Genomic DNA, 283,808 nt, shown 5'->3' on the forward strand with positions numbered 1-283,808 from the left:
AAGAATTAAAACAGGCTATAAAGTTCCCAATATGAGAAAGAATACATAAATTTAAAAAACTCTAAAAAAAAAAAAAGAGGATAATTCATACAGCAAAAGATAGGGAACCTAGAAGGCACTAAAACCAGAAAATGCAGGATTACAGTGTTAAATCCAATTGTGTCCGTTCGAGTCCTCTGAGAAGCAGACACCGGGATGGGATTGGAAGTGGCAGAGATCTGCTGGCGGGAATGCCAGTGAAGGCTAAAGGGGGTGGGAGCAGGAGCAGGCAGGGAGAGCCTTGGCTCCATGAGGCAGGTCTGGCACCTGAGAAAGGAGAGGAGACAGGGAGGATCAGGTAGGAGAAGGCTCAGACCCCAGCACAGTTCTCAGAGTATTTCAGCCAGACTGATGGGGGGTCCCTGAGCTAAAGTGGCTGGTGAAAGAAATCCCACACGGGGCAGGAATGGCCTGCCTGGCCTGGTTCTAGTGACCCTGCAGTGCTCAGTCGCTGGCTGGGGGCAGCCTGGGGGAGCCATCAGGGTTTATACCCTGGGGCAGCTGGAGGCCACCAGTCAACTCAGCTGTACTCCCTGCAGAAGGCTCTATGTCTTTTGTTTGTTTGTTTGTTTGTTTTTGAGACAGGGTCTCACTCTGATATCTGGGCTGGAGTACAGTGGCGTCATTACAGCTCACTACAACCACATACTCCTGGGCTCAAGCGATCCTCCTGCTTCAGCCTTCCCAGGAACTGGGACTACAAGCGTACAACGCCATGCTCAGTATATTTTTTTTAATTCTTTGTAGAGATGGGGTCTCACTATGTTGTTGAGGCTGTTCTCAAACTCCTGGCCTCAAGTGGTCTTCCTGCCTCCACCTCCTAAAATGTTGGGATTACAGGTGTGAGCCACTGCTCCGAAGACATTCTGGAAGGCAGAGCTTAGTGAGGTACTTCCATGGCCACCACACCAAGTATATCTATTATGCCAATATGTGTTAATGAGATAAACTCACTTATCTTTCTTAAAGGCTCTCAGAATGGGTCATAAAATAAAACCCAACTTGATGTTATGTATAAGATCCTTTAAAAACAAAGGGATTCATAAGGTAAAAAGAGTAGCTAAAGACATGCTAGGCAAATGCTGACAAAATGAAAGCTGAGTTATGGCAAAAATATTTGGTGGAATTCAGGGCAAAACGGGCACATCAAAATGAAATAAGATATAACACCAGGAACATAGTCTAAGTAATAAAAGGAAAAATCTATGAAAATAAAGCTTAATACTTTGGGAAACTTTCATTTGCCTGTGCTGTCATTATACTTTGATGTTATTATACTTTTATTATTATTTAAAAAGAATCCCTCACTGTTTGAATTTAGAGACATTATTTCCAGATGATGTAAGAGGAAAAAAAGATCCTAGATCCCCAGACCACGCCAAGCTCCCATTTAAATTCTCATTTTACATGGCACATATCACAGATAGTGATTTCATACTTATTTGTGTATTTTATGTTATTAATGCCTTACTTTCCCTCTAAAATACCACCTGACATAGAACCTAGGATGCAGTAGACTCTTGTTGAATGAATTGCACATACTCTCTGAGCATGAGAGATAATATATATAAAGCCTTTATGGTATTTAGTACTGACAGAGAGGAACAAGGAAATCTGTTTTTCACCAGTATTTACAATGGACTTCTGCAGGGCACAATGCCATTACCAAAAGAACAAAGATATGTAAAAATTATGTGAAGTCAGAAGGGCTCTATCAAATGAAAACTAAAAATCCATTTGTTTTGCCCTTCCTGCCTGTCAATAACCATCAATTTTAAGGGCTTCTAGTGAAGAATTAGCAAGTGAAGGAGGTTGGTTGAACCACTGCATACATGGCAAAGTTGCCAGTTGCTGCTGAAAAATAGCTCTGGCCTAAAACTTCACAACCCCTCTCTGAGCCTTCCAAGGACTCAGATATATGACATGTGGCACACGGGGCCTAATATTGCTCATTGGCTCAAAGTGAACAGACGTAGCAATTAAATAGTCCTCTTCTTGGGAAAGGGATCTCTCTCTTCTCGAGTATGATCGCATTCAGAATTAATCTCTGCAGCATTCCTCTTTTGGGCAGATAGGCGGCAAGTGAAAGGTGACATAATCTCCCCAGGCCACCTGGTGAGTCAGTCCCACAACCAGGAACAAGACCCAGCTTTAGTGATGGCTGAGACCGGAGAGGCTCAGCCCTACCCTGTGACACCTGCTGCTCAATAAAATGACTAACTAAACAGTCAATTATTTGCTCTGGGACTTACTCTACAAGCAACCAGAGAAGTCCATGTTCCCAGGAGCACGCAAGCTACAGGAAGAGGAAATGAGAGAGGCCAACAGATGGAGCAAATCTTTATATTGTGAACACAACTCACTGCACATGCTACTTGATAGAGTAAAGGAGAAATGTATGATTCGGGGCTCATTATTAACTACCTCTTTTCTAAGATGAGAGATTTCAAAGCCTCTTTAACTTTTAACCTTCTGTTTGGGTTTCTTTTGCTTGTTTTACTTTGGAACTTCACTCACTCCTGGGTACCAGAGCTTTTGCAAGAAGTTTCATATAAATGTGTATGTGAATGGACCCAGATTATTTAGGATGGGCAGCGACCCCAGGATAAAGGCTCAGAGTGAAGGAAGAACAATTCCTGGGTGTGCGAATGTAGATTCATTGAGAATAGGGGCTCAGAGCAAATGCTTCCTAAATTTCTATTGGAGGAAATCAGAAAAGATGTTTCCCAGGGCACTCTTCTGTAGGCCCATTGCAAGTTACCAGTCTTACCTTCCTGTTCCCTCCACAAAGAATGGCCACCTGGAGCACCTTGCCTCCTCCTGAGTGTGCTAAAGGCCCATCTCCAGCTTGGAGCTGGGGATTATTTGTTGCTGCAGAGCAGTTATTGAGTCCTCTATCCTGTGCTGGGTACTGTGAGGGATACACAGGTTTTGAGACCCCATTTCAAGAGATTGTGGTCTATTAGGATGGACACATGTACATAGATACTCATAATAGGACGCTGGTACTTTAAGAGAGGAGTCTGCCGACCTCCTCATTTGCCAGCAAATTAATAAACTCCTCTTTCCTTCTCAAACCACTTGTGCTGGCTCTTCTGATGTGGCCTCGAGGATGGGTGCCAAGCTTTCGGTAACATCATGGCTGCAAGAAACAAGGACAGACTGAGACACTGCCGTAAACCAAAGGAAAATAAGAATACATGACGACTAAAAGCAATGTGATTCTAAAAGAGAAAAAGAATATGAGTAGGAAAACTGCTGAAATTCAAATAAAGTCTGCAGTTTAGGTAACAGTAATCTAGTCATGAAAGATATTAACATTCCAGGAACTGACTGAAGTATACACAGAAACGCTCTGTACTGTCTGCAAATTTTCTTTAAAACTAAAGTTATACACTGTTTGAGGAAGGCATCTTAAGAGAAACTTGTTTCCATTTAGGATTCATTAACTGTCCTTCCTCCAGACAGCCTGCTGGCCCCACCTGCTGCTCTCACCTCAGCTCTGACCTGGATTTCCTTGCTTTCTACCCTGCCGGCCGCCCTACAAAGCCTTCCAGGCAGTCGGGCGTGCTTGTAGTCCCAGCCACTGGGGAGGCTGAGAAAGGAGGATTGCTTGAGCCCAGGAGACCACCTTGGACAAAGTGAGACCCTGTCTTAAAGTATTTTTTAAAAACACAATATTGTGTGGAAAAAAACCAGTAAAATTATATTCTGTAATTGTGATTCCTGGATTTAAAAATTACCAAGAAACTGAAGTACACTTCTTTATAGTAGTCTCTACAAAATAAACTGATCAGACTCAAATAACTTTTTTTTTTTTGAGACAGAGTCTTGCTGTGTTGCCTGGCTAGAGTGCCATGGCATCGGCCTAGCTCACAGCAACCTCAAACTCCTGACCTCAAGTGATCCTCCCACCTCAGCCTCCCAGAGTACTCGAAATCAAATAATTCAAAGTTCAGGCAATAAAGATAATTCAGCAGTCTTTGAGTCCAATTGGTCACAGTCTTTTTTGAGGGCATAATGGTAATTTTTTTTTTTTTGGAGACAGAGTCTTACTCTGTTGCCCAGGCTAGAGTGCCGTGGCGTCAGCCCAGCTCACAGCAACCTCAAACTCCTGGGCTCAAGCAATCCTTCTGCCTCAGTCTCCCGAGTAGCTGGGACTACAGGGATACGCCACCATGCCCGGCTAATTTTTTTTCTATATATTTTTAGTTGTCCAGTTAGTTTCTTTCTATTTTTAGTAGAGACGGGGGTCTTGCTCTTGCTCAGGCTGGTCTTGAACTCCTGACTTCGAGCGATCCTCCCACCTCGGCCTCCCAGAGTGCTAGGATTACAGACGTGAGCCGCTGCGCCCGGCCCATAATGGTGATTAAGGACATTTCACTGTCAAATGACCTGATTTAAAAAGATATCCATTTGTGTAGTTAGCCTGGTAATACAAGTCATATTAACATGGAGACCCACAACAGGAAACATAAAGATTGAAAAACGTTGGAATAGCCAAGGGTTAAACAAAAATCACGGCCGGGCATGGTGGCTCACGCCTGTAATCCTAGCACTCTGGGAGGCCAAGGCAGGTGGATCACTCGAGGTCAGGAGTTCGAGACCAGCCTGAGCAAGAGCGAGACCCCGTCTCTACTAAAAATAGAAAGAAATTATCTGGCCAACTAAAAATCTATATAGAAAAAAAAAATTAGCTGGGCATGGTGGTGCATGCCTGTAGTCCCAGCTACTCGGGAGGCTGAGGCAGTAGGATTGCTTAAGCCCAGGAGTTTGAGGTTTCTGTGAGCTAGGCTGACGCCACGGCACTCACTCTAGCTTGGGCAACAGAGCCAGACTCTGTCTCAAAAAAAAAAAAAAATCATAGGGGGCCATTGTTTTATACTAAACTCCTGCAGTAGGCCCTGACAGACCAGACTAAAAATCAAAATGGGGTCACCCATGCTCACCAAACTGAAAATGAGTTGTGTTACCTGGTCTTCTATCAGGAGAGAGAAAAATAACAGCCTAATTTCCAAAACAAGTAAATAAACAAATAAATACTCACACCCCTGACAGTGTGTTTTCACTGTGCTGTCCACAAGGTACATAAAGGAGTTTTGGGAGTCCCGGGGTGGAGGACATTGCTTATGGTGGGGAGGGTTGGAGAAGGCGTCAATGAGGGGACTTTTGGGCTAGACGTTGAAAGAGGGTGGGATTTGGAAGACTGGCTTTCCTGGTGAAACTAGAGGGCACTTACTCATGAATTCTGAATGGAGTATGACTTTGCACCTTCATTCAGCTAGGGTCAGCCCCTTACCAGGTGCTATAAGGGACATAAGAAGAACTCTGGCAAATGTGGGACAGCCCTCTTGCTAGATGCTCATCCCAGGAAAGAACTGTCATGACGTCATCTAATTTTTACTTTCAGACACAGATGAAACATGTCCTTCATTCACCAGACTGAGCTTTCACAGTGCAGTGATTGGTACGGGACTAAACGTGAAGTTGATGCTGTACACAAGGAAAAACCTGACCTGCGCACAAGCCGTGAACTCCACAGCTTTGGGGAACTTGAATGTGACCAGGAAAACCACCTTCATTGTCCATGGATTTAGGCCAACAGGCTCCCCTCCAGTTTGGATAGGGGACTTAGTAGAGGGTTTGCTCTTTGTAGAAGACATGAACGTGGTTGTCGTTGATTGGAATCGAGGAGCTACAACTGTAATATACAACCAGGCAGCTAGCAAGACCAAAAAAGTAGCCATAGTCTTGAAGGAATTTATCGACCAGATGTTGGTAAGAGAATTCTCTTAGATGATTCAGGGCCAAATTGAAATTGGCCCATTATTTGTAGGTTTAAAGCCAAAAGATATCTGCAGTGAACAGGGTGACTATTTTGCAAATATGAATAAGCCCCAGGGAAGGTGCGGGTAGGGACTGCATGCGAGGTATGATTGCACAGGTTGTGCACTATAAGGGCACCCATCTAAGGGAGCATCACCATCATTGTAGACATTGTAGATTTATATATTTATCGTGATAATTTTCCAACAGATGATGACAAAGTATACTGAGGAAGGGATATCTTTTTCTAATTCATATAAAGGTATCTTATGGGCAGGGAAGGTTCTGTCTAGGAGTTTCCTTGTTTAAACTTCTAAGAAATTCCTCAACTTCTCTAGCTGTTCCTTTTGCTAAGACTGCCAAAAGTTTAGTGACCAGGTTATCCAAAACCAAAACTGAGTGAGACACACGGTCTGATGAGATGATTGATGTTTTTAGAAGACTTGCAAAGGTTAAGCTTTAAATTTTATTTAGTGATCTATCTCATGAGATGCCCCTTGTAACAACAACAACAAAACTGACATGAAATCAAGACAATTTCAGAGGGAGTCAGGCCTGGTGACCCTTGTGGCCAAGGATGACATGATTTATAGGAGCTTCCTATCTAAGCCACGGCCCCAGGAAAGTAAATATTAAACTGACTAATGACAAGCCATCCCAGAAGCCTATGGACAGTGTGGTCCACACTCTGTCTGCTCTTTCCTCCTTTCCTTCTCCCTGCATCATGATTTTGTTAACTGAGCCTGTATGAAGTTAAGGGAATCCATCAAAATATATTGTTGCCCCTCTCCCCAGTCTGGAAAGGTCTGGACTTGGACAGACTGGTTTGAATCCTGCTCTTCTCCCTCCCCAACTGCCTGACTGGGAGCAGATGACTTCAATTCTGTGCCTCAGTTTCCTTATTTGTATGATCCAAAGAATAGTATTTAGAGAATGAACCGAATCTCTCCCCCCTACTACAGAACCCTATTGCAATAGTTCTTCTTGAATAAAATCTTCCCTGCCTTCCAAAAAAAAGAAAAAATAAAAGTATTTACTTTGCAGGGGCGTTGTGACATTTAAGTGAGAGAATAGATGCTTAGAAATATTTCTCCAAAATCAACAGCTAGGAAATTTCTGCAAATGTTGTCAACTTCTTGGCCCTTTACAATTTATAATGATGGACCTCTTGAAATTCCAGGCAAAAGGAGCTTCTCTTGACAACATTTACATGATTGGAGTAAGTCTAGGAGCCCACATATCCGGATTTGTTGGAGAGATGTATGACGGGCAGCTGGGGAGAATTACAGGTAAGCTCCCCTGAACAGGCACGGGCAGGCTGTTCATGGGGGAGCATTATTCGGGCAATCCAACTCTTTGGGTTCGGAGCCAGCTCTTCCAATGACTTAACCTCTCTGAGTGTGGATCCTCTTGGGCAAAAGGAAGACCATAATAGCATTGACCTCAGATTATTATTTAATAAAATATAAGTAAAGCACTTTGTAAATTGTATATGCCATATAGGAAAGATTGGTGGCATCTTTATTTCTCTTATGGCTAGAAAAATAGCTGTGTCCCATGGAGATTTGGTCTGTGTGCCCAAAACAGACAGCCTCCTTCCTTTCATGGAATCCAGGATAGCTTGAGCTACAGACCTGATACACTTCAGTCCCCAAGCATGGCTGCAGTCTCATGGTAAGAAAATGAAATGGGAATTTTGATGGCTGGGGCTTACTCACTAAATATCAGCTTTCAGGCCAACACTGAATGAAAATACTCAGAAACACTGCTGTCAAACCCCAAACAAAGGCTCCCTTGCTAGGATCTCTTGCCCAGCGCTTAGTAACTTTCCACAGCTACACATGAAGGGCTGAGGGCTGCTTTCTCTTTCAGACTCGAGGCGTCTCCCATTCACCTTTCCCAGAGAGCTCATGGCTCACTGGAGCCTCAAATTCCTTGGCTCAAGTGATCCTCCTGCCTTCCGAGTAGCTAGGACTACATACAGGTGCTCACCGCCACACCTGGCTAATTTTTAATTTTTTTTTGTAGAGACAGGGTCTCGCTATGTTGCCCAGGCTTGTCTCAAACTCCTGGGCTCAAGCAATCCTCCTTCCTTGGCCTCTCAAAGTGCTGGGATTACAGGCGTGAGCCACTGTGCCCAGCCCCCAGAGAGCTGTTTTAAATCTAGAGAATCTGAAAAGGTAAAAGTGGCTGGGGGGAGGGGAGAGGTAAATGATTCAAACCAACTACACTTGGGAGGTAAACTTTTAGGACCACAAGTCTGAATGTGCTACTTAAACTTGGCAGGTAGCTCTGTGCAAGTCATTTCTGGGTCACACCCGCCTCCCTGTGTTGACTGGCATCTCCTCTAGCCCTGGTACTTGAGGACACATTGTTTGTCCTGGATGGTTTTTTCTCACTTTTGCCCCAAAGGCCAAGGCTGCCCTCATCTTATTTACTTGTCTTCCTAGGGAAACAAAGCTCTTTTTTGTTTTAAAAAATTTATTATCATTATGTTTTAGAAAGCAATGTGTTTTTACTTTTTAAAATTTTTATTTTCCCTCATGTATAGAAAGAACAGATGGCTTGAATTTGCCTGTATTCCTTAACCTGTTGGGAGTTCCTCTTCTAGTGGGTGGGACTTTTCCCAGTGGTGTACTTGAAAGTTGACCAGCTCTCAAAAAAGAAGGAATAAGGAGGAGGAGGAGGAGGAAGAGGAGGATGAGGAGAAGCAGCAGCAGCAGCAGATTTTGCTAGTTTTTGTGGTGTAAATACTCCTATTATGGCTGATTTCCAGCTCCAACCTGACATCATTGACCACAGAGTTTGGGAAGACAGGAGCAAAATCTGCCCTCCAGCGCTGGCACTGCTTTATTCTATCTATTAATATGCCCCAGTGTCACCTCTTAGCCTCCCAACAAACCTGTTCCCACAAGTACTTTGATTTTTTTTTTTGTTTTGTTTTCTTAAGACATGGGCTGGGGCTCAAGCAATTCTCCTATCTCAGCCTTCTGAGTAACTGGGTCTCCAGGTGTGAGGCACCATGCCCAGCTCCCTCGAAGACTTTGAATGTGAACTGCAATGTATTCTGGTCTCTGACTATGGAAATGCCCCACGCCAGACTTACTTCCTCTCCGGGCCCATGTGGCCCTGTTCCATGGCCTGGACTCACCCAATGATCCACAGCTCAATTTTCTGTCTCCGCTGATTTCCTCATGTTCTCCAGATTTCTTATCATCTCTGAGTCCCAAGGTCAATCTCAGCTGTTCCCAAGAGCAGCTTCAGGAGGAAAACATTTCCCCTCCTCTTGCCTTGCATGGGTGGGCCCATTGGACTGTTGGATGGGAATGTGGCCTGTTACCCATCCAATAGCTTTAGCTATTGCTGCTCAACTACAGCTGCTCTGGGGAAGACGATCTCGTGACCTCTGTTACGTGGAGCCATCTCCTGTGCTTTAAGACACTAGAAACAAAGAACGTTCCTCTGCCCTTCTGATTACTGGCCTCGGGCAGGGTTGCAGATTTCAATTCCCAAAAAGAGTTGGGGGGGGGGTGTTTAAGAGACAGATTGTAAAACATTTTGTTCTTTTTCAGGCCTTTACCTCTGTTACAATGCCACCACCCTCAGCTAATTTTTTTGTGGCATGGGGATCTCCTATGTCACCGAGGCTCGTCTTGAACTTCTAGCCTCTAGAGAGCCTCCCAACTGTTCCTCCCAAAGTATTGGGATTACAGGCATGAGCCACAGTGCCCCACCCCTGGTTTAGATGTGTTAGCTGCATGGATCTTGGGGTTGCTATAAACTCGGGCTCTCACTGTTAATTTTCTTAGACAGGAAGAGGTGCTGTCTTGTGTGAAGAGGGAGAGGCCTCCCCAGCAAGGGGATGAGTTTTTCAAGTTGTGTTGAGAAAGTCCTGTGGACTCATTGCCTGGATGTTGATCATTTCCTCCCACGTTAGTATCAGCTGGGAGTAGAAAGGCTGGCGGAACAAAAGAGGAAGAGATAAGAAACGTGGCCGGGAAAGAAATGCCTCAAGGAAGCAAAAGAGCTTGGCAGGGGAGCAAAGGGGAGATTGTAGCTAGAACAAGGAAAGTTGAGGCAAAAATGCTATCTCTTAGATTTTATATGTAACACCAGGGGATGAGAGATGTCATTTAAAATGACATTCATAGATTAAAAACTTCAAGGGAGATATCCCTTGAAACCTTCATTCCAGGTAGGGCTCTAGTAAGCAGATCCTTTTTGAGCCTCGTGTGTGTGTGTGTGTGTGTGTGTGTGTGTGTGTGTGTGTGTGTGGTTACAACATCGTAAGAGCTCCTCTCCTGTTTTTCCAGCTGTTTCATAGCGAGGAACGCCCAACTAACATTGACCAGGGTGGAGAAATCAGTTCAGGCATTTATGGTGTGGGTTAATTCTGCGAGGATTGGCACCCACTTAATTTTCATCTTCCTTACCTGGCCTGACACCTGGCTTGACCAGTGAGTTTCACCATTTCCAGCTGAGCTTGCTAAACTCAGCAGTGAAACCCAGAGCTCAATGAGTAGAGGTAGTTGCGTCATGAGGCTATGTTCTGGTCAAGACACTTAATCTCCCTGAACCTCTCAGTCTATTCATCTGTAAAATGGGAATAATAATACCCACCCTGCCTCCCTCACAGATTTGCAATGTGGATCAAATGAGCTAGAATATATGAATAAAAGTGGATGCTGTAAAGGAATTTTATTAATAACAAGAAGGGTGGGCTGAGTGTTTCTGGATCATCTAAAATAGGATAAAGATGAGTACAACATATGCTTTTTTCTCTTTTTAAAAATTTTTTTAGAAACGGGGGTCGCATTCTGTTCCCCAGGCTGGAGTGCAGTGGTGTAATCATAGCTCACTGCAGCCTTGAACTCCTGGGGTCAAGCGATCCTCCTGCCTTAGCCTTTCAAGTAACTGGAACTACAGCCCTGCACCACCACACACAGCTAATTTTTCTTATTTTTTGTAAAAACCGGGGAGGGATGGGTGTCTCGCCCAGGCTGGTCTCGATCTCTTGGCCTCAAGCTATCCTCCTGCCTTGGGCTCCCAAATTGCTGGGATTATAGGTATGAATCACCTGGCTCGGCCTTTTCTCTCTTTTATGCATCCTTTGGTGCTTTTTCTGCTGAGGAAACAGTCTAACCCCACCCTCTGATCCCCTTGTGTGCATTCCCTGCTGTTGAGCTTTGCAGGTTTGCATCCTGATGGAGTCTGGACGCAGCCCTCAGGCACTGCCAGGGTAACCATCTCACTGTGGGAACAAGCTGCAGGGCTGAGGAAAGGAGTCCTGACAAAGGAGGATGGGAATGTGTGTGCTCGCCCACCGGAGGGTGCCCTGCAGCCTGTGAGCCATTCTCATCTGAGGGATCAAAGCCCTGGCTGCAGGTGACTCATGGCGTGGGGCTGCCAAGTGACTCTGTTTTCCTTCCAGGTCTCGACCCTGCGGGCCCTTTATTCACCGGGAAACCTCCCCAGGATAGATTGGATCCCAGTGATGCACAGTTTGTTGACGTCATTCATTCCGACATTGATGGTAACATTCCTGTCTTTGTGGGCCAGTGCCCCACCCGCTGACTCCCAAGGCATCTTCCTCCCCACGGCCCCCTCCCCTCTGCTCCTCTGCCCCCGGGGAGATCATCATGTAGGGGCAGATCAAGTTCCTTTAGGTTTTCACTTTTCCTACCAGGCAGGTTCCCAAATCCACAGAAATATCGAAGGAAGCTGGTTTAATGTAGGCACCCAGGAACTTGTGCAGGAGTGGGGATGATTTTCCCAACATCCTTTTTTTTTTTTTTTTTTTTTTTGAGTGATCATTGTGCCCTGAAGGACAGGCTGATTTGCACAATATGTGGACAAATGTTTTCCTATGTGCAACTGGGTTTGGATGCATGATTTGCATGATTTCCTGGTTTTGCTGTTTTTTTCTCATTATTTCCTCAAGCTGAAAGATATGTCTACGTGTTGTGTCTCTCCACACAGACTGACTCTGACCCACCTGCAGCTCTCTAGCTCTCTGTAGATCTTCCTGGCCATCTCTGACTTCCAGGATGCTAGTTTCATTTCAAGGATGGGTATTTATACCCGGATGTCCAGGAGAATAGCTGGAGTAGGAACTTGGGGAAGATTTCGGACATAGGGTGGAGTGGTCAGTGGATCGTACATCCTCTCTGTGATACAACCACCTATTGTGGCACTCTGGTGTGGGACTCAGGAATTGTTTGCCTTAAGAAGAAATGTCTCTTTGTGAAACAGCTGCATTACTGTGGAGTTTGCAAAGTACTACCTTACATAAGTGCAGTACCTCAATGACACGTTAATGCTTGGTGGAATAGAGCAATTTATTTTTTTATTTTTGGAAAGTGAATTTTGAAGGAAAGAGCATGAGCTTTGAAGTCAGGCGGATATGGATTTAAATTCCAGATTTTGCTCTTTCTACTGATATCATGTTAGTTCCTTAAGTCCTCCCAGCCTCTGTATCTTCATCTAAGTTACTTCATCTGAATTTACCAATAGCTACTTTGCAGAGAAAATTAGAAAGAAAAGTATGAAAATTAGAAGAAAAGTATGTAGAACACTTACTATCATGTCCACAGACATGTGTAGATTCTCAATATATATTATTACCATGATGAACTCTATATGCATATTCATATATGTACATATATAATCTTCTAATCAAGCATTTTACTGATTATTTGGGAGTTACATAGTTAAAGAAAATAAGCAATTATTAAGTCTATATTTTTCGGTCTCCATTTTCTAGAAGTGTTTCCAATTTATTTACCATCCCAGATCCCAAATATTTAAAGATTTTACCTACTAAGGAAAAATTCATTTTTTGCTGTTTCTTAATCATTCAAAATTTACACAAATGCAAATAGATGTTCAGGAAGCACCTGGCATTCCAGCCAAATGTAAAGAACAAATGTATCATTTTATCAGTCTTGCAGCAAGTTATGTCTTTAGAAATATTAGAAGTAAATTCCATTACCATTTTTGCAGTCACTTTGTTGAAAATTGTTGCTTTCTAATTAACTAGCTGGGTAACTTTGGGCAAAACATTTAAATAGATATAACAATAATGCTAATAACAACTATACGCCGGGCGCAGTGGCTCACGCCTGTAATCCTAGCACTCTGGGAGGCCGAGGTGGGAGGATCACTTGAGGTCAGGAGTTCAAGACCAGCCTGAGCAAGAGTGAGACCCCGTCTCTACTAAAAAATAGAAAGAAATTAAGCGAACAACTAAAAATATATAGAAAAAATTAGCCGGGCATGGTGGCACATGCCTGTAGTCCCAGCTACTCGGGAGGCTGAGGCAGGAGGATCGCTTGAGCCCAGGAGTTTGAGGTTGTTGTGAGCTAGGCTGACGCCACAGCACTCTAGCCCAGGCAACAGAGTGAGACTCTGTCTCAGAACAACAACAACAACAACAATAATAAAATAATGCTATAATTCCTGCCTATATCCTGCAAGCAAATGAGTTATGAGATATGAAAAATTCAAAGCAGTATAAAACACAGTGTGTTCTCTTTCAGCATTGGGCTACAGAGAACCACTAGGAAACATAGACTTCTACCCAAATGGAGGATTAGATCAACCTGGTTGCCCCAAAACAATATTTGGAGGTAAGTGCAGATGCTTTGTATTTTGTAAAACAGTGGTTTGAAAAAGGTATATTTTAAAAATCTGATATTATTCTACATGGAGTAGTTTTCCATAGAAAATAATTTCCTGAGAAGAGAGAGGTGGTATAAATATAAATTATAAATTAAAAATTGAAACTCAAGTATACTGTTTTTAAAAACTATAACCATATGATTAAAAGCTATTATAAATTATTTGTCTCTCTTAAAAAGGTGTCTCTTTGACCTAGAAATTCCATATCTGGAAATCTCTCCTAAAGAAATGATGGAAAATATAGACAAGCATTAGAGTGCAAAGATAAAGTTTTAGAACTCGTTAAAGGCCAGGCACAGTGGCTTGCACCTGTATTCCTAGCACTTTGGGAGGCCAAGGCAGGAGAATCACTTGAGCCCAGGAATTTGAGGTTGAAGTGAGCTATCATGACACCACTGCACTCTAGCTTGGGTGACAGAGTGAGATCCCGTCTCAAAAACAAAAACAAAAAAAGTGAAGTAAGGAGACAGAATATAAAAACCCACCCCTAAATGCTCTAACTCTGTATTTTATCATTGCTAAAGTAAAAGAACCATGGAAATAATTTTAGGAAAAAAGATGATCTTGTTACAAAATGGCAGCTGTGTTTGGGCCCATTGGAATGACATAGTGTTTGAAAATTATCTGGCTGAAATAACATAAATAGGGCCAACCACATTGTATAATACCATAATGAGTGTTCAAATCCCACCTGGATGGTGTAACTACATCCAAAGCAGCCAAAGGTAATGTGCTTTGCTTATAAAAGACATCCTCTGTATTCTTATTGACCTTGTTTCTACAAAAAGAAGTTCTAGGAACAGTAAGTTAACGTTCACCTGCCAGGTTTTACTCTGGTCCAGCTTGGCCCCATGCCAGCCCCACGCTTCTCTTTTCTTGCCCCTTTGTTTCTCTTTGTCCTTCCCTGATCTCTCCTATGGGCACAAGTGGACTCTGGAGGAAGAGGAAATGATCCAGCACCCGGCACCTCTCCAAGCCACTGGCTCACAATCACAGCTCCTATTCTCATGGGGTTTACTGTTTCCTGTTTGGATCCTCACCTCTACTGATTACCCATCTTTGGACCCAGTTCCCTTTTTTGAATGACATCAGCTTCTAACCCCTCAACCTTCTGACATTCATCTCTTCCAATACCCATCCCCATGCGTCACCAGCTTCCTGTCTCACCATCACACCACATGGCCCCACTAAGAACTAACTTGAGGTCCGCCTCCCACCTCCATTCGTTACTTCTAGTGCCACCTCCTATCATTCAGCCCCTCACTTCACCGTTGTAGCAGAAATGGAGTCCCTGCCACATGGCTGCTATCATGAATGTCCTATCCACCCCCAGACCTTTAGGCCTCAGCCATGTGAGTTCCACTTTTGTTTGGTAACATTGATGGGGAAGTCATGAAGCCTTGTTGATTGAGTATTTGATTGAGTACAATGTCCAGGTAAACTTGCTAACGTCTCCCTGGCTCTCAATAATGCCATAGACTCCCCTCTTGTTCCTCTCTTGCTGAATTCCTATGATCATTCCTCATGCTTCTTTCCCAAATATCTCCTACTTACAAACTCTCACCTCTAAGGGGTGAGCTAGATTTGACTTTTGTGCCTAGATCAAGGTCCCACGTAAGAGGGCCATTTCATCTATCCTCATCTTAGTTCCCAAGAATGTAAAGACCACGTTCATGTTCTCTCCTTTAGAGCATCCCCCACCCTTTTTCAAAGCCGTCTGCTCTGTGTGCCTTCCTCTTGGGATCTTCCTCTACCAGTTACTCCCCAGCGCCTTCTTTCCCTGATGCCTTTACTTGTTCCTTCTTCCATGGCTCCTTGCCTCTGCCTTCTGCAGAAAACCTCTAGGGAATCTCTAATGCTCATTGAAGTTTTCTCCTTTCCACTGACAAACCCATCTGATGAGGGTTGTCATTGCTGCTTCCATCTCCTCACTGGCAGGAATGATACATGCATGAGGGTTCTTCATATTATTCTCTCAATTTTTATGCCTGTTTGAAAATTCTCATAATAAATGTGGCAGATTAGTGAGGGAGGTATATGATTGAAGCTAGTTGTTTGAGTTCTTTCCAATCTCCCTCTAAGTAACATATCGTTTAAAAAAGCATAATCCAAAGGAATTAATGATTAACTAATGATTTGCTGTTTTTTTTTCCTCACTGACTCATTGACTTACTGACTGACTCTCTCTCCTATGATTTGCTCTTGTGATAACGATTTTGGTAATCCCTCCTGATTCTCCATGACCCAGGGAAGGCTGGCCACTTGACCCAACACCATCAGTGCCAGTAGCTGCCAACTTGACAGGTGGACGCAGACACAATCTGGGAAGTGACCCTGCAAAATTAGACCAGAGGCGTTCAAACCTTTATATGCTTCAGGATCACATGGGGAATATGTGATTGATAAATGAGCAATCAAGGTCTTTAATTAAAATATATTTGCTTTAATTCTTGCTACAATATTCATTTGATTTAATTTTTTCTCCTGCTACTTGCCGGCATGAATCCTTACCTATGGGTGTTTACAAAGATTAAATGGAATGAGGTACACAGAAGTTGTTAGCACAGTGCCAGATGATAAATTGTGTGTGTATAAAATATGGAATGTACTATTACTAAATACTTCAACTAAATCTAATCATTTCTCTTACACCCAAGGATTGCAGTATTTTAAATGTGACCACCAGAGGTCTGTGTACCTGTACCTGTCTTCCTTGAGAGAGAACTGCACTATCACTGCATATCCCTGTGACTCCTACCGGGATTATAGGAACGGCAAGTGTGTCAGTTGCCTCACTCCACAAAAGGAGTCCTGTCCCCTTCTGGGTAAGTCCAATGAGCAGTTTCCTCTCTGACTGAAAAAAGAGCTAACTTTTGGTATGAACCCCAGAATCATTTTACTATCTAAAAATAGGCCCTAAAATTGTATTTTTAAAAAAATCTATAGTCAGTTTTTTCTAGCCAATTTGTTCTTTGAGCTACTGTAGTCTCTTAATAATAGACAGCATTAAAAAAGGAATCTATGTTTCATCCAGAAGGTAGTACAGCCTCCCTGGACACTCTATTGTAGCATGGAAAAGAAGCTTCCAGAAGAGTTTCCAAGCCCACCCAGGGTATAGTCACTTGACATAGCTTGCTCCTGTCGGGACAGTAACACCTTCTCTGGGCATATAATCTCTCTGCTGGAAGAAGGTCTATAGTGAGCCCAGAGAGCCCCCTGCCAAATGAGCCTTGCAGAGTAACCCCTTTCAGCGAGCTGTGTCTGTAAATGCCCTCACTCCACACTCTGGCTCTTGTGTGCATGTACAGGGGTGGGGTTGATACGGTGGAGGCTGCTCAGGTATTTGCTAGGGGTTAGTACAAATATTCCAGGTGGTTAGGGCTTTGAAATTGGATGACCATGAGAATTTTCTGATTTTTTTCCAAAGGGAAAAACCCACGTTAACAGCAGAGCATGCTATAGACAAGAGATTCTCAACTTTGTGCATTAGAATCTCCTAGGGAGTTTTTAAACATACTGATGCCTTAAAGAAAAGACAGATATTTAAGGTGATGGATATCCCAAGTATATTGATCTGATCTTTATAAATTTTACGAATGTATTAAATTATCACATGTATCCTGAAACTATGTACTTCTATTGTGCATCAATTAAAAAAATACTGATGCGTTGGTCCCACCCCAGATCAATTAAGTCAGAATCTGGAGGCCATTCTCTAGGCTTGGGGACAGAGGAGAGAGAGAAGCCCTTCTGGGCAGCACTTAACCTTATTTCCTGTAGGCACAGACGTGAAGGAGGACACTTACCTGCTTGGTGACATGGTCACATGGCAAGGTTCTGTGCAATTTAGGGCAAGGTTCTATACAATTTAGGGCCCCCCTTGTAGTTCTTTAGGAAAGCATATTGCTTTGCAAGAGTGTTGCTACTTTAGATATGAACCTGAATCTGTTTTAATCTAGAAAATGAATGTCTTACTGAAAAATGTCAATGCTATTTTTAGTCCATGCCAATGTGTGCCACTCCTGACTCCCCCGCCTTGTTACTGAGAACCAGTAAGGGGGGTTGGGAGGAAACCACTGTAGGGTCCTCCCACTGGGGAGTGGGAGGGAGGTTGTCTCGTGGCGGTGGTTGTAGTCAACCTCGCTGTTCTTGCTACCTCAGTTGCTTTTACATTTATGTAATACATGTCAATGTTATACTTTTCCAACTTGTTTTATAGGCTATTATGCTGATCATTGGGAAGACTATTTGAAGGACCAAGACCCCCCAATGACTAAGGCATTCTTTGACACAGCTGAGGAGAAGCCATTCTGCAGTGAGTGGTGAATGTGGTTGTTTGCTTTAGCTCATCCCTTTCATTTTGGTGATGCCTGATGCTTAGCTTCCTGGCTACTTGTTGGCAAATGAGGGCCATGGTGAAGCATGGACTTTGGAACTGGAAGGACCTAGGTCAAATTCTGATTCTGTCACATAACAGCTGTGTGACTTTGGTCAAGTCATTTAACCTCTCTGAGTCTCAGTGTCCTGATTGGTAAAATAGAGATAATAATGTCTGTCTTCTAGGACATTAAAATTAAAATCTCAATAAATCAAGAGTTGTTAGCTTCACTGGATGGCCATTTTCATCACTAAGATCTTCCAGAATTGTTTGATTTCCCAAGAGACATGAAATTGGGGCCAGGAAAAATCAGATGTCAGCCACATCTATGGGTCAGTTCCAGTTCTAAGCAACCACGATGACCTAAAGGGCATCAAGAGGTTGAGTATTCCAGATGGGAGCTGAATGGGGCAGCAGATGATTTTATGCCTTGGGAAGCAACTGGGATTTGCCTGGACAGATGCATGTCTTTCTTGCAATCTTGCACCCTTTTCATTTTTCTTAGGAACAATTCTTCTAAAACAGGTTGCAGATCACTGTGTTTCACTCTTCCTTTGGAGCCATGGATTTGGCATCTGCCTGGTCTGCAAGTCCCTGAGCAATAATGGGCCATGAAATGACTGACCTTCTTCCTTCATGGGATCATCATCTCCCTGAGCCTCTTTCTCTTTCTCTGGAAGTTTGTTCAAGAGTCAGTGAATCTAACCATCATGAAAGGATAGATCCCATCTTCCCAAAACATACTTGACCTTGGGAAGCACAGAGTAGGGAGGAAGACTAGTTCTGCAAACATATCATATGTTCCATTTTATTTAACAGGAATTTACTGGATGCTGCTGGGATTATAAAGAGGAATAATCATCCCTTCCCAGTTATTGTTGTAGCATTTCTAATTTTATGTTTTTAAAAACCCACAAGACATTACTCAGGCAATATTTGTATATATGTATCCACACATTTGCCACTTTTGTTGATTATCATTCTTTCTTGCATTTTGTGAATAGTCAAGTGTGCTGAGTAATGATGGGGGAAGTCCAGAGAATGCCAGGAGCTCCAAGAAAGGAGACCTGACTTAGTCCTGAGGTCAGGGAAGGCTTCTTGGAGGAAATGACATTAAGCTGAAACCTGAAGGATGGGTTTGAAAAGCTGGCAGAATAAAGAGTGTCCAGGTGGGGGAAAGCCTAGGAGCAAGAGAAAGTTGGCAGAGTGGGGAGTGCAGGTGCTTGTCAGGACTAGGAAAGAGTTGAGGGAGGTTGGGTATGTTGGTGGACATGGCCCAAATTTATGTTACATATTACTTTATTGGAAGACCCCTGTCGGCCATGGAGGGTCTCCAAATGGCCACTTAGTGGTTCATTCTAAAATGGGCAGGCACTGAAGTGAGCTGACAATAGTCAGCATCAGGCCAAGAGACTTCAGTCAATGGGCGGGAACACCGATGCAACTGTGAGGCCTGAACATGGCGACTGGATAGCCCTGAACTCTGCTGTCACTCATGCAATCTTTACCAAAGAGAAGAGAAAGCAACATTAGAAAATTCTGCCATGGATCTTTGCAGAGAAACTTGAGAGGAAGGGAAAAAGAGACTCAGTTATAGGGAAGTTGGGTTTTTAGGAATCAGCCCTTCAGGGAAGCCGTTGGGAGTACCTCTCTCTTACCGTGCTCTTTCCCTGTTTTGCAGTGTATCATTACTTTGTGGATATTCTCACTTGGAACAAGAACATAAGAAGAGGGGACATTACGATCAAATTGAGAGACAAAGCTGGAAGCACGACAGAATCCAAAATCAATCAGTAAGTTGAGTTGCAATAGTTTATAGTTTACTGATCCTCTTTTTGCTCAGAGAAATGAAATCCCAAATATTCCTACTTTCTTATTCATAGGTCTGTACTTTTCCTTGTTCTACAAAAAAAAAAAAAAGATATAAGGAGACACACTGCTTAGTTGCTTGCCCTGGATTTTGATCTCCCAGACTCTTTACAAATGGAATTGGTACAAGGGTTTTCTTTCCCTCTCTTCTTCCCTCCTTCCCTTTCTTCCTTCCTTTCTCCCTGCATTCCTCTCTCTTTGCCTCCCTTTCTCCCTTCCCTCCCTTCCTCTCCTCCTCATTTCCTTTGAATAAACATTTAATATAAAAGTTATCCTTGCTTGCTGTAAAGGATTTAAACAATGAAGGAATATGCTGATTTAATCATTCTACATTGTATACATATATCAAACATCACATTATACCCCATAAATGTGTATAATTATCATTTTTAAATCAAAGATCATATTAACAAAAAATAATAAAGGAATATGCAACATAAAAGTAGAAGTCCTTGCCCCATCCCACCAACAATCCCCCCTCAAAGATAAAGGGCATTCACCCACTTCTTTTTTTTTTTGAGACAAGAATGTTACTCTGTCACTCAGGCTAGAGTGCAGTGGCATCATCATAGCTCACTGCAACCTCAAATTCCTGGGCTCAAGCGATCCTCCTTCTTCAGCCTCCTGAGTAACTGGAACTACATTTGCATGCCATCGCACCCAGCTAATTTTTTCTATTTTTAATAGAGACAGGGTTTTGTTTTTGCTCAGGCTGGTCTCTCCTGAGACTCCTGAGCTCAAGCGATCCTCCTGCCTCGGCCTCCCAGAGTGCTAGGATTATAGCATGGGCGACTGCGCCTGGCCAGCACATTCTTATTTTAGTCATGTTTGTGAAGAGGTCACCATCAATCAGAGAATATGTAGAAAAAGGAAATAGTTGTTCTGTTACATGGTGAGATTATGGGTACTCTTCTCTTGTTTTCAAGATGAATTTTAACATTTTTAGTATTATTTTTAAATGTAAGGTAAGAGAAATGATATTAGAGCATGTACCATGAGTTTATCTAGTCTCAGCAGACTGTGGGAACAGATGGAGTCATAGTCAAGGTGATTATCTGCCTAGCGACTCTCCCTGTCTCCATGTATTTCTTTTCTAAACATTAAAAAATTGAGATGTAATTCACATAACATTCACCATTTAAAGTACACAATTCAGTGATTTTTAGTATATTCATAAAACGTACAACCATCACCAACATTTAATTCCACAACATTTTTATCATCTCAAAAAGAAACCCCCTATCCATTAGTAGTAGTTCCTTATTTCTGTCCCCCCACTCCCCCAACCCCTGGCAAGTGCTAATCTACTTTCTCTATGAATTTGTCTATTCTAGACATCTTATATAAAGGGAATCATACAATATGTGGTCTTTGTGTCTAGCCTCTTTTGGTTAGTATAATGTTTTCAAGATTCATTCAGGTTGTAGCATAAAACAATATTTAATTCCTTTTTATGGCCAAATAATATTCCATCATGTATCCATACTATATTTTACTTATCAGTTGATGGACGTTTGGGTTGTTTCCACTTCTTGGCTATTATGAATAATGCCTCTATGAACATGTATATACAAGTTTTTGTGTGGACATGCATTTTCATTTCTCTTAGGTGTATACCTAGGATTGAAATTGCTGGATCATAATATGGTATCTCCATGTCTACCATTTTGAGGCACTGCCTAACTTTTCCAAAGAAGTTATAGTTGTACCATTTCATATTCCCACCAGCAATGTACGAGGGTTCCAATTTCTCCACATCCTTGTCAACAATTGTTATTGTCTTTCTTTTAAGAATTTTTTCTTTTTTATTATGGTAAAAAGCCATAAAATTTACCATCTTAATCATTTTTTGGTGTACAATTCAGTGGTGTTAAAGTATATTCACATTGTTGTGAAACAGATCACTGGAACCTTTTCATTTTGTGAAACTGAAACTCTATACCCATTAAACAATTCCCCTTACCCCACTCCCCCAGTCCCTAGTAAATACCATTCTACTTTCTCTTTCTGTGAATTTGACTACTTTAGATATTTCATATAAATAAATTCATACAGTATTTGTTTTTTTGTGACTGGCTTATTTCACTTAGCACAACATCCTCAAGGTTTATCCACTTTGTAACATGTGACAATATTTCCTTCATTTTTAAGGCTGAATAATATTCTGTTGTTTGCAAATATCACATTTTATTTACCTTTTCATCTATGGATGGACTTGGGTTGCTTCCATCTCTTGGCTATTGTGAATAGTGCTGCCATGAACACGGGTGTGCATGTCTCTTACGGCCCCTGCTTTCAATTCTTTTGTATATATATCTAGAAGTGGGATTGTTGGATCATACCGTAATTCTATGTTTAATTTTTTGAGACACTGCCGTACTGCTTCCCATAATTTTCCAATCCCACCAATGGTGCACAAGTGTTCCATTTTCTCCACATCCTCACCAACACTTGTTATTTTCTGTCATTTTGATAGTAGCCATCTGAATGGGTGTGAGGTGATTCTGTCTTTTTGCACATTTCCATCAGTCTTTCAAGCATTTCCGTACTTTCTGGCACACAGGGTGTTCCAGGATCACTTTGTACTTTCCCTGCCCCAGCCCTGGAATCAACCATTTCTCCAAGGAGCTCTGGATCCTTTTAGTGGAGATGGTATTTATTTATTTATTTATTTATTTTTTTTTTTTTGAGACAGAGTCTCACTCTGTTGCCCAGGCTAGAGTGAGTGCCGTGGCGTCAGCCTAGCTCACAGCAACCTCAAACTCCTGAGCTCAAGCGATCCTCCTGTCTCAGCCTCCCGAGTAGCTGGGACTACAGGCATGCGCCACCATGCCCAGCTAATTTTTTCTATATATATTTTTAGCTGTCCATATAATTTCTTTCTATTTTTAGTAGAGGTGGGGTCTCACTCTTGCTCAGGCTGGTCTCGAACTCCTGAGCTCAAAGGATCCGCCCACCTCGGCCTCCCAGAGTGCTAGGATTACAGGCGTGAGCCACCGCGCCCGGCCTTCGAGATGGTATTTAGAAACCAAAATCTGGGCACCTTGCAGATTAGTTTTACTTGTGGCACTTTTGCACTCCACAGGACTTACACGTGATTCCAGTGGGGCTGGGGTGACAGACACCTCCTCATCTCCACCCTGCCCCCAAACTAAGGGTTCAAGTCTAGAGCAAGCCTACTCCTCCTAAACTCAGGGGCTCCTCAGGTCTCCCAGCTCCCCAGAAGGACAACGGCCGAGCTGAATGTTCCCAGTGACATACCTTAGGCTTAATTTGAGATTCCAACTGTAGAAAACATCTCCACACACTTGGAAAAAAGTATTGGAACCTGGATTTAGCTATTTTGAGGTTCATCCTGAGAGGGAGGACTGAAAAAATATATACTTAAGCACAACCCAGTTAGTATCTAGTTTGGCTGAAAATATACACATACGTCTAGCAATGGAGTTTAAGAGAAAGTCCATAACTTTGAGCTCAGCCAAAACTGGGTTTGAATCCCTGCACTGCCGAATATATAAGCATCTGTTTCCCTGTCTGTAAAATGAGAATAGTACCTACCTTGTAGCATGTTTCAGGGGCTTGGAGAGATGTGTCGAGAGATGAGGACACGGTCCGGTGTATCATAGGCAGTCATTAGCAGCATATCTCTCTAACGTCACTGGGAGTCAGTAGCTTCACTTGCACGGTCCTCTGCAATCAGTGGACTTTGCCCATGAAAGTCAGCTCATGCAGGCTATAGGGTCACGTGGTTACGTGCTTACCAATGATTTATGGGCTGCAAAACCACTTTCTATTGTTAGCAATCTATATCTATTTTTCAATACTATTTCTTCCTTTCAGTGAACCTGCCACATTTCAGAAATATCACCAAGTGAGTCTACTTGCAAGATTTAACCAAGATCTGGATAAAGTGGCAGCAATATCGTTGATGTTCTCTACAGGATCTATAATAGGTCCCAAGTACAAACTCAGGATTCTGCGAATGAAGTTAAGGTCCCTGGCCCATCCAGAAAGGTGAGTGGAAGGCAGGGTTTGACAAGCCCCTGTTTTCCATGTTGTTGGATCCTGTTCAATCTGCTTGATCTGATGTTTTCACAAGACTCCATCATCGACAATGACAGGAAATGAAGGGTTTTCCAAAAATTGTTTTGATTAAAAACAAGTAGCCCAGTAATCCAAGAAAATCATACTGTTATGTGCTTAAAGATAAATTGCCCAGTAAGCCAAAGAAATAACGTTATGTGCTTACAGTTACATAATTCCTCCCTAACTACCCACACTGCTTGCAAGTTGATAATTTGTTGTAAAAAAGAAAGCTTTGTAGAATTTGGCAAACTGGTAAAACAGAGCCTAGTATTTAAAAAGGTACAGGAAAATTGGAATATTTTATTTCATTGACAGTCTAAAAGTATTAAATCGGTGTTAAATTTCTCAAATTTGATATCTGCACTGAGAATTTCCTTATTAGGAAAGGCATACCGCAATATTGAGGAGTAAACAATCTATTCTCAATTGGTTCAGAAAAAACAAACAACAATGTGAGTGTGTAGAGCGAGAGGCAGAAAGAAAGAGAAGGGAGAAAGAGGAAAAGAATGATTTTTAGAAACAAGTGCAGAGCTGTGTTGATGTGTATGTTTTGTGACAAATGCCACTTTACCATGTAGTCCAGCATCTAATCTGTAGGCAGAGAGAGACAAGAAATTATGTGAGCAGTTAGTACTTTATGAATTTCTTTTTCTTGAAGGTTTAGGATACTCTAAAATATTTAATAATACAAATTTCTTCTAAGAGGATAGTCATTACAATCTACAATGGTAGGACTTTTTTTTTTTTTTTTTTTTTTTCCTTGAGACAGAGTCTTGCTCTGCCCAGGCTAGAGTGCCATGGCCTCAGCCTAGCTCACAGCAACCTCAAACTCCTGGGCTTAGGCAATCCTTCTGCCTCAGCCTCCTGAGTAGCTGGGACTACAGGCATGCGCCACCATGCCCAGCTAATTTTTTTTCTATATATATTTTTAGATGGCCAGATAATTTCTTTCTATTTTTAGTAGAGACGGGGTCTCGCTCTTGCTCAGGCTGGTCTCGAACTCCTGACCTCGAGCAATCCTCGCGCCTCGGCCTCCCAGAGCAATGGTAGGACTTTTAAATGTTTTTTTTTTCCTGAATATCAAAGGAATACATGTTCATTTTATAAAATCTGGAAAGTACTGAATTTTCTGATTTAGGAAGCAAAAAAATATCACCTGTATTGTCATTATTCAGAGGCAACCACTGTTAATATATTTGGTTATTTCTTTCTAATATTCTTTCTATTATTGTTTTTAAACCTCGTTGAAGTTATATAGTAAATAAAATCTTACGTCTTGCTTTCTTGTTGATATTTTACTTACTACAAGAATTTCCCCATATTATTAGAAATAATTGCTAAGTAATTTCATATCCCAAGGACATAATACAATTTACTAGAATTGGTATTTTGCAATGTTATTGACCAGGATATTTTGTCTCAATTTCCCAGGCCCCAGTTGTGCCGGTATGACCTTGTCCTGACGGAAAACATTGAAACAGTCTTCCAACCTATTCTTTGCCCAAAGCTGCAGATGTAACTGTTCCCAGGACACACGGGCACCAGTAATATCAAGAAAGCTACAACTACAGGCTGTTTTAAAGCTTCACCTCACCTTATCATCAAGGCACAAAAACTACAGAAAAAACAAGGTTTTTTTCAGTAGCATCCTATGGATGTCACATTGCACAACGTCAAACAACCTCAAACAACCTCGTGATTATGAAAGGATCCTAGGAGCGGAGCCCCTAACTAGGGCAAGTCAGAAATAGCCAGGCTCGCAGCCGCCGGGCGCTGTCTCTGCTGCGTCCTGGGGCCTCGTTTGTTCTGACCTGTCGACGCTGCTGCCTCTGCCGCTGTCACACAGGCGGTTCTGCCCAGCACAGCTGCAGGTCAGGCATCTTAGAGAAACGGACGGGCTGGAGGCCCCACTTTGGACTGGACTCCACATCCCTGTGCTCAATTCCTCCAGTTCCCCGCCTGGACAGGGGAGTAAAACCGACCTACCTCGCAGGGCTGTTGCATGGGTTTGGGAGGCAAGTCTATGAAGGGTTTTTTGAAATCCCATGGGTGCCACATCCGTGAGATGTTTGGTAAATGTGAATATGCTTTTATTTATTTTGATAAGGCTTATCTCATATGCAACAAGAGAGCCTCTCATTAACACCAGTTTCTCTCCTGGGCTGTTTGCTCTGGGATGGCAAGAGAGCCACACTCTGGCTTCCCATCTTCTCTAAAGAAGTGTTGGGGCCCAGAGGAAGCGGGGGAGGCGGGATGGACTAGGTCCTAAGTGGACGAGAGAAGGGCAGAGGCAGCAGTGGGGCAGCCTCACAGCACAGGGACAGGGGATGCAGTGAGAGGCAGGAGGAAAAAGCAGAGCTTGTTTTTCACCTAAGGTGGAGAAGGCTCACTTTCTTGCCAGGCAACTCTCTGTTTTTCTTTTTTGAGACAGAGTCTCACTGTGTCACCCTGGGTAGAGCGCATCATAGCTCACTGCAACCTCCAACTCCTGGGCTCAAGTGATCCTCCTGCCTCAGCCTCCCGAGTAGCAGGGACTACGGGTACACACCACTGTGCCTGGCTAATTTTTGTATTTTTGGTAGAGATAGGGTCTCACTCTTGTTAAGGCTGGTTTTCAACTCCTGACCTCAAACAACCCTCCCGCCTCTGCCTCCCAGAGTGCTAGGATTACAGGCATGAACCACCACAATGCTCATTTTAAGCAACCCTTAAGAAACGTTTGTTTTTCCTTATTACCAATGTAATCTATGATTATTGAAGGACATTTAGAAAATGCATTAATGCAAAATGAAAAAAATACTATCCACAATCCTGCCTGTTAGAGATAATTAATGTTAACCTTTTGGAATGAAGTGTTTTGCTGACATGTGAATTCAAAGCATAAACTAGTTTGCTCTTAGAGCATCTGAATCCTCCAGTTTGAGGAATCATTAGACTTCCCTGGAGATAGGTGCAATCTGTGAATCTGGAATGACAGCAGTGGCCAAGTCTAGTGGTCCCGGAGCGCCAAGGCCAGAGAGGCCAGAACGAAGGAAGGACAACCCCTGGGGCCAGATACATGGTCTGTCCCACAGCTGTTGCCACTGCAGGAAGGTTTGTGGGATTCCTGGGTGTCACAGACCCTGTAACCTCCCCCTTATCCAAATGATTGCTCTTCAACCGCTTTCTGTGAAAACAGCCCTCATTGTAAAGAAATGGACTCTCTGTTTCATAAATTACAGAAATCTGTAAATATGTTCCTGCGTGGCACAGATGCCTACAGATTTACATATGTATCAAATGCAGAGTCTGTTTTATGTAAGTGAGGATGACTGAACTCTGAGTGGAGTGAGGCTCAGCGACGTTCCTGCTTGGACATCTTACCACCCTTCCTCCTTCCCACGTGTCCTCAGCACTTGTGGGTAGAGGGATCAGTGTGCTGATAGGCTGTGGTTTCCTTTTAGAGTTTCATTGGTCCTGTATTTTGGTTAGCACAGTCACTTTTTTGTGTTCTTTTCTTGCCTGGTAAGCAGGGGGTCAAAACAATAGCAAGAAAATGCCAGAAATAGAATTTCTATCAACTTGTGAACTCTTTGGGCCAGGGGTCTCCTAGCATAGTACCTGGCTCCTTGTGGGCTCCGGATGAGTGTCTGCAGGATGGCTGGGTGGAGGAATGAATGAATGAAGGAAGGAGGGAAGGAAGTTTGTTCGCTGGAGCGGAGATGAATTTCAGTAAGTTTCAAATAACAGTGATCAGGAGAAATAGTTATACATGTGGCCACTTTCTTCTCAAAACTTTCCTGCCACAGCTGCTGGAACTTTTGATTCCGTCTCGTTACCCTTGCCTCTCCTCCCTTCTCTCTGTCAGCATGGTATATCTGTCGGAATCCCAAATCCAGGACATAATTAACTTAGAGTCTGCCCTCATCCCTCCTCTTTTCACCGGTTATCTCCTAATGGATCTGCCATTGGATCTTAGCTCAACTGCCACTTCTTATGGGAGTCTTCTTGGACCTCATTTTCACATATGGCCTCGGTACCTCCCCTTCATAGCACTTTCTTTTTTTTTTTTGAGACAGAGTCTCACTCTGTTGCCCAGGCTAGAGTGAGTGCCGTGGCGTCAGCCTAGCTCACAGCAACCTCAAACTCCTGAGCTCAAGCGATCCTCCTGTCTCAGCCTCCCGAGTAGCTGGGACTACAGGCATGCACCACCATGCCCGACTAATTTTTTCTACATATATATTTTAGCTGTCCATATAATTTCTTTCTATTTTTAGTAGAGATAGGGTCTCGCTCTTGCTCAGGCTGGTCTCGAACTCCTGAGCTCAAACGATCCGCCCACCTCGGCCTCCCAGAGTGCTAGGATTACAGGCGTGAGCCACCGCGCCCGGCCCATAGCACTTTCTAATTTGTTTTTTTGTTTTTTTTGAGACAGAGTCTCACTCTGTTGCCCTGGCTAGAGTGCCATGGCGTCAGCCTAGCTCACAACAACCTCAAACTCCTGGGCTCAAGCAATCCTACTGCCTCAGCCTCCCGAGTAGCTGGGACTACAGGCATGCACCACCATGCCTGGCTAATTTTTTCTAGATATATTTTAGTTGTCCAGCTAATTTCTTTCTATTTTTAGTAGAGACGGGGTCTCGCTCTTGCTCAGGCTGGTCTCAAACTCCTGAGCTCAAATGATCTGCCCGCCTCAGCCTCCCAAGTGCTAGGATTACAGGCATGAGCCACTGCGCCCAGTCTAATTTGTATTTTTAAGATTTTTTTGTGTGATTATTTGTCTTCTCTAATATCTGTCTTCTCTACTAGATTGCTTTGCAAGGCAGTGGCCATCTGCCTACAACACAGTCTGCATTCAAGAAAAATTGATTAAATGAACACTATTATCTTCTGAGCCTCATGTTCAGTTGAGTAAAGACCTCCCCTCCAGCCTAGCCATAGTCCATTTCCATGAGGGCGGCTACCTTCTCTGCCTCAGACTTTTCTCCCAGATGCCTTTTTTTTACTGTTGTCTCCATTATCTTTAGAGGCCGAATGCGCATTTCCCAGGCTCCCTGGAAAAAAAGAAGTTGGCTCTTTCATCACTCCTTATCTCATTTTCCAGGTGGTCCCCCAGCACCATTCCCCAGCAGGCCCACCTGTCCTGAAGTCTAGGAGATTTCCACCACCCTCCCCCGCCTTGTTTTAGCACCACTGCTAAAATCCTCCAGGACCCTGCAACATTATTGGGTGACTCCAAGCTATAGTTCAGAATCCTCCGTTGTTTACTTTTCCATGACTCTCCCTTCCACCCACTTTGCCACCAACATCACTGCTTTTATCATGCCATATTGTAATATGTTTCTGTGTCTGTAACTCCTCTGAAACTGTGAGCTCCATGAAAGCAGCTGCTATTTATTTGTTTTTGCCCCCCTAACACCTAGCACAATGCCAGGCACAAAGGAGTCACTCAGTGAATGCCTTTTGAACAAATGGAATGGATTCGTGCTTAGGAATTTGAGAGAATCGCCTCCACTCTGATTCAGACATCAACACACTTACCTGTGTTATTTCCAAAACCCCACCCTGGGACCCATGCCCCTTGCTCTCATTCCTATAGAACTCTATCTTAGCCAAGGAGATTTTGGATTCCAGGAACAGAAATCCACTCATACCAATCCAAATTTTATGAATTATTGAGAGATAGAGAAGACTTGTGGAAACCCAAGAAGAGCTGAACCATCAGACCTCAGGAAAGTGGGGGCAGTGGGGGTGCCCTGGAGCCAGCAGCAGTAAGCGTTCGTGGACCTTTATTAACCCTAGTGCTCTGCCGCTAATCTCTCAGAGGAGCTTAGTGGCTCTCTCCACAGGGCAGTGTCATTAGGTTCTTGGCCACCCACTGACTAGGTGGCCAATTCCAAAGTTCAGGGAGAGGAAAAACCCTTGGACCCTCCTCTTGGGGAAGTTATCCAGCCTGCTCCAATCAGTTATGGCTGGGGAGGGGGTGGGGAAGCAAAATCATGTGATCTTCAGAGCTACTCCTTTCAATTGCTCTGGGCAAGTCCAGTGAAGCCGGAAAAGGTTGTGTGCTACTGACAAAGAACCTCGGTGAGTGCCTGGCTGATTCACTCACACTGGAACCTCTTACCTTTTCTTCTCTCCCACTTTCCTGAGCCATTGACACCCACCTGTTTCCCAGTCCAGTGTGTGCTCCTGGCTGGGAGATGGGTTTGCCCTCTGTCAGACTGAGGGCATGTGCTGTGAATGAGTGGCAGCCTGGAGGCTGGTGCAGCCTGCCAGAGGTGCACTGGCTGGTTAGAGTTGGCTCTGCAGGTGCTGGCTTGGGGACCAGGGTGGAGGTGCTTGGGAGTGGGGATCACAGTCCAGGGCTTTCTCCCCAAGCAGACAGGTTGAGCTGGAGGAACCAGGAGTCCGGTGGGCAGGGCAGGGGTAGTGAGCGGATTTTGGGGTAGTGAGCCTGTGCACAAGCAGGTTAGCCCCACCAGAACGAGCTGTCAAAGGTCGCTTACCACCTCCCATTGGCCAAATCTCATGACCCTCGGATTTCCCTGCTGGGTTTCTCCATGGACTCTGGCACTGTCTACTGGTGTCTTTTCTAACAGTCTCTCGGGCTTTCAGGACACTTTTTTTTCCTGTTTCTTATCCCACATCCCTGACCGAGCCATCTTGTTGTCTTTCCTTGGTTCCATTATTTCTTACCAGGCTTCTGATTTCAGTCTTCTTTCTCAAACAGGTAGTATGAGGTAAGAGATTAGGCTCTGGTGTTTGCAAGGTGTGTGACCTCTCTTGTTGTCACTTACTTAACTCTTCCTAAGCTTCTGTTTCCATTGTAAAGTGGAGCTGTAAAGAGTTCTTACTGCATGAGGGTTGTTACATGGAATAAATGAACTCAGGCATGTTAAAATGGTAATTATGGGGTCTGGAGTGTACTAAGTACTTAATGAATGTCAGCTGCTGTTACTTTCCCTCTCATGGGGTTTCCAGGAGGCCTTCTCCCTGCCCCTCATTTCAACTTTCTTCTCTAGACAGAGGACCTCCATATCTGAATGCTCAGCCTGAGCTCTGGATTTTCTCCTGCTTGTTGAGTGGTGCCGTGGGGCAGAGCAAAGAGCACGGGCTCAGGTGTTGGCAGACAAGGTTTTGTGTCCTGTTCTGCACTCACAGCTGTAGGCTTTTCACAAGCGACTTCATCTGAACACCTGTTCATTCACTCACCCACAGTGGAATACTGCTACTTGCTTTACTGGAGTGGAATAAGCTTCGCCATGTCTATTTCCTCCGTGCCACTTACCATGCACTATAATTACATCTCTCCACGCTCTTCCCAGCGGCAGGGAAAGTAAGGTCCTTAAGAGCAGGAGCCTCGCCTTTGTGCTCCCTACTCTAGCCCTTGCCCCAGCACTCTCCTGGCATAGGCTCCATAACGTCAGTTCCTTGTTCACTTTCTCTCCTCTTATATCCCTTTGGCTTCTCAAAGTCAACATGTACCAAACCAACTAATCATTGTCTTCAGTACTATTAACTTAACAAACATTTATTAAGTGCCAATAATAAAACAGTGTTAAGGGTTGAGACAGATGAAACATTGTCTCATTTATGGAAATGTTAACTGTCCATATAGTGATGGATAATGATGCTGGAGCATATATTTGCAATAGGAGTACAGATATTTCTCAGAGAACCCTAAGCATACAGAAGGAACAACTTTTCTGACTGAGAACTGGAGAAGGCTTCTCAGAGGAGGTGACAGTTGTCCTGGATATTGACAACGAGTAGAAATTCGCTAGGCAGAGATTGCCAGATGGCAGGAACAGTGTTGTCAGAGGCATGAACGAACATGGTATGTGTTCAGCTGGAGGGCTGAGGCCATTTCCCCTCATTTTCTTATTTTCTTACTTTCTTTTTTCTCCTTCCTTCCTTTCTCTCTCTTTCTTTTTCTTTTCTTTTCTCTTCTTTTCTTTTCTTTTCTTTCCAAGACAGCTCCTCACTCTGTCACCCAGGCTGGAGTGGGCATAATCACAGCTCACTGTAACCTCAAATTCCTGGACTCAAACGATCCTCCTGCCTCAGCCTCTCTAGTAGACTACAGGTGCATGTCACCATACATGGATAATTGTTGAATTTGTTTGTAAACATGGGGTCTTGCTATGTTGCCCAGACTGGACTCCAACTCTTGGCCTCAAGTGATCATCCTGCCTCAGCCTCCCAAAGTGTAGGGATTACATGTGTAAGCCACTGTGCTTGACCTCCCCCCGTTTTCTTAAGTGGCAATTTCAAACACATACAGAAACAGAGGAAATATTATCACACCCATCTCCATGTGTCCAGCAGCCAGCTTTAACAATTATCAACTCATAGCCAATCTTGTTCTATCATATCCCTACTCTCTGAACTTCCATCCCATTATTTGGACACAAATCCCAGACATTGTCATTTCATTTATAAATATTTGAAAAGAAAAAGTGTATCCTCTTTTTTCTTCTTAAAATTGAGTCATGGTATACTTTAACACTGCAACTTGTTTGTTCAATATTTTAAAATTAATTATTTATTTTTAGAATTTTACCATGACCCGGAGCCACGCCCAAGAAGCGTTGAGCAAGTGGACTCTGTTTGTTCAATGTTTATCCTAGCCATCTCTCTAGTGACTGCACTGTGTCAGGATATATATTATAGAATTGCCTCTCTTTTTTAGAAGGCTACCTAGTATTCCATTTGCGACTATACCATAATTAACCTAGCCAGTCCCCAAATCATGGGCGTTTTGGTTGTTTCCAATCTCTTAATATAAAAAGAAAGCTGAAAAAATACCCTTAAACATATATTTTTGTCCATGTAGGGTATGTATATCTATAGGTTAAATTCTTGGACATGGAATTGCTGGACTCTTGTACACATGAATTCTGACAAGTGCTCCCTATTTGGCCCAACAGGTACTTTGAATGATATGACAAGGATGCTTTCTCTCTGTTGTCTAGGCTTTTAACATTTTGGGGTCCTCTCTGCCCCTTCCTCCATTTAATCAGTCACGTCTCATACCAATTCAACTCCCCCCAGCCTGTTCATCCGTCTTCCTCCATTCCTACCGCTGTGGTCCCCACTCAGGCCTGTGTCCTTTCTTATTGGGGCAGTTACAGCTATCAACTTAGCATGTATTCTAATCATCTGCCAAAGCGAACACACTAAAGCAGGAACTGAATCATTCTCTTACGCAAACACTTCTGTTGATGTCTCACCATCTACAATATTAAAAACCCAGCTCCTTAGCCTGCCTTCAATGTTCTGTTTGTCCCCAGCTTCTCACTCATTTTTCAAATATTTCAGGCGTCACTGAAACCGGACTCAAGTGCCTTACTTGGGTCCAGGTTCACTCATTCCCTCCTTTTTCTTCTTGTGGAAGTCTTGCTTATCCTTCAAGGTAAACTTAAACCCCACCTCCATGAATCTACGCAGTGTAAGGGGTACTAGTTTTGACCCAGTTTGACTTGAATTCTTATCCTGGCTCTCTTTGGGGGTGGGAGAGATGGCATCTAATCTTTCTGAAACTCAGGCTTTTCATCTGTTAAATAAAGACAAAAATACCTATCTGTCAAAGATGGTTGTGAGAATTAAGAATAATGGGAATATAGTAGGTGCTGAATAAAAAGCAATTATGAATATTTCAGTGGTCGCTATTATTGTCCTACCACACTCCACTGCAGCTCCTGGTTCTATGCTGGCTGCATTTGTTCTGTGTGACAGCAGGTTGTGGACAAGACTATCCTGACCACTAGACTGCAAGCTCGCTGTGGGCAGGGCTCATGGTTCACCCCTGGATCTCCCAGCCCTGGCACAGAGCCAGCACTGTGGGCGCTCAGCGCCTGCAGAGTAAGTGGAGAAAGAGACAGGGATGACGAAGGAAAACATGCACAGCCAGGCCGGCAGACGACTGACGCTCCCCCGCTCGCAGGGACACACTGTAAGTCAGGTTCTCCGGGGCCCCGCCGCGGGCACAGTGGGCGGAGTCCGGGCCTGGAGGCGGGGCGTGGGCAGGGGGCGGGGCCTGGCGCTGACCCCAGCCCCGGTCCGTCCGCGAACGCGCTCCGCTGGCTGAGTCCGCGCGGCGAGGTCCTGGCGCTACGCTGAGATCCGCGGCGGCCCCGCCGGCCGGGGTGCGGCGCCGAAATGCGCCCGCTGCTTGGCCTCCTTCTGGTCTTCGCCGGCTGCACCTTCGTTCTGTACTTGCTGTCGACGCGACTGCCCCGCGGGCGGAGACTGGGCTCCACCGAGGACACTGGAGGGAGGTGTGTGGCGGGGATTCGGGTTCGGGGTTCGGGTCAGAGGAAGAGAGCAGATCCGAGGATGGGGGCTGGGAATCAGAAATTCGGGTTCCGGGATCGGTGGCGTCAGGGTTTGGATTTGAGGTTCAATTCCAGGACTGGAGATCCGGGTCGGCTCCGGGCCCGCGTCTACACGGTCTCGGACAGGCCAGATGGGTAGGAGCCCGGGCCCGGCCTTGACTGGGACCTGTGTGTGCCGGCTGCTCTGGGAGTGCTGTCGCGGCGAGCGTGGCGCCTTTGGTTGGGGAGGTGACTTGCGGAGGGAGACGCAGCGCCTCAGCCCGGCTGAGGCTGCCCGCACACTCTGCTTGCGCCGTGGCAGTCGCAGTCCCAGTCCCAGCCCTGGCCCCGTTTCCCAGCCGACCTTCGCCCCCTGTGGACCCTCAGCCACTTCACGTCCACTTTCAGCCTCCCTCTCCTCCTCCCCACCCCATCCCACGTCCATCAGGGCTGCCCTTGGGACTTTAAGACATTAGGTTTTCTGGGGAAATGTTCCATGGACAACTTAAAATTATTCACGAATTAATTATCGAATCAGCCCCTCTTCCTGGCTCTACTTTTCCCAGTCTAATGAACGACTGGGTGAGGCAGGAGGTGAAGTAATACCTGCCTCGCCGGTTTTTGCAAGTGCTGTATACTGTATGAAGTACATGGAAGTGTGCCTAGCACAGCATTGCATTGTCAAGGGATTTGCTGATACTTGAATATTAGGACAACTATTTTCAGTTACTATTATATATTCTTCTGCCCTAGCTGAGAAGGCTTTGCTGTGTGTGAGACATCCTAAGATAAATAATCTGAGAACTAAGAGAATGTGCTCATAATTGATTAGTGATGGATTCAAAGACTGTTCAGATGACGGAGGCAAGGTAGTCTTTACACTATAACCCTTGGACAGGATTCAGAGTGTACCCAGGACCAGATTAAGAGCAGGGTGAAAAAGTAGGCTCTTTCAAAGGGTTGGTTTCAAGTCTGACATATCAAGAAAGTTATGTTTATGGAGTAGGTTAGATATACTTTTCTGGAGACTCTTTAATTGGTATATTAGTGAATGATAAAACAGTCGTCTTACCTAGTTCCGTAAGAACAGTGTGAAGTCTGTATTGTTCTTGAGGGTGTCCTTGAAAGGAAGATGATTTAGGACTTTTAGTACTTGCCTGGAAATGAATCCTTTTGCCTCTTAAGAATAGATCACAAAATCTGAGAGGTAAAGGGGAAGTTAATGATTACAAAAGCCCTCATTTTGTAGGTAAGGAAACTGAGGCGCAGCGACTAGCCCAAGGTCGCACAACTGGAAAGTAGCAGAGTTGGGATGTTGACCCAGTTCTCTTGCTTCCAAACCTAGGCCCTTCTGTCTGCCTCTACTGTGTCGTGTCAGATCACCTATCATCTTGGGTTCACATTATGTATGTGTTCCCAGCAGACCAGATGATGAGCATGTTTATAAAGCTACTTTGGAAAGAAGATACAGCAAGTGACTTCTCAGGCACTGGGCTGATCTGGACTCAGGTTTCCATCTGTTTTTCCAAATCCCCAGGTCGCTGTGGTTCCCCTCAGACCTGGCAGAGCTGCGGGAGCTCTCCGAGGTCCTGCGGGAGTACCGAAAGGAGCACCAGGCCTACGTATTCCTGCTCTTCTGTAGCGCCTACCTCTACAAACAGGGCTTTGCCATCCCTGGCTCCAGCTTTCTGGTTAGTGTCTTGCCCTCCTTCCAACCCTGTTTTCTTATCTGTAAAATTTGGATACTCCCCCATAACCTCCTAGGATTACTGTGTGGGAGAATTAAATCCAGCAGTGGGTGTAGAGGGGCTGGCATGCAGTACCCTTAGCACTTTTTAAATTTTGTTTTGTTTTGTTTTAGAAACAGGGTCTTGCTCTGTCACCCAGGCTGGAGTGTAATGGCCTGATCATAGCTCACTGCAGCCTCAAATTCCTGGGTTCAAGTGATCTTCCCACCTTAGCTTCCCAAGTACCTAGGACTACAGGCATGCACCACCATGCCTGGCTAATGTTTTTTATTTTTTATAGAGATGGCATCTCACTATGTTGCCCAGGCTGGTCTCAAACTCCTGGCATCAAGCAATTCTCCCACCTCAGCTTCCCAAAGTGCTGGGATTACAGGTGTGAGCCACTGTTTCCAGCCCCTTAGCACTTATTGAACAACTAAGTGAAGAAGCAAGAAACTTTGACAGCTTCCTTTTGTCCTACTTCCCTCTCCTGCCCCAGCATCTTTTCTCTACTCTAGGCTCAAGCTGGGTTGGTTCAAGCAGTTTTTTGGAAACTAGAAGAAAAGCAAACATGCCCAAGAGAGGCAGGGGTGTGTGGGCTCAAGGTTAAGGGCCAACTCCTTGGGGCTGCCCTTGTATCTGTCTTCTTTCTTGAGCTGATCCCTCTTCAGGACAGAGAGCCAGCTGCTACTCAGCAAGGGCTTTACATCCAGACCTGGGGGTGAATCCTGGCTCTACTGGGTGTGATCTTGAGCAAGATACTTTATCTCTCACCCATAGACTGGGATGAAGATAGTGTATGGCACAGGGGTTCAGTGAGGATTACGCAAGACATGCAGTCAAGCACTTGTCACACAGTAAGTGCTCAGCAGATCCCCACCTTCTCGTTTCCACGCTGCCTTTGACTTTCTCTCTTGGATCCCAGGTTTTGGCAGGATGATGTCGACCTGCCAGACCCTATTTAGAAAGTATTGGTTCACTTTTCCATTTTCATTAAACTAAGACTTCTTTAAGTGTCAGCTAGAGTTTTAGTCAACATGGAACCCCCAGTATCAGCATACTGCATAGAGGTAATTCCAACAAAAAGCAAAGAAACAAGAAATCTTGAATAGCTTGTGTGGTCTTACCAAGGGACAGTTCATGGTTTGTATTCATCCTTTGAAATAGTAAAAATAACTTGTGAGTTTCCTTTCTACCTCTTGAAGTCCTGGTGATTGCAGGATCCACCGCAGCGCATGCAGCAGGCTGGGTGCTATATATAGTACATACATTATTCCACTTAGTTCTCTCCTGCCCCCAGTCTTTAATCTTTATCCTGGTTTTAAAAGTGAAGAGTCTGAGGCCAGGGTTGTAGTTCCAATCCTTTTCATCAGTTTTCTTTCACCTCTTTAAAATAGGAATTGGGGCCCAGCATGGTGGCTCATGCCTATAATCCCAGCACTTTGGATGCCTGAGGTGGGAGGATTGCTGGAATTCAGGAGATTGAAACCAGCCTGGGCAACATAGCGAGACTCTGTTTGCAGAAAAGAATTTTTTTTTTAAATTAGCTGGGTGGGGTGCCATATGCCTGTAGTCCCAGCTACTTGGGAGGCTGTGGCAGGAGGATCGCTTGAGCCCAGGAGTTCAAGGCTACAGTGGGCTATGGTTGTGCCACTGCACTCCAGCCTGGGTAACAGAGCAAGACCCTGTCTGAAAAAAAAAAGGAGTTGGGTTTTGGCTGGGAAAACCACTGAAGGAGGAGGGAACTTATGACTCTCAGACTCCAGGATGAGGGGACTGGCTGCGAGCTGCCAGATGTTCTCATGGCTAAGGGTTTGTTTTCTTTGCAGAATGTTTTAGCTGGTGCTTTGTTTGGGCCATGGCTGGGGCTTCTGCTGTGCTGTGTGTTGACCTCAGTGGGTGCCACGTGCTGCTACCTGCTCTCCAGCATTTTTGGCAAACAGCTGGTGGTCTCCTACTTCCCTGATAAAGTGGCCTTGCTGCAGAGGAAGGTAAGGTGGGGGCACATCCGAGTGCTGGGCCCCCCGAGAGTCACCTCATGGCTTTGAGGGGAGTAAGGAGCAGGGATTTCCCACGGTGCTCCTCTACCCTGTCTCAGGAGATCCTAAGCCTTAGACTAAGGGTTCTTTTGATGTCTTTAGGAGTTACAGACCTGGGATCAAATCCCTACTCCATTATTATCAACTCTGTGACTTTGGGCAAGTTCCCAATTTCTCTGATACCTCCGTTTTTAAAATGGGGAAACAGTCTGTACCCTAGAGCGTTGTTGGAAGGGTTGGGAACAGAATACGTAAAGTGTGTAGAACAGTGCCTGGCACCAGAAGGTTTTCAGTGCCTGGAGATCCTTTCTGCCTCTTAACAGCCCTGTTCTCTTTGGCTACAGGTGGAGGAGAACAGAAACAGCTTGTTTTTTTTCTTGCTGTTTTTGAGACTTTTTCCCATGACTCCAAACTGGTTCTTGAACCTCTCGGCCCCGATTCTGAACATCCCCATTGTGCAGTTCTTCTTCTCAGTTCTTATCGGTAAGATGCTGGCGGGGTAAGTTTGAGTCTTCAGTCATGTTAGGGGACTGCCCTGAGTTCCCAGCCACAAGGGCATGTGCGTCTCTGAGAACACAGGCTCACAAAAAGCATCTTCGAGCCTTATGACCCAAAGTAATTATTCTTGATTTCAAATATACTCAGGCTTGGACATGAAAACCCATAAAAATACTTTTGGAATAAATACAGATTGTTCATTCTACAACTGTATTTAGTGCCTATTGTGTGCCAAGCACTGTGCCAGGCACTGGGATTAGAAGAGAGAATCCATGTAAAGCACATGACGCAGCCCATAGTAAGTGCTCAGTAAATGCCAGCAGGAAGAGCACAGTTGGTGTGAGGGTATGTGGCCATGAGTTTTGGGTGGGGATGGAAGAAAGGAGCAGAGCAAGGGACTTCCTATCTGGCCTTGGCTCCTGCTTTAAGCTCTGCCTAAGGAAGGGCTGGCATCAATGAGGTTCCTTCTTGCCTTTTGATAATTGCATGACCTTCAGCAAGCTACCTGCTTTCAGTGGGCCACTTGGCCAGACGAGAGGCTGGGGATAGAGCAGTGTTTCTCAGAGTATGGGCCTTGGGCCCCCTTTAACAGATGGTAAGGTCAGGGGGCTTGTTGAGAATCTAGATTCTGGGGTCTACTTCAGACCTAATGAATCAGAATCTTGGGAGTGAGATCTGGGAATATGCTTTTTAATCCAAGTCCTAGTCAGTAGTTCTCAAACTTTGAAAACCTATTAAAAATCACCTGGGGAGATTTAACAATCCTTGTATTAAGGCCACATCACACACCAACTAAATCATCATCTCTGGTGTGGGACTCAGGGATCAGCAGCTTTTAAAGTTTTCCAGGTGATACAAATATCCACTATGAGTAGCTAGTCCCTAGAAGGGAGTCTGCTGGATCTGGAATTTTACAGCCTGCTGAATTAGACAATTTCTAAAGTCTCTCCTTGCCTTTAACAATTGTATGACCTCTAGCAAGCTACTCACCCTCCGTGGGCCACTTGGTTAGATAAGGGCCTGGGCCTACAACAGTGTTTCTCCTTGGACCACCTTTATCAGAATGGTCATGTGCTAGCACTTTCTCCATGCTGGAAGTAAGACATCCTTTTTAAGCCTAAGGCACCGATTGCCTTCTCTGTCTCTTCTTCTTTTTTTTTTTTTTTTTTTTTGAGACAGAGTCTCACTCTATTGCCCAGGCTAAAGTGCAGTGCCTCAAACTCCTGGCCTCAAGATATCCTCCTGCCTCAGCCTCCTGAGTAGCTGGGACTACGGGCATGCACCACGATGCCTGGCTAATTTTGTCTATTTTTATTAGATACAGGGTCTTGCCCTTGCTCAGAGCTGGTCTTGAACCCTGACCTCAAGGGGTCCTCCCACCTTGGCCTCCCAGAGTGCTAGGATTACAGTCGGGAGACACCACACCTGGCCTAGGATTGCCTTCTCTTAAACCTTCCTTAGAGCGTGGAGGGAAAGGCAATTCAGGGCTTCTGGGTCAAACAGAACAAATCTGTAGCTGAGCAGCTGCTATTAATAGGGAATACCTGAGAGACATTGAGATCTTAAATCGAAGTAAGATCTCCCACAGCCAATTCTGGTCATATCAGCTTTCAGACAAAGTGCCTCAGCACCTCAGTTAGTGGGGGTTAATGGCTTGTAATTGCCTAGGTGGCCTGAGGCTTGGAAAGACTCTGGAGACCGGGGTCTGACAGGCTGTGTGACCTTGAGTGGTCTGTGATCTAATCTCGGGGTGGGGGTGGGGAAGAGGCTTTTAAAATGCAGGTTCCTGGGCAGCTCTAACCCGGAACCAAGTAATCAGAATCTCTGGGGTAGAGCCTGAGGACGTGTTTTTTTAACAAGTTCACCAGGGGATTGTTATACAACCAGCCTGTGCAGGCACCAGTCAGACTTTTGGGTTGAGGGGATTTGATGACCTCGTAGAGGTAGTACAGAGTATGAAAAGTAGTACTTCTTTTAAGAAACTGTTTTGTTTTTTTTTTTTTAATCTCATGCATACTGTAAATGATGGTGCTTCTGTCTTTACTTTGGCTGTTTCGTGTTCAGAACCAAATTTTGGGCCCACCTTTAGCAAACGGGTGAACATTATGCATTTTTGTACTAACTGTACTCCCGGACTTGTTGTATTCTTCTGCACTCATTTTGTCTTTCCTGTTTTAAACTTTGTATCTTATTGTAGTGTATATATATTTGTGTAAACCATCCTCAAGGCAGGGGTATACAGGAAGTGGGAGGAGGGAAGAGCGGAAATGAAGGAAAGGAGGCAAAGAGTTAATACGTTTAAGGGTCAGGAGTCAGGCAAAAAATACAGGACTCACTGTTCTGAATTACTGGTGACATTTCTGAGTTATGATTTTCTTAGTTTTCCTGCCCCTAGTAACAGGCTTTTTTCCCTTTTCTTCTTCCAGGTTTGATACCATACAATTTCATCTGTGTACAGACAGGCTCCATCCTGTCGACCCTAACCTCCCTGGATGCCCTTTTCTCCTGGGAAACTGTCTTAAAGCTGTTGGCCATCGCCCTGGTGGCTTTAGTTCCTGGAACCCTCATTAAAAAATTTAGCCAGAAACACTTGCAACTGAAGGAAACAAGCAATGCTAATCATATAAACAGAAAAGACACGTGATCTGGGTTTTCTGTTTGCCACATCCCGGGACTCTTGCTTATTCGTGTAATGGGTGTGGTCCTCTAAAACCCCTCATTGTTTTAAAATTACCCTCAACAGGTGATTTGGACACTTTGTTCATCTGTGTGCAGTGTCTTGTCATAAAGGACACTCTGTGCTCCTGAAGGTGAATTGTATCAGGTTTTAAAACCAGTCCTGGTTTAGCAGGACACTCTGCAAAATGGATGGCCTCCTAGAAAGTCCTGTTTATATTTTATTGTCTGACAAGGAGTTCAGGACAGCCTGTCGTATTTGCCCTGGGAGAAGATGTTGATTGTCCTTGTCCAGAGTGCCTCTTTTGCAAAGTGACAGGCTGTTTGATGGATCTCCTCTTGTTAAGTCCCTGTGGATGTGATTAGTATCTATGATGACATGTGAACTCACATCACTGACATTGCTCTTCATCTTCTATTAGTCTCTTGAAGAGCATTTTTTTTGTACTTTTTTGCCGATGACCTACCTCTTCCATAAGTCAAGGGAAACAAGCCAATGAACTGCCTAGGACTTCCACATATAGCTCAAATAGACAATAATTTCTGTGACACTTTTTTGTTCAGACACACTGATGTTACCATGTATGTCAGATTTCACAGTTGCATGTTCCATGTCCTGACAGTGAAGCTGATTACAAATAGACTATTAAATATGAATGGAGCAAACTCTATGTTATGGATATGTTCTGGAAAAATTCTTATCCATCTCGTCTGGGGGTGGTGGGGAAGGGCTCTTGACTCACCTGAATCAAATGACCATCCATACAGTTTCTTATTCTCCCTTTCTACGTGACAATCCCTTCTATGTTCTCCTGCTGAGAGAATGGATTCCATACACTAGGCTATCAGCCAGTATACCCTCTGAATGTTTTTCATTTTTTATTTGCCAAGAATAACTGAGGAATAATAGTATTTTATCTTTTAATTCAAGGAGGAAAACTTGGTTTCTGTTTTTTTTTTGAGACAGAGTCTTGCTCTGTTGCCCAGGCTAGAGTACCATGGCATCAGCCTAGCTCACAGCAACCTCAAACTCCTGGGCTCAATTGATCCTCCTGCTTCAGCCTCCCAAGTAGCTGGGACTAGAGGTGCACACCATGACACCTAGCTAATTTTTCCAATTTTAGTAAAGAAGGGGTCTAGCTCTTGCTCAGGCTGGTCTCAAACTCCTGACCTCAAGGGATCCTCCTGCCTCGTCCTCTCAGAGTGCTAGGATTACAGGTGTGAGCCACTGTGCCCAGCCTCTTTTTTTTTTTTTTTAATAATTTTTTATTCTTTTTTTTTCTAATTGACAACAGTTTTTGTAAGAAAACTTGGTTTCTCATTACTTTGTTATGCTGTGTCTTAATTGCCTATAGCTGTCATTACTTCCTCCAGCTGCAGTATTGGATTGACACAGAGCTGGGTTAATGCTTCTAAGGACAGAGGGACCTTGGCACCTAAACTAACCAGCTCTGTGGTCCTGTACCCTGCAGGAGTAACTCACCATGACCTACCAGAACTGTTGATCTTGGGCATCGTTTGTTGGGTTTATGATTTGGCTTGGCCAAGAATCTTGCCAAGGCTTTAATCTAGGCTTCTTGTTTTATTTGAATTCTTGGGCATACTCATATTCCATAGGAAGAATGGATTCCCAAACTGTTTTTTGGACATGGTATGATCCTTCCACACCAAAGCTTTCATTTTAAAAACTGTGTTTAAAAGAAACCTTGGTAATGAGAGTAGGGGCAAGCAGGAGGCGGACTTTGGAAACAGAGGCTCTTAGTGTTCTATAGTAGGAGAGAAGGAGAAACAAGGATGTTCTCCACTTATTGCAAATGTGTGTCCTTTGTCCCTTTCAGGATCCTTAGGTTTGTCTTCCTCCCTCCACCCCCATAATTTCGCAACATTGTGCCTTATCAGTTGTGAGTTTACAGGCAAAGCAATTTCCCAAATAAATGAATATCAATGTTCTGTGTGATGCTTGTTTGTACATGTTGCTAACTTTCAACTATCCTTGCCCTTGGGAATCAGGATGGGCTGAAAACCACACAATCCAAAATGGTGTTTTAGCTCTCTACTCTCAGTCTTTCAAACCAAATCATTGTTTGGAAGCCAGATTTTCATCTTCTTTTTCCTTTCTGTGCTCCTTTTATAGTGGGGTCACTGATAACAAAAGTAGGTTTATAAGATGGACAGCAGGAAAGCACAGGGAAAAAGCAAGGGCTTGCCTAGGCTTTTACAGAATTCTCAAGAACAGAATGTAACCAAAGAAAATGATGGTTGCCTCTTCCTTTTGTGGTTGTGTCTAAAATGCAGGAGTCAACAGAAACCTGCTTTCCCCTTCACCTGATTTTCCTGGCTGCAGGAAACCCACTCGGGTAAAGTCTTCCTCTCCCTAAATTGCTGACAGTTGCTGAGACTTGTTAAGGCAGCTCTCAGGACACAAACAGTATATTTAGGAAAAGACAGGACCAGGAAATGGTGAAGTACACTTTTTGTTTAATTCCATGCATTTGTTTGCTTTGATAGTCGTTCTTGTTCCCATCACTGTTCAATACAAAGAGAGAGCTGGCATCAGAAAACAACACTGGGAACAGGACATGAGGGAGTTCATTTTGAGACTTAACCACAAAAAAAGAAATTCAATCTGTTCAAATTGATAGGAGTTCAAATTATTGTAATAAAGAAATCAAAGAGGGTCTTTCCATTTCCAGAGTCTGGGAAGCGGTCACTCAGGAGGTGAAGAGCCACTGGGTGACATCTTCCTAATAGGTCACACATTCTGGCCAGGGTTCCCTCTGGCCTGCAACCATTGGAGGACCCTGTCCACCTGGTCACTGGACAGCAGCCTGGGGCGGTGAGCCAGCGATCCCCTGAGTGCTGTGAAGTGGCTCTGGAGAGCAGGCCTGGGATGCTGCCAGAAGCTTCCTTACAGTGGCCTTGTCATCTGCTGGGGGCTTGGCTGTGTGTGAAATCCTGGCATCGTGCCCTGGTCACTTGATGGTTAACAAAACTCTTAACCCAACTCCTTTGGTGTAACCCTGTTTCTCAGAGCAGTGATTTCAGAGCTCCCCTCTTTTGCCACCCATCCCTGAGAAATGCTCCAGGTTCCACAAGGGTCCCCCACTTAGCAGCCTAGTTCATTCCAACCTGAATAGGCGCTTGCAGTATCAGTTGTAACATGCAAACGAGCAGACTAATAGGACTCTAATGTGCCAGTCCATGAGGTTGGTAACACTGGTGTTGTGAGTATACTGGGACATTTGTCCTATAAAATCAGCAAAGAAGAAAAATCTTGCTGCCTGGACAGGCACTAAATTCATACTGACGGTACAAGTCAAAGTCTTGAAAAGAATGTCACACTGTTTTGGTACATTAGTCTCAGAGTCTAAGGAAGAAGCAAGTAACTGAGACTTAACATACTAACTTTCTGTTTATAGAAGGCAAGGGAGGAATATGCTCATTCAACACAATTAAATGATGTGAATGAAGAGACACTTTGGAATTTGATCCATCAGTAATTGATGATTCTTCAGTTGGAATTGTATTAATAGTCCAAAAGGGTAGAGGCAAATGGCCTTTCCCCTGCCAGTGGTACTGCCCCTGACAGCCATACATGGGATCCTTAAGGAGAACTCTGGTGTGAGCCTGTCATTCTTCCATCAGAGCTAACTCAAGAGCTCAAACCACCTTTAGGAAATTAATTATGAACTTTGAGCTAGGTTGGCAAATGGATTTCCCCTTGCACAGCAATTCTGATCAAGTGGTAATTATTGCTCCAAGTGCTATGTTGTGAGAAGTTCTGAGGCTATGTCTATGCTCAGTAGGAAAGGACATGGTGCTCAACAAATAATGTTGGCCTTGGGTGTGTCGGATGGAGGTGGTAGAGATGGTGGTATGTGGTGGTATTTTGGTTTCTGGCTCATTGGAAAAACAAAACAAAACATAGCACACTCTACTATGGAGAAGGGCAGAAATTCCTTGGATTCCAAATATTATGTTATGGAGAATTCAGTTCCAGGAAGTTCAAGTAGGAATGTTTTAAGAAAAGGAAAAAAAATGGAGACATAAGGGCATTGGGAAAAAAAAAAGTAAATCATCTGATCAATAAGGATGCATTTACTCTCAAAGTATGTCAGTGCTCCACATTGAGAGAATAGTCTAGGTTGGTACCAGGGAAATCCAAAACACGTCTATTACTTAGGGAAGGAGAGGGGCATAATTTAGTACAATGAAGCCCTACAGTAGATGTCTTAATCCTACTAAAAATGTCCTTCATTCTAGAAAGAAAGATTTGTTGATAGTAACATTTTTAAATACAGTATCTGAACTTCAAGTAGGCCATACAAATCCTCTTACAATAAGGCTGGCATCTTTACGTTTCTGAGTGGGAGCTCCCCACAACCTTGGAAACAGGTCTAAACTTTTGTGGTGCTAAGGTCCCCTATGGTTTCAAAGTGGATGCAGGCTTCTCAGTCCTTCTGCTATGCAATTTTAAGAGGAATTGTTATTCAGAGGACATGATCTAGAAATAGATTGAAATCAGAACCAAATGATCATCTGCAACACAAATTAAAACTCATTATCTTACAGTCAAAACCAGATGCTAAATGCTAAATGAATGTGGACATTCATCCCAATGAAGAAGCTTGACATCAGTCTTGTTAGGTTGCTTGGAGCACTGTTGCACAGTTGTCGGGACTGGAAAATTAGCTCATAAATTCCCTGAGCTCTTGATTCAACACTCTTCAGATGACTGTGGAGTTGTTCTCAAAGAAACATACATCAATTCAAGATTTTCCTGCTCATCATGAGGCAGGCAGGGAAGGGCCAAGCTGGGACAGAGAAGGTATTTCCCTTTTTAACCTCAACTAAGGACACTGTTCTTCTCTGAAACTTTTAGTCAATTCTACTCAACAAATGTGTTCAACATGGACTTTATTCAACTCTTGACATTACAACAAATGACTGAAGATTCAACCATTGTCTACTGCCCTAACATGCTCAGCACACTTAATCCAGATAAGGTGTATGGCATTGGCATAAAAGATAGTCAAGATGGGAATTCAAAAAACTGATAAAAAATATGAGGTGTCTGGGGTGGGTTTTCTAGGAAGACCATCACTAAAAGGTATAAGACAGAACTTGACGCTCATGTTTCTCTGTTGCCACTGAAGGTGGCCAAGGATTGGACAAACTGAAGTGTCAGTGTTTCATTTTGGACAGAAAGTGAACACAGAGTGGTAGCATCTCCATTGCAAGGAGTAATCAACCAAAAAAAAAAAAAAAAGAAAGAAAAGAAAATCACAGTACAGGGTGATCTGAAGTCAGAGGATAGAAAATACAGCCTTTCAAGGTACTTTTCCCACACTTGATCCTTTAAGTGACTACGCCTTTTTCTTGAATTTCTTTAGTCTTGTTATGGGAAGACATCACAGCTAGGCATTTTAAGTCATGCCTTATATGTATATACAGTAGTCCCCCCTTATCTGTGGGGGATACATTCCAAGACCTCCCAATGGATGCCCAAAACCAAGGATAGTACCAAACCTTATATATATATACTATGTTTTTTCGTGTACACACATATTTAGGATAAAGTTTAATTTACAAATTAGGTCCAGTACTCTTGCCCTTTGGGGCCATTGTTAAGTAAAATAAGGGTTACTTGAACACAAGCACTGTGATAACGCAACAGTTGATCTGATGACTGAGATGGCTTCTAAGTGACTGATGGGCAGGTCACACCCACGGCACAGGTATGCAGCACAGAGGGAGGATTCACGCCCAGGGTGGCCCAGCACAGGATTTCATCACACTACTCAGAATGGTGCGCAATTTAGAATTTATGAATTATTTCTGGAATTTTCCATTTAATATTTTCAGTCCCTGATTAATTGTGGGTAACTGAAACCAGGGAAAGTAAAACCTCAGATGTGGGGGGACTAGTGTATATATATATATTTTTTTTTTTCTTAGTCTCCCTGCTAACCCTGACTAGGAGAAAAAAGAGTGGTGTTGAGGGATCTGACTGGAAGGAGATGACAAATTACGTTGTCAGTTCTTGAAACTAATCCATGAGCCCCATGAGAAACGCTCTAGGTCTGTTCCTCTCAAGGCATTAAATAATTCTCTTTTTGCTTCTAATGTAGTCCCATGATTTTATTTCCTAAGAAACTTAAGGAAGTTTACAGATTTGAACTATTTGTCCATCCACTCAGTCATCTGCCCACCCAGGAGCTTTCATGATCCGGTCAAAATCACAATGTATCCATTGGACTTCAGGGCAGAACACGCATCCTCAGATGATTGTTGTTGCACATAGAAAATTAGGGAATACAGCTAAGATGAATACCAGGAGCTCCCACATGGCAGTTCCATTTTCATTCCTTCATTAAAATTATAAAACCCATCATAATTCACGGTTAGCAATAAACACGATCATTGTGCTACATCGTAAACCACACCTTCTGATCGACAGAAAATGAGAATAATATTATAAAATAAAATAACAATGATAGTAATGCCATAACTTAAGATCCTTCATGTAGTCCAGCTACAGAATTTATACAAAATGGAATAATTTAATGCAAACAATACTGCTTTCTGTATAAGTTAAACGTTTTCCTTCATTCTACCTAAGAGCTATAAATCGTAGACAATACATTTTAAATCAATGTCTCAACATAAAGTGTAAACAACTGGAGGGATCAAACAAGCAAAAGGAACTGCTCTAAATTCCCTCCTGCCTTTCCTTTTTGGCTGATGCAATTAGTGAAACCCAGAGGAGGGGCAACATTTTCATCTGCATTGGAAATGGTAATGGCCATCCGAGCAAGTCTTTCCTAACGTTCCACATGATGCGGTGTCAGTCTGGGGAATCAAGAGGTTGTTGGACAGTAATCTGTCTTGGAGACACAGACAGGAACTAGGTCAACATCTGTAAATCAAATTCTAGATAAAATTTTCCTTAAAGCCAAGACACCATGACAAAATACCTTGGGATGCTTTTCAGAGGCTGTGACCCTGGAGACAGGAAGGCCCTCCTGCTTTTGACAATGTAAATATCTTTCCACTCCTTGCTCCGCATCACTTGTTCGTTCCACAGATTTCTAAATCCAATTATTCAAAACTGCATTGATTTGGAGTGAAAAAAAAAGATACTTTACAAGTAGCATTAAACAAAAATGCTATTATGCTGGGAGAGGAGTTGCCTTTTGCAAGTTACTAGTTTTGCCTTTATTCTGACAGTGGTCCAGTCACTAAAGCTTCCAGGATAGAATGAGTTAATGAAGAAAAACAAGGGGATGGTTTGGGGTTGGACATTGGACAGACACACACACATCCTAGCTGCCTTCAAAGTCTGCTCAATTTGAATCAATATGACTCCAGCAGACAAGCAACCTGATTCCAGAGAGGGGTGATCCCATCTTCACCACATAGCTCAGCTGAGCCATCCTGAGAATGTACTTTTAAAACTTCCACATTTGCTCTTTTAACACTGTTGTGGATGTTCCTTTTCTCTTATCCTTTTCTTCTCCTCAGCATACCCCACTACCCTTTTTTCCTAAAGGTCAGCAGGTGGGAAGGAAATAAGCTATAAGAAAATGGCACTTGAGTCTGCAAGATCAACACATCAGTCAAGGTAACACATTTGTCAAGGTAAGGACAATGACAGCATTAAAAAGGGAAGTATTTGCCAAGGACAAGGTTTGATACTATCTGTAAGCCTCACTACCAAATGCTGCTTAAAATTTTAAAAATGAAATTAGCTTCCACATATACAGTTTTCTTTTTTTCCTCCTAGAGGAAGTACATGCCCTCAAAGACCTTGGGTACAAGTATCTGGTCACCAAACGTTTTAAGGTTATTTCCATCACCCAGCTGGACAATCTGGTTGAACTTCATGTGGTCTGTTCACAAGTTGCCTGGAATTGCTTTTCTTTTGCTGTTGCTTATGTTCTAAAATGCTTATGTTCTAGAATGCTCAATATGTCTTGCTCTGGCTCTTCTTCAGTCATTTATGGCCAAAAGACCTGGTCCCCTATTCAAGCAGCAATAATACCTCCCAACCCCACAAATTCCCAAGGATGTTGCTCCTAAATTTCACTTCTTTTTTGCTTTTCTTTCTTTCCTCTCTTTTTTTGCAAGAAATTATTGTATCTCTCTTCTATATCATATATAGTTCACTCTTTACAGTACAAAGTGTTAAAATGTCAAACAAAAATAAATATCAATGTTACAGTAGCTAGAATATTCAATAAAATAGATCCCTGCCATTCTTGATTGAAATGTTCAGTGAGACTTAATTTCATTTGGATATTTTTTTCCAGAGATTTGCGAAGTCTCATGTTCCTGTTATTGCAGCTTATTTCTAGGGGTAGTAAAGATAGGGCAGTTCTCTTCCCAGACAGAAAGCAGGTAGAGAGTGGGAAGAGTCTGGGTGGGGTGGATTTGAAATGCCAGTGTAGTTACGAGATCTTCAGGACGCGTATTCCTTCATTACCAAGTAGCAGAGCTGTAGTGTTTATTGGTCCTAACTGTGGCATCAGAACACTCCCCCTCTGAAGAGTCACAGTCCGATTCTTCAAACTGCATAGGGTTCTGCAAAGTCAAGACAAAATAAAACCTTAATTTATTGCTACAAGCACTCAGTAAACATGTATTGAACTCCTCCCACACAACAGGCGCTGTGCTTGGGGGGTGCTGCAAAGATAAATGAGATCAGGCCTTGTCCTTGTGGGGCATATGGAGAAAGAAGACCCATGAAGATGATGATGGCAACTACAACAATCCTAACAGTACCCCACCCCATACACATACAGCATTTACTATGTTCCAGGACTGTCGAACGAGCTTTGCCCCTGTTCATCCATATAATCCTCACAACACCCCTATGAGACAGATGCTATTATCCCCATTTTATAGACAAGGAAACTGACCTACAGAGAGGTTAAGTGGCTTGCCCAAGGTCAGACAGTAAGTGGAAAGGCAGTCAGATTCCAGTGTATCCATTTACAACCACTGTGCTATCAGCCTCTCCGAAGACAGTATCACCTACTTGCCTTTATATGTATGCGCGCGCGCACACACACTGTGACATGTGCTGTGACAGCATCATTCAGGGGACAGTGGGGATATGGAGGAAAGAGGCTCAGACCTTTAGCCTTGTTGGAAGATGGGGTCAGGAGGAAGTGACCTTTGAGTTAAATCTTGAAATGAAAGATTCCCCAGCAGTTCAATGTTTGTGCCTCATTTGGGAGAAACTGCCCTCATTTCTGGGAGCTCTGTTGATCTCTATACTTCTACTTACTTCATGGAGACAGCTGTATCTTACCTGCTAAACGAAAATGTAAAGGCCCTAGGGACTTGAACATACTCTAACCGAAAAGAGCTAGGACGGGAACAGCGACGAGCGAAGGGAGACGCCCCCACCTCATAGCCACGTTCCTCGGCGCACAGCTTGCCCAGCGACATCTGCGTCTTCACGCGGCGCACGGCGCACTCCTTGTCGGACAGCCCGTCGGAGTGCGAGGATATCTCAATGGGGATCTCTGGCGTCTGGGACAGCAGGTCGTCTAGCTTCTCTGCCAGGCGGTCTTCAAGTTTATCAGCTAACTCATCGGGACTGTTTGAGTGGTCACTGGTATTTCCCTCCTCTCCATCGGACACGGAGAAATTCTCAGAGCTGAAGGTTGAATACGACTGGCAGCTGCTGATACAGCGATGGGGCCTAGAACCAGGAAGAGCCCGAGGAACTTAATCACGGAACCACCACTTTCCTCTCCCTACGTGTCAGTCAGTCTCAGTGAGAGACAATCTAGTTTTTTTCCTGCCCCTGAGAAGGACTAAAAATCAAGATAGGTAGAAACTATTTAATTTTAAAGCACTAGAGAGGTGCTATGGACTGAATTGTGTCCCCCTCCCCACAAATACTGTGCCGAAGACCTAATGCTCAGCGTAACTATATTTGGAGATAGGGCTTTTAGGAGGCAATTAAAATTAAATGAAGTCTTAAGAATGGAGTCCTAATGAGATAGGATCCGTGGCCTTATAAGAAGAGGAAGATCCCTCTCCTGTCTCCCGCCTTCTGTCTCCTGTCTTCCCTTTCCTCCCCCCCTTTAAGTGTGTGCGCTGAGGAAAGGCCCTGTGAGGACACAGGGAAGAGGCAACTGTCTGCAAGCCAGAAAGAGGGCCCTCACCCGAAACCAAACCCTCTGGCATCTTGATCTTGAACTTCCCAGCCTCCAAAACTGTGTGAAACAAAATTATGTTTTCAGTCACCACCTAGTCTGTGGCATTTTGTTATGGCAGTGTCCGGGGTGACTAACACAAGAGGGAAATTTAAATTTCTCTTTCATTTGATTTATATGCTTAAGTGACTAAACACTACACGCCAAGCTGATGGCCACCACTGGTCTTTGGAAAAAAGTCAGCTTGTCTAATCACACTGTGTACACGTATGCACAATATGGAAATGTCCAAGTTGAAATTGTGACTTCTTATTCAGAGAGTCAGAGAGTCTCAGAGGTGAAAGAGACTTTGGAGATACTCTAACTCATTTCCCAGATGAGAAAATTAGAGCCAGAGAAGGGAAGTGACTTGTGCAAGGCCACACCATCAGAGAAGGTAGAGCTGAGGCTTGGGACAGGTCTACTCACACCCTGCTCAGTGTCCTTCTCTATCCCCCACCTCCACCCCAGCTGCATTTCCCAGAGCCCAGTGTCCACCGGGCATGGAGGCCCTGGAAGGCCAAGTGCCTTCACCACGCCTGTTGACCGACCCCCGACAGAAATGAGCTTGGAAGGAACATTCACTCTGCAGCTGTGAGCACTGCCCAGCTAGTTAGTGAGTGGCTCATTCCAGTTAGCATCTGGGTTTAGCTCTGATGAACCAAAGCTTCTTGGGAGAGAATTTGCAAACGTTCCTCATTTTCCCATTGTTTACACGTAGCTTATTACATAAGAATGCTGTTAGCTTACATTGGCTTAAAAAATAAAACAAACAAAACAAATATTAAAAAAAAGATTGCCCTTTTCTTCTGCCATTGTCTGATTTTTCTGTATTTCTTAGTACAAAGAAATTTTGATGGCAGATGATATAGGCCTGGCTGCTACCCAGGCCAGGTGATCGGGTGAGTTGGGGGATTAGGGATATGTGAAAAGAGGCCATCAAGAGGCCAGAAATGCCTCCTGAAAGAAAGACTGACCCTGTGTTCTCCTGAAAGTGAAGCAGTCGCACAAGGTTATTGTGTATGCAGCCTGAGCTTAAAAGGCTGTGCGGTGCCCATTTCTTTGAAGAATCAATTATTGTTATACCTTGGTAAAATTTCTAACTTTGTAGCTTTCCTACCTAGAGAAAGAAGATAAAAATCTGTAAAATAAAATAAAAAGGCCAGAAACACCAGAGGATGAGAACAGATTTCAATTTTGTGCACAGTGTGGGAGTCTAGAATACAATTTATCAAAGGGCTAGGAGTCCCTTGGTGTTTTGGGAATTCCTGTTTTGGGGCAGGTACACAAACCTTCCTGGGGAGATTCTTAGAGCCTTACTCTTTAAGAAGAGAATGTCTATTAGCAGAAAAAGGACACCTGGGAGGAAAGCTACTTTCCCCACTTCTACAAAGGGGAAGGTTTTATTCTAGAAGTAAGGGGAGATGGCCCTTCTTTAATCCTACCAGCAAAATTGTTATTGCCAGGTAAGCAGGAAGGGGACTCAACTTATCTAATCATACTTAACTTGAGGTGTAAAATTCAAGGCATGGGGAATGCTACAGACTGAACTGTTTCCCCTGCAAACTCATGTTAAAGCCCTAACTCCCAATAACTGTATCTGGAGATAGGATCTTTAGGAGGTAATTAAGGTTAAATGAGGTCATGAGGGCGGGGCCCTAATCCAATAAGACTGTAACTTTATAAAAAGAGCAAGATCTCTCTTCCTCCCTCTCTCTGTCTTTCTCTGCCCTATGAGGACACAGTGAGAAGGTGGCTATCTGTAAGCCAGGAAGAGAGCCCTCACCAGGAACCAAATCAGACAGAACCTTGATCTTAGACTTCCCAGCCTCCAGAACCGAGAAATACATTTCTGTTGTTTGAGTCATGCAGTCTGTGGTATTTTGTTATAACAGCCTGAGCAGACTAACACAGGATCTCAGTAGACACCAATAAAATTAACTGCAAAACAGCATAGCCATCCCTCACAAACTGCCCACTGTATTCTCTATTGTAACCTTGAATCTGTATTTACACTCCTCATCTGGAAGTTCCTATGAAATGAATTCTGATGAACTAGAATCTGCTGTGTATGATCAACTGCCAAAATGTGGCAAAGGGAAAACATGAACACAGTGAGTTCAAATTTCCCTGTGACTGTTGGAGAGTGACTCGTGGTTGCATATCGGGTGTCACGAACTTGGGATTTTTCCCCATTACACTGAAAGCAATCGTGTGTTTGTTGGTTTTACCTCTGTCTTCGTGGAAATTCAACTTCACTATCTACTTCCCCTTCTTCCTCTTCTGAGGAGTCATCTCCACTCTGAGAAGAACAAGGAGAAAAAGAGTTTATTTTAATGTTTCTGTCTCTCACCCCCGCCTCCCACTACCTGTAAAATATTTAACTATCATCAAAGGGCATTGAGTAGTAGCTTGCCGAATGTCATCTTTATTTTTATTTTTTAGAGACAGGGTCTCGTCCTGTTGTCTAGGCTGGTCACAAATTCTCAGGCTCAAGTGATCCCCCGCTCCCCCACCCCGTCTTGGCATCCTAAGTAGCTGGGACTACAGGCATGAGCCACTGTGCCTGGCTCCTGAATGACATTTTTTTTTTTTTTGTTGAGACAGAGTCTCACTTTGTTGCCCAGGCTAGAGTGAGTGCCGTGGCGTCAGCTTAGCTCACAGCAACCTCAGACTCCTCGGCTTAAGCGATCCTACTGTCTCAGCCTCCCGAGTAGCTGGGACTACAGGCATGCGCCACTATGCCCGGCTAATTTTTTCTATATAGATTTTTAGTTGTCCATATAATGTCTTTCTATTTTTAGTAGAGACGGGGTCTCGCTCAGGCTGGTCTCGAACTCCTGACCTTGAGCAATCCACCCGCCTCGGCATCCCAGAGTGCTAGGATTACAGGCGTGAGCCACCGCGCCCGGCCGACATTTTTAAACATATATATCCTCATTCATTCATTTAGCAACTTTTCTTGGGTGCCCATGATGACAGACCCCATGTTAGATGCTGGAAGACACATAGAACGGAGCCAAACTTTATTATCCTTGCCTTCAGGGAGGCGAAATCTCCATGAAAGTGTCCAGAACTGAGTGATGGAGAGGGAAACTGGAGAGGAGGTCTTGGATTTGGGGACAGTCTCTTGTAATCATTGCCACTAGTGTTCCAGGTTCTGTCATAGAGATTTCACCAAGAAGTGATCTTTTGATTCTTTAAGGCCAACAACCACTTTTTTCCCTTTTTATACACCAATCACTTTTTCACTAATATTATAGTTATGCTAAGACATACTATTTGAGGGTCAGACCATATCTTGTTTGTATTGTATTCCTTACTCCACCATCAATGCAACACTGCATACAAAATAGGTGCTTATCCCCATAAATGTTTACAGTTATTATTTGCCAATTAAAAGAAGGTGCTTAATGCATTTTTACTGAGTCAGCACATTTGCAGCAATACGGGAGCTCTGGCTGGGCCACCTGAGGCCCTGTGATTGCTAGGGCTCTGTGTTTGATCTGGAAGGCTGGGTAAGTGTCCCAAGCAAGAAGATGATCTTCCCTTACAGAGAAGATCTCATCTCCATCAAGGGCATAAGAGCAGCCACATGTAAGACCAACTGTCCTTAACCACAGTGTTATATTACACTGGATTACCCAATCTCTTATGAGGTGGATAATTGGGTCTGAGTAAATGTAGCAAAGATTAAGGATAATGTTCCCTTTTAAAGTCAGTTCTAGGCCGGGCGCGGTGGCTCACACCTGTAATCCTAGCACTCTGGGAGGCTGAGGCGGGAGGATCACTCGAGGTCAGGAGTTCGAGACCAGCCTGAGCAAGAGCGAGACCCCCGTCTCTACTAAAAGTAGAAAGAAATGATCTGGACAGCTAAAAATATATATATAGAAAAAAATTAGCCGGAAATGGTGGCACATGCCTGTAATCCCAGTTAGTTGGGAGGGTAAGGCAGAAGGATTGCTTAAGCCCAGGAGTTTGAGGTTGCTGTGAGCTTGATGCCACAGCACTCTAGCCTGGGCAACAGAGCGAGACTCTGTCTCAAAATAAATAAATAAATAAATAAATAAAAACAAAAACAAAAACAAAGTCAGTTCTAAAATATCATGACTCTTACTCATTTGTATTCTGATGTGGTTTTAAATATTTATTTATTTATTTATTTTTAGAGACAGCGTCTCACTATGTTGCCCAGGCTACAGTGCAGTGGCTATTCACAGGCACAATCATAGCTCACTGCAGCCTCAAACTCCTGGACTCAAGCGATCCTCCTGCCTCAGGCTCCTGTGCCACTGTGCCCAGCTGATAAGTTTTTTTGAATAGGAAAGATGGGGATGGAGTTATCCTGACTGCTGAGAAGAGCAGTTACCGTAGGAATGCCTGTGGGAGTGTGTCTTGGTAAAGAGAAGTTGAGCTTCTCTGTGTGAGTGAGGTTCTAATGAGGGCAAATGTACAAAGTGTGTGCTCTGTGGCCTGTAGACCTACAGATGGCATCAAAATGGCATCAGGATGGTTCAAAGATACATGTTATTTGGGGGAGACTGAGGAATGGGATGAGGGTATGGGGTTTCTTTTTGGGGTGATGAAAATGCTCTAAAATTGACTGTGGTGATTATTGCACAATATTGTGGATATAAGGCACTGAATTATACACTTTAAATGGAAGGACTATATGCTATGTGAATCATATCTTTTTTTTTTTTTTTGAGACAGAGTCTCTCTCTGTTGCCCAGGCTAGAGTGCCGTGGCGTCAGCCTAGCTCACAGCAATCTCAAACTCCTGGGCTCAAGCAATCCTCCTGCTTAAGCCTCCCGAGTAGCTGGGACTACAGGCATGTGCCACCATGCCTGGCTAATTTTTTCCATATATATTTTTAGTTGTCCAGATCATTTCTTTCTATTTTTAGTAGAGACGGGGTCTTGCTCTTGCTCAGGCTGGTCTCGAACTCCTGGCCTTAAGGGATCGTCCCGCCTCGGCCTCCCAGAGTGCTAGGATTACAGGCGTGGGCCTCCCAGAGTGCTAGGATTACAGGTGTGAGCCACCGCGCCCAGCCGTGAATCATATCTTAATAAAGTTGTTACCAAGAAAATACATGTTACTGGCCATAGGGTTAGGGGGAGCAGAGAATGGATTAGCCCAAGTCAACTGCACAATCTGAAACACAATTTAATCTCTGGGAATGCTTAGTCAGTACAGTAGCAGTAGTGTATGTTGAGGAAGAAATACAGTTCTGAGACAGTAGCCCTCGGCTTCAACTTCTTTTCTACTAAATGTCCAGTTGACCTAACATGCTCATGTACATTTTATACCCTTTCATTCCTTCAGCTAAATTCCTGATGAACGATGATGATGACATGGAACAATACTTAGAACTGGGTGGGTGTCTACCATGTTCTAAATACTTTTCATACATAATATTATTTTTTTTAACTCATCAGCAAAATGAGCTAATATTTTTGGAAGGGTGCTATGTTCCAGGCCCTGTTCTAAAATCTTTACATATATATTAACACGTTTAATCCTCACATCAACCAGTGAGGCAGAGTCCAACATTAGACCCATTTTGCAAGAAAATGGAAGTTCATAGAGGTACTAAGTGAAAGAGAGCTTGGCTTTGAACTGAGATTCATCTGACTCCCAAGTTCATGATCTTTCTATGGTAGTCTGCCACCCCGCTGACAAACCCCAGGTGGCCGGTGGATAAAAAGAAGAGAACAGGTTTAAGAACTGGCTGGGTCATAATGGTTATTGATTAAATCAATGTTTTCCAAAGTATATTGTGAAGAAAGCTAGTTCCATGGGGGATTAACAGGCTTTATTTTTTAAAGGCTGTATGGTCAAATAGCTGAGGGAAATGCTGGATTAAACAAGGATACTGTGTTATTTCTCAAAGCCTATGATTTGTTAATGTGCACTAAGAATCTGCGAGACAAAACAGAGAACACTATGTTTCTCAAACTTATTTTATCATGGGATCCTTACTTCTTGCGACATCCCTCAGGACTAGAGTTCTAGGGCAGTGTTTCCAAACTATTTTGATTACATCTCTCCAATATATGGTTATCTATTTGTACATTATGCACATTTGGATCCGTACCCCAGTTCAGCAGTTCCTAAAGTGCTTTCCCTAGCCCATCACTTAAGCAGTGTGGGAAGAAAGCATTTAAAGTAAAAGAAACATCTACTTACGTTTTTGTTATCTCATCCTTTTACAAAATGTATACTCTTTACGTCTGCTTTATAATGTGCATAGAATGATAGGCTCTGACAGTCTTTGAAAGCAGTGACACAGACTACTCGTCATTATACTTTACCTTCTGAAGAGGCCTTGTTTTTCGAGGTAGCACTGGGGGAGTGATGTGATGAGGGGTGCCAAGGGGTGATGCAGACCTGCAGCTGTTGAATCCATTTTCTTCCATTTTCTCAGAACCCTGGGCATTTTCCGAGAGGGGATTGTGTGCTGGTGACTTGGAAAGGTCAGGGCTCCTCCCCACTGGCTCAACAGAGGGTGTGTCCAAGGACCCAGACTGTTCTGGCCTGCACTGGAGGCAGGGGTCATAGGGGCCGGCGTGGCCCCTGTCTGGCTCAGGACTTCTCCAGCAATCTGCCGCCATGGCTGTGGAGATGAGGTCAGGGCTCGAGCCAGGCATCTGTCTCTGAGCATGGTTGCTGAGCGGGCTTCGCAGGGCTGCTGCTGGGCCAAAGTACCTCAGGTTGTTAGCGCAGGTTGCAATGTCCTGTCCGTGCATGTTGAGTCTGGGATGGTGACTCTGAGACATGGCAGGAGGGGGTTGCTGGTATTGCTGCTGCGGAAGATTATGGTGATGGAGAGAAGAGTATTGGGATTGAGCCTGGTGTAGGTGAGTAGGATGGGGTGAGTTTTCCTGGGTCGGCTGGTTTTTCAGGATTGCTGCAAAGTCACTATGGCTGCCTCTGCTATTCCCCCGGCGGTGACGAGGTTTGCATCGATACCGGCTCTTGCTGCTTGAGGTGGACATTTTGGGACTTCCGGACAAAGGGGATGCCGTGGGAGCCACTTCTGTACTGGGGATGCCTTCAGATCTCAACAGATCTGGCCTGGGAGAAAAGTACAGGTTTAGTTTTAAACACATAAAAACATATTTGAGTTTGGGGAAATGTATCCCAAGCCAAAATACACATACCCTTTGAATCAGCAGTCACCTATATAGGGATTTATCCAATGGAGATAACATATGTGCAATAAAAATGTGTGTTTGATGATGTTATGTTACAGTATTGTTTAACATAGTAGAAAATAACATAATGTCCACTTATGGAGGAGTTCCACAATTCCTTCTAGGTTTTATTCTGTGCCTCACCAGCCTAGGTACTCAATCCTCTTTATTTTTATTTGATATATTTTTTGAGAGATAGATCTCACTCTGTCACCCAGGCTGGAGTACAGTGGCATGATCATAACTTGCTGTAACCTCCAATTCCTGGGCTCAAGTGATCCTCCCACCGTAGCTTCCTGAGTAGCTGGGACTATAGGTGTGTGCCATTACGCCTGGCTAATTTTTCTATTTTTTTGTAGAGATGGGATCTTGCTATGTTGCCCAGGCTAGTCTCCACTCCTGGCCTCAAGTGATCCTTCTGCCTTGGTCTCCCAAAGTCCTGGGATTACAGGCATGAGCCACTGTGCTCAGCCTCAATCCTCCTTAAATTATAATTCTACTCTACAGGTTTCTTGATCTCTTCCTCATTACCCTAGCTGTCAGCTTGGTACCAATATGCTAAGGTATGGGCATAGATGTTTGTTCATCATCAGAAATCTGTCTGATGATGGATCTGGGCAGATCTCCCAAGGGATAAAGGAAAGAGGTCTGGCATTAGAGAAGGAAACCTCAGGTCAATTAGGTAAGAGGCTAAGTTCAGAGACTTTGGCCTAGACATGGTCTCCTTAAGGGCTGGGAATATGTGCTATCCATTTTTGTATGTGATGGACCCTAGTAAGGAGTCTTGCTCATAGTGGGTACTCAATAAATTTTGAAGGAAGGAAAAGAGGGAGGGGTCAGAGAAACGGGAAATAGTAGAGAGCCCAGGAGGTTGAGCAGAGGCAGCAAGAGGAGGGCTAGTGAGGAGTGACACCGGCATTTGTCTTTGATCCTAAAAGGAGGATGTCCTCTCACAGCTCTGTTTTCAAATGCCTGTTGGGCCAGTCACTAAGATCACGTGCACGAGGAAGCCAGAGGCCTGAAGGTAAACCTTGCCCACACTGACTCCAAGGCCCACAGATAAACAATAAATGGTTTCTGAACTGATGAACTGATTCAGGGCAGAGCCTCCAGGATTACTAGGAAGAACCACTACTTTCTTCTTACCAGCAGGAGGAAGTAGCCTTACCCTTCTTTGGGACCAGACCCCACACAAATCAGGAGATTTTAGAGCTCGAGGGTCCAAACTTTTTTGTTTTTTAACAACAGAATTCTTTTCTCAAATTAATTATTATGAGAAACCCAGCAAATAAAACAGATATAGTGGAACTGGTTGGCAGGGGGGTGAGCAGAAGCCCCTCCCTGCAGGGCTCCCCCTCCTCACCCTTTCTGCCTCTGCAGTGGCCTCTGAGACACCTCTGTGCAAGCCCCTGGGTATTCTAGACCTTGCCTGGAAACCACAGATACAGTCCTGCCTCCGCCACATGTGACGAAGAACCCAAAACCCAGCCCAAGTGGCTCATGGTCTCATAGCTCATTAGTGGTAGAATCTGGACAAAAAGTCTCTCCTAGTTTTCAGCCTAGCTTCTTGGACAGTCAGAGTACAAACTTCAAGGCACATACAAACCACCTTGGGAGATTATAAACATGAAGATTTTGATTTAGTAGGTCTGGGGAGGGGCCTAAGAGCCTACAATTTTAACAAGCTCTCAGAAGTTGCTAAATTAAGGACCACACTTTGAATAGCCAGAGCTCACAAGAAATAAGTAGGTATTGGGCAGCTGGAAGTGGGTTTTTCTTCTTTTATAGGACAAGTACAGTTAAAAGCTTGTCTGGCACAGAGTTTCCAGGTTTTATGGGTTTACGATAAGGTGGGTAGGGTATTGAGCTGCTATCAGGAGCTTCTTGCCCCAGATTCAAAAATCTACGGTTAATTGGCCAACTTGTGCTGCAGAAAACGCTTGGTTCCTACTATTACTATATCCATTTTATAGGTAAGGGCATTGCGGATCAGAGGTCAGTTGGCTTGTGTCCATGAAAAAGCTAGTAAATGACAGAACTTGTACCTTGAACTCAAGTCTTTTGACTCCAAGGCATAGTTCTTTCCCCATTTCAAGCTTCTCCTTATGGGTTATTTAGACTATCTTTTGGACTATACTCCCTTGTGACAGGCTTGAAAGATCTATAATTGAACTCATCACACTTCAATTTAGTGTTTAGTCCCTAACTAAACACAAACCAAAACCTAGGCTTAAGGATGCTGAATGGTTTTTCCTCTCAGATCTCCTCGGAAGTCTCTGGATGTCTGAGTTGGTAATCACTGGACTGTCCAAATAATCTGAAACTTAAATCCTTCAAGGGGCAATAAACCGATGGCATAACTCTTTGCAGGGTGCCTTCCTTGTGTTCAGCTAGTTTATTGACTCAGTGTCTATTGGTGGTGTCAAACTCTCTCAAACATTTCTCACAGCTAAAGTAAACATGAGCTCATATTTTGAAAAGTTAAATAGTTCTATTTTCTCCCCCAATGCTCTTGGTTTTAACTGTAGGCAGAATGCAGGGAGTGGAGACAGCAGGCAGACTCTGTCCCTAATTAGCGCAACAAAAGAAAAGAGGAGTTGGGATTCCCCTCCCCTCAGGGTTGTGCCAGGTGCCATCTGAAAAAAGTTGCTCAGAATTTGACCAGAAGATGATTAGGGGCAGTTAATAAAAGCAAAATTGGATTAATCCATGTAGTTACTCATCGGTAGTTTAGGTTTATATTGGTCATGCTATGGTAGAATGGCCACTATTCTGATAGCCTTCTAATACATTCTTGGTTTGTGTTTTCTCATTTCCTTTATTCTTACTGCAGTTAGCTCAAGTATCACTATTGGGTCTACACCCCAGGTTTAAGGACATTTCTTTCCTTTACATTGACTTAGCTAGGATAGAACCAACTCTCTGTTATTTCGAAGGAATGAGACTCTAGAGAGTTTGGTCATAAAAAAAATCAGTGGAAAAGAATTCCAAGATTGAACTAATATAAGGCAAATGTGTAGGAAAAAGGGGAAAGTGCAATCTTTTTTACCTATTCAAAAACCCATTTTTGGATTTGATAGGTGATTTCACATGTTATCTTACTTAAACGTCACAAAAATTCCCTGCAGGGGCGAGATGAGGAGAACTATATGGTTACATATAGGTAATTATCAAAGCTCCAGCTTTTGTTTTTGGTGGTGAGTTTGTAGGCACTTATTACATTATTAAAGAGAACTAATTAAATGTATAAACAAAAGACGGTCATACATGGAACATTGTGTCATAAATCAAGAATTATGATTATCAGTTCTGTGTCCTAGAGTTCATAAAGATAAAAAGAAATCTCGTGTGCTATAATTATACCATTTTACCCATGAGGACACTGGGGTTGAAAGAAGTCAAGTCACACAGGTTACAGGGCTGGGATTTGAATCCTGGTCTGTCCGGCCTCCAATGTATTTCTCTTTCCACTATTCCATGCTAAGATAATACATACCTATGCCTCAGATAATGAAGGCTAGATTCCTAGAGTCCCAGACGCACTCTCTCACCTTCCTAGTCTTCTATCTAGAGCTGAGTGTGCTAATGATGTGCTACAGAAGTGGCCACATCCACCATCCTGTGAGAGTGGATTTTTAAGGAGCTATTTTCCCATTTATCTGAGTGTCACATTGGTGCGGGTGTCTCACCGTTTGGTCTGCACCCCAGGTTTGTGAGGCACACCTTTCCTTTTCATAAGTTTCTCCATGGCATTGGGGTGGATTATTGGGCGGACAGGGTGTCTTTTGTAGGTCCCAGGATACTTCTTTTCCACTGCTTGCTCACGCCTGCAGAAAGAAAAAGTCACATCTCAGTCACTGCAGAAAGGATGGGCAAATGTTTTCACAGGCTAATTCTACCCACAGGTTCTGGCCACACTTAAGAGAAATAGGCATTTGAATAACAAGGCTGCTAGTCAGGTTAAAAAAATAAACCAAGATACCAAATTCAAATGAACCTGACTTCATTCTGCCCTTTAGCTCATGAATTCAGATGCTGACATTGACTTTCCCTTCCCCAGTAAAATACAACGGCAGAAGTCCTGCTTATTTTCAGTAGCTGCTGTTTGGGTCAGTACACCAGAGTTTTCTTGCCACCATCAGGAATTCCTTAAGCCACATTCAGGAGCCGACTTACTTCCCCAGGGGGCAATAAACTCCCTCTCATCCATTCCCAGCTCTTCTTGAGATGAGGGCCCCTTCTCTGAGCTATGCAGCCGGATGAAGTGCAAATGCCTGTCAAGTGCACATTCCCCAACACTTGTTCTGCAGCAAGTCCACTAATCTGGACACCTCACCGGAGCAGGGGCCTGTGCACAGCACATCCCTTAAAGAATGCTGAATGAATGAATAAAACATCTACCAGTTCTAGTAGCAGCAACATGGAAGAATAGTATATTTCTGCTGATTGATAGACTCAGATCAGAAAGGACGGACACTGGTCTGGATACATACTTAATGAGCTCCTTCTCCCGCATTTCTAGCTGCAGCATGATGGCACTCAGTTCCATGTACAGATTATTAGCCCGCTCAAGCTTTCTCTCATAGTGTTCACGAATATCCAAAGCATGCCTATCAAAGAAAACACAGAATCAGCAGGCCAACTAACTTGGGGGCAAACAAAGGTCAGCTCAATGAAATAAGAAACAGGAGGGTTTATCACAAAAGCATTTGCCTAAGGGCCCCCTATTTTTAAGGCTCCCTTGTCCAATGCAAGGACTCAGACAAGATGGAGTGGGAGACGGGAAATCTAAGCTCCCCACTTGGTTTATCCTTAAGGGTCCATCCACCCATCTAGAATAGCCAAGAGGACCACAGACAAAATCTGAATGTGATTTGTGTATAATGTGTAGCCTTCAGCTTTGTAGTGTTGGCAATATCTCAATAAAAATACAGTATAATATACTCATATGTTAATGGAATGGAAATATGCAGTTAAAATCAACACCATGATCACTTATGTATACTTATCTATGGCACAGATTCTAATATAGTGGTTGCTATGGTCTGAATGTTTGTGTCCCCTCAAATTCATATGTTGAAACCTAAGACTGAAGGTGATGGTATTAAGAGGTGGGGCCTTTGGGAGGTGATTATGTCATTGAGGTTCTACCCTTATGAATTGGATTAGTCCCTTTATTAAAAAAAGAGGCTTGAGGGAACTTTTTTGCACATGAAGACACAATGAGCTACCATCTATGAGAAATGGGCCCTCCTCAGACACCAGATCTGCTGGTGCCTTGATCTCGGACTTCTCAGCTGCCAGAACTGTGAGCAATAAATTTCTGTTGTGTATAAATTACCCAGTCTAGGGTTTGTTATAGCAGCTGGAACTAACTAGGATGTGATTATTTGTGAACATGTCTTTTATCCCTTAGAATATAAGCATCTTGAAGCTAGGGACCAAATCTTATAAATTTCTGTCCTTCCATGGCACCTAGAACAGTGACTGAATGAACAAATAGCATTGCTCCAGGAATCTTTGTTGCAAAGATATAATGAAAGAGGATAATAGAGTTGGGAGGAGAGGATAAGAAAGAGATATAAAGGAAGGTTAACTTTTAGGGCAACTTTTAAAGAGCACAACAATAAAAAAGCAGAGGTGAGAGGTGTACAGAAAGTGACACGCTGATTCACAAAGAGGGTTCTTGCTAATATCTGCAGATCTGGGGATGAGAGGAGGTGGAGGAGAAATTAGCTGACCTGAGCTCTTCTCTGCGCCTTCGAATCAGTTCTTCATCTAATCGATGTATACAAGTTCCTTCGCTTTTGATCTTCTCAAAATGCTTTTTCACCTCTTCTCTCCATTCAGCCTGGGTGAGGACAAATTAGATTTTGTTAATACTCGAGGAGTTTGTTTGTTTGTTTCTTTTTTTGAGACAGAATCTTGCTCTGTTACCTCAGCTAGAGTGCTGTGCCATCATCATAGCTCACTGCAGCCTCAAACTCCTGAGCTCAAGCAATTCTCCTGCCTTAGCCTCCTGAGTAGCTAGGACTACAGGCACGTGCCACCACACCCAGCTAATTTTTTCTATTTTTAGTAGAGACGGGGTCTTGCTCTTGCTCAGGCTGGTCTCAAACTCCTGAGCTCAAGCAATCCTCCCACCTTGGCCTCCCAGAGTGCTAGGATTACAGGTGTGAGCCACCGAGTCCGGCCATAATACTCTAGGAGTTTCAATCTCTGATATACCCATAAAATCATGTATAAGATTTTTTTCCTGCATGCTTCTAGCAAAGAGCCTTATTCAGAATAGACATCCAGGGCTGGGCATGGTGGCTCACACCTGTAATCCTCGCACTTTGGGAGGCTGAGGCAGGAGGCTTGAGGTCAGGAGTTCAAGCCCAGCCACAGTAAAAGCAAGACCCTGTCTCTACTAAAAATAGAAAGAAATTAGCCAGCCAACTAAAAATAGAAAAAAAATTTAGCTGGGTGTGCTGGTGCATGCCTGTAGTCCTGCTACTGACGCCATGGCACTCTAGCCCTGGCGACAAAGCAAGACTCTGTTTCAAAAAAAAAAAAAAACAAAAACAAAAACAAAACAGAATAGATGTCGAATAAATATTTATTGATTGATAGCAAAATACCTCATGCTACTGTATCTGCATGCCCTACCCCATTTTCTATATTTCTACTCCAATATGTGATGCTCTTTCTTCCCCAGTTTTCCTGCAGCACTGGCCACCAGAAACATCTATTATAAATAGACTACCGTCCCAAGGAGCTAATGAGATTAAGATAATTTCCAGTGAAGGCTAGATGTGTAACTAAATGTCTCTAATTGTATAATCTTCCCCTAGAACTATTCTATTACCTTTAGATTCATGTTATAAAGTATCTCTCTGGATGATATTATAGTTCTATTTTTAATTTGGTGAGGAACCGCCGTACTGTTTTTCATATTAGCCGTACCATTTTGCATTCCCACCAATAGTGCACAAGTTCTTCACATCTTTGCCAACACTTGTTTTGTTGTTGTTGTTGTTGTTGTTTTTTAATAATAACAATCCTAGCAATTCCATTTCTGGGTATTTATCCAAAAAAATTGAAATCAGGATCTCAAAGAGATATTAGCACTCCCAAGTTCATTGCACTATTCAACAATAGTCAAGACATAGAAATAACCTAAATATCTATCAATGGATGAATGGATAAAGAAAATGTATATACATACAATAAAATATTATTCAGCCTTAAAAAAGAAGGAAATTCTCCATTATGTAATGACATGAATGACCCTTGAGGACATTATGCTAAGTGAAATAAGTCAGTTTACAGAAGAACAAATATTGTATGATTCTGCTTATATGGGGTATCTAAAATAGTCAAACTCATAGAAGCAGAGAGTAGAATGATGGTTGCTAGGGGAAGGGAAAATGTGGAGTTGCTAATCAATCGGCATACAGTTTCAAGTATGCAAGATGAATACGTTCTAGAGATACGCTATACAACACTGTGCCTATAGTTAACAATAGGCACATATACTATACAATTAAAATTTGTTAAGAGGGTAGAACTCATGTTAAGTATTCTTGCCACAGTAAAAAAAAAAAAGAGTATCTTTCTAGGCCAGGCACGGTGGCTCACGCCTGTAATCCTACCACTCTGGGAGGCGGAGGTGGGCGGATCGTTTGAGCTCAGGAGTTCGAGACCAGCCTGAGCAAGAGCAGGTCTCTACTTGCCCGTCTCTACTAAAAATAGAAATTATATGGACAGCTAAAAATATAAATAGAAAAATTAGCCAGGCATGGTGGCGCATGCCTATAGTCCCAGCTACTCAGGAGGCTGAGGCAGGAGGATTTTGAGCCCAGGAGTTTGAGGTTGCTGTGAGCTAGGCTGATGCCACGGCACTCTAGCCTGGGCAACAGAGTGAGACTCTGTCTCAAAAAAAAAAAAAAAAAACAAAGAGTATCTTTCTAGATCATGGAAGAAGATATTCTTAAGTAATTGTGGGTTTATAGAACATTTTCCCCAAGTTAGCTGTTTCTCATCTATTTTTATGAAGGAAATTATATTTTAATTATTTATAAAATGATTGTCCTGCTTATCTGTTTCTAATATGCTGAATTTTCATATGTTGTTCATTGGCGATAACAACTGGAGATAACTTTCTGCCAGTTGGTTGACTTTTAGGCACCAAACCTGCCCAACAAAGTCATCACAAAGTGAAGTTCCAGAATCCACTACCCCATCATTTGATGATCGTCTTTGACAGCAACTAAGCAGTAAAGGAAGGTCTGGTTGAGACATGGGTAATGCTGCTGTCTCATCATCAGATTGAAGCCATCGAGTAGGAAGAGTAGCTTTAAAAGGCCAAAAAATAATAAGCAAATGTTGTTGACCAAAGAAGGATAAGGGAGAGGGTCAGATTTGAGCCTTAAGGGACCCTCTTTTGTGTAAGAACATGTCAGTGGATCTTAGTGCAATACTTAAAGAAAGGACCAAGAAAAGGAATACCTCCCTCTGGTGGTAAGGAATCAAATATCACAGATCATTTTTTTTTTTTTTAATTCTAGAGGAAATAAGCCTTCTTAAATCTAGTTTATGGTTATGGGATACTTAAAGAGAAACTTCTGAAAATTAAAATCTATAAGAAAGTAGATTTCCAAAAAGAATTTCCCACTGGTCAAGAGGGAACAGAATGTATGAGAAAATATCAGGTACTAATAATGCATCGTGTTCTTGGTAGATGTTAATCTGCAGTTCTATCAAATATAATCTTTATGTAATAGGATTTCCAGTATGAGCTTAATCTGCAATTCAGACATGTCTGGGCATATCTGAAGAAAGGGAGGGATGGCAGGTGTGAAGCCAATTTTCACAGAGACTGAGGTGCCTCCGAGAGAACATGCCATGAGGGTTGGAAGAGTCCTGCATGAGCTTGACCTATAACAAAGCCACGGTCATAGGAGTAAGGGGGCGTTTCCCATTGTGTTCACTAAAATACCTGAAAAACACTGGGCCATAACCAGCATTGCTCTGTTACCATTCACAACGTGTAACTCAACAGGGAAAGGGACAGTTCACTGCACAAACGGGACAACATGCAGTGTTGGAATCTTGAGAACTCCAGAGCTTCTGTTGCATCAGGAGATGGCAGCTCCCAGTGGGTGATGGCAGTGCATCGCGGACATGGCAGCATCCAGGGGATGCCAACTGGGACTACAGCCTTTCGGCAGAAAACAGTGATGGCTAACCAACAAAGCAATACCCAGCTAGGGAGGAGATTGCTGCACTAGCCAGAGTCAGTGGAAAGCAGAGAAGTTAATACGAGGTTATTTGAGATCCCCACTCCTTACTTGGGATTCCCAAAGTGCATGTGTAGAGGGTGAAGGAGTAGGGGAGTGCTGAACAAGGTACTGAAGCCCTATGTAAGCAGGTAAGGGAAATCCAGTGAAACTTGGGTTATTATCATTAGTAATATTCTCTTTATGTCCCAGAAAAGGCCTGGGAAAGTCCGTAACATTTAGAAAGCTTTTATCTTTTCCAGTCTCCCAGTTATTCAATCACTAGACTAAAACTGTTACACCCAAAACTTGCCTTTTTTTTTTTTTTTTTATCTCCCATAATACAGTAGTTCCCCTTTATCCATGGTTTTGCTTTCTACAATTGTAGTTACCTGTGGTCAACCACACTGGAAGGTGATTAGGGATAAGTGCCATTATGAATAGGCCCGAGGGAGCTTGTTCGCCTTTCTACCATGTAAGAACAACAGTGAGAAGGCAGCATCTATGAACAAGAACTCAGGCCCTCACCAGACATCCCATCTGCCAGTGCCTTGGACATGATCCTGGACTTTCTAGTCTCCAGGACTATAAGAAATAAATTTCTGTTTAACAAGTAAGCCACCTACTATTTGATATTTTGTTGTAGTAGCCTGAACTGATTAAGACAGATGCCCAATGTACTACGTTTTCTCCTCCCCTCATTTGCCCTCCTCTCCTGCCTTCTCTACTCTCACTTCACTTCTGATTCTTGCCCTAAGACAACCTTTCTGAGTTCAATTTTAATGCTCCATGCTGTAAGTATCTTGAAAATAAAGGTGAGATGGTTCAAGTGAGGGACCAACTATGGCTACTTATTTGTCCTGTGCAGTGCTTCACATATGGTAGGTTCTCAGAAGTGATATTTTGGGAGCACTTAAGTAACATCTGTTTAGAACGTGAAGTTTTCCAAATATATACAGTTATACTGACTGTCTCAATGGTTTGTGAATTAGTACTCTCACCCAAAGTTGCTTTTCAAAACTGTGGTATGTATCGTATTATTGTAAAGGTAGAAAACTGTGATTGCAACCATATCCTACAGTTTGAAAGACTTCCTAGGGAGTCCTCACTGTTATTCTCTTTCACTTTACAGATGGGTTAAGTCTTTTTCTACATGCTAAGAGAAGAAGTTACTTGAAAGATTTCTTATCCAGTGTCCCATTCCTACATGCACTTAAACAGATAGGCAATAGTTGTTTTTTTTTTTTTTTTTAAACAAAAAAACAAAGGGTCTTGCTGTGTTGCCCAGGCTGGAGTCCAGTGGTGCAATCAAAGTTCACTGTAACCTTGAACTCCTGGGCTTAAGCGAGCCTCCTGCCTCAGCCTCCCAAGTAACTAAGACTACAGGCATGTGCCACCACACCTGGCTAATTTTTAATTTTTTTGTAAAGACAGGGCCTCGCTATGTTGCCCAGGCTAGTCTTAAACTCCTGGGCTCAAGTGACCCTCCCACCTTGGTTTCCCAAAGTGCTGGGATTACAGCCATGAGCCACCATACCTAGCCACAATAGTTTTAATAGTTCTAAAGGAAATTATATGAATGCCTATCAAAGAACATAGCAAATGTCAGAAGTCAACCTCCTACATACTCTTATTTTTTCTAAAAGCAAACACTTTACTTACATAATAATTTCTAAGAAACACTAAACAACTATAGGGGTAAGCCTGACTATTTAAAGATAGAGTTGTGGGGAGAGCTAAGTTTGTGGATCATAGAGAGACTTAGCACTTTGGATAACAGGACAACAGTCTCTGATTTATTACTCCTTAGAAACTACAAAAAAAAGTATGCCTTTATTAAGATATTTCTCAACATCTAATGGGCAGTGTATCTCCCTGTTTATCAGGCACCAGAGAGGCAAGTACTCAAAGCCTCTGGCTGGGGCAGGTACTAAAGCAAATTTGAGGACTTTTTCAACTCCCAGGGATGACACTCCTCTTAAAGACACTTTTCTTGTGAGTGAACTCACCACCCATTGGGGAGGTGAGCTATGAGAAGCAGGTTGAAACACCAATTGGTAATAAAATGTCTTTTCTGAGAATGAATCTTTGAAATGATACTGGAAGTCAGGGAGGAGATGCACTTCACTTTACAAAAATTTATTTCAGAAACACAATAGCGTTAAGTGAGACAAAGATATATGAGAAATAAGAAATTAGGCAATACTAGAGTTAAATTCTATACGCATAAAGCTATAATTTAGGATCATCACGTTTATTTCAAAAGTCCTAGTTCCTTCCCTTTTGATACTGCCTGGGTCTGGAGGGGATAAGGATCTTGTATATACTCATCTCCTATCATTCCCTATCCCTGATGATAGTGGTTAGATGACCAATTCTTACAACATTTACAGCATTTTAATTCAGTAGCCACAAAATTCTTCCCTTCTCCAGATTCATGCCCTTACAACGTGCTGTTGCAGATTCTTTCATCAAGAGGGAAAGCCTGTTTCTCAACGCTTAGAATCTGGGTTGGCCTGTGACTTGCTTTGGCCGACAGGACATTAGCAGCCATAATGAAACACAGGCTTGAAAAGAGCGGCTGGCTCTCTTGCTGCATCTGTTACCCTGGAACACCATGTGAACACGCCCAAGCCTGCTAAAGAACAGGAGGACACATGGGAGAGAACTGAGGTGCTCTAGCTAATAGCCAGCCAATCACCAGACTTGTGAATGAGGCCTTCTAGGACCAGCCAGCCTCCCAGCTGACCTGGCAACTGACGACAAACACATGAGCGAGCCCACTCAAAACTGGCAGAATTAGGCCGGGCGTGGTGGCTCACGCCTGTAATCCTAGCACTCTGGGAGGCCGAGGCGTGGTGGATTGTTTGAGCTCAGGAGTTCGAGACCAGCCTGAGCAAGAGCGAGACCCCGTCTCTACTAAAAATAGAGAGAAAGTATCTGGCCAACTAAAAATATATAGAAAAAATTAGCCAGGCATGGTGGTGCATGCCTGTAGTCCCAGCTACTCGGGAGCTGAGGCAGAAGGATTGCTTGAGCCCAGGAGTTTGAGGTTGCTGTGAGCTAGGCTGACGCCACGGCACTCACTCTAGCCCAGGAAACAGAGCGAGACTCTGTCTAAAAAAAAAAAAAAAACTGGCAGAATTGTCCAGCCCAAACTCCCAACTCACAGAATCGTGAGCTAAATAAATGCTTCTTGTGCTAAGCCATAAGTTTTGGGACGGTTTGTAGTACAGTAGAGGCTAACAGATAACATTAAATTATATTTTATTTGGAGCTACTAGGTAGCACACTTAAAGTTAGAGAAAAAGTTCTCTCTGGGCCCAATTCTATCATGGGCTCTTCTGGTATTTAACTTCCCGTCTCTGTACTTCAGCTTTTCTACTTCAAAGAAAGCAATACTTTCATGTAGGCCAGCAGTAAGTCCAATTCAAATGTATGTACATTATGGTTTTCATATCTTCTTTTCCTTTTTCCTCTTCAACAATTTCACCAGAACCCACTATAAGGATGACACTCTGATACATGTTCTTTTCAAATGAGTTAATAATATAAGTGCTCTAAAAACTCTAAAATGTCATATGTGTGAAGTATCATATTTGTTGTTCCATAATGAATAGAGTTATGTAATTGTTATAACAACAGAATGGCCCCCTTCTAAGAGTTACTCTTTCTCATTGAGAGTTCGTTATCTGTCTGTTCAGTAGCACCTGGCAGAAAGTTTGCCAACTTACCTGAGACTTGAAGTAAGTTTCTTGTGGGGTGGCAAGTACATCTGCAGACGCGATGTCTAAGTGCATGAGTGTCTGCCGAAAAGAAGGTCGGTTGCGAGGTTTACTTTGCCTAAAAGTAAAAAAGACAGTTTGCACATTTCAGAAATTGGGTCCAGGAGGATTAAGATTTTATTCTACTTTATGAAAAAGATATTTTTACTATGAAATGGCTATATCTCAAAATGGCCATATCTGAGTATAACTGGCTGTACTGTTACACTCAGTACAGTTTAACTGAACTGCATCTCAGCACAGTTTTGATGTACTGAAGAGCAAGAGGCAAATGTAATTACGAGATACCTCTAATGACGGGAAATCTAGGATCTGTGACCTATTGATAATAGTACATTAGGACTGGCAAAGAAATAATAGCTATCATTTACTAAGGCCTACTATTTTGAGATAATCTACCAAATTATTTTTAAATTTTAATTAATTACAACACATCAACTCTATGAGTGTTTTCTCAATTTTACAGATGAGAAAAACTGATATTTGGATGACATGCCCAAAATTGCACAGATAGAAAAGGGCAGAGAACTAGTATTTGTACCCAAGATTCTCAAACTCCAAGGCCCCTAGTTTTCCCACCGACAGGAGATTTGCTCCAAATACGCATTAGAGACTTCTCTGCTGTTTTAGAGACAATATTCTTACCATGTCTGTTTCATAAGGATTTTGAATCCATCTGGGCAAGTGGAAGGAACTGGAAGATGCAGGCTATTGCTTCCAACACCCCAAATAATGGCTGAAGAATCTACATCTTTGTAAGGGATCTCTCCTGTCAGCAGCTCCCAAAGGACCACTCCAAAAGACCTACAGTAGTACAAGGAACATGCACGGAAGACATTTCAGAAATATTGACTTATATTTTAGTTCTTTATCAATTTTAATGAAATCAATACATATTCCCAGCTTTAAAATTCTAATACTGCTATAAGAAGAACAGAAGCATCTGAGAAAACTCAGAAAAAGAAAGTCACTGTGGGGTAACCAAGAAGACCAGATATTAAGATATATTATAAGGCCTCAATAATAAACTCTAGTGCATGACTAGACAGCCAGGCTAATAGACTGGAGTAGAAATCCAGAAATAGAACAAATACATAGAGGAATTCAATATATGATCACAAATCAGTGGGAAAAAATTGATTAGTCAATAAATGCTGTTGGAACAATTGGGGAAAATAATTAAATCTATACGTCACCATACAGCAAGGATAAATTCCAAATGAATCAAAGGTTTAAATGTGAAAAATGACACCATAAAAATCTTAAAAGAAAACATGTGGAATTGAGAAAAATAATAATCTCGGAGCAGTGAAGCCTTTTAATTTTATTTTTCAAGGAATCTGTAGCTGGTTGTGAGATGAAGGCTTTTAAAACTATGAAATCTAGAAGCCATAAAAGAAGAGATTGAGAAATTAAACTGCATTAAAAAATCTGGCATGAAAAATCATAAGCAAAATAATAAAAATGTGAAAATATCTACAATTTACACAAAAGGCTAATCTCCTTAATATAAAAAAACACTCTTATAAATTGATAAGAATACAGATCAGAAAACTAAGCCAAGAATATGAATAGTTCACAAATAGCTTTTAAAAATATGAACGATGTATAAACTTACTTATAATAAGAGGAATGCAAATAAAACTGTACCCAAGATATTGCTTTTTATGTATATGACTGGCAAAAATCCAAAAGTTTAGCACATTTTGTTGGTGAGACTGAGAAAACACTTACACATTTCTGGTGAGAATGGGTATAATCCCTAAGGAGGACGCTTTGGTAATAATTACCCAAATTACAAATGATCCTACATTTCTACTTTATCGTATTTCATCTGGTATTACATGCAATTTTAATATATGTGATTATCTTGGTTTTAAGCCTAAAAGCTACTAGTTGCCAATTTTAAGAGTAAAAGAAAAGCAATTACAGGGAAAAATACTGTTAATAGTAAAGACTTTTATTAAAACCTCAGAGGAAATGTTGATAAAGATTAAAATAAAAAGCATAGCCCATAGGGCTGTTCAATAAAAGAACAAACAGCCTATACATCTCAAACAGTCTAGAGCACACAACTGTATCACAGCGAAGCACATTATTGATATTGTAATGATGACCTGAGTCACCAGGAATAGATAAACTCTGTTTAATGTATTTTACTCAAGAAGGTGAGAATTATGTAATACATTTCAGTAAGATTTCTACAGTAATGTCATCTGAAGTTTTCTAGAAAGTTCACCATATTCTCTGAGGGTCCTCCAGATCACTGAATGCATATTCACTTTAATTCCCCTCCTAATCCTTCTTATCACGTATCAGCGCACTGGGTACCCTGGATAATATGAGACTGAAATCAGCCAGAAGTGGGCAACACTAGAGAACATTCTGGAAAAGTAAAATTGTTGAAGGAAGAAAGTACTGATACAGTGAAAGTGGGAAAGGGCTTTCTAGTGGGCACAGACGGTGCCACTCACCATATATCGACTTTTTCAGAGACAGGCTCATTCCGTATCACCTCTGGCGCCATCCATGCGACTGTGCCAGCAAAAGACATCTTGGTACTTTTATCACTGAGTTCCTTAGATGTACCAAAATCTGAAATTTTTACTGCATCTGTGTGAGTCACCAAAACACTTTAAAAAGAAAGAAAGAAAACATCCGGATCATTAGTACTAATGAAAACCACGACTCTAAATGGCTGAAACTGAAGATTTTGTGTGCTTCCTCCTGCCTTGTAGAATTCTGCTTGCAATTTCCAATGTTACTGGGACGGTGACTAGACACTAGGAACAGCATCATTCATCCTTCCAAGGCAGTTTGCGTAGTGGGGTTTTAACACTTGGCTTTATCCTGCCTCCATTACTTGCTAACTGTGTGACCTTCACCAGGTCACTTAACTCTTCTAAGCTAGTTTGCTTATCTGTAAGATGGAGACACTTCGGGTCACATTATCTTATTCACAATTCTAAATGCAAAAAGCTCTCAAAACGGTTCATAAATATTTTTTTCATATGTGCAAGGCAAACTCACTTCTTTATCCCATTTTGTGTAAATATCATAATTTTCCCTACAGATATGTAAATGTGGCTGATTTTAGGGTGCTGCTCCAGACTTCACTAGATGTCTGAAGGTAATGCACTATGTTACCTTTCTGAAATCGTCTGGCTCCAAGAGTTTTGGGCAAAGGATTATAGACCTGTAACAACAACCTCATTGAATTTTCATTTGAATTAAATGAGGTAAGATATGTAAAGCACCCATGATCAATAAACACTGGTTTTCATTTTTGCCTGTTTTAGCCAAGCTACTAAGAAAAACACTTCTTTTAAACACTGTTAAAATGATAGCTAACTAATATTAAGAATGAGACCGTAACACTGGGGATTCATTACATTAAAAGGCTAACATGTATGCTGGGATTTCACTAGTGCTGATAAGGAAAAACAGGAATAAATCTAAGCTTCAGGTTCCACGTAAGTCATGCTTTCCTTTTCATAGTAGTTATCTCCACTGGGACCTTGGGCAAACTGCTTTTGCTAGTCTTGAAGAGGAATACGATCTGGTGCCACATCCAAAGTACTGGCAGCCTCACACATTACACTGAATTCACTGGAAACAACCTGTTCAGAACTTTAGAATGTTAATGAGTTAGGGTTCCAGAGGCTTAATGATATAGGAACCTATTTTTAACAAAAGGAGGGTTAACACTCAAATAGTATCAGAAGCGAAGAGGTTAGAAAACAGAAAACATCTTTATCTATCCCCTCCCTTCTCCCTTTGAACCAGGAACTTCACATTTGCCAAGCTTACACCCCCAATGTCAAAAGCTCTTTATTTACCAAAGAACGTTTACAATTGCTTTAGAATACCTTCGTCCACACCCTGGTTTTGCGCCTGATATGTAAAATTTATATAATTTAGGAGTTTTGATTTAACGGTGTTAGTAAAAATGTACAAGAATTAAAATATTATGGAATACCTGAGATAACTGGAGAATTGATGGTATCACATACCATGAAAGTCAGAAAGGCAATAAGCCCCCGGAAAGAGGGAAATTCTTCTAGAACTTCCTCTTCTGCCTCTGTTAGCATGACAAGAGGGAATGAACTTGGAAACTAGAGATAATATAATGTTGGAACTTTTCTGAAATCTTCTCTGAGACAAAGTTGGGGTCACAAACCCTGAAGATTAATGTGGGCAATAAAATATCTTGTTACAGTAAGTGAGATTGATCTTGTCTTCCCAAAGTTAGCTTGAAACCCAAAGAGGCTGAGGCTGCCAGAGTTGGGGGTGAGATTTAACAGAGGGAAAGGCTTATTGGATAACCAACTTACTGCTCTAATCTTTAAGGGACAGGGGTTAAGGACAGTAGCATGTGATTTTAAATATTCTAAGATTTCCTGACTCCTTGCCTCTAAAATTAATTCTCAAGAACAAGATGGTGAAAAGGTGATCAGTCTTAGAGGCCTTTGGCAAGTATTAATATTTCATATACTTTACGTGTTATGCAGTGGATGGCAAAAGCAACTGGTTGTGTTAAGAAGGAATGAACACTATATAATAATGTATTTGCAAGTAAAGCAAGGAGGGGATTGTTCAGTGAACTAAGCACTGTAATAAACATTGCTGAGAATGATGGTGATAAATAATACCTTCCTTTGTAGTTTATAATCAAGGATTGGTTTGTAACTTTCACAAAGAAGAGGCAGGATTCATTGTGAATCCCTTACCTTCATTTGCAGAATGAGGTAGGGTGCAGTAGTCTTTAGTTCAGAAGTTCTGGGTTCAAGTCCTAGCCCCATGACTTTTGGGCTGAGCCCTAGTTTCTCTTATATAAATAGGAATAATGGTACTTGTCACATCTATCCTACACAGTTTTTGCCAAGATCAAAGAAGATATGATAATCGATATTTAATAAGTTGTAAACCATGAAAGCACTATGCAATATGTTGTTTTTTGTTATGTTTTGTTTTGTTTCATTTTTGAGACAGGGTCTTGCTCTATTGCCTGCGCTAAAGTGCAGTGGCGTCATCGTAGATGCAACCTCAAACTCTTGGGCTCCAGTGATCCTCCTGTCTCAGCCTCCCAAGTAACTGGGACTATAGGCACATGCCACCATGCCCAGCTAATTTTTCTTTTTTTTTGTAGAAAAAATAAGTCTGGCTACGTTGGTCAGGCTGGTCTCGAACTCCTGGCCTCAAGCAATCCTCCTGCCTTGGCCTCCAAAAGTGATAGGATTACAGGCGTGAGCCACAGTGCTTGGTCCCACAAATATGTTTTTGAAAAGAGATTAATCCTCTGCTTCTCTAAACCAAAATGTGATGAGAAATAATAAAAATATTGTTTACAAATAGGAGCGACACTGAAATATACCATTTTGTCAATTCCTTTCTTCATACAATTTGGAGAACTGAATAAACACTCCACTAAAAGTGGTTATTAATAGCCAAGGAATCATTTTGAAAACAGATTACTAGAAACAACCCTGCTTCCCACAGTTAACCAGCTTTTATTTTCCTTAAGGCCACTGGGAAACTTCTGTTCATTTCCTCCTTTGCTTAGATTCTAGGAAGCTTAAAGCCAAGTATGTAGTCCACCTCTAACAACCTAAAGTGTATTCCTATGGCATACATTTTGTGAACAAGTTTTAGTTGTAATGTTTTTATTTTTTCTTTGCCTTTGTTTCTTATTCATCCATTTTTATCCCGTTGTATACAATTATGAAGCTCAGTTAAAAAATTTATTTTGAACACAACAGGAAAACAACAAATCAAGCCTTCAAGTGGGAAAGTTTGGCATTGATTATCTGAGATGATGGAAAGTGAATACTTCTGATAACATTGAATATATATTATATGTGAGACAGGGTCTTGCTCTGTCGCCCAGGTTAGAGTGCCGTGGTGTCATCATAGCTCACTGCAACCTCAAACTCCTGGGCTCAAGCAATCCTCTTGCCTTAGCCTTCTAAGTAGCTGGGACCATAGGTACACACCCCCACACCCAGCTAATCTTCCTTTTTCTTTTTTTTAGGCATGAAGCAAGGTTTGTTGAGGAGAGAAAGATGGGATTACAGAGCAAGGGCAAGATACAGGTTCACAGAGCAAGAGCTCAAGATACATTCACCACGGATGATGAACGGACCCCTTGTTGTGATAAAAAAAGACCTCTTTTTTTTTTTTTTTTATAGAGATGAGGTCTCACTTGTGTTCAGGCTGGTCTCAAACTCCTGACCTCAAGCCATCCTCCCACCTCAGCCTCCCAAAGTGCTAGGATTACAGGAATGAGCCACTGCACCCAGCCAAATAATGCATATTATTTCACAGCTGTACAATTTACCAGCATCAAAAGGGAAAACTAGTGTCAGGTACCTGGAAATATATGCCATATAGGTAAGTAAGTAGGTCAACAATAATCCAAAAGAAATGCACAAAAGAATTACCCACGGTGTCGATTTCACCTTAACTGAAAGTATGATGTCTGAAAACTTCAACTGTGGTTGATAAAAATTCCTTATTTCAAAATAACAAAACAAAATAGCTGAAAAATTAGCTCCAAAACTCACTTGGGTGATTTGAGATCACGATGAATAATCTTATGGAGGTGCAAATAATTCATTCCACTTGCAATTCCTGTGGACCAGTCTACTAGCAATCGAGGCGTGATCTTCCTGCCAGCTCTCAAGACCTCGTAGAGTTGTCCATGGGCACAGTATTCCATGATAATACAATAACATGGGGCCTGAGTGCAAACACCCCTTCCGAGAAAACATAAACATGTACATAAATACACACATGCATGTATACATATTTATATTTTAAGAATATTTAATAAATTTAACAAAAATCAATTCTATATCCAAATTGTTTCTGAAATATATATAGATAACAGTTCCTGATTCTTAAATTAGCATTAAAACCTCTCCAGTCTACAGATTTCTCTGTTATGCACATAGACGATTTTTGTTTGTTCACTCCAGATATCTATATGCTGTGCTGTCTGTGTCTGGTGACTTTTCTGTGGGACTATTCCATTCTGGGACAAAGAACACCCTTTCCTGAGGTTTGTGTGGGCTGGATAATGTGTTGTCTTAGATCGTTAAGAATAATTTAAAATATCTTCCTTTTAGACTTAAATGGAGGGTTTTATATGTAGTGTTCAGAAAGAGAATTCAAACAAAATATTGCCATTTTTAATACTATGTTGAATTTTAAAGTACTCAAATTAACTAACTACACTGAGGACCAAAACAAAGAGTCAATTTTCTATCTTACATAGTCTTTGGAAAACATTTCTGTTTAGAATAAAAATAATGTTATACAACGTATTATATATCTATGTAGCCTCTATTTTCATCAATTCCTACAACTTACATGAAGCATTTCCTGGAGTATTCCAGTCTACAAAGATCTTTGTCTTCTCTAGATTCCTATGATATATAGCAGCCATTATTTTTTAATTTAGAGATAGGATCTCACTCTGTCGCCCAGTGATCACAGCTCACTGCAACCTCAAACTCCTAGGCTCAAGTGATCCTCCCACCGTAGCCTCCAGAGTAGCTGGGACTATAGGCAGGTGTCAGTCACCATGCTTGGTTAGTTTTTTTTTGGTAGAGATGGGAGCTCACTATGTTGCCCATGCTTGCCTAGTTTTTACATGCAATTTTTCTCTCCCCATGTAGTTACAGGCTCCTTGAAGAGAAAGACATTCAAGTTCTTTTCTCTCTACCACAAGGCCTAGAGGTTCATAGCAAATCCTTGACAAACGTTTCTTAACTTCACCTAAACTTTCTTAGCTGAAAAAAGCCTTCACAGTAACATGTGCAGAGTCGTGGAGTAGGAGGAAAAATACCAACATGAGAGAACATCTAGTTTTCAGGCATATTTCCATGTTTATTTGTCTTATTTAATTTGCCCCAAACCATTGTAGGATAGATATTACCTTTTCCATTTTTATAGGTAAGGCTCAGAGTGAGAAAGTGACTTGTCTTAATCACAACTAGATCATACTAAGAAGTGACAGAGCTGGGACTCAAACTCAGTCTGTCTAACTTCAAGGCCCTTTCCACTCGCCATGCTACACTTCTTCCCTTTTAGCTCCCCCCACCCCCCTAACCCCTCACCAATCCTCAGAGTCAGGACCTTTCAGCTTTTTAACTTCTGTATAGACAAGCATATTGGGGACTCCTATGTTAACACCATTATTTCATGAAAGAGGGAATGACCATAATGACTCTACTTCACAATTTTCTCAGGATGAGAGAAGAAAAATTCCCATATGCAATTCTCTGTGTCACATCTCTTATGGGTATATACGCTTTCCTTTGAAATTTTCTAGAAAAGTTAACAGAGTACTCTATCTGTAAGACACCCAGTTAAAGTCTTCAGCCAGTTACCAACTTATGCCCTATCTCTTAAGCTTCTGTGAGTGATGAAAGAATTTAGAGGCTGTGGCTTGAGGCGCTGATCATGTGAAGATCTTATAACTATAGTAGGGTATGAAGTCTAATTAGTCTTCATTTTTCCCTGCCTTGATGTGCCTGTCAAATGCCACCAAGCTATTTCTATTACTCTATCATCTTGATTTTTTTTTTTTTATTTAATTTTACAGAATCAAAGAGTCTAACAGTATATCTTGTTAGATACAGTATGTCCTCATAATGTATACATTATTTCTTGTACAATGATATGAAATAATATGGGAAATATTCATGATAAATTATTAAGTGAACAGTGCAAGTTAAAAACAATAGTTTCATATTTTTTTCCCCACCCCCCCATCTTGATTTTTAATGAAAATTTTTTTCAAGTTTCTGTTATTTGACTTTTAGGAAAGCTTGGTAAAGCACAAGTGTATAGCAACTACAAACAAATAACTTAATTGTCGTTACAGAGAAATATTGAATAGGGCAGGAATAATGTAATGTGATTAAGAATATCAAGATAAATATTTGTTTGAAGGTACTCAGCATCCTATTCAACTATGTTTTAACTTGTTACGCAAACATACAAAGGGTCTAACAGTGATATATTATGCACTTTTCATTTCTTGACTGACTAATAAGAAGCAGTCATTCCATCAGCCCTGTGCCATGACAAGGCTTCTTGGTAGCTATAAATAACAGCTCTATAATCACTTCTAATTGCTACCTTTTCTTCCCCTTGGCACTGAATTCCATTAGGAAAAATCAGGTTGGGTTTTCTTAAGAGATTAATAAAAAAATTGGATGAAAAAAAGAACACAGTATTCTTATCTTATATCTTCCCTTCTGTATATGGTTCTCACTAACTTCCAAAGAAGCTGTAAGCACAGAATCAGTATCCAGAGAGACATACTAAAATCTAATCATGCCCTCATATCTTCCAGACAGTCCTGAATGTGATTCATTGGCTAAGCAACACATGGCACAGATGGCTGCAAACATAACACTGCACAATGCCCCGAGAGCATGGTGTAATGGGCCAGGGACACAGGCTTGCTATTGTTTTCCATGTGGAGGTAAAGACTACTCAAGTATCTTCAGCCTAAAGAGTTGGGCACTAACATGGCAATGTGTGCCCAACAATGCTGAAGACTGCATGTGCAGGCAAGAGGGTCCGAAGGGTAAGACGGGAAAAAGACTGGGAGGTAAAAGGAAGAAGCAAAAGAAAGGAAGTAAAAATCAAGCTTTTCACACCTCCACCCTCCTAGGACACATTTCTACCTTCAGGTACCCAGGGTATCCTGCTGGAAAGCCTTTGTACCTGGGACACACAGCCTAGTTCACTTCAGGAGGCCAAAGAGCCATATTAATCTACAGAACATTCTGTACCTCCAACCCAATGGCCTCGTGATCTAAGTTTAAAGTTCCTGATGCTTCCTTCCATTAGGAGGATCCTGGAAGTGATGATTGTCTTAGTGAAGCAAAATGAGGGAAAAAAGGGGGTCTCTGTTTGTTTGCTTAAAATAATCCTTCCATTGTCTTCTGAAATTTATCAGCTTTGGAAAGATTATAACTGGTCTCTATAGCATCTCATTTTAGTCACACATCCTCTTGGCCCTACTAGGGCAACTGATGACAGAAAAACTGCAGCAACTGAAGCTCTCTCTCCCCATGTCCTCTGCACCAATGCCCCTTCCACAAGGAAATTAATCCAAATGCTTCTTTTAGTCTCTTAGTATCCCAGTTGAATGCTTCTCTTCTTTTCACACTTTTCCCTTTCCATAAGGGTCTTATTTAGGAATCAAAACTCAACCTCAGTACTCATTGGAATCCATTCCATAAAACCTGTACCCAAGCTTTCTCTTCCTTACTTTGGGGATATGATTCTAATTAAGAGTTATCACATGACATTTCTAGCTTTATACTGAGAATTTAATCAAGGAAGGATCCCTCTTGAGTCTAGGAGAAGTTCTTCCTAGTTTACGTAAGGGGGATTTTTAAGTTATTCCACTTTTAGTTGTGGCCTCATGGGTCATACTATTTTCTAGGAATAAAAACATATATGTCAAATATATCAAGAACATCTAGTTTCTAAACTTTCATCTGACCTAAAGGCTATCTTTCCTGTTCTTCACCTTCTCTTCTCTAAAGCCACTTACCATTCCTTTGTTCACGCCCAGGGAAACCTTTAAAGGCTAGCAAGGGAGAGAACTCAATGGAAAGCTTAGGCAGAAGAGATTACTTATGTTTAGAGCTCAGCACATCCAAGGTTGGTGACTTCCACAATTTTACCTTTGATTCTCCTCCTCCTGTTAGGAATCCCAGTCAATATGAAAAGAATGGTCTAGACTAGAAAGATAAGATCATATACTCTTACAAAACAACTGCTTTGTCAAATGAATATAACATATAACTTACTGTCATCAATAACTCTACTATCATTAGATTTAGAAAGCTGAGTGTTTGGCATTACTTGAAAAGGGATCTAGCAAAACCTGAGGCTATACTCCAAAGGTATCTGTTATTACAAGTTAACATTTAAAAGGAATGTTAACAGAAACTAATAAAAATACGTATCTATTACACAGGAATTGATTGTTCTCTGATCACTTCAGATGTTAGTTTTGTTTTCTTAACTGAATCTTAGGATGTTCAGGTTATATTGAAGTAAACTCTGTCGTTCATTGATAAACGAGGTTGATGCAGCAGATCTGACTGCTTGTGGGAATCCACGTCTTCCCTCCCTGCCCCAGGTGCATCCCCCCTCCGAGCAGCGCGTACTCTGGCAAAATGAACTACCAGATTAGAAGATGCTTAAGGACATGACTCAAATTTAATAGTTCATTGGTACCCTCCCAAAGCACCTAGCACAGTTCTAAGTCTATGGAATGTTTTGGAAATGTCTCTCAAAGCAGGAATTTGTATGTATATTATCAGGGGAAAGAAAATATCTCTATTTCTTAAAAAAAAAAAAAAAAGCCTTGACCTACTTGAATGCGATGATGTTAGGGTGCTTCAACTTCCTCAAATGCTTGATATCCGTCTCATTCTGTTCTCTCACTTTCTTGATGGCCACCTCTTCCGCTCGGAATTTGCCCAAGAAGACAGCTCCTTGGGCTCCACTACCCAGCCACTGCAGCTCTGAGATCTCCTCAAATGGCACTTCCCAAGTATCTAGGCACATAAGCAAGAAATAAGCTTGAAGAGATCTCGGAATTTGCTCAGGGACCATTCTACAAGGCCATTCTGAAGGTACCAGCTTCACCATCATCCAGAATGACCTCTACCCTCTGTCTCCCACCAAAGACAAAACCTTACTATGCACCTTGGTACTATAGATCAAATATTCATACATATTAGTTTGTGTAGATTTTAACTACTGAAATCAAGCAGATCGGAGATCTCTAATACACTCTTCTCTAAACAAAACATATCCTGACACTCCTGTAGCCCTGCCTCCTCTCCTTAAGCTTGCATGTTCAATTTACCTATCTGCCTCACCCATAATAGGTGTTATTTTATTCCTCTTTGAATGTCTATTGCAGATGCTCAGTGGATCCTTGCTGAATGGATTTTTAATGATACTCTCCTAAGAACCTAATTATGCATAATACTTACGTTAGTATTTACCTTTTATTGAGTACTTACTATATGTCAGACACTATCTAGTACTTTACACATATCATATGTTCAATCCTTACAATAACTCTGCAAGTCTGGCCTTATTGTAGTTATTTAAAGATGAAAAAACTAAGGCATAGGGTGGGTAGGTAAATTATTCAAAATCAAATAGTTGTAAGTGGCAGAACTGGGCCCAGAACCCCAGAATTGGCTGATTCCAAGAACAGTGCTTTCTCCACTATGTCACATTGCTTCTCATGAAGTAACTGAGAGGGCCATTAGTTAATAGTCATGACATGTTTACCCACATAGCTGCATTATTTTCAAGTTTCTCTTTTTCTCAGAGATGTTTATTTTGGCACCCCAAATTTAACAGGGGTCATTTCTCAGTGGTGGCTTTATTAGTCATTCATATTATGTTTCTTTATCCTTTTCTGTATTAAAAATTTTTTTCACCATAAGCTATATCACTTTTATAACGAATATAAAATGTTATTTTAAATAAAGCACTTCAAAAATTCAATCAATATTTGCTTTAACCTCATGCAACTTTAAAAAAAGAAGCATTGATCCTTCTCTTTGTCCCCCTTCCTACCAGGACATTATCATAGGTAAGAAATGAACATCAAAGAGCTAGGAGCCCCACAGAGTGAGAAGGATGATGACAACATTAAAGGTTATGATAGATTCTCATCAGATCACTAAAAGGCCACTGTTTGCAGAACACGGAACAAAACACTGTTGAGTTAACTTTGAAGATATTCTGGTCTTGAAAGCAGACCAACTCACTGTCTACCACACTGATGAAGCAAGAGCAGAAAGAGTTCATCAAGCGAGCTGCATTTCCCTCTTCTCTAATTTCCTCTACCTTGAGAAACAAGAAATGCTACAGATTCTTAATAAAATGCATTTTCTCATTACAATGGCTAAAACTTGACCTTCAAATAGTATAGCAGAAAAAAATTATTGTGATGGTTGTTTATAGCATGGGCATTCAGCCTGTTCTCCTGATATGAACATTATTAAAGGTTTCCACTCTGCTGAAATTGAATAAGAGCAAATCTCTAAAATACAAAATCAACACAGGAACAAATGATACCAAGTGAGATTTGGGTGGAAACAGCAAGTTACAGCCTTGACTATTTCATTTATTTGTTATTTATTTACTTATTTTTTAGAGATGGGTTTTCACTCCGTTGCCCATGCTGGATTACAGTAGCATGGTCATAGCTCACTGCATCCTGGAACTCCTGGGCTCAAGTGACCATCCTGTCTCAGCCTCCTGAGTAGCTGGGACTAGAGGTGTGCACCACCATGCCTGGCTAGTTCTTTTCATTTTTGGGGGGACAGGGTCTCTCTGTGTTGCCCATGCTGATCTTGAACTCCTGGCCTTAAGCAGTCCTCCTGCCTCAGCCTACTGAGTCGCTGGGATTACAGGTGTGAGTCACCACGGCGGTAGCCTTGACTATTTGAAATATCTGTAAGGCTTCTACGATGAGTATTAAGTGGCTCATAGAATCTCACTTTCATCCCCAGGGGCTTATTCGTGCAGCACACATGATACATGGAATTTTCCTCATTAGGAGTCTAGTGAAGAATTAAAAACAGTGTCACTTTGACCATTCTAGGGTCTGAATAAAGTATTATTACTGGATTCTGGGGCAAGAACATAACTAGTCAATATAACTTTGAACAACTTTATATAAGCCCAAATTACTCTCATTTTTAATACAATAACTATTAAAATTAAACCAATGTCTGAGTGTCTTTTTTCCTCATTTACTCAATCTTTATTTACTATTGAACATTAGAAAAACACATATTTTATCTGAAATCCCATCCCATACTCACTGGCATCTTCCTTCTTAGTTTTTGTTTCATGTTTATAGCTTTTATGTTGCCATAAACATGAAAAATTTTGTTCATGTTTATAGCTATGTAAAAGTGCATGTGATGTATAATTTTTTTTACTTTTTTCATGTATCCTTCATGTACTACAGTTTTTATAAGTGTTTTTTTTTTTTTTTTGAGACAGAGTCTCACTCTTTTGCCCAGGGTAGAGTGCTGTGGCATCAGCCTAGCTCACAGCAACCTCAAACTCCTGGGCTTAAGCAATCCTTCTCCCTCAGCCTCCTGAGTAGCTGGGACTACAGGCATGAGCCACCATGCCCAGCATTATTATAAGTTTTAATAGTTATTTAATGTACCCTCTTAACTTTTGTGCTTAAGTGTTTCCATCTTTTTGTCCTGCTAATTTATGTTTGATACATCTTCTTTTTTTATATTATTCCCTCACATTAAATCCCTAGGTTAAAGAGTAGAAACAGTTCCTGGCTGTTGGAATACATAACTTCCAAATTGCTAACCAAAAGGATTTTGGTAGTTTTTGCTGATAGTAGCAACGTGTGAATGTATTAGTGTTACCACAACTGTACCAGCACTAAGAATTATAATTATTTTTTAGTTCTAATTTAATCAGGTATAAAAGTGTTTTATAATTTTGCACTAGTTTAATTGCCAGTGATGTATTTTCTCCACATTTGTTTAATATTCCCATCTGCTTTGTACGAACTGTCAAAACTCCTTTGTCCATTTATTTATCAGGGTTCTTAAAACTTGAAGAAGGTCTTCCTATGTTTCTGTGATGCAAATTAAGAGAATATTTTTATAAGCCTTTTTGTTTTAACTTTATTATTATTATTATTTCTTAGACAGGGTGTTGCTGTCCTGCAGGCTAGAGTTCAGTGGTGTCATCATCACTGCAGCCTCCAACTCCTGGGCTCAAGTGATCCTCCTGCCTCGGCCTCCCAAAGTGCTATATTACAGATGTGAGCCACTGTGACCAGCTAATTTTATTATTTTTGAACAAAAATTTTACACGGTTGTCTATCATTTCCTTTGTAATATTTTCCACTGCCTAGTCTATCTTCTAAAAGTTATCTATAGTTGATTTTTTACAAGACCAGTGCTCTAACCCCTGAGCTATAGAGCCAACTTCTGATTTTTTTAAATTTAACTTTTATATCCATCTTGAGTTTATTTTAGTGTATGGTGTGAGGACAGATATAATATGGAAAATTAATTTTTTTCCATATCGCTATTTAGTGATTCCAAAATAATTTGTTAAGTAATCCTTTTTTATGTTGCTTTATGATACTTACATTATAATTTACTATATTTTAGAAATAATGCTTATTACCTCATATTTTTATAAAATGAGAAATAGGTTAATTACTAAGATATAAATGACAAAGACATTTGATGCTCAAATACCAAGTGTTCAGGGCATTATAACAAAGAATAAAATTCTCCTTTACCAACCTCTACCTCATGCCTGTGCTATTCAGCTATGTTCAGCCAAGTCTTAATTATCTATAGAAAAATAAAGGGAATAGCATTGGTAATAAAAGAATACAGAGTGTAAAATAAAGTAATATTTCAAACATGTTTCCATCACTCTTTTTACTAGAACTAATTAGAAGTAAAATTGATTGATGTGAATTTATACTCTGCCCAGTCTCAAAGTCCCTGTCAGTATCTAGTAGGGAGCCAAGGAATAGCAAAATGGCATAAAAAAGAAAGTTACTAATAAGCATGTACAAAATTGGGGGCAGAGATAATTGATGAGCAAAATAACTAACTTCATAATAATAAAGAACTGGCTATACTCTCCCCAGGGTTAGTCCCATACTTTTTGCTGCTTTTATATCTGTCCCATTGGTACTCTTCCCCAGCTTTTATCTTCTCTTTGATTCATCACTATGACTACTATCTTAATTCCAATATCTGCCATGATCCCTAGGACTCAGAAAAAGCCACATGCCCACTCACTTTAAGGTAGAAGTTCTCCTTTGTTTATTCAGACATGGCTATGACAATACTTGCTTTGAGACTGGACACTATTTGGCAATAAAAAATTTCAATTACACATACTACCTTACTTGGGCTTCACTATCAACATACTAAAAGGCAGATGAGGGCATCCTTAACATTTAAAAAAATCTAGTGAAATTTCCTCCTAAGTACCAAATGTAGGGACACGTCTGTTACATGTGTTATCCTTTGCTTGACTGCCATGCAGGATTAAGGATTAGCTCCCTGATCCCACAGCTACAAGGAAAACATTACACTTAGTTTCTGGCTAACAAATCTCTTTTATGGCCCACAGCAGCAGCAGCCCTCAGTAGGATATCCTGCAATCTGCTGAAGAATTAGGCACCTGCTATACCCTTACAAGAATCTTAAGCTGACCAGGCCTGTTTCTTATTTATTTCTAAAATAAGCCTTTCTGCTGGGGAGAAGGGATGGGTGTATACCTACTTGATGAGTGTGATGCGCACTGCCTGGGGAATGGACACGCTTGAAGTTCTGACTGGGGGGGATGGGGTGGAGGGAGGGGATGGATGCATACCTACGTGATGAGTGTGATGTGCACTGTCTAGGGAATGCACGTGCTTGAAGCTCAGACTCAGGGAGATGAGGGGGCATGGGCAATATATATAACCTGAACTCCTGTACACCCATAATAAGCTAAAATAAAAAAAAATGCTCATGAGGTAAACAGCTTGAAGATTAAAGACATATTGAAAGTAAATAAAATAAAATAAAATAAGCCTTTCTGAAAGTCACATAGTCAATTGGAACACAAATTAAATACTAGTTTGTAGAACAATAAAAAAATTTTAAAAGGCTCCTTTTAACAGACATACAAGATGTGTCTAGTGCCTCTGTTTATGAGTCTGAACCTCAATGGTGCATTTGGATCCTGAGACCTCCAAATTATCACCAAAATAAATGTAAGACTGGACAAATGAAGAGCCTAGAACCCAAATGTAGTTTATCACATAAGCAGATATTAGTAGGTTTTGTGTCTAAGCAGAGAATGGGAAACTTTTAAAAAATAATAAATTAAGAATGGTTATCTCTGGATTGTGAGATGACAAGTGATTTTTATTTTCTTCTTTGTGCTTATCTTTATTCTCAATTTAAAAAATAATAATACTGTCTAACATAGGAATCCCCAACTTTTGTGCGACAAGCAACAACTTTAATTTCCTTGAAGCTTGAAATCATGGAGGGGGAAAGAGAGTGAATTGTGCAGGGTGTTGGAATATGTCTGAAAGAGAGAGACAGACAGATACGCACAAATAAAACCAGGGACTGACAAAGAATTTCTGCACAGAGCAGGAATGGATGATGTGATTGACAAATCCTGAAAAGTACCTGGAACTGATAGATTTACCAGTAAATCCCAATACACTTATGGAAAACGGGTACAGAGGTAGAAGTTGGTATTTGGTTTAAGACAATGTATTTCAGGAGTAGGAAAAACAGAATGCATGAGAAAAGCAGTTAATGGTAACTGATGTCTACTGGCTGTTGTGGAAAAGCTGTCAACGGTCTTGACTAAAAGAGATGAGTAGACTTTTAGGGGAGGGTCCGAGTCCAAAATTCAGTTATAAAATAAATAAAACAGAATTTCACTTTTTTGGTTTTTTTTTTTTAGAGACAGGGTCTGGCTCTGTTGCCCAGGCTGGAGTGCAGTGGCCTGATCATAGCTCACTGTCACCTCCAACTCCTGAGCTCAAGTGATCCTACTGCTTCAGCCTCCCACGTAGCTGGGACTACAAATGTGTACCATGACACTCGACTAATTTATATTTTGCAGAGATGAGGGTATTGCTATGTTGTACAGGCTGATCTCAAACTCCTGGCCTCAAGCAATCTTCTCTCCTTAGCCTCCCAAAGTGCTGGGATTATAGGCATTAGCCACCTTGCCTGTCCAAATCTCACTTTTGGCCCATTTTTTTCCTTTCCAGAATTTCTTGATGAGAAAACTCATAAAAACATAATCATTTACGTAAGGCTCAAAGATATGTATCAAAAGACTTAAAACAACAAATCTTGTGAATCCAACTGTTCCTCTTCTAGAAATTTATCCTAAGGACTAATCAAATGTGTGTAAAAATAAAGTACTAGATAAATGTTTATTGGAGTGTGGCTTATAATCACTAAAATTGCAAACAAATTAAGTGTTGAGCAATAGGATATTGCTTAAATAAATATTGGCACATACATACACTTTAATATTATGTAGCCATTAAAACGATGCTGAAGAATTATATTTAAGATATGGAAAATGTTCACAATATGAAGTGAAAATGTTACAAAATAGTGTGACTCCATTTGTTTTTAAAGTATACACACACATACACAAGAAGGCTAACATAATACATACTGAAAACATTAATGGTGGTAATTCTCAGAGGACTGAGGATCATAGATTGCTAAAAAAAATTTTTTTTGAACTTACCTATATTTTCCAAATTTTATACATATATTACTTTTGTTATCAGAAAAAAAAGTTCTTTTAAAGAACACAAACGAGGTTACAAAGACCACCAGGGCTTCAAAGGCATACCACTTGAATTGGAATATATGAATATACAAGTCACACAATGTAAAGTAAATTAAAAACCTACTTTTCAAAAGGCTGTGGCATCTAGAAATAATAAGGCATCTCAAGATTAGTCAGATATTTTGTTCTTTCCTTAAAATGTGAGCTTTCTATGCCTTGACTGTAGGAAAATAATAATTCCTTTTTACTACAACCTAAGGCAGTCCTGCAATCTTTTTTTTTTTTTTGAGACAGAGTCTCACTCTGTTGCCCGGGCTGGAGTGCCATGGCATCAGCCTAGCTCACAGCAACCTCAGACTCCTGGGCTCAAGGGATCCTCCTGACTCAGCCTCCTGAGTAGCTGGGACTACAGGCATGCGCCACCATGCCCGGCTAATATTTTTTATATATATTTTTAGTTGTCCAGCTAATTTTCTTTCTACTTTTAGTAGAGACGGAGGTCTCGCTCTTGCTCAGGCTGGTCTCGAACTCCTGAGTTCAAACGATCCACCCGCTTAGGCCTCCCAGAGTGCTAGGATTACAGGCATGAGCCACCTCGCCCGGCCAGTCCTGCAATCTTTAGGGGCATTACCATGTGGCTTCTGTCTGGTTTTAAATTGGTCCAGTGGCCATCAGACTTTTTGATTGTATAGACTATTAGTAAAAAAGTTTTAAATGTGTACTTGCTACATTATTTATTTATAAATTATATATCTGTATAACTATATTAAAATACCAAATATAGCTGAACATAAGTATTAAAATAGAAATTTTAAATGATGAGATACAATAAGCAGGAGCTTTAATATTTTCTTCTTATAACCTCATGGATTATCTTGTACGTACTCTACTTTGGACACCACTGAACTGGACAACCACAAAAGATGGGCTTTGACCAAAAAAGACTCACCAAATGTGAATCTATTCCTTTCAGAAGATCTATAGGAAATGGAAATGGGGTTTTCATCTGGCACTAGTTCTTTAATTTACCCACAGGTCAAAGGTTATCCCAGTTCATGGTGGTGATGGTGGTGGTGACAGTGTATTTACACAAGGAATATCTTCCAAGTACATACTCCAGCTTACCTTGCTGCTGCAATTTGTAGTCAGTAGAATATGCCTTCCCAATGATATTCCATACAGGCCTTAAGCATCCAAACAGCCCTTCAAGAAACCCACCGCTGCCGCTGCCCGACCTGCTGAACTGAATCTTGATGTCTTCAGTTCCACTCATGTTCTCTCCATCCACAGTGTTGCTGTCTCCCTGAGACACAGCCATCTCTGATTCATCTTGTTCCCTTAGCTGAAGAACGCTGTTCTCAAACTGGTCCCTGGAATCCTCGCTTACGCTTGTCAACACTGTTGTGGTGATGGGGCTGTTCATGCTCTCGATTAGCTCTGTTTGCACCACCCCCTTCTCCTGCTGGTCCTCAAGGAGCTTGGGTGAAGGGTGGTTCCCCATAGTTGCGAGTTCATCTTGTGGTCCACTGAAAGCTTTGTTTTCACTCAAGGGTAAGTGTGGAGAAGAGGAGGAGCTCAGGTGCTCCTGAGGGGTGGCCATCGTGCCATGAGTGTGACCAAGGTCCTGAGATGACACTCAGAGGATTATTACAATGGAGTTCTGATGCAAGAGAGGGTTCCAAAACCTGAGAAAAACAGGAGGAAGACATGAGATCTCCTTTTCTTTAGTATCCAAACTACTACCCCTTTCTGTTTATAATAAAAAAACATTGAAACAGTGGGGATTGGTTAAACTGTGGTTTATTCCACATGATGGAAATGTGTGCAGTAGTGAAAAATTATGTCACAGAAGTGTACTTCATAACATGAGAAAATGTCCATGACTTACTAATACAAAAAATAGGTTAGAACAATATATATAACATTAACTTAAAAAATTATTTAAGGCCGGGCGCGGTGGCTCACGCCTGTAATCCTAGCACTCTGGGAGGCCGAGGTGGGTGGATCGTTTGAGCTCAGGAGTTCGAGACCAGCCTGAGCAAGAGCGAGACCCCACCTCTACTAAAAATAGAAAGAAATTATATGGACAGCTAAAAATATATATAGAAAAAATTAGCCGGGCATGGTGGCGCATGCTTGTAGTCCCAGCTACTCGGGAGGCTGAGACAGGAGGATCACTTGAGCTCAGGAGTTTGAGGTTGCTGTGAGCTAGGCTGACGCCACGGCACTCACTCTAGCCTGGGCAACAGAGTGAGACTCTGTCTCAAAAAAAAAAAAAAAAAAAAAGAGAAAAAAAAAATTATTTAAAAGGATATATAAACACACATACAAGAAAAAAGACTGGAAAGATAAATCCAAAGAATTAACAAAGTTAATTTTAGGTAGGTAGATTTGGGAGAGGTTTATATTGTTGTGATTTTCAAGGTATTCCAAATCTTCTGTACTAATATCTATTATCTTTTTAATCAGAAAAAAATTGTTTCCTTTTCCACAAGGGCAATTAAGATGTTCTAATATACATATTTTTATCAGAAACTACATCCTGTGTTGTAAGTTGCTACTCATCTTTTCTCTTTTCTAAGGCATTCATTAAGTCACCTAGATAAATTTCTTACGTATGTGATAAGACAAATTCCTGAGATATAAATTGTGTTTTTATTTACTGCACTAAATCTGGGGGCAATCCCAGCTCTTTAAACTTGCTCTTTGCTTCTCAACTGTTCATCAGCACCATTTTCTAGGGGTCACCTGACCTCTACAAATAAAGATTTGTTCTAGATTGGCCAGATCATGCATAGTCAATCTTAAATTTATTTGAAGTGTGCTCTTATCATAACTTTACTTTCTTTATAAATCCCTATACAATAGTCCTTCCTTCCTTTACTCTGTATTAAGCATCTAGAATGTGCTAGAGGCCAGGTTATAAAGAAGACCTCACTTTGCAGAGAGGGCAAAAGACAGACCAACAAAGATTAACAGTACAAAGATTATAATGAATCAAGTGCTCTGAAAGCACGGAGGGAGGGATCATTTTAGGGCAAGGTGCTCAAAAGTGGTAACTTTTGATCCATTTGAAGGAAGTGTAGGCATTCGTCAGGCCAGTAAGAAAAGCATGAGTGAAAGAAGAGGGAGAAGGTATTACAGATGTGGGAAAAAGCATGAACAAGGGCATGGAGGCTTGAAAGACTACAGAATAGATGAGAAGTCTAAAGTGGCTGAAATGCAGTTATATGTAAGTGCATAGAGAAAGATATGAATGGACAGACAGAACCTACATTATACGGAGCTTTGGATGCTAGGCTAAGAGGTTTGCATTTTCTATGGAAGGTGATAGGGAGCCATAGTTTCCTATATTGGGGATTACGGATAAAAATAGATCCTCCCCGTTTTATTATTTTCTCATCTTTGTTACTGAGAACCAAATTTTAAGCCTTTTTCTTCCCGTTGCCATATCCAGCTATCCATGAATAGCTTGTGTTAGTGAACCAATGAAAATATCCTATCCTCTGAACTCATTCATTTATTCAAACATTTATGGAGCTTCTATTACATGCTGTGCAATGTGCTAAGTATTAATGAATGGTACTAGGTTCCTACCCTTTAGGAACTTACAATCTAGAGGGAAAGACCAATAGCTAATAGTCACATGCTTAGATCTGGCACAAGATATGTACAAGGTACTATGGGAGCTCAGAAGATATAAACATTAAGTATGTTTACAGATGTCATAGAAGAAGTTTTATTTGAGTTGAGTCTTGCAGGGTGAATTAGTGGTCACTAGGAAAGAAAGACTAGGCATTCCAGGTAGTACTGGGGAGCAGCAGGGGATAACTCTTAGAAAAGGCAGGCAAACGTCAGATTATGGTGGACCTGGATGACAAGTTAAACCTTCTGGATTTTACTCTCAGGACAACAGAGAGCCATTAAAGAATTTTAAGGAAGGGTCAGATTTGTAAGTTAAAATCACATCATCTATAGAAGTAGAAGTTGGATTGAAAGAGAAAGACTGGAGATCGAGTTAGGAGGTGGCATTGTAGTAAATGGATGAGGGCCGGCACCAAGGCAGTAGCAATGGCAACGAAGAGGGCGGGGTATATTTAAGAGGTAGAACTGGTGATCTAGCAGTTGATTAGACATGGGAGTGAGTGAGGGAAAGGAGGAAGACTTTTCAAATAACTTACTTGGAATAATGAATAGTTGGAGAATGCCAGTAACTGAGATATGAAATGCCAGAAGAAAAGAAGGTTTGGAAAGAAGATAATTGCCTCAATTATGGATACACAGAATTTAAGGCCTACTGTGTGTCATGCACTGAACTAGGCTTTTATTTATGTTATCTGATTTTAAAAAGGTACTTTGTAGAGAGGGATTTGAAGAAAGGTAAACATGGGGGCTCACTGAGCTCAGGGGCAGAAGTTTCCAAATAATAAAATCAAGTTAAAAATGTATTTATCAAATATATTCTGAGAACTGTGCCATGTGCTAGGCCAGGTTCTGTGGATATAGAACATTACTATTAGCCTTGTAGAGACAAAGTGCTTTACAATTTACAGAGGCCTGTTTACATAATCAGCAATGTACTGGTAAATCAGCTCTTCTCAAAATAACAATCTGATTTGTAGTTTTTGCAGATTTCCCTGGTATAAAAACTCCCACCATAGCAGATTTCAAACTAATAAAAGTTTAACAACCTGCTTGCAAAGTTTCTAAATATTTGACAATTGGCTCCTACGAGTGGTGTATAAGCCAGCTCCAGCACCACAGAACTTGTAACAGTGCCATTCCCATTTCACAAGAGTAGTAAGAAACTTTTTTAAGGTAACATATGGAGTAAGTGGTAGAGCAGAAATTAAAATCTACCTCAAGTTCAGATTCCCCAAATCCTTTGCCTTTTTTTTACAACATGATGGAACATTATAACCCCTCACTTTCTTAGAGTGCTTTACAGGTTAAAAAATGCTGTTATTTGTGTTCATTTCATCTAAACATTTGATCCCCTGTGTAAGGAATCCAGAGTATGGAATCATTATTCCTATTTTATATCAGAGGAAATTAAGGCCTAGAGAGAGGTATATGCTAAATGTCACAGAGCCAGGATTAAATACCAGGTTATTTTTCCTAATCCAAAAACTCTCTCCTGTACCATGTGGTCTCTGGAAGACATAATTCCTATCCTTTCAAAGCTCACAAACTACTTAAGGAGTTAATAATTACATTGAGGGAATTACCTCCGGCCCTCACCCCCATGACAATGAACCACATTCCGTTCTGCAGAGCTGTGGGAGAAGGGGAACAAGAATGAGGGCAGGGAGACTTAGCAGGGACTGAATGAAAGAGGCAGGACTTGAGATGAACCTTTGAAGGTAAGATGTGTGAGAGAGGGAAGGAAGTCAGGGAGGCACAGGAGCATTAGCAGAGGCAGGGAAGCAGGAATGACCAGGGCATGTGTGAGGGCTGCTGACCCAGAAATAATGGAATAGTGGCTAACGCAGGGGAGCCGTGTGTGACAAGGGGAACTCCTGCCTCTACGCATGGGCTCTGAAAGCTTATAATGTAGGGCAGGTGACTCTTCCCTCTGAACAAATCAGAGACCGCTTTAACTGGATGGGGTTAGGCTAAGAGGGACATAAATTCTAGGGCATGGAGGAATCTAGACCTTGGAAACCTACTTGGGAACAAACATAAAGTTGGGGGGAAAAAAAGAAGAAAAGCAGGAGCCCTTTGTTACAGTAATAGCTGTTTGCTGAATTTGTCCTCATTCCCCCTCCTGCAGCCTCCACTGTTCTTTGTGTGCTCATCTCTAAGCTCTGACATGACTGATCCCCTCATTTTACTTTCTTGCTGATCACCTGCCACAACCTTGAGCTCTCTCTTGCCGTTGGCCTCTCTGACCTTGCTCCGTCTGATCTCTTTTAAGACTGCTGACTTCATACTATCTGACCTGGCCACCGTCTCAGCAGTTACTTCCAGTTGGCCTAGGCCGCTGGGGCTCCTGGTTATCCCATACAGCACAGGGCCTACGTTATGCTACTGGCTCACATCAAATTTGAGAATAATGCAAACACCCAAATGTGTATGTGAATGGCAGCCAAAGGCCTATTTGTGCACTTTATTTTTTGAACCAAATTACAGGACTTTATATTAATTCCTGGTAAATTTCCATTTTGTCAGTTTTTATCCTGAGTTTCTGCCTGATGACATCATATTGGAATGAACTCATACACAAAAAGTTAGAAAAATATGTTTGTTTTGTAATCTCTTCCCATCCCTGAGAGGTTGAGGGCGAGTGTGAAGTGGACCTGTTCCCACTGGCATGAGAATAAGTCTAATCATCATGATCACATGCAGTTTGATAAGAGATCAAGGAAGAGCAGGACATTCAAGGAATACAGTTTAACCTAATTATTTTACATATGAGAATCAGATCTTAGAAGGAGTGCTGACTTGCTCCATATACCTATTCTTCTTCTTCTTTTTTTTTTTTTTTTGGATATAGAGTCTTGCTCCATTGCCCTGGGCTAGAGTGCAGTAGCGTGATCATAGCTCATTGCAACCTTAAACTCCTGGGCTCAAGAGATCCTCCTGCCTCAGCCTCCCAAGTAGCTGGGACTACTGGCAAGTGCCACGACACCAGGTTAATTTTTCTATTTTTAGTAGAGACAAAGAGACGGGTTCTTGCTCTTGCTCAGGCTAGTCTCGAACTCCTGAGCTCCAGCAATCCTCCCATCTCAGCCTCCCAGAGTGCTACGATTACAGGCGTGAGCCACCACGCCCAGCCTTGACCTGCTCAATGTAACAATTAACTTGTGGCAGAGCTGGGATGAGTCCTCCTTCCTCATTCTAGCTCCTTCCTCTAGTCTGGTTGTTTGTTTATTCAAGGAGAAACAAATAGCTATGATATCATGACCACTGATGACAAAAACAACAATAGCCATTCACGGTGCTATTCTAGATGCACTAAAAGTATTCCCAAGGAAGCACAAGCACCCACCTAGAGCGGTGACCTGCACTTAACAACAGAGCAGTGAGAGCTGTTGGTGATTCAGCACTTGTCTGGGAGTGGGCAGAGGTGAGGTAAAGCTCAGGGTGTGTACAAAGATGTGTAGTCACGTAGGCTTCCCTCTTGTGCACCAAGAATATCAAGTCCAAAGTGAACCAACAAAGGCAGGGAAATTGAGAGGCACAAGAACAAAGGGAAAGAAAAATCATCACCATGACTATATTCAGATATGATCAGAGCTAACTCTACATTTAAGAAGAGTGTAGGAGGATAAAATACTAAATTTTACCTGTGTTTGTATGTGCACCCACACACTGCCACTGCACAGAAAGAGCTGGTAAGTGGAAACTGAGGGAACACAAGCGGCCCCACTACCTTTGGCTGTCTTTTGCCCTCACAGTTCCTCGCTCCCCGTCCAAATCTGGCTCAGGTACCCTCAGGGAAACTGACTGGTTCTTTTAATTCATGAGAAATCAAAGCTAGTATTTATTAGAGGCGGATGGAAGGAAATGATACAAGATTTTTAAACATTGAGAGTCAAAGGGAAAAAAATAAGGACCATCAGAGAGGTAAGGGGCAAGGTTGGAGTGTCACCCTAATCAGTAGGAAGCGCCCTGGAAAGGTCTGTAGGTGAGGTGATGCTGCTACCCTTACAACAGGTCCCGAGTCTGCAAGGAACACAAGGCGGTGCTCCCGTATCTGCCCCAGAGGCACACTTCCCCTGCCCTGAGAATTTCTTGGCCCTAGGAGGAGGAAGTGGTTTGTGCAAAATTAGTAGGCAAGAGTTGGAGACAGCAGCAGCTGTGCATTTGGCAGAGCACAGCCAATTTCTGGAAATTACCTTGGTTTTGTGCCAAGATGCCAGGATGCGGCACAGAGAGAAAGAAGAATGGAAGAGGCAATGTGGCCAAATGGCCCTTGAATTCTTGGGTTTTTATTATACAATTTTTTCCCACTAATAAAGGATACCTTTATAATAATCAGATTTCAACTTTTATATCATAAATATGAACAAATCAAAGATTTTTGGATAATTTAGCCCCACAAATAAAGTTTTCAGTGTGACTAAAATGGAGTAAAAGTTTTAAATTAAGCATTATTGCTATGAGATTTATTGACTGGTGCTGAGCTCTTCTTAAGCTGTCTTCTTTTGTGTGGCATTTTCTTGCCTATTTTAAAAAATGAATGCAACAGTGCCATCTTAGCCTTCTGGTCATTTATCTAAAATTCATATAGCACCTTTGAGAACATAAGAGAATTTCTGCTATTAGGAGCACCAATCCCATTTTAAAACTGGGATTAAGTTACTTGTTCATATTAATATAATAACATAAAATCATCTTTCCAGAATAGAGGTCTGTCACCCAGATCTTGAACTTGGAAAACATTAGTTTTTTTGAATGAAGTTACAAAATTATAAGTATGTGATTTCAAATCAAATAAAAAGAATGACCTGCAATCATGTCTTTCCCCTTAACTGTCTGCTGAAACTCCTGTTTGAAAGGACAGTAATAACCTCAGTCAACCAAATCCACTGACCTACCTCATTGCATCTTCTTTATAATTTTTCCTTCTCGAATTATGTACTCAAAAATATTGATTCAGTGCTTATCATGTACCTATATTTTTGGTTAAGATTATGAATGCTTAATACTATTGAGGTATGCTGGAGCCAGCAAGAAAAAATAATTACAAGAAGGCAAATTCTCCATGGTGATGAATTACCTTTTGAATACCAGTACCTATAAATATAAATGTGATTAAAGTTAAAATAAGTTTATAGTAGGTTTAAAAATGAATAAAGATGCTTCAATTTCAGAGTTGTAGTCTATAAATTTATCAAGAAATAAAAACTTACAAAGCTTCAAAAGTGCCTTAAGTCAAAGGCTAAACATATTTCTTGATCAAAGGAATGATTTATCCATAACTTCTGTAAATGTTTAATAAATAATATGTAGTATCATAAGTATTAATATTCCAGAACAGAATCAACATTTTCTGACCTAAATACAACTTGCCATGTGAAGACTAAAATCAATAACTAAGTAAATTGACTTAAAATATCTTAAAAAATGAGGTATAAACATATGTATGCCTTTAAATATACAAATATTAATAGGTATAAACGTAATTACATAGACATTTTAATAATAATATTTTGAGGGCTTAAGAGGGAAGGCACTGGAGGAAGATAGACCTGGATTCAAGTCTTATTCAAACTTGATCTTAATTCTCTCTCTCTAGGCCTCAATTTCATTATCTATAATTGGTGATAACAGAATCCATCTCATGGAATAGAGATGATTACATGAGATAATGCATATATAACACACTTTCCCTCAATACTTGTTAGCTATCCAAATCTTTATGAAAACGAGAATAAACAGATATACCAGATCTGTCCAAAAAGTATCCAGCCATGCAATATGAAAAATAGAGACATTTATTGAAGAAGATACAAGATACAAGAAACATTGTACGTACGACAATAACGCCTTGGTTCCCTTCAAAGTAGGCACCTTGGGACCTCACACGGTTCTCCCAGTGTCTCTTAACTGAACCTGTACACATTCAGCATTCTCAGGTGTTCTGCTTGTTGCAGGCCTTCCAGAACGTGGATCACTTTCAACAGATTCTCAACTATCTTTGAAGCATTTGTGCTGTACTCATTGCATCATCCCCAAAAGCCTTCTGAAACATCTGACTAGTTTTCACGGAAGATGGTTCAAGCTTAACACAAAATTTGATGCAGATTCGTTTTTCTACTCGCTCGGTCATTTTGGATGCCACGGCCACACAGTACACATGCTCACTCAACAGCGTCTAGCGCCCCACTGAGTAGTACAGTGAAGTCGTCATTGTTCACACATGTGCATCCCAGTCCCCTCTCCTTGGCTGCCAGCTTACCTCAATGTCGTGCAAACTGTTCTCATTATGTTAGCAATGGCTGGATACTTTCCATAGAGACCTCGTATGTCAATATGCTCGATATATATGTAAAATCAAGGGAATGAAAGGACGGGCAAGAGAAAGACAAGTAAGCTTTTCTTTAGGAAAGTGAAAAGATGAGAAAAAAGAGCTAAGAAGAGGGGGATAGATCAATATATAGCAACTGAGGCAAGTTGAGGTTGTAACATTCATTGAAATTATAAGTGAAAGCACAAAGAATCAATAAACAGTGAGATAGCAGGTCAAAAGGGTAAAAGTAAGATGGAAAGTAGGAGAGAAAAATCTCAAATGTATGTAACTTCTTTGTCTTATTTAATTCCTTTGTCTTTAATTATAGCCATTATTTTTACATTCCAGGTTTTAATTAAACTGCACACACAAAAAAGGAAGGCTCTATGTAGCTATAAAAACGTTATGTAGTTCTAATATTTGAGAGAAAAAAATTCCCCTGGTTTTGATATTGCTATGTTAAATTAGGAGATGATTACTGATTCAAGAAAATATCTTGGGAAAACAGTGGTTAATGCTTTAAATGAAAGGGCAATCAAAATATAGGAGAATCATTGCAGAGCTGTGCTCCTAAGGGAGATTATGGAATTTTCTTTCCTAGAGATCCACAGGTTTCCACAACATGTTAGGAACACATGACGCCAACCTACCTTTTGGGGACTGCCTAACTCCACACTTGCATTACCCACTTTCCTGGCAATGTTACTCTGTCTTCGGGCAGCTCGCCTTTACCGTTCTTAGGAAGACCCTGTCCCCTGAGCAAAGTCTAAAAAGTTTTCTGTGATTCTAGGCCTAGAGAACTCTGCACAATAGCAATGCCCTCACTGATTTAGAAAAATCATAAAAATTAATCCTTATGTGATAAATTTCACATTGTTGTAGAATGTGTGAGCCCTGGATTCAAACTGTCTGGGTCCTAATACTGATTCTGTCATGGGCAAGTTACTTATCTTGGTGTATCTCCATTTCCTCCCAGGTTTGTAACGACAACTAAATGAGGTAACACTTGCCGAGCGCTTATCATATTACCTGGCACAGAGTAAGCATTCAATAACAGTTTGCTATTTATATTTTAAACTAGTAAACATTTTATTTTAATATAAGAGAGAATATTCTTTAATTAATAATAACATTGATATAATTAAAGTACTAAGATCAAATGAGAACATATATTTTAAAATGGATTTGTCCTTGGTCATCCCAGGAATGTAACCATGGAGAAAGGAAACCTTAAAGTGGTCTCAAAGAGTGGCTATTTCCATTTTATAATGAAAAGAGCATTTATTTCCAAGTGGTTAAGTAGAGCAGCTTAGCCCAAAAATAAATAATGGCCTAACATACAGGATTTGACATCACTACTCATTGGCCCAACCCTTGGGACCATATCACTCTTGTAGTCTCTATGCCTTGGCTGATTTGCAAAAAAAAAAAAAAAAATTGATGTAATTTGAAGAATTAATGAAAGATTAATAGACTCCCTAACTAGGAGATAGTAGGAGTAGCACAAGATAGTAATTTGATGTTGAAAATAAAAACACATTTAAAATTACTTCTAATAAATGCCATGATATTAACATATAACTATATTTATTTACTATGTCACAAATATCTACCTTTGCAGGGTAGGTATATGTTTCTAAAGAAAAAAATAAACAGAATCGAATTAGAGATGAATTCGTATTCCAAATGTATTAGGGATTAAACTGAAGGAAACTTTTTATGGTGTACATAGTCATTTTCTGGATTAAGATGTTCTGATATCTGGGTGGGCACTGCCTATACGAGGAGTAAGCAACAGAAGTAGGTGCTATCACTGAAGTTGCTGTAGGAACCTCTATTAGTCCAGGACCCAGCAAGAAATAGATGGCACACTCAAATGGGGTAAATGAGGAGAGTTTAATTAAATAAGAGACTATTCACCAAGGTGTGAGCAAGACAGAAAACAGGGATGGTCCTGTGCCCTAGAGCTAGCAAGAACTAGGAGGCTGTTAACTGGGCAGGGGAAAGAAGCTGAGGGCATAATAACAGAAAAAGGTTGTCCAACAAGGACTATGGCCTTTGGTAGAGGGATTCAACCAAAGTATGGTAACCTGATAGGGAGGAAGCCAGGGGAATTAATATTGAACGCCAAATTCACTCTCCTCCTGGTTTCTGACATCCCTCAAGTGCTTCCCATTGGTTGAACCCAATAGAAAATCAGAGGGCAAGGGAGACCACTGATGTAGTCCGTACAAGTCAACCTCCAGTGCACAGAACAGGGTGCTTTAAGAAGGACAGAACGTGGAATTGACCCTAAGCATCATACCAGTTAAGATCCTGCTGCTAAAGGCAGAGACATACTGGCCAAAGCTAGAAATGCACCCTGCAGAGCTGAACCCCTGCTACTAAGAGGTGTACCTCTGACTTCTAGATCTCTTGGTTTGGTGAGAAATCTCAAATTCTGATGTCAGTCATGGGCTCTATAGATGTTAGGTATCCACCAAATAATCTATTCTTTCTGCCTGGGCTGAAGTATGAGGAATCTTTTTTCCTCTAAATAGAGAAAATACTATTTATCACATTTTGTTAGAACTCCCATGAGTCTCAATACCATGCAACATGTTAAAAAAAAAATTTCATCAATAAAATCTAAATCCATATTGTGATTAAACATCTATAGTGGGGGCAGTTTGGTACACATGGGTTCTGAAAAATGGAGGCCTCCTCATAAAATTTATGTAAGTATTAAATTAGATAATAGCCATGAAAGTGCTTTTCAAGCTATGAAGCAATATCCTGATGCTGTTTGTTGCTATTAAAACATATGCCAGCCACAGGAAGGTGATGGATCGTGTGCTACTTAGTACGAATTGGCTGGCTCTGCTGTCTGGAGCTTCATGACTCCAAACAAGTGAGAGAGGAGGGAAAATCTTTTTGAAGGAAATTATATTATGAAAGTTCTCTTTTCCCACTAAATTCATTGTCAGTATTTGGATTGTTTAGTTGGATAGTAAAATATAATTGAAGTAGAGGTATGAATTTAACACATTCTGCACTTGTTTTATACTATACAACATTAAAGCCAAATAATTCACTCCCAGTTTGCTATACAGAGCTACTGAAGAGCATAAGTAACAGACTTCCAGTGATATATCTGGAAGTTCTCACAAAGCTGCAGATCCTACACACTGTTCCTGGGCAAGTCCTACGTACACTTGGCAGGCAAGATGCCGTCAAGGGTCCTTCTGTCATCCTTGTGTTGCTTTTTCAGGTCCTTCTTAGGAATGACAGAATCATAGATTGTTCACATTGGAGGGAGTAGTGAATCGCCATGACTTCTGTTTTTCAAGAGAAACAACTAATTCTCATAAGCTTGTGAATTCACTGAGAATGAGAATCAATACTGAGAATCAAGTATTGTTTATCTCTGTATCTTGTCCTTTTTCTTTTTCCTCCTTATCTAGCCCCAGCACCTAATATAGGACCTGATATAACATGATGAAATTCACTTTTTGGATGACAGAATATTATCCACACACATAGCAATGTGATAAATAACATATTAATAACAATAACATTTCTGGAAATTATGTGCTACTCACTGCTCTAAACACTTTGCCTGTATTAACTTCTCTAATTCTCACATCAACATTTTGGGAAAGATACTATTACTACCCCCTGATAATAATTGATGGAAAAACTGGGCCACTGAGAGTTTAAATAACTTACCTAGAGCTACTAAGTGGTGAAGACAGGAATTGAACTCAGTTTTACTCTAGTTTCAGAGCTTGAGCCCAAGCGCAACATCTGATTGCCAATATTATAATGGACTTCTATTTAAGAAAGGTCTGAGTCAGAAAAATATGAAATACACTCATATAATACCTTGAACCTAGGTTCTAAATTTAGGATGAAGGGTAAAAATTCTTAGCAACAAATAAAGATAAGTGGAGAATTCTAAAATATGCCCACTTTCTGTAGGGTTTACCCCATTCTGTTTTTTAACATTGAAACTCTGTATCTGCTCTATCGAATATAGTAGCTTCCAGTCACATGTAGATATTTAACTTAAAATTAATTAAAATTAAATAAAATAAAAATTCAGTTCTTTAGCTGTGCTAATCCTTTTTAAGTGGTCAATAGCCACAAGCAGCCAGTGGCAACCATATTGGACAATACGAAATAGGACATTTGAATCACCACAAAAAGTTCTACTGGATAGTATTGCGCTATGCACTTTTTTCATATTAATAGATTTGTCTGTTGTGAGGATTAATCAAGACAATGACTTCCCTTTGTACATAGGAATTTGCTAAATGCATAGAACTCCACTACCTCCTTTAAAATAACAGGTTTGCAACAAATTTTAGTAGTATCTGTGAATGATTTAAGTATAGCTCATTCTAATGATGATTCATCAGGATAAAATTAAGGCAGAGATTTTATTTTTTAAAATGATTCTCCAAGGGATCACAGCAAAGTATGTAAAATCATCAGAAGAGTCAGAGGAATAATTTTCAAGTATCTTAAGTAGATTCAACAGTCGTTTGTGGAGAATTTTTAAATTGAAATTAGAATACTGCTACTATGATTCCTTGAAGTTCCTAATCATAGTACTAGCATAGATGAAAGGCAAAAAACTAGGGGAGGTTTAATGGAGGAAAAGGTGGATAGGACCAGAAGTTTTTACCAAATCACCAACAGTTTGTGTCACTTCTCAGAGAAGACTGTATCACAGATCACCAGGACAAAAACTCCAGGAGGAGTGAGGCACTCTAGACTCTGGATCCAATGTCAAATTTTAATAGAGAAGTATTTAAAGCCAAATTAGTGAGAGATCCTATTGTTTTAGACTTTTACATTACTCATTATTTAACATTGTGTTTGTTCTCTGAAGCAGTCCTGAGTTTTAATTCTTTAAAGTAATGATTCAATCAAGATGACACTCTAGAAAATGTATGATAGAACATTTTGAACTTTACCAAGAATAGAAATTTGAAATTGGCAAAGATCAACCATTTTTCACTTATCTCACATCACTGTTTTGGAATGTGAATTTGACTTTGTGCTATAATCTATACCCATTATTTAATTATTAATTGGGGTAGTTTCCATTTCTACTCCCAATATATAGCTGAAATTTGCAGACTACTAAAGGATCCCTGTTAAGTCTCATCTGTCCAAAACAAGGATGACAAGGAAGAACCTCAATAAATGTTAAATATTTACTCTAAGTGCTACAAAACAATAATAAATACATGTCAGTTCTAATGGAAAGAAAAATAAATGCAGAGTAATAAGCTATTTGTGATAGAAAACAGTATGTAGTCCCTCAATACAAAGATTAATATTACAGAGAATGGAATTTAAAGACATATTTAGCTGCCTCCCTTCAGAAATTATAATTTGAATTCATTACAAATGCACATGGTTTTAATACATGTGTTCCTAAAAAGTTGCATATAAATCACATTTAAAAAAATTAACATTTAAAAATCAACAGTAGAAGTTACTATTTGAAGTAACGCTGGTAAATCCATTTGCAAAGTGGAGAATCCTTCTGAAATGCTAATGATTGCTTTATTATTGTACTTGTTTGGTTAATTAGAATTTTCTTCTGTCTCAATGTCTGGTATTAGAGGATTTATTAGACATTAACTCTCATAGTTCTTAGTAAATCTCATGCTTAGTAAAAAGCATAGCATGATCTACAGTTAGAACATCTTGCAAGAAGGGATAATAAAAGACAACTCCACCTGAAGAAGCTAGGAAACGCCAGTGGCCCTTTTAGCCTAATACTTTGCTTCTGACAATAGCTTTGAAGGAGGCATAATTGTTTTTTGTGATTTCTACTTCCAAAAGGAATGGGTATAACATAAACATCACTTACTTTCCTTAATAGTCCATTAAAGAATCTTATTCATATGTTGAATTTAAAAAGATTTTAACAATTGGTACTTAATAATTGTAGATATTATGTACCTAATAATTGCATTTTGGATAAACCTCATTGGCTACAATACTGGTCATGCACAAAGCTTCATTGTGGTTTTGATTTGCATTTTCCTTATGGTTAGTGATATTGAGCTTATTTTCCTATTTTATTACTAAAATATTATAAATGATCTCTTTAACACAAATGTTTCTCTTACTAGATGAGAAGCTTATTACTGTTTTTTTCCCAGCATCTAGTATGGAACCAGGCATTAATAAAAAGATCCTATAAATTGTTGAATCAAGGTACATGGAGTACATAGTGATGCTTCAATACACACAATGTATAGTGATCAGATCAGGGTAATTAGCATATCCATTATCCCAAACATCTACCATTTCTTTGTGTTGGGAACATTCAATATTTTCTCTTCTAGTTATTTGAAAATATTTATTATTGTTAGCTATAGTCAGCCTACAGTGCTATAGAACACCAGAACTTATCTAGCTATAATTTTGTAGCCTTTAACAAGTCTCTCACTATCCCCCACTTTCCCTACCCTTCCCAGCCTCTAGTAACCTCTGTTCTACTTTGTACTTCTATGAGATTACCTTTTTTAGCTTTTGCATATGAGTGAGAACATGTAGTGTTTAACTTTCTGTTCCTGCTTGGGAACACAATGTCCTCCAGGTTCATCCACACGGCTGCCAATGACAGGATTTCATTCTTTTTAATGGCTGGATAGTATTCCATTGTATATAAATACCACATTTTCTTTATTCATTCATCTGTTGGACACTAGGGTTGATTCCATATCTTGGCAATTTGAATAGTGCTGCAATAAACATGGTGTTGCAAATAGCTCATCAATATACTGATTTCCTTTCCTTTGGATAAATATTCAGTAGTGGTATTGCTGGATCATATGGTAGTTCTATTTATAGTTTTTTGAGGAACCTCCATATTGTTCTCCACAGTGGCTGTATAGTATACGTTGCTAGTGTATAAGAGTTCCTTATTCTCTGCATCTATTCCAGCATTTTTTTTTTGTCTTTTTGATAGTAGCCATTCTAACTGAGGTGAGATGATATCTCACCGTGGGTTTTTTTTTCTTTAATGCCAGTGCCGACTATATTGCAAGTCATCATAGCAGGGTATTAAGAAAAGTTTTCAATTAGCAATAATCGCACCTCAGATAAACCTCATTGGCTATGATACTGCTACTGTGCAAAGCTTCATTGTGCTTTTGATTTGCATTTCCCTTAGGGTTAGTGATATTGAGCTTATTTTCCCATTTTATCACTAAAATATTATAAATGATCTCTTTAACACAAATGTTTCTCTTACTAGATGAGAAGCTTATTACCGTTTTTTCCCAGCATCTTGTATGAAACCAGGCATTAATAAAAAGGTCCTATAAATTGCTGAATCAAGGTTAAAAATGCCTTTTCAAATTTTAAAGTAACACTTAAAAAATTTGCAAAACTCTTTCAAGTTTCAATTTATATCCTTGAGGTCTAGAATTCCAGAATTTGTATATGATCATTTTATAAATACCAACCTTTGTTCTTCAACACTGATGGGTATTAAAATTCCAGCCTGCAATTCTAAGGCAGGACACACACTCCTTGAATCAACTCGCTTGTTCCTATCTCCAACTCTAGTCCAACTTTCTTTAAGATGACCACCCAGAATTATGCTCCAAATGTCACTGCTCCCTGGCTGTGGATTAAGGGGAGGATATTGTTTTTTATTTCCTTGCTAGACCTCTTCTGATGATGGTAGTGAGTTGGCCATAAACAGCATACTAAGCAAATTTCATCAGTGAATAACCTACCATTACTGCAAGGTTCTGTCTAGGACTGTAATAAATCAGACTGTAATGAAGCTCAGTATATTATAGTTGCTGTTCCCATGTTCATTACATTATCTTTCTGATGTGTTATCATTGGAAAGAATGCAGGTTTTCAGGTACAAAAAGACCTATTTGATTCCTAGCCACTAATCAGCTGTGAAGTCTGCAATAGTTATGTAAATATTATGAACAACAGTTGCCTCACTTGTACTCAGGAGAAAAACATCCCTTTTGGGGTTGTTTTAGATGCAAATCAAACTAATAAGCATTGTATCGAGGGTTTCTAAAAACAAGATCCTGAATTCAATGGTTTCTCTCTGCTGTTTTGGCATTTCTCACCTGAAATAAGTTTAATTTCAGCTGCAAATTGGAAGATTTCACTCTATACTCCACTTTCTGATTTTTGTCCCCTAAAACTATTAAATAAGATTTATAGTTAATTGTGGTAGATTGAACATAAACATTTTATCTCTCCTCCAATTCTGCCTACCTCACCACAGGAAACTCCATAAAGATGAAAGGTGAATAAAAAATAAGATATAGAATACAACACTATGAATAAACCTCAAAAGATTCTAAGAGAAAATCTAAAAAGAGCAAACACAAAAGGCTACATACTGCATGATTCCATTTATATGAAATCCATTTATAGAAAAGACAAAACTACAAAAACAGAAAACACACCAGTGGTTAATAGGGGCATGGTGTGGGGAAGAGGGAACCGATTTGAGCTCTTATTCTCCTAACTCCAATGCTGAGATCAGCAAAAGGCATTCTGAGGGTAAACTCCCCAAGCTGTCCACAGCAAAGGTAGAATTGCCAGAATACATCAACTGGCTTCTGGACACTGACACTTTTCCTCACACTTTTGACAGGATGTCTTTGACAAAGACAAAGTCCATTTAGTTGTGTATGTTTCGGCAAGCATTGTTAAAATGCAATGACATTGTTTACAGTTATAACTTTCTATTTATGTGTACATTAGAATTAATTTTGTATTTAGAATCCTTTAATTCCTTTCAGACAGAGGTACCTCTGGGTGTTTCTAAATGAAAATTAATAAACATATGTTTAGAGGATAAAATGAGGTAAGAGTTTAGCACAGTCAAGGTTATATGTCTTTAGAATCTGAAAGCCTTAGAGATTCCCACTCCAGAATTACTGTTGGGTTAAGGGTCAAGACCTAGGGTCTGGTGGTGGCAAAAAATGGTTAAAAAGGGAGACATTACTTATATCCTGAAGGTTCACAGACAAATGGATAATGAGTTCAAGAACTCTTTCCCTCACTTACTGAAGCAAATCAAATGAGTGTCCTTCCCATACAATTTATAGGGTTTCTATTGTTCTTTTACAATTTTCTTTCCTTCACAGGCATGCTTTTAATATAAAATTTTAAACCTTATTTTACTGGATAAAAATTTTGTGGGAATATACCCCACATCTCTTCTGGGATGATCTCACCACACCCTGTGATTTCTAACTTTCTTTTAAGGGATTTTTCCATGGAGCTTTGTTTTATTTGCCTAGCACAAAAACAAGTAGGCTCATTAGTGAGAGTGGGTATCGTAATGGAGCATCCATTCAACCTCACCAGACTGAAAGGAATTAAGCGCCAAAATTAAAAATACGAAAATAAATCATTATTAAATTCCTATTGGGAATAACAAAATCCTTATACCTGGTCTATTAAATGGCCTTCTTCTCATAATTACAGAAATAACAATAGGGCTAGGATAGTTCATGTATTGTACCAAAAACTTAGAAATTAACCCACCTATTGTAATTTGCACAATCCAGGTTTTGGGATTATTGGCTTTTTCCTTTAGCCTACATATGTCTACTCCCATTGGACAAAATTACAAGGCATGTTTGGCTATGGTCACAGAGAAGCTCAAAGAAAAGACTGATTATTTTTTAATCCCAGTAGATTGAGATTCTGATTTATTCTCCCTTTCTTGCTCTCCTTACTACTACAAGAGAATCAACAGAAAAGATTCAAATTTCACAGTAGCTGGAATTTAGTTTGAGAGTTGAAGTGGTAGAATAAAAATGTATTTTGCATACTCCTAAACATGCTTTCCATGTTACTGGCTTTATTTCAAGCCTTTCCTTGACATGGCAGTATAATTTAATTAAGGAAGGTGCTACAAAAAGTAAAGTTAAAAACTAAATTACAGGTTAGGATTGGCTAAATTGAGAGGCAAGTGGTAGCCTGGGCTTCCTGTTTTTCTGACTTTAAACTGTTTTAGGTAATCTTTCCTGGCTACTCTGGGGCCTCCCAGTTCTTTTAAACTGTTCTGCTTTTGGACTATCATTACTCTTTCACCCAGAGTCACTACACTGTATAATTCTAAGGGGCCTCATTCCCACTGACAACCCTGCTTTTATTATTTCTCTCTTGCACAAATGATTCTGAAAATGAAAACTATTTCCAACAAGATAAACTGATGTCAACTGGCTGTTTCACTTTAGGGGATTATGACCCAGTGCTTTGCCAATTCCCTAACTACACATGTATTAAGCATGTGCCAGACGTTGTGTTATTATACAATGCCACGCATAATGGACTAGACATGGATTAGACAGTCCTACCCTCAAGGAGCATACAAATTATTAATGTGTCAGATAGGCAAGTAAACAAGTAATTACAATACAAGGCAGAATTAAATAGGCCTTCGAGCACTGTATTAGCCATGGCACAGCAGAGGAAGCACCAACTAACTCTGATTGATAATATCTAGGGGAAAACTGCACAGAGAAAGAGACATTTGAGCAACACAGTGAGGCCTTGAAGGAAGAGTAAGAGTCACACCAGTGGAGAAAAGGTAGAGGAGGGGGAGAAACAGGGGTGCTATTTGGAGGAAGGTATACATTCTTGTCAAAGGGAACTGCATGAAGAAAAGAATAGAAGGCAAGAAAATAAATGGCATTTTCCAAGAATAGCAAACAGTCTGGAATAGCTGGAATGTAAGGTACATGGAGAGCAGTGATCAGCAGTGCTCTAAGTATAGGGTGGTGCCACATCATGAAAGGTTTGGAATGCTGGGCTAACGAGTCTCTTTTTGATCAAAAGAATCTGGCCTCATAAAAAACATTATTCATTACTTATGCAATGATCAGAAAGCTTTTGTTCAAGACCAGAGTAATTGGAATAAGCAAAATGCGTAGTTTCTGAAGTTCATGCGATTATATTAAATAATGCGTACATGCCTTATTAGCAAAATAGCATTGTTTTGGGGCATAAAATTGAGGCAGTTTCCCTTAAGACATTCACTGGCATGGACATGCTCTTCAGAGCCACTTTTAGTAATCTAACAGTAGCAAGGTAGGAATAAGCATGCTGGCCTTTGAGCAAAAAGAGGCATGCTACAGGAAGTGTTCAATGTATTCAGATGTATTGTTAGTAAGAACACCATTTAAGAATTCATGGCCGGGCGCGGTGGCTCACGCCTGTAATCCTAGCACTCTGGGAGGCCGAGGCGGGTGGATCGCTCAAGGTCAGGAGTTCGAGACCAGCCTGAGCGAGACCCCGTCTCTACTAAAAAATAGAAAGACATTATATGGACAACTAAAAATCTATATAAAAAAATTAGCCGGGCATAGTGGCGCATGCCTGTAGTCCCAGCTACTTGGGAGGCTGAGGCAGTAGGATTGCTTAAGCCGAGGAGTCTGAGGTTGCTGTGAGCTAAGCTGATGCCACGGCACTCACTCTAGCCTGGGCAACAAAGTGAGACTCTGTCTCAACAAAAAAAAAAAAAAAAAAAAAAAAAAAAAAAAAAAGAATTCATGACAATTTTATACATTGCCAGTAGGGAGAGCTACAAAATTTGCAGGGTCAGTACAAAATAAAAATGAAAGATCCCTTATTCAAGAGCTAGTAAGAATTTCAAGATAGAGACAGCAGAGCTTTAAACCAAGCGTGGGTCCCCGTGTAACGGCATTGGTTATACACCCATGAAGCTGGCCTGACTGCCAACTCTAATTTTAATGATCACCCATTCAGTTTCCATAGCCTGATATATTTAAAGCAGGTCTCATATTCAAGTGTAAACTTTTGCCACCAATTTACCCCCAGAATTGCTGCCATCTCCACCACTGTGCTTTCCTCATTGCCTTCTCTGGCAGCAGTGATGACAAGAGAGCCCGTCGTCTGTTCCTTTAGTGCTGTTTTTCTGCTTACTGGAAACTTAGGCTTTCTTTCCTTAATCCTTTGTGTTTAAAATTTCCCTTCTTTATACAGTCTTCACTCATAGGAGATAATGTAATATATTCTCAACCATTTCCAGTATTTAATCTTAAACTGATGCATTATTCAGGCTACTATTTATGCAGAGTGCAAGTATGGCTGCTCCTGCTGTCGCTAATGTTGATGGTGGCAGTGGTAGATACTACCAGCTCAGTGCTTAGGCATTCATTGTGCTGGGCAGGTTACAGTCCTGAAAATTGATCAGTGGATGATCCCATTGTTCTCTGATTTCCTTGTTCTTTATATTTTCCTCCTATTCCTCAGCACCTTCCTTCCCCAAAAGGAAAACACCTTCCCCAAAGGGAAAGGAAAGAAAGGAAGGAAAAAACTCTCAGATCAGACAATTTTGCAACTTGTTAATAGAGTTGGTAAGAAAAAAACGTTAATGACTTTTTATAAAAGATTTAAAATAATAACTTAATTACAGCTTCTATATTATCTGTGTATTTCATTTATTCTCCTAACCTTCAATGGATAAATTGGCCATTAAGTTTATCTGTATCCATAAGTTGGCCATTTTAGGTAATAAAGTCACAGAGGAAAGACACAATGCTTTTTTTTTTGTTTTGTTTTTTAGTTTGTTTTATTGAGGGAGAATTGACATATAAAAATTATTTATATTTATAGTCAAAAATAAATTGACAAAAATTATACAACGTGATGTTTTGATATGTATATATATTGTGAAATGATTATCACAATCAAACTAATTAATGTACCCATCACCTCACCATGCTCTTTTGAATTATATTAATACAATATATACATAGTCTTAATTGTCAATGGAAAAAACTAAAGCAGAGCATTTACTCTAGCTATAAATTGTACCCAACCAATTAATAAGTAGATATATAATGCTGAGCCTTGTGCTTCATGCTATATTAAAGGTTCAAGTTTTCATAACTGTTAGTGTACCAGCACCACTGAAGAACTTCAGACAAGATCACCCCGTGGCCTTGAATCAATCAAGGAGATGTATGTTTGGTTCATAGTGGGGTTAATTTGCTTTGACGTCACCAATTTTAGAACAGCAGCAGCTCTAAAGTCAAATACTCTCAACTGATCTGAATTAAACTCTTTTGATTAGATTACTCCTATTTGCTTTAGCCAGATAGGAATTATTTCAGTCCGCTATGAATTTCCAAAGCACTCCAGGTATAGCTGGTTTGACACACCATTTTTCTTTCTCTCCATTTTGCCTTTTTATTTTTGATTTGGGAAGACCACATACCACTATCTTCTGAATGTGAGAAAAACGGAGGTTTTTCTTCTTACATACATAAGACATATCTAGTACCTCAGGACATTTGGCTTCCTAAGCCATGGCTTAACAGCATTAGCAAAAGCAGTTCAGCCAGAGGGGAACTGAACAGCAGCTGAGTCAGTCTAATAATTTACACTAGGGAAAGCCCTTGGAATTCAGAGGCACATTGCCCAGCTGGAGAGACAAATCTAATCTCTGCTAATGATGTTCCTCCCTCTCTTTCCTATCAGGGCTGGGCTTTTTACACATGCGCACATAATTATATATGCACACTCAGAGTCCAGTGAAGCCAAACAACACAGCACCCAGGATTAAATTACACAGTAAGACTTCCAGGCGTCATCTGGCCTCTACATCCTGTCTAATAAATGCTGTCCATGGTTCACATTGTGGAGCTGTTAAAGCTCTTAGGGGTTAAAAACAATACAACTAAATACTAAAATTCAAAGGTGATAATATTATGGTTTTGTTATGAGACTAAATATAATAAGCTTGACTTCTTAAATAGACTTAAGTAAAAAATACACATTAAGAGAAGACACAAGCACTCCAGGCTGTTGACAAAAATGCACAAGGTACAATAGGTAAAGAGGTGAAGAGAAAATATGAATAAAATGTCCAAAAAAACCCAACCCAAGGCAAAAACCAGTAGATAAAAATAATTTGTATGCTAACAGCTATTAAAGATGGTTCACAAATTTGGATCAGAGCTTTCTGTGGATCAAAGTAAAGAGGACACAATTAATTATTCAAGTAAGATAAAAACATGAATTGTCCAGGCGAAGCAGTTTTTTCTTGTAGTAAGGTCTCAGAGGCCTTTCTTTCACTGACATACCCAAAATGAGAAAGATAAAGTAGCCTCAACAATACCCTCCCAGAAAATTCAATAGCATCGTTCCTAGGACAGTTTTTAAGAGTACTTCTTTCACATAAGGTGAAATTCCTAAAATTCTAGAAAAGCGACACTTACAGTAAGGGATTCCAAGTAAATAGCTTTTTAAAAGTCTGCTTTAACCCAGAAGGGCATGGACTACATCTCCTTCAGGAAATCTTCCTTGAGCATTATTTATCCTCACATAAGGTGAAATTCCTAAAATTCTAGAAAAGCGACACAGTAAGAGATTCCAAGTAAATAGCTTTTTAAAAGTTTGCTTTAACCCAGAAGGGCATGGACTACATCTCCTTCAGGAAATCTTCCTTGAGCATTATTTATCACACTCAAGCTTTAAAAAATATTGAGTAGCTAAAAATTATAGGTTATATTCTCTGGCAAGAACCTGGAATGCAAAGATTCTGGCTTTCCATGGAAGGGGTAGACCCATACGCTTTAATAATCAACCAAGAAGAAAGAGCTGACACTCTTCTATAAAAAAAAAACCAGGAATCTGAACAGAATTTGTGCCTCAAAACCTCATTTCCACGTGGAGGTATGCCAAAAAAAATAAGCCTGCCCGTGCGGTTGTTTATTTTTTTTTATTATAATGCATAATGTTCTTCACATTCTAATGAAACTTTAATTTTTAAAAAATATAACTACAAGTATTTTGATACAAAGCCCTTTGCAAATAGCATCAATTACTTTGAAAAGAGGTAAGCAATTTAATAGTTAATACCTCTGCCGCTTTACTGAAGTAAATAGGTAGGGGTGGGGTAGGGAGTCACCATCTGGGGCTATAAATTATAATCCTGCTCCATGGTAATGGACGGAGGGCTGATCCATGAAGCTCCCCGAGGAGATTCCATCTATCAGTGCAGCCATCCAGAGAAGGGACTGAAGACAAGGGCAGCTCTGAGTCCGGACAAGGAAGGGACTCTGCCATAGCAGCAGGACACAGTGCTGGCAGATTTTCAAAAGCATCTCTTACCCACTCCCATACACATTCCTAAATTCAGAAAATTATAGGAAAAATTCTCATACTTTAAATATTGTCAATTAGAAGGGAATGTAGGATTCAAAGGGCTCTGTGCAAATGAAGTCCTCAAGTGAAAGAGAACAAGCGTTAGGTTTAGGGCTGCTTCATCTATTTTTAGTCAACTTGCAAATCTCTCTTGGAAAGAAAATGGTGATATCATTTACCATAAAATGAAAACTACTAAAGTGATTTTAACCCGACAAGAAGCAACACCATTTTGCATGCATGTGCTTGTGTAAACTTGCACAGCCCCCAAGCAAGGTGCCCTAGTTGCTGATTATTCTCTTCTGCCTCTTACTGCAAGCTAAGAGCTTAGCTGCTTTGGACTATTTCCCCAAATATGATCATTTTAAAGATAGTATAAACAGGTAAAAAGAAGACCAAAGACAGGAGTAATCCTAATAGGAAGGGAAACAGTGCAGAAAATCAAGTTTATCAAAATAATCAGAAAATTACAAGTCAAAAGAAAAACTTACAGTTAGCCTTAAATGGCACCTGAGATCATTCTTAGAGAATACAATTAGAAGTGCTAAAACAACTGTTTTTTTGTCATGCTCCTTAAATACTTAAAGTTTAGACCTTTCATGTCTTTTAAAATATCCAAGGACTCTTACAGATACACAGTTCCCACCTACAGCACTCCTCAGATTTGCCACTGAAATCATAAGACTACATCAAAAAACTCCCATATCTGTGAGGAAGGTGGTCACTTACCAGATATTTTTTATTCAGCTCATTCACTGATTTAACAAGTGCTTTGTTAATCACCTAGTGCTGGCTCTGTGTTAAGCAATAAGGATGATGCAAAGATGAACAAACCAGTGGACCCCTGCTCTGGAGGAGTCTATTAGAGGAGAAATATATGAATAAATAATTGCTATGTAGTGAGAGAAGCTCTCTAAGGGAGATGGGTACAAATGTTTGAAGTACGAAGAAGGGAAAATTGCCATCCAGGATGAATAGGGAAGGGGTCTGGAGAGTATGTGTCCGAGGGATAAGCACGCACAGATGCATGGAGGCGTGAAAGAAATCACGTGGTTATCCAGAGAGAGGGAAAGGCGTCAGCAGGGCTGGTGAGAGGTGATGAGAGATGTAGAAAATAGGGCTGGAAAGGTAGATTAGAGGATTTTTTTTTCCCTCCTATAGACAGAGAACTATGGAGAGGTGAAGGGAGGTGACATGATTAGATTTGAAAGATGATTCTATTTAAGGGTAGGAGATGGAGAAAGGGAAAATGGAGCGTGGAAAAAGCTACTCCAGGGAGAATGGAAAGAAGCCGAGAGATATTTAGAAGACAGAATTAATAGGAGCTAGTGAGTGGCTGGATGCAATGGTGAGAGAGGGTTTTCTGGTGTGGAGGACTAGAGCCACCACGAATCAAGGCCAGCAGAGGAGCTGCAGTGAGGAGGTGACAAGGCAGGGTTTATACTTTCACATACTCTATCAGGCAAGGCAGTTGGAAACTGATTAAGGAAGTAGCTAAACTGAAACTGGGACAAAGAACTACAAATATTGTTGCAGAGACAAACACAAGGGAAAAGTTTCACATAATTAGTACACTCAAGTCAGGAAGGTTACAAATTTTATGGACCCATTTTATCCTTAGCTGGGTGACCTGCAGTATTTCTCAAGGGTAATTTTATCATTATCCTTTGTTTCTTTTTCCTCCCCTCCCTAACACTGAAACACACACAAATAATCTCCTGCTACCTATCCTTTCCTCAATTCAACAGTGTTCCTTTCTTCAAAACCCTCTGTCTTCCATAAGTCACTCTTTGGTCTCCTCAATAAATCAGTGATGGCTAAAAGATGCAACAGTGAACATAGATAACAAACTACTTCTATCATCAAAGGCCAAATCCATATTCCCATTAGTTATATATACCTTTATTGTTTCACCGCTTTCTTTAAACTTTAAGTCTTCAGAACAGAACACTTAGCTACCTCTGAGTTTTAACAACCGTCAACAGTTAGGACTGTTTAACGTGGGCCCCACTGTTCTAAAGGCATTTCAGGCCAGGCGCAGTGGCTCACACCTATAATCCCACCAAAGCGGGAGGATCACTTGAGGCCAGGAGCTGAAGACCCGCTTGGGCAACATAGTGAGACCCTGCCCTATAAAAAAACAAACAAAAAATTAACTGAGCATGGTAGTGCATGCGTGTAGTCCCAGCTACTTGGGAGGCTGCGGTGGAAGGATCACTTGGGCCCAGGAGTTTGAGGTTGCAGTGAGCTATGATTGTGTCACTACATTACAGCCTTGGTGACAGAGTGGTACCCTGTCTCTAATAAACAAAAAACCAAAATGAAAATCCAAAGGCATTTCAGAGCAGCTACCATTTCCATGAATATCAGAGTGTATTTGCATTGACTCTGAGACTTTAGGCCTCCAGAGAAAATTATTGTGATTCTACATACTGTGCAAAGGATAGAAATGATGATTGCACAAGTATAAGAAGGAAGTCAGCACCACAATTTGACAAACCTTTCCTGAGTGCCTGCTACATGCCAGATACTGTGTTTCTCAGAAGTCATATGGGGATAAAGTGTAAAGATAGCATCCTCTTTATCTTTTGGTATGCCTGCTTTCATAATTTTTAAGAAAAGAAAGAAATGGTCCCTGCTCTTCAGAACTCAAATCTAACCTAGTGGGGGAGATGGTAATATCTTGTAGAAGAGATAGCCACAAACCCACACAGTTCTAAATGAAGGTAGACTATGCTAAGTGCTTCTAACAGCGGTACTAAGTACAGTGAGATAAAATAAGGAACAGAGGGATTCATCTGCTTTGGGGGAGCAAGAGACTGCTCATTTGTCTTCACAGGGATATGAGATCAAAAGTTTGAAATTTGGGGGGAAAATGTCTTTCTTGCTGATGCATCTGATAAACCATAAATGAATTATTTTTACATCTATAACTAAAAGGGCATTAAGGCTAGCCCATTGGATCACAGACCCAAAGATAGTGCCAGGTCCCCTTCCTAGGGCTCTTGGTTATTTCCTGGAACAGACAGCAGGGCTTGTCAGTTCTTTACATCACACCATTTCGAATGTTCCTCCTCTCACTCCCCCAAGTCTGTCCAAATACCTCAAAACCTGCTCGGGGTATATCAGCTTGTTTTATCATAGCCGATCAGTGTTCTGCCCTCCCCTTTGCCACCCTCCCACACACAGGGCAAGGGATGATCCTAAAGCTTCCAGTGAGTAATTGCACAGGACAAAAAGGTTGCAGATTCCCCTTAAGTGCAGTCCTTCCAGGAGGCAGGGGAGGCCAGGCGATCTTTCAAAGTCTCCCTGGCATATGGGCAGGCTTTACTCCAGTCTCAGCCACACTGCCACTGACAGGCCTGGGCCCAACGCCTGACAGGAATATAAAAAAGCCTCTGGCTCCAGTCCACTCCACAACCCTCATGTCAGGCAGAGAAATGTGTTATTGTGTCTTTTCTGGCAATATGACTTCTTAGATTTAAGGGTCAGACTGATGACTTCTTTCTCCCCCATCTAAAAAGGAAAGCAAAGCAAAAAAAAGTCCCGTTTCTCTGAGAAAGCAGGGAGTTTCTTAGAAAGCTTTAAGGAGATCTTTTTACATAATTAGCAGGAAAGATTTAGATTTTTGCCATCAAAATCAAAATAAGTTTATCTATAGTGCAATATAAATATTTGCTATGCGAAAATATGCTATATACTGAAGCATTAATATACTGCATAATAGCATTTAGTACTACTCAATATTTATGAATTCAACAATTTTGTAGTTTAATGATTTGAAAGAAGTTACCACAGCCAGGAGTACAGAAGATGTTTGATTAACGTCCTTGTTAACAGAGCAATGACAGGTATGGCGAGTTGCTGTTTAGCTAAATGGGACTGTTTGTCTTGGGCTAGGCTGCTGGGAGGTGTAAATAACTCTACAAACACAACACCCAGCACTGACAAGGTCTAAATGCCTTCAGTCACACAAACCCTTCTGATTGACAGTAAGAAAAATTAAGGGAAGGAGGGAAGAGAATCATGATTAGGTCTCATTTGTTTGCGGTGGAGGCGGGGTGGAATTAAGATGCTCCTTACAGCAGGTGTGCTCCATTGGTCTATGTCCTTAGGAACATATATCGAATAACAATAATCACTGTTATCTTACATTTCTATATTGAGTTACATTTCCAAAGTAACTTCATATATTTCAGTTTTATTTGAGCCTCATAATAGCCATGTGGGGTAAGCAGAGCTGGTGTAATTGATCTTTCTTTGAGGAAAAATGAGGCTTAATGAGAGTTAGTAATGTATCCCTTCCTTTCCTTAACAATGGGAAACAGCTCAAATCTTTATATCACTTTCAACTCAACTCCTTTAAATGCTTTTGTCACAGGAGGTCTGGAAGGACGTTATCTATCTGTTTATGATTTCAGTATATTCGTATATATTCACATAATGGCAGAGGAATATAATATTGTTATGGAAGTTTTGGAAATACAATTTTAAAAGGAAACCAACAACAATCCTGAATTGTAATGGTGTTTTTAAAAGCTGAATTAGAAATAGATGTTGAATTAGAAAAGCCTGTTGGATCTGAGACATTATAAAGGGGACCAAACAAACCATAACAAAACAATTTAAGTTGTAATCCAGCAATGTTATTCTGGAAGCATGTAAAGGTAAAGCTTAGGATAGTGGAAAGAAAAAGAGAAAAGTGCATACACTGGGAAGAAGGAGAGAAAAGCAGAGTATTTGAAATAGGTGATAAACATATTAAGAAACAAGGATCTTTCTACAGAAATTATATCAAAAAATTAAATTCATACAGATCAAGAATTAAGCAAAGGAGCTAAGTGTTAAATATAGCTCATGTTCAAATAAAGGCATATTTTGGTATAAAGTAAACATGCAAGAGCTTTACACCTTAGAAGAAAAAATGCCAACATCTGTTAAGGCACCTACGTATTACGTTTAAATTTTTTATATACTTTGGCTCATTTAATCTTTATATCTTCATGCAGGTCAGTATTATCATCATTTTGTAGAGGATAGAACTGAGGTGAAGCAAGGTTAACATAACTTGTTCAATGTTACACATTTAGTAAATGGCTTGTTAGGTCCATCTGATTTCAAACTAGGTCCTTCTAGAGAACATTATCTCTCCTTAGAGTATGTATAAATTTTGCAGTTATATTTAGTTACTGGAAACATGAGAAATTAAGAACTAAAGAAATACTTTAAAAATCTTCCCTAACAATGGGAAGGTTGAAAATTCCATGAGATGTGATTTAACTCACCCATCCTAGTGATATGAGCTTTAGAGTCATAAGAATTGAGTTTGAATCCAGGAATCCTTACATAAGGATTTAAGTCCTTGACCTCTTTAGGCCATAATCCAATATATAATGTCCTTAATATACTATATCTTATATCTAATATGTCCAAACTTGCTATTGTTTACCACCCCCAGGCATAGCACAACATACAGCAGTCATTCAAGAACATGTTCTGAGAGCTGAGTTCTCTGTATGGTCCTAGGAGAATGCAGAAACTTTCCTATAAATATCCTTCTCAAAGACTATGACCCACCCCACCCACCCCAGCCACTCGCCCACAAAAAAGCACAGGCTATACTCAAATAGAACGTATTTCAGTTTGTTTAGGTTTTTATTTTATAAAGTCAGAGTAAAATAGTCAACCCGTCTGCTTTTTAACTGTGAACAGTTCCATTAAAATGGCCATTCCTGGAAGAGATGAAAGAGGGTTTTGTTTTACTTTCCCTACGAGGGAAAAGGGATTGGGAACAGAAAAAAGCATGAGAAAGGGAAAGGTGGTCAGAATTATGTGAAACGGCTACAGTAGATCTGATGCGTTCTAGTTGTTAGCCATTTTTTAAATCTCCTGCTGAATTATTCTTATATTCACCCAAGCAATATTATGAGTTTTAGGATAAATGTTGACAATAATAACTTTGTAATAAGGCATAGAAGCAGTACATTATAAGTCTATGTCCCTTTCTTGAAATTCTATAGTATTTTACATTCACTTTTAACAATTAACTGATACTTCTTGAGATCCTGTGTTTACAATGTATTCTTAAGCAAAATCTTGTATTTATTATTCAGTCTTAAAAAGGAAGAAAATGCTAGCACATTTTACAGTATGGATGAACTTTGAAGACATTATGCTAAGTGATAGAAGCCAGTCACAAAGGGACAAGTATTGCATTTACATGTGGTACTTGGTCAAATTCATAGAGACAGAAAGTAGAATGGTGGTTGCCAGGGACTTGGGGAGGAGGGCATGTGGAGTTGTTCAATGGGTACAGGGTATCAGTTTTACAAAATGAAAAGAGTTTTGTGGATGGACAGTGGTGATGGTTGTATAATAATATCAATATACTTAATGCTACTAAACTGCACACTTAAAATGATTACAATTGTAAATGTTATGATATGTATATTTTATCACAAGAAAAAAAGAGAAGAAAAAGTCCTGTCTTTAGCCTTGAAATTGCAGTAACTGGTAGCTATTGGTAGGAACCTTGGACTGACTGGGGTGTGTAGAATGGTGCTGTTAATGCAGGTACAAGAAAGGAAAAAAATCTAAATGTAAAGTGATTTAGAAGAAACTTACTAGATAAAGCTGAAGGTTGAAAAGATTTATAATGATAAAATCCTGCTCTGTATTTAGTACCAATGAAGTGTTCTGTTAGAATTGTCTATAAGAACCTTCATTCTTACTTAATCTTAAAGAAAAAAGTTGTTTTGTCTATGAAATTTTACGCACTTCCCAAGGAGGGAAGCAGTGCAGTGACATGGAAAAACAGTTTGGACTCTGGAGCCAGATAGTCTGAAACTGAATGTTGGCTCCATCTTGATAAATTTATTTTCTTTGTGTTTTGGTTTCATCTGGAAATTAGGGAAAATAATAATAGCACCGCCACACAGAGACATCATGAGGGTTAAAGATGTAAAGCACTATGAACAGTGTTGGGCACATAGTACGCACAATAGAAATGTTAGCTCTTCTTCTTGCCCCTTCACATTCACACCCCATGCAATGGTGCTCATAGTGTGCTCAGGGTGCTCCTAGGGATCCCTGAGCTCTTTCAGGGGGTCTGTGAGGTCAGAGTTATTTCATAATAACAAGGTTATTTTTCTCTTTCGCTCACCTTCTCTCACAAGTAGTGGAATTTCCCAGGGGCCACTATGGCCATTTGATACAATGGATTGAAAGCAGAAGCAGACATGAGAATCCAGCTATCATCTATTAAGTCAGACATTAAGGAGATTTGCAAATATCCCTTTTCACAATGCCATTCTCCTCACAAAAATATTTTGAAGGTTTGGAAATTATAGTTCTTTTGCATTAAAGAAAAATGTCCTTTATGTTGGTAATAAGTTTATTATTTTTAAAATAAATTAACAAATATTATAAAATCTTCTCAGTTTTAATTTCTAATATGGTAAATGTAGAAGATACAACTCACATAAATAAAGGCCCTTTGGGGTCCTCACATTTTTTCAGTCCTGAGACCAAAAAGTTTGAGAGCTGCTGTCTTATTATAACATAGTGTATATGTCAATCTCTCCAAGTAGACTGTGAGTTCTTGTGAATGGGAATACTATTTTATTTTTTGCTTTTTCTTTTCTTTCTTCTTTTAGAAAGATTTCCTCCAGGTATCAACTGTCAGTCTTTTTATGTGGTTAGACAATCAATGAAGGGAATGAAGCTAACATATATTAGTAACTACCATTTATTCAGGGCTTAGTATATGCAATATATTGTGCTCTCATTTAATCCTCACTAGGCTCTATAGCTATCTCTATTATATACATAAGAGAAACTTAGAGACATTAAATAACTTATTCAAGGCATATAGCTAATAAATGGAAACATCAAGACTCAACTCTCGTCTGTCTGACTTTAGAGGCCAAATGCTCAACCATGTTGAAAGAGTGGAGAAATTCAGAAAGCTCTGATTAGGCAATGCAAATTATTTACAAATCATGGTTCTAATAGGACCTGTTAAGTACAGAGTTTACCTTTGCCAGAGGTTTATAATTCTGGATTACTCTTGGGTAGTCATATTGTCTTTTAGAGCAACTTTCATTTGGTTTAACATAGGCAGCATACTCTCTTATATTAATGTTAAAAAGGTCTTTCCTAAGAAGATCAACTCCTCAACCAGAATGTATTGCCTCTGCTGCTCAAGGAAGTGAAAAGGAGGTCCCTTTTAGTATGTAAGTACCTCAGAACTAGTAAGACACAAATTTTAAAGTGTAACATTTTAAACTATATAGCAATATTACAAAAATTTGAGAAACAGAAAAAAATAATTATATCACCCTAACTCAAAAAATTTTTGTGAAAATCACTTGGCTGTGATTTTCAAATAAATCCCATAAATATGTGGATTTATTTATAGGTTTTCTATTCTGTTCCATTGGTCTATGTGTCCATTTTTATACCAATACCATGCTGTTTTTGTTAGTATACCTTTGTAGTATACTTTGAAGTCAGGTAACGTTATGCCTCCAGCTTTGTTCTTTTTATTCAGTATTGCTTTGGCTATTTGGGGTCTTTTGTGGTTCCATACAAATTTTAGGATTTTTTTTTTCTATTTCTGTGAAGAATGTCATTGATATTTCAATAGAAATTACATTGAATCTGTAGTTTATTTGGAGTACTATGGTCATTTTAATAATATTAATTCTTCTGATCCATAAGCATGGGGTATCTTTCGTCCTCTTTAATTTCTCTCACCAGTGTTTTGTAGTTCTCTTTGTAGAGGCCTTTCACCTCCTTGGTTAAGTTTATTCCTAGAGATTTTTTTGGTAGCTATTGTAAATAGGATGGCTTTCTTGATTTCTTTTCCAGCTAGTTCGTTATCAGTGTGCAGAAATGGTACTGACTTTTGTATATTGATTTTTGTATCCTCCAACTTTATTTGTTTATCAGTTCTAAGAGTTTTTTGGTGAAGTCTTTAGGTTTTTCTACATATAAGAGCATGTCGTCTGCTAAGAAGGACAATTTGACTTCCTCCTTTTCCCAATTTGGTTGTCTTTTCTTTCTTTCTTTCACCTGATTGCTCAGGATAGGACTTCCCATATTATGTTGAATGAGAGTGGTGAAAGTTGGTAACTTCTTCCAGGTCTTAGAGGAAAGACTTTCAGCTTTTCTCCATTCAGTATGATGTTAGCTGAGTGTTTGCCATATGTGACCTTTATTATGTTGAGATATATTCCTTTTATTCAAAAATTTGTTGATAGTTTTTATTACGAAGGGATGTTGAATTTTATCAAATGCTTTTTCTGTGTTGACTGAGATGAACATATGGTGTCTTAGTCAGTTTTGTGTTGCTATAAAGGAATACCTGAGGCTAGGTAATTTATAAACAAAAAAGGTTTATTTGGCTTATGATTCTGATGTCTGAAAAAACTGAAGACTGGACATCTGCAACTGGTGAGGGCCTCAGGCTGCTTCCACTCATGGCAGAAAGTCAAGGGGAGCCAGCGTGTATAGAGATCACATAGCAAGAGAGGAAGCAAGAGAGAGAAAGGGAAGGTGCCAGGCTCTTTTTAACAACCAAGTCTTGTGGGAACTAACAGCATGAGAACTCACTCACCCATGAGAGGGGGCATTAATCTATTTATGAAGGATCTGCCCCCATGAGCAAAATACCACACATTAGACCCCACCTCCAATATTGGGGATCAAATTTCAACATGAGATTTGGTGGAGAAAAACAAACCACATCAAAACTATAGCATATGGTTTTTGTTTTTCATTCTGTTGAGATGTATCACATTTACTGATTTGTATATGCTGAGCCATCCTTCCATCCCTATGATAAATTTTACATGATCGTGGTTTATTATCTTTTTGATGTGTTATTGGATTTGGTTTGCTAGTCTTTTGTTGAGGATTTTTGCATTTATGTTCATCAGGAATATTGACCTGCATTTTCCTTTTTTTGTTGTGTCCTTGTCTGGTTTTTGGTATCAGGGTAATGCTGACCTCATAGAATGAGTTAGGAAGAATTCCCTCTTCTTCAGTTTTCTGGAATGATTTGAGAAGAACTGGTGTTAATTCTTCTTTAGAAGTTTGGTAGAACTCAGTGGTAAAGCCAGCCAATCCTGGGCTTTCCTTTGATGGGAAGCCTTTTATTACTGATTCAATCTTGTTACTCATTGGTCTGTTCAGGATTTCTACTTCTTCCTGGTTCAGTCTTGGTAGGTTGTATATGTCCAGGTATTTATCCATTTCCTCTAGGTTTTCCAATTTTTTAGTGTACAATTGTTCATAAGTATGTAATGATCCTTTGTAATTCTGTAGTATCAACTGTAATGTCTTCTTTTTCATTTCTAATTTTATTTATTTGGGTATTCTCCCTTTTTTGTTGGTTAGTCTAGCTAGTGGTTTATCTATTTTGTTTATCTTTTCAGAAAAACCAACTTTCATTTCATCAATCCTTTGTATTTTTTTAAATCTCTATTTCATTTAGTTCTGCTCTCATCTTTATTATTTCTTTCCTTCTACTAATTTTTGGTTTGGTTTGTTCTTGCTATACTAGTTCCTTGAGGTACATAATTAGGTTGTTTATTTAAAATCTTTCTACATTTTTTATGTAGGCATTTATTGCTGTAAACTTCCCTTTAGCACTGCTTTTGCTCTACCCATAGGTTTTGGTATATTATGTTTCATTTTCATTTGTCTCAAGAAACTTTTCGATTTCCTTCCTAATTTCTTCATTGACCCAATGGTTGTTCAGGAGCATGTTGTTTAATTTCCAAGTGGAGAAATGACACCTTCAATAAATGGTGCTGGGAAAATTGGATATCCATATGCAGCAGAATGAAACTAGATCTCTCTCTCTCTCTCACAAAAATCAACTTAAAATGGATTAAAAACTTAAACATAAGACCTGAAACTATAAAACTACTAGAAGGAAATATCAGGGAAACATTTCAGGACATTAGTCTAGGCAAAGATTTTATGGCTAAGACTTCAAAAGCACAGGCAACAAAAACAAAACTAGGCAAATGGGACTATATTAAATTAAAAAACGTATGCACAGCAAAGGAAACAACTAACAGAGTGAAGAGACAACCTGTTGAATGGGAGAAAGTATTTGCAAACTATTCATCTGAGAAGGGATTAATGCCTAGAATATACAAGGAACTCAAACAACTCAACAGCAAAAAAATAAAAAACCAAAAACCAAAAACCCCAAATTAATCCCATTAAAAAGTAGGCAAAGAATCTGAATAGACATTTCTCAATAGCAGACATACACATGGCCAAAAAATATGGGAAAAAATTATCAATATTACTAATCACCAGGTAAATGCAAATCAAAACCACAATGAGATATCATCTTACCCTGGTTAGAATGGCTATTACCTAAAGACAAAATATAACAAATGCTGACAAGGATGGGGAGAAGAGGGAGCTATTACCCACTATTGGTGGGAGTGTAAATTAGCACAGTCATTATGGAACACTATAGGAGTTTCTCAAAAAAACTAAAAATAGAACTACCTCATAATCTAGCAATCTTACTACTGGGTATTTATCCAAAGGAAAGGAAATCAGTATATCAAAGGGATACCTACACTCCCATGTTTATTGTAGCACTATTCACAATAGCCAAGATATGGAATTAACCCAAATGTCCATCAACGGATGAATGGATAAACAATATGTAGTATACATACACAATGGAATACTATTCAGATAAAAAAATAGCTAGAAGAGAAGATTTGAAATGTTACCAACACAAGGAAATGATAAATGTTTGAGGTGATGGATATCCTGAATACCCTGATTTAATCATTACACATTGCATACATGTATCAAAATATCATATGTACTCCATAAATATGTATAATTATTATGTATCAATAAAAAAGTTTAAAAAATCTTGGTATACCACCTTCAATTTTCTTACTTAAAAATTTTAATGTAACTCTAATTGTACTCTACTTGAAAATCTCTGTCTCTTGTTTCTTTTCTCATATCACTGTATCATACACAGTTGTCCCCCCTTATTGACAGTTTTGCTTTCCATGGCTTTAGTTACCCTTGGATACTGCAGTACAAAAATAGGTGAGTACAGTACAATAAGATGTTTTGAGAGAAAGAAAGAGAGACCATATTCACATAATTTTTATTAGAGTCTATTGTTATATAATTGTTCTATTTTAGTTATTAGTTATTGTTGTTAATCTCTTACTGTGCCTAATTTATAAATTACACTTTATCACAGGTATGTATGTATAGGAAAAAAACATGGTATATATAGGGTTCAGTGCTATCAACAGTTTCAAGTATCTACTAGGCATCTTGGAACATATCCCCCTTGGATAAGAAGGGACTACTATACAGTTTTTATATTATTGCATAGATTTTATCCTCATCATTTTTAAATGACAGCATATAATTGGTCATTAACTACAGTAAATTCTTGTTATTCACAATAGTTAAGTTCTGTAGATCTTCTGCAAACACTGAATTAGTGAATACGGAAGCATTGCTACTACGGGAAATACAGGGTTAGAGTTCTCTAAGCCTCTGGTCACAGCATGTTTGTCAACTGATCAATACATAACCTTGTTTTGTGTGTGTTTCTGTTTAAAGATGCTTTACATAATATATATTGTTCATTAGTATTATATTATTCAATATATATTATTAATATATACTGAATTATTATTAATTCATTATTATCAAACTCATGGCCAAAAGCACAATAACTCATGCCTAAATGAAGTTTATTTAACATACATATTTTCTCTGTAAGGCACATCACTGCCTTCTTGTGCTCAAGAACACTAGACACACTTCAGCACTATGCTAGGGGGCCATTTTAAACAGTGAAATCACCAATATAAGGCACAAAAATGCAAAAACCAGAGCACTAAGTAGACCATAAGAAGGATAGCTGTTTACAATAGGAGAGCTGAAACAAGAAAGCAGAGACTCACCTTGTTCAACTTTGGCTGGGAGTATGTTAAGTGATAGAAACTTTTCACTATTCTGTGCATGTCTGTTAATGACTGTAAAAGTATCAGATGTATTTGCGGTTAAAAATAAATTCTAGCTGCTAGATGAATTTGCAAATACAGTATCTGTGAATAAGGAGGATCAACTATATTTTTCTATTACTGAACAGTTAAGCTATTTCTTTTTCTTTCAATTAAAATAAGTCTATGATCACTACTTCACACGTAAAATTTTCTCTTTCAGGAGTGTTTCCTTTGGAACTACTGGGGTAGTTATAATTTTGATAGAGACTGTTGATCGCAGCAGTTCTTGGAATGGCTCATGGAAGTTCTTCAGATCCTTGCTACTCACAAAGTGTGGTCCTAGCACCAGCAGCAGCAGCACCACCTGGGAGCTAATTAGAAATCTTGACAAAAATCACCCCAGACCAAGTGATCTGAATCTGGTGTCTAACAAAATCCTCAGGTGATTCCTATGCACATTCAAAGTCTAAGAAGCTGTGCTGTATCAAAGATTCTCAACATTTAGCATGCATCAACCTCACCTAGCCAGCTTGTTAAAACACAGGTGGCTGGTCCCCACCCTCAGTATTTCTGATTGAGAACATCTGGGGAGCGGCCTGAGAATTAGCACTTCTAACAGATTTCCAGGTGATGCTGATGCTCCTGGTCCTGTGACCACATTTAGAGAACCTCAGCTTTAGCTGCTGGTTCATGGGCAGGTCTCTTGCAGGATGAATGTTTTTAAACTACTAATTCATCTTTTTTTTTTTTGGTAGGAGGGAGGGAAAAAATAATCGATTTATAGCTCATCAAAAGAAATCCAGCCAGGCGTGGTGGCTTACACCCATAATCCCAACACTTTGAGAGGCTGAGGTGAGGAAGGAGGATTGCCTTGAGGCAGGAATTCGAGACCAGCATGGGCAACATAGTGAGATCCCCATCTCTACAAAAAATTAAAAGAATAAGCCAGGTGTGGTGGTGCATGCTTGTAGTCCCACCTACCCAGGAGGCTGATGCAGGAGGATAGCTTGAGCCAAGCAATTGAGGTTGCAGTGAGCTGTGATCGTGCCACTGTACTCCAGCCTGGGGAACAGAACGAGACCCTGTCTCTGAGAGAGAGGAAAAAAAAAAAAAGAATCCTTCTCACAGAATAGGGCCAGGATGGGCAGGCTTTGTGGAAGTGGGTTAAGCTAACCAGGTTGATTACAACTAGTCATGGTTGGTAGGAGTAGGCCAATATGGATGGGTCAACAGAGATAGGAAAAAAAAAATATTTTTATCTCTTGTTATTTAGGCACACTCTGGAGAAGAAATCTATCATTAAAGTATCTGAAAAAATTTTATTGAATAGTGTGTTCATAAATTATGTTTTATGAATTACAAAATACAAACTAGGAGAATCTAAGGAATTTGCTGGGTAAAAAGTGTCAAAGAAATTTTCTTTACTTTTTTTACTTTTTCAGTTTTCTGTAATAAAACATAATATACAGCTATGAAAGAACACATCCCAAAACAAGGCCCAGAAACTTAGTTTCCTGGTCACCGCAAATCCTTGGCTGCCACCACACAGGAATAAACAGGAAAAGGTTTCTTAGAAGATAGAAGCCTCAAGACTATAGTTTCCTCACCCTGAAACTTCAAGTCCAGCACACAGTCAATTCAAGCCCATAACTAATCTTCAGCATAAAAGAGTTTCTGGGTGTAAGCCCTATGCATTTCAGGTAAATCACAAGGACCATTTCATACTGCTCATGAGCTTGGCGAAGCTTTAAAGCAGGACAGTCTCCCTGGGAGTAATTTCCTTTTCCTTATCCTAGGGTCCCCTTTGTCCCCTTTGCTCTGCATTAATAATGAGGTTCTCTCTTATCATCCCTCTTTACTTTCCAGATCTGGTCCAAGGCTTTAGAACCTGGGTGACTGTTTTTTGTTTTTAAAAACATTCCGAGGTGTTTTAAATAGTTAGCAGGAAAAAGACAAAGGCTAATTGTAAGACAATTTGTGACAAAAGCAGTTTGACTGTAACAAATGCAAGTATCAAAGGGATAAGGTTTAATTAAAAGAAATTCTTATCACTGTAGATAACGTTTAGATCAAAGGAGAGCAGGTGACGGGAGTGAGTGCTGTTTCCATGTGTTACAGCAGAAGCCCTGATTGGAGAAAAGAAATTATTACAGAAAATATACAGGATTATGTGATTGTTTTTCTTTCTCCAAGAAATCTACTCTGGTCTCTAAGTCTCTAAGAATACTTAAAAGGCTAGATCAGGGCATAGCTTTGATCATTAACACAAGCAAATGTTCAGTTATTTTTTCCTTAGACAAACAGATGGAAGGGATTCAGCTCAAAAATGGCCAGAAAAAAGAGGGGGAAGGGAGAACCTGGCAAAGTAGTAAAATTTCTTTTCAAATTGGCTTTTGAGCTCTAATAGCTGCATTATCAGGTGTGTATTTCCCAGGAGTTTCTATGCTTAGTAAAAATTAAAGTGAATCTGCAATTTCCAGACAAGAAGCAGTAACTGGAAATATCCAAAGGTATGTTGCATCTGTTTCTTCTTAGTATGCGTATGTATTTAAATTTGTTATGAGAGGAAATAATTGGTACGTAATTAGTAAAATGCTTAACCCAACTTTAATCAAGAGATTATTTTCCCTGGAAAAAGCAATCATGGATTTGTATTTTGGTGAGCTTTATCTCAAATTATCCATGGTTATCCAAGCTTGCAGATAGCCTACTGTGTCCCATTAAAGGCAGGCTAGCTACTAAAAATGCAGGCACAGTGCCTCAGGGTAATAAGAAGCCTTAGTGGGTTTATTTTGCAAATTGAGCCCTCTTTAGCAATGGCAACTGTGACAGCCCCCTTTAGGACTCTAAAAAGAGTCTTTTCCAGTATTGGTCCCAGATCCACTCCCTTGTGTTTAAGGTGGAGACTGCTGTCCTGGCTGCCACCTGCCTCGGCAGCTTAGCCAGTCTCCCTGGGCTCTGCCCTCCTTTTTCTTCTGTCACCTTTTCCAGTCCTTCATCTTTGTCTACTTCCTCAGCCTTTAACCCTCAATCAACTCGTTCTTTCACTTCTCTGCCTTTTCTGAATCTAGACTTTCACTAAAACGTCTTCTCAGAACTGCTCGGCTCTATTACCCCCAGCCTAGGAATTCATAATACAAATTAGCATGTTGGAGACAGTCACCATCTGGCAGCAGGAAGTCCTACATTGTTTTTCCTTAAAATTTGTAAACAATTAAAATTGTACACTTATTGCACATTCTCTTAGGGTCATCCTGCAATACACAATTGCTTTTTGCAAGATGTTTTTACCACATTGCTACAAGGATACTAAATGGAACCACTAAATATGCAATTATTACAGCTGTTAGGACTAGACATTAGACCTCTCTGCTTGATGATTATACAAACGAACAAGGATATAAGAAGATGTCCAGACTGATGAAATGGACATAAAAATGAAAAGGGGGTTTTCTCTTGTGTAATTTTTAAAATTTTTTTCTTTGACAAAATCTACAAATTTAAAATACCAATCTATCAACCACCTTGTTATCTGGAGAATTATGAAAAGAATAATTTTCAAAAGCTAGCAACTATCATGCAAAATAATAAAATCTTATTTTTACAAAGACTGGTTATACTATTTATGGATTTAGTGGGTCTTCATTTTCTTATTTAATACAGTCTTCATCTTTCATCAAGCTTCAGCCTGAGTTAGGTGACAACAGCAGGTAGTGAGAGATGGACAGAAAGAGCCAATATGATGAATTTTGCTTCTTAAAGGGCACTAATTAAAGTCATATCAAAGAAAAGGCTACACACAACCAAACTGAGGTTACTGGATAATCTGTAGCCATACCTCCTATTAGCCCAGACCACCAAATCACTAGCCTAATGGAAACTCTTTTTTGATTACAGAGAACAGCCAAGACAAAGGACATTTATAATGGGCATGCCCAAAGGTGGCAAAGTCATATCGTATCAGGAATCTATTTTCTGCTTATAAGGAAGTCCCTGGGCAAATCTGAAAGTGTTTTAACCTTTTGTCTTGCCCAGATATCTCCATCTGAAACACTTCTGACACTTTCCCTTCCTCCTCAGCTGCAGCAGCATTCCACGGGGTCAAACTTCTATAAAAGTACTGTGAAAGAATTGGAATAAAAGTAGATTGTAACCAGATTGCCTTAGAAATTGTCACTTGCCTATTTGATGTTGGTCATTAACAACCAGGTTCCAAGAATCCTACAATGTTAGAAAGGACATTTGAGATCACCAAGAACAATTTCTTCATCTCACATGTTAAAACCAAAACTAAGGAAAAACTTTAAAAAGTTAAGAGGGTAGTGCCTTACCAACGATGACCTGAGACTGCTATATAGGCCCCAATTGTTACTCCAATTCTTTTCCACTGCATCATTGTGTCTTACAGCAGGTTAGTGTAAGTAATCTTCTAGATAAAGAAGGCAGGTAAATAGTTGCATAATAGAACATCATCATTAAAAACTGCACTCATACACCAAGGGTTCAATTCACCCTCTGTTCAAGGTGGTACATGTGAATCTCCTGCTAAAGTGTAAAAAGCAAAAGAAATGCGTAAGTGTCTTCAGTATTGCCTACACTGGTGGTTCTCTGCCCAATTCATTTGAGAACTAGAACACCTCCCCGCCATTAACTATGGCTTACTATGCAGTGATTCCTGGTGGCCATATTGTAGGAGGACTCACATCCACATCCACACACATACTTAGGAGGATCTACCCTAACAGGGCAGCAAGCAAAGTTTGAAAGGGTTCTCCAAGCACTCCCCCTGCCTGGCCTCCATCCAGAAGAAAAATCGCTAATGTAAAAAACATGGCATTTTACAATAAACAGATGTTTATGGAGTGTCTATGCCAGCCACTAGGTATAAGCTGGTAAATAAAAAGTTAATACTAGATATTCATTTTGAGTTTTAGGACTTAGAAAAAACTCACTCTATATACTCAAGGTGACTGACTAGATCAACCACTGACTCCTTTGTTTGATGGTTCATTAATCTCTTTGAGGAATCTATACATGCACATAAACAATACAATGGAAAAGTACGTTTTAAATTTTACCCCAACCTGAGCACTCTCTATTCGCCTCCACCTTTATTTTTCTCCTTAACATTTGTCACTGTCTAAACTGTTCATCTCCTTCCATTAGAATAAAATAAGTCCTCTTGGGCAAGAATTTTGTCTGTTTTATTCACTGCTGTGTACCCAATAACTAGAATACATAGTAAATACTCAATAAATATTTGTTGATTAAATGAATAAAAAAATGATGACAACACCTCTATACTTGCCAACTCTTCTTGGTTCATCTTCTTTTCCATCATGGTCTCCCCACGATTGCCTTTAATCATTCACTCATGCCCAATATATTGGCACTTGATTCTCTTAAGGCTTTTTCTGCTGGCTCCATCTAGGCAGAGTATAGCCGATCTGGGATCCATGATTAGCTAATACATGATAATTCTCATTTACCCCCACCCTCTTATCTTCCACTGCACCTGCTATGCCAACATTTAACCCTATGTTACCCCCAACATTCAACTTATCTTACTCTGCCCAGTCTGGAGCAGTGCTAGACAAGATTTTAGATTCATGCTGGACTGCACCAATAACAATCCATGGTAATATTCAATGTTCAAAATCCATGGAATACAGAAGAAAGAGAATGTGATTAAGAATTAGAGCTGGGTTTGAAAACTGGGTATGACATGTGCTGTCTGGTGTTTTGTCAATAACCTTTCTGAGCCTTTTTTCTCATCTGTAAAATGGGAATAAAAGTACCTACTTAATATCATGAAGATTATATTTTAAATAAAATAATGTATATACAAGCTCCCAACAGATTTATAGGCATGTAAAAAGTACTTAATAAATGTTAGCTCCTCCTCTTCCTTTAAAATAATTCACTAACCTCCAATGATACCCTTACTCTTTGAGTGATTAACAAGAAAATCCATGCATTCTGGTATGAACCTTCTTAATCTTCCTCTCTTCCCTCCTTTCTGTACCAGAATTCTATGTTTGCACTCATTCTCTCCCCTGATTCAGAAAGTGACTCTCTTCTAAGACTCTCTATCTGTGCCAACCGTTTTCAAGCCTGGCTGCACATTAGAATCACCTGGTGAGCTTTTAAAAAATGCATATGACTGGGCCCCACCACAGAAAAACTAAACATGAACCTCTGGAGGTAGGAACATGGCACCTGTATCTTTTTTTTAAGTTCCTTGGTAGGGTGCCAAGACAATTCAATGGGGGAAAGAATAGTCTTTTAAACAAATATTACTGGAAGAACTGGATATCCACATTCAAAAGAATAAAGTTGAACTCCTTCCTTCTACCATACACAAAAATTAACTCAAAATGGACCATGGACCTAACGTAGAGCTAAAACAATAAAACCCTTAGAAGAAAGCATAGAAGTAAATCTTCATGACTTTGAGTCAGGCAAAGCCACCTTAGATACAATACCAAAAGCATAAGCAAAAAAAGAAAAAGTAAATAAATTGAACTTCATCAAAATTAAAATTTTTTGTACTGCAAACAATATTATCAAGAAAGGGAAGAACAACCTATGGAATAAGAGAAAATATTTGCAAATTATATATCTGATAAAGAGCTTGTATCCAGAATATATAAAGGACTCTTACAACTCAAAAGATAAAAATCTAATTTTTAATGTGGGCAAAGTACCTAAATAGATATTTCTCCAAAGAAGATATACAGATAACCAATAAAGACATGAAAAGATGTTCAACATCATTAGTTCTTAGGGAAATGTAAATCAAAACCATAATGAATACCACTTCAAACTCACTAAGAGGGCTCTAATCAAAAAAATAGATAATAACAAGTGTTGACAATGATATGGAGGAATTGGAATACATTGCTGATGGGAATGTAAAATGGGACAGCTGCTTTGGAAAACAGTTTGGCATTTCTTTAAAATGTTAAACATACAGTTATCATATGACCCAGAAATACACTCCTAGGTATATACCCAAGAGAAATGGAAACATGTTCACGCAAAAACCTGTATGCAAATACACATAGCAGTACTATTTCTAATACCCAAGAAGTGAAAACAACCCAAATGTTCACTAATTGATGAATGGATAAGTAAAATGTGGTACATTGTAATATTATTTGTTAATAAAAAGAAATGTATTGATACAGGTAACAAAATGGATGAATTTTGAAAACATTATGCTAAGTGAAAGAAGCTAGTCACAAAAGACCACATATTGTACGATTTCATTTATATGAAATATCCAGACTAGGCAAATCTATATATAGAGAAAGTAGATTAGTGGTTGTCTAGTGCTCAGGGGTGAGGAGAAATGAGGAGTGACTGCTAATGGGTATGTGGTTTCTTTTTGTGATGATGAAAATGTCCTAAAATTGATTGTGGTGATGATTGTACAACTCTGTGAATATACTAAAAACCATTAAATAGTAAAAAAGAAAAGAGGAAGAGAGGAAGGAAGTAAAAACTTCTGCAGGTAATTCTAATGTTGAAGTTTATTTCTGTAACTTATCTTCTAGATTCCTTCACATTAAAGATTGCATCTTCTAAAGGTCTGTCTCCTCCATAGCCTTACAGAAAAATAACTGACACAGAGCAGGAGTGTGCTATGTTTTGAATGACTTCTTTTTTCTTTTTAGTAGCTGGAGAGTGTTCCGTATTTTAATCAAAATTGCAAGAGTTGGGCTGCCATCTGGCAGAATTGGTCATCTTGGCTATCTTGATTTATTTGAGCTCCCCAAGCAATTAATTCAGCTGAAGCACATAGAAAGAGGGTAGGTAGACGGTACAAACCAAACTGACCGGTTCTGCCATCCAAAGTACAATTGTTTCTGTCATATATCAGTGGATGAGGCCTCTTGCCCTTAGGAACCATTCTTTTGACAGTTCCCCAGGACACGGCTCTGGTTTGACTGACTTTGCTTACTAAATAAATTAATTCCTACTTCTGGAGTAGCTTCAATTTTTAAACAGAAAGCCATCTATTGACAGTCACTGATACACAGGATTTTATTGTTTTATATTAAACAATTAAGAGTTATTGTTTTTTTTCCTACAAGTACACTATACATGAAAATAAATAAAATCTAGAATACAGTCACTAGGAGTGGGGAGCGAGAGGGATTCTGTGTCTACTCTGTGCCTTAAAGGGACAGTTTTCCTTTAATAAATCCAATGTACAGGCTATATTTCTTTCATAGGAATAAGGCTCTCTTTTGGCAAAATGTGCATAAAAGACAGGGTCTGATGAACATTTCTTAGGATGAGTTTGATGATGTAAACACAATTTAAAAAAAATATCCTAAGAATTCGGGCTTTTGATCTGGTAGACTTCAATAGCTTAAAAAAACTTAGAGATTGCTACTTTCAACAATCTCTAAACAAAAAAAGGAAAATGCTGAAATAAGTCAAGATGTTTACAAATATCGTGTCTAAAATGTTATCTCATTTGTTCAACCCAGCAAATAAAAAATAGTAAAATATGAAATCACAACTGTGTATAGGACAAAGATCTGATTTAGGATCAGGCAGAGTTTTCCTGTCTGTAACTCTAGTGAGTTCAAATGCACTCAGAAAAACATGAGTGAGGGCAATGCCGAGATGAGAAACAAACAAAAAAAAAAATGTTACATTCTCAGGTGTGATAATTTTGAAATTAAATAAGTTTCTAGTTGGAATATTAATTAAGGACAATAATTCATAAGATATAATTAGAGCCATAATTTAGAAGCCTTGCTTCATGAGAAAAGATTACAATATGAAAATCTCAAAACTAAGTATTGATTATACAAGGTAAACATGCCAAGCCTGGAAAATGAGAAATATCAAACATTTTGCTTTTTCTCTCACCAGAAAGAGCAATCAGGTACATGCTGAAGAGTGGTATATAAATTGCTCAAAGTGAGGCAGTTGGAAAATTATTTGGGTTGAGGAGCTGCCCCAGGGGCAGAACATGTCACAATGTCAAATCCTTCTTTACTATCACAACTTTCACCAGAATAAACCAGAGCCTTGAGAAACAAATTCAATCACAAATACTTTTTGTTAAAACTACAGTAGCAAACTATCAAACCAACTTCGTACATGGAACACATCAGAACTTTTCCATGTTTCCCCAACACAGGGGAATAAACTATTTTCACCTGGAAGTTCATCTTAGAAAAATATTCATGTGCATTTCTACGTAATATAATTTTAGAACATAGTAAGAAACCACTTCTTAGTTTTCATTAGGGGATATGAAAAAAATTAGAATTTAAGAACAATTCTCCTTTTGCCTCTAGTGCAGGTTTTTAGGCATTTGACAATGTAAATATAATATAGAGGGACATAAAGAACAGCTACAAATATGTATAAATACCCCACTATGGCTCCCATCATAAGAGATTTTGAAAAATGGTTGAACAAGTGTTCATCATCCCAAATTACAATCGCAAGATATTGACTGTTACACAATTATGAAACAAAGGCAAGGTGAAGGGTGAGAAACGACAGAAAGGACAGCAGCAAGGAAGACAAGTGCTCGGCAGGATAGAACCTGCTCTGTCCTGCTGGCTCGGCTTTTCCCAGCACCTTTCTGGTGTTCTGGGCTTTTCCTCTGATGCCATCTACATCGTCTCTTAGAGAAATGGATCTCCCTTTAAGAAAAACCAAGCAAGCATCCAGAGGTAACGTGCAGAACCGTAAATGAAAAATGTCCACGTCTAGCAGGCAGACAAGCAAAGGAAAACCAGCTGTCAGTTTCAGAAGCTCCTAGCTGTAACGGGGTTTCGGGTTTCTCTCCGCCTCTGTCTCTGTCTCTCTCACCGTGTCTCCCTCAATAATATCAGTTTTCTAATCACCTCAAATCACAAATACATTCTCCGTCTGTCCTTGTAAAATAAATGCTGATGAAACAGAAAAACAGAGTGCAATACTCACAACGATGAAGAATTCCTACACATGCTGTTCCAGTTTCTTGCTTTAAAAAGATGGAAGGTTAATTTAAAAAGCCTTGCAGAATTAGAAAAATAAGGGGGAGGAGGATTCCACCCACACAATCCTCCAGCCCACCGCAAAGGAGCCCAAAGGCTTGCTGACGTCACAGATTCATGAATGGATGTAAATTGGGAATTGGGCTGGTTTAGGATTCCGCACAGACTTCGTTGTGGTGTGTGCCATGAAAAAAAAAAAAAAAAAAAGGGAGGGTCCAGAGTATATCGGGCCAATAGGCTTCAGGCAGACATGGCCTGCCTTCTTTTAGAAGGAATCTGGTCACAGAATAAACAGAGACCGCCAATCAGGCTTCTGCCACTGCCTTAAGACAGACTGGCAGCTTGAGGAGTGAGTGTGTGTGTGTGTGTGTGTGTGTGTGTTTCATGCTGTGATAGTCATGAAACATTATTATTGCTATTCAATGAGGGAATCAAAATAGAATTTCCGTGGAAGCAAGGCTAACAAAAATGCATATATAAGAAATTCCATCTTTTATTCATTGGAGCTATTTTCTTTAACCCTTTTCTTGCTGTTCAGCAATGTGTCTGATGTGGTAAAAACAAATCAAAGTCAGGAAAATAGTTTTTAGAACTGGTGACCAGTAGACATGCATGTCCTGCAGACCATGCCTTCTAAAAGCAAAATAGGAGGGAAATGATACATGGGAATAATGGTCTACTGAATAATAAAACATAAATATCTAAAATAATATTACACAAATGTATTTGTTTTGTATAACAATAACATCTTGCTGCTCTCTGTGCTTTATCGGGACTGGGTATGGAAGAATAATTTACCGTTATGTTTAAATAAGGTACAGCATCTCCTCATTGGTTTATTCAACTTCTAACATTCAATAAAGACACAACTCCAAAAGAGCTCTTAATGAAACTTCGAGCAAATTTTGGTTTCAGTAAGATGTCCTATTATTAACAGCCAAAATAGCTAAATTCATCCAAAGGGTGTTTCTTTACTCTTTATTTAAAAATTTTTCAAAGTTATATAAAGTGGCGATTAATATAATTTATTGTCCCTATTCCCCATCACTACTTCACAATGACCAATACTTTACAAACACTGATCATGATTTTTTTGAACTTGGGAAATGGCCTCAAATCCTTGAAATTGGAACAATAGTGGTTAATATTAATATAAGGCCTCAGATATGAGATGTCCAGTGACCAAGAACATTCTGAACAGAGATCTGCTCTATTTCTCAATCAGATTATTTGTACAGTTGAGAGAAGGAAAGTGGTTGCCTGTTTCTGTGTGGTTCCGGAGAGTCCAATCCTGACCACTAGTAAGTATTGCACACTCCTTAGCTCATTTGGGAAAAGAAAACTTTCCAGGATTATTTTACACACAGCAAAGGTGTTTAATGTACTGTTCCACTATATACTCAAGCAATAAAATAGCATTGGTGAAAAATATCGTCAACAAACTTCTCTAAAGGAGCTCAGAGTGGAATATCACTACAGAAAAGACAGACCAAAGAAGTTTACCCATGTAAGATGGGCATGCTCAAGGCCAACACAGTATTGGTACATTCCCAGTAGGCCTGAGTGTACCATATCATTTCAGAACCAACAAATGGGAAGAAAATGAAGAATATATATGTTTCTTTTAATAGCAATTAAAGCCAACAAGGATACACTAAAAGAATCAGATTTATAAATAATATTTTTCTTCCAAAATAATGCAGACTAATAAAAGCAGGCAACTTCTTCAGGGAATATGTCAATAATTAGCCAACAAACTCATCAAGTTGTATATGTTAAATATCTACAGCTTTTTGTATGTCGATCATACCTCAATAAAACTGTTTAATAAAAGATGGCCAAATCTGTTATAGAAGCTAACACATTTGCTATAAGGTTTGACAGCAACCTCATTGCTAACAATAGTCCACCAGGGATGGGGGTAATCTCTGAAGCAGTTTAACAAAACAGGGTCTTTAAATGCTTCTAATAACCAGCACTTCACCTAAGATTTTTGGCTCAATATATAATATGGCAAACAAAAACTAGCTGGCTCTATGGACTTGCCACTTTAGTAAGTTAAATTTGGTCTAGGTTATCATGCTTCCCTGTACCACGGAAATATCAACTGGGCCAACAAAGATTCATCCATGTCAAACATCATGGGAAATTGTTGAAAGAAAAGCTGTCTCCCCAAATTATAGAAGCTGTAGAAGTCACTCTTGAAGTCACTCTTGTTGTTTTAGGGGCAAAAGGTAGGAAGGCAGATGGAGGCATAAAAAATGTACACTCTAGAACAGCACTGCCCAGGAGAACTTCCTGTGATGATGGAAGATTCTGCAATTTGCACCAATGCAGTAGCCACATGCAGCTGAGCATTTGAAATACGGCTAATGTCCTTGAGGAACTGAATTTTTAATTTAACGTAATTTACTGGGAGGCCGAGGCGGGTGGATTGCTCAAGGTCAGGAGTTCGAGACCAGCCTGAGCGAGACCCCGTCTCTACTAAAAATAGAAAGACATTATATGGACACCTAAAAATCTATATAGAAAAAATTAGCCGGGCATAGTGGCGCATGCCTGTAGTCCCAGCTACTCGGGAGGCTGAGGCAGTAGGATCGCTTGAGCCCAGGAGTTTGAGGTTGCTGTGAGCTAAGCTGACGCCACGGCACTCACTCTAGCCTGGGCAACAAAGTGAGACTCTGTCTCAACAAAAAAAAAAAAAAAAAAAAAAAAAAAAAAAAAAAAATTTAACGTAATTTATATTAGTTTAACTTTAAAAATAAATAGTCACACATGGCTACCATGTGAGACAGTGCAACTCTGGAGATATGAAGCCAAGTCCCATCATCATAAGTATTTTTTATTCCAGTGTGTGGACATGCTAAGTGCGGAGGACTACGAATCCAGTATGAAGGTGAGAAAGCTCTTTTAAGAACCAAATGAACCTCTTCAGACTTCAATAATGACTGGAAAATGACTCTGGTATTGTTACTCAAGAAGATACTCAAAATTCATTATTACATAAAAATCTACATAGAGAAGTTAAGGTACAATTATTCTGCTATAAAAATATGAGCTATTCTACTTTTTTTTAAGAAAAATTGTGGAATTTTCAAAAAAGGAAAATGACTCATTTAAGCCAGAGTCTAAGAAAAGTCCAAAGTATCGTGAGCCAGTGGCAATTTCCGTCAGAAGCACCAGGAAAAAGAAAAGTATAGTGACCTCAAATGCTAATTCATGGAGATCCAGAATGTCTCCACAGGCATCAGGGTGTAGTGGTTAAAAGCTGGCAAACAGATCTGGGCTCAAACCCTGTCTCTGCCATTTATTGGTTCTGTAAGTTCAGGTAAACCTGAGCTTCAGTTTTCTTCTTATTAAAATGGGGTTAACAAGAGGCTACATTATTATGTGAAGGTTAAAGTAACACACGTAAAAAGTTTAGAACAGTACCTGCATATAGAAGTTACTCAGTAAATGATACTCAGTAAATGGTAGCTGTTTTTGTTTTGTTGTTGTTATTATTCAAATACCATGAAGGGGGGAAAACACTTAGGTAGTTAAGCTAGCTGATTAAGAACTATATTCATTTAAAAAAAAAAAAAAAAGCAGGTAAAGGCCGGCCCAGTAGCTCACACCTGTAATCCTAGTACTCTGGGAGGCCAAGGCGGGAGGATCACTTGAGCTCAGGAGTTCGAGACCAGCCTGAGCCTGAGCAAGAGCGAGACCCCATCTCTACTAAAAATATAAAAAATTAGCCAGGCATGGTGAGGTGCGCCTGTAGTCCGAGCTACTCAGGAGGCTGAGGCAGGAGCGTCGCTTGAGCCCAGGGGTTTGAGGTTGCTGTGAGCTAGGCTGATGCCATGGCACTCTAGCCCAGGTGACAGAGTGAGATTCTGTCTAAATAAATAAAAAAATTAATTAATTACTTAAAAAAGCAGCTAAATTTTTCTACATAGGAGGCCAATGCCTTATCCATTAGGTGACTGGGGCTTCTTTTTCTACATAAAGATGTAGTTTGTATAAAATGATATGAACTAATATGGAAAACAATCTGTCTACTAGGTGGGAATACTGGTCAGAATTCTCTATTTCCCTATCAGAATGCTAACCCTGTTTCCTTTCCAAAGCATATGGACCCTTAGTCAACAGTTGAATTTCAACATTCAAGATCTCAGCAGACTCTTTATTACTTTAATTTTTGTTTGCTTCTCAGCTCCCATTAAATACCTATCTGAGAGAGTGATTTAAAAATTTTTTTAACTGATAGAACATATGAGAAAGTGATTTTTAAGAAACATTTAAGGAAAAACATTCTTATAAGTATCACTAAAATCTATCCTGTATCAAGGGAGACCACCAAAAAGCTATATGCTGGCCGGGCGCAGCGGCTCACACCTGTAATCCTAGCACTCCGGGAGGCTGAGGCGGGAGGATTGCTTGAGGTCAGGAGTTCAAGACCAGCCTGAGCAAGAGCGAGACTCCATCTCTACTAAAAAATAGAAAGAAATTATCCGGACAACTAAAAATATATAGAAAAAATTAGCCAGGCATGGTGGCACATGCCTGTAGTCCCAGCTACTCGGGAGGCTGAGGCAGGAGGATTGCTTGAGCCCAGGAGTTTGAAGTTGCTGTGAGCTAGGCTGACGCCATGGCACTCTAGCCCGGGCAACAGAGTGAGATTCTGTCTCAAAAAAAAAAAGGGCTACATGCTATCTAAATATCATTAGCTTAATATTTTTTGCAGAATAACTATCACTGAGTGTTATGGCCTTGCTTTTATCAAAAATTATTACAAGGAAGGCCATATTGTGTCCATTATCTTGCATGATATCTCCCATGTAAGGAATTCACATGGGAAATTTGTTTTACAATTTAATACCAGGGAAAAGTTTTCTGTTCTTTTTTTTTAATTAAAAAAATGTTTTTTAATTTCAGCATATTACGAGAGTACAAATGTTTAGGTTACATACATTGCCTTTGCCCCACCTGAGTCAGAGCTTCAAGCGTGTCCATCCCCTAGATAGAGCATACCGCACCCATTAGGTGTGTATATACCATCCCCTCCTCCCAAGTTTTCTGTTCTTAAAGAATTATTAGGTGTCATTTTAGATGACAACAATGTAATCCACTGAATTTTCACTTTTTTTCACCCTCCTGATGAGAAGCTCAGAGCCAACTTTATATTCATATATATGTATATATGTACATACATATACAAATATATATGCTTTTTGTAATTCGCATATTGTCTTTCTCTTTCTTGTTTTGAGTTTGATTTCTCTTTTGTTAACCTGATTATATATATGTCTTTATAATACGTATACTTCATGATAAGCACTTCAAATTTTTTGAAAGGTAGGATATAAATAAAAATTTATACTAAATACATATCAATAAACTTTTAAAAAGATGAAAGCCTCATCTTTTAAAAAGATGAATGCCATGTTGATAAATTCTACAGTCATATTTATGATAAAAGGAAACCCTAAAGGTACACACAATTATGGCAATCTTTGAAAAACGTAGTGAGTTAACCGGATTTGAACTCTTCATATTCTTTATTAAAGGATAATAAAACATCTAGCCAGCTGGAGAAAAGCAATTGCTTGAGCTTTTATATGCTATTTAGAACAAATCTTAACAGCTTAATGAAGTTTTAATGTAGTATCCCTGTCAAAAGGATGACTACAAATGAGGGATGTAAGAATTCCTCTCTGATCGATGATGCAAATGCACTGAAGCAAATCAAAAGCAAATGGATTCATCAATTAATAAAATATTTACCATCCTCAAAATACGCCATTCCATAATACACAAATTCTGGCAAGGCACCATAAACCAAAGCTTTATAGGACTAAAAATAATATATTGTGTTCATAAAGGTATTTTATACATGAAAAGAACAAAAGGAAACTGTACATTACTCATTCACCTAGAATTCATAATACTTTGAGAGCTCATGTAAAAAAACCATCTAATTTCTATTCTTCTGATCCTGTTTTATTTCTCCTCTTCTTTAGTTAGATACAAGTTGGCATTTCCACTTTAGCCTCACAGTACAGGCAATATAATCAAAGATCAAAACATGAGAGCAGTTGATATCCGCCTTTCTTTTCTTTTTTTTTTTTTTTTTTAAGTCTGCACCAGTATTGTCTCCATTTGAGGGAACTGTTTCTCCCCAACTCTCAGTCCATGTGGTTCAGATGGAGCCGACCCCATCTAAAGCTAGGGCTCCAAGAGTGGGCACGTGGCTTAAGGCTGGCCTGCTCACCTGCCTGGTCATAATGATTAGTGAAAGGACAGACACATAATCCAAGCCAGCCAATGAGAATCATCTGAGTCATCCTCAGGATGTTTGACAACTATTGTGGGGTTATGGGACGTACATTTGTTTCATCAGGATACTAGCTATAAGGACAAGGTAGGCAGAGAGCTGTCATCTTTGTCCTTAAGCAAGGCAAAGGAAAGCAGACCAGAGATAAAGGAAAGAAGACAGACATCTGACAACAGTTACTGAATCTAACTTCAGTCATGTCTGAAGCCAGTTACTCTGCTGGACCTCCCAATTACATAAGTCAATCAATCCCTTTCTCCCCCTACCTTTTTTTTTTTTTTTTTTTAACTTAAACCAGTTTGATTTAGGTTTCTGTCACTTGCAGCCAAGAGTCCTTATTAACATGATGTCATTAATTGATTATCTTCCATAATACTCAAGAAAACCAAATTAAAATCAGATTCACTATACTATGAGAGTTCCTTTTCTGACACCAATAATTTCAATATTTCGGCAGATTAACTTTTAAATTCTGTCTTCTAACTCTTACATAGTGTTTACATTTTATCATTGTCTTTGTCATCCTCAAATGTTCAACATTCTTAAGACCCAACGTTTCCTCTCAATAGCAAGCTCTATCTGTGATATTTTAAGTCGGTGACTTTCACACAAATCATTTAACTGTTTATTTCAATTAATCCAGGCTTTACGATATATTAACTCTGAAACCCTGAGCAAAGTTACTTAAATGTTCCGTGCCGCACTGCAAAATGAAAGTAATTACAGATTGTAGCACAGCATCTCAACATGGTAAACAATGTTAGCTACATTACTCAATAACCTCATAATCAAAGTTATAATGAAACTTTTCTTTTGTATCTCTGAACGGCATGTGTTTTAACATTGGTTATTCTTATTCCGGGGTTGACAGACTGTAACTTTGAATCTCTTAATTTTTTTCTCTTTCTATCTACTCAAAGGTTATAAAAAGAAATTTTTTCCTATGATCTATCCTTTTCCTGACTTTCATTTTAAAGTCAATTCTCCATTCTCTTTGTCTGAATATCCACTTTAAGGGCTTCCTCCTTCTATGAGTCTGTGTGTGCTGAAGGAATTTAAGCCCAAGCAAAATGTAAAAGAATGGCAAAGAATCTGCCAAAGAACTTTCTGTCCCAAGGGAAAAATTATTTTATCATTTACTAATTTGAATTATCTATGCCATTACTTTTTTCCATTAATGAAGACAACATTATTGTTGAGTATAATAATAATATAGCTGTGAATTATCAATTCTTACTATATGTCAAGCATTGTGCTAGGAGCCCCACATAAATAACTCATTTAATTAATACAGTGATTTGAGGTAAGTATTTAAGTCTGCTTTTTAAGATGAGGAATGTAAGGCATAGAAAAACTAAATAACTTGAAGTCACAAAGCCACTTTAACAAAAAAAGCAGCAGACTCTAGAGCCCATTCTCTTATTATGCTTGTCTCTGTAAGACAAAAGGTAATTTAAATGGGAGTCTCACACTAGATGCATCCAAACAACTCGATATATGAAATATGTATAACCATCCATTTAAAAATTATGCTACAGTAATTATTGAAGAAGCCCATTTTAAGAGTATAATCCACAGCCTGTGAATATTGTAAAGTTTTTAAAGTATCTTTTTTATATTGTGCTGTTTTGGAGTTTCAGATATCTAAATTTCAGAAATAATAATTGGAAACATATTTGGTCCTAGACGTTCTTTGTAAACAACCTTATACTGCATTTATGGTTTACAAAATACTTAAGTAGAATAGTTGTTAGTCCCATTTTATATGTGAGAAAATTAAGGCCCCAGGGAGATTAGCTCATCTAAGCTAGCTTTATCTAAACTCTATACTTGTAAGTTCTATCCACTATCTCTTGCCTCTTCCCCCTTAAATACTTCTCTTCAGTCCTCCAGTGAGTAAAAATGAAAGATGGATTTTTTAAAAGTGGCAATGCAAAGATTAAAAAGCCAGTTTCAGCCAGGTGAGGTGGCTTACACCTGTAATCTCAGCAATTTGGGATGCTGAGAAGGGAGGATTGCTTAAGGCCAGGAGTTCAAGACCAACCTGAGGAACAAAGCGAGAACTTGTTTCTACAAAAAAATTTAAAAATTAGTTAGGCATGGTGGTGCACACCTGTAGTCCCAGCTACTCGGGAGGCTGAGGGAGGAGGATCGCTTGAGTCCAGGAGTTTGAGGTTGCTGTGAGCTATGACTGGGCCACTGCACTCCAGCCGGGGTGACAAGAGCGAGACACTGTCTCAAAGGGGGGAAAAGGCCACTTTCTAGAATCAAGGGCTTTGGTGCGAGGAGCAACTAGATAAAATGGTATAAATGCTTAATTAGTTGGGTAGACAGGAATGTTTTACCTAAGGTTGGAAAACAACATTAGAAGGAAGTTACCTGAAATTTGGGGGCAAGAATAGTCTTCCTTAGGTTCCTTTTGTCTCTCTGTTTAACTTAAACCCCAGGTTAGTTTTCTATTGCAATGTAACACATTAGCACAAATGTAGTGGCTTAAACAACACACATTTATTGTCTCACAGTTTCTGTAGGTCAGGCTTGGCTTAACTACTCAGGGTCTCACAATAGGAGGCATAAAAAGAATGTATATTTGGTATCTGCTTCTAGTTCCTAGCACAGAGCTGCTAAAACCCTTGTAATATCCTGAGTGATATGGGTGACAGGAGCACCTTTTGTTACAATATTTGGTCTTAGAGCCCAGTGTTTGACACAAGAGCTTCCAAGACCCTTGGAATCCCTGGAGTGATAAGTATCTCTTTTTGTATGCTGGTCCCTAGATAGCTTCAGGATGGGGCTGGTTGCCAGGGGAACCAACCATGTGACTAGAAGGTTAGAACTTTCAGCCCCAGCCCTTGACCTCTGGGTAAGGGAGAGGAGATCAAGACCGAGTTCAATCAGCAATGGCCAGTGATCAAATTAACCACACCTTCATAATGGAACCTCCACAAAAACTCCAAACAGCGGTGTTTGGAGAGCTTCTGGGCTGGGGAACACATTGATGTACTGGGAGGATGGCACACCCCGAGAGGGCATGGAAGCTCCATGTTCCTTTCCGCATACCTTGTTTTATGTTCTCTTCCATTTGGCTGTTCCTGAATCCCTTATAATAAAATATTAATAGTAGGAAAAAAAAAAGAGTAGTCTTCCTTGCATGGGACTATCTTATACACAGCAAAATGTTTAGTACCCTCTCCCCCCAATTCCTGTAACAGCCCTAGGCTGGTTCATAGCTAAAAAAAACTCCCCCATGCATTTGTCTCCTTAGGTTGGAGGGGATCGAGACTGCCCCCGTTTGAAACCTAGGTTAGGCTACAGAGCGATGCTCTCTGCTGCCCTCTGTTGACAGAGAGATAGGAGCAGGCCCTTAGCAGATAAAGGTGCCCTGTCCCTTGGGGAAAAATATAAGTCCCTTGGAGAAAAATATGCCAAGCACAAAGATGCCTCACATTGAGACTCATCAAGAGCTCTGAGAATGAATGTGGGATGAGGCTGAACAAAGGCCAAGAGCCACTCTTTCTACTCCAGACTATAGCCAGTACTTGTGATTTGCTTGTCTTTGGCAAGTTGGCATGTTTGTGAAGGGAATAAAGGCTTGTCCTTACACGAACACACCCTGTCCCTATGCTGCAGTTTGCTCTACCATTCTGGGTTTGCACTGCCACTCTCTTGTCCAGGGCTTGAATTAAGTCTTCCTTCTTCTCTTTGTGATGGAGTGATCATTTGGGGCGGGGGTGGTTACAGTCAGTCCCAATAAGGAGGTAGACTAGAACTGGACCTTGACTAGGAAGGATTTGAAGAAACTAGACACGAGGGAGCAGGGACAATTCTTCCAAGGTAGTCCATACCAAATGTAAAACTGGTAAGGCATAGACTACTTTTAATTCTCATATAAGATTATAGTGTACGAGTATAGCAGAAGAAGAACTGGAAGTCAGAGAGGGTAAGATGTTAACACTGAATCAGTAAACTAACCTGTTTTTCAAATAAGCCTTACACAGCTATCCATAACAGGCTCATACTATGTAGATTCACACTCTGCACTGTATCCATCTCTTTAATTAACAACAATGACGGGAATAGAGAAGACAGAACCCAAAAATCTCTCCCAAAATTAATTTTGAAGTTTACTCATTAATATAATTATACATTATAGTCACAGAATACACTTAAAACCAAATAATTAAGCCACACTGGAAAGCTCTTGGTTTTCCATTACATGTAATCATACTTCCCCAAAATAGAGTAGTATTATCTTTTACTATAACTAGTAAAAGATAGCAGTTGCAACTAGTAGCAACTTGCCCAAAATCAATCAATCTATAATGCATTTTTTAAAATTTTACTTCATAGGTTCCAATCTAGTTTTGTCACCTAGGTTGAGAATTAAAGCTTTATATGTTTATCACTAAACAAGTAATAAGTAGATAGAGCAGAACAGAGAGGCAGGAGAGGGAATTGGGCATAGTGCTGTTTGCTTAGATATGTGGAAAATCAATATACAAATCTAATATACACATTTTTATTGCATGCCATCTATGTTCAAGATACCTTGACATGTGCTCTTGGGTATATACATAGGGGTAAATCACAGAGCCTGGTCTCAGCCTATTTTGCTAGATAAGAAACACAATAAATAGGAAAATAAAAATTGTTATGGTGGCTTAAAATCATAACAGAAGGCAAAGTGGCAGAGACTATCCCCCAATATCCAATCTTCTCTCTTTCCTTGACCCCTACTCCTACTCTTAAAGTTTTAGGTAGGTACACGGCCACTCTGCTAAAGACTTCTCTACTTTACTGGCTGTAGATGTGACCATACAACCAAGTCCTAGCCAATGAGATGTGAGAGTGATGTTTGCAACTTCCAGGTCTTCTTAGAGGTGAAGCTTCTTGTCCTCCCCTGTTTTCCCCATTCCCATTCTGAGTCAACTTCTACCATGAAAATGATGACAATATACCAGGCAATGGCAGAGCAACAAAACAGTAGTAACCTTCGGCTTTAAACATTCTAGTGAATTAAAGCTATCTGTCCTGAAATGCCTGCCTACTTCAGAGTAAAATAACATTATTTCTTTTTTCAGCAACCAAATCTTTTGAGACTCTGTTACTGCTGCTTAGTCTGTATCCCAACTAATATAATATATTCTGCTACTAGGTGGTATATGGATATTCCTTAAATGAGATAAACAAGCAATGGTTGCTCTAGACTTTTTGAGAAGAATTAATAACTCAGAGAATCAAGGAGCTGGGACAAGCCTTAAAACTCAATACTCTGTCTTCTCTTGTTTTACTTATGAATAAACTGAGGCTCAGAGATTTTTCCATAGTCTTGGAATTTGTGGCAGAGCCAGGAATTGATCCCAATTCTCCTGAGTGTTCTTTGCATTACATCATCCTATCTTTGGATAACAGCGACCACTAATGCTGTCCTTTTCTTTCCTTGGTACAGTCGGTTAAGATTCACTCAGTACTCCTGGGACATAGAATACTGTCCTCAGTTTTAAAGAAAAGCCAATAAGAATTTTAAAAATCACATGTTTTGTCTCAAAAGTATGTACAGTCTAACATAAAAGAAAATACTAGCCGAACTATATAGTATGACTAATACAAGGATGAACAAACAAGGAACATAGGCCCAAGCTATTATAGTCAGAGATCCAACAAGATATAAGTGGAAATGGTCATAAAAGTATTTTAGAAGCAGTTCATCTCATAATAACGGAAGTACTTTGAAAATATAGAATATATGATTCAAGGATACTTGAATTAATTCATTAAGTGTCTGTTGAAACCGAATTAAACATGCCAGGGTCTGGGAATATATTTTCAATTCTCATAAAAATTCCTCTTTCTCCTTGGCTTAGAAATTCTGATGCTTTAATCTTTTAAAAACCACCCCAAAAGCCTTCAGCCTAGGGATCTCTCCCATGTTGGCTAACGAACAATAGCCATTCTTCCTGAGAAATCTCTCCTTTAAGCTGTCTCCTTGCTGAGGAGGAAGAATTAATGCATACTTCATTGTATTCACATAGCGTGTTAAAGAGCACGTGACCAAAGAGGCAGTTTTAGGGAGACATGAAAGGAAAGAATGAAAAGAGAGGGTCACTATAAGATAGTTAACTTCATTTATTCATTCCTTAAAAACCTGCTGAGCACTCAGTATGTCCTGGCATTGGGCTGAAATCTGGTGATACACACATAGTTCCTGCCCTGAAGAAGATAATAGTTTGGAACTGAAAACATATCTTAATACATCTTCACATACAGAGTTTGCTTTGGGATGGAATTAAGGGTGAAAGAATTCTTTACCCAAAAACAGAATCTTTGGCGTAGGAAAAACCCCACCAGGCCATCTTCACTTTGTTGAATCCCAATCTGTTCTATCTCCTTCTGAGGCAGTCTGAAGAATGAGTAGAAAAGGAAGCCACTGCTTACAGTTCCGTATTATTCTTACAGCTCTGGTTGCTCCTGGATCAGAACAATCTGGTCTCTCTGCTATCAGAATCATCGTTGGCTTTCAACTGGCCAGAGTAGCAAGTGTTCCTCTTTCCCCCCACAAAACCCATAACCACGAGGCCTATCTTATAGCCACCCCTCCGGGCCTATGCGACATAGTATCCATCAGCCAGTATAGCTTGGAAACAAAAGCAGGCATGTGTCCAGGTCCCCTGTGGTAGCGCTGCTTTCTCCTGTCATGAATGGCTCCAGACAATGCTTATCTAACTTCAGGGGGAATATTATGATCTAGAGAAACCTATTATAAATACTCATGAGAGATGTATTGGGCCTGAATTTTTAAACTAGCAAAATGAAGCTCCATTGAAGATCGTTCATAGTAGAAGCAGTAGCCTAAAAAGGCCACATTTTCTTGGCATGTTATTTTTAGCCTAATAAAATACTCAAGGCTTTGTATTAAATGGTCATCTTCAAAAGACCACTCCTCTAGAAAAGAGGCTGCTGTCTTGAAGTGGCTTTCACTGTAAGTCAATATAAAAAGAGGTAGAAGGAAAAAGCAAAATGCCAAAAAAACAGTAAAACGAACCATAACATTTAAAAGATAAAATGCATTGTCTCCAAGAGAGTATTTATTGGAACTTGCTGCTTAGTTGGGCTATGAAATAGTCACAAATTTTATGCTGTATTTACGTTTCTGGAGTAGTTTCCATCACAAACTCTTCACATTTAGGGCAAGTTCTTTATATTATCCCCCATAAATGCTTGATTACATTCAAAACTGAATGAAAGAATGCTTTCTGATGCTGCCACCTACTGCAAACTTGGAAAACATGTTTGAAAAACTTCAAAGAGGAAAATACAATACACTAATGTTACTGAAGAATAATTTATGTCAGATAAATAGACTGAGATAAATGTTCTATTTTACTTTTAATTAAACTATTAATTATTCCAGAACCTTGAATGATGATCAATAAGGCAATGCTATATAAAGAAATAGAGTAAATAAGCTACATAGGGCAGTATTAAATGGTTTTGTCAAGCTATAGCTTGATATATCTATATCTATACATATAAATAGTCTCTAGCCTATCTTGTATGAAAAAACAAGTCTACCTTCCTTTGAGTTGAGAAAACCCCAATTCAAAACCATCAGAAAAATGAAGTACAAAATACACTTTTACTAATTTGAACAACTATGAGTTCAAAAATTATCAACATACTAATGAGGCAGGGGGAAGAGGAGGAAAAAGTTTAGGAACAGGCAATTCACAGACAAAAAAGTTGCAATGGCTAATAAGAAAAATGTTCAACTTCATTATCAAAGAAATACAAATTAAAACGAAATGAGATACTAGTTTCTCCTTGCAAAGTGGCTAAGATTGTTAGTATTTTTTAAAATGTGATAATATACTGCTTTGAAAAGTGTAAAGCAAAATGGGCTGTCTTACATATTGCTGATGGTTAAATAATCGTTAAAACTTTTTTGAAGTACAATTTGGCAATAGCTATCAGTAGGCTTAAAATGTAAATATCTTTTGACTCAAAATTCAAGTTCGAGGAATTTATTCTAAACAAATAATCAGTAATTTGCAAAAGGATCTAGTTATAAAGATTTTATCAAATAATTGTTTAAAACAAAAATCATTGGAAACAATATAATAATATCCCTACAATGGAAGATTTGATAAATAAATTATGGTAAAATTATACAATAGGATATTTAAAACCTCTACAAATTATATACTAAAATATATAATAACAGGTAAAAATATTCATGACAAAGTGTGAAAAAAGGCAGGTAACACAATAATAGGTACTATGTGATATAACACATATATACAACTAGAAGAATATTTATATTAACCATGGTTATCTCTGGATATAGGGATACTGGTGATTTTATTTTCTTCTCTTTTAATCTAAATCTCTAAATTATCTATGAAGTATAAATGTATTACTTTTGGAAAAAGTTTTAAAAGTTGCTAAGTTAATAAATGTTCACTGCTATTCTAACTAAATTATTTTAATTATTAGTATTATTATTATTTTGAGGCAGGATCTAGCTTTGTTGCCCAGGCTAGAGAGCAGAAGTGTCATCACAGCTCACTGCAACCTCAAACTCACAGGCTCAAACAATCCTTCTGCCTCAGCCTCCCGAGTAGCTGAGACTACAGGCAAGCACCACCATCCCCGGCTAATTTTGCTATTTTTTGTAGAGATGGGGTCTTGCTATGTTGCTCAGGCTAGTCTCAAACTCCTGGCCTCAAGCGATCCTTGCACCTCAGCCTCCCAAAGTGCTGGGATTATAGGCGTGAGCCACTGTGCCTGGTCTCTATAAACTATATTAACTTTAAAAAACATGTTAAAGGGGGTTTGGGGGAGATATTGATCAAAAGATACAAAATTTCAATTAGGAGGAAACAGTTCAGGAGATCTATTGTATAACATGGTGACTATAGTTAATAACAATGTATTGTATACTTGAAAATTGCTAAGAAAATAGACTTTAAGTGTTTCACCACAAATAAATGAAAGATATATGGGATAAAACAAAAACAAAACTTGTTACAGTTTTTTTTCTCTTCTAGTTTTAAGGAAAATAGCCTGAAAATGATTCTGTAATACACTATTCTGTAGTAGATAATGTGTGTTTTCAGTAGAGTGAGGGATGGTCATGGCTGGAATAACCTCTAAGGAGGTAGGAGGGCTTGGGATGGAAATCCTCAATCAGAAGGTGTGTGTATATATGCATATGCATGTGGATGTGTATACATACATATTTTTCTTTTGTAAGAAAATAGAAAAGTGTGGATGGCAATAAAAGATTAGGAGATGAATAGAAAGGAAGTTGAGAAATTCCATTTCCAAAACGTTATAGGAGGCATGGTCACCTGGTGAAAGGGAAAGACGATAGAGTCGGGATTGCATGGAGCACCAGAGGTTTGGATAAAGCCCCATGGGAAACACAATAGATAAGAATGAAAGGCCATCCATCAGCAGTGAGGACCCAACTCAGAATGCAAAGCAATCAACATGGTAGCAGAAAACATGATTAAGGAGGTACTCTGTGTTGGGCACAGTCAAAGGAGGAAGTGCCAAAGGTTGACAAGGGGTGGAGGAAGTAAGACTGGAGCAAGTGATTCTTGAATGGCTAAGGATGTTTCCAAGCTGTATGGGGCGTAAAGGGAAAGGGGTCAAGGACATACTCAGTTTGGTTACTATGATATCTACTGCCACGTGAGGCACATAGTAGAGCAGTGTAATATATGTTTAAGAAAAAAAGTACAGAAAGACTGTGTAAGGAGAGGGGTAAGACAACTAATATAACTGAGCACCTACTATGTAACAAATTCTTTTTTTGGCACAGATAAATATATCACGTCTTCAGTTTCTTCTTATTGGCTCAACTTCTCCTTTGCCTACAAGCATGTCCATGTCTCTCCTTTTCAAAATTTCCTCCTGACTTATCTACTTGCTCCCTTGTCCTTTACCAACAAACTTCTTGAAAAAATACTACATACCAGGGCTGGCAGATACTAGGCACGTGTGCCTCGACTCCTCTTTCCACACCCATGGCAGTGGTAGCCAGTAGATGGTGGCATACTTTCCCACTGACACACACCATCAACATGCAAAATCGGGTAGCACCTAGCAAAGGGCCTTGTATACGAGAAGCATTCAGTAGTGATTTACTAAATGAATGAATGCATATCACACATCAAGGTAGATTTGGGATCTATCATATCCACTGGAATAAACAATAGAACTTTTTAAATTGTGTCTTTGACCTTATAGAAATAGACTCCCTTTATGCTCCTGGCAACAGCATTTTTAGCTTCTCATGTGCAGGAAGCCTTTGCTTAGCTCAGTCTAGCTAGTTTCATGCCAAGCTGTTTCTAGCTTCAGTATATTCAAGTTGGAAGGTAAGTTTTGGGATTAGGTGTTTCTTTTGCCACCCTGCTTTCTATGATGCCATTTCTGTTCAATAAAAAACTCCCTGCTGGTAGTCATCCATTTACAGCACAGAGGAGGCAACAGAAAGTAAATACATAAATAAAAATAATGTACTACACTGCCTTTTTAGTTACAAAAACCATCTTGGTAAGGCATTAATTGCACCTTGCAAGTAGAATCTGCATGATCTCCAAGTCTACTATGACTGACACACTCTTAGTGTGGCCCCCATGATCCTTATCTTCTTGTGTTCACACCTTTGTGTGAGTAGTACTTGCTTCTAATCCATAGAATACAGTAAAGGTGCTGGGATGTACATGATTACATGCACATACTAATGTCATCATACTATATAAAACTGTAGTGACTGTCTGGAGTCTCTCTCTCTCCCTTGCTCCCTGTGAGGAAGCAAGTGGCCGTGTTGGGGGACCACATGTGGCAAGGAAGTGTGGGTGGCCTCTATGAAACAAGGGCAGATTCTAGCCAGCAGGCACAAAAAACAAAAACAAAACAACTGAAGCTCTCAGTCCTACAAGCACATCCTACGGCCACAAGGAACTGAATGCTATTATCAACTGCATGAGTTCCTCAGTTGAACCTCCAGATGAGAACCCAGCCCTGGCCAACACCTTGATTGAAGCTATGTGAGACCTTGAGCAGAGGACACAACTGGGCCCTGCCCAGGAACTGAAGTCATGAAGTGTGTTGTTCTAAGTCACTAAATTGTGATCACATTGTTATGCAGCAATAGAAAATTAATACGCCCAGAGAACTCAACACCATCCCAACTAGAGACAAGTTGGTTTACATTTACAGAAAGCATGTACAATCCTTGAGACACACCTAATAAAGATTATAATGGCATACACTAATACTCCTTTTTGTATAAATAGTAGTGAGTAACATAACAAACATCCTGCCTGATGACTCAAATAAGCATGGTTTATAAACCTAAAATCAGTAGCAATGATTATAAATAGTGTTGTATTAGATAGTAAGAAGAATTATGAAAAAAATATAGAAGATATATTGTCACATTGGGGATTAAGTAAAATATATATGTAAATATATATATATACTGTGTGTATATACATATACACAGAAGATACAGCCCCTGCCTTCCAATATCCTTTGTTTCCTGAAGTCTTGTCTATGTCATCTTGGAGTTTCAATACATAAAAGTCTCATTTCCCAATATGTTTCTAACATAGCAAAGGCTTGTGGCATGAACAAGACAGGCAGAGCAGCTTGCAGGCTGCATTAAAACTGCAGAAGGGGAAGGTGAGTATATTAGCTGTGTACTGTAGCATAACAAATTGCCCCAAAACTTAACAGCTTAAAATAACAAACATTTATTATCTCACACAGTTTCTGAGGGTCAGGAATCTAAGAGCAGCTTAGGTGGGTGGTTCTAGCTCAGGCTCTCTCATAAAGTTGCATTCAAGCAGTTGACCAGGCATGTAGTCCTCTGAAGGCTTCACTGGACCCTGAGGAACTACTTCCAAAATTGTTCACTCACATGGCTTTTAGCAGGAGGCCTCATTCCTGTCTGACTGTTTGAAGGAAGCTTTGGTTTCTTGTCACATGGGCCTTTCTGCAGGGCCATCTGAGTGTCCTCATGACAAGGCAGCTGGCTTCCCCTAGAGCAAGATATCCACGGCAAGCAAAAAGCTGCAGTGCTTTTTATGACCTAGTTCAGGGCTTGGCAAACTTTTTCTTAAAGTGCTAGATGGTAAATATTTTAGGCTTCCATGCCATATAGTCTGTATTACAACCACTCTTCTCAGTTGTTGCAGTGCAAAAACAGCCACATACAATACAGAAACAAATGGGCAAGGTAAGTTCCAATAAAACTTTATAAAATAGCCCATGGACTGTAGTTTGCCAGTCCCTGACCTGGTCTCTAAAGCTGCACACCCTCACTTCCTCTTTATTCTATTCACTAGAAGGACACACAGAGATACACATAAGAAGGAAAACCATGTGAAGACAGAAGTAGAGATTGGAGTGAAGCAGCTATAAGCCAAGGAACATCAAGGAATACTAGGAGCCATCGGTAGCTAGGAAGAGGCAAGGAAGTATTTCCTAGAGTCTCGAGAGGGAGCACAGGCCTGCCAACACCCTGATTTTGGACTTCCAGCCTCCAGAACTATGAAAGAAAAAAAATCTGTTGTTTTTAAGCCACTCAGTTTGTGGTCATTTGTTACAGCTTCCCTAGGAAATTAATGCAATGTTTAACCCACACTCTGCTTACTGTGTTAAGCCCATGGTAGTGGTTTGAAGGCATGTCTATAAATTCTTTGTTTCTCCTTTCAAGAGGAAGAGCCTAATTCCTCTTCCCTTGAATGTGGGCTGGACCTAATCTACAAAGATCCTGTTCTGAGGTTCTGGTGGACATGAATTTTGGGGGGACACTATTGTGTGTTGTGGTGGGTTGAATAGTGTCCCCCACCCAAAATTCATAACTATCTAGAACCTGAAAATGTGACCTTATATGGAAACAAGGTCTTTGTATATTTAATTAGTTAAGTTAATACGAGGTCATACTGGATAGGGTGGGTCCTAAATCCAGTGATTGGTGTCCTTATAAGAAGAGGAGAGAACACTGAAGCCTCCTAAGGGAAGTTCCTCATAATCCTCAGGATGAAGTACAAACTCCTTAAACTTGGTACGTAAAGGCAATTCCTGATGCGACCCTACCAAGTTCTCTGTCCTCATTTCTTGCCACTCTCCTAATATTCACTCTAAGCTCTAGTCAAACTGAACTGTTCCTTCTCCCAACCTACTAGGCTACATGACCTTACTCTTGCTTCTCCCTCTAATGCCCCTTTTTCTTGGATTTGGGAGGGTACCCCATAATTTATATCAGGTTTTATCTGCAATAAGAATGTCACCTAATGTGAACTACAGATTATATTCCAGACCTTTTTTTGTACTTTTAAAAAACCTTTCCAGCCTGAGCAAGAGCGAGACCCCCTGTCTCTACTAAAAATAGAAAGAAATTATCTGGCCAACTAAAAATATATATAGAAAAAATTAGCTGGGCATGGTGGCACATGCCTGTAGTCCCAGGTACTCAGGAGGTTGAGGCAGTAGGATCGCTTGATCCTAGGAGTTTGAGGTTGCTGTGAGCTAGGCTGACACCACGACACTCTAGCCTGGGCAACAAAGTGAGACTCTGTCTTAAAAATAAATAAATAAATAAATAAACAAAAACAAAAAAACCCAAAAAAATCCCTTTGATTGACATACATAATTTACATACATGAAATGCACAGTTCTTAAGAGTTCAGTACAATGAGTGTTGACAATTCTACACATGGATGTAACTACCACCCAAAACAAGATCTACAATATGTCTATCATCTCTAGAAAGTTCGCTGGTGTACCTTTCCTGTCCACAAAATACCTTCCCCCTACCCCTTATCAAAAATGTTTTGACAAAAAAAAAAAACATTAAAGATCACAAAGCAATCATAATTTTTCCCATAGTTATTAAAAGTGTTCTGCATGGTTTTAGCTTGCATGATCATTTTTATGGTCCCACACTATGGTGCGAAGTGAGGACGTTCTGTATATTTTAATATTTCTTTTTATTTTATTTTTAGCATATCAGCAGTCTGTGAGTGTGTGTGTGAGAGCGTGTGTGAGAGTGTGTGTGAATAGTTGCTCTAAAGCAGAGGTAGGCAAACTATACTGGTGAGCCAAATCCAGCTGGCTGCTTGTTTTTATAAATAACACTTCATTAGAACATAGCCTTTCTTATTCATTTATGCATTGTCTGTTGCTGCTTTTGTGCTACAATGGCAGAGTTATGTATGCAGTTGCTACAGAGACCATATGGCCCACAAAGCTTAAAATATTATCTGGTTCCTTATAGAAAAAAGTTTCCCAACTCCTGTTCTAAAGCAGTGGTCCTTAAACTTTAGCATACATCAGAATCACAGAAAGACAGATTATGGTGCCATACCCCCAGAGTTTCTGATTAAGTTAGGTCTGGGGTGGAGCCCAAGAATTTCATCTCTCACAAGATCCCACCTAATCCTGATGCTGCCAGGCTGCAGAACACACTTTGAGAATCACTGTTTTAGAGATATATTATATACAACTTTAACTTACTATAGTCTACCTCATATATTGTATAACTTTATTGCCACCTTTTGTTTGTGCTCTTATTGTTATAGATTTTACTTCTTTATATGCTTTTAACCCTATCATACGTTATTATTATGTTTGCTTTAAACAGACCAGAATCTTTTTTTCATAATTAATATACAGTAAAATTGACTTTTCATGGTGTACAGTTCTAATAGTTTTAACTTATATATAGATTCTTGTAACAGCCACCACCATAACTCCCTCTCTTAAAGGATCTAGTAGAAAAGGGGAGCAGGAACAAATGGTGGATTCAACCACAGAGATGGAACATAAAAAAATTAAGAAGAAATCCTAGAAATCAAAAATAAATATCAAATTTGAAGAATTGATTTGATAGGCATAAGGGTAACGTTATAGACTGAAGGTAACGTCTGTACTGAGTAGTAAGGTTTTCATAATGTTTTCTGTTCTTTTTCTTTATTCAGGGAACCAGCACTATCAACATCCACCTATATATTGGTGATTGCCAACTTGCTACTTACTGCTTCTGATGCATTTCTTGGATAATCTCTTAAGTACGTTGTTTGTACACTTGATTCTTGAACCTTTCAATTGGGAAAAGTTCTGGCAAAATTATTTCCTTTTTTATGGTTTCTCAAAGTACCCATGTAAGACACCTTTTTTTCATGTCTGTTCCTATGGACCTTATTATGTAATCACCCTCCAGATAATAGATCTTACAGGTAGCCTTTTTCAGTTTTTCAATTGCTGACTTTTTATGATCTTTCTTTGATGGGTTTATTCCTCAGTTTGTGATTTCCTAGTTATTTTAGGGAACTTCAGTGAGGGAAGTTCCTAGTTTTTTGGATAGGTGGCAGCTATTGTGCCCCTCCCCCCCCCATATTAAATTACAAAAGCTGGAAGGACAATGGGAAGACAGCCTAGAGGAGGGGCCCAGTAATTCTTAAACTGCTATTGTGTTTATAAAATATATAAAGGATCAGGTTGCTAGAAAAGAAATCAAGTTTTTCTCAGCTACCAGGTCCAGGTTAATAAGTATTAATATTAGAGTTACAGAAGCATCTTTCCATTTGACCCCTCACAACACCTATAAGCTTTCTTATCCTTCTAACTGTTCATCTTATCTTCATACAGGCCAAAAATTGGTTTTAAAGTTCTAATGTGAAATTCTTTTTATTATCATCTGTGTTGTCATCCTGCCTCTATTTATTTGCCTAAGTGCTTCTCTTGCCCATTTTTCTTTAATGAGGTGTGTCATAACGTACCATGAAGGGCGTGTTTACTTTGTGTTGCATTTATTGAGAAGTAGAGAAAAGTTCTATACTTTCCAGGTGTTTCACAATTGTCTTTGATGTCTGTAAAACATCCTGTGTAAACTACTTCTGCTAAGTTTGCATTGCAGGTGTATTTTGAAATGAATTTTATCAGAATTCATGACATCATTTTGCTATGGAAACACTGGTATACATCTCACAACAAGGCATTCAAGATTTATTCTTTAAATTATGAAGTAATACTCAAAGTAATATATTTAATTGCCCAGTCCTTAAAGAACAACAAATGTTCTATAAGGAAGGCAGAACAAGATATCATTATCCCATTTTCCAGGTTGAAGAAGCTAAGACACAGACAGATGATTAAATGAGACAGAATATGAGAAAGTATCTAAGACAGATCCTGGGGTGTGTGTGTGTGTGTGTGTGTGTGTGTGTGTATACACATATGCATATAGAAACACACATATAAATACTTTATTTTTTGCAGTAAGGGGGAGGGAAATAATTTTTTTCTTTAAAAGAGTATATTTTACCAACCAAATTAGTGGCAGATCTAAAATTAAAGCCTCTTAATTTCTAGTCATGTATAGTCTTTCTAGTAAACTCTATTCAGATGACAACAATGACATTTCCATATCTGGTCACTGGCTTCTCACATTCAGGAGAAACTAGTATCTATTAAAATAATTCAACTTTAAAAATACAACCCAGGCCGGGCGCGGTGGCTCACGCCTGTAATCCTAGCACTCTGGGAGGCCGAGGCGGGTGGATCGCTCAAGGTCAGGAGTTCGAGACCAGCCTGAGCAAGAGCGAGACCCCGTCTCTACTAAAAATAGAAAGAAATTATCTGGCCAACTAAAATATATATAGAAAAAAATTAGCCGGGCATGGTGGCGCATGCCTGTAGTCCCAGCTACTCGGGAGGCTGAGGCTGTAGGATCACTTAAGCCCAGGAGTTTGAGGTTGCTGTGAGCTAGGCTGACGCCACGGCACTCACTCTAGCCAGGGCAACAAAGCGACACTCTGTCTCAAAAAAAAAAAAAAAAAAATACAACCCAGAGATCTTATAGGTATACTTTTTTCAACTTTCTTTCCTTTTTATATTCCTCTGGCATTACATACCATTTTGACTTCTTTCTGAAATCTCTTTTCCTAAACAGGATGAGCCTGGGCCAAATTCTGGTTAAGCTGAAGTTTGACTTCTACTTTCTCTTCTGGCTCTTCTCATATTTCTTTTGTCACAACTCATATTCCATAAAACTTCAGTTCATGGGCAGCAACAACAGGTGGAGGAATCTGATGAGGTCAGTGATCTATGAGTCAGAGACTGGGTATGCTACAGAAATCTAGAATGCATAAAGACTGTCAGTCTGAAGGCCTTCAAGCAATTATGAACTAGAACTATTGGAGTTGAGCAGAGAGAAGCAAAGGGTTAACAACCTGGAGTTTGATAGACAGTGAGAGAGCAGGGCAGAGCAGGCCAAACAAGTATAGTTGGACCTGCTTATTCTCCTCTGTGTCCGTGGGTCCCAAGGATGGGGAGAATATTTGGGAAAAAAATTGAGTCTGTACTGAACATCTACAGACTTCTTTTTCTTATTCCTTAAACAATACAGTGTAACAACTATTTACATAGCATTTACATTGTATTAGGTATATAAGTACTCTAGAGATAATTTAAAGTATATGAGAGGACATACATAGGTTATATGCAAATCCTACACCATTTCATATTAAGCACTTGAGAATCTTTGGATTTCATTATCATGAGGAGGTTCTGGAATCAATCCCCCACAGATACCGAGGGATGACTGTATGTGGAAACTACAGGAAGAAAAATGCAAAACACTTTGCACCTTCAGTCACTCTTTGCTCCTCTTACTGTGGTGAATTCTAATCTGGTGTGACAGTGGCCTAGAATCCTACCAATAGTAATGACTGCAACTGTTGGCTGGCCAATCAGTGAATATGGGATGGGGAGTAATCACAATTCTTTGGGAATAATGGTTTTCTTTAGTTGTTGAAAGAAAAGGGATCTAGATACATAATTTGCACCAAAGAGGGGGCTTATTACAATTCTCAAAAATAGTATGTTTTGAGCAGAGAACCAAAGCAACACTTTTCCAAGTATATTCTATTCACTCCTTCATTTTAGTTGAATGCTCCAGATGAATAAAGGATTCTATTATCCTTGGGAAATGCTGCATGACACTCTTACTAAAAACATTAACATATTAAAGGTCCTGAGAAGTCTTGCAATAAGTAAGCTCACTTAATTTTATTTAATGTACTTTTATGGTTAGCACTTTTGGTGTCCTGCCCAAGAAATTTTTGCATATCTCAGAATTGCAAAGATATTTTTCTAGTTTTTTCTAGCTTTCTGGTTCTGAGTTCTATGTTTAAATCTATGATCCATGTGTATTTATTTTTATATATAGTGAGAGAGGTGCGAAAGTTCTTTTTTCCCCCCATGAGAAAATAATTTGTGTTAGAAACATATTAAAAGACTATCCTTTTCTCATTGAACTTACTCATCATCTTGATAAAAAACAAATCAATCAACCTTATATGTGTGGATCTATTTCTGGTTGCACCATTCTGTTCCACTGATACGTCTGTGCATCCTTAAGACAATATCACACTGTCTTGATTATTGTAGTTTCATAGTTAAGTCTTGAAATCACATATTATAAATCATCCACCTTGCTACTCCCTTCCAAGATTGTTTTAGCTATTTTATATCCTTTGCATTTCCACATAAATTTTAGAAGCAGCTTGTCAATTTCTTCAACCATGGCTGCTAGAATTTTGATAGGATTGCACTAGATCCATCAGTTGATTTAGGGAGATTGGCATCTTAACAATTTTGAGTTTTATAATCCATGATCATGGTATATATTAATATATTATGCTTTTTATTTCTGGCTTCTTAAATTTTCAGCATAGAGGTTTTCTGCTCTTTTTAAAATTTATTCCTATGTGTGAGATATTTTTAATGGTAATATTTTCACTTATTTTCTAATTGTTTTAGCTATCCTAATATTTTATTCAATTCATGAGGAACAAAATTATTTCTAACATGATTTTTATATTGACTATAAACTGTGACTTTACTAAATTTATTAATTAGTACAAGTATTTTTTATAGACTCTATAGGGTTTTTTTAATGTACTTTTATGTATTTTCATGTAATGTGTGAAAAATGAGAGTTTTACTTTTTTCTGAGCTTTAGGCCTTTTTTTGTATTTATTTATGCTTTATCATACTGGCTCTATGCTAAACACTTAATATACCTCATCTCATTTAATCTTTACAATCCAATGTTATTCCTATTTAACAGGTAAGAAAATGCAGCTCAGAAAGATTCAGTAATTTGCCCAATCAAGATTCTACAGCTATTAATAGATCTGGAAATCAAACTCACTCAGTCTTATTCCATACCTGTAGCTATGACTACCGTACTAGCTTATAAATTTGGAAAACTCATAGGCACAAGAACAAAAAATGTTATCAAGTTTGTAACAGAAAAAAATCCCATTAAGGGCAAAGAATACAAACAGTTCACAGGAAAAAGGGCAAGTTTCTCTTAAATACGAAAAGATGCTCAACCCCTCTCGTAATGAGAGAAATACAAATGAAAACTATGATAAAATGGTGTAGTCACTATGGAAAACGATATGGTGGTTCCTTTAAAAATTAAAAATAGAATTACTATATGATCCAGCAATCCCACTTCTGGGTATATATCCAAAAGTACTGAAAGCAGGATCTCAAAGAGATATCTGCATATCCATGTTCATAGAGGCATTATTCAGAATAGCCAAGAGGTGGAAGCAACCCAAATATCCACTGATGGATGAACAAACAAAATGTGGTATATACATACAATGGAAAATTATTAATCTTAAAAAGGAAGGAAATTCTGTCACATGCTACAACAAGGACAAGCCTTGAGGACATTATGGTAAGTAAATAACCCAGCACAAAAAGATAAATATTGCGTGATTCCACTTATATGAGATAAGTACTAAAATAGTCAAATTCATAGAAACAGAAAGTAGAATGGTAGTTGCTAGGGGATAGGGGGAAGAGGAAACAGGGAGTTGTTATTCAATATAGTTTCAGTTTTGCAAGATGGGAAAATTTTAGAGATCTGTTGCACAACGATGTGAATATACTTAACACCTCTGAGCTGTACACTTAAAATGGTTAAGATAGTAAATTTTATGTTATGTTTTAACCACAATTAAAAATAAAAATTACTTTTGAAAACTTTAACACAAATTTTATTATAAATTCTAAAAAACAAAAACCATGCTGAAATCATTTTTTAACCTATCAGATTGGCAAAAATCCAAAAGTCTGATAACACTTTCAGTTGGCAAGGGTATGAGAAACAGTACTCTTATACATTGCTGGTGGAGTACAAATTGGTACAATCCCTATAGAAGGCAATTTGGCAATATTTATGATACTTTTTGATCTAGTAATTCTACTTTGGGGAATTTAATCACCATATACTATATGCATGTATGAAATTATATACATACAAGGTTATGAACTTCAGCATTATTTACAATAGGAAGACACTGGAACCAATCAAAATGTCTATCAATAGGTGACTGGTTAGATAAATTATACTACACCCATACAATGGAATAGCATGCAGCTGTTTAAAAATGAGAAAGTGGGCCAGGTGTGGTGGCTCACACCTGTAATCCTAGCACTCTGGGAGGCCAAGGTGGGCGGATCATTTGAGCTCAGGAGTTCAAGACCAGCCTGAGCAAGAGCGAGACCCCGTATCTACTAAAATAATAGAAAGAAATTAGCTGGACAACTAAAAATATATAGAAAAAATTAGCCGGGCATGGTGGCACATGCCTGTAGTCCCAGCTACTCGGAAGGCTGAGGCAGTAGGATTGCTTGAGCCCAGGAGTTTGAGGTTGCTGTGAGCTAGGCTGACGCCATGGCACTCTAGCCCCGGCAACAGAGTGAGACTCTGTCTCAAAAATAAAAAAATAAGAAAGTGCTCTATTACCTAGATGGGAAGAGATTCAACATATAAGTGAAACAATTCAGAATGGTATGTATATTATTAATATTATGTATAAAAAGGAGGTAAATAATCAATTTATACGTTTATACTTCCTTACATATATATCAAAAAACTCCAGAAAGATACATGAAAAAATAATAGCAGTGGTTTGGGGACCCTGAATGGGAACTGAATGAACTGGCTGAGTTGGGAAGACTTTTCAATGTATGCTTTGATCTTAGAAATGTGACTATATCACCTATTCAAAAAATTTCTATGCTTAGAAATAAATTTTAATGACACCAATCAACGTTAATTTATTCATACAACAACTGGTTACCAAATGTCTGCTATATGTCAAGTGGGCACTACTTTGGGCACTGGCAATACAGCAATGAACAAGATAAAGTTCTTGCCCTCAAAGAACTTACATTCTAGGGGGAAAAAACCAAACATATATACTGCACACCCACACACACACACATATACAGGTATACATATATTATATATATACACACACAGATATTATATATACACACACAGATATTTTAAAATTTTAAATAATTTAAATTTATTAAATTAAATAATGCCAAGTAGCTATTTTTTTAAAAGATAAGTCAGGGAAAAGGGAAAAGGAGTGATGTGGTAGAAGTGGAGTGCTATTTTAGTTAGGGCAATCTGGGAAAGCGTCTCTGGGGAGAAGGCCTTTGAGTAGAGACTTGAAAAAAGGGAGGGAAGAGGTTTCTAGGCAGCAAAGGTCCCAAGGCAGGAAGGAGCTTGATATGTTCAAGGAACAGCAGAAAGCCCTGTGTAGCTGGAGCAACCCGAGTGAGGAGAACAGTGGTAGGCAATGATGTAAAATATGCTCAGAAGCCAGATCGTGCAGGCTGTGTAGGGCCTAGGCAATGGCATGGATGTTACAGGCAGCTACTGGAGGTTTAAAAAAAAAAATCCCAAAGGGGCTTGGCTACAATTCAGCCAGTACACGCCTGTATGGCCTTCCGGGTTCTTAAAAAACTGAAATATTTAAAATGAATGGGACATGATTAAATTAAAAAGCTTCTGCACAGCCAAAGAAACAGTCCAGAGAATAAACAGACCACCTACAGAATGGGAAAAAATTTTTGCATACTACACATCAGATAAAGGACTGATAACAAGAATCTATTTAGAACTCAGGAAAATCAGCAAGAAAAAATCAAGCAACCCTATCAAAAAGTGGGCAAAGGACATGAATAGAAATTTTTCAAAAGAAGATATAAAAATGGCTAACAAACATATGAAAAAGTGTTCAACATCTCTAATCATCAGGGAAATGCAAATCAAAACCACAATGAGATATCACTTAACCCCAGTGAGAATGGCCTTTATCAAAAAAGCCCAAAACAACACATGTTGGCGTGGGTGTGGAGAGACAGGAACACTAATACACTGCTGGTGGGACTGCAAACTAGTGCAACCCCTGTGGAAAGCATTATGGAGGTATCTTAAACAGATTCAAGTAGACCTGCCATTTGACCCAGCAATCCCATTACTGGGCATATACCCAAAGGAAAAAAGGTCATTCTGTAACAAAGGCACATGTACCCAAATGTTTATAGCAGCACAATTCACAATAGCAAAGATGTGGAAACAACCCAAATGCCCATCAATACATGATTGGATTAGTAAACTGTGGTATATGTATACCATGGAATATTACTCAGCTATAAGGAATGATGAAGATACGACATCTCTATGGTTCTCCTGGAGAGAGTTGGAACCCATTATATTAAGTGAAGTATCCCAAGAATGGAAAAACAAGCATCACATGTACTCACCAGAAAATTGGTTTCCCTGATCATCACCTAAATACAAATCTGGGAACGACACCAATTGGACATCAGACTGAGGTGGGGGGTGGGGGAGGGGATGGGGGTATGCCTACACAATGAGTGCATTGCGCACCGTTTGGGGAGTGGTAACACTTGAAGGTGCTGACTCGGGAAAGGGGGGGTGGGGAAAAAATATGAAACTATTGTTTTTAACTTGCACTGTTCACTTAATAATTTATCATGAATATTTCCCATATTATTTCATATCATTGTACAAGAAATAATGTATACATTATGAGGACATATTGTATCTAACAAGATATACTGTTAGACTCTTTGATTCTGTAAAATTAAATTGAAAAAAAAAATAAAATTGACATCCTTAAAATCTAAAAAAAAAAAAAAAACTGCAAAAAAAAAAAAATTTATATTAAAATTGGAGTGAGGAGGAAAAAAAAAAAAAACTGAAATATTTAAAATCTGATGAGGCAATAGCTGTTTCCCTGGCAACGGTGTCACCTGCCACGCTGGCTTCTTTCCCAGGACCCCCTTCCCTCCCTACTCCTGCCCCATGAACCAGCAACTAAATGAGTAGCTTTGCCCAGCAGAGGCTATTGACTTGAGGACGTTAATCAGCTCAGGAACCTAGAATCACTGAGACTCCGTAATCTAAAGGGTGAGTAGAAGGTTTTACTTCTTTACAGCCCTTACAGCCTGCTTAGGACAGCGTGTCCTGGGCTTGCATCTCACCAAGAATCAGTTGGGGCCCAGTACCATCATCTGGGCTCTCACTCAGTACGACAGGAGTAAGAAGCAGGCTAGAGAAACAGACTGAATGTCCCTGAGGTCTGAGGTGAAGACAGAGGAAAGGGCAAACCCAGGGAACTTCTGTATAAACAATCTCTCTTCTCAGCACTCCCCGAGCGATTTGAAAGGCTACTGGCTAACAGCCAGACTTTAAACTTTTATATATTAACCCCATCAAACTGTATTTCTATATTCAAAGTCTTAAAATTGTCATGTACCAGGAGTTTTTGTTTTGTATTTTTCCAAATACATTGTGGTAAAAGGGAAATAGAAAATATCAACACCAAATGCAACCTTAATATTCTGGTAACTGCACTCAATAAAGTCAATATGATTGTGTAACAATATGTAGTTCCTGGATCCTAATCTCAACACAGAACTAGAACAGCTGAAACATGGCAATTCTAATTTCAAATATGAAACATTTTACATACTATAGTCCTGGGAATTTAGTGTGAAAAAAATCAGTACAGATGTCAGAATCTTTACCCAAACACCAGGTTTCTCTGAAGCTGTATAAAATTTCTCAGGCTTCCGTCCATTTCACAAAATTCCTCCTTTTGAAAATACATTCTGCTGCTCTTAAATCTAGGATCCTGACATCTTGTTACAGCATATTCAATTCCACTTTATTCTCATTCATTTAATTTCTTTGAACGTCAAAACCTCCAGTTTAATCACCCGAGAGACTACTAAATATTTGCTAAATGAGTTTATAGCATGAACGGATCAGGGGTGGGGAACCTGCGGCCTCACGGCAAGTGGCCCTCCAGATCCCCAAGTGCCACCCCTAGACGGAATCCAAACTTCACAGAACAAATCTCTTTATTCAGTCAAAAGGCTGTACTCAAGAATCCAGAAGCCACATGTGGCCCCAAGGGGAGAAACCTAAGCACTACTTAAAAAACAAATCAATCTCTGGGCACCAGATGTATATTCACTCACTTATTTTCTAACTATAAACATCTTCACTCAACATAAGATATTAAAAGTCACTTTATGCAAACAGGGCCTGTTTTAGCAGAATATTTGCTCAAAAACTTCATGGCTTTCCTTTTCATTTTAAAAAATAAAACTACTTGTAAATACTGAAACTTCCTTTTAAGTAGGTCTAGTACACAAGCTTTAGAGCCAGGTAGGAACTTGATTTAATCTTAGATGGGAATTATTCTTACAGTCCTTTTTATATTAAAATGTCATAATAGTTTTTAAAAAACTACTTACCTAGAGCTGAAGTCTGGACAGACAGCGTGAAACTACCAGCAGCTGACTATTTACTCACAGACTAAACTTTGTTCCCTTCCCGGCTGTTTCTGGATCAGGTTCACACTGATACACATTTACAGTGGCCTTGGAAGGTACCACCCAACCAAGCAAGGTGGGAGGGTTTGTTAATTTAACTCGTTTGATAACGCTTATCAGCAGTTTCTCAAAGGTCAAGTTAAACATGTTTAAAGAGACAAATGTAAGGAAGATTATAAGGAAAGCCTGAAAAATCTCATAATCTCTGATGGCTGGGCTTTGGTTTCAGAGGGGATTTCTTTCCCATATGTTCCTGGAAAAAAGAAAAAAAAAAAAAAGAACATTCCTATGAGCTTCAGAAATCTTGCTTTCTTCTTTTTATAAAAGTTTCCCTTTCTCCTCAGAATCTATGCATTGTGCAATCGTGACAGAAAGAGGCCAAGAAATTGCTCCTTTACTATGGTCCTCTCCCATCTCTCCCGTTCTTCCCGACTCTTTCACTAATGACAGAAACAACACTGAGTTCTTGGTAAACTTAGGGCTTTTTCCATGCAAACCACTGGCTGATCCAATGTAAAGTGAGAACTTGGATCCCAAATTCTGTTCTTTGCAAGATAAATATTATGCTGCTTCATCTCCTTCCACATCTGTAAGCTTCTTTTCCCTTCTGAGCTATTGTATGTCTAATTTGTACCATTATCCTTTGAAGCACAACCACTTATGCACTTACTGCACGAATCCCTTTATAAACATTATCTTATTCTCTCCTAGGCAATAAATTTTGGAATAATCTTCACTTCTTCTTAGTCTGATTCTCCATATCCAACTTGACGCCTTCACTACCTTGGTGATCCTCTGCAATAAGCACTGTGGTAGGCAGAATAATGCCTTCCCCGATTCCCCCCAAAGATGTCCATGTCCTAATCCCCAGAACCTGTGAACATGTTACCTTACATGGCAAAAGGGACTTTGCAGCTTACATTTTTGTAGCTCCTCAAACATATCAGGAGAATAAAATATCTTAACAAATAAAGATGTGTCCATAGCATACCAGTCTAGTCACACTCTACTGGAAATGGTGATATGGTTAGTCTGAGCAGGCTTTTTTTTAATTTTTTGAGACAGTCTCACTCAGTCACCCCAGCTAGAGTGCAGTGGCATCATCATAGCTCACTACAACCTCAAACTCCTGGGCTCAAGCAATCTTCCTGCTTCAGCCTCCTGAGTAACTGGAAGTATAGGTGAGCGCCACCACGCCTGGCTAATTTTTTCTATTTTTAGTAGAGATGGAGTCTGGTTCTTGCTCAGGTTGGTATCAAACTCCTGACCTCAAGTGATCCTCTTGTCTCGGCCTCCCAGAGTGCTAGGATTACAGGCATGAACCACTGCACACAGCTCATTTTCTTTTTTATGAGTTGACAAAATATGGCCAGGCATGGTGGCTCATGCTTGTAGTCCTAGCACTCTGGGAGGCCAAGGCGGCTGGATTGCTTGAGCTCAAGTGTTCAAGACCAGCCTGAGCAAGAGCGAGATCCCGTCTCCACTAAAAAATTAGAAAAAAAATTAGCCGGGCAACTAAAAATAGAAACAAAAAATTAGCCAGGTGTGGTGGCTCACGCCTATAGTCCCAGCTACTCAGGAGGCTGAGGCAGGAGGATCCTTTGAGGCCAGAAGTTTGAGGTTGCAGTGAGCTATGATGATGCCACTGCACTCTACCTGGGGCAACAGAATAAGATCCTGTCTCAAAAAGGGGAGAAAAAAAGCAAGGTACAGAGTAGCATATTTAAAATGTAGCTATTTATGTGTATATTAGAGAGGGAGAGAGGGAGGGAGAAAGTGCAAGGAGAGAGTGTCTCTAGAAGGATAGCTCAGAAACCAGAAGCAATGGGTTGCCTGTAGAAAAGGGACTGGATAGCTGAGGTGCAGGAGTGGAAAGGAGACATACAATTTTTGTCCTTTTTGAATTTATAACAAAGCTGGCATTACCTATTTTAAAATAAATATGCTAACTGCAGTTTGGTACACTGGATTAGATCCTGGAATAGAAAAAATACAGTAATAGAAAAGCTGGTGAAAACCAAATAAAGTCTGGATTTTAATTAATAGTCATGTGCTGATGTTAATTTTTTAATTTTGACAAATGAGCCACAGTTTTGTAAGATGTTAACACCAAGAGTAACTGGGCAAAGGTTCTGTAATATCTTCACAGATTTTCTGTACATCTAAAATTATTCCAAAAGCAAAAACTTTATTAAATCAATAAACAGATTTTTTTTTGTCAATAAACAGACATTTTAAAAGTTATTAGGGCAGCTATGGGGAAAATATTTTGAAGAGAGGAGAGATTAGAGCCAAAGAGGCCAGATGGGCAACTGTGGGGCATAAGGTGAGAGGATTTACATTAGGATAAAGGTCATGAAAATACAATGAAAATAACTACGCAAATATAAAATACATTTCAAAAGAAAAAATATTTGCAATAACAGAGAGATCAGAATAATGATGAAAGTGACAAAAGATGAGAATTAGATTAAGAAAGGGAATGAGATTCATTTAACTCATTCATTCAATAAATATTTGTTGTACCCACTATGCTAGGCACTGTGCAAGGCACTGGGGATGTGAGAGTGAGTTTATGTAACACCAAGTACAAAGTGACCCTAAAATGTCCTACTTGAATTGTCCAAAAGGCATCTGGATATATAGGATGAGAGGACACAACTGGGATAACTGAGGAAGAGTATGTAGAGTGAGGAAGGAGAGGCCAAAACTGAGCCATGGAACAGAAGCACAGTTAGGGGAAGAGAAAAGCAAAGAAGACAGGGAAGGAATGGCCAAAGGGTTTTGAAAAGAAGCAGGATAGTGTAATTTCTTGGAAACCAAGATAAAAGAAAGATCTAAGAAAAAAGGTTCCATCAAATGCACTGTCCAAGAAACAAGGACATACAAAAGATGACAAGATAGAAGGTTAAGGGGGGGGGGTGCTCACTGATGGCAAAAGGAGGTCACTCAGAGACCTCTTTCGTTTTCAGTAAAGCTTAAATGGAACCCAGATTATAGAAGTCAAAAATTTCTTGGAAGAAAGCACTTCTGATTTAAAGGCCTTTGGGAAACAGGATTCCATTTATTATCATGCTTCTCAAACAGGGATATTTGAAGCCACAGGACAGATTCTTTATATAACATCAACTTTATTTGGGGGAAAATATATTGAAACAGATAGAAGAATGCAAAGTTTGCATGAGCTTTTAAGACAAATCCTAAGATTTCAAGCATCGAATGTATTTATAGGAAGTCACCTTCCTATTTCTAGGGCTGCAAATTCACTTTCCACTTCCATAAGGGGGTACGTGGGTAGAAATTTGAGAAGCACTTATATAACATCCAGCTATATTGAAATGTGTGCTTACTATTAAAACTCAGTATACTTGTAATTTTAAAAATAGCTTTATGAACTATGGCAAATTACAATAAGCATTTTGCATTCAAAGAAGAAAAATAATGAACAAAATCTTGAATTTATCATATTTACCACTATTTTGCTATTGAGTCTTATTTACATAACCATTTATTATTTATCCTATATGCCTGTAGCTATAGCTTAGCTATACCCTTAGAGGGAAGTCACAGTATCTACTATATCCAGATGCTTAATCAATGCTTTTTGATACTGATGAATATATACTGAGTCCCAATCCATATTATATACATATATGTACATAAAATGTATGTGTGATATATGTGTATATCTATGCGTGTATTTGATTTTTATGTTTATATATATGTACTGTCCCATACTATGGGTGTTAACGTAAGAATTGGTGACTATGCTTCAAATTCTAATTTATATAGAAACCTAATTTATATAGAAACCCTGACTTATGTGCAGTACACAGTATAGCAGTAAAATGAAAATGCAGTTTTCATCTGTAATTCTCTGCCAAGCAAATTAAAATGCTAATTTGGCATTAGATCTTCATAAACCAGAGTAAGCATGATCTTGAAAACTTTGCTCTGATATTTTCCACCTAATTTTAAACATCCTTAGTTTACAAGCTACAAGGCAATACTTCCACCAAGTTAGATTTCTTTTAATTTTTTTTGTGTGAGCAAGCCATTAGAGCAGTAACAATGTAAATAATGTAAAGAAGCTTCTTGAAAATGTCATGGGAAGACTTTGTCAGGTTAGTGATTTTCCTAAAATTAACTGTCTAGTCTGATGTCATTTGAATGGAGAAATTAGTATCATCATTAATTGTCCCAATGTAATTCTGATGATTAGAGAACTCTACTGTTTAAAAGAAAAACAATTTTAAGAAGGGTCAAAATAAACTAGCTTCTTTTCTAAATGTTTGTGTTTCTACAGCTAGAAGTTACATAGCAAATACCTTTCAGTATTCCATCTTGTTTACATTATCTGAAAATATCTCTTGAGGCTAAGAAACAAAAAGCTAATGCATTAGCAAACCTAGAAGACAAAATTACAGCTCTCATAAGTAATTCATTTAGCTTAAGCTGTGGCTTTCACAATTAATAACAACTATGGGGGCATGTTGTCACTTCTTAACATTGCCTACTGCCTACAAGTCTCTGCTGTCACATTGTCAAGGAATTTTGACATTATCATGTTTTGACAAAGCAAGTCTGAATTGATATCTTAGGGAATAATAAATTATTTCTTTTCATATTTGACCTTCATAATCATGAAATTGGTAGAATTCTCAATAATTTCCTTTTCATTATATATATATACATATACACATATATATGTTAGGGAATGTGAATTGATACAAACACTTTAGATGTCAGTTAAAATGAATAATTAATACCACCATGCAATTTGGTATTATCTAGAAGGGTTGAAGAAGCATGTACTTGTAACTGATATTCAACTCCCAGGCATACACCCTAGTGGAGCTTCTCAGCTAGTGCTCGCTAGTGTGCAGTGAATGGGTTACGGGTATGCCCAGGTATGGAATGCAGCTCTCTAGTGAAGCAGAAGCTCCCAGGCCAGGGACATAACTTCCTTTCTTTAATCCAGTGTGTTGTACAAATATTAGCTCCCATTTTCTGTGTGCCATGACATGAAAAAGGTTGGAAAACATTGATAGAGAAGTTCTTGCATATGTGTGGTACATAAATATACACGAATATATGTGCACATAGGAGCAATGTCTGTGATAACTAAAAACTGGAACATCCCAAATGTTCATCAATCATTTGCTAATAAATCCTGTGATCCTCATACATTACAATACACAGCAGTGAAAACTAATACGCAGTAGCTATATGCATTGACATGGATAAATCTAAGGCTATAATGTTGAACAACAACAACAAAAGTCATGTCCCAGAAAAAGACACACAATATGATTCCATTCAAAAACATGCAAAACTAATCAGTATACCGTTTAGGGATACACAGAAATGTGATAAAACCACTGAGAAAAGCAAGAGAATTATTAACACAAAATTTAATACTTGGTTACCTCGGAGGGAACAAGAAAAGCATGGGCTCAGAGAGTTGCCCACAGGAGATATTAGAGGTAATGGTAATATTGTTTTCTTAAACCAGGCTGTAGGTACACAAATATTCTCTATGTAGTTATTCCATAAGCCTTACAGATATTTTATAAATATTTTACATCTATTCAATATTTAATAAACATCCTTTTAAAAAGCCCTACTGTGTCCAAAGGCAGACAGTGAATATACCTGCCCTGTCTGTAGCAGTATGGTGTCTGTGGAATAGAAGGGACCTTGGCACCTAATTACACAGAAACTTTCACAAAGGCCCCTACAGTCGCTTATATAATTCCAACAAAAAAGATCTGAAAGCTACCAAAATAATTAAAATTAAAACTAAATTCAATATGCTATCAATTTATGAGGCACTATATGTACAAATTGTAACATTAAATGAAATGTGAATTTAAAGATTCAGGACTGAGTAAACTGCCAGCCTAGGGATGAATAACTGCTCTTGCTATTTTCTAAACAGTCAACATTTCATTGTGTATTTAGACCACACACAGACATTTACAGAATGACAATACTTTAATTCATCATGTATATCCAGCAATGTTTGCTTAGTCAAATGACTGTTTGTCAATGTCATTTAAGGGCAGGTTTATAAAGCTTCAAGAACAAGAATTGGGTATGTTTTAACTGATATAACTACCAAGAAAAACAGACTGAAAACATTTTAAGAATTTCTTCCTGCCTGTATTCTGTCTCCTGTATTCTACAGGTTAGACACTGGGAAGCCATTTTTTTCTAAGTATTGGATATTTTGTCAACCCAGGAGAGATATAATAAACCACAAAAGTATAAACTTAACTTTTAAATTAATTAAATTTATTTTTTTATTTGAAATATAAAACAAATCTAGTTTGAGCTCTCCCTTTAATATTTAAAAAAAATAAAAAGAGCCACTTAAAAGCAGATAGGTTAATGTTTACACAAAGGCAATTTTTTTCCCTTTGTTTTTTTTTTTTCTTTAAAGTTTTAATGGGTGAATGACCTTGCTGGAATTCCCCTGTCAGTGCTGGAGTATCTATCTGGAACTTTCAAATAGAAACTACCTTCATGTGATACATTAGAATGGTATGCTAAGTAGTATCTGTCTCTGTACCTTGAACTTGTATGTTAGATCACAGGTGAATCAATAAACTTTATGCAAAATGAAAAGCTTCCTCCAGCTCTTAGGCCATTCAAGAAGAGACCAAATTTAAATATATTTGACATTATTATTTATAGATCATTATACATAGAAAAACTTTACATATTTGCCTAATTAAAGAAATTTACCTTTGATATAGTCTCAAGCCATCAAAGACAGGCCCATTTTCAAGCCTGTCAAACATTGAATATATCATGCTGAAGTGAGAATCTGAGTCCATATCAAATTCATGTTACCTTAGTATAACTACCTAAAAATCTAGATAATATAAAGCATTTATTGTTTTTGATTTGTTTCAGAATTTCTAAAATATCTATTTTCACAGAGAGAAGTTATTTTAGGTTTACTGTAAAAAGGCTTATGGGAAACCTGTCCTTTCCAGTGTTAGCCAGTTATGACACTAACCCTAAACCACTGAAAATCAAAAGAGTCATAGGCACCAGTGGGGACAATTTAGAGTAGAAACAAAATATTTCCCTGATCTGGTCACACCTCTAGTTTCAACCTTGGCACTTCTCTCCCTCATTTGCAGAAAGTGAAAGGACAATAAGTATTGTGCTGGAATGTTAGCTCAGTCATCTATCTTACCCTCAAAAGCTGTTTTCAGGGCAGAGGATATGCAACCTTGCGCAATCTGAGTTTCTACAGAATATGTTGCTGTTTCAGGAGTTGAGATGAAGTGAATGGGAAACAGCATCAGACAAAGTTCAGCAGAGGAAGCACTGCTTTTTAATATTTTCCCTAGAATATCTCAATACACTATTTTACAATAGTGGCTGCAATCTTCTCAATACTACAGGTCTTTTAACAAAACATTTTAAACCATTAACATGACATCACAATAATTATAGAATCAAATGAAAGGCCTAGTCATTGTCTCTCCTGCCCAAGCACACAATGTTTCCTGTCCCTACTGCCTCCAATTTAGGAAAGCACTGTAAAAGGGATACTAATTCCACATAGAACCTCAACTGTTATTTTTTAAATAAAGCTGGAATAAAAATGTAGTGGCTGGGGGCAGGCAGGGAGAAAAAAAATTAGATAATCAAATTGCTTTTTCCCAAGGACTTCTCTCTTCCATTTCTACCTCCCTACTCCTATCTAGTCAACAAAAGGAAAAAAAATTTTTTGATAATACTATTTTGGAGATATTAACAAAATATTTAATATAAAGAATTTATAATTATTTCCTAACCTTTACTTCTCAAAATATTTTCTTTAAAACCTATGCAATACAGAGAGATGTCTCAAAGGATATTAATAAAAATGTTGGCATCTCAGGGGGCGAGGAGTGAAACTTCAAGAACATCTCTTCTTTCATTTTTTTATACATTTTGGCTCAAATAAATTTATAACCAAAAAATCCCAATAAAAAGTCATTTTCAATGCAAAGATTTTTATGTGAAGTTATCTATCAAACAGTAAACTCTCAAATGCAAAATCAAGAAGCATTTTGACTTCTAAGATACAATTATATTTTCACAAGTAACAGAAAATACATTCGGTGCCTTTTTTGTTCAGGGCTTTTTCTTATTGACCTCTTATATCCTAATGTCTCCCAAATTGACATCTTCTGCTCAGACCTCTCTCTCTCTTTTCTTTTCTATGGTTAGTTTTGCTATATCTTAACCAGAAATATAATATAGTAGTAGGTATTAAGCCAAACATGGTCTGAACACTTAGTTAATTTAATCCTCACAACAACCCTGTGAGATATTTCTAGTTTAAAGATATACTATTAACCCTTTTTTATAGATTAGGACCCTGGAAGTAAAGGTGGTTAATATCCCATTTGCAATAAGGTACAATAACAAATTTGTCTGGGTTATTATTAAGTAATTTGCCTGTGTTTGTTTTGCCTCTCTTTTTTTCTTTCTTCTCTCCCTTCCTTCCTTCTTTTCTTCCTCTCTCTCTCTCTCTCTCTTTCTCTCTCTCTCTTTCTTCTCTTTCTCTCTCTCTCTTTCTTCTCTTTCTTTCTTTGTTTTGGAGACATTCCCAAAGAAATGATACTTGGAGGAAAGGGATATGTAATTTTGTTATTTTCATTATATATTTCCATATTTTTCCCATGATTTTTCTAATGCTGTTGTTCTCAATTTATGGTCCCTGGACCAGCAGCATCAGTATCACCATAGAACTTGTCAGAAATGCAAATTCTCAGGGACCACTCAGACCTACTGAATCAGAAACTCTAGGGTAGGGCCCAGCAATCTGTTTTTGTTAAAGCACCCTCTCTCTCTTTCTCTCCCTTCCTCTCTTTCCTCTTTGTTAAATTACTACTCTGGTGTGATTCTGATGCACACTAAAGTTTGAGGACTATTGCTCTAGTGGGAAAAAGATAGTCTCTTCACCAAATGGTACTGGGAAAACTGAATATCCACATGCAAAAGAATGAAGTTGGACTCTTGCCATAAACCATATACAAAAATTAACTCAAAATGGATTAAAGGCCTAAATGTAAGACTTGAAATGGTAAAACTCCTAGAAGAAAAGATAGGAGAAAAACTCCATGACATTGTATTTGGCAATAACTTTTTAGCTATGACACGGAAGCCACAGGTAACAAAACCAAAAATAAACAAATGGGATTATATCAAACTTACAAACATCCATTCAGCAAAGGAATCAGAATGCAAAAAGCAACCTAGAGAATTGGAGAAAATATCCAGAGTATATAAAAAATTCTTACAACTCAATAACAAAAAACCTAAATAACCTGATTAAAAAATGGGCAAAGGACTTGAATAGACATTTCTCCAAAGAAGATGCACAAATAGCCGACAAGCATATGAAAAGATACTCAATACTACTAATCATTAGGGAAATGAAAATCAAAACTAGAATGATACTATATCACACCCATTAAGAGACCACTATCAAAAAACCAAAATATTTAATAACAAGTATTGGTAAGGATGTGGAGAATTAGAACCCTGTACACTGTTGGTGGGAATGTAAAATGGTACAGCTGCTATGGAATTTCCTCAAAAAATTAAAAATAGAAATACCATATGATCCAGCAATTCCATTTCTGGGTATATATATTCAAAAGAATTAAACAGAATCTCAAAGTAATATTTACACACTCAAGTTCATTGCAGTATTATTCATAATAGCCAAGAGGTGAAAGCAACCTAAATGTCCATGAACAGACAAAGAAAATTTGGTATATTTATAAAATGGAATATTATTCAGCCTTAAAAAGGAAAGAAATTCTGTCATATGCTATAACATGGATGAACTCTGAGGACATTATGCTAAGTGAAATAAACCAGTCACAGAAAGACAAATACTGCATGATTCCACTTATATGAGGTATCTACTTCCTATTTCTACACTCTTAGAAATGGTAGGCAATTGTAACACAATGGTAAGCATTTATCTACCAAAACATAGAAAAGTTACATTAAAAATCTGGTCTTATATTATGGGATCACCATTGTATATGTGTTCCATCCAAAACACTGTTATGCAGTACATGTCTATACTTAATTTTGGCAGCCCTAGGAAACTAATACAGAGACTCGCAGAAAAAAGCTTGCAAGTGAACGCAGACTCCCCTTGTGACTGGGGCTCCCAGTTATTCCAAAGGGTTACGTCAGCCCATATTCAGCCTTTGAGTATTCATTACAATTTTAACTGCTTTCTTCTTAACCACTTTATGGTTGCTTTCTCCTCCTCCTATGCTCTGCCAAAGGTAACACAGTTTCTGTGTCCTATCTCTCCTCAAAAGGGCTTGTCTCTCTTTGGAATTTCAATGCATCTGATTGCCTTGTGACCTCAACTTTCTGATGGGCTCAAGAAACACTGTGACTTTATGGATTATCAAGATTTTTCTCATTGTTAGAGTGGGAGCAATGTTCTCTTGCAACTTTCTACATCCTCAACAGAAGCAAAACTTTCAGCATTTCTTAAAAGACTATTCCAAGAGTTACTAATAGATTTTATGAGCAAAAAAGAGTTCTGGCTACATATGTTTGGAAAATGTTAATATGCATTATAAACTTCCAAATGCAACATTTTCCAAACTTATGTAATTACAGAACCCTTTTGGTTCACAGTTTCTTTTAGTTGTCAGGCATTCTGAGTAACACAGTTTGGGAAATATTGAGTTAAAAGCCTGGACATATTTTTTGTCCTTACTGTATGGCAAAATTTGTGTCAGCAAAGTTGAGGGATATTTTCTTTCTGCCACTTCAACACTTTCACTGAAAATTAGATCGTTCTGCTTTTACATCACTTATGGTAGAAGATATGATGACCTTTGCATTACTTTTATACTGATGATTCTATTTTCAGGTTTTCTCCTATTACTCATCAAATGCTGAAATGAAGAGATGCTTCATTTCTTAAAAAATAAATGTAAAGTTCCATCAAATAAATAAAATACGCAAAGCAGATTTAATTAACACATTTTAGATTAGTTACAGATTACATATAACATAATATGATGTTTTAATAAGCAATATGTTAAGCATAATGCTTTTGGTAAAATTACATGAATTGTCCATTTTAATGGTTCTGTGGTATTCTTATTGTGTTTATTCACATCCTTTTCTTGAAATATGTGGAACATATTTTTTTTTAAAAAAAATACATATTTCCATCATTTTCTAAAAGCCTATTGTTGATTTACTTGTCTTCTTTTGACCCTGAAAAAATGGATCAGTACAGAAGATTTGACTTCAAAATGTATTCCAACTTTATCTCCAAGTCAGAAAGGTAAAAAAGAAGAAAAAGCCTAATAAAGGTTAGCACATTTTACAAGTGGAATAGCACTTAGCTAAATAGTCTCATCTTTTGTCTCAAAATACCAGCTTGGTTTAGTGAAGTACTGCAGCATACTGAAAGGCCTGGGGTCCATCCCCACATCCCCTCTTTATTTCTGGCCTGCAGGTATGCCATAATTCTCAGCTTTAAATGACAAAAAGAAAAAGAAAAAAAGACAAAACAAATTAGGAAAGTATACATATCATGAACAGAAAGACATGCACTGTATAATGTCCCATTTGACTTTATACACACACACACACACACACACGCACACACACAGGCATGCACACTCTGATTTTAGTTAATATATTGGTGAAACATTTCTTGAAGTCTAATTTACCTACTTAGCTACCCACCCTCCTCCCCAATTCAGTTGTTAACTATATGAGAACCCATTTCTAAGTTGCCAAAACTACCTCAAAAGGAATAAAGCCAAAACCACTGGACTCTTACACTATTAATACCTCATGATTAGAGTAGGAGAAACTAGGGTAATTAATGTGCTTGTTGGTATCTTTGGCAGCCAACTTTCAAAAATATCCAATTACTAAGTTTGATTCAACCTTGGAAATGCCCTGGTCATGACATAAGCAGAGGCTGGTAGCTGTGACTGCCATCTCTCTTGGACAGACTGTGTACGTTTTATGACAATAGGAAATTTCCTAATTAATGTGCTTGTTGGTATCTTTGACAGCCAACTTTCAAACATATTCAATTACTAAGTTTGAATTAACCTTGGAAATGTCCTGGTCATGATATAAGCAGAGGCTGGTAGCTGTGACTGCCATCTCTTTGATATAGCAAAGCATAGAGAATTTCCTAAGACAGAAAGAAAGTTCTTATAGCAGAGTAATTTCACAATTTCTTACAGTTAAATAGGTTTTCTGGGTTCTTATGTGAGACTCAAATATCTGTGACCTGTGCCACAGAACAAAGTTCATGATTCCAGTCCAATCATCATTTCTAAGGCAGCTAACTCTTTCACGAGTCAAAATTACAACCTGCCTTTAGCCACTATGTAGGACCTTCTGTACATTAACTTTATCCACTTTAATACTACTATTCTATTCTCTTTGTTTTGTTCTCTTTGTATGTCTTCAATCCATTGTACTATATGCAATTTTAGAAGTCATTTCAAATACTTTTCAGAACAAGGCAGGATATAAATTTCATTAACTCATCTTTTAAAAATCATTTTGAAATATTAAGGCCTCATAATTTCCCCCAGTTATAGTTCAGTCCCAAATATGCATCTTCATGAGTACAGATAAATCCACTCATTTAATAAATATGTTCTAAGTGCTTACCATGTGTCAGTCACTGTTCTCAGTATTGGCGGGAACACCTGTGAAGAACATGCCAGTCAGAGATAAGTATCAGGGAGAAAAATGAGGCAGAGAAGAGGAATAGGGATGCCATGTAGTGAGGTTACAATTTTAAACAAGATGGTCAGAGAAGGCCTCACTGAGGTAGTGGCATATCATAATCTGAAGAGCCTGAAGATGATGAGGGATTAAACCCCATAGATATCTAAGGCAAGAGCATTCCAGGCACAGGAAATATCAAGTACAAGTACGAAGGTCCTGAGGCAGAAGAAAGCTTGGCATTTCCAAGGATCACTAAGAGAACAGGGTGGCTGGGCAGTCTGTTAGTACATGAAGTAGGGCCCTGGAGACCATTACAAATAAGAACTTGGGCTTACACTTGGAGCAAGATGAGAAGCAACAGGAGGGTTCTGAACAGAGAACGTTAACCCGGAAGAATTTATAGTACTGAGCCATGTAAGTGAAGAGTGGTAGCTGTAGGAAGATTTGGTCAACAAATATTTACCGAGTCCCATTTGCTAGGCATTTTCCTAAGCAGTGGGCATACAGTGATAAATAAAACACATACCAGTCCTTGCCCTCATGAAGGTTTAGTCTTGTGGGTAAGATTAACAAATGATTAAGCAAATAATTACAAATATGCTAGGTATGAGAAAAACTAGGTGATTTGTGAAGGAATGATAAAGGAGGGATAATCTAGTCTGGGGTGTAGAAAAAAGCTGCTTTGAAGAAATAATATTTAAAGTGATAAGTAGGAGTGAGTTAAGTTAAGAGGAAGGAGGAAAGCAATCCAAGCCAAAAGTATCTGCAAAAGCCCTGAAGAAAAAACATGGCATCTTCAGAGAATTGGAAGACTATTATAGCTGGACCTTAGTAGGCAGAGAATGACTGAAGATTTTGGGTTGAATTCTAAGGGCAATAAGATATCAGCAGTTTACATCAGGGAACCAAAAAGATTAGAGTTGTATTTTTAAAAGATCACTCTAAAAGCAATGAGATTAGAGGCTGGAGGAGTAAATACAGCAGACCACTCAAGAGATACTGCAGAAGTGCAAGCAAAGACGATGATAGAATACATTATTGTGGTGGACGTGGTAATAGAGATGCACAGTTTGAAAGACATTTAGGAGGTAGAAAAGATAGAATTTCATGATGGATTAGATTAATGTGGATTGAAGAAGAAGGTCAAGGATGGTAGAAGTTGCCTAACCACTACTTTCTTGAACTTTTTCATAGGTAGATCCTACTTTCTACATGGAGAGGTGGTAAATGTCAATGTGATTTTTTAGCAGGGACATGGGGGAAGAAGGAAGAATGAAATGTCAATCATAGGTGGTAATGAGCCTTTATGCCACAGCTGCCAACTGTCATACAGAACAGCCTCAATTTGCACAATCTATGCAATTCATTCTGTCTCCACAATGCAAGCAGCTTAGCCATGACTGTTCAAGAAAAACGACGCAGTTGGATCCTACATTTTAAATCTTTTGATAAATATTCATATTGCTAGGATTTATACATTTATATAATTTGTAAGCAGAGAAAAATCAATGTCTCGTATGACCTTCTTTAAAAGTTTAAATAAGAATCAGGGCATCAAAAACAGCATTTCAGTATACTAATGTACTAAAGAATTAATTCTTCATCCATGAATTGGAATGTACAACCCTTGGAGGAAGAAGGCATTCCCTATTGTTCATGGAAACTATAAAACGACCTGTGCTAACCTAACCAATGCTATCACCAAAGAGATGGATATCTGTTTTTAGGGGAAACAGTTGAACAAGGTAATGCCAGTGACTCATTTGTCTTAAACCATTAATATAAATTTAGTTACTCAGAGAAAGAAAAAATGGCATTTTCTCTTCTAGAGACTATCAAACTCCCAGTTATGCTAACTATTAATGTATTCTCTATAGCCTCTCTCTACTTAGTCCTCAAACAATGCTAAACTAAGTGGGAGTTTTTTGTTTGCCATTGAGCCAGAAAGATAAAAACATTTTAGAAAGCAAAATATTTAACATAGTCTTTCTACTACTAGAAGTTGAACCAACCATTTAAACACCATAAGAGTCTGGGTGTCAGAGTAGATAGTATTAGAATATTAAATACCTATAAGGTGCACAGGCTTTCTCTGTGCTATGAAATAAAAAATATTTCTATTAAACCAAAAGTCAAATCGATATTAACTGTTAATTCCTTTGTCACAAGTAGTAGTGGTATGAAGTGAAATTCTGAGTTTCCTAAGAATCCAAATGTGTAGAAAGGCATTAGTACTAAAATGACATTCTGAGAACAGCAACTACAACTCACAGGAAAAAATGCATTTTATTTAACTACCAAGTACACAGACATTTATACATATGTATAACTAAAACCGTATTTACTCTTAACCATCTGGGATACACTGTGAAATATTCTGCTCTGTGTTCTTTTATTTTAAAAAAATGCTGGTCACAATCGGATATCAGAATGAGGTGGGGGTGGGGGAGGGGATGGGGGTATGCCTACACAATGAGTGCATTGCGCACCCTTCGGGGAATGGTAACGCTTGAAGGTGCTGACTCGGGAAGGGGGGGTGGGGAAGGGAGGGACATATACCTACATGATGGGTGCAACGCGCACTACCTGGGGAACAGACACGCCTGGAGCTCTGACTTGGGGGGAAAGGCGGTACATGGGCAAAGTATGTAACCTGCAATTCTGTATCCCCCATAACAATAAGATGAAATAAAAAAAAAAAAATGCTGGTCACAACTTAGTAAACCAATTTTGCAAACTACTGGTATGTTATAACCGTAACTGCTTTCTTAGAGTATTATCAATGCTAATTGATAATTTTAGGGAAACTTACAGTCTTGCTCCTTTTTAGAATTAGCCCATAGTAGTATTCCATGTACTTAGAGAAAAAAAAAATTAACATAGCCTTGTTACCATGTATCCAGCTTTAACATGGTACACACTTTCATTATACTTAAATCACCTACCCTCCCAGGCCCAAGAGCTGAGGGAATGACTTGTAACTATGCAACAGGATCCTATGTCTGTATTATACATTTTATATAAAAGTCTTTTTTATGTACATTATTTCCTTTGACCCTCACAACAACCCTGTGAGGTAGGTGGGGAAAATATTATCAGATTCACTTTATAGATAATGAAGTTAAGGTTCAGAGAGGTTAAGTCGCTTTCCCAGTCATCACCTATTAAGTCAGTCATCACCTAGTAAGAGGCATATAGAGTAAGAAGCATCAAATTTTAGGTTGAGGGCTCTTTTCTCTAAACCACATGGCTTCTGGGAGTATAATCTAACCTCAAATATTTTTACTAATTCCTCATTTTCTTATTGTTAATTCAACTTTTTATAGGATATAATAGAAGACCTAATTCTAAATTTACCATGCCAAATTTATGCTTCTCTACCAATGTTCTGATGGTCACAGAACACATATTTTTTGGAAAGCACTGTTTCTTTGGCTCTGGTCTAAAGGAACATAAGAATATGAAAGACTCTGGTGGTCAAGGAAATTGAAGAGAACAGAAGAAGAGATATAAAATGGAATGTATTAATGGATGTTAGTCCCTTTAAGCTTTCACTTTTGTGAGGGGGTTCAATGGAGAGCTTTAATGCAGATGAGACTTGAAGCTTTTGAAGAAGATCTAAGTCTTGATGAGGTTATTCAAACTGAAATCTTGAATGCATAATGATGGTAGTAGGCCATGGTCTTCAAAAACTTGGTACTTGATGCTTGAAAACAAAACAAAACACAAAAACATTCTACTAGTAAGTCTAATAAATTATTTTAAAAGGGAAATTAAAAAGCTATAACTTTTTGGTCAGTAATTATCAGATCACTAGATACCATGCTGAAAGAATAAAAGGAGAAAATCAAAAAGAAAGAAGAAAAGGAAAGAAAAAGATTTTGAAAAGATGTGGTACACAGAATGGCTAAATATGTTCATTGACTTAGCTCTTTGATTAATATTCTTCACTGTAAATTGCAACAGAATTTAAAGTTCTTACAGAACCACTTGGGGACAGTCGTCAGATAAACTGATTTAATGATAATTTCTTGTATCTCTTTGATTACTATCCATGAGATCAGATTTTCTTAAAGAGCTTTTGATCTCTGAAAGCATGGCCAAAATGTTTGCTGGAAGAGGTAGCATAAAATGATGTTGATTTTGTGGGGTAAAGAAATTGAAATAGGAATATAATGGTTCAAAAATATTTCAATAGGGAGAAAGAGTAACAAAGCACTCAAATGGAAAAATTCAGACCCTGCTGCAAGATGCAAATGAAAAACGTAAAAATACTGTAAACATGTGCACGATGTAATAGAAGATAGGTTATAGTCATCTGAAATTCCAACTCAGTAAATAATTACCAGTGGCCTATTTCCCTCAGGGATACTAGCCTCTCTTCCATACCTCCCCTTTCTCTTTTTTTGGAGAGAATTTTTAATCTCATTGACTTAATTTTGTGCTCATTCTGTTTCTTTGTACTTTATGGGTTCCTATAAACCTACCTTTTTCCTCAAGAAAAGTTTAAGCTTTCAAAAATTAATAATAATAATAATAGCAGCTAATATTTCCTGAGTTTGTACTCTGTGCCAGGCATTGCTCTAAGCACTTTATGCAGATTGATTCATTTAATCCTCACAACAACCCATGAATTAGATAGTACTGTTATCTCCAATATACAGACAAAAAAACTGGGGCACAGAGAAATTAAGAAATTCAGGTAGTTACCCAGCTGGTATATAGTGAAGCCAGGTTTCAAACTGAGGCCCTGCGGCTCCAGAACAGAAAGCTACTCTACAAAACTAGTTTTAATACAACCAAATTTACCAGGACTAGAGCTTTATTTTAATCAGCATTGTGCCATGTCACAATCTTTCACTGCATATTATGATTAGAAAGCATAGTGACTAATGTAAATTGCCCAACAGCAGTAATATAGAATCAGTTTCAGCAGTCACTACTCAGAAGTGACATCCTGCCGGAATGTCAAAGCAGTTTAAAAATAAAGCATGCCACTAAAATATTAATAGTGATGAGAGGATTTGGGTAACTTTACTCCTTTTTTGCTTAGGTAAATTTTCTATAACTTAATTTTTGTTAAGTGGATGTGGATTAATTATATAATTTTTTAAAAAAGGTTTTTCAAGCATGCTCTCACCATTATTAGCATTAATATATGTTAAAGTCACATTAAATTATTAAATAAATTTGTTCTTGCTCTATTTGAAGAGCAAAGAAATTCAAAATAGAGTAAGCTTTATAGTAATAATGAAATAATAACAATAGCTATTATTTACTTAGCACTTAATACAGGCAAACCTTTATATACATTATCTAACCTTCAGTAAATTCCTATTTTATAGATGAAGAAATTGAGGCTTGGAATAATAAAACTTAATAGAACAGGTCATAAAGATTGGAGCCCAGATATGTCTATACTATTTCTTAGAGTTCATGCTCTTTCCCCTATATAAAGCATCCTCTCCAAATGCCAAAATATCTTTCTGCCTTTTGTTATTAAACATGCTGAAGAGAAAAAATTAGCTATTCTTCCCTGACTTCTTCAACAGAAAATACTGAACGTAAGTTATTGACATTCAGTCAGGGTTATTATATTGAACATCCATTAATACAGAGCTGTTTTCATCTAAGCAAAAGGGCTCAGGTTGCTACAATTTTAAAATCAGTTGGTATGCTTTATGACTTTTTTCTTTTCCTTCCTTGTCAATGTGCCTGCCTCTAATAGGAGTGCTTGGCCCATTCACAATTTGTTGCTTCTTATATCCTGTGGAATTAGATACCAGTTAATTAAGCCTATCAGAACTGTGTCTAAAATAAAAGTAAATAAACTGAGTAAGGATCTGAGAAAAGTATAGAAATTTTGTGTCTTATAATTTGGGCGTTCAGGTAATTTTAAAATTTATGTCCTTGTTATGGATAAGTTGAGGTTGGTGGATAAATGACCAGTGCATAAGTTAGTTATATTTCTATTTAAATATAGAAATAATAAACATACATAAACCTATCTACAATAAATCATTTTATTACATTATAAAAAATTTAGAATTTGAAAGAGGCATTGAAAATAAACTAGTACACTCTCCCATGTAATGAGAAATTTCCTCTACAATGTTCCTGATGCTCAAACTCTGCTTAAGCAATCCTAATGACCAGGAATTCACTGCCTCTTCACACAATCTGTTTCACTGCTAACCAGTTCTCTACTTTCTCTCATTCAGAACTAATCTCAGCCTCAAATTAAAGTACACAGAGAACAAATGTACTTCCTATGGAGTTTCCCCAACCCTTCCAAAGCTTTTTATTTCTGAACAAAATAGTCCTAGTCCCCTCAATCTAGATCATCAGAGTTGTCCTTTAATATAACCACAAAACTGATTAAAAACAGTTCTCTTGTTCTTCAAGGTATTTCTAGTAATAAAATCAGCTTTTATATATTAATGCTTTGTAGGTTAATGGGGTCTGTTTAATCTTGGTTAATCTTGGTCTTACACGATTGGAATGCTAGGAAAGGCTTATGGATTTAGCTCAATTCAAATTGAACAGCAATAAATTTTTAGTTCTCTCTTCTTTTTTCCCCTCCCCAAAACAATACCACAAAACAGAATCTTAAAAGATACCCTTAACCATAATCACTTACGTTGCTGGATTTTAATTTTCTCCCTCTTAGGCTTTTGTCTGCTTTCCTATCACTAGGACACTGAATGATCTTAAAACTTCCAAAATTCTTTAAGCTACTCTCAAAATCACAAATTAGCCATGCCAGGCCCAGCTCTGAGGCCTTAAAATGCTGATCTTTTTCTCTCATTGCACTATCTGAATAACTTCCTATCTGGTTTTCCAGAAATTTTGATATATATTATGATATATTAATATATATAATGTATTATACATCTATGTGCACACACATATACAAACATCTTCCTCAATTCTATGTTCTTTCCTACATGCAACTTTTACATTCATGTTCATCTCCTTTCTTTCCATATGTTACCTTTACCATATTCTAGCATCTTGACTCAGGAAAACAATCTACCCATGGATTCAATTCACGGCTATTTATTCTCTTAGCAGGAATACAGAATCTCACTCTAGGAATCCCACCAATGATTGTGACTCTACTGATTAATCCCAAGGACCTGAAGAAGTAAAGCATCTATAGATGCCATATACAAAATACTCTCCCAACGTATGGTATAAAACACCTGACATATGATAACCTGTTCCATTCCATTAATCATGACTCAGTCCCTAGATTTGTAGCCTTCATTATGATTTTAACAAGACACACAATCAGTGGTATCATATAGGTTACATATCTTATGTAGCCTATTCTCAAGCAAGTTTCAAATAAAATCCCTCTATTAATAAAATGAAGATTATTATATCTTTATTTTTTGTGTTACTTATTACTATATACTTATTACTATTACTTATTTAGTTACTTATTACTATTATTCCAAATGTCCCACAATAAAAATGTGAGCAGATAAAAATGGCTAGAGTAATAAAAGTCACAAGAAATTTTTGCTGAGTCCCATACAGATAATAAGCCAATTCAAAGTAATATAAAATGAGATTATTCATATATATCTTTCTAAATTATCTTTCTGGTTTATTGATTTTACTAAGAGAGAACAAGTCATTCTTTGAAATGCCTTAAGCCAGTTCTAAACATCAAGAACAAAGCAAAATAATAACTGTAAGACTTGTTTAAAGAATCTCTAAATAGCAATTCAAATAAAACAAAGTTCATCCCCTTCAGTAATACTGAGAAGCTCAGAACCATGCCAATGCTATGCAAACAGCTTGCAAACAAGCGTAACCACCACCGTATCACCTGGTCAAGTCAGCAACATGCTATATATTACACATGGTATTGAATTTGGCAGCACTAAGTAATTAGTATTCATACATTCTTATTAATAGTAACAATCTAATGTCAAGGTTTAAAACCTATTATAATATCACTAAACTTTCTCTGCAGCTCTCGGAAAAAACTCACTTGTGTAACCATACTTCTTCTAAACAGTGCAAATAATAATAAGAATAGAAAGTCAGAAGAGTAGTAGTAGACTCCCATAATTATTAAATTATCCTAAAGTCTAGCTGTTTGTTTCTTAGTATTATGAAAATAAAAGCATCCCATAGTAAAAAATTTCAACCCACCGGAAAGAGTATACAGAAAAAATGTGAGTCTTCTTCCTACTCTAGACCTCTAGTCTCATTCCCTAGGGGTACCTCTGTCCATAGTTCCTTATATCGGTTTGAAGAAATTTTGTATGTATGTACATATGTATGTATATAAATGTATGCTTTTAAAAAATGAAAACATACTATATATATTGTTATATATATATTTTTCTCAGTTAAGAATGTATATTAGAGATTTTCCACATCTGCATCTCTGCATCTATTAATACTTCATTCTAAGAACTGCAAAGTATTATTAATACTTTGTATAAAGGCCCTTATCTAACTAGACTTCTGCTGAGGCATTTTTAGACTGTCTCTCATTTTTATAAAAATGTCAAACAATATGATGACAAGTATCTTTGTATGCAAATTTTTATGAGCAATCACAAATATATCTGAAAGATGAATTCCTAGAATTATTGCCTACTGTTGGAATTAAATGAATTCTAAACAAGTAGCCAGTGTATGTACAAAGGAGACCAGGAAATTCTACAAGTTTAATGCTTAGTGATTAAAAGGTGCCAAACACTATCATAAGGTTAGAAGTTAAGGTTTTGAAACTTACCAAACTGATGAATTAGGAAAGGTAAAATGGAAAAAAGAGAAATTTAACCTCCTGAGATAGAAAGATAAAAGGCCTGGAGAATGAATCACTTAACAGATTAAAAAAAAAAGAAGAAGAAGAAAGAAAAAAGAAAACAGCATAAATAAGGCAAGATAAAGAAAAAAAGACATTTTGGGACCTCTTTTCTCATTCAAACCTAAAGCACAAAGTAAAATTGACCAATTGATCTTTGAGACATATATTATTACATAGCCAAACTTGGATGCAAGATGATTTAAATGACTATTTGAACCTTCATTTCTGTAGGCTATCCACAGATTAATTTATATCCACCAGGCTCTAAAATGTTGAAAGGAAGTCTCCCCCCAGCAAAAAGAAAGAAAAAGAAAAAAAAGAAAAAAAGAAAGAAAGCAAGCAAAACAGTAACCTTCCAGGAACAATAAAAATACAGCTTGTCAGTCTTTTAAATTTACGATCAACTTGACAGGGAAATAGTAACAATAATTGCCTCATATATACAAAACAAACCTCTCTTTGGAAGGTCCACATTAAAACAGAAATTCAAGTTTATATTTCTCAATACAATCCTACAATTTCCCAGGCAAATCTAGGGCTTGTTCTAATATTTCACCTAACATAAAACACAGTCAACAACTTACCTCTCCCAAAGTGCTAGGATTTGAATGCCATAATACATAATGATTCATGTTTTTGTCCATTAATGGTCCGTGGGTTTCTTTAAATGAAGTTCATTTTAGAGTCCATAGATAGCAGTATTCTGCAAAACTGAAAACCTCAAGAATGTCAATGTACATACCTAAGTTACCATTTGGATACCAAATTCATAATGAATAACAGTTATACTATATAGACATTTAGATGTGCAAAATTTAGTGGACATGACATGGAATAGCAGATTTAGGTAGCAAAATTAGAGTTTATTTTTAAGACAATAATGTTAACACAAATCTAGAGGATCTCAAAACATTACTTTGCAACATATTTATTTGGGTTCTAAAGGTGGCATAACAGTAAGAGCATACAAAGATGGGGATGATTTGGATACCAACACTTTCCAGAAACTGGAAAAATAAGATTTAAGAGTAGGTAAACTTTTAAAATTTAAATAGTTCAACAATGTTGAATTCATGTTAAATGTTGGCATTTTCAACCTACTTTAAGAACATCTTGGATTTTAAATAAGAAAGCTTACTAGTTTTTTCTTTATTAAAAAAAAAAAACCCACAACACAAGAGTATGGCATAAATACTGGGTTTCTTACCCAACTATATCCAATCTAATGATAAGATTCTGGAACCTCTCACAAGCTGCTTTCTCATTAGCTAGCCCATGCACAACAGTCACCTCACTAGACTAGGTAGTGATTCATGCCCAGACCTCATTACATAGCCTAATGACAAGCTCATCTACACTTTTTTCCATTTGACAATCAAAACCAATCTGGTTACAGTACTTGGTTTTTAGGTCCATACCCACTCTTTATCACATTTAAGACACCTAAAAAAATACTTTTTACAAAGGAAAAAATTTAATCTTCAGGAATTCATTCTTTTGGGGGCTGTCTACAACTGTTTGGAAGGAGTTAGCCAGTCAAGTGTAATCTCTGACTGGATATTTACAAATTACTATTTTCATTTTTGTTATAACATCTCAAACGTAAGTAGTACATTTACTTACGATATAAACTAGAAAACATTAAGAAAAAGTAAAGTAAATTGATATTGCTGAAAAGAAAGTACTTAGAACACCCAGTACTACAACTGCAGCTTATCATTTCATGACCAAATTCTCCCTGGTATCATTCCCCTGGGAGTCCTTCCCAGCAAAGTAAAGGAACCTTGAAAGAAGCCTTATCTTCTTCACCCAGAAAAAAGTATCAAGACACATTTCTAAATTTCAATAACCATAAACAAAACCAACAACGTCCTGAACTCTCCTGAACCAGCATCCTGAGGTGGATAAACCTGATGTGGATTGGAAGTGGAGTCACTTCTACATCCAGAGGTAGGGATACTGAATAAGAAGTTCCCTTGCTGAGCCAGAATCTGGTTCATTCATTCATTAATTCATACATTCTTTCGGCAGCATCTAAAGAATGCCGAACAGTGGCAAGGCGCTATCGTACGGATTAAGAGACAAAAAAGCGAGGTCCCCGTCCCCTATTAGCAGAATGGCTCGGGGTAGGTGGGGAATGTACCCTAGGTTAGCTCATCTCAGTGTCCCGGGCTCTGTCTCTCCAACATGAGCGCCAATGACCGGAAGCCCTGGACCCCCAGCCATTATCGATTCCTAGAAGACTCAGTTTGTATTTCCTCTACGGCCTCAGCCCCCACGACCCAGTTCCCAAGAGTTCCACGTAACCCTACATCCTCAGGTAATCTCAAGCCAAAGAGCCTTTCCTCCAGCCACCACCTAATGCGAGAGCCACCTCTGTCCGCCCGAGCTTAGGGGCCCATGCCACTCGGGCCATCAAACGCAGCTTCCATCCCTGCCCCAGTTCAGATCCGGTCCGCAGGTTACCTGCAGGGGATCCAAGTCTCCCAGGGAAACACAGGGGTTCAGCCCCTCCCATCGCGACGCCCTCCACAACCAGGTACCGCCTCCATGCGTAACTTCCTGCGCGTCACGTCCAGCCGGAATTCCACCTGCCCCTGCAGTCCCACTAAGCGACCAACGCTCCTGGTTGACGTCACTTCCGACCTGTTCCTCGGTTGGATACCGGCACGCTCCAGAGTTTGCTTGTCGGTTTTATTCCGCCTGCTTGCCTATACCTCGGTTGTGTAATGCAGCCCAGAGAAGTGCATTTGTGTGTGTGTGTGTGTGTGCGCGCAAACTTTGTCAGCTTCTATAGCCTTCTCTTCTGCATCCGCTCCCTTCTACTTCTGTACCTTGGACTCATCTCTGTTCTCCAAATTCTCCCGGCCTCTCCGAGATAACACGAGATTGTTCTTGTGATTTTTCTTATTTATCAGTGGAGTGCTTGGAAGTGCAGCCTCTGAGGTTGCGCTGTCTACCTTCAAATGCAAGGTTACCTAGTCATGTTATTTAAGTTGTCTGTGCCCGGTTCAAGTGTGAAACAGATACGAGTACCTAGAACATAGGACAATTGTTGTATATTACTTGAGATGATACATGCAAAGCGCTGGCACACTAGAAGCACGCAATGAATATTAATTATTACTATTTGCTCTATTATGCACTCTTGGACCCTGTTGGAACATCTAAGTGCCAAGGAAGGCTGGAACCAGTTTTCCTGTTGTCTTTAATTTTTTTTATTAAGTGATTAATTGATGATGCATCGTACCTTCTTCAGAACTGTGCGCTCCACCAGACCAGGTTGGAATTATTACATAGAAACCGACTTTAACCCTACATAAAATCACCAGCTGAGTTAATGTGCTAGGTAATGGGGGAAAGATGAATAAAACCCAGGCCCTATCCTCAAGAACATGGAGATACTCAATAAATGATTATGGGAGAAACGAATTCAATCCAGAAAAAAGAAACAGAAGGGACCAGCTGAGCTGACGATTTATCCTTAGGACAAAAAATTCACAGAATGATACAAGTGTGAGGAACTTTAGAGGCAATCATTTAGTCAACCTCTAGCTGTTACAGGTAAGGAAAACTTGATCCAGAGACTTAATTAAAAGTCACGTAGTTAGTGGCTAGCCCAGAAACGGAGTCTCAAAATGCTCACCACCTCTCCCTATTCCGAAAGTCTGCCTCAAGCTGTTGGTAAGACAAGAGCAGATTCACTTTCAAGACCTTCACTGTCAGGTTAGAAGGACTAGGAAAATCGCAGTTCAGGGGAGACAAGGGTTGTGTAACGGAGATACCACAAAATTCTAATGATCATTTGAATGTTCTGGTATGGCTACTGCTGGGTTCATTTCTAACTCAGTATTCCCCTTTCCCTAGCAAGCTTCTTGTATTTACCCAGAAATGAGGAGTAAAATATCAGCTGTCACGAGATCTACCTTCAGTTTTAACTGGCTGGATGGAATAAGTAACAGACCCAAGAAGTTGCAGAAAGTAAACAGATTATGAATACACTGCTAATGACATGGCACAATTTCATTTAATTTTCTCTAATTGGAAGCAATTTTACTTAACTATTCAACCTTTCTTTTAGGAATATGATAAAGCTAGCATGGATGCTATTATTATTGAAACGTTGGTAATAAGTCTGTGTTCCAAATAATATGGGACCTTTTAATGGAAAAATAATTCAATGTTAATGTTATCATAGGCCCATCTTGTTCCCTCATTCAACCAATGGTTCTTTTCCCCTTTTCTACCAATACACCATAACTTGATAAAAATAAATACAAAATATGATGATGCTTTAATCAAATTTTAAGTCATTCAAATCACATTTTTAACAGTTCAAACAATCACAATTTACACGTCTTAAAGTCAGCTTGTTTGGGTTCTGTGCCTAGCTCTGCTATTAACTAGCCATATGACCTTAAACATATCACTTCACCTCTCTGTGACCCTCAATTTCCTCTTTAAGATTTTTTCCTAAGACCCAAAGGCAATCACAGCAACAACAAAAATAAATAAATGGTACCTGATTAAATTAAAAAGCTTCTGCACAGCCAAAGAAACTGTCATGAGAGCAAACAGACAACCTATAGAATGGGAAAAAATTTTCGCATGCTACACATTGATAAAGGGCTGATAACTAGAATCTATTTAGAACTCAGGAAAGTCAGCAAGAAAAAAATCAAACAACCCTATCAAAAAGTGGGCAAAGGACATGAATAGAAATTTTTCAAAAGAAGACAGAAATATGGCCAACAAACATATGAAACAATGCTCAACATCTCTAATCATCAGAGAAATGCAAATCAAAACCCCAATGAGATATCACTTATCTCCAGTGAGAATGGCCTTTATCAAAAAGTTCTAAAACAATACATGTTGGCATGGATGCGGAGAGATAGGAACACTCTCACACTGCTGGTGGAACTGCAGACTAGTGCAACCTCTGTGGAAAGCAATATGGAGATACCTTAAACAGATACAAGTAGACCTACCATTTGATCCAGCAATCCCATTATTGGCCATCTACCCAAAAGAACAAAAGACATTCTATAATAAAGACACCTGCACCTGAATGTTTACAGCAGCACAATTCACAATTGAAAAGATGTGGAAACAACCCAAATGCCCATCAATACATGAATGGATTAGTAAAATGTGGTATATGTATACCATGGAATACTACTCAGCTATAAGAAACAATGGTGTATTTTCCTGGATACAGCTGGAACCCATTCTACTAAGTGAAGTATCCCAAGAATGGAAAAATAAACACCACATGTACTCACCAGCAAATTGGTTTCACTGATCATCACCTAAGAGCACATTTAGGAATAACATTGATCGGGTGTCGGACAGACGTGGTAGGGGAGGGGATGGGTGTATACATACATAATGAGTGCGATGCACACCATCTAGGGGATGGACACACTTGAAGCTCTGATTCGTGGCAGGGGGCAAGGGCAATATACATAACCTAAACTTTTGTACCCCCATATGCTGAAATAAAAAATAAATTAAAAAGATTTTTTCCTAGAACAAACCTTGTATTGTTCTGTCTAGGAGAAAAAATGCAGGATACTTACCACTGTGACCACTAGATGGCAGGTGGTAAGAGACTCACTTTTTTTTCTTTCTTTCTGGTTAATCTGACCAAAGACTCATTGCACAGTACCCCCTATCTAAATGACTGCCTATACTGGTGATGATTGAGTATCCCAAGACTTTGGGAGATGATAGGTTCTAAAATGTTTGTTGAATAAGTGAAAGAATGAATGGATTCCAGTATTAGGTCTGGGCCCTCTATCCCCTACTACTGCCACGTCGGCCTCTTCTCCTATTAAAACACTTCCTTGGCATTGTATTGCATCTCAAAGCAAACATCGGTACACTCTAGTATTTATGGTTGGAATAATATAATGTCAAGGACTTGCTTTAAAATAATATGGGAGGGTATCAGGTGAGAAATATTGGTCATATGTTGATATTATTGTTTCATTCTATTCTTCTATTTTTGGTATATGCTGAAAAATTTCCATAATTCAAAGTTAAAAGTAAGAGAGATAATGAGTCTATTTCCTTTCCTCTAGATGAGACTGAATTCAAACTATTCCACTGAATCTCAGGGTGCTTTTGCTTGATGTTACAGAAAACCTGTAACAGATTGGGTTTTCTAGAAGTAGACAATGATATGGAGATGGAAAGAAATATTTTTGTTATGAAAAGGGAGGAAGCAGGATTGTTCAGAGTTGAACTGCTATTTAAGACCAAAGAATCCTCAGGCATCCTGGGAGGGAGCTCTAGGGTAATTGTTGCCCATCAGAGTATCCTTATCAGGCTGAAATGGCCAGCTCATTATATTGGATGTAGTCTGCCCCAGGAAGGGTGTGATCTCAAGCAAGGTGGCTCTCTGCAGCTGAGGTGTACCCTGAAGAATCTGACAGCTAGGGCTGCCTGCTAACCCCAATCCCTGAAGCTGGGCAGCAACTGCTTCCTTGAAAGGGAATCTGGACAGCACGTTTGCATCTTCTACAAAACGCAACACAAACTGGGTTGAACAATAATGGGATGTATTGACTTCTATAGCTGGAATGTCATGACAGGCATCATTGTTGTTTGCTTTAGCAACTCAAAGATATCATCCAGGACCCATATTTATTTCCTCCTTTGCTCTGCCTTCAGGGGCATTGGCTTCCACTTACAGTCAGCTTCCCTCAAGGTGGCAAAATGGCTCCAGCAGTTTGTGTTCACATCTACGCACTGTACACAACACTTTCAGAGGGGATGGACGTACATTTAGTACAGGCACACCTCATTTTATTGTGCATCACTTTATTGTGCTTTGGAGATATTGCTTTTTTTTCCAAATTGAAGGTTTGTAGCAACCCTGCGTTGAGCAAGTCTGTCAGTGACATTTTCCAACAGTATATGTTTGCTTTGTGTCTCTGTGTCACAGTTTTGTAATTATAGCAATATTTCAAATTTTTATTACATCCTTTATGGTGATCTGTGATCAATGATCTTTAATGTTATTATTGTAATTGTTTGGGGCACCATGAACCACGCAGCAAACTTAATCAATAAATGTTGTGTGTGTTCTGACTTCAGCTGGTGGTTCCCTTATCTTTCTCACTCTCCTCAGGCCTCCCTATTCCCCGAGACACAACAATATTGAAATTAGGCCAGTTAATAATCTGACAGTGAACAATTTTCACAGCATCTTCACCAGGAATAGCTTCCATCTCAAGAAACCACTTTCTTTTCTCATCCATAAGAAAAATTCCTCATCCTTTCAAGTTTTATCATGAGATTGCAGCAATTCAATCATATCTTCTAATTCCAGTTCTCTTGCTATTTCCACCACATCTGCAGCTAATTCCTCCAGTGACGTCTTAAACCCCTCAAAGTCACCCATGACCGTGAGAATCAACTTCTTCCACACTCCAGTTAGTGTTGATATTTTGACTTCCTCCCACGAATCACAAATGTTCTTGGTGGCATCTATAATGGTCAGTCCTTTCTAGAAGGTTTTCAATTTACATTGCCCAGATCCATCAGAGGAATCACTGTCTATGGCAGCTCTAGCCTAATGAAATGTATTTCTTTTCTTTTTTTCTTCTTTTTTTTTTTTCCTTGACACAGGATCTTCATCGTTCTGTTCTCCAGACTAGAGTGCAGTGACATCACCATAGCTCACAGCAACCTCAAACTCCTGGGTTCAACCAATTCTCCTGCCTCAGCCTCCCAAGTAGTTGGAACTACAGGCATGTGCCAACATGTACAGGTAATTTTTTTTTTTTTTTTTTTTTTGTAGATCTGGGGTCTTGCCGTTGCCCAGGATAATCTCAAACTCCTGGTCTCAAGGAATCCTCCCTCCTTGGGCTCCCAAAATGCTAGGATTGCAGGTGTGAGCCACTGTGCCTGGCCTGTATTTCTTATATAATAAGACTTGAAAGTCAAAATTACTCCTTGATCCATGGGCTTCAGAATAAATGTTATGTTAGCAGGCATGAAAACAATATTAATCTCCTTGTACAACACCATCAGAGCTCTTGGGTGACCAGGTGCATTGTCAATGAGATATAATATTTTGAAAAAATATTTTTTCCTGAGCAGTAGGTCTCAACAGTGGGCTTAAAATATTCAGTAAATCATGCTGTAAACAGATGCACTGTCATCCGGGCCTTATTGTTGCATTTATAGAGCACAGAAAGAATAGGTTTAACAAAATCCGTAAGGGCCCTAAGAGTTTAGGAATGGCAAATGAGCACTGGCTTCAACTTAAAGTCACCACCTACATTAACTCTTAGCAAGAGAGTCAGCCTGTCTTCTGAAGATTTGAAGCTAGGCATTGACTTCTCCTCTCTAGTTACAAAACTCCTAGATGGCATCTTCTTCTAATAGAAGGCTGTTTTATTTGCATTGAAAATCTGTTGTTTTGTGTACCCACCTTCATCAGTTACCTTAGCTTGATAACTTGTTTCTGCTTTTCCATTAGCACTTGCTCCTTTACCTTGCAATTTTATGTTGTGGAGTTGGCTACTTTCCTTAAACCTCATAAACCAACCTCTGCTAGCTTCCAACGTTTCTTCTGCAGCTTCCTCACCTCTCTCAGTTCTCACAAAATTAAAGAGAGTTAGGGCCTTGCTCTGCATTAGGCTTAGATTTAAGGGAATATTATGGCTGCTTTTATCTTCTATCCAGACCACTCAAATGTTCTCCATATCATCAATAAAGCTGTTTTGCTTTCTTACCATTTATGTGTTCAATGAAGTAACACTTTTAGTTTCCTTCAGGAACTTTTCTTTTGCATTCACAACTTGCCTAACTATTTGGTGTAAGAGGCTTAGCTTTCGGCCTATCTTGGCTTTTGACGTGCCTTCCTCACTAACCTTAATCATTTATAGCTTTTGATTTAATATGAGAAATATGTGACTGTTTCTTTCCCTTGAGCACTTAGAGGCCAATGTAGAGCTGGAGATCTCACTATTTTGTCCAGGCTGGTCTCAAACTCTTGGCCTCAAGTGATGCTCCTACCATACCCTCACAAAGTGCTGGGATTACAGGCATGAGCCACTGCACCATACCCAGCCAAATAGCTCTATATTTTAGATCTTGCTGACACAAACTCATCTGGAATCCAACTGTACCAATCTGTGAATAAAGTACAAAGCAGCAGGAAATGTCAATTCTTCATTGAATTCCATTATAATGTGAGCAATTATATCATATGTATATTTGAAATTGTTCTGACATTATTAGTTGCTCAGCTTGGAATATAATACAGTTCAAGGCAGAATCAGGTCAAAAACAGTGCAGTGAACTACTATAAAAGCTTCTCTCATGAGAGTTTCTTAACCAGGGATGTGCTTTAGAATTCCCAGGGGTGCTTTTTTAAACTGCTGAGTCCACTCAGAATCAGAATCTCCCAGAGCGAGAGCCAGATGTGTGTATTTCAAAATGCGTGCTTCCCTTTACCCTCCCTCAGTTAAGAACTACTATCTCATAATACTATAATATAAGCAACATAAAGGCAGGTACTGTGTCTGTTTTTGCCACATTGCATTAGCAGTGCCTATTACATGTAACTGCTCAATAAAAATATGATTGGTCAATATTTATTCATAAAACATTGTTATCAAATAATCCACATTATATCCACAAAGATTGCATTATCTAACCTTGTTACATCTCTTTAGAAATCTCAATACAACACTTCTCCAATCATCCAAGGTATTAATCCTCTCCAAAACTGAAATGAGGCCAGGCATGGTGGCTCATGCCTATAATCCCAGCACTTTGGGAGGCTGAGATGGGAGGATCACTTGAGGCCAGGAGTTCAAGACCAGCCTGGGCAACCTAACGAGGCTCCCATTTCTAAAAAATAATTTCAAAAATTAACTGGGCTTATAATGGCACATGCCTGTAGTACTGGGGAGGCTGAGGTAGGAGGATTGCTTGAGCTCAGAAGTGAGTTCAAGGTTATACAGTGAGCTGTGATTGTGCCACTGCACTTCTGCCTGGCCAAGAGAGCAAGACCTCATCTCTTAAAAAAAATATGAAATAAAAGTAATTTGGCATAACTTGTTCTTAGTATACCTAATGTATCTTTTGATGATCACAAGTTCCTTTTCCCAAAGTTTCTCCTTGATTATTCTAAAATTTCATAAGATAGTGCTGTAAAACTTATCAGTCTAGAGGATCTTTTATCATCTTTTTGTCTATTCAAAAATCAAAATATTTGATCATCCTTAGTCTTCTGGCCCTTCTTCTCATCCTTGGAATTCCTCAAAGCCATATCATACATCAGCACAATCTTCAGGCTTAAAACAAGGCACTTTGATGGAGAAACCTGGAGAGAAATAACAGTTGCTAGAACATTGGAGTTACAGCAATCTGTTTTACTTTGTCCTTAACAATACATGGTATATTAATTTAAATCCTGTTTACTATTTAAATCAGATGGAAATATAATCCTAGAGGAAAGACAATTCAATTTGATTAATCTCAAAGGAACATAACATTAATAATGGCTAATATTATGAATATTTTTATTGAGTGCTTTCTATAAGCCAGGAAGATTCTAAATATGCATTCACATAAAAAGGGAGAAGACCGTGCTTGGTAACAAAGAAAGCTATGATACAACTTATATCTAAGAACAGGTAATAATAAAAAAAAATTGACAACAATATTGGCAAGGATGTAGAGAAACTGGAAACTTCCAATTTCTAGTGGGAATGTCAAATGTTGCAGCTACTTTGGAAAGCAGTTTAGCAGTTAAAAGTTAAACATAGGGCTACCATATGACCTAGCAATTCCACTCCTAGCTATATGCCCAAGAGAATTAAAAACATAGTTCATGTAAAAATTTGTATGTGAAATGTTCATAGCAGCATTATTCATTGTTGCCAAAAAGTGAAAATAACTCAAATATCCACCAACTGGTGAATGGATAAACAAAATGCAGTTGATTTATGCAATGAAATATTATTCAGCCATAAAAAGGAACAAAGTACTTATACATGCTACAACACGGATGAAAATTGAAAACATTATACCAAGTGAAAGAGGCCAGACACCAAAGGTCACATATTGTGTGTCCCATTTATATGAAATATCCAGAATAGGCAAATTCGTGGAAACAGATAAATGTCTCTGTTAGAGTAGATTAGTGGTTGCCAGAGATAGGAAGAAAAGGGAATAGTGAGTGACTGCTTATGGGTATGTGGTTTCTTTCTGGTGTTTCTTTCTAGAGGGTGATGGTTGCAAACCTTGTGAATATACTAAAAGCCACTCCATTGTACACTTTAAAAAGATGAATTATATGGTATGTAAGGTATGTATCAATAAGAAATTTAAAAGGAGCACATTACTTGAAATTTAAAAGGAAAATATATTTATGCCTAATAAAAAAGAGAGCCAATATGAGTTAAGGAAACATGAATATGACATGATTGATGGCAGGTGCAGAATACAGAGAATGGATGCTTATTAAAAGGATCATTGACAAATTTGAAGTGTGTTCTTAACAACCAACACAGCAACTAGAAATACCTTATCATATGAGAAATGGTAGTTCCTGAGAAAGAGCCTAAGAAGAGCAGCTTAAGGCCGGGCGCGGTGGCTCACGCCTGTAATCCTAGCACTCTGGGAGGCCGAGGCGGGTGGATTGCTCAAGGTCAGGAGTTCGAGACCAGCCTGAGCGAGACCCCGTCTCTACTAAAAATAGAAAGACATTATATGGACACCTAAAAATCTATATAGAAAAAATTAGCCGGGCATAGTGGCGCATGCCTGTAGTCCCAGCTACTCGGGAGGCTGAGGCAGTAGGATCGCTTAAGCCCAGGAGTTTGAGGTTGCTGTGAGCTAGGCTGACGCCACGGCACTCACTCTAGCCTGGGCAACAAAGTGAGACTCTGTCTCAACAAAAAAAAAAAAAAAAAAAGAAGAGCAGCTTAGGATGGACTTGTTAGCAGCTTTAAATATTTGATGAAAAACTATTCTATTAAAGATTTAATGTATAATCCCTGAGAATAAAAGTAGAATCAAGGTCCCAGGGAATAGGGCTCTCTTTTTTTTTTTTTCAGGCAGAACTATTTACCATGCAGAGTACTGAACTCCCCGTCACTGGAAGCATTCAAAGAGTGGTGAATCATCATGTTGTTGAGGCATTCCTGTATTAGAAGGAATACTATACTAAATTACCTGGGACATCTCTCAAATGTATGTCTATGCAGTCTCTTTCTAAATAGTATCAGTTTGTCAGAAAAGCTGAAAGGGATGATCACTAGCAGATGAAATATCCTCTTCTCAGTAAAATAATTTGGTGAGAAATTAGGAGAGAGATCTGGGAACTATAGCCTAATTGCATTTTCAATACGAAATGAAATTGGATGCTGGAGAATGCCGGAGATGTCATAAAATGTGCTTGTGCTGTTGAGAAGGGACATTTCTTGCCTGCTTTTCAGTTCGGAAGCTGAAAGAGATGACATATATCATGAAAAGCTACCTGCAAACCTAAAGTGATAAGCCCAGCTTATGGAAAAGCTGAAAGGTTGAAACATGGGAGATAGCAGTGAATGCATTCTCAGTTCAGATTTTGGCTGCCTTCAGTTCAGATTTGATGGCAGCATGTGGGCGTGATCTTTAAATATGCTCAATAAGACATCATCTGACTTGTTTCTTACATACATCTCTGACTTATTTCACCTGTTAAAGATAATCAATGTGTGACTGAGTCATTTTTGCCACAGTTGTGTTTTCTCCTGATGGTTTATCTTCAACATTAAGATACTGTGTGTGTGTGTGTGTGTGTGTGTGAGTGTGTGTATACGCACAGAGTATATATTTTTAAGGCTCAACACTTGAGATTTGAACAAGCCACTTGATATTATATATATCATCATTACTGATATTATTGGTGTCAGTCTGAATACCTAGCAGAGAGACACTCTCTAAAAATATTGAATTTAACTGGGAATAAGCAGAAGCATGACAATGTGGAACGTGGGTGCCATGGTAAACTGTGGGCATGATTCAGGAGATTGAGGCAAGGGGAAGCTTTTAAAGGCAAAAGAAAGATACATAATTTGTTTTGAAACAAAAAGAACATTAGCTACAGGGGCTTATCACAGAAGGTGATATCAGTTCATCGGTGGAGATAGTGAGTAAGGCAAGCATTCTTGTGCATCGGGTTAGCTGTCCTTGTGACTCATGTAGCAAGCTGCAGTTTCAAAAGTCCTTGTTACAGGCATATGTGCATAAGAGCCCTTCAGAGAGTCTTTGTAATAATTCTTACGATAGGCATGTGTGCATGAGGCCCCTCTCTTTCTAACCTGATTCTGTTTTGTTTGGGTTTGACACAAGTGACTCCATCTTAATTTTGACAACTTTCACGTTGGTATAGTGAAAAAACTATTTTTATCCCTTCTCTCATTTCAGACATTTATGTGAGCAGCCTTTTTCCTCGAATGTCAGCCAACTTCACTGTGGAAGAGTGTACTCACTGCCCACTGTTTCACTGTATTAGTTAGGACAGGGTAAAATTCATTACCAAACAGAACCAAATTTATTTCTTGCTCCTTTAACAGTCCATGCCGGTTCCAGTCATTGGGTGGCTCTCTTCCACAAATCACTTGGGAAGTCAGGCTGCTTCTGTCTGTGGCTCTATTCTCCCCTGGAGTCTTATGTCCATCTGTCTCCCACAGTGAAAAGAGAAAGACTTGGAAGAGGGTGTGTGAAAGATTTTATCACTCAGTTCAGAAAGCACTGTTTTGTTTGCTCCAGAAAAACCTGACTGGCTTATCAGAGAAGTAAGCCTCAAATGATTCATGTTACTATTGAATGAAGTTTCATATACAACTCCCTGGGCTCTAGGGCTAATAGATCACCATTGCAGGGAAAGCCAGGTTTAGATAGCATTTCTGTTCTTACTGTGAGTACAGATTTGTATGTTCTAGCAGGCAAAAGGTCTGTATTTGCATTGAAATCCAGTTCACTGTTTACCTTTTGGGCATTATGCTAAGTTATAGCTTTATTTTCTTTTATCTTTCTTTTAAGCTTTAATGAACCACTTCTGATGAACTGATCTGTTTTTGTGAAATGGGGATATAATGCAACATAATGACAACAAGGAAAACAATGTACTTAACAAGCAAAAGCAGTAACATGCAAATAGTGTGGAAGTGTATTTGTTAAGAGGACCAGCATCCTGTTAAGTAGCAATTATTGAGACAAATTAAGTAACAAGATAATTTAAGAATATAACAATTCACAACAATGATCAAGAGTTTGTCAAGTGGTCAAGTGGTCTATAAGAAGTCTATATGCATGGTAGCACTTGCTAAATTGGCTTGTCACACTTCCATAGACTCAGCAAGTAAGGCACCCAAATGAATTTAGATAGTTTATTATTTACACAGACAGCAAAAGAAAGATCAGCATGGTATCAGCTCCCTGTATCCCTAGTCCCACAGCATGACACCAAACAGAGGGACTAGATGACAGATGTCAGGAACGGTGGGTCACGCTGTTGAGCGGCAGGGCAGGGTCAGCATATTGCGTGAGCCTGAGAGTGAGTGCCCCCTTAAATTTTGTCCACTAGGTGCCTTATTTGTGTCACCCTAAACCCCACCCTTTTAAAGAGCCAACCCTAAACCACTGCCAAGTAGTTTTATAGATCTACACAGAAGCTTTCCCTGAGATGGGGGCACAAGGCAGAAAGTTATGTGTTCAGTTGAAAATAGGGAGATAGGGGAGAAATGGCCTATAGTAGACTCCTACAAGACAGACACGAGAAACTGCCTCAAAGTAACGCCACACCATGCTTATTATCTCCCCTCGCTCCAGGAGGAATTTCAGGCCATTGAGGGCTGTGAAGCTATGCCTACCTGGCCTTTGTGGAGATGTTTAAAGTTGCTAGGATGCCATGGCAGAGTTATTTCCCTAGAGACTAATACCTGAAGGAAGATGACTGAAGTTTTTGCTGACTATAGTAAGGAAGAACTATCCTGGTCACGCACAGTCTCTCCAAGCAGAACAGACTGTTGCTTTTACATAGAGTTTTTGGGTAAGATGGAATTTAGGGATCAGCAATTTTTTAGAGGCATTAGAGATTGATAGCACCCATAAGAAGCTGATTGCTCCGATGAGGCTGTTGCTGATTTGGGTGCTCAGAGGCAGGTGCCTTGAACTGTTTGTAATTGGCTGTCATCGGTAGGTTGGCTTTGATCATTGAGGCAGCTGTGCTGGCTGGATTGTATGGGTTCTGACTGCTGCTTGTTAACAGGGCTTCAAAACAATCAGTACTTTCCTAGTAGTAGGAACCTGGTTTTTTTTGTTGTTTTTTTTTTTTTTTTTTTTTTCAGGAGGTAAATGAATATCTATGAAAATAATCCTTAATCGTTGTTAAAATTTGTGAGACATCAGTGAACAAAATTATTCCATTGTTTTTTCCTCTGAAACTTCCAGAATGCCTTCTGACCACTTGATGGACTGTGGGGTCTATGAGAAGCCAACTCTATTTAGAAAAACCTTGTCTTAGCCTGAACTTTTGGAGAGAAGAGGCTGGGCCTTGTTTATCTTTACTCTCCAGCCTAGGTCTTGCACATAATAGGTGCTCAATTCATGGATTGATGGATTATGTATTACAAATCATAATCCTTCGGAATGGCAGAAGAAGGAAAAAGAGGGTTGGGTAGACAAGAAACTCAGCTTTCACTAGTTGCTGTGTGATTGTAAGATAAGTAAAAATGATGTTCCTTAAATATTTGGTTGATATTAGTGCCATGCTCATTTAGGTGAAATGCATGATGTGTGTCGTAATCTGTCCCTGTTCAGAGGATCATGAAGATGAATACTGTGATGAGGACAGCTTGCCCGACTCAGTGAACCCAGAACTTGTCCCGAGAAGCCAGCGCCTCTGGGCCAGGGAGTTGCAAACTGCGACCTGCCAGCAGTTCCACCGGTTTTCCATCGTCCTCCCTGTTGTACTTTGTGATGGGAGCAGGACAGGAGCCAATAAAGAGAAAGAGGCGACCAGAGTATGCGGAGCGCGGGAGTGGGGTCGGGGGAAGAGGAGGGCTGCGCGGGGGAAGCTCGGGCGCGAGCAGCCGCGCGGTGGGCGGCGGCGGGAGGCGGTGCCCCGGCTTGCATTGGCCCAGCGGGCGCCCCTCCTCGCGGGGCGGCCCGGCGCTCCCGGAAAAGTGGCTTCGCCCTGTGGCGAGAGGCAGAGGCATCTTCGGTGACCGAGGAAACATGGCTGAGTATACTCGGCTGCACAACTTCCTGGCGCTGATCCGCCTCCGAAACCCGCCGGTGAACGCGATCAGGTAACCGGCTTGGTCGCTTCCAGCTGGGGGACAGCTGGGGGCCCTACCCGCCTGCTGGTTCTGTAGGCTTTGACCTTCCCTTGCTGGTTTAAAGTAATAAAGACGCTGACAGATTGAACAAGTGGCTTATGCCAGGCACCTTTTTTTTTTTTTTTGAAACCTAAATTAGCTTGGTTAATCTTCGCAGAGAACTCTCATGCCCGTTTTTACTAGTAAGGAAACTGAGTCTGAGTTACAGACAGATGGATTCTAAGCAAGGGAGCTGGATTCCAACTGGGTCTGTCGATGGCAACTTCGTGCGGAACCCTCTGCTTGTTTGCAACTTTGTCTTCGTAGGCGGAGTTTGTATTCCACAGGTCTTAGTTCGCTGTTGGACCTTGATCCAACCTCACTCCCCAACTTTGAGTCCAGACTGCCCTTACAGTGTGTGGCTAACAGCTTTACTAATCAGACAATAAAATGGTTTAACATTTTAAAAAGTAAAGTAAGGTACCCCACTTATGCCAATGCAGTGAGTAAAGGACAGTTGTGTCCAGGCCCAGAAATGCAAAATTGTTTATCCTGATCTGTTTAAACCTCAGAGTCTCGGTGCTTCCGCGGCTGACCCATGTCAGAGTAAGCCTACTAAATAGCATTTTCTGAAAAGCTGCAGTTTATTTTCTTTTATTACATTGTAGGATACCTTCCTTGTGCAGTGCACTTAGAACATTACTTTTAAAAGTGAGATCAATGCTACTTTTTGAAAATTAATGAAGTTAATTTGGTCTGGTTCTTCCGTATCTCTGAAAAAAAGTGTAGTTATACATCAGCTTTGCAAAGAAGCCACCTATCCACAGGGAGTAGGATTAGTGGAAATTATAATTTGTAAATTATAACTTACACTTTATATAAAGCGTAGTTAGAAAGGTCGTTGGTCAAAATTTCTACCACACACTGCTGCAGCAAAATAGAGACTGGATTGAAGACTAATTTTAATGGAATTTATTTTGTCTTACTGTCATGAGATTTGATTTTATCATTAGTATTAATATTACAGTTCTTATTTTAATATGAACTATTGCATTTAATACAAAAAAGTTGCCGGAATAAAATCACACAAGGATGATATGTCCATTTACTTGCTTTCCCCTGCCTCCTAAAAAGCAAAATATCCATTATATTGGTTTTGACAAAGAAAAATGTAAGTAATATGGTTACATATCAATTTTGGACTGGTCTGTATACTGATTAGAATTACTAGATATTAGGATTCTGCTGTAACCTCTGCACACAATGGGAAATTGTGGCCATCAAGACCTTAGGGGGAAAAGTTCCATAGTCTAATATCCATAGCTACCAATATTTTCCCCTCCCTGCTTTACAGAAGAAATGTTAGTAGCTACCTCATAAAGTTGTGAGGTTTAAATTAGTTGGAGATTATAAACTGGCATTTAACAGATGTGAGCAGTCATCATTCCTGTTAGTCAGAAGGCCTGTTCCAAGCCCCCACCAACAGGCCCTGCTGCTCAGAATCACTTCACCTTTGTCAATAAGATTTTCTCCACCTGGTAATAAACATTTCTCTTCCCTTTCCTTTCTGTCTTCTTCTGAACATTTTTCTAGGTATTACAGAAGTGTACATCCCAGCATGTTCATCAAGTTTAACAGGGTCTCTGATTTTTTTTCTTTATATTTTTCTTTCCTTCCTCTCTTCCTTCCTTTTCCCCTCCTGGTTCTAATTTTATGTGAGAAATTTCCTCTTCCTAGCTCACTGAAAGATGCTTATTTGACATTTTCCCCCCAGACAAATAGTTTAAATCCTTTATTGCTAATTTAGCCAGTCATGTTTCCTTCCATTCAGAGGAATACTAACTCTCTTTATAAGTGTAGGACATGCCTGATTACTAGGCTTGTCTCCTAGAACAATGGCTTTTACACTTTTTCTTTCTTTCTTTCTTTTTTTTTTTTTTTTTTTTTTGAGATAGCATCTTTTGGCCAGGCTGGAGTGCAGTGGCGCAATCATAGCTCACTGCAACCTTTAACACCTGGGCTCAAGCGATCCTCTTGCCTCAGGCTCCCAAGTAGGTAGGACTACAGGCACATGCCACCACTTCTGGCTAATTTTTCTTATTTTTTTTTTGTAGAGACAGAGTCTCATTATATTGTCCAGGCTGGTCTTGAACTCCTAACCTCAAACAATCCTCCTGCCTCAGCCTCCCAAAGTGCTGGGATTACAGAAGTGAGCCATCGGGCCTGGCTTACACTTTTTCTTGGTTGTAATCCACATAGTAAGAAACATCATGTTTTACATAGCAACTCAAGGCACAAATACATGTGAATGCATAACCAAAAAGAAAGTTTTGTGAAACAAAACCTATCCTTACATGTTATATTGTTTGATATAGTCTATTTTCTCTTCTCTTCTATTTCTTTGTTTGAAAAAATGTGGGTTGCAAGCCACAAACTTTATTTGATGACTTTTAGTTTTTAAAAAAAAGAAGCTGTCAAAAAAAGAAAGCTCTCTTATGGTCAAAGACTTTTGGTCAGCACTCCTGAAATGTTATCTTTACTCCAGACTCTGTTTCTCCATACCTAACAGTATGGAGAAAGATAATTTCTTAACCCCTGTGGCCTCCACGTTGCTACAAGACTGTGGTTCCTGTCAGTCAGCTTGAATCTAGTAAAGCTTATCTGTTATAGTTGTTTTTATTTTTCTTTTTTTCCTGTTTTTGATTTTTGCAGAATTAACAAGAACGTTAAAAAAAAGAGGAGGCGGCCGGGCGCGGTGGCTCACGCCTGTAATCCTAGCACTCTGGGAGGCCGAGGTGGGCGGATCGTTTGAGCTCAGGAGTTCGAGACCAGCCTGAGCAAGAGCGAGACCCCATCTCTACTAAAAATAGAAAGAAATTATATGGACAGCTAAAAATATATATAGAAAAAATTAGCCGGGCATGGTGGCGCATGCCTGTAGTCCCAGCTACTCGGGAGGCTGAGACAGGAGGATCGCTTGAGTTCAGGAGTTTGAGGTTGCTGTGAGCTAGGCTGACGCCATGGCACTCACTCTAGCCTGGGCAACAGAGTGAGACTCTGTCTCAAAAAAAAAAAAAAAAAAAAAAAAAAAAAAAAAGAGGAGGGGTTGGAACAATGGGAAAAGCTAGTTTATTCTCCTTAGTGGCACTGATTGAACTAATTTTGGCTAATTTTGTAGGCATCATTTACCTAGAAGGAAATATATGACCTTTGGGCTTCTCAATATTACATAATGCTTCTGAATCTGTTTTTCATTATTAGATTTGGTTTCTGATTTACCAAAGGCAAGAAGTTTTTTTTGGATTTTATCCTAGGTTAAGAAATGAAAAGTAATTAGGTGAAAGGGAATCATTTACAAGGGCAAGTATCTCCTTTATTCTCTGAGGTTTTAACTCATTGTTGCTGATCTTAACAATATGGCCTTTATAGAAGTTCGTTGCTTATTTTAAGATTTTTTTCACCCTGTATATTAAAGAACAGAAATTTTACCCAGAATTACAAGGCAAAACTGATTGGAATCTGGTTCTATCATTTTTTAAATTTTTAATTATTATGGGGACATAATAGTTGTATATATTTGTGGAGCATATATGATGTTCTGATACAGGCATACAATGTATAATAATCAAATCAGGGTAATTGGGGTATCTATCACCTCAAGCATTTATCATTTCTTTGTACAGGGAACATTCCAATTCTACTCTTAGTTATTTTAAAATATACAATAACTTATTGTTACAGTCACCCTTTTGGGCTATCAAACATTAGATCTTACTGATTCTATCTAACTATATGTTTGTACCCATTACCCATCGTCACTTTATTGCCCCCTCCCCGCTATCCGTCCCTGCCATCATTCTATTCTCTATCTCTGTGAGATCAATTGTTTTAATTTTTAGCTCTCACATATAAGTGAGAATGTGCAAAATTTGTCTTTCTGTGCTTGGTTTATTTCACTTACTGTTCTCCAGTTCCATCTATGTTGTTGCAAATGACAGGATTTCATTCTTTTTTATGGCTAATATTCCGTGGTATATATGAACCACAATATTTCATTATATATATGTACCACATTTTTTTTATCCATTCATCTCTTGATGGACACTTAGGTTGATTCCAAATCTTGACTATTGTGAATATTGCTGCAATAAACATGGGAGTACAGATACCTTTTTTATATATTGTTTTCCTTTCTTTTGGATATATACCTAACAGTGGGATTGCTGGGTCATATGGCAGTTATATTTTTAGTTTTTTAAGGAACCTCCATACTGTTCTCCACAGTGGTTGTACTAATTTACATTCCCACCAACAGCATATGAGGGTTCTCCTTTCTCCACTTCCTCACCAGCATTCATTATTGCCTCTTTTGGATAAAAGCCATTTTAACTGGGGTGAGATGATATCTCATTGTACTTTTGATTTGCCTTTCTCTGATGACTAATGATAGTAAGCATTTTTTCATATACCCATTGGCCATTGGTCATTTGTATGTCTCTTTTGAGAAATGTCTATTCAGATCTTTTGCCCATTTTTAAACTGTATTATTTGATTTTTTTTTTCCCTATTGAGTTGTTCGAGCTCCTTATATATTCTAGTTATTAATCCTTTGTCAGATGGGTAGTTTGCAAATATTTTCTCCCACTCTGTGGGTTGTTTCTTTGCTTTGTTGTTTCCTTTGTTGTGCAAAAGCTTTTTAGCTTGATGTGATCCCATTTGTCCATTTTGGCTTTAGTTGCCTGTGCTTTTGGATATTACTCAAGAAATCTTTGCCCAGACCAATGTCCTAGAGTATTTCTCCAATGCTTTTTTCTAGTACCTTCATAGTTTCAGGTCTTAGATTTAAGTCTTTAATGCATTTTGACTTGATTTTTGTATATGGCAAGAGATGGGGTCTAGCTTCATTCTCCTGCACATGGATACCCAGTTTTCCCAGCACCATTTATTGAAGAGGCTGTCCTTTCCCCACTGTATGTTCTTGGCACCTTTATGAAAAATGAGATCATCATAGATGTGTGTATTTATTTCTGAGTTCTCTATTCTGTTCCATTGGGCAGTATGTCTGTTTTTATGTCAGTACCATGCTGTTTTAGTTACCACAGCTCTGTATTATGATTTGAAGTTAGGTAATGTGATTCCTTCAGTTTGTTCTTTTTGCTCAGGACTGCTTTGGCTGCGCTGGGGCTTTTGTGGTTCCATAAAAATTTTAGGATTATTTTTTCTATTTCTGTGAAGAATGTCATTGGTATTTTGATAGGGGTTGCATTGAATCTTTAAATTGCTTTAGGTAGTATGGACATTCTAATAATGCTGATTCTTCTAATCCATAAGCATGGAATATCTTTCCTTTTTTGGCGTCCTCTTCAATTTCTTTTACCAATGTTTTATAGTTTTCATTATAGAGATCTTTCACTTCTTTGATAAAGTTTATTCTTAGATATTTCATTTTATTTATAGCTATTGTAAATGGGATTACTTTCTTGTTTTTTTTTTTTTTTTTTTTCAGATTGTTTGCTCTTGGCATATAGAAATGCTACTGGTTTTTGTAAGTTGATTTTGTGCCCTCCAACTTTACTAAATTTGTTTATCAGTTCTAATAGTTTTTTGGTGGAGTCTCTGCACCAACTGCAGTGCTTGCAGTTGGGCTGGCTGCCACAGCCAGTGTCTTACTGGGTAATGTGCACCCCAAGTCCACTGCTTTGAGCACAGTACAGCCTAGGACTTGTCCAAGGACTGCAGTCTTTGTGGCTTGACTGTCTGTCAAGTTTATTCTGGGCCCCAGGCCATTTTCATTAATTGGTGGTGGACCTAGCCGGAACTCAGGTTCCTACTACTGGATTCCCCTCTGGCTGGGGCAGTGTAAATATTCCCTCTGTGGGCGCTGACAGAATTCTGCCCTGTGTTGTGTCCCTTTGTGACAGGGCAGCGCTAAGTTCCAATGCAAAGTCCCATAATCACTTCACTTTGCCTCCCCCAAGCACAGAGATTCTCTCTCCACCCAGCACTGGTGTTGGGTGCTGCGGGGGGATGGGGAAGGGGTGGCATAGGCAGTGTAAGGCTGTCTTTCCTACCCTCTTCAGTGTTTCTTTCCTTGATATAATGTTAAAAACCAGGTACTGTGATTGCTTACCTGATTTTAGGTTCTTATGAAGGTGCTTTCTTGCATGGATAGTTGTTCAATTTGGTGTTCCTGCAGGGGCATGATCACTGGAGTGTTCTATTCAGCCATCTTGCTCTGTCTCCCTTCCTATATCATTTTTCCTTTAAGCAGTTTCTCACCACTTTCCCCAGATTCTCCTCCTTTACCATCCCTTGGCACTTATTAATCCCCTGCTTCTGGCAAATTTTCCTTTCTTGGTCTTTATGATTTTGGGCTCCCTTGTTGCTGAATCACTCTGCTAAGCCTCTCCCCTTATTAAATGAAGATGTATCCGGAGGATTTGCTCTCAGCTGTCTTTTCTTTTTCTTTGGTAGACTCATTCAATCTTGGCTTTAGCTATCTCTTCTGTGGATGATGTCCTCATATACCGAAATGTGGCAAAATCTACAACACCTTGCCTTTATCTGCTAAATTATTTATCATTAGGTTTGGCTGTCAGTGACAGAAAACTCAAAATAATAGTGAATTCAACATTAAAAGTTAATTTCTCTTATAGCAGTGTCCTAGAATGGTATGGCTGCTCCACAATCATCAGAGACCGCAATTCTATCTTTTGCTCTGCCATCTTCAATACATGGTTTCTACCTCTTGGCCCAAGATGGCTGCTCAATCTAACCATCACATCTGCATACCTGCCAGGAGTAGGGAGGAAAGATAAGGAGAAAAGCATGCTCAATCCTTTAAGGACTCTTTCCAAAAGTTGATGTTCTGAATATGCTTCCATCCCATTGGCCAGAACTTAGTGCCCCTGCAGACCTTACTGCAAAGTAGGTTGGAAAATTTAGTCTTTATTTTGGGCAATCAAAAATCCAGCTAAAAACCAGATGTTTTAATACTTAGAAGGTAGAGAGGAATGACCATTTGAAGTAACTAGCAGCCCTTGCCACTTCTCCTAGATAATTTCTCCTTTAGTTTTCTTATATGACAAATTGAAAGTAACTTCATCCCCCTCTGACCTTTACACAATTCCAGTTTTACACAAACATTACACAAACATCACTTTCTTTGTACCTTTATTACAGCACTCATCTTAGTGTGCCTTACATGATAAATTGTCTTTATCAGATAACTTCTTTCACTGTGCGTAGAAAACATATAATGATATTTTTAAATTGGTTAGTGCCGATTCTAAGTGGTCAGAGTTAAACCACAGTGCAAGAAAATAATTTTTCATTGTTAGGAAAGGAAAAAACTCTGAGATAGTAGGAATTTCATTCTGACTAATTTGCTTCATGCAATTTTTTTTTTCTTCTTTTAGTGCAGCTGTAGTCCACAGAATAAAAGAGGGACTGCAAAAAGCTATAGAAGACCATACGGTAAAAGCCATTGTGATTTGTGGAGCTGATGGCAAATTCTCTGCAGGTAACTAGAGTCTAACTCTTGCCCACTATCTCTGGAATCCAGCCACATACTAAGATCAATATTGTGTTAGCTATCCCTGTGGCTAATAACTTAGTGTGGGCAATGGATATGGGAGAATTGAGTGGAAATGAGAAACATTGTGGGAAAAGAGAGAGGAATCACAAGAGAGACCTGGAGAAGACTTTGGCCTTAGTCTCTTTTATATTGCATTGGGCCTTTGGAGGAAATTTAGTTCCAGGCTTGATGGGTGTTATACTTGCTGGTATGCACCTGCTCATACATCCATGCTCTGCATGTGTCTCCACCCTATATGAACTTGGGCAAGTCTCTTTAATCTCCTAAACCTCAGTTCCTCTATCTATTAAGTAGAAATAATAATAACTATCTTAAAGGGTTTTTGTGAGATTAAATGAGATATCTGAAAGCTCCTGGTATAGTGCCTGCACACTAAAGATGTTCAGTGAACATTGTTTTTAATTCATGCACAGTCTTAATATGGAATTCATTTTTCTTCTAATAGTCACTGATCTTAGTGACCATGGCACTACTTTATTGGATTATTATGTGAAGAAGAAAATAAAATTGAGAAAATATGGCAAAAGTATTCTGAAATGGTGATTTATTCAGTGGTATTTGTGGCACCTTTTCTTCTTTTCCCGAATGAATATATTATACTTTTTGAAAAAGTCATGTGCATATGAGGGCCTATTCAATCTTGCGACAGCCAGAGAAATTTAATATGTGTTAACTGTAGCCTGGAAAGACAAAGATGTTGGATCATGGAAATAAATACATATAAAAATGTTAATCATTATAATAATTACCATTTATCTTGCCTGTTATATTCCAGTACTATGTAGGCTATTTATTAATTAATAATAATGAAAATAGCACTTTTACCAAGAGTTTTTAATCCTCAATAAATCCTCCAATCCCCATTTACAGATGAGAAAATTGAGCCTGAGAGACATTAAAATAATGTACCAAATATTAACCGGCTATTAAATGGCTTATTCACTATTTGACAACCTAAGTTTGTATACCCAAAATGGTGGCTTTGAGGCATGGAAAAAAGGATCAGAATCATAAAGAACTTGATATTTCTTTGTAAGGAAGGAAGTGGAAGAGAGAATGTAATTAGAGTTCAGAGGCAGAAAAAAGAATTCTTCTAGAAAAGCATTAGGGATTATCAAACTTGACTTAATGTACTTACATAGAACAATGTGCCCCCAAACTGGAAAATAAACGTTCTTTTGAAATACATCTGGAACATTAACAAAAATTGACCAGATGCTGGATCATAAAAGCTTATCTAAATAAATTTCATTTAGAGTATATTCTGTGACAACAATGCAATTAAGCTAGAAATCAATAACAAAAGTACAACTAGAAATTCTCATGTGTTTGGGAATTAAATTCATTTCTTAATAACCTCTGAGTCAAAACAGAAATCATAATGGAATTTAGAAAAAAATTTGAACTGAATGACAATGAAAATATAACATAAAACTTGAGGGATGCAACTAAAGTAAAACTTATCAGGAAATTTATAGATTTAAAAGTAAATATTAGGACTGGACATGGTGGCTCACTTCTGTAATTCTACCACTCTGGGAGACCCAGGCAAGAGGACAGCTTGAGGTTAGGAGTTCTAGACCAGCCTCAGCAAGAGCAAGACCCCCGTCTCTACTAAAAATAGAAGGAAATTAGGGGGAAAACTAAAAATAGAAAAAATTAGCCAGGCGTGGTGGCACATGCCTGTAGTCCCAACTACTTGGGATGCTGAGGCAGGAGGATCACTTGAGCCTAGGAGTTTGAGGTTGCTGTGAGATAGGCTGATGCACAGCACTCTAGCCCGGGCAACAGAGCAAGACTGTGACTCAAACAAACAAACAAAAAGTACATATTAGAAAAGAAAAAGGCTGAAACATAGTGAACCAAGCATCTATATCAAGAAACTGACAAAACAAAGAGTAAAATGGACCCAAATATAGTAGGAGAAAGGAAATAATAAGGAGAAATTAATGAAATAGAAAACATCTGAATGAAGAGGAACAACAATGTCAAAAGCTAGTTCTTTGAAACTAAAACTAATAAAATTGATGAACTTCTGAAGAGATTGATCAAGGGAAAAAAGACATATGAGGAATAATGAAGGGGATATCACTGCAAATGCTGTAGCCACTAAAAAAGAAAATGAAGATATTATGAATTAGTGGGGGAAAAAAATAGCTTACCAAAATGGACTCAAGAAGAAATAGGAAACTCAACTAGTTCTATAACCATGAAAGAAATTCAATCAGTAATCAAAAATCTCACTAAGTAAATTCCAGGCCCAGATAACTTCATTGGTAAGCTCTACTGTAAAGTCAAGGAAAACATTCTGATTTTACACAAATATTTTAGAGAATCAAAAAAGAGGGGACACTTCCTGTATTAGTTTCCTAGAGCTGCTGTAACAAATTGCCACAAACTGAGTATCCTAAAACAACAGAAATGTATTCCCTCACTGATCTGGAGGCTAGAAGTTTGTAATCAAGATATCAGCAGGGCCATTCTTCCTCCAAAGTCTTTAGGGAAGAATCCTTCCTTGTTCTAGCTTCTTGTGGTTGCTGGCAATCTTTGGATTGTAGATACATAACTCTAATCTCTGCTCTGTCTTCACATGGCCTTCTCCCCACGTGTCTGTGTCCAAATTTCCCTGGTCTTATGTAGGCCTCCCCTAATCCACTATGACCCCATCTTACCTTGATTACATCTGCAAAGACCTCATTTCCAAATAAGGTCCTATTCACAGGTTACGAATGAGCACTATTTAACTCAGTACACTTCCCAACTCATTTTGTGAGGCTAGCATAACCTTGATACCAACACCTGACAAGGACAGTAAGGAAAAGAAAAATTATATGCCAACTTCATTCATAAATATAGATAGAAAAAACTTACTGCATTATAAAACTGAATCTAACAATATATAAAAAATATAGCACATCACTTTTGTCCTACAAATATCAGATTGGTTGAACACTAGAAGATCAATGTAATTTATCCCCTCAAAAAATTAAAGAGAAAAATTGTATGATTATGTCAAGAGACGCAGAAAAAATATTCTGGCCAGGTGTAGTGGCGCATGCCTGTAATCCTATCACTTTGGGAGGCCGAAGCGGTAGGATTGCTAGAGCCCAGGAGTTTGAGGTTGCAGTGAGCTATGAAGATGCCACTGCACTCTAGCTGGGGTGACAGAGCAAGACCCTGTGTCAAAAAAAAAAAAAAAAAAAAGAAAGAAAAATTCTAAGCATGGCATGGTGGCATGGTGGCATGGTGACACGGTGGCACGCACCTATAATCCCAGCTACTCAGGAGGCTGAGGCAGGAGTATCCCTTGAGTCGAGGAGTGGAAGACCAGCCTGGGCAACACAGTGAGACCCTGTATCAAAAAAAAAAAAAAATTCTTATTAAACCATGTTGAGAAAGGAAATTTCTTAAGCAGGCAAAAGATAACTATTTTGTATAACCTACAACGAACATCAAACAAAATGGTAAATTGAAAGCTTTCCTTGTGAGAAAGGAACAAAACAAGGCTGACTGCTTTCACCCTTTCTATTTGACATTGTATTCAAGGTCCCAGCCAGTGCAGTAAGGCTAACAAAAGAAATAGTATTAAAAAAGTGTAAAGATTGGAAAGGAATAAATGAAATTTCATTATTCAGAAGATATGATAATATTTGTAGAAAAATCAAAATAATATATTGGAAAATTATTAGAATTAATATAATTTGGCAGTTTTGCTGGATATAAAGTCAATATCCAAAAACTAATTGGATTTCTATATGCTGGAAATAATTAAAAAGTGAAATCACTATATTCTTGTCTATGCCTTGCTTTATGTAAACTTGGGATAATAATACCTCTAACTTTACACTCTAAGTAGAAGAATATAATATAGCTTTTAAGAATGTGAGCTTTGTAGTCAAATTGCCTAAGTTCAAATCCCTATTCTACCAGTTACTAGTCATATGTCTGCACTAGTCATTTAACATCTCAAAGCCTTAACTTCCTTACCTGAAAGTGGGGATTGTTATGATTGTTATACTACTTAACCCAGGTGTTATGAAAATTAAATGAGACAATATGTGAAACTACATAACATAGTGCCTGATGTATGTATTTATCCAATAAATGTTAATTTCTATTATTACATGAAAACCCATCTCAATCAAAAGTTACAAGTATGATAGGCCTGAGACTCAGATTGAAATTGATCATGTTTCTCTACAATCAAAGAAATTTAAAAAACAATGAAACAAAACACTGGACTAGAGAGTGAAATATGATGGGTTGGTGAGAAAAAATATAACCCCTGGATTGGTGCTAGATGAGGATCATGTAGCAAAAGAAAAAAATGAATAGGCTAAATATGAAATAATTATTTTTTTTAACTTCTACCTAATTTCATGTTTTAAAAGAATAGATAATGCTACAGGAAAAAACTCATTGTGCATAATGTTATGTAAAATAGGAAAATATTTTAAAATTTTACAGTATTCTCTAAATACTAAATATATTTATTAAACTTTCATTTAATTCTCACATCAGTCACTTAAGATAGTTATTGAGAAAAAAAGGTTAAATAACTTACTCAAGGTCACAAAGCCATTTACATATGTGCATGGGGAAAAGAACTAAGAGTTCATCAAAATAAATTGTTATCTCTGGTGATCTTTATGTTCTTTATAATTTTGTATAATTTTCAAATTTTCCATAATATGTTATTTTTATAATTAGGAAAACCAATAAATGTTACTTTTAATTGAAGATAAAAAACTTGGCCGGACGTGGTGGCTCACGCCTGTAATCCTAGCCCTCTGGGAGGCCGAGGTGGGTGGATCGCTCGAGATCAGGAGTTCGAGACCAACCTGAGCAAGAATGAGACCCCCGTCTCTACTAAAAATAGAAAGAAATTATCTGGCCAACTAAAATATATATATACAAAAAATTAGCCGGGCATGGTGGCACATGCCTGTAGTCCCAGCTACTCGGGAGGCTGAGGCAGTAGGATCGCTTAAGCCCAGGAGTTTGAGGTTGCTGTGAGCTAGGCTGATGCCATGGCACTCACTGTAGCCCGGGCAACAAAGCGAGACTCTGTCTCAAAAAGAAAAAAAAAAAAAAAAAGATAAACTATTATCTATACAGTTTTTTTATAGAATGATAATGTAATTCTAAGCTAGTTGATTAACATATAACTCACAAATATGTATGCATGTTACCCTGATATTTTATATTGTAACGACTTATGCCCTAAACAAAGACATGGGGCAAAATTGCTGTGAACAGGGTTGATGAGCAGTATCTCACAAAAAATGAGAGGGGCTGACTCAATCTCACAATAGTGGTCATTGGAGGAGATTTTTAACTTTTTTAAAGATAAGAGTTGCTAGTTGTCATATAGAAAGACAGTTTTTAGAAGATTACAGGATCACTGGTAAAGATTTGAGGATTTTTCTCTGATATTGTTGTACATTTTCCAAGCTAGTCTTCCTTTATTGTGTCTCCAGCCAAAGGATAAAGTTTAAGGGCCTGAAGACATTTTTTTTTTTTTTTTTTGAGACAGAGTCTCACTCTGTTGCCCGGGCTACAGTGAGTGCTGTGGCATCAGCCTAGCTCACAGCAACCTCAAACTCCTGGGCTTAAGCGACCCTACTGCCTCAGCCTCCCAAGTAGCTAGGACTACAGGCATGCGCCACCATGCCCGGCTAATTTTTTCTATATATATTTTTAGTTGGCCAGATAATTTCTTTCTATTTTTAGTAGAGACAGGGTCTCGCTCTTGCTCAGGCTGGTCTCGAACTCCTGAGCTCAAACGATCCACCCGCCTCGGCCTCCAGAGTGCTAGGATTACAGGCGTGAGCCACCGCGCCTGGCCAACATTTCTTTTTCGGGTTTGTTTTTTGTTTTTTTTTTTGAGACATTGTCTCACTCTGTTGCCCGGGCTAGAGTGCCGTGGTGTCAGCCTAGCTCACAGCAACTTCAAACTCCTGGGCTCAAGCAATCCTACTGCCTCAGCCTCCCGAGTAGCTGGGACTACAGGCATGTACCACCATGTCTGGCTAATTTTTTCTATATATTTTTAGTTGTCCAGCTAATTTCTTTCTATTTTTTTAGTAGAGTCGGGGTGTCATTCTTGCTCAGGCTGGTCTCGAACTCCTGAGCTCAAACAATCTGCCCGCCTTGGCCTCCCAGAGTGCTTGGATAATCCTACAGGAGTGAGCCACCATGCCCAGCCCCAAAGATATTTCTTAAGAATCAGCAAGTACCTTACTGTTATGTAACAAAGTCCAGGTATTTCTCCTTGTCTTTGTGCCTTCAGGTGCTGATATCTATGGCTTCAGCGCTCCTAGAATCTCTGGCGACCGGCTGTCACAAGTCGTAGATGATATACAGAGAAGTGAGAAGCCCGTGGTGGCAGCTATCCAAGGCATGGCTTTAGGAGGGGGACTAGAGCTGGCTCTGAGCTGTCACTACAGGATTGCCCACACAGAGGTAACAGCTGAGGCTCCACATAGGGGTTGGTGTGTGAGGCTTTTTGTTAGGGCAAGCTCTAAACGTAGTCAGATAATTTTAAATGCTTAGCTTACTGGTTAACAACTCCGGGATATCTCTAGCACTGGTGTGCAGGTATTATGTACCAGTACAGTGGTGCTGATTGTTAAAAATGTTGAAATACTGTACTTCCATTCTGTTTGGTAAGTATCTGCTACTCTGAGCCCTCTGTCTGTCTCTTTGCTTCCCTTAACCTTAGTCCTAGGACCTCCTTATGATTCATAAACTAAAGGGGAACTCCTGAGTTGATAGAGGGCCCCAGGCCTCTGCTCCAAAACTATGGCTCATATCAGGTTTCACTGATGCTATGCTCATGCCATATGAGGTGTTAAATATTTTGACCATCACCCCTAAGTATGCATTCTCTATCTCAAAGATGTCACTTTTGTGCCCCCTTATAATTATCAGTACCTAAAATGACAAATTTCTACTGGAAACAGCACAAAACTAGTAAATGTTTTTCTTTTCTTTTCTTTCTCCCTCCCCTCCCCTGCCCACCGTTCTCCTCCCCTGTCCTGCCCTCCCCTTCCTTCCGTCCTTCCTTCCTTTCTTCCTTCCTTCCTTTTTTTTACAGGTGAGTTAGAGAAACTATTTTGTACCCTTTTAAGTTTGGAGCATTGGCAGTGCTGCAGGGAAACACAGCCTATATTATTTGCCACACCGTGTATATTTTGTATGTCATATTTGTTAACAAGAAAGCATTTGAAAGCAATTACACAATTTAAATAAATCCATCATTTCCACACAAACTTCCAAGGTTGGTTTCATTGGTATGTGGGATTCTACTTTGATGGGGTGGCAGTTGTTTTACATGAGCCTGTGACCCTCAGGCAGCTCATCACCATGGAAGGAGCGAATTCACACAGGATTTCATCCGCCCTTCACTGAGATGTTTAATTTCCATCATGAGGACCTTGCTCAGTTACACAGGATCTGCCCTGGCAATCAACCTAGCATCCGGGTGGAATGCCACCCACCCTGGGCAGTGCTCTGGGACAGAAGGGCACAAGGAGATGTTAATTATTTACAGTGGCAGATTAGTCAGGATGCAAAGGGTACCTGGGCCACCATCCACTGGGGTTAATTAAATACATTTATTTCTGAAAATGGGTTTAATTTGAGCCATTAGGCATGTAGAATGCGGTCTGTGATACCAGTATGTATCACAATATGTATAACGGTAACATTTTTGGTAAGGAATAAATTTTTCTAATGATATAAATAATGTTTATTATTGTAGTGGACTAGAAAATACAGCAAAGTATAAAGACGTAAACTAAAGTCGCCATAAACTCATAGTTCAGAAATAACCACTAATGACATTCTATTCATTGTATTATATTTCCTTCTGGTCTTTTTCCTATGTTCCTATATAATTTTGTTTCTTACAGTTTCTTTAACTTTTAAAAACTTTTTTTTTTTTTTTTTTTTTTTAAAGAGACAAGTTCTCGTAGTGTTGCCTAGGCTGGGGGGTAGTGGTGTGATCATAGTGCGCTGGAGCCTTGAACTCCTGGGCTCAAGCAATCCTCCCATCTCAGCCTCCTGTGTAGCTAGTACAAGTATGCACCACCACACCTGGATAAGTCTTTTTGTTTTTATAGAGATGGGGGTCTCTCATTGTTGCCCAGGCTGGTCTTGAACGCCTGGCCTCCAGTGATACTCCTGCCTCAGCCTCCCAAAGTGCTGGGATTACAGGTGTGAGCCATCATACCCAACCAAAAACCTTTCTTTTAAAAAAACTACATTTGGGATTTTATTGTATTGAGTCCACACTCTATTTTTATACTATAACATTTAACCCATTATTAAGTATTCTTTATTCTGCCAATCTCTGCCTTTAATTGGAGAGTTTAATACATTTATATTTCATGCAACTATTGATAAGGAAGAACTTCTGCCATTTTGTTATTTGTTTTCTATGCTTTATATCTATTTTTTATTACTCATTTCTTCCATTACTGTTTTCATTTGTGTTAAATAGATATTTTCTAGTGTACCCTTTTACTTCTCTTGTTTCTTTTATTATATATTTTTGAGTTATTCTCTTAGTGGTGGTTGCCTTGGTAATGCAATTAACATCTTTTTAAAATTTTTAATTATTATGGGTACATAATAGTTGTATATATTTATGGAGTACATAAATATATCCCATAAATACGTTTTGCTTTGATATGGGCATACAATGCATAATAATCAAATAAGGATAATTGCGGAATCCATCATCTCAAGCATTTATCATTTCTTTATGTTGGGAACATTCCAATTCCACTCTTCATTATTTTAAAGTATACAGTAACTCATTGTTGACTATAATCACCCTGTTGTGCTATCAAATATTAGATCATGTTCATTATATCTAACTATATTTTGCACTTGTTCACCATCCTCAGTTGCCTCCCACTACAATTAACATCTTAATTTATACTAATCTAGTTCAGACTAATATCAACTATAATTTCAATAGTATACACAAAATTTTCTCCCCTATAGTTTCATTACTGACCCCTTTATGTTATTATTGTCACAAATTGTATCTTTATACATTATATTCCCATTAACATAGATATATCATTATTGCTTTATATAGTGTCCTTTAAATCAGATAAGAAAAAGAGGAATTACAAACAAAAAAATACATTAGTACTGTCTTTTATATTTACCTATGTATTTATTCTTTATCAGTGTTCTTTATTTCTTCATGTGAATTCAAGTTACTATCTAGTGTCCTTTCATTTCAGCCTGAAGGATTTCTTATAGGGCAGATCTGCTAGCAACAAATTCCCTTTTTATTTATCTGGGAATGTGTTAATTTTGCCTTCATTTGCAAAGGATAGTTTTGCTAGATACAAAATTCTTGGTTGACAGTTATTTTTTTGTTCACACTTTGAATATGTCATTCCATGCCTTCTTCTCTCCATGTTTTCTGATAAGAACTCATGTTAATCTTATGGTAAATATTCTTTAATAAAATCATTTTAAATGGCTGCATAATTTTTCATCCTATAGATGTACCATAATTTATTTAGTAATTTCCTAATGATTTAATTTTTATAAAAGCTTTACAAATAAAAACATATATATATATATCCCCTAAGTGCTCCTTTTCTTTGCCCCTTACCATGATATTCTGCACACTGAATGCAGATCTGAGTTATTAGCAGTAAGTCAGGGCATAGGGATGAACAGTGGCGGAAAGAGTGGCGATTCACTGTTAGGAAAGCCTCACGTAAGATAGGCTTCAAATATGGAAGGTATTTTGGCATTGCAGTCTGGGTAAAGGGCATTCTGCATTTAAGTAATCTCCTCCTCTTACCTTTGTACCTATAAATGACTAACAGAACTTTGGCAATTTTTAAATGGCCAGGAAAGGCACTGTGATAAAGGGCACAAGCTCACCTTCTTGTCCAGACTGAGGTTGCTCCCTGACTCTTTTTTTGTTATATAACAGCTTTATTGAGATATAATTTACATGCCATACAGGTGACTAGTTTATATAGTTCAATGGTATATGAGTATATTCACAGAGTTATGCAACCATGATCACAGCAGATTTTAGAACATTTTGTCACCCCCAAAAGAAACCTATTATCCTTTAGCAATAACTCCCTATCCCTTCTCCCCCAATCCTAAGCAACCACTAATCTTCTTTATATCTCTATAGATTTGCCTATTCTGGATGTTGCATATAAATGGAATTGTACAACATGTGGCCTTTTGTGAATGGCTTCTTTTGCTTAGCATAATGCTTTCAAGGTTCATCCATGTTGTAGCATGAATCAGTTCTTTATCACTTTATATGGCTGAATAATATTCCAATGTATGGATATACTACATTTTATTTATCCATTAATCAGTTGATAGACATTTGGGTTGCGTCTACTTTTTTTGCTTTTATAAGCAATGATGCTATGAAAATTTGCGTACGTGATTTTTGTGGGCATATATTTTCAACTGTTTTGAGCATATGTATACTCAAGAGTAGATTTGATGGGTAATATAGTAACTATATGTTTAACCTTTCAGGGACTGCCAGATTGTTTTCTGTGCAGTGTCTACAGTGTTTTATATTCCCACCAGCAATGTATGAGGGTTCTGTATTCTCTATATCCTCTCCAACACTTGTTATTGTCTGTATTTTTTATTATAGCCATCTTAGCGGATATAAAGTGATATCTTGTTGTGGTTTTGATTTGCATTCCCCCGATGGCTAATGATATTGAGCATCTTTTCGTGTGGCTTTTGGCCATTTGATCTCTTCTTTGGAAAAATGTCTATTCAGATCCTTTGCCTCTTTTTAATTGGTTATTTGTCTTTTTATTTTTGAGTTGTAAACATTCTTTATATATTCTAGATATAAGTCCTATATCAGACATATAATATGCAAGTATTCCCTCTCATTCTGTGGGTTGTCTTTTTACTTTCTTGTGCTTCCTAAATCTTGCAGGGCTCCAGAAAGCTGTTTCTGGAGACTTATTTATTTAATATGCTGGCTGAGACAGGCCAATATAGAGCCAGAGAATAAATGTGTAAGAAGCTAGAGATTCTAGTTTCTTAAATAAATGTGTTGAAGTTAGTGTTTCAACATGAAGACTTAGGGATAGCACATCTTTGTTTATCCTATTAATTAAAGGAGAGGATGTGTACTATTTGCCCTGTAGAAATCTGAATTCAATGAAACAATGTTTTTGAGAGTGTAGGAAATCCAGCGGAGTGCTTACTTTAACCCTGAACATATATATCATCTTATTCTAATGGCCTTCATGCCTTTAATCTTTGATAGACTCAAATCGCCTTCCCAGAAGTCGCACTAGGACTTCTTCCTGGTGCAAGAGGAACCCAGCTTCTCCCCAGACTCATTGGAGTTCCTGCTGCACTTGATTTAATTGTCTCAGGTCAGTATAAACCTTGCCAACAACTGTCTAGGTCAATATGAGGAACTGGACTAGGATTTAGAAAAATGCTGACTTAACAACTTATTACCTATGTAACCTTAAGAAGAGTCTTTATCTTCTTTGACTCTCAATTTCCTAATCTGTAAAATGGAGAGAATACATTTCCTGAGACCTTCTCAGATGTTACCATAAAGACCAAATGTGAGAGCCTTCTAAATGAAAGTGTATGAAAAGTGCTAATCAAATTTAGGATTTTATTATAGTTCAAGTGACTATTCATAGACACTGGTGTTCACATAGGGGGCATTACATTCAGATCCAATTTAGAAATTGTAATATGAATAAGATTTAAAACCAGAATTTTCAAGGTAAGTTTTCAAGTTTAAGCGTGGAAATGGCTAAATTTTTCATTTCCAAGTATTAAGATATTAGCTACAAATGGAAGTTGTTCTTTTTCAACAGGGAATGTGAAGAATACAACACTAGACAATATTTAGAGACCTTGGAGTTACCAAATACTTGTTTGTATGAGATTGAAAGAGACTTTTAGTTGAGGTAAGGTTGGAAGAAAGAACATATACAGTTACTTACTCCAAACAGATATAATGAATTATGAGACTTTGGATCAGCCACTTTACTTTCCCGTGCCTAGTTTCCTCATAAAAGTGAGTAATAATATACCTGCCATATGGTGATGTGGTGAAGATTGGCTAGGTTAATACATACAATGTACTTAGAACAGTGCTAGACAGTATAATAACACCATAATTGTTAGCTTTATGTTATTATTCCAAAATATCATCTGCTTAGTAAAAAAGGAAGATTGAGTAAAAATAAGATGAGTATCTTGGTATTAGACTATATTCTGAAGAATGGGCAACTAAAAGAGCACAAACTTTAGAATCAAAAGATCTGGGTTTCAAATGCCCATCAATACATGAGTGGATTAGTAAAATGTGGTATATGTATACTATGGAGTATTACTCAGCTATAAGAAATAATGGTGATATAGAATCTCTTATGTTCTCCTGGATAGAGTTAGAACCCACTCTGCTAAGTGAAGTATCCCAAGAATGGAAAAATAAGCACCACATGTACTCACCAGCAAATTGGTTTCCCTGATCATCACCTAAGTGCACATGTGGGAACAACACCAATTGGGTGTCGGGCAGATGTGGGGGGTGGGGGGAAGGGATGGGTGTATACCTACATGATGAATGCGCTGCGCACTGTCTGGGAAATGGTCACACTTGAAGCTCTGACTCAGGGGGTGGGGCATGGGCAATATACATAACCTAAACTTTTGTACCCCCATAATATGCTGAAATAAAAAAAAAAAAAGACCTGGATTTGAATCCCACCTCTACCACATATAAACAACATGCCTTGTGCAAGTTAATTTTTATTTATTCATCCAGCAACTATTAATTTTCTCTCATATGCTGAGCCCTGTTCTAGGCATTAGATCTATAGGAGTGAACTGAACCAACAAAAATTTCTGCTCTCATGAAGATTATATGGAGAAAACAATAACAGTCACAATAGTAATCATCATTGTTATATTTCTTCAATTAAAAAATGTACCTTTTCCCCATATCTTTGAAATTGGGATGCCTCTCACATTCATTATGAGTCATGGTTAAATTGGCAGTGTTTTTTCTTTCCTAGTTTCCATGAATCAGAAATTGAGAGCAGCTTTGTTGGGTTATAGCCTAGGGTTTCTCATGAGATTGCAGTAAAAACATTGACTAGGGCTACAGTCATCTGCAAGCCTGACGGGGGCTGGAGGATCTACTTCCAGGATGGCTCACTTACATGGATGGCTACGTGGTGCTGACTGTTGTCAGGAGGCTTCATTTCCTCTCTAAGATGACCTCTCCATAGAGCTTCTTGAGTGTCTTCACAGTATGAAAGCTGGCTTCCTCTTAGAGTAAGTGATCTAAGAGAGAGCAAGATGTGAAAGCCACATTGTCTTCTGTGACCTAGCTTGGAGTCACACACCATCTTTTCTGTTGGCTACACAGGTCTTCCCTCTTCAACGTGGGAGGAGGCTTGTATACCAAGAGGCCAGACTCAGTAGGGGTCACTTTGGAGATTAGCTACCACCACTGTATATGCCCACATACACCTCCCTATTATATGAGTAATATATGTAGAAGGTTAGGTGGAGATAAGTGCTAAGGAGAAAACATAAGGCAAAAAGGGGAAATATAGAATTTTAAGGGTGGGTGGTGGGTTGATGTTTTAGATAGGGTACCTAGGAAAGGCTTCCCTACAAAACAACATCTGAATAAAGAACTGAAGGAGGTAAGGATGTTTGTTATCCCAATATCTGGAGCACAGTATTCCACACAGAGAAAATAGCAAGTACAGAGCACCGAGGCAAGTCATACTTGGAACGTTCAAAGAACAGCAAGAATGTCAGTGTAGCTGGAATGAAGTGAATAAGGGAAAAATAGTAGGGAGTGAAGTCGCATCTTGTAGGGCCTTGAAGTTTAGAGAAAGAACTTTGGCTTTTCTTTTGAACAGGAAGAAAAGCACTGGAGTGTTTTGAGGAGAGGAGTAATGTGCTCTCACTTAGGTTTTTTAAAAGATCACTCTGGCTGTTGAAAATATACTAATTGGAAACAAGGACAGAAATTGGAAGACTGCTTAGAAGGCTGCTGTAATAATCCAAGAGAGATGATGAGGGCTTGGATAAGGGCTGAGTGGTAGCAATGTAAATGGTGAGATATGGTCAGATTCTGGATATATTTTTTTTTTTTTTTTTTTTTTTTTGAGACAGAGTCTCACCCTGTTGCCCAGGCTAGAGTGAGTGCCGTGGCGTCAGCCTAGCTCACAGCAACCTCAAACTCCTGAGCTCAAGCGATCCTCCTGTCTCAGCCTCCCGAGTAGCTGGGACTACAGGCATGCGCCACCATGCCCGGCTAATTTTTTCTATATATATTTTTAGCTGTCCATATAATTTCTTTCTATTTTTAGTAGAGGTGGGGTCTCGCTCTTGCTCAGGCTGGTCTCGAACTCCTGAGCTCAAACGATCCGCCCACCTCGGCCTCCCAGAGTGCTAGGATTACAGGCGTGAGCCACCGCGCCCGGCCAAATATTTTAAAGAAGAGCCAACAGAATTTTGTGGCAGATCAGATATGAGATGTGAGAGGAAAAGGGGAGTCAATGGTGATTTTAATGGCCTGAGCAGCTGGAAGGATGGTGCCATTACTAAGATGGAGATTTCTGCTGGTGGAGCAGGTTTTATGGAGGAAGCACAAGAGCTCAGTTTTGGACATGTTAAGTTTGAGAGGCCTATTACACATCCATGTGGAGATGTCCTGTAGACAGTTGAATAGACTGGCCTGGAGTTTAGGAGAGAGGTCTTTTGAATTCTGAGCCTCTGGTTTCTCATCAGTAAAACAACCACATGTTTGTTTTAAGGAATAATGAAATAACATGACATGCTTCTGGTATTATGCCCGGTAGGTAAAATTATGGCCCCCAGAGAAGTCCATGTCCTAATCCCTAGAACCTGTGAATCTGTTATGTTACATTCAAAAGGGCCTTTGCAGATGTGTTTAAATTAAAGATCTTGAGATGAGAGAAGATCCTGGATTATCCAGGTGGGCCCAGTTTATCATAAGCGTCCTTGTAAGAGGGAGGCAAGAGGCCAGAAAGGACAGCAGATGCTACATTGCTGGCTTTGAAGATGGAGGAGGAGGTCACAAGGTAAGGAATGTAGGCCACTTCTAGAAGCTGGAAAAGATAAAGAAACAGATTCTCCCTTAAAACCTCCAGACGGAACACAGTTCTGCTGACCTATTTCAGAATTCTGACATCTTAAACTGTAGGATAACAAATGTGTGTTGTTTTAAGCCTCTAAATTTGTGGCAATCTGTTACAGCAACAATAGGATACTAACAAGTAGCTATTGATGATGATAATAAAAATCTTAGCTGGGTGCAGTGGCCCACACCTGTAATCCCAGCACTTTGGGAGACCAAGGCAAAAGAATCACTTGAGGCCAGGAGTTGGAGATTACAGTGAGCTATGATTGAGCCACTACACTCCCGCCTGGATGACAGAGCAAGACTCTTTCCAAACAAACAAAGTAACCAACAGATAAATTTATTTTAAAAGAATTTTGCATTTTGGTTTGGAAAATTTTTTTTCTAAGAAAGGACGTTTAAGAAAAAGATTAAATTGCCATTGAAACTTGAAGATTCCCTATTGATGTGAATGAGGAAAAAAGACCAACTTTGTAGGCACTGTTCCCATAGGAAATTAATAAGTAAATAGATTTAGATGGCTAACCTTTTCTAATCTCCCAAAATCCCTGAGAGAGGTAATTCTGGAAAGTAGAGTGATTACACCACCAACCACTACTCCTCCACAGTTCCCTTAAAATGCCATTTGGAAATGACTGCATCTTTACCAGTAACCACAAAAGGTGTGCTCGAGCACATTGCAGTTCATTCCCTGATGTTCTCTGTCCAATCAGCTGACGAGAACTATAGTGTGCTGCTCATCCTTCTGCTTTTATTTTCTAGATCCCATCCTCCTTGTTCACAGAAGAACATAGAAAACTTCTGCTATATTCTTACAGAGCTTTGCCCCATCCCTGATGAATTTCTATATGTTCATTCAGGACAGGAATGCCTTCGAGCTCTAGATTTTGGTGGGATGCCTCTTACCACCTAGACTTGGGTTTGGGGGAGAGAGTTGGGATTACCACCTTTATCCTACCTGCCTTTTAGCTTTTGGCTCAAGTGGGTTTTCTTTATATTTGAACAAAATACTGAAGGTGAGTTTTAGTACTAGCACCTCAGGGCTCCCAGACAACAATTGTAAATACTGGCAAATATTTTTCCATGATCCAAACAAATGACAAACAAAAAAGTTAAAACAACCTCAAACCTGAAACTTATGAAAATATTCTATGACTTTAAAAAATTGAAACATAAATATGAATATGCTGAAATATTAAAGAAAAAAAATTTAGAAAACTCAACATTCTAAATTAGAAAAAATATTCTATTTATTAAATAAGAACACCCTGTTTAAAATCAAAATATTAGCCAAAATAATTTCTTTTTGAAGTGATAAAAGGAAGATGTGATGTAATAGAAAACTGACTGAACAACATAGAGGATACATGGAGACTCATTTATAGAATTCGGAAGAATTAAACAAAAAGATAAAATATAAATGAAGACAGCAGACATGAAAGATATAATAATATAACAGAGGTCTCTGCTATGAATAATAAGAGTCCCAAAGCAAAAAATGAAAGCAATAACAAAAAGAAAAAATAGAAGAAATTCTTCAGATATGAAATAGAGTCAGAGATTGTAGCAAGCACTCTATTTTCCTGGAAAAACTGATGAGGAGATGGCAATGCCTTGATATATTTTGGTAAAGATTTTTAACTTCTAGAAAACAGAATCTTGCAAGCTTCTAAAGATTAAAAACAAACAGGACAAAATGTTACTTTCAAAGGAACTAAAATCACTCCAGTCATAAATAAATGCTAAACATATGGAACATTCACATACTAGGATGCTATGTAGTCTTTACAATGATAATCTAAATCAGAAGTTCTTAAAGTGTGGTCCAGGGATTCCTGGGTGTGTCCAAAACCATTAGAGGGTCCATGGAGTCAGAATTACTTTCAGAATAATAAGACATTACTCGCCTCATTCACGTTCTCTTGTAAGTGTACAGTGGAATTTTCCAGAGTCTATTATAAATGCCATGTGATACCACAACAGAGTGAATGCAGAAGCAGATAGGAGAATCCACCTGTCTTCTGTTAAGCCAGACGTTAAATAAATTTGCAAAAATACAAAGCAATGACACTCTTCTCACTAAATTTTTGAAATTTTATAAACAGTTATTTTGCATAAAAATTTATGCTAACGTGATGAGCTCATTATTTTAAATTGAGTTAATAAATGTTTTTAAATTTCTGTTTTAATTTCTAATACAGTAAATATTGGTAAATATAACCTATATAAACAAAAGGTTTTTGGTGTTCTCCATCATTTTTAAGAGTGCAAAGGGGTCCTAAGACTAAAAAGTTTGAGAATGGCTGATAGAAATTGGTATCTTTTGACACAGAAACCAAGAGGCAAAGCTGTATATACATTGTATATATACACATGAGACAAGTTAGAAAATTATATGAGTCTATATACATTAAAAGTAGCTTTTTTCTTTTAAATGGGTAGAGGGTATTATAAAACCTATAGAATATGAAAGAAGAGTTAGAAAAACTAAATGTATTCAATTTCTTTTCAATAAATCAAGTTAGAAATTGTTTTAATTTACAATGGCATGATAAGTACATTTAAAACAATTTTTTTATTCAGGAAATTATGGGGGTACAAACATTTTGGTTGATAAGTACGTTTTAAAGAATATGAACTATTTTAAGTATCTAATGTAGAATTCATGAGGAGAGGCTTACTATCCAACATACTACAGAAATGCAAAGCACATGAGACAGTTTACTCTGCAAAAGACAAAATAGAAAGGAAGCAAAAAAGCCTAAATTATAGGAGGAAATTATAATGGTGTGAAATGAGTCTGTAAATTCTAAGGTTTATAGAAATTAAAGTGTGTGGGAGAATATGGAGAAATGTTGTGGCCTATTTTCAGTATTAAGCCTGAAAGGCAAGATTATTGGGGGAAATCAAGAAAACTGGCTTCTTTGACAAAAAAAATGAAATGAACTGGGATTGGCCTTTTCCCAAAGCACTGCTTAACAAAATATCACTATTTTTAGCACGGTGAAGAGAAGAGGTAAAAACAGTAAGAAATGATGGCTTTTTGATTTGCATAGAAAAAGATCATTAGACGAAAGCTAACATTAGAATCATACACCTATTTTTTTGAGTAGTCTGTACAATTTTAGGGAGACTTGAGAATGACATTTGGAAAGAGTTCCATGGAGAAAAAAAATTTAATGTTTGGAAAAGAAAAGAAGCCATCAAGGAAATTGGAAAAAATTGAGATTACCAGCATGGAGAAGAGAAGCTTAGTTGTCTTGGAGTCTCCTCAAAGTAGATCTACATAGGACTCCTATTAGAGCCCATTGAGCAGTGGTTGTTGTCTACAGTGATGGCAGCACAAGAAAAAACAAGTTTAAATCACAGCCTGAGAATTTGGATTGGATGTGTAGAGCCATGTCTTTAGGTCCATAGTTCTTTGAAACAAAATAAAAATACAGTCATGCATCACTTAATGGTGGCGTATGTTCTGAGACGTGTGTCATTAGGTGATTTTGTTGTGCGAACATCATAGCGTGTACTTACATAAACCGAGATGATATTGCCTGCTGCACACCTAGGCTATTTGGGATAGCCTATTGCTCCTAGGCTATAAACCTATACAGCATGTTACTGTATTGAGTGTTGTAGGCAATAGCAACACAATGGTAAATATTTGTATGTCTAAACGTGTCTAAACATAGAAAAGGTACAGTAAAAATATGGTAATCTTATAGGACCATCATCATATATATGGGCCATTGTTGACTGAAATGTCACATGATTGTATTGGAATCTCATCGACTCTTTAAGAACAGTAGTGGTTCTCTTCCATTTTTGTGAAATCCCAGCCAGAAGAAATCATTACAGCTGAAGAAATTTTCAGTCCATCCTGTGGGTAGCTCATGTTTTCCTGCTTAGTTGCCCCCCAAATCCTCTTAGTACCCAGGTTTCCATATTCCATTTTGTGTCTACTTGGCCCCCTTAACCTGGGTAGGCTGATTCACTTACTCCTTATGCAAGTGATTTTATACACAGTATACTTGACCCCTGAAACCACTCACCTACTCCCCACCCTCTGCCCGCCTCGAGGTTGGCTCCCCCTCTCTCCACCTCGACAAATCCCTGAAAGCCCCGTCCCCCTTCATCACCCCGGGGGCTTCTAATCACTCAGTATTGATTTCCCTAACTCTTTTCATCCTGTTGATCTGAAAGCCTTTTCTCAAAGGCACTTCCAGAAAACTGCCCAAATGTTGATTTTCCAGAGAGACACCTGCCAAAAATCACTGGTCTATCAGATCAATAAAACCCATTTGTAGTTCTCTGAAGTACTAATAATAACCAGGAATGGAGGGTTTGTCTCAGAGGTGGCATCCACCAACACTGTCTGTAAGAGCAGTGAAGACTGTGGAAACTGTTGTCACCAAGACAGCTCTGATGATTGCTTTTCAGAAGACAAGGTGGTATTGGCAAGAAAGCAAGCAACGTCTCCTTCCTTCTGACCCTCTGGTAAGGGATGCTTATGTCCCCCAGCCCCCTACTTCAGAATATGCAGATCAAATTACATATTTACAACTGGTGAAGAACTACCAGGGCAGAATTAAGGAGTGATGCAAACCCTCATCAAACTTGTATAACCTCCTAGAGTTGACGTTCTGTACTGCAGGCTGCCAGTGCCACAGCTAGATACTAAAAGCTGCCAGCACCCACCACCACCAGACACTAGATGTTGCCACCTGTCAAATGAGATTTAAACTGTTGCTGCTGTTTAATATCGCTAACTCCAGACTGAAAACCCTCGACAGAGCACCCAGTTCACTAAGCTTGGGGTCATGGACCACACGCCAGCTGCCACGGGTCTGAAGGAACCACTGTCTAATCATCCCTGCTTCCTTTTCAGCTTCTGTGGTAGGAGGTAGGGCTCCAAAGCTCACTCAACAGCGATTGCACAAACTAAGGGAGGGGTTGAGATGCTGGGTAGTCAAAAAATGGCAAATGTCTGCCCCATTTGTCCTGTGTAATTTTGATTATACCTAATATAATGTCAGCTTAATCCTGTTTATCCAATTATATTTGTTTGAGTACTATCTTTTTTTCTTTTAATCAACCACTGTCCCTGGCATGTGCTAGGTATAGATAGGGTAGATACTACTATTCTGATGCTACTACCTCTATTGTTATTATCAAAAAGTAATCATCTCTTATATTTCTATAGAGATGTGTAGTTTATAAAATGCTTCTGTGGACATTTAAAGAATATAAAGAGAACGTATCATTCTCACTTACTACTCAGAATTAGTGAGGTAAGTGTAATTATTCCCATTTCGCAATGAGGAAATCGTGGTCCTGGTGCAGTTCTTCACAGTCACACAAGTAGTAAAAAGTAGAGCCGGAGCTGAAATCCAGGTTTTTCTGGTTATCTCTGCAGTGATCTTTCTACTACCACAGTCTGTGTGGTCCTTATTTATTTTATTTAATGATAGATGTTTATATCCAAGACAGACAACTTTCCTTACCAAAGAGAAGAATGCTTCTGCTTTAGTCTCACGTCATTCTTTGTTTTATTTCAGGAAGATTTATTTCGGCAGGTGAAGCACTCAAGCTGGGTATTCTAGATCAAATTGTCAACTCAGACCCAGTGGACGAAGCCATCAAATTTGCTCAGAGAGTTTTAGGTAAGACTATAATAATAAAAGTAGTACAAGATTATAAACAAGCTACATGTCCACTTCAGTAAGGAACTCTGTAAATATCTTATGGTATATTCATGTAATGGAGTCTGATACAGCTTAAAAATGAATGAGAAACTCTATGTACTAATTTGGTATGAAATCCATGATATATGGAATTATTAAGTGAAAAAAGCATCACTACATATAGTGGTTTGCCATTGGTGTAACAGAAAAGGGAGGATTATCTATGCAACTGTTTGTTTACACATACATTTCTGTCAGGATTCACAAAAATGGTTAATGGTTGCCTTTGATCAGCCAGCGCAAGCTGTTGGGAGGAGGCTTTTCACTGTTTACCTTTCTGGACCTTGTGAATTTTTTATCACATGAATGTTTTTCCTATTAAGAAAGAGAATTAAAATTGAAACAAACAAACACTTCGGCAAATAGAAGACAGGCTCTATTATCTACCCCAAAGAAGCTCCGGGGCCTCCAGAGCTTCTGTCTCGGCAAACTAAGTTCTGTCTTTCTCAATGTTTCTCACTTTATAAACTCATCGTGTTCCTTTAAGAGTTCTTTTCGTGGTGGCACTCCCCGAGGTTTTGTGTTTGTTTCTTTTTAAACCATTCCTTTTCAGTCTAGAGAGGTGGTCAGCTTCAAACGAGCAAGATGGAGAGGGTAAAAATTGCCAGAAAAAAATAATTGGGAGGAGTGCTGGGTCACAGGCAGAACAGAGTGCTGGTCTCCCGCTTGGTGGCAGGAAATGGCTCCATGTCATTTAAAGGCATTCTTTTGAAAACAGCGCTCTTTTGTTGACCCTGGCAGAGAACAAACACTGTCCTGAAATAATCTTTCTTTTTTGTGGCTCTAGCCTGTTACTTTTTCAAAGTAATAGTAAAAGCTTGAACTGGAGAGGTGAGGGACTATGGGGAGGAAATATTGGTGACCCCTAGAGAATCAGCAAGGCTGTGCCCAAATGGAAATAAATTTCCTGCTATCCTCCTCTGCCTTTCAGACAGTCTGCCTCTCAGACCACATTTTCATCATTGTGCTTCTTGAGAGGGATGATTGTTTTGTTGTTAATAGCAGTCACTTGGTTGGCTCACAGCAAAGACTACTTGCATTTGGAAGTCCCTAAATGATTTTTTGGTTTGGGGCTCAAGATAGACCCATGCCTGTCATTTATACCTTGGTTTTGGTTTGTAAAGGCCTCAATTTCAACAGAAGTTCTTTCCCTTAAGTGATTTCCCTAGATTCTGATTTGAGAATTAAGTTACTTTGAGAAATAGACTTTACAAATATCATGGTCTAGTACATTTATAAAATGATCTGGTTTTAATTTGTATTTATTTAAAAGAAATTAATCTTAATTTTTAAACATTAAATTTAAAGCATTTTTGATTTATAAAACTTATAAAATGGTATTGTTTCAGCAGTATTACACACTTTGTCCACTTGGTGGCATCCCAATATTGAGGCATCATCTGCTTTAGAACTTGGTAATTCACCTGTTAACAGTTCTGGGCTTTGGACAATTGCATATAACTATTTTAAGTTATAATCATGAAGACTATATGGAAATATGTAAAGTTCTTCGTGATATAAAAATGTTTAAAATATAAATTTATGTGCATCGTGTAATTATAGCTACATAGAGTATGTCTGAATACAGACAAAAATTGAAAGGAAATACGCAAGAATGAGAATAAGTTAGTTTTTCCCCAAAATTTCTTAAGTGAATTTTGCTTTTGTTTTGATTTTTTTCCTAGCTTAGGATAAATTAGTTTTACTAAATATTTCTAAGTTATTTTTAGTTTTCTTTCCATTTTTTTCCAGCTTTAGTGAGGTGTAATTTCTATACAACAAAATTCACACATTTTAAATGTTGAATTGGGTGAATTTTGGTAATTGATTACAGTTGTGTAATCACTGCTACAATCAAGATATAGTTCTGGCACCCTAAAAAGTATTTTCATGCTTCTTTCGAGTGTATCCCCTTCCCTGCCCATTGGCTACAGGCAACCACTGACCTGCTTTCTGTTACTATATACAGTGTTACGTTTTTTAGAATCTCATGTAGATGGAATCATACATAGAGTGTGTAGTCTTTTGTGTCTGGCTTCTTTCACTCAGCATAATGTTTTTGAGATTCATTCTTGTTGCATGTGTTAATATTTTGTTCCATTTTATTACTGAATTGTATTCCATAGTGTGAGTAAACTACAATTTGTTTATCCATTTATCAGTTGATGGACAATTAGGATGTTTCCACTTTGGGCCTATACAAGTCTTTGTAGGCATGTGTTGTCCTTTCTCTTGGGTAAATACCTGAAAATAGGATTGCTGGGTTGTAAGGTAAGTGTATGCTTCACTCTTAAATGCTTTTTCAACTTGATTAATGAAAAACCATTAATGATTTAAAAGATATACTAATTTTTGCCAGGCAGATTAGAAAATATAGAAAAAATAATATGGTAAAATTGAGTTTAAATAAGCTCTTACTACACTGCTTGTAATATATCCTATCTAGAGGGCAATTGGACAGTCATGTATTGAGACTTAAAAGTTATTTGGACCTTTTGATTTAGTATTTCGATTCTTGGAAATTTACCATAGGAAAATAATCACAGAAGTACATAAAGATTTGCGTATAGTAATGCTCACTGAAGCTTTATTTGTCATAAAATATTGGAAACAACTAAAATATTTAGTTTTAGGAGATTACATAAAAGATGATAATCTCAATAAAGCAACTCTTTCAGCCACTAAAACATCCATTTTTGAAAAAGTTGAAAAACTTGGAAAGTACTTACGTATAATATTAAGAAGAAAACAGATACAGAAAATTTCACACGTGTATGTGTGTATTTCTTATTCATATTTGCATAAGGAAAAACACTATGAGGAGATGTGACAAATTTTTAAGAGTGGTTATACTTGGGTGGTAGTTAATCAAAACTCTTGATTTAAAAAAATAGTTATCTTTTCCTAATATCTGAGCCATTAAATTTACTCAAAGGAAAAAGGGATGCCTTTGGGAGGCCAGTGTGGAAAGAGTGAAGTCTGATAGAGAAATGGGCTCAGGACTGGAAGTCAGGGGACCTGGACTCTAGTCTCAGCCTTAGCTATATGGACCTTAACAAATCACATTTTTGGACATTATTCATCAAAAAGGAAAGGGTTTGGTGCCGGGTGTGGAGGCTCACGCCTGTGATCCTAGCACTCTGGGAGGCTGAGGCAGGAGAATCACTAGAGCTCAGGAGTTGGAGACCATCCTGAGCAAGGAAACCCTGTCTCTACCAAAAATAGGAAAAATTAGCTGGTGCGGGGACACATGCCTGGTATCCCAGCTACTTGGGAGGCTGAGGCAGGAGGATCGCTTGAGCCCAGGAGTTTAAGGTTGCAGTGAGCTATGATGACACCACTGCACTCCAGCCCAGGCAACAGAGGAGAGACTCTGTCTCAAAAAAAAAAAAAAAAAGAAAGAAAGAAAGAAAGAAAGGGAGGGAGGAAAAGGTATTAGTTGGTTTCAAACCGTGTTCTGAGACATCACAGGCTACAGTGATTGGGCTCCCAATTATTTGTCCTTGATAACAACCCAAGCAGCTCCACTGAGTCTTTTTTGGGGGTTAGTGATTAGAACCCCATGGAAAACTCTGGGACTTTTACTGTTGTTGTTGTTATTTTAATGAGTTCCGCTGTTTGAAATCCTATGATTTCTTGGTGCTGCTTTGTAATAGACAAATGCTAGAAAGAGAGGTAAAGAAATAAGGTAGATCAACCAAGGACTAATTCACAATCTGTCATTTATTATCTTACAAAATGCATAGTTTAGGCTTATATATTTTGCCTTTTGTTTTCATTTGAGGTCTTCTGCTCTTTTTATGCTTCCTTGTTTTCCTCTTTTTTATTTCTTTGTTTTTAAATATGGCTATTAGTATGTGGTCATTTGGCAGGACAAAATTGATGGGTTGACTTGAAGGACAAGTTCCACAAAAATATAATAAATTAATATTAAATATGTATGCATTTATTGCAAATAAATATATACATGAGTACAGTTATGTGAAGCTAGTACAATTGTTTTGATCTAGAGCAATGGTTGTCAAACTTTACCGTGCATCAGAATTGCTTGGAGGGCTTATTAAAACATAGTTTGAAAGGCTGTACTCATTACTTTCTGATTGAGTATATCTGGGGTAGGGCCCAAGAATTTTCATCTCTAACGAGTGCCTAGGTGATTTTGACAATGTGTTATAGGGACCACACTTGGAGAACCATTGATGTACAGAGAATAAAAGTAAGAATGGAGATAACTTTTCCTAGTTTTGACTTTTTATATGTGGCATGCAAACACTACCTACAGTCCTAAAGATATTTGGAAATCAGTTATGAAAAGCATGATCAAAATGCACATGTGGTTATATAGCCTTGTAAATATACAAAAAAACACTGAATTATTGTACACTTTAAAGTGGTGACTTTTGTGATATGTGAATTACATGTCCATTTTTAAAACACATGTAAAATTTTTGCTTCCTTTTCCCATTTGTAAAAATATTTCATTAATTCAGCCTGTTCTCATCCACATTTCTCAAAGGTTGACTTGAAAAAATAACAAAAGGAAAAGATTAAGAACACTTATTTAGTTTCCACATTCTATAGGAAAGGAGGAAGAAAAGGGAATTTCCAATGGTCAATGTTCCAATCAGTACTTTCGGAATCAATTATGGGTAGCAAGGGAGTATAGGAGGTTAACATATCTAAAAATGTGATTTGGGAAGTAGCTACAAATTTCTCTACAGACTCAACACTGTATCCTGGCGAGCTGACTGTGGAAGTTAATTAGCTTTATGCATCTTAATGCTCTTGTTATATGAAGCATCCCAGACTACTGCTGTACAGTGGATTTAAAAGCACAATGCAGAATTTCTTGGCCAAAACAGATTGCTTTCGCTAAATTAGGGAGGTGGGAGGGTACTGTAAATTGCTATTTATTTGCACTTGCGTGTGGCTAGAAGCCTGCTTGTTCCTGAACTGAGTAAGAACTTCTTGTTCCTGTGTGTATGTTTCTGGCATGAAGCCGAAAGTGTGTGCTATTATTGAAAGACCAAGAGACTACGGGCTCTCTGCCCCACCTTTCCCAGCAGTGATGGGCAAAGGGGACATGCATCAACTCAGGACTCTAATGCTCTGTTTTTGTCTCTGTAATGAACCCTCGTCCTGTTGCTGTGGCTGTGCTAGCTGTTTTTGGTCTGTTTGTTCATTGGGATTTTAAAGAATCTTAGTGGTTTTATTTATCTTTCTCTTCATTTTATCTTTTCCTCTTTGTAATTTATTTTTACGCTCTGTGAACATTTATATGAACGTGCTTCAAAAGAGCAGAGTGACCCTGGAGGCCTGAGCACACGTCTGCATTGAGCTTCCTTTTTGCTTGCTGCACAGGTTCTGTGGGCGACCTCCCTGAAGCCTGTTAATCTGCAGTTTTTCTGTCTATCCTTTGCAGAGCTTCTATAGAGGGACACAGCTTATTATTTATCAGGGTTAGAGAAGAGAGAATCCTTTATGTCTGAGAACACAATTTCTGTGAACTGCATGTTGAGTCTCTCTTTAGCCTAGGCAGAGAAAATTTTTTCCTATCAGTTTAGCAGAAGGAAGGAGGGAAAATAATCACCTCCTTTTCTTCCTTCAGAAGCATGATTCACTTATGTTTTATCAAAACTTGAATATACTTCTGCCTTAGAATACCTCATAGAATTAAGAAGAAGAAAATGTGAGCGGGTCAAGAAAAGTATATAAGTATATAAGTATATTTAAATCACTGAGTTCCTCTCCTCCCCATTTTCCTGAGCAGCTAATGCTGATGCTGACACTCACCTGTCTTATTATGTAGGTACAGCTGAGTGACTTGGAAACTACCAAGTGTAGAAGAAATACGCTTTGAAAACAACTGTGCCTGTAGACAGATAGGGGAAATTCTGAACATGTTCTGTAGTAATAAACCAAAGTTGTAAGAAAATTGCATCCTCAGTTGCAGCTACAGCAAGAGAGAGAGAGAGAAAATTGAGCAGGGAAAAACCACCTATGATTGTGCCCTGATCTCAAACTCTCCAGTGGATGTGCTCGGTTTGGCCCTGCGGCTGGCCTGGACAAGTGCCCTGGACAGCTCCCAGAATGCCCACATGTAGTCTGAGAGGTCTTGTGTGTCCCCAGGATGGTAGAATTATGCTGATCAGAAATAATTACTGCACACCATTAAGCAGGCTTTTCTTTTCTTCTCAGTTTTGCTCTCTCCTCTTTTTTTCACTTCTCTTCTTTTCTTTTCAATCTCTGGCCTAAGACAAAGTTGCCAGGAATTGCATCTGTCCTTGATGCAGTGGCTGACAAAACTCTCTGCCTTTGGACCTCCCAGAAGCTAGACCTCAAAATAACTGTTGAATTTTTCAAAAATAGTTATGCCTCAATGGGCCTGGTTGATTTCGAGGTATGGCACGGGCATCTGAACTTCTTCAACTCTTCAAAAAAATCTGATGTGTACTATGGAATGGAGAAGTAGCCACACTGATGGTGGGAACATAGCCACACTGATGGTGGGAACAATGGTAGTATCACAAGGACAAAGACCCAGCTCTATGATATCCCAAGCCTGTCTACACCCTGTTGCATGTCATAGATTGCACTGGCCACAACACCGACAGCTCAGCCCTCTTTCCTCATCCACTTGCTCTTCCACATACTTGTCCCCTCCCTCCTCTCCCCACTGTCGCTTCTTGTCTTCCTTTTAGGCTACCAGTGAATTACTTAAATGAGCCGTAGACCCTGGAAGGGTTCCCATCCTTCTCTGTTGAGCTTGCTTTCCCATAAATTGAGGATTGGGCTAACTCATTGGATAATTGAGCAAGTACTTAGTGGACTGTTGGGTACAGTTCATGTTTTTCCAAAGTAGCAGAGTGAGGAGGGACCACATGCTACTAACTATTGTCTTTCTGACTTTCCTGAATTCTATTCTTAACATCAGATGGAAAATCATTAATTTAGAAACTCATTCTTTTCAATTCTATTAAACAATCAAGCATTAAGAAATTTTCTCATATCTTAGATTAAAAAAAGAGGTTGAGATTATATAATGCCTCCCAGATATACCTCCATGTGCACATGATTACATCCGAACCTTACTCACTCCCTTGGACACACCCTAACACACAATGCCAGATGGGCTTACATTCGTATGTGTTTTTACAGTGAAACTGCTTTAGAGGTAGGTTTTCTATCTGAATAACTAAGATGAACATTTTTAATATAATGGTTTATCCTTGAAGAAATGGTAGTAATTTTTAGAAAACAGTTTCTAGTATAGCCGAAGTTCTGGTGACTAATTTGTTACACGGTTGTTCTTTAGTGCAAACTTTAGAATCATTCTCTTGAGTTCTTTTTTAAAAAATAGAACCATAAGCATTCTTATTAGAATTTCATAGACAATACATATGGAAAATATTTGTATTTTTATGCTGTTAAATATTTGTCGCGCCGCAGTCGCCAGCAAGTACGACACGACCAGTTGGAGTTCTTCCAGCAGTAGTTTAATGAGGCACCTACAACAGTTACATGGCGAGAGACCTCGAACAGGAAATGCAAGCTGCTTTTATAGCCCCGGATAGGTGTGTCCCACAAGCGTGTCCCACAGGGATAGGTGGAGGGCCTGACTATGCATGTCCTGGGCGGATACACTAGGAGGCCTAGACCGCTCCCCACAGCTCCCCCTTTTGTTTTTGCCTTATGGTGAACGGAAGCCCCAGTCCGGATCTAGGGTCACAGTTCACCAAGGGGCGTATGGTCACTACTCTTCAGTGCAATGAGCGAGAGCTCATGAAGGTGCAAGGGCTGACCACAAAACAGGGGTCGCGCGCCCTTCCCGGTGCAATGGGGACAAGCCCTCGGGGTGCAAGGGCCACGCCATGCTGTCAAGGGGAAAAGCGGTAGTTGCCGTCCGTATGTAACATGTTTATCTACACTCCAGGAGGAGAGCCCTCATGAAGGGCAGCAAAGGCTTGAGCCATGACCACTCGATCCCTTTGTTGCTGCCAACGGACACGCATGAGCATCCAGAACACGAGGCCAAAAAGCAAGACATCCCAGCAGGCCCAGGGATCCAAGACCTGCCCATTCCCGAACCCCGTGTAGAAGTGACAAAAAGGTGGGGAGGAGGCCATCAGTAAGCATAGGATCTAACCGGGTAGAATTAATATGGGTGATTTCTAGTTGTAACTGAGTGGCTAGCTTGGAGAAATTGGCAGACCAAGAGCCCTGTAACAGCCGAGAAAGCTCTTTAGAGAGATTGGCCGCCTGGGAAAGGTTAGAATATGGGATCGAAGTAATACACAATCCCGGCAGTCGTCGCTCGCAACCAAGCTGGGCGAGCTGTACCAAACTGTCCACCTGTTCTTGAACCAAGTCCACACGTTGATTTAGGAGCATAATCCCTCCCGCCAGGTGTGAGTTGATAGAGCTTTGTGTGTCCAAGGCAGTTGCTACCGTTGCTGACAGGTTATTTAGGACCTGTGCTGTTTGTACGGCGCCCACCGCCGCGATCGAAGCGGCGGTAAGGGCCGCAGCGGAGGCCGCTGCAATAGCAAAGACAAGAGCTGTCACGCCAAAGTCCCTACGATGTCGAAAGAGAACCAACGAATCCGGTGCGTCAACCGGCCAGGGGATGTACCGGGGCATGCGTGCAACCACGGCCATCCTGTGTTCTGAGGCATTCCAGCAACGTGTATACGTGCAGTTTACGGTTGAGCAGTTAAGGGTGGCCGTATGGTTTTCCAGGCGGGCCACAATCCAGATGAATGGAGGCCAGAGACAAACAGGCGTGGGACCGAAGGTCACGTTGGAAAACTGAGCGCCTGATGCAGCGGTCTCAGATGTTCACAGTTTTGTGTAACGCAGGCCACATCCCTGTCACAAAAGTCCCATTAGCAAAGGTCCCATTGCGGGGACGCGGCCGGTCCACCCAAGTACCCATCTGGTTGGCAAGAAGTATACAGGACAGGTTGCCGTTAGTCGGGATAATGGTAGTAAAGCACAAGGACCCAGCAAGGATATAGGATTCATTGCCGGGAACCGCTCCCGACTCGTTGGACCATGGGAGGTAGGGAAGTCCTAGGGAAGCATTGGTAATAAAGAACCGGGGGAATATCTGCGAATCATGAGACACCGGCAGGGGTCTCGGGAATACAGGCAGGATGGCCCAACGACGTTTCGCCCTGGACAGCAAGTAGACTTTGATTGTGCCATGGGCGCGTTCTACAATGCCCTGGGCCTGGGGGTTATAGGGCAAGCCAGTGCGATGGGTAACGCCGAGACGGCGGCAAAATTGTTGAAAGGCCCGGGAAGTACAGGAAAGCACTGGCTGACTTTTCTCCGAACCCGGTCGGACATGAAAGATGTACCTCCCCCGCCATCAACTGGTGGGGGAGGGGCGGAGGCATACGGAGGCGGGCGATAACGCTCCGCCTCATACGCCGTCACCGCCTCCTCCAAGTCCGCCTTATCGGCCGGAGAAAGCTCCGCCTCCCTCTCGCGAGACGAGGAAGAAGAGCGGGACAAAGAAGAGGAAGAAGAAGAAGAAGAAGACAGACGGAGGGCGGCCATTTTACAAGCCATGTCCTCCCTAGATAACGGGCCGGGCAACGGGCGTCCCCGTCGCCTTCCTGAGCGCCCTCCCTTGCGGGCGGCTCCCCGCTTTTCTTCCGACCGGGTTCTCGAACGCCCCGGCCGGTCCGGACCACCCTTATCCCTTTCTGACATGCTATCTTGATAGTCACTCAGAGCCTGCTGCCCCTGCTGCACTTGAATACTACAAGGAGAGTCCTCTAGGCAGGTGCGCACCAATGCCCAAATAGGAAGGACGCACTCTCGAAGGAGCCCAGTAGCATGGGCACAGCGAAGGTCCTTCTCTAATTTATCCCAGCTCGGAACGGTGAAAGAGCCCGAGTGGAGAAACCATGGTGCCACACGATCTACTTCCTGCATAAAATGCCGTAAGACACGCTCGGGGATTTTCAACTCTCGTGCAGCCAAAAGCTCCTGTAGAGCACGGAGCAGCTGGGCGCTCGGGGAATTCCCCATATCAAAGCACTCTCGGGGGGGGGGGGGGGGGGGGGGGGGGGTCCGACCCTACCTCAACTACTGTGGTTCTGAACTCACCTCTAATGAGGTCGTCTCCGCCTGGTGCAAGAGTTTCCCGGGTTTCGGCACCACTTGTCGCGCCGCAGTCGCCAGCAAGTACGACACGACCAGTTGGAGTTCTTCCAGCAGTAGTTTAATGAGGCACCTACAACAGTTACATGGCGAGAGACCTCGAACAGGAAATGCAAGCTGCTTTTATAGCCCCGGATAGGTGTGTCCCACAAGCGTGTCCCACAGGGATAGGTGGAGGGCCTGACTATGCATGTCCTGGGCGGATACACTAGGAGGCCTAGACCGCTCCCCACAAATATTTACATCCAGAAGCATGGGGCTTTTCTCTCTTTATTAAGGTCTTATTTTATGTTCTTCAATAAAATATATTTATCTTCTGAAAGGCTTGTACCTTTCTTGATAAATTCATTTCTAGATATGTCAACAGCTTTAATGAGGCACAATTTGCCATATAGAGTTGTGGAACCATCCCATAATCAATTTTAAAACTTGTCCACTCCCATAAAAAATTCCTTCATGCCCATTACAGCTAATGCCCACTCATGTCCCCAACCCTATAGATTTGCCTCTTTTGGACATTTAATTTAAATGGCATCATACAATATGTAATCTTTTGCATCTGGCTTCTTTTAGTTAGCATAATTTTTTGAGGCTTATCTGTGTTGTGGCATGTGTCAGTAGCTTGCTCCTTTATATTGCTGAATAGTATTCTATTGTGTGGCTTTACCGTATTTTCTTTCTTTCTTTCTTTTTTTCTTTCTTTTTTTTTTTTTTTGAGACAGAGTTTTGCTCTATTGCCTGGGCTAGAGTGCTGTGGCTTCAGCCTAGCTCACAGCAACCTCAAACTCCTGGGCTCAAGCCATCCTTCTGCCTCAGCCTCCCGAGTAGCTAGGACTACAGGTACCTGCCACGATACCTGGCTAATTTTTCTATTTTTCGTAGAGATGGGGTCTCACTCTTGCTCAGGCTGGTCTCGAACTCCTGAGCTCAAGCAATCCTCCCACCTCAGCCTCCCAGAGTGCTAGGATTACAGACCGAGCCACCACGCCTGGCCTACCGCATTTTCTGTATCCATCGAACAGTTAATGGATATTTGGGTTGTTTCCAGTTTCTCCTACTATGAATAATGCTGCTATGAATATTTATATGCAAGAAATTTGTGGACATATGCTTTCATTTCTCTTGGGTAGATTCCTAGGAGTGAAATTGCTGGGTTGAACAATAAGTTTATGTTTCTCTTTTTTAGAAACTACCAAACTGATACACTATTTTACATTCTCACAAGCAAACATATGAGGGTTCTGGTTTCTCCACATCATTATGAACACTTAATATTGATGCCTTTTTTATTGTAATCATTCTAGCGGATCTGTATTAGTTATCTATAGCTGCATAACAAATTACCCCAAAACTTAGTGGCTTAAAATCAAATATTTGTAGCACAGTTTCTGTGGGTCAGGAATCCAGGTGTGGTTAGCTAGGGCCTCTGGCTTTAGGATTTCAAACAAAGCTGCAATCAAGATATTGGCTGTGGCTCTAGTCACTGCAAGGCTGACTGGGGCAGGGAGGCAGAGAATCCACTTCCAAGCTCACTCAAGTGGTTGTTAGGAGGATTTAGTTCCTTAGAGACTGTTGTACTGAGGGCCTCAATTCCTTGCTTACTGTTGGCTGAAAGCCTCCCTCAGTTCTTTGCCACGTGGCTTCACCATAGGGCAGCTCACAACACAGCAGCTGGCTTCCATCAGAGTGACCAAGTGAGAGAGCAAGACCCGAGACAGTCTTTTTGTAACCTAATCTCAGAAATGATACCCCATTACTTAGAGGCTGTCTGCTATATTCCTTGTGCTTTTAATTTGCATTTCCCTAATGACTGATGCTGAGTATCTCTTTATGTGCTTACTAGCCATTCACATATCCTCTTTGATAGAATATCTGCTCGAGTTTTTGCTCATTTAAAAAATTGGTTGCCTTATTTTTAAATTGCAAGAGTCCATTATATATTTTGGAAACAAATTTTTTATTAGATACTTGACATGCCAATTGTGTTCATTTTCTATTGCTGAGATAACAAATTACCACAAGCTTAGCAGGTTTTTTTTTTTTTTGGCTTTTTTTTTTGAGACGGAGTCTAACTCTGTTGCGCTGGGTAGAGTGCAGTGGCATCATCATAGCTGACTGCAGCCTCAAACTCCTGGGCTCAAGCAATCCTCCTGCCTCAGCCTCCCAAGTAGCTGGGATTACAGGCGCCTGCCATGATGCCTGACTAATTTTTCTATTTTTAGTAGAGACGGGGTCTCACTTTTGCTCAGGCTGGTCTCGAACTCCTGAGTTTAAGCAATCCTCCCACCTTGGCCTCCCAGAGTGCTAGGATTACAGGTGTGAGCTACTGTGCCTGGCCAGCTTAACAGTTTAAATGACACAAACTTATTATCTTACAGTTCTGTAGCCTAGAAGCCTGGTAGAGGTCTCATTGAGCTACAAGTCAGGTGTCAGCTACTGCACTCTTTTCTGGAGGCTCTAGGGGAGAATCTGTTTCCTGCTTGCTTGGGTTGTTGGCAGAATTCAGTACTTTTCATTGTAGGACCAACGTCCCCATGTTCTTTCTGTTTGTAAACTAAGGGTTGTTCCTAGCTTCTAGAGGCCACTGCATTCCTTGGTTCTTGGCCCTCTTTCCCCGTATTCAAAGCTACATCACCACCAACAGGTCAAGTCCTTTGCATGTTGCATCTCTCTAACCCTTCTTTTTTTTTTTTTTTTTTTTGAGACAGAGTCTCACTCTGTTGCCCGGGCTAGAGTGAGTGCCGTGGCGTCAGTCTAGCTCACAGCAACCTCAAACTCCTGGGCTTAAGCGATCCTACTGCCTCAGCCTCCCGAGTAGCTGGGACTACAGGCATGCGCCACCATGCCCGGCTAATTTTTTGTATATATATATATTTTAGTTGTCCATATAATTTCTTTCTATTTTTAGTAGAGACGGGGTCTCACTCTTGCTCAGGCTGGTCTCGAACTCCTGACCTCGAGCGATCCACCCGCCTCGGCCTCCCAGAGTGCTAGGATTACAGGCGTGAGCCACCACGCCCGGCCTCTAACCCTTCTTCATTGTCAAATCTCTCTCACCACAGGTGGGAAAAGTACTCCGTTTTTAAGGACTCGTGTGATTAGATTGGGCCCACCCAGGTAATACAGGGTAATCCCCCAATCTCCAGGTCTTTAACCTTAATCACACCTATAAAATCCCTTTACCATGCAAGGTAATCACAGGTTCTGGGGATTAGGATGTGGACATTTTGGGGGGCCATTATTCTGCTTACCACACAAGTATTTTCTCCCAGTGTATGGCTTGTCATTTCATTTTCTTAATAGTATCCTCTGATGTACAAAATTCTTTAATTTTTATGAAGTCCAGTTTATTGATTTTTTTCTTTTATGGATCAAGCTTTTGGTATTGTATCTAAGAACACTTTGCCTAACCCAAGGTCATAAAGATTTTTCTATATTTTCATCTAGAAGTTTTTGTAGTTTTAGTTCTTCAATTTAGATTTATGAGCCATTTTGAGTTAATTTTTATATATGGTGCTAGGTAAGGATGTAAGTGTTTTGTTCTGTTTTGTTTGTTTCTTGCATGTGGATGTCCAATATTATCCCAGCACCTTTTGTTGAAAAGACTCTCCTTTCCCCCATTGAATTGTTTGACACCTGTGTTGAAAATTTATTGGCTATAACTTTAAAGATTTATTTATGAACTCTGAATTATCTTCCATTGATATGTACACCTATCCTAGCATCAGTATCACACCATCTTCTTGTCTAGGTATTTTAAAGTTTTTGGTACTATTAGGAATGGAGTTAAGATTATTTTAAATCTAAAATATTAATTCAGAACTATTTTCCTTAGACTCATCAACAGATTAATATTTAACCTATTATAAAATTGTCTTGGCCTTGGAATAAAAAGAAAATGCAACTTTTAGGCCCAAATTAGGTAACTTAAAGTTGTTTTGAATCAATTAAATTCTATCTTCTAGGACTAAGTTGCAAGGATGTCAGAGATTTTGATATTAGTATTATATTAAATATTTTGATGAATAGTGTTTAATTTTGTGCTCTGAATTTGAACAGGTTATTATTGTGGTATTATTATTATACATTCATATTCCCTTTGTATAAGTGATATTTCCAAAGCTCTGATTTTTCTTATTCTTTGCAGATCAACCTCTAGAATCCCGTAGATTCTGCAACAAGGCAGTTCAGAGCTTGCCCAACATGGACACCATTTTCAGTGAGGCCTTCTCGAGGGTGCGGAAGCAGTACCCTGGGTCCCTTGCTCAAGAGGCTTGTGTCCGTGCCGTCCAGGCCGCTGTGCAGTATCCCTATGAAGAGGGCATCAAGAAGGAGGAGGAGCTGTTTATGTACCTTCAGAAATCAGGGCAGGCTAGAGCCCTGCAATATGCCTTCTTCGCTGAAAGGGCAGTAAAGAAGTGGTCAACTCCCTCCGGAGCATCCTGGAAAACAGCATCAGCAAGGCCCATAGCCTCAGTTGGTGTTCTTGGTGAGAGCATGGGGTAGTTAATGGAATTCTCCAAATCTGCACATGTACAGTACTACCATTTGCTTAGGACCACCAGGTGCCAGGTTCCATACTAAACAAAGTGATTGTGTTAGCTAAATTAATTTTCACCCCAGCCCATGAACTCTCTTCATTTTACCTGAAAAGACGCTGACGTTCTCAACAGTGAGTTCAACATGAGTGGTGTGAGTCTGACCCTAGCTAGGTCTGTCTGACTCTAGATTCTGGGTATTTTTTACTCATCCCCACCTCTCCCTTGCATGACTCTCTCATTACTGGATTTCCCAGCAAGGACTATTGTTTGTACCACATTTCAAGGCATGGCCTATCACTCTGTAGCTAGGTATTTGGAATAAAGTGTGTCTTTCTGCCCTGCATCCATTCACTTCTCCTAGTTCAAAACTACTATCCTCGAATCCGTCTGAGCCCTGAAACCATGGCTTCTCTACTCCCCCCACTGGCATTTTCCCAAACAAAATGTCTTCTTTCCTTAGAAAATAGCTCCCTGATTGGTTTCTTTGGGCCAGTTTCCTAAGTTCACTTGCTCTTACTTAGTCTTGGCCCAAGAATGGACTTTGGTGGATTTTATTTTATTTTTTTTTTTTTTTGTTGAGACAGAGTCTCACTTTGTTGCCCAGGCTAGAGTGAGTGCCGTGGCGTCAGCTTAGCTCACAGCAACCTCAGACTCCTCGGCTTAAGCGATCCTACTGTCTCAGCCTCCCGAGTAGCTGGGACTACAGGCATGCGCCACTATGCCCGGCTAATTTTTTCTATATAGATTTTTAGTTGTCCATATAATGTCTTTCTATTTTTAGTAGAGACGGGGTCTCGCTCAGGCTGGTCTCGAACTCCTGACCTTGAGCAATCCACCCGCCTCGGCCTCCCAGAGTGCTAGGATTACAGGCGTGAGCCACCGCGCCCGGCCTTACTTTGGTGGATTTTAAATCCCCTGAAATGGTAAGCAAAATGTTCTATGCACCAACTTAAGTATAATTTTCTAGAGAGAAGGTCTATAGTTTACTAAAAGCATCAACTTTCTTAATCATCACCCCTAGCACCAACCCAACCTGTAGGCAAAGAGTTCACTCCACATTTTCTCAGTCTGTTTGGTGTCTCAATCAAACTGTGGTATAAGAGAATATGTCTGTAATGCAAACACACTGTGCTTCTTTCAGCTCTGACCCTGTTGAGGTTTACCCTTGATTCACCTTTGATTTTTTTTAAGGTGGTATAGAAATAGCATGACAAAGAACTATGATTGTTCCTCTTTTTGTACGTACTTTCAGCAAAACCAATGTTTGTTTCTAGTTGTTGTGCATATAGTTGTTTCTTCTCACCTATATTCCTTCAAGCCAAGAATAATTAGTGCAAAATAATAGCAAGCAGTTAAGTTTTTCAGTATTGTGTTTATCAACGATTGTTTGAGAATTTCCCTATTTCCTTGTTACAAGCCTTTTTTGAAATACTTCAGGTTTGTGTCTGGCATATATGGTTTACAAGTTTGAAATTATTTTTTAAAAAGTATATCCCACATTGTTTTGAAAAATATTTGAAAGGGCATCTAAAATATATAGAAGACACATAGATAAAAACAAAGTGAAAAACCTGGACACTTGCACCTTCTTCACGTGTATGTCTGTACTGCTCTGCTTTTCGTCTTTGGGATGCTGCCTCCTGCTGCTCCCGTGCACCCTCTGGAATACTCCTTCATCCTCATCCTCTTCCCTCACAGCTCCCTGCTCTGTCTCCTGCCTGAAACCTGGCTCACCCTGACCACCTGCTTTTCACGCAGCCCTCTCTGGAGAATGCTCCTGCTTCTCCTACACTCCATAGGCCTCAGTGGCTCTTCTCAGTCCCCTGTCACACCATTATTCCCCTCAGGACACTCTCCTTTGTGGTCCTGCCATCTGACCTCATTGCTCCCCTCATTTGCTGATCATTTTGGTAACTGGCTCATGTTATCCACGTTGGTCCCAATCCTGCTGCCATCCTGATTGTCCTTGTGGTCTGTGTGGAGAGGTTTCCAACCCTGTAGCTTCTGGGTTCCTTTGCCTCCACAGACCCAGTGACATGCACACTTTGCTTCCATGACCCCCTCTCATGACTTACCCATAGGTCTGGTCGTCACCCCAAGTATTTCTCCACCCCTGAAATGCAAAACTCTACCTTTCCTCTACAACCACGTATCTTTCTTTGCATCTTCCTTCCCTTTTCTTTTTCTCCCTCCCCCTCCCTCTCCCTCCCCCTCTCCCTCTGGGGTCTCACTATATAGCCCAGACTACAGTGCAGTGGCTATTCACAGGTGCGATCATAGCTCAGTGCAGCCAGCCTCAAACTCCTGGGGTCAAGCGACTCTCCTGCCTCAGCCTCTTCAATCGCTGGGACTACAGGCGTGGGCCACCACCTGGCTCCTCATTTCTTTCTTCATCGGTTATTCCAGCTACAGCAATTACGTGATCATTTCCCCTTATCTTTATTTTCTTCTCCATACAGATTTAATTTTGAGTCGTCACTTCAGCCACTCTCTTGCCAATGTCCTCTAACGTCATGATTTATTTCCCTTTCACTGTGCTCCCTGGCAAAATCCCAACCCTGACGATCCCAGCTGTGCACTTCCATGAACCCGTGGGCAGGCTCTCAGCCGTGCTGGAGACACAGTTCAGCTTGGTGCCACTGCGAGTTCACGCTCTCCCACCTCACCTGAGCTCTCAGGGACGTCAGGACGGGAGAAGAATGTAGTTGATACAAAACCGCAAAACCAGTATTTAAAGCATCCTTATTCTTTATTTTCTTCTGTGAGTTGAAGAGATTCCTGACCAAATTTAATTCCATGGCAGTTAAAAGCAGTAATCTGGTAGGGGAGCAGGACTCCTTGTCCCTGTCTGTATGTGTTTATGAGGCAAAATTAGGGAACTAAATTGAATATAGTATGAAAACATAATAACCAACAGGGAAAAGCTTGGTCCTTCAGCCCCTTGTCTGACAGTCTGGGATGTCTTGAGAAGACCACAAGGTTGTGAGAGAAGTTAGGAGTTAAGAACTTTTTGAAAGAAATATGAATTATGTTTTCATGTATGTTTTTATTTCAATAATTAAATGAAAGCATCAGGTTATAGAAATAAGAAAAATCTAAAATTCTATCTCAAACATTTCTAAAGAGCATTAATCTGGTTCTCTTTTGTGACTTGGATTATGAGTTGACCTGTTGAAGTCCCCCACCTCCCGCCAAGGTCTTTCAGCAGACAGACCCGCTGGGGGACGTAAGCGCTGAAGAACTGCACGACGTCTTCACGGCAGCGCCTTGCCTTTCTTGCTCTGTTTTCGGTTCTGAGAGATCACCTACATTACATTACATTACAGTTTACAAAACACTTTCACATAACTTCTCATTATGCCTTATTTTATCAGTGAGATCATAATTTCTGCCATGTCAGAAATTTTATATGAAGCTTGGGACTTCATAGCTAGCAGGCTAGGGTTTTGAACCCCACACTCCACCTCCTAATGTTTACCCAAGCTAAAGTTTAGGATACAAGTTGCTATAGCAATGAGAGCGACTCAGCCTTCTTGATCCTGGGAGAAATGAAGATGTTTAATAAACTTGGAAAACTAAATGTTTTTGATAATTTAATATATTTATTATATATGATATCATCTAGCATGAAGCAATTTAATAAATTTGGAAAATTAAGTAAAAATATTCCAGAGAAACTAAATCAGTGATTTCTGATGACTGTATTCTATATTCAAAACCAATTCCCAAAGCTAGTCAGTATGAAGTATAGAAGAGTAATATATAAGTGGCTTTCAAAGCTGTTTTATTCACAGTGGTTGGTTAGGTAACAGATAATCTCCTGCTGCAACAGATAACCCAACAATGTCAGTGGCTTAACACAGTAAAGATTTATTTATTGTGTGACCTCAGTCTGTAAGGTCATTCTAGGACCAGTTTCTTTCCAACTAGTGGCTCTGCCATTCTCTGGGACAAGGGTCCACAAGATTTTTCTGTAAAGTTCCAGATAATAGATATTTTAGGCTTTGTGGGCCACACAGTCTCTGTTGCAACTGCTCAAGTCTGCCATTGTGAACAAAAACAGCCATAGACAATATGGAAACAAATTAGCATGATTGTGTTCCAATATGATTATATATGAACACTGAAATTTGAATTTGATATAATGTTTATGTATCACAAAATAGTATTGTTTTTAAAGATTTTTTATTTAAAAGTATAAAAACATATTTTGCTTGCAGGCAGTATAAAAATAGGCAGTGGGCTTGGTTTGCCCTGTAAGCCAGTTTGCCAACACACTTGCTCTAGGGTTTCCTTCAAGGCCTCAGAGTCATCCTCTGCATTCTCTATATCCAGGTGGCAAGAAGGATCTTGTGGGAGATTTTGGGAGCCAACTCAGAACTCACATTACCCTCCCACCATCATCATATTTCATTAAACAGAATAAGTCACAGGCCCTACGAGGATGCAAGGGGTTTAGAAAATACAGTCGTCTATGTGCCTAGAAGGAAAATGAAATGGCATGAGGAACGAACAGTAGCATATTTTCCATCAAATAATTTTTCTACATTTTCCATTCTTCTTGCCTTTGCTTAAAATGTTCCTCGCTTTCTTTTCCCTTCCCCAACTTGGATGGTTTAACATCCTCATTTTACCTTTTTCAATATGATCTTTCTTTAAGGCCCATTTCAAATGTCTTTGTCTTAAAGTTTTTCTTGATTCAGCCAACTAAATATAATCTCTTTCCTTTGGATCAAATAGGATGGATACCATATAGGGTGGATATTTGTGAACTTTTCTTCCTGCTGCTAGGTTAGAAGCTGAAGGTTGATACTACTCATGTTTTTAAAATAACAGTTTTATTGAGATACAACTCACATGTCATAAAACTAACCCTTTTAAAATGTATATAATTCAATGTAAAATGATGCAGCTGCTATGGACAATAGTATGGCTTATGATCATATGGTAATTCTGTAGATTCAACAATTCTACTTCTGGGTATATACTCAAAGGAATTGAAAGCAGAGACCCAAACAGATATTTACATGCTCATGTTTATAGCAGCATTATGCACAATAGCCTAAAGATGGAAGCAACTCAGGTGTCCATTGACAGATGAATGAAAAGACAAAATGTGGTATATGGGCCAGGCGCAGTGGCTCATGCCTATAATCCCAGCACTTTGGGAAGCCAAGGTGAGAGGACCCCTTGAAGCCAGGAATTCGAGACTAGCCTGGGCAACACAGTGAGATCAGTCTCTACAAAAAATTTTTAAAATGTGGTATATACTTACAATGAAATATTATTTAGCCTTAAAAAGGAAGAAAATTCTGATATATGCTACAACATGGATGTACCTTGAGAACATTATGCTAACTAAAATAAGCTAGTCACAAAAGGACAAATACTGCATGATTCCACTTATATGAGTATCTAGAGAAGTCAAATTCATAGAGATAGAATATAGAATGGTTGCCAGGGGCTGCGAGAAGTGAAAATGGAGAGTTATAATTTAGTAGGTACAGTTTCAATTTTGTAATTTGAAGGAGTTCCAATGATGGTTGTGAATGTATTTAATGCTACTGAACTACACACTTAAAAATGGTCATCATGGTAAATCTTATGTATATTTTACCAAAATTTTTAAAAATAAAAATACATACTTACAATATCACCAAAAAAGAATACAATTAAATGGTTTTTAGATATTAACAGAGTTATGTAGCCATTGCCACATCCATTTTAGAACATTTTCATCACCCTCAAAAGAAACCCTGTACACATTAGTACTCACTCTTCATCACCTTTTCCTCTAGCCCCTGGCAACCACTGATCTACTTTGTGTCTCTGTGCATTTGCCTATTCTGGATATTTCATATAAATGGAACAATACAACATGTGGCCTTTTGTGTTTGGCTTCTTTAACTTAGCAGAATGCTTTCAAGATTCATTAATGTTGTAGCATATATCAATACTTTATTCCTTTTTATGGCTGAATAATATTCCATATTTTGTGTGTCCATTCCTCAGTTGATGGACATTTGAATTGTTTCTACTTTTTGGCTATTTTGAATAATGCTGCTATGAACATTAATGTACAAGTTTTGTGCAGACATATATTTTCCATTCTCTTGGAGATGTATATACATGAGTGGAATTGCTGTAGCATATGGTAACTCCATGTTTAACATTTTTAGTAGCTGCTGAACTGTTTTCCACAGCAGCTGCACCATTTTAAAACCTGCTAGCACCATATCAGGGCTCTAATTTCTCTACATCCTCACCAACACTTGTTATTGTTTTTTTTATTATAGCCATCCTAGTCGGTGTGAAGTGTTATCTCACTGTGAGTTGCATTTCATTAATGACTAATGATGTTGAACATCTTTTCATGTGCTTATTGGCCATTTGTGTCTCTTCTTTGGAAAAATGTTTATTAGATCATTTGCTAATTTTTAAATTGGGTTGTCTTTTTAATGTTGAATTGTAAGTGTTTTTATGTACTCTGGATACAAGTCTCTTATCAGATATATGATTTGCAAATATTTTCTCCCATTCTGTGGGTTGTCTATTCACTTTCATTATGGTGTTCTTGGAAGTATAAAAGTTTTTAATTTTGATGATGTCCAGTCTGTCTATTTTTTTCTTTTTTTGCTTGTGCTTTTGGTCTCATATCTAAGAAAACATTGTTTAATCCAAGATCACAAAGATTTACTCATCAGTTTTACCCCTAAGATTTACTTCTAAGAATTTTATAGTTTTAGCTCTTACATTTAGGTCTATGATCCATTTTGAGTTAGTTTTTGTATATGGTGTGAGGTAAGCATCCAACTTTATTCTTTTGTGTGTGGATATCAAGTTATCCCAGCATCATTTGTTGAAAAGACTGTTCTTTCCCCACTGAATGGTCTTGGCACCTTTGTTAAAAATCAATTGGCCAAAAGTGTATGGGTTTATTTTTGATTCTGAATTCTATTCCATTGATGTATATGTTTATCCTTATACCAGTACTACACTGTCTTGAATACTGTAGTTTTGTCAAAAGTTTTAAAATTGAGAAGAGTGAATTCTCCAACTTTTTTCTCTTTTTTCAATACTATTTTGGCTCTTCTGGGTTCCTTGCATTTCTATATGAATTTTAGGATCAGTTTGTTAATTTCTGCAAAAAATCAGCTGGGATTTTATAGGAATTGTGTTGGTTATGCAGATCAATTTGAATAGTATTGCCACCTTAATAATATTAAGTCATCTGATCCATCAACACTAGATGTCTTTCCATTTATTTAGGGCTTCTTTAATTTCTGTTAACAATGTTTTATAGTTTTTAGTGTACAAATCCTCCTATTCTTTGTTAAATTTATTCCTAAGTGTATTCTTTTTGATGCTATTGTAAGTGAAATTGGTTTTTAATTTTATATTCAGACTTCATTGCTACTATATAGAAGTATTAATACAATTGATTTTGTATATTGATTGTGTTTCCTACAACCTTGTTGAAGTTGCTTATTAGCTCAAATAGCTTTTGTTTGTGTGTGTGACTCTTACTAATTTTTATATCCTCTGGAGCATTTAACAAGGTACTCTTAATTAGTACTCAATCCATTTGCATTGCTTGATTCAATCTCTTTAAATGCCACATTGTGACAGAAGCCTTCTATCCAGTAAGTAATTATCCAGTTCCCAATAGCATTAAATCATTCTTTTTCTCCTTTACTCTTTATCTGCAGGCTTGGGAACAATGGGTCGAGGCATTGTCGTTTCTTTTGCAAAGGCCAAGATCCCTGTGATTGCTGTAGAATCAGATAAAAAGCAGCTGGAAACTGCAGACAAGATAATAACCTCCATCTTGGAAAAGGAAGCATCCAAAATGCAACAGAGTGGCCACTCTTGGTCAGGACCAAAACCCAGGTTAACTTCATCTATGCAGGAGCTTGGTAGTGTAGACTTAGTCATTGAAGCAGTGTTTGAGGAAATGAACCTGAAGAAGCGTGTCTTTGCAGAACTTTCAGCTGTGTGCAAGCCAGAAGCTTTTTTGTGCACCAATACTTCAGCCCTGGATGTTGATGAGATTGCTTCTTCCACCAATCGCCCTCACTTGGTCATTGGCACCCATTTCTTCTCACCAGCTCATGTCATGAAGTTGTTAGAGGTTATTGCCAGTCGATACTCTTCCCCTACTACAATTGCCACTGTTATGAACTTAGCAAAGAAGATTAAAAAGATTGGAGTAGTTGTAGGCAACTGTAATGGATTTGTGGGGAATCGAATGTTGCGTCCTTATTACAATCAGACATATTTCTTACTAGAAGAAGGCAGTAAGCCAGAGGAGATAGATCAGGTGCTGGAAGAATTTGGTTTTAAAATGGGCCCTTTTAGAGTATCCGACCTTACTGGGTTGGATATAGGTTGGAAATCTCGAAAGGGGCAAGGTCTTACTGGACCTACATTGCCTCCAGAAACTCCTGCCCGAAAGCGGAGCAATAGTAGATATTGCCCAATTCCTGATATGCTCTGCGAATTAGGACGATTTGGCCAAAAGACAGGTAAGGGTTGGTATCAATATGACAAGCCAATGGGTAGGATTCACAAACCTGATCCCTGGCTTTCCAAATATCTGTCACAGTACAGAGAAACCCATCACATTGAAACACGTATCATTAGCCAGGATGAGATCCTTGAGCGCTGCTTATATTCACTTATCAATGAAGCATTTCGTATCTTGGAAGAAGGGATAGCTCCTGGCCCAGAGCACATTGATGTTATCTACTTACATGGGTATGGATGGCCAAGGTACAGGGGCGGGCCCATGTTCTATGCTTCCACAGTTGGGTTGCCAACAGTTCTAGAGAAGTTACAGAAATATTCCAGGCAGAATCCTGATATTCCCCAACTGGAGCCCAGTAACTATCTAAGAAAACTGGCTGCCCAGGGAAACCCTCCTCTGAAAGAATGGCAAAGCATGGCAGGGCCCCCCAGCAGTAAATTGTGATTCATCCTTCCAGGAAATTAAATCCAAAAATCTAAAGTAAGATTGCTCTGAAATACAAAGCAAAAGAAATAATTGGTTGGCTAAACCTCTTCTTTCGGTCTTCTGTCTGATGACTCTGATGGGTCAAATCTTTAGGAATGTGCTTCCTATGCCTCTGAATCTGTCCTTATCAGATCAATTCAATGAGTAAACTTGTATGAATATAATACCATAATAGCTGATGAGAGATACTCAGGAATAATATGTCAATTAATAAAGGGTAAATTCAGCTAAGTTATAAATTCATTTTGACTCCTTTCAACCTCACACACATAGTACTGATCGGAAATCTTATGAATCATACATACGTTCAACAAACATTAAAGTTTCAGGTAAAACACAGGTGGGAAGTGGTGAGGGAACCAAGTACTTCAGACCAGAATGGGGAACTCAGCGTAGCTTGGCAAGCCATGCTCCACAGATCACTTCAGTCCAAGGCCCAGTCACATGTGTATAGTCATGCTTGCTGCTTGCAAGATGGTCATTTCCCCAAGAGTAGGGGATGTCCACAACCTGGTCTGTATGGTCTTTTCTATTCATGGAGAAGTGACAGAAAGTAGTAAGTTGTTAGCTTAGTATAAGAAGGGATCTTAGAGAACATCTAACCTTCTAGGATTTCTTAATTCTGTGATAGAGTAATGATGCCAATTTCCCTGTCGTGACGCATCTTTGTGATGTTGTATATGGAAATGTTTGAGTCATGAACGATCCAAAATTATTGCAAAACAAATTTTGTATAATTTTGTTATGGGAATTCTTCTCTTTTACTTTTTGCCTTGTGTAGTTAAAAATTAAGGGGCTGGTCAATACAAAAACTTGTACACAAATTTTGTATAGCAGAATTATTCATAATAGCCCAAAACTGGAAATAATCCAAATGTCCATTAGCTGATAAATGGATAAACATAATGTGGTGTAGCCATACAATGAACTCGTATTCAGCCATAAAAATAAAGTACTGATACATGCTACAACACGATGAACCTTGAAAACATTACACTAAGTGAAAGAAGCCAGTCACAAAAGGCCCCATGTTGTATGGACATGTATATGAAGTGTCCAGAACAGGCAAATCTCTAGAGACAGAAAGTACATTAGTGATTGCCTAAGGCTAGAGTTGTTGGGAAGTGGGGTAGGGGAAGTGACTGCTAATGGGTACAGGATTTCTTTTTGGGTTGGTGAAATGGTCTAACGTTATTGTGGTGACAGTTGCATAACTGAATATATTAAAAACCATTGAGCTGTGTACTTTAAGTGGGTGAATTATATGATATTTGAATTATATCTCAAAGTTCTTAAAGAAATGGGCTGAAGTTGTCCTTTGGTGTGGTGTAAATAAACTGTCTCCACAATATTTTCACTTGTGGACCAAACAAAATTACAAAAAATTTCTGATGGAGAAATCTTAAATGGACAGAGTATAAGTTTTCCATTGTAAAAAAGCAAAACAAACATACAGAAAAAAATTTTTAAAAATCCGAGAGTGTGCCTTGAATTGTAGTTCAGCTTAGAATAATTTTTGAGATGTATACTACTGAATTTTATGTAATTTGGTTTGTGAAATTAAAGACATCAATGGAGAAGATTCCTGAAAGAAGTAACTTTGTCTCCAAGGTGACTTATTTTCAAATTAATGTAAAAATAAAAAAACACATTAAGTTTTCTTCAAACCTTGAATGGATTTTATTTTGAGTTCTTAAAACTTATTTGCACTCTACAGTAGCCTCTAGATTGAGGTTTAGAAACTGCAGGGCCCATCAATAGATTTTATGAGTCAATCCCTGAAGTGTTATGATAATGTTTATACTATGTATCTGAGTATATTTCTACATTTCTTGGAAGAGGTATCATATCTTACTTCTTATTCTCAAAAGTGTCATGACTCAATAAAGGTTAAGGACCAACACTCTACATAGAAAATGGAAAGAAAAATTATGAATTCATTTTTTATTTTATATCAAATGAGGCAAAAATAATTCCAATTTGCTGGGTCCTACCTATAATAGTAGTTAATATGATATGTAGTAGTTAATATGATTTTTAAGACTATTCTTAAAAATACACTTACTTAAAAGGCTGATTTTATTATTGTTAATTTTAAAACTATATATATTTTTAAAAACTTCTGAATGACATTCTAAAAAATGTGCTTTAATGGTAATTGACTCTGACGAGAACTGTATGTCGGAAACACCCTTGAAGCTTTGCCGTCACACTCTAGCTTTAAAGATGAGACTAATGATACTCCTTAAATCAGAAAAGCCACGGTGCAGCTGCAGTTGCTAGCCAGTCATTCATTTCCAGTAGGAACAGGTGTGCATGAGAGATACAGTGAGGGATCCTAAATCCCCCTGATCAATGATGTTACGGAATTGTTTATGCAAATCATACTTGACTGCATTGTAGGAACCTGAAATTTCTAGGGTCTTAGATTTGTCTTTAAAACAGACACCTACAAATCAGAAATACTGAAGGCTCACTGGATTATCTGACCGCTGGCAGGGTGGGGAATCTATGGCCTTCTAGGTCCTTAAGTGCGGCCTTTTGACTGAATCCAAATTTTACAGAACAAATCCTTTTATTAAAAGGGATGCAGCAGAAAAAGACGAAGCTTTTCTTGCCGGCTTTGGTGCTTAAAAAAGAACAATCTTGAAATCAGAAAGTGGCAGGTTCCCCACCCCTGCGCAGCAGTCAATGCCATCTGCTTATCTTGACAGCTTATACGTATTTTGAGATTAACAGAGAAGTGACACTGCTTCCAGGGAGGACAGCAGCGTCGCGAAACTCCGGTGGGGAGGCCACGCTGTGCACCAAGGGGTGGTCATCCACATGGAAAGAATATGAATGGGACCCCCTAGAGTTGTACAGACCCAGTGTTGTTCCCAAAACACTGTGTAGCAGTTTCATGCCGAAAACTCTTCTGTTCATTTCTGTCTCTTTCTAAATAGAAGTTAGTTGACAACAGTGGCGAGAGATTCTCCATTTATATTAGTTCTCCAACAGGACCAAATTTTAAGGAAATGTTTACATTTGGTTCTTTTTAGTATTTTTTTTTTTTGTAGCATCCTGAGAAAGTGGATTATGAGAGAGATGAACAGAGCTTTTAATTTTTGTCCAAAAATTTCAGAGCATTTCAATTGAAATATTTGTTTTCTTTCACCCAACTTAAAGTAGCCTGGAGGAATGAGTTCCTGAAAGCCTTTACAAGATGACATGAGCAGAGCTGATGCAATCTATCTTGTGCACATATGTGCTGTACTTAGGGTTATTCCACCTTCTCCAAGAGGACATAGGAACAGTTGCTAAATCTAGCCATCATGTCATGTCCCTAGGTCAGGACAAAACCTTCTCCATCAAAATCATAAATGCACTTGGATTTCCAAAGCTGGTCAAGGCCTGAAGAATTGTTGACTTGTAAATTTTGGCAGGTACTGTTGGCTGTTCCCCAAAGTTTCTCTTCTTCTGTAGTAATAAATGTTTCAACTTTTAGCTGAGCATGTAGATGCCCAGAATATACAATATATTGCATCAAGTTGTGGACATGTGACTAAGTTCTAGACAATAGGATGTGTCAGTGGGAGTGTCACGTAACAGCATTTGGGCACCTGCCTTAACAGTTAGAGGATGTGCATCCTTGGCCCATTTCTTTTTTGTCTCTTCCTCCATCTTGCTGCATGAAACACAGACAGGAGGACTGGAGTTCCATCCAATACGCTAAATCATGAAGACAAAGGCCATGCTCTAGAATGAAGAGCTTTGGTCCCTGAGAACCTCTTGGAGCAGCATTGCCACTCTACTTCCAACAGGCATTTATGTGGGAGAGCAATCAACTCCTATCCTGGGTAAGTTGGTGTTATTGTGAGTTTTTAATTACTCACAACTGACACTAATGTGAACTAATGCAGGTGGAGTCCAAGAATTACTGGGGTTTTTGTTTTATTTTTATTTTCTCAGTGCTACAGGTAATTCTGATACACAGGCAGTTTTAAGAATGTAGTCTCATTAAACAGAATTTCTTGTTTAAAAAAAAATTTTTTTTGCCAGTCTGATGTGTTTTTCAACTTGATGTTGAATTACCCAGAAATTTCTATGTTGTGTTCCACATATAATTGTTGTAGGCAGATGGAGATGCCCACTAAGAACTTTAGAATAGGGCTTTAAATTGACATTTAGTGGGAAATAGTCTCACAAGCCTACTTGAACCTCAGATTGATTGCTACTCAATTAGAGACAAAAAAGCACTCACAAAGAAAATAATGCATTATCACAAGGAGAGGTGGTCAACAATGGCACAGAGGAAAAGAGAAATCTGAAAAGCTGTGTCTTTCAGCACTGAATCTGGAGTGCACAGACCTTCTGCTCATTAGATCAGAGATCCCCAGAACGGGGTGGGTGCCTCTCCCAAGGGAGTGTAAAAGACAATCCACAGAGGTGCAGACAGAAAATATTAGAACTGCTATTGCTATTTATTTTTGTCTACAATGTAAGAAATTCATCTTGATGAATATTTTCTGTCCTGTTGTGTGCTATTGTCCTTACCAGGTTGCATCTGAGACAGCCATATACCAAGCAGGAGGTATCTCGAGGGAAGAAGACAAGTTCCAGAGTGCAGAGGTTGACAGTGGCATCCTTCCTCTTTGATTTGCTTTCTGCATATGGAGAAGTGTCACAGATGATGGGTGCTAGGGTAAGTGGATATTTGGACTAAATCATGTAATTTAATTAAATTAACCCTCACAAAAGATTCCTTGAAAGAAAGCACTCTTAAAAAGATGTCTTGAAAGAAAACACAATTGAAGATAAATAATGCAAGCAAAGGTGAACAAGACAATGGCAGAGCTGGTTGTTCTCGTATCATCAGCTTTTTGTTGGCTGTATTACAAAGTAGAATGATTTAGTCAAATCCGGCAAGAAGTTGGCCCAAAATATTTGAAATTATCAAGAAAACTATTAGAAATATTGATTTAAAGTAGCCTGGCAGAATGAGTTCCTGAAAGCATCTTATAAGCTGACATGAACAGAAATGCAATCTATCTTGTGCACATTTTTACTGTACTTAGGGTTATTCTACCTTCTCCAAGAGGACATTTTAGAAATATTGATTTATATGCCTACCATTCATGTTGAAGTTTGCCCTAAATGTGTATTGTCCTATTAGCTAATGATAATATGAAACCATCACTTATTAGCAAGATGTTCTAATATATTGTTTATATTATCATCTCATCATTTCTAAATTTCTTTTTTTATTGTGTTTTATAATATACATGTATATCAATATAATATACACATGGTAAAAGTATATGATTTGTAAATCAACAAGCATCCTATATATTAGAGATATATACTAAAAATATATGTGATGTGCTATCCAGATTTGATTTCAGGAATGATTTATTTTCCCAGCTGCTAGAAGTGCTGCCAGAAGATGGCCCTCTTTGGGGATTGCTTTGCTCAAGATCACACCTTCTTCCAAGGGTAGCTTGCATGCAATGACTGCTCAATGCAGGGACACAAATGCCTTCCTTGTCCTCTTGCCCCAACTCTGAAGGGCTGTCACAGATCTAGAGCTCCCAGGGACATTGAGTAGGATGAGGCCTTGACATTTAGTGGGAAATAGTCTCACAAGCCTGCTTGAACCTCAGATTGATTGCTACTCAATTAGAGTTGTACTGCATTGCAGCTCAACTTCTCCCTCTGCTCATTCCTGCTTCCCTCTCCTCTCTTCCACAGGTATTAATCCCAAAATCATTTCCTAAACATTTTTCACACTAATCTCCATCTCAGAGTCTGCTTCCCAGGGAACCCAACCTTTAACAATGGAGGTACATGATTAAAAATGTTTGGAAATCCCCTCAATCTATATGCTATCAACTCTTTGGTATTTAATAGACTTCTTTTGATCTCACATGCCACCAACTTTTGTAAATATTCTATGTGCTAGAAAAGAATGTGTGTTCTCTATTTAATGAATATAAGATTCTACTATCCCTAGATCAAGGTTGTTAATGTTAATCAAGTTTTCTATATAGCCTTGCTGATTTATTTTGTTTTGTTTTTGAAGTTTTGATTTTCTTAAAAAAATTTCAGAATATTACAGGGGTACAAATATTTTTTTTGTACAGTTCAAGTCAAAGTTATAAATGTGCCCATCACCAGATAGTGCACATTGTACCCATTAGGTGTGATTTTACCCATTTCCCCTCCCCCCAACTTGCTTGGTTTCCACTGAGTTTTATTTTTATGTGTACACATGAGTGTTGATCTATTAGTTCCAATTTAATAGTGAGTACATGTGGTGTTTGTTTTTCCATTCTTGCTTCACTTCATTTAAGAGAATGGTCTCCAGTTCCATCCAGGTTGTTACAAAAGGTAAGAATTTACGAGGAAGACCACAAAGGCAATCACAGCAACAGCAAAAATTAATAAAAGAACTTGACTAAATTAAAAAGGCTCTGCACAGCCAAGCAATCAACAGAGCGAATAGACAACCTACAGAATGGGAGAAAATATTTGCATGTTGTATATCCGATAAAGGGCTAATGATCAGAATCTACAAAGAACTCAAGCAAATCAGCAAGAAAAAATCAAGCAACTTCATAAAAAAGTGGGCAAAAGACATGAACAGCAGCTTTTCAAAAGAAGATAGACTAATGGCCAATAAACACATGAAAAAGGCTGGATGTGGTGGCTCACGTCTGTAGTCCTAGCACTCTGGGAGGCTGAAATGGGAGGATCACTTGAGCTCAGGAGTTCGAGACCAGCCTGAGCAAGAGCAAGACCCTGTCTCTACTAATAATAGAAAGAAATTAGCTGGACAACTAAAAATACATAGAAAAAATTAGCCGGCCATGGTGGCGCATGCCTGTAGTCCCAGCTGGAGACTGAGGCAGGAGGATTGCTTGAGCCCAGTACTTTGAGGTTGCTGTGAGCTAGGCTGATGCCACGGCACTGTAGCCCGGGCAACAGAGTGAGACTCTGTCTGAAAAAAAAACCCACATGAAAAAATGCTCAGAGTTCATCAGGGAAATGCAAATCAAAACCACAATGAGATATCACCTTGCTGATGTTTTATCTGTAGACCTGTCCCCTTCTGATGATCAATGTCAATTACTTATGCCAGGATGGTGACTACCTTCCTTGGCACAAAGAGCCAAAAGTAACGGGGTGGCAGCTATCACTGAAGGGATTCTTACTATATCTCTGATAGAAGTATTTCCTCTCTAGGAACCAGGACTTCTAGATCACAGAGTGTTAGTTGTTCATATAAGACACAAAATTCCCTAGGTAGATCACTGAAAATGATGATAAGAGGGGCCACTTCTACTCTTTGGGTTTTATAACCCTGTATTATTTCTATTGGGAACATAGTTCCTTGAGAATATGAACTCTTCTCTCCCTTAGTAGTCTCAGCACTTCCCTGGATGGGTTGTCTTATGACTTAACTCTAATTATTGTTCTGAGGGCCAAGAGGGGAAGTAGGTGTATCTTCTGAGCTGGGCATGTGCTGTCTCGCAAGGCAGAAGCCTTTGAATTATCTTCGAGCAAGGGAGGAGCACCAGGGTATAGCAGGGAGGGGAAGGCCACTTCTTTAGGCCCAATGCATTCAGGGGAATCTCAGAATTTGTGATTTTCAAATTATTGGCCCAGAGATTTCCATCCCAAGTCACAGGGTCCCTAACCTTGGCGTAGTGGACTTGCCATGAGAACTCAATCTTCTCTGGAACTCTACTCTCTTTACAATTAAGTCCTGGGCCTAACATTCTGCTTTTTCTCCCCTGTGACTACAGGAGATGAGTCTTTTTATATGCTGCCTATGATGTTCACAGTTCATCTTACATTAGTAATTAATCACCTTCACACCTTTTATTATATTTCTCTGGAGCAGCAATAGCCCTCAGCAACAGCCATCTGACTCCATGTAATTAAAAATTTCTATAAACCTCTCAAATGCCTGAGATATGGCCCTCATTACCTTGTACTGGTATTCCATCCCAACTCCTCCACTGGTAAAAGTTTTAACTTTTGCAGTTACAGCATGTTGGGGTTATCAATACTCTACTTACTATCGGTGATGACATCTTCATTGCCAGTTGGCTGGTTGGTAATTCAGTTCCAAAAATCCCTTTTTAGAGTTTGCTTCCTCAGATCACATCTGTTAGCAACTGCCATAAGCCAGGTTCCCCAGGAAAGAGACTTGAGGTAGAGATTTCCATGCAGGAGGTCTACTGGTGAATGTTCTTGGGAACAACACCCGTGAGGAAGCAAAGAAAGCAGGACTGAGCATAAGGAGGAGGTGAATGCAGCAGAGGCTTCCTTGGACCCAGGGGGAGCTTGGAGCCTTGGATAGTCCTTCAGAGATATCTTGAATTGAGGCAAGGGGGCTTGGTCTTTGACCCCATCCTTGAGTTTCTTTTGGATGTGGGTTGGCCCTAGGGAGGGAGGCATGGCCTTGGACACACCTTCAGCCAGGGTCAGTATCCTTGGAGAAACTCAGGTCCTTGTCTTAACCCAGCAGCCAGTACTCCCAGCACCTAGGCAAATAAGTGCCTTGGTTCCGAAGGAGGGAATCTGGTGGGTACACCACAGCATCCAACACAGAGCTCTGCCCAGTAGACATTCAGTGTTGCTCTGACCACTCTCATCATACTGTTATCTCCTGTTTTTGTCATTCACTATAAGAAACCCAAACTCCCATTCATCCCTCATCATCTGGACTCTCATCCCTGTATGGCACCTAATCTGATGCCTTATCTTCCTCAACTCTCCAAATCCTTCCCAAGTCCTCTAGAATTCACAACTTGCAACAGCATCTCCTCTAGCCTCAAGATGTTTTCAGCACATTTTTGTATCTTCTTGGCCTAAATTCTTGTGGTCCTCAAGGGGGTCTCCAATGAATGGCTTCATCAGCCAAATTCTGATTAAAACTGAGAAATAAAACAAAAAGTAACTATGGGGTTAATTTAGGTATACTAACTCCATGGACTTGATAGCACTGCGCCAGAGAATTGGGCAGACCTCTCCACACAGTCACAGCAGCACTGGACCACACATGTGTTCTCATGTGTTCTGAAGCCCTCAGTTATATAGTTTTAGATATTGCCCTGTTGAATGTAAGTTGCCTCAGGCCTTTCTTGGAAACAGGTGCAGTATAATTAGGGAGAAAAGGAGATAGGACCCTCAAAAGGGTAAAGGGTAATAGAATGCAACATGTGTCGTGTGCCAAATGAAAGATGTAGAATATTAGTACTGGAATTTGGAGGAGGTGGTCACTGAAAAATTAATGCCCACTAACCTCAAGGAGGCCATGCTACTACATTTGCTTAGACCATTCATCCCCCCCCCATTCTTCTAGATGACTCTTTCATACCTCCCATTCTTCCAAATACCATCACCACCTTCTCCATCCTCCTTCTCAGCTGATGTCTTTGCTGTCTTCGCTGAGAAAATAGAAGCAATCAGGAGAGAGCTTCCACAAGTGCCCACCAACACATCTACCCACCTCCCTGCATCTGTGCTCACATATTCTGCCGTCCCTCCTGTTTCTGCAAATAAACTATCCGTGCGCCTATCGAAAACCAGCTCCCCCACTGTATTCTAGATACCGTCTCCTTTCACCTACTCAAGTACCCCGTTCCAGCAATTCTCCCCTCTTTCTTCTGCCTCATCAACTTCTCTCTCCGTGGCTTCTTTCCAATCGGTATATAAACAAGCTGTAATTTCTCCCATCTTAAATATTGTTTAAAATTTTTTTTCCTACCTTAAAAAAATCTTGATCCCATTTCTCCTTCCGGTTACCAGCTCTTTTCTTTTCATCATAGCAAAACTTCTATAGTGATTATTCTCATTGTTTCCCAGTACTTTCCTCTAATTCTCTCTTGAACCTACTCCAGTCAAGCTTTTATTCCCACCAGTCTATCAGTATTGCCTCTGTTGAGGTCACCAATGACGCTTTTATTGCTGAATTCAATGATCAATTCGTGGTTCTCATCAATTATTCCTTCCTCTTATAAAGCTTGCTTTGCTTTCTGCTTTGCTTGATCTCAGGACACACCACTCCCTTGAGTTCCTCCACCTCACTGGCCTCCTTCTTAGTTCTCCATTGCTGGTTCTCTATCTCCCCGACCTTTAAAAGCTGGAGGGCCCAGGGTCCAGGCCTTGAACCTCTTCTTTTCTCTATCTACGTGCACTCTCTTGGTAATCTCAGTTAGTTTTATGAGACTTTAAATATCATCTACATACTGAAAACTCCTAACTTCCCACCTTCAGCCTAGACCTCTCCCCTGTTTGTCTGTCTATTTGACATTTACATTTGGATGTCTAATGGATATCTAAGGCTTATCATGTTCAAGTTGAGCTCTTGATATTCACCACCCCAAGTCCATCCCCCACCCTGAAACAGAATTTTCCTCCAACTTGCCCTATTCTCAGTAAATAGCAGCTCCATCCTGCCATTTGCTCAGGACATAAACCTTAGCATCATCCCTCCTCTTCTCTTTATCTCACTCTCCACATCTAATCCATCAGCAAATCTTGGTGGCTCTACTTGCAAATATACTTGCAATACAACTACTTATCACTGCCTCCTCTGCTATCACTGGGTCTAACCTGTTATTATCTCTCACCTGAGGCAAGAGCATCCTAACTGAACTCCCCGCTTCAGCCCTTGTTTTACGATGGCTATATCAACACAACAGTCAGACCAACTCTTCTATTCAAAATAGTCCAGTGGTTTCCCATTTTATTGGTTATAAAAATGAGAGTCTTTACAACACCGCATTGCCCTATATGATCTAGCCCCCCTACCTCTCTGACCTCATCTGTTTCTCTGGTTGATTCATTCTGCCCCAGCCAGCCTGGCCTCCTTGGTTTCTCTGAACATGCCAAGCAAACTCCCTCCCCACGGTCTTTGCACTTCCTATTCTGTCTACTTGAAATTCATTTGCCTTAGCTGTTACATAGTTTGTTCCTTCCCTTCTTTCCTTCTGTTTCAATGTCATCTTGTTAGAAGGGCCTCCTGACTATTCCACATACAATAGCAACCATTCCCTTCCCCAATATTCCCTATCTCCCTGACCCTGCATTTTCACTATGGCATAGTTACTGTCTGACATGTTGCACATTTCTTTATTTGCTTATTTTCTATGCCTCCCCCCTCTAAAATGTGAGTTTCTCATAAGCAGACATTTTGGATATTTTATTTGTTGTTGTATTTGGAACCTAGACAAGTGCCTGGACATAAGAGATGCTCAATGTATTTGTTAAAGAAATAAAAATCTTAGTTTACACCTTGTCTTAGACTAGCCATTCTAAAATATCACAGCTTGTGTTCTGCATGCTGGAGATTAGCCCAGGCTATGTTAAGAACACTCAAGGAAGGCTGTAGAAAGATTGCTAATCCATTGTCTGTCGCAAAACTATCCAGTGAAACTTAACATAAGGAATGCAAAAACTAAATTTCCACTAATAATCTAACTTTTGTCCTGTCTACCCACCCTTATGGAACACATGCTCCAATAAATTTTTTCCTGATTTGTAACTTGCATAAAAAATACTTACAAAGAACTAAAAATAAAATTACATTTCATCATACAGTTTACAAATTCTCTCTTTTGAGACAATAATTTTACATAAAAAGTAACATAAAATTCAAGAATATTTGTTATTAGAAAGAAAGAATATTTGAAATCTGAGATGTTGCAGGAAATGTCTTGCCATACCTCTAAGTTTTCAGTTATCCAACTGTTCCTCAGGAATATGTCATAATGTAGACCCTAGTTTGGAAAATAGAACAAACTTAATGAAGTGCAATTGAAATAAATCACTCTCAAGATTCGAGTGTATTTGCCGCACCCCCCACCAGATGGTGCTGCTGAGAAGTTTTTCTAAAAATTCAGAGCTGAGGGTCTACTTTTAATTTAACGGTAGACTATAATCTCTAAATTCATTAGTGGTTCTCTAACAATATTTGTTTTTATTACTTTAGACAAAATGTTCTGTGGGCTCTTGGAGCTTGTATATGGGTGGCATGTGGGTCAGTTTCATAAATAATAGGCAATATGAGTAGGTGGAAATTGGAGATAGAATTTCAGCTGCAACAGCATTTGAAATTAGTAAGTAGACTTCCAGTGATCATTATGTACTTGGCTTCCCAGACTTGAAAAATTATGTAAGATGTACATAATTTTCTTGTAGCTCTTGTTCAACCTACAAGAGTGAGCGTAATAATACCACTTCAATTTACAAAACCCAATTGCTTATTCTTCTGTGGTTCATGAAAAGCCAGCTTTATTAATTCTTTAAAATATGAGCAAGAATTTTAAAACTAATAATTTAACAGTTGTATTTATGATTCTTTCTACACAAACATTTTTCTATTAGACAGTAAATTCAGGAATTTTTTCACTTTGTATCAATGTAATAGTATGAGCCATGTATAAAATACAGCAATTAGTCCACTTGACGATTTCCTAGAAGCCACTAATTTTGTGGGAAAACATGCTGGATCTAGGTAGTCAGATTCTATAATTTGCTACAGATTTGAGGTTTCATGGAAATTTGAGGGTCAGTGATCTCTTTTATGTTATCCTCTGTGGAAATGGAAACTTGCCATGAAATAGCCATTCCACTTTCTTTTCTAGACTAAATTCCAGCTTCTTTACCTTTTACATGTTGATTCTATTTTCTTCGTTTAATCATTATTGTTACCTTCTCCTAGTGTTACCAGAATTGGGATGAGAAAAGGGAAGGCATCATTTACATAATCATTTGCCTAATCATGTACATTTATTTGCATAAATTACAAATCTATTTGAGAGAATGAGAGGCAGACCCAGGGAGAGAGAAGAGCCTGGGGTGGGGGTTGGGACTTCCCAAAAGTCCTTCAGGCACCTCCCTTCAGGGAGAAGGGAATCTGGGATGAGAGCCTCTGAGAAGTTGGAAGAACCCCAAGAGCAGACATCTGGGCTTGAAGGCACTGGGGGCTGCGGGGGGCGGGGGGGGCGGGGATGTGGACTATGAGAGTGTCACTGGTGAGAGCCAAAGAGGAAAGCAAAGCAGGGCAGAATAAGCAAACTCAATGCATCTCTTTTTCCTTTTCTCCGCAGCTGATGTTCCCACTTCCCAGTGCCTCAGCTTGGACATTGCAAGTAGCAGGAGCTCCGTGCAGGGGATCAGCAGCTGTCCTGCTGGGCTGCTGGCAGGGGGGTGGCCCCAGCACAGAGACCCTTTTCTTTTTTTTTTGGAGGAAGCAGGAAGTTGCTGAGTGGAGCCTTGTTTCTCAGCCTCTGCATCCCCCAGTTATCAGAGGGAAGGCTCTGTGTACCAGTCTGTCTCCTATTCCTGGGCAGAGCTGGGCCAGAGGAAAACACAAAGAGAAATAACCCCGCATATTAGGGCCCTCTGATCCCTATTGTGGAGTTAGGCAACCTGGCGTGCTAGCCCAGATCCTAAGGCTAGGGACTGGCTTAAACAGAAGGGACAGCTTGGGGAGTGGCCTTGGTCTGATGCCCCAGAGTCATTTGTTTCTGTGCCTCTACAGTAGTTGGTGGAATAGTTAGAGCAGTAATTGCCAAACTTTAAAAATCATGCCCTTTTTTGGTTAAAGAGAGAGAGAAAGAAACAGAGGACGCGCCCTTAATATATCTTAACATATGGTTACACCTTAACATATGCACAATAATAATCATTGTCTTTGTCATAGAACAAAACACAGTGCTTGCTATTGCAGGGCACTATTCTAAATATTCTGCATGTATTAACTCATTTCATTCTCACCCTATTCAGTAGGTATTACAGTATTACTATGTCCATTTTACAGATGAGGAACTGAAACACGGAAAGATTACTTTCCCAAGGACACACAGAGATAAATCCAAGATTTTAACCTGGGCAATCTGACCCCAGAGTCTATGCTCTTAACTGTTCTGCTGTACAACTTGTACTTATTTATAAATCACATAGTATTCTACTATAATAATATGTACCATATGAAACATAAATATACATGGACATTTTAAAAGGCAATGGTAAAAATAAATATAAAGAAAACTTCTGATATATTCTTCCTTCACCCCAATGGATTGATTGTCTTGTAATCCTAAATTTTAGAGACCACTATTTGAGAATTTGAAGCCCTGTGGAAAGAGGCCCACCACACAGGCTCAGGGAACACGAGTGGTACCACTTCACCGTTAATACAGTGGAATTCTAACACTTTCCAGCACCATGATCCCTTTTTGACACAAAGTTTTGCAGGTACTCATATAAGAGTTGTACCTTTAGTATCCATTGCTTGAGGAAGGACACTATGATTAACTGTGATTAAAGCCATTAAGTAGCACTTGTACTTTTACATGACTTGATTAATTACAACAGTATCTACATAATGTAAAAAGTGATCCACACATACACAAGTCACATTAATTTTTCAGTCTACATACAGTACTTGGTATATGTATGAATTTGCCTGCTTCTTGTAATAACCCTAGGCCCCTGGGGGTGCACAACCTTTATAGATGTTGAAATTTGCTAGTGTGATACGAAGAGTTTTGGCTCAGGAGCCAGCCAGAAATGCGTTTGAATTCTAGTTCCATGTGTGCAACCGGGGATAAACAATGAACTTTTCCAGGCCAGAGTTTCCTTGTTTGTAAAAGGAGGACAATACATCTTTGCTTGTTTGTTGGAAATTCAGCTATATATGAAAAATCTCTGATACATATTGACACAATAAATCCTACCTATTATTCTCAGAAGCAGATTTACTCCAAAGCTACCAAAGCTTAAAATTCAGAGTGTGGCATTTGGCATGGGCTTTGGCATGGGTCCTTTCTAAGACCTTGGCCCTAGCAATTTTGTGATTTGTATTTTTGTACTCTTTTCCTTAAAGAGGGCCCCTAAAATTATATACCTTTCAGGTTCACGTTGGATTCTCCCGTTACTAACATGCTACTCTTCCACTCTGGAGCACCTGAGCGCTGAGGTACTATAAATGACAACTGTTAAGTGCCACACTTCTCTGATTAGGAGTCAAGGCAAGCGAGTGATAGGTGTGCATGTGAATTGCTGAGGCAGGCTCAGAGCCAGGTCGCAGAGCAAGAGTTCAAGGAGAAGTGAAAGTGATCACACTAAGTATTCAGCCTCTTGGGGTAGGGGTGTGGTGGGGAGTGAGGGGGGTGTGGGAGGGGAGCACTGGGAGGGAGCTGGGATGCTTCCTGACTCCCCTGGGTTCTGCATAGCAACCATGTCTGCAGGGGTGCGCCTCCCATCTGCTCTTGTCAGACTTAGAATTAAATTCATCTCTCAGCTGGGCTCTGAATAATGTCCTAAGTTGGTGGTTCTAAATCCTGGCTGCACAGGAGAATCAATCTGGGGAGTTCTGAAAAAATACAACCCGCAGTGATTCTGACTTATTTGGCTTTGGGTGGGGCCAGGGTCACCAGTGCTATTACTCACTCCCCAGGAGAGGCCAGTGTACAATCAGGGGGGAGAACCACTGCCTGAACTAGTATGAGCAGGTTTAGTAGGACAGACGGTGATGTCAAAACTAGTGGCCAGCAGTGGGAGAGACGGCAGCAAATAACACGAACCCCTCTGAGGACTACTGGGGGCCAGGCACTGTGCTTGGAACAAAGATGCCTTAGAGCTGTGACTGTCTCTGGCGCACAAGGAATTTACAACCTAGTCTAGGTGAAATGCGCAGGCTGCCATGATGCTTGGAAGGGCTTTTGGTTCAGCTAGGGTGTGTCAAGGAAGGCTTCCCAGAGTTACCTGAGTCATAAGAGAAGGTAATTATCCAGATGAGGAAAGGAAGAGGGGAGGGTGGTCCAGACAAAGGAAGCAGTCCCTGCACAAAGGTTGAGAGGTATGAACTATGTCCCATGTGTATATTGGGCGGGCTGGGGCTGTGAGAATGATGTGACATTTGCAATTAGTAGGGCAAAAAAGTACACACACACACACACACACACACACACACAAAACAGCGAAGAAATGAGCATTAATCAGGTAGTGTGTGGGGTAAAGAGGACATTGGGCCATTGGGCAGGCTGAAGGAGTGTATGATTCGTTAGAAATGTGCCCGATAGTCAGACCCTGTGAGCAGAGGGAGATGGCTCATCTGGCAGGGGACTACGGAGAGCCACAACCCCCTCTGGCTCACATGAATCCCCTGTGGACCCCAAGCTGGAGGAGGGACCACAGGGCTCTGGACAAACCACACCAAAGGGGATGGTAGAATGCGGAGGGGAGCTACTTGTGCTGGGTTTGATTGCCTTTGGAATCATGTGGAAGGGACATGAATGTTCCTTCCCAGGCACACTTCTAGAAGAGCTTTGACAAATAGAAAGTGAGATTTCAGGCCATTCTGAATTTTAATCCATCACCCCACTGGCCTGGCACCACTCTTTCCAAAGCTACCTCATTTAGGAGCTCAGCAGTTTGTGTTTACTCTCAATAGCATGTTTTGTTTAAAGGTTTTATTTTGTTTTGTTTTTTACATTTTTTAACATCCATCTTTTGTATGATAATATCCTTCATGCTTCTATGATCAGAAATTTGTTTCCTTACTATCACTGGGATAAACATGTTTTTCTGTTTGTATTTCTAGATCATTTAACCAGTTTGTTCTAGTTTATATTTAATGTTCTGACTCATGATAAGAACTGTTTACTATGTTCCTGGCATTATGCTAAGTGCTTTACATATATTATCTAAGTTATTCCTCAAAACTACTCTCAAGATAGGTATTATAAGTCCCATTTTACCAATAAGGAAATAGAGACTTAAGAATTTTAGGGAACTTGCTAAAGACTATCTGATTCCAAATTGTACTGTTCTTAATTTCTCATTTTCTCTCTCTCTCTTTCCCTGTCTCTCTCTCCCTCTCTCTCTCTCTATATACACACACACACACACACACACACGTACACACATAGACATATATTTCTGTGTGTGTACATATATGTAAATGCTCCTTTACACCAATAACATTTAGTAGTGATTCTTTTCCTTGCTGCACTCCTTCTGATTTGTCCTATGTTAAGCTCTTACAGTTTGAATTAATGTTACATTTATTTTTCTGATTCAATAACTTTATTCTGTTTATAACTTAATGCTCTATTACTTTTATAATTATGGTTTTATAATGTATATTAAAAGTTAGTACAGCCAAAAATATATAATAAGGTGAGTCAGTAATAATTGTCTTTTTAAATAAATATTTTTGGCATTGTTCTTGTTATTATACTTGATGAATTGTACTCTTATTTTGTTAGATAGTTGAAATTAACCTGCTGAGGCTTTACTTGGTAAATCTATGTGCTAACCTAGGAAATACTATTATATTTCCTTTTCTAATCAGATATAACACTTAATTTATTAACAACACTCTCTGTAATTTCTCTGAATAAACCCTACTACAAGTTAAATCAACCCCATGTGTTTAATCTGTTTTTGTTGTAATAGCAACAATAGAATCCATTTTATTGTATTTCCTTGTTATGTATCAGTATATATACTGACACATGCATATACATTAGATAGTATACGTACAATGCAATATTTCACACACACACACACACACACACATATGTATACATGCACACAAATGTTTTGGGGGAATTAGGATCAGTCCTGCTAATCTCATTTTCCAGTAAATTTTAGCTGATTTCCTTAGATTTCTAGGTCTGCAGTCATGCCATCTGCAAAATAGAAACATTCTCTCTCCAGGAGTAAAGGATATATTCTGATATAAGAGAAATGGGCTTGAACAGACCAGGCAATCTGCCTTTATTTGTATGTGAATTACTAAACTAAATTCCATATGACAAAAAGCAATCCCTAAATTACCAACACTTGATTTTTAAATTTTTCATCAGGAAGAGATGAGCATTATAATAAATATCTTATTAAAACCTCTTTGGATAATTATATATACATATAATATATTCACTTTTCCTGTTAATGTAATATACTATGTTATTTTTTCTTCTGCATACCATTTTCGTGTCTTTAGAATAAAGCATAGTGAATAGTACATATAAAATGTTTTTCTTCCCTTTTAATAAGATAAAATCTTAGTATTTATGTTCATAAATGTATTTGATTTCACTTTCCTATTCAGATTTTGGAATCAATCATTTTCTCTTCACAAAATGAGTTGGATAACGTACAACACACACAAACACTCACATATATTTAAAGTTTATATAACCGGAATTTTTTTGTTATTTGAAAGTTTCAAAAACTTTCATAAACCCGTTAAGGACCAGGCATCTTTCAGAGAGTAACTTCCTGTATTTCTTTTCCAATTATTTGATCCATCTCATTGCTTTATACTTTTATAAGCAAATACACATTTGGGTATCAAAATTTACTTGTACCTATATATGTAGGAATAATATTCTTTCACATGCTAAATCTACTAAGTGATATGTTCTTCTAATACCTTATTAATTTGTATTCTTTCTTCTTGTTTGATTGAAACAATAGTCTTGTAGAAAAATCACTTTTTACTTTTACTTTTTCTATATACCAACCTGGTTTTGTTCTTAATTTTATGTATGCATATTCTTATTTCATTTTTCCTACTCTAGACTTACTGCTTTTTCCCTCACTAAATATTTTAGATAGAGTTGTAGTTCATTATGTTTATCATTTTTGATTAATAAAAGTGTTCAGTATGATCTTTTCCTTCAATAACTACATAATAATACAATGGTTAATTAAGTGCATGGGCTCTGGAGTCAGCCTGCTTGGATTCAAATCCTAGCTTCAAACCTTACCAGCTGTGCTGCCTTGGACAAGTTACTCAACTTCTCTGTGCCTCCAGCTTCCTCATGTGTAAAGTAGGGGTGGTTACCAGGACCCACCTCACAGATTATTTTTGTGAAAATTATATAAGGTGGTGTGAGCTTTTAACATAGTACTTGGCACATAGTAAACTTTGTTAACATAGTTGACATTGTTAACGAACGTTAGTATGTTTGTTATTTGTCATTGTTATTCTTTTTTTTTTTTTTTTAAGACAGGGTCTCACTCTGTTGCCTGGGCTAGAGTGCTGTGGCGTCAGCCTAGCTCACAGCAACCTCAAACTCCTTGGCTTAAGCGATCCTCCTGCCTCAGCCTCCCAAGTAGCTGGGACTACAGGCATGCGCCACCATGCCCGGCTAATTTTTTCGATATATATTTTTAGTTGTCCAGATCATTTCTTTCTATATATATATATATATATATATATATTTTTTTTTTTTTTTTAGTAGAGACGGGGTCTTGCTCTTGCTCAGGCTGGCCTTGAACTCCTGAGCTCAAAGGATACACCCGCCTTGGCCTCCCAGAGTGCTAGGATTACAGGCGTGAGCCACCACGCCCGGCCTATTCTTTTCAATTAGAATGTAAGAATTAGCTAGTTCCTTCTGTAGGAGTCCTCAGAGGGAAGAGGCATTTCTGGTGACAGGTAAGATAAAAGAGAAGCCTTGGTCTTGAAGGTTGGGGTGGAGTGAGGTGTGGAAAAGTGTCTACGGTCCCCAAGCTGACACTATGGTTTACAGCTAGAAAACCACGGAAACGGCTTCCAAGAACTGGCCCTTGGTCACCTATAACACAGGCAACGTTCCAGGTAATTACTGCTTCAGCTCTTTCTGCTGTTCCTTTCACCTCCACCTTATCCTTAGCAGCCTCTCAGCTCCATCTCGGGTCCCCTTTCCCCCTCAGTTCAAACCCATATAAATTTCCATTAAAGCATACATGATTAATAAGATATCACTTCTATTGTGTTTGAATTTAGCATTTGATATAGTTTTAAGACAAATTTAACTTTCATGTGGATTTTTCAGGCACAGTAAAACGAAGCATTGTTCTGTTTTGTTTTGGAAGGGGGTTGAGTGGGCAGGGGTCTTTCTTAAATATCCACATATGTGCCCTCTTACCCCTCAACCTAGTCCTATCCCAATAGCAAGACCAAGGTAAGAAAGTTACAAAGAGAGTGGAAAAGAGTCTCTAAATGAACATCTGTAGGGAAAGGGTGTGGTTCTAGGAGAAAAATTAAATTTTAGGCACTCTTCTCAGCTATGCTTGGATCACATTTCTTCCAAGCTCCTCACTCAATGAAAAAGTTTCTAATCTGAATGGCCAGAGCCCAAGACATCAACTGGGCAATGTGGCAGATGGTATTTTCCAAAAATCTCTCATCTCTCATGCTCTTCTTAGGATGTGATGCTGACATGTTCATCATGAGGTGGGGTCTCTGTTCTCCCCCTCTGAACCTAGGCTGACCTTTGTAACTGCCTCAACCAGTGGAACATAGAGTCCGTGCTGCATGCATTTTAAGGCTGGGTCATAAAAGTTAACATGACTTTCACTTGGCTTTCTCTCGGCCCCTTACTGTGTTTTAAGGAAGCCACATAAAGAGGCCACAAGTCAGTGTGCAGAAACCACCAGATAGGTGAGTGAATGCTCCTTTGGGCAGGTCTAGTCTTCAGCCTTTGAATCTTCTAGCTGAGACTGCAGACACTGTGGAGCAGAAAAAAATCATCTTTGCTATGCTTTGTCTGAATTCCTGACCCACAGAAACTGCAGGAGATAATAAATGATCTTATAAGCCATTGAGTTTTGGAGTGATTTGTTATACAACCCCAGGTAAATAATACAGACTGCATTGTATTGTGTGAACTCATATGCTCCTTTCTTGCACTTTTTGTATCATTTCTAGGTGGATCAGGCCTAGCTCATATCTTCTCTCTTCTACTGTCCCCCTAACATTCATTTATGTAGCAAATAAGCCAAGGCCTGCTGTGCAGTCCTGGCCAGACAGTTTCCCTATTTGTTAGACTTCATTTTCTTTGAGTATGGTCAGAGAGACTCCAAGAGGTAGAAGGCCTCACTTCCTTTTTCACCAAAGAGCTCTACATTAGGGTGTGGGTGCGGGTGCATAGGCCATCTTAATAAAGAGGTATCTTGTTTCACAATCTATGATTATTCATTCTGCTTAGCTTCCTTGGAGCCTAGTGGGAAGGGGGAGGGGAGTGGCAAGCAGGGTTAGGATGTTGCTGAGTCCTTGCCTATAATAGTATAGCCTCAAAACATCACCCTAATAACGAACAAGGGGTACAGAGTGAAAAGGAGTAATCAAGATTTAAAATGCATAAAAGCATAAGCCAATTCCTCCTCGTATCTCTAGAGTAGAAGGAAGAGCACTGGCCTTGGCATCACTAACCGTGAACTCTGTTTCCTTCTCTACCAGGAATAGATTGTGGAATGTATAGTTTTATCACCTTGGGCAAGTAACCTTATCACCTTTCTGTGACTCCACTTTCCTGAATAATAAAAGGGGCAACGTACTTAACCATACCTGTTAGTCTATGAATCTGCAAATCTCTCCTCTCAGCCACTTTGAAAGCTATTTACACCCTCAGCTTTCAAAGGAACATATGCATTTGGATACCCATGGGAGAAGCGAGGAGGGCGGTGGTCCCCAGCTCTGTGCCTCCTGGCAATCACAACAGCTGCAACCCCGGCTCTGCTCTCTCCAGGGAGTAGAGAGGAAACTCTCCTGGAAGCAGCTCCCTGTGGGAAGCCAGCTGCGGTGAGGAAGAAGCAGCCTTGGCCCTGCCCTTATTTGGCCCCAGGTGAACTAGTCCTGCTCTGGATTGGAGTAACAACAGTGCCTCCAGATCCCACACAGGTATGTACCCTGGCTGAGTAGGAGTGAGTAGCAGAGAAAGAGAGCAAGCCTCCTCCTTGCTCTTTGAAGCCAGAGCAGGAAGGGATTCGTTTTCCAGACGGCTATATAAAGAACCTAGTGCAGCCATCATTGACATTATGTCTGGAGCTAACTGCACTGATGGTTCTTCGTACCTGAGGCTGGGCCAGAGGTGAGAGGGACTCCTAGAAGCAGCTTCTGGTTTTGTTCTGGTTGCATGTCATCTTCCTGCAACTAATTTCATACCTACTTTTAAAATAACAGTATCATATTTTTGTTGTGCCCTGACACTCCCAGCCTCCCAGCCTCCCACTGGACACACACTCACATGGGCACTATATGGGGCATGTCTATCACGATGCTTCCTTGCCACAGTCCTTCCATGGGAAATTGTCCACCCATAGCTCAGTGGCCTTTATTTACATCACGTGCCTTCCTTCTTCTTCCTTCGGCTGCAGACTACTGCTAAGATGGTAGATGACATAAATTCTCACTCTTAGTAATTTAAACTGGGAGGGAAGAGGAAAAGGTAGGTCATATCAAGAACTGAATTAGAAAGGATTGTCAGTGGAAAAGAATAAGGTAGAGTTGGGATTACAAGGTCAAAGCAAAAGGAAGCAGATACCATGAATAAAGAGAAGCCATAAGGTAGGGGAAAAAAAAGACAAAATAAGAAGAATAAATGTGTCAGTGATGTGAGGCACCAACCCGTGGGTAACAGCAGAATCCCATTTCTGGAGTACACCGTGAAGCTCCATTAACTTCTGCTGCCTCCAGTTCCAGGGCTGCCTTGGATCCAACCCCACTTCCTGCAGGCCTGGATGTACTATGCCTTCTATTCTTGCAGTCTCTTATTGTGCCATGTGCCTCCTGACATTAAACTTCCCGTCACTTGATGTACCCACAACCAAAAGATAGATACACGCACCCCTCCTGGACACCGAGTGCTGAGAGTTCTAGCATGGGTGCTGCTCCACGATGACTCTTCTGCTCCCTGAATAGAATGACAAGGATGTTCACTGTGTACTGGAGTCCTCACGTGGGAGAAGATGGCCATTATTATCTCCCTATCATAATGTCACCTACCACTTCTCAAGCACCTATTTTGTGCCAGAAACTGTTGTTGGCATTTAACAATAATTATCTCATTTAATCACAACAACCCCACTAAAAATTGGCATCATTAGTCTCTTGTACAGCTACAGAAAGGCAGGCCTCAAGTCTTCACTGTTGGCTAGAGATGTCAGTTCCTCGCTGTGTGGGCCTCTCCATAGGGCCACTCGCAACATGGCAGTTGGCTTCCCCTAGAGTGAAGTCTCTGAGAGAGAGAGAAGCCAAGACAACAAAGTCACATTCTTTGTAACCTAATCTTGGGAGCAACTCCCATCACTGCTTTTGGAGTCATTAAGTCCTATCCATAATCCAAGGGAGGGAATTAACACAAGGGCATGAATATGGGGAGGTGGTGATTGCTGGGAGGTGATCTTGGAGGCTGCCTGCTACAACCACCCATCTCTTGGAGCAGGGCTTTTGCTCTGGTGTTTGGCAAATTACAGACAAATGGGGTTCTAGCTTTTCCTACCAACACACATCAGCCTCAACTGGAGCAGCTGGACTTTATGAATCTGTTTCATTTATGCTTTCGGATAAGTATTTCCATTAAACAAAGTGTTCCTAGCTGAAAGATGTACGAAAAGTACAGGGTTATGGGCTTGGCATGGTGGCTCATACCTGTAATCCTAGCACACTGGGAGGCCAAGGCGGGAGGATCGCTTGAGGTCAGGAGTTCGAGACCAGCCTGAGCAAGAGCGAGATCTGTCTCTATTAAAAATAGAAAAATTAGCCAGGCGTGGTGGCGCGTGCTTGTAATGCCAGCTGCTCGGGAGGCTGAGGCAGGAGGATTGCTTGAGCCCAGGAGTTTGAGGTTGCTGTGAGCTAGGCTGACGCCACAGCACTCTAGCCATCTCAAAAACAAAACAAAACAAAAAAACCAAAAAAACGCAAAAAGTACAGGGTTAGAGGACTAAATCTAAACTTTGCGTGGCTTTTCATGATCTGGCCCCTGCCTACCAATTCCATCAGGTCCACATTACTTTTAAGCAAGACAGACCTACAGAGCGGCTTTCTGCCTTTCTTACCACCATGCATGCTGTTCCCTCTCCCATTGCACCCCACCCCAGCTTGCCTGCATCACCAGTGCTCACTCATCCTTTCTGGGAAATGTTTTTTGATGGCTCCAGGCAGACATGTGTTTCTCCCTTGTTCTCCTATTGTGCTTTGTTTAAACCCCTCAGTCAAAGCAATTACCTTTTATCTTCTTATGGTTGGTTTATGTTTCCCCTCTAAATTATCTCTCTATCCAGCCCAGGGCCTGGCACATAGAAGACACTCAGTAGCCATTTGTGAAGTTGATAGATGAGCCCAGCATTGTGGGCGGGACGCTGCCTGAGTGCTTGGGGCCCTGGGTGTGGTGGCGGTGCTGACCGCAGCCCAGCATCTTCGTGGGTGGCACGTGGTGCCTCAGCTGCCTCATTTATAATCCATGAGTCACTCATTGTGTTCCAGATTGTTCTCCACTGTCATTTTAGCCTTTAGCTGCTTACTGAAATGAACTAAAAGCTGAAATATTTTAATTGTAAATCATCAAGATAAAAAGACTTTTTAAAAAATGAAAATGGTAGAATGCGTGTTATCCTACCA

General features: G+C 39.3%; 4 protein-coding genes and 1 pseudogene across 5 annotated transcripts; 3 read left to right on the top strand and 2 right to left on the bottom strand.

Annotated features, from left to right (window-relative positions):
* Positions 1 to 5,651: 5,651 nt before the first annotated feature.
* LIPH (lipase H) lies at positions 5,652 to 26,333 on the top strand. The gene is made up of 9 exons (XM_069475234.1): positions 5,652 to 5,817; positions 7,046 to 7,154; positions 11,297 to 11,398; positions 13,404 to 13,493; positions 16,203 to 16,370; positions 17,765 to 17,860; positions 19,605 to 19,716; positions 23,633 to 23,806; positions 25,310 to 26,333. Exons 1-9 carry the CDS (start codon positions 5,701 to 5,703, stop codon positions 25,395 to 25,397), a joined length of 1,056 nt encoding a protein of 351 aa, XP_069331335.1. The 5' UTR covers positions 5,652 to 5,700; the 3' UTR covers positions 25,398 to 26,333.
* Positions 26,334 to 29,869: 3,536 nt separating this feature from the next.
* TMEM41A (transmembrane protein 41A) lies at positions 29,870 to 42,348 on the top strand. Of its 2 annotated transcripts, none has more exons than XM_069472818.1 (6): positions 29,870 to 29,944; positions 33,599 to 34,140; positions 35,714 to 35,867; positions 37,733 to 37,894; positions 38,287 to 38,425; positions 40,867 to 42,348. In XM_069472818.1, exons 2-6 carry the CDS (start codon positions 34,022 to 34,024, stop codon positions 41,082 to 41,084), a joined length of 792 nt encoding a protein of 263 aa, XP_069328919.1. In that variant the 5' UTR covers positions 29,870 to 29,944; positions 33,599 to 34,021; the 3' UTR covers positions 41,085 to 42,348. The 2 variants fall into 2 exon arrangements, with proteins under 2 accessions (XP_069328919.1, XP_069328920.1); XM_069472819.1 differs by having other exon boundaries at positions 33,602 to 34,140.
* A 1,250-nt stretch (positions 42,349 to 43,598) lies between these two features.
* Positions 43,599 to 169,205, bottom strand: MAP3K13 (mitogen-activated protein kinase kinase kinase 13). Its single transcript, XM_069475235.1, has 14 exons — positions 169,147 to 169,205; positions 91,096 to 91,655; positions 82,982 to 83,165; positions 78,135 to 78,326; positions 74,046 to 74,204; positions 72,217 to 72,375; positions 71,521 to 71,629; positions 64,265 to 64,374; positions 63,017 to 63,133; positions 62,213 to 62,350; positions 57,642 to 58,404; positions 53,559 to 53,629; positions 50,531 to 50,828; positions 43,599 to 49,699 (listed from the first exon to the last, which is right to left on the bottom strand). Exons 2-14 carry the CDS (start codon positions 91,568 to 91,570, stop codon positions 49,598 to 49,600), a joined length of 2,877 nt encoding a protein of 958 aa, XP_069331336.1. The 5' UTR covers positions 91,571 to 91,655; positions 169,147 to 169,205; the 3' UTR covers positions 43,599 to 49,597.
* LOC138388710 (U4 spliceosomal RNA) lies at positions 106,946 to 107,077 on the bottom strand (annotated as a pseudogene).
* Positions 169,206 to 207,006: 37,801 nt separating the features above from the next.
* EHHADH (enoyl-CoA hydratase and 3-hydroxyacyl CoA dehydrogenase) lies at positions 207,007 to 260,999 on the top strand. The gene is made up of 7 exons (XM_069475236.1): positions 207,007 to 207,150; positions 214,578 to 214,681; positions 221,049 to 221,221; positions 226,062 to 226,173; positions 235,502 to 235,606; positions 250,008 to 250,349; positions 258,111 to 260,999. Exons 1-7 carry the CDS (start codon positions 207,077 to 207,079, stop codon positions 259,370 to 259,372), a joined length of 2,172 nt encoding a protein of 723 aa, XP_069331337.1. The 5' UTR covers positions 207,007 to 207,076; the 3' UTR covers positions 259,373 to 260,999.
* Positions 261,000 to 283,808: the final 22,809 nt, after the last annotated feature.

The sequence above is a fragment of the Eulemur rufifrons genome, chromosome 7, assembly GCF_041146395.1.
Source record: "Eulemur rufifrons isolate Redbay chromosome 7, OSU_ERuf_1, whole genome shotgun sequence".
NCBI lineage: Eukaryota > Metazoa > Chordata > Mammalia > Primates > Lemuridae > Eulemur > Eulemur rufifrons.

What these genes read in the sequence shown, in the direction of transcription:
- LIPH (XM_069475234.1), top strand. Translation starts at nt 5,701, where the DNA reads ATGAACGTGGTTGTCGTTGATTGGAATCGAGGAGCTACAACTGTAATA. An exon ending in GCAGCTGGGGAGAATTACAG is followed by an intron (nt 7,155 to 11,296) that starts GTAAGCTCCCCT and finishes TTTTCCTTCCAG; the next exon opens with GTCTCGACCCTGCGGGCCCT. An exon ending in TGAGGAGAAGCCATTCTGCA is followed by an intron (nt 17,861 to 19,604) that starts GTGAGTGGTGAA and finishes CCTGTTTTGCAG; the next exon opens with TGTATCATTACTTTGTGGAT.
- TMEM41A (XM_069472818.1), top strand. Translation starts at nt 34,022, where the DNA reads ATGCGCCCGCTGCTTGGCCTCCTTCTGGTCTTCGCCGGCTGCACCTTC. An exon ending in TGGCCTTGCTGCAGAGGAAG is followed by an intron (nt 37,895 to 38,286) that starts GTAAGGTGGGGG and finishes CTTTGGCTACAG; the next exon opens with GTGGAGGAGAACAGAAACAG. An exon ending in CTTCTTCTCAGTTCTTATCG is followed by an intron (nt 38,426 to 40,866) that starts GTAAGATGCTGG and finishes TTCTTCTTCCAG; the next exon opens with GTTTGATACCATACAATTTC.
- MAP3K13 (XM_069475235.1), bottom strand. Translation starts at nt 91,570, where the DNA reads ATGGCCACCCCTCAGGAGCACCTGAGCTCCTCCTCTTCTCCACACTTA. An exon ending in CTACAAATTGCAGCAGCAAG is followed by an intron (nt 83,166 to 91,095) that starts GTAAGCTGGAGT and finishes TTATGTGCCTAG; the next exon opens with ATACTTGGGAAGTGCCATTT. An exon ending in AGGCGCAGAGAAGAGCTCAG is followed by an intron (nt 63,134 to 64,264) that starts GTCAGCTAATTT and finishes TTTCTTTGATAG; the next exon opens with GCATGCTTTGGATATTCGTG.
- EHHADH (XM_069475236.1), top strand. Translation starts at nt 207,077, where the DNA reads ATGGCTGAGTATACTCGGCTGCACAACTTCCTGGCGCTGATCCGCCTC. An exon ending in TGATGGCAAATTCTCTGCAG is followed by an intron (nt 214,682 to 221,048) that starts GTAACTAGAGTC and finishes TTGTGCCTTCAG; the next exon opens with GTGCTGATATCTATGGCTTC. An exon ending in ACAGGATTGCCCACACAGAG is followed by an intron (nt 221,222 to 226,061) that starts GTAACAGCTGAG and finishes AATCTTTGATAG; the next exon opens with ACTCAAATCGCCTTCCCAGA.